The 220,742-nt window shown below is 41.5% G+C and overlaps 3 protein-coding genes, 2 long non-coding RNA genes, 2 other non-coding genes and 1 pseudogene across 13 annotated transcripts; 5 read left to right on the forward strand and 3 right to left on the reverse strand.

The window, feature by feature from the left end:
* Positions 1–14,838: 14,838 nt before the first annotated feature.
* On the reverse strand, positions 14,839–16,451 carry LOC144579307 (uncharacterized). The gene is made up of 2 exons (XR_013526627.1): positions 16,160–16,451; positions 14,839–15,844 (listed from the first exon to the last, which is right to left on the reverse strand). It is a non-coding gene; the product is annotated as an uncharacterized LOC144579307 (long non-coding RNA).
* A 160-nt stretch (positions 16,452–16,611) lies between these two features.
* On the forward strand, positions 16,612–117,533 carry FBXO11 (F-box protein 11). 5 transcript variants are annotated; one of them, XM_078349398.1, is made up of 23 exons: positions 16,612–17,645; positions 86,443–86,570; positions 86,711–86,792; positions 87,216–87,360; positions 90,378–90,507; positions 91,521–91,604; positions 91,681–91,813; positions 93,581–93,687; positions 93,768–93,879; positions 94,022–94,128; positions 94,211–94,348; positions 101,382–101,599; positions 102,432–102,517; positions 103,968–104,062; positions 105,295–105,417; positions 105,515–105,600; positions 110,454–110,530; positions 110,924–111,067; positions 113,915–114,025; positions 114,801–114,908; positions 115,268–115,376; positions 116,031–116,129; positions 116,212–117,533. In XM_078349398.1, exons 1-23 carry the CDS (start codon positions 17,414–17,416, stop codon positions 116,339–116,341), a joined length of 2,784 nt encoding a protein of 927 aa, XP_078205524.1. In that variant the 5' UTR covers positions 16,612–17,413; the 3' UTR covers positions 116,342–117,533. The 5 variants fall into 5 exon arrangements, with proteins under 5 accessions (XP_078205524.1, XP_078205525.1, XP_078205526.1 ...); XM_078349399.1 differs by having other exon boundaries at positions 87,219–87,360; XM_078349400.1 differs by lacking the exon at positions 16,612–17,645 and adding an exon at positions 17,779–18,024.
* On the reverse strand, positions 24,760–24,878 carry LOC118147478 (5S ribosomal RNA). The gene has a single exon (XR_004733938.1). It is a non-coding gene; the product is annotated as a 5S ribosomal RNA (ribosomal RNA).
* On the forward strand, positions 74,638–74,745 carry LOC118147568 (U6 spliceosomal RNA). Its single transcript, XR_004734017.1, has one exon. It is a non-coding gene; the product is annotated as a U6 spliceosomal RNA (small nuclear RNA).
* On the reverse strand, positions 117,503–140,434 carry MSH6 (mutS homolog 6). Of its 3 annotated transcripts, none has more exons than XM_078349396.1 (10): positions 140,112–140,434; positions 133,321–133,517; positions 128,279–128,448; positions 122,979–125,523; positions 120,604–120,869; positions 119,285–119,402; positions 118,650–118,739; positions 118,079–118,233; positions 117,775–117,974; positions 117,503–117,670 (listed from the first exon to the last, which is right to left on the reverse strand). In XM_078349396.1, exons 1-10 carry the CDS (start codon positions 140,288–140,290, stop codon positions 117,589–117,591), a joined length of 4,002 nt encoding a protein of 1,333 aa, XP_078205522.1. In that variant the 5' UTR covers positions 140,291–140,434; the 3' UTR covers positions 117,503–117,588. The 3 variants fall into 3 exon arrangements, with proteins under 3 accessions (XP_078205522.1, XP_035128506.2, XP_078205521.1); XM_035272615.3 differs by having other exon boundaries at positions 140,089–140,434; XM_078349395.1 differs by lacking the exon at positions 140,112–140,434 and adding an exon at positions 139,852–139,958.
* Positions 140,435–151,576: 11,142 nt separating this feature from the next.
* Positions 151,577–153,600, forward strand: LOC103787980 (uncharacterized). The gene has a single exon (XM_054244397.2). The coding sequence runs from the start codon at positions 152,313–152,315 to the stop codon at positions 153,297–153,299; it is 987 nt and encodes a 328-aa protein (XP_054100372.1). The 5' UTR covers positions 151,577–152,312; the 3' UTR covers positions 153,300–153,600.
* A 7,046-nt stretch (positions 153,601–160,646) lies between these two features.
* LOC128929521 (uncharacterized) lies at positions 160,647–164,578 on the forward strand. Its single transcript, XR_008476144.2, has 3 exons — positions 160,647–160,970; positions 163,323–163,367; positions 164,258–164,578. It is a non-coding gene; the product is annotated as an uncharacterized LOC128929521 (long non-coding RNA).
* A 42,009-nt stretch (positions 164,579–206,587) lies between these two features.
* Positions 206,588–206,882, forward strand: LOC100404696 (ribosomal biogenesis factor pseudogene; annotated as a pseudogene).
* The last annotated feature ends 13,860 nt before the right edge of the window (positions 206,883–220,742 follow it).

Consider the following 220,742-nt stretch of genomic DNA (forward strand, 5'->3'; position numbering starts at 1 on the left):
TAACAAAGAGTAATAAATTGTGAAAAGGGGTTTGTGCTTCCAAGAGCTGTAAATTGTAAGAAGGAAAATATATGGGGGAAACTAATGGAAGATAAGGGTTATTTTAGTAAAGTTTGTGCAGATCCATTTCAGTGCTTTCTATCTCCAGTGATGTTATTCTCCTGCTGGTATAAAAAAAGGGAGAGCGAATACCTTCACAAAGGGAAATTTACTCCCTATTTTTAGGAACATAGCAGGACGAAGAACTCTTTTTGTGTTTGCTACTTCCTAATTGCCTTCAGCTCAAAATAAATCCTTATCCAAAGTAGCATGTTTTTGGTGGCATATTATAATCCCCTTGAAGTACACTTATTCAAGAAAAGTTGTCTATTTTGCTATTATTATCAACAGAACACAAATTTCATAAAAATTTGAATTGTAACAATACAACTATTTTACTAAAAAGTAAAATATAGTATTTTATTATGTAATTAATATATAATTTATGAATTATGTGCATGGTTATCTTATTAGTCATCCAACATTACCAGTCCAACAATGGAACACCCAAATGCATAACAATAACTAAGTCCAGTAATTTTTGCTGTTTAGTTGACTTTCAGTTATATGAAAACCATTGCTTTACACATATTTTTTAAGATTTTGAGGCCGAGCAAAGTGGCTTGTGCCTGTAATCCTAGCACTTTGGGAGGCCAAGGGGGGCAGATCAACTGAGGTCAGGAGTTTGAGACCAGCCTGGCCAACATAGTGAAACCCCACCTCTACTAAAAATACAAAAAAAAATTAACCGGGCATGGTGGTGAGCAGCCGCAATCCCAGCTACTCCAGAGGCCGAGGCAGGAGAATCACTTGAACCTGGGAGGCGGAGGTTGCAGTGAGCCAAGAGTGTGCCACTTCACTCCAGCCTAGACAACAAGTGTAAGGCTCTGTCTCAAGAAAAAGATTTTGTCATCATAAAGGTATACTTGACAATTTGTCAAGGAAGGTAGATAGAACATATTTATTTAATGGTTTGTTAGCTTCATTTATAATCTTAATGATTTGGCTCTGTTGTACATAGCCTCTGCTTGAGCTCTTGTCCTGGGTACTGCAGATGTTAGGGACATGTGTGTTATTCTCAGATTTTTTCATTTTATCCTTAATTTTAACAACTAAGAATGTTTGGGTGAGGATTCCCAGAATGATAATTTTATTTAACTTAAATTTGTCTTCCCCAAAATATTTTAGAAAAACATTGTGTAATTTTACTGGGTATTAGAGCCATTTCTGAGATATCTGGATCTCAGATATCTCTGACTATTTTACCCCCAGCAAAAATTGTATATATTCATGGTTATGTTGATACTCTATCCCTCTCCAAAAACAGCCATCATCTCTTTAGCAAGAATAGATGAGATCAACTTACAATCCTTTCAGGGAAGACAATAGGGTGATTCAACATAACTGGTCATCCACATCAAGAATGTTCAGTAGGCTGGGCACAGTGGCTCATGCCTGTAATCCCAGTACTTAGGGAGGCTGAGGCAGGTGGATCACAAGGTCAAGAAATCGAGACCATCCTGGCCAGCATGGTGAAACACCGTTTCTACTAAAAATACAAAAATTAGCCAGGCATGGTGGCGCGTGCCTCTAGTCCCGGCTACTCGGGAGGCTGAGGCAGGAGAATGGCTTGAACCCGGGGGGCAGAGGCTGCCGTGAGTGGAGATTGTGCCACTGCACCCCAGCTTGGCAACAGAGCAAGACTCCTTCTCAAAAAAAAAAAAGAAGAAGAAGAAGAATGATCACACCTATAATCCCAACACTTTGGGAGGCTGAGGCAGGATTGTTTGAGACCGGGAGTTTGAGACCAGCCTGCACAACATGGTGAGTCCCTGTCTCTACAAAAAAGTTTAAAAATTAGCCAGGCATGGTGGTGCATGCCTATAGTCCCAGCTACTCAGGAGGCTGAGGTGGGAGGACCCTTTGAGGCCAGGAAGTCATGGCTACATTGAGCTGTGATCTTACCGCTGTGTTCCAGCCTGGAAAACAGAGTAAGACCCTGTCTGAAGAAAGAAGGAAACAAACAAAAACAAAGAATGCTCCATAGAGAATTCTGTTTATAATCCCAGCCCCATATTCAATACAAATATTAGGCCTTAGGACATAATGTAGAGAGAGAGTTTGAGATCCCTTATCTTCTGTATGATGGAGACATGTAGAATCATATTTCCTTTGCATGCGATCCCCAAATTAGAAAATGCAAGGGTATAGAGGCTGAGGTAATTATCTGGTCAACAGTTAGCCCAGATAACCAATGAACAACTAGTTTGTTTTACCTAAACTATCCATATTGATACCCCTAAAACCCTTTTGCTGCTGCATGTTAACTAAAATCTCCAGGTGAGGCAACACTTTCTGACTCTTGAAAAAACTAGTTATCTCCAGTAAAGTACATTAATATTGCATATCTCCAGTTCCAAGATACTTTTGATCATAGCATTGGCCAAAAATGTAGTAATCACTTTTTTAGGCGAAAATCAAAAAGACTCTAAAGTTAATTCTGATTTCAGAAACACTGAAATGTGAAAAAAGTATGTACTAAATGTCTTGGAATTGAGAAAACACTAAAAAAATTTGAGTATGCTTTAGAGTTAGGAAAGTTATTATTCTTATGAAGGACTTAGGGAGTGACAGGAGTCAGAGAAAGGTATACATGTGGGTCATTATATAGGGTTAGCATGGTGGCCCTCAGCTCTGGTCATAAAGGCATAGCATTCAAGCTCTAGGACATGGGGGAAGAATACTAAATGCAGGGAAAGGGAGCTTGAAGGCAGCCTTGGATCATGCAGGGATGGGGCAAAAAGATACATTACATCAGGAGACTGGCCTACATCTGGCTTTGCCCCCAAATCATCATAAGTAACCAGAAACTGATAAGAAGTTACTAGGGTGGGTGTTCATGTCTGAAACTTTTCCCTGGCTTGTTGTTAACCTAACAGGCAAAATCACATGACCTTTCAGTTAGACTGCTTGAGAAATAGGGCTGAGTGTTCTACCTCCTTGAACACTTTAAGTTATATTTAATCCTGTTTTAGTGTAATGTTAAAATATTTTTAATTCTGTGTGTTAAGAAACGCAAAATGTTTTGAGTCTAAATATCAGAGGGTACAGTCATTAGATGTTCCTGTGTTTGCCCAATAATTGGCTCCTTTCCTGTAATGGATGAATTTGTTTCAGAATGGAAAAATAAATTAAACAGAAAACAAATTCTCTACATAAAGGTCATATGAGCTCTTTGAAAACAGGAATGAGGTATTACAAGAAGTTTACTGAGCACCTGGTATTTAGTTCTGGTGGCTTGCTTCACTCTGTAAATGCCAATAACTAGTGTTTGTAAGTCTGAGCTATTACAATGGTCACTTTCATGTAATAATCACATCCTTACTCTCTAACTGGAATAAACGCCATAAAAATTGTGGACACTATGTGACTAAATACATGAAACAAGTATCTTTTAACAGTTTGGGAGTAAGAACAGTGTTTGAAGATGAGAACAGAAATAAAAGAGGTATTTTGGCTGGCCACAGTGGCTCATGCCTATAATCCCAACAATTTGGGAGGCCAAGGTGGGAGTATTGCTTGAGGCCAGGAGTTCAAGACCAGCCTGGGCAACATAGTGAGACCTCATCTCTACACAAAACCAAAAATAAAAAAATTACCCAGTCATGGTGGTGTGTGCCTGCAGTCCCAGCTGCTCAGGAGGCTGAGGTTCGAGGATTACTTGAGCCCAGCAGGTGGAGGCTGCAGTGAGCAGTGATTGCACCACTGCACTCCAGCCTAAGCAACAGAGCAAGACCCTGTCTCCAAAACAAACAAAACCTCCAGAAAGGTATTTTGAATATTTTTGGCAATTTTGATTCTGCCTTCAGAATTCACTTTGGAATCTACTTTCAAAGACGTAAATGATGGATACAAACTGTTATAAAACATCTTCAGTGTGTCTCTGGATGTCTCTTTGTTTCTTTTTCTTTTCTTTTTTTCTTTCTTTTTTTTTTTGAGACGGAGTTTCGCTCTTGTTACCCAGGCTGGAGTGCAATGGCGCGATCTCGGCTCACCGCAACCTCCACCTCCTGGGTTCAGGCAATTCTCCTGCCTCAGCCTCCTGAGTAGCCGGGATTACAGGCACGCGCCACCACACCCAGTTAATTTTTTGTATTTTTAGTAGAGACGGGGTTTCACCATGTTGACCAGGATGGTCTCGATCTCTTGAGCTCATGATCCACCCGCCTCGGCCTCCCAAAGTGCTGGGATTACAGGCTTGAGCCACCGCGCCCGGCCTCATTTTTTTTTTTTAGAAACAGAGTCTTGCTCTGTTGCCCAAGCTGGAGTGCAGTGGTGGGATCTCAGCTCACTGAAACCTCTGCCTCCCACATTGAAGTGATTCTCCTGCCTCAGCCTCACATGTGCTGGGATTACAAGCGTGTGCCAGCACACCTGGCTAGTTTTTGTATTTTTAGTAGAGGTGGGGTTTCACCACATTGGCCAGGCTGGTCTCAAACTCCTGACCTCAGGTGATCCACCTGCCTCAGCCTCCCAAAGTGCTGGGATTATAGGCATGAGCCACCATGCCTGGCCTGCATGTCTCTTTCCAAGCCCCTTTCTAGGTAGAGGCCAGACAGTTCTTGAGTTGAGAAACACTTTGGGTTTTATGTGTCATTCTATACTGAAGCTTTGGGTAAGATGGTATCTGATAGTAACCAAAGGAATTGCTTCCATTCACTTAGCTCACACTATGTGCCAGGGACTGTGCTGGGCATCATGGAACCAAAGACAACTAAAAAAGTCCTTGCTTTTCAGAAGTTTTAATGTGATAGTGGGGGAGGAGTCAGAGGTTGGGGTCAGATGAGTAAACAAATCATTAGGCTACCACGTATTGATTACCAGTAGGGAGTATAAAACAGGGTTAGTTAAATCAGTCTGCAGTATATGTCTTGGAGGTAGGAGATGGGATGGCAGTGATACACAGGAAGGCCTTCCTGCAAAGGAAAATTCAGAATTTAAAGTGTTAACCAATGAATAGAAATTAGCAAGAAGTGTGGCAAAGGAGTATGGAAGAGCCTCTTGGCAGGAGGAACAGAATAAAACTGGCAGAAATAGCCAAGTCTTCAGATGGGCTGAGGCAAAAAGAGAAAGAGGAATCTCCTAGACGGACAGGTAGATGCTGTGAAGGGGTGAATAGAGCAGTCAAAATCATGTTTAGTCAGAAAGGTTCTGTTAACCCAGCTTTGGGTAATGCTCCTTCCTCTCATTAATTGGTCCCTTTGTCCTAACATATGTCATGGCTTCTAACCTGACTTCAGTAAAGAACAGGTCAATAACTTCACCTTTCTGGGTTTGGCTTTTTGGCGAGTCACTGTCTTTCTAGCTTTCATCCTGTACTTCATCTCTGATATTCATTCCTGTTAAATGGCTCCATTCAGTGCATTTTGTTGCTTGTTTGGCTAGTGTTCCAGGTAGCTAACATCTAGTTAAATTAAACTTAGTTTTATACTTGTTGATCTTTCTTTGCTAGAAAGACCACAGTTACTCAAAATAAGCCCTCTCTTAGTTTTTTGGGTTAAAAAATTATTTCAAAAAAAATTGCCAAGAACCAAGGGCTAAGGACCAAGAAAGCCAATAATAATGATAATAGCTACTATAGTGGACATTTGTTGGTTGGTTCCTCAGTGTATTGGTCCTCCCTTCTCTTCTCCATGGTGCTTTTTTTTTTCATTTGGGGAATCCACTCCTCCCCATAGAGCCCATGTGCTTCCAGAGAAGCTGACCCATTCCCTGGCTTGTTAAAACCAACCATCATATTCCATCTTCCTATGCATAACTTTTGGTTCCAGGGAGAGCATGTGATTTAACAAGTAAATGTCTGGATACTTTTGGAATCAAGTTATTCTCTCTAGATATGGACAAGGGAATGCACACTTCTACAGAGCTGTTGGCAGACAGCTTGTGATCATGAGGGTTGTTGGTTTTAGGATAAGGCTGTTGCTACAGAAGGCAGAGTGGAGATGGAAAGAAACTGAGTCCTTAGCGATATGGCTGAGTCCTTAGGGATGAAAGACTTAAAGAATCTGAATTCTTAGTAACATAAACTAACACCAAAGTGTGCCCTACCTCTGGACTTTTCAATTTCATGAACCAACATATTCTCTTATTGTTTAAGCCAGTTTGAGTTCTACTTTTTCTGTTACTTGCAATATAAAATATTTTGTGCTATATAGTTACTATTTGTTGAGAGCCTGCTATGTGCTAGGCATTGTAATGAGTGTTCTCAAAGACTAATTCTCACAAACATTTTGGTGTTTTTGTTTTTAGTTTTGTTTTTTGTTTGTTTGTTTGCTCAACAGGTCTTGCTCTGTTGCAGAGGCTGGAGTGCAATGGCACAATCATAGCTCACTGCAGCCTCGAATTCCCAGGCTCAAGTGATCCTCCCACCTCAGCCTCCTAAAGTGCTAGGATTACAGGCATGAGCTACCAGGTCCCACTTTCACAACCATTTTTTTAAATTGTAGCAAAATGTATATAACATGAAACTTTCCATTTTAGTAAGTCTTTTTTTTTTTTTTTAAAGATGGGGTTTCATTTTTTTTAAAGATGGCCAGGCTGGTCTTGAACTCCTGATCTCAGGTGATCCACCCACGTCAGCCTCCCAAAGTGCGAGGATTACAGGCATGAGCCACCATGTCTGGCCCATTTTAGTAATTCTTAAGTGTACAATTCTGTGGCATCAAGTACCTTCACAATGTTGTAGAACCATCACTACTATCTCCAATCACAATCATATTTTGAGATAGGTATAATTATCCTCATTTTACTAAAAAGGAACTTCCTCAGAGAAGTGCATTACTAGCTGGGAAGGGTGGCTCACACCTGTAATCCCAGCCTGAAGTGGCTGGATCACCTGAGGTCAGGAGTTCGAGACCAGCCTGGCCAACATGGCGAAACCCCGTCTCTACAAAAAATACAAAAAAATTAGCCAGGCATGGTGGCGGGCACCTGTAATCCCAGGTACTGGGGAGGCTGAAGTAGGAGAATCACTTGAACCAGAGAGGAGGAGATTGCACTGAGAAAAGAACGTGCCGTTGCAGTCTATCCTGGGCAACAAGAGTGGAACTCTGTCAAAAAAAAAGTACATTCTCCAAGTCAGACCACCAGTTAATAGTACAGTCTGATTTAAACCCAAGTCTGCCTGCAAAGCTCAGGTTTTTCTGCTTATTATAGTGGCAAATTAAATTATCAAGCAAAGAAACAGGAAATCTTGGTCAAGTTACCAGCTCAGGGTCCACAACATAGAGGTTAGGATCTTGGGAGGAGCAGATACAGCAAATAGGAAACAAGGTAAGGAATAAAAAATGATCAGAATCCAAGTCCTTAAAGTTAGGACATGAGAAGCTGGAGTCCGGGGGAGAAGGGAAACCATTTAGGTTCATGAAGTTAGGTTAGAAAGGGGCCTCATCAGTGGCAGCTTCAAGAAAATCTGGTTGTACTTACCCTACTCTGGTTTGTAGGTGAACAATTGTTGCCCTGCCCGCTTACTTTCCCAAAGGATCCTGACCTGAAGTCTAATAACAAACTATATTTTAAAACAAAAACACCCTCAATTTTATGTTAAGCATTCATTAAAATAAATCACTTAATAAAGTTGATCTCTATCAAGAGGGAGACACATCCTGTGGTGGGGCCTGGTCCTTTAAATGAGGTGTGTGATAACTAGAGAGCTCTATTTCCTTCTTGTTAGGATAAGATGGATCCAAATACAGTTTCCCCACCTCCGTCACTGTCCCCCCAGCCACCCCAAATCACAAGCTTCTGGTCTAAAAGCTATCCATCTTTGATGAGAATCTCATAATTGTTTACTTTTTAACTAAGTCTATTAGAACTGGAGAAGGTGTTTAATCTGTTGATCTGTTTGTTTTCAAAAGTCTGACTCCTTTCATTTGTGATTCTGGGTAAGTAGGAGCTTAAGGGGTTTTACTTAGACACAAAGATCAGTTCCCTAATTTTCAATTTCCGTAAGTGTAAATTTCTACAGTGTCAGAGGCTGTCTTGAAATGGGGGAGGGGAAGTTATAAGAATGCATTGGGTAAGACACCTTGATGTTTTCACACACCAAAACCTGGAACTCCATACCAAGGCCTCTCCTCCAGCTGTGTACTGAACAAAACTACTAATACTTTCTCCAAACTTATTTTATATATAAATATATGTGTTGATCTTAATCATTCACTCTGCCCACCGAATAGCTAGGAGACAGAGGGAAAAACCCTATGGAGCTGATGCCAGCTAATGGCTTCTTCCTCTAGAGCAGAATTTGAGGAGTGAATTTCCATCATATGTATAAACAATCTCTTCAGTAATATAGTTTTTCTGAAAAACAAAACATAGAAATCTTAATTTTTTTCTCCTTATTTTTTCAGCTTTATCCTTTCCTTCCCCTCCATGCCCACCACTCAGTGCAGTTAGCCTATCTTTTTAGGAGCCATAGGAGATGAGGGCTGTGCCATGCTGCACAGCAGGTAGCCCAAACTAAGCAACAGGATAAAAGAGAGGCTGAGAATGAACTGGCTCAAGTCATGTGGAAGTCTTGGGAAAAGAAGTGATCTGGCACTCCTTCAAACCAATATTCTTTAAATAGCTGAGGGCAGAGAGAAATTCATTTTCTATTAATATAAAATGTATAGCTCTTTATGGTCAAAATAAAGAATTTATTATATGCACTGAATATAACAATATTTTCACTTATTTGGAATTATCTTTCATTTAACATTTATCCCATCAGTTATCACTCGAATAGCAATAGTTACTTACCAAGCAGCGAGGTAAATTACACTTTCGAAATCTTGCTCAAAATCTATTTACAAGTTCTTTTTTTCTCCCAAGTTTTTATGTCATAAAAATAGTTCTATCTTTTCCAAAGTACTTATTGCTTCTTCATTTTTCATTTGGGAGTTTTTGAGCCAGACAAGCTCATGTAGACATGTTCTGGCTTTAAAATGTAGAAAATAACCAGCTGTCTCCCAAAATAATGTTACAGCTTTGGGGTAGAATTCCAAACACAAATCCTACCACCACCTCCTTTCCAACCAGCTTTTCTGAGGGAGGATGCATACCTGTATTATACACCAATGAGAGAACCCCAGTACCATTTTATCAGTAAGCAGTTGAACGCCGAAACTTAAAGTGAAGCTTGGGTCATGGTTGCGTAGAGGCTAGAAAGCCTGTGTGAGGCCTCTTACTTTTCCAATTCCAAAATGAAATCTTAGGACCCCATCAAGTGTGCCAGAACTCAAAGAGTGAGAGTGAGGATAAGAAGACTCAAGTAAAGAGAGCTGAGCACATGTCCACCTACCTGACCAGGTGTCAGGATGAGGTTGGCCTGCCAGACCCCTGGAGTTGGGAAGAGGAAAGAGGAGAGGAGGAAGACTGGCCCTTCTCACCAGAGGTGACCCATCTGCTTCTTACCCCACAACTCCTACTGCCTCTTTATTTGCCTAGTACAAGGGGGGAAATGTGCAAAACAGCCTGCTGCTCCTAGGAGTAGGAAAGGAAAAAGCAGGCATCAGGGCCTGTCAGAGATAAAAGTGAGTACCTTTCAATGTCATAATCCCTTTCTCTAGTGAAGAGTCCCCAGTGTCTCTGACCAGACTAGTCACTATCTACCCTCTTTAAAAGTTTAGGTGGGGTTTAGGCAGAAGTTTCCATGGGGGTTTCCTCTTTTATGAGCTCTGGCAGAAATGCAGAAAGAAAAGCTGAATAACCCCCTAAACCCCTATATTCCAGGCCCTTTTATTCTCTCTTTAACAAATGGGCTAAATAATCAAACCTTTGTTTAACTAAGACTGTCCAACGAGGAGAGATGAGCAGCTCCCTCGGTTATTGACATTACTCCACTGTAACTTCCTGGGACCAATGAGATGCACAGTTAAGCTGTTCTTCCCAAGATTTTCTGTAATGGGTCGGGATAGGTCATTAATCAACTTAACTTCAAGGCCACACTGCATCCTAGTCCAAATATTCACTTCCCAGTCTATTGTCCATCAGAAATTATGTCTAGTCATATTGTCCAAAATTGGTCAACAGAGATTACTTTTGAAAGTCCAAATAAAACAACAGAGTGGCTGAAAATGGAACAATGTGAAGCCTTTCCCATTATTAAATTCCCAGGGAAATTCAAGTTCAAAATGAATTCCTCTTCCTATTTTCAACGGAACTCCAAAGACCTTAAAGTGCAAGATACTCTGCTCTCTCTAGTTTCCTGATCTTTTCAGTCCCTGTCAGAGGGCGTTCCCTCAAAGGCCTTGGGATTCAGGCTCCTTCAGCAGCTGCTGCATTTTCTTCCATTACAATGGGTGTAGCACCTTTAGTACCTTCAAAATTGAAGTAATCCACCCAAATCTCTCACATCTCAAAAATGCAGAAGCAGATGTGACTCCTGTAATAACAGCATGGTGAAAACAAAATGATGTTCCTAGAACCTAATGTCTAAACCCTTGTTGCTGTGGACTATCGAAGCCTTCAAAAGGCTCATTGTTCTCTTGGGTAAGAGTAACAAGGTAGAGGAAACAAAAATGAAGAGAGAACAACTTCTTGGTTTCCTTCTTGCCAGGATGCCTTTTAGAACATGTCTGTTTTCCAACTGCTACATGTGAATTTAAATTTAGGTGGGATAAATTTCTCATCAAGAGGTTAATTCTGACATTATGTTTCAATAAGGACATAGCTGACTTCCTATACAACATGTTCATCCTTTCCCTAAAAAGCCCCAATTTTTTCTAGGGACCTATATCCCCACCATCCCATTCACTCCAGCTGAAGCTACAAGAGTAATCCCCCTCACCCTTGCCAGAGGTTAATTCAAGAATGGAAATAGGGCCTAGTTAGTTACAAAGAGATTTGAGGAGGTTTTCAGTGGTAGCATCTCCAATGTCTATAACTTATTCAAGTCTTCCTCTTTTTCTCAGTTTCCTTGCCATATTTTGAATACTTCTGTTTCCATTTCCGTTTTGAGTCAGGATCATAGTGGGGTCTAATGCGTCCTCTGACATGTGCTGTCCCCGTAAAGCCCCACTTCCTTTAGCTTTCAGATTCTCCAGCCCTTGGGTTACTTGTGCTACCTCATGCATCACTTTCTGCCATTTCTTTCTCTACTACCAACTCCTGTTCTATTTCTTTCTATCATTCACTACTCCTTTCAAGGAGGCCCAGATGACTTTTTAAATTTTAACCTGCTACTTAAGTGAATCCAATTATTCATCTAGCACAGGTTACTTTCAACTGCTGCCTTTTTGTCTTATTTCCCCGCTAGGCCTATGCATTTATTTTCTTACCTACTCCGTAGATTCTTGAGAGTCTCCCATTAAAAAAAAAAAAAATCTGTATCTATCACAAGATCCTCAGCTAAAATATTAATAGAGTGGAGAAATCCTACACAAGAGGTCTCCTCCCATTGGTTTCAACCCATGTTTAATCTCTACCTATTGTTATTCTTCTTCTTTCCTTTGGTAGTGTCCTACTTGTGTCTTTTTAAAAATTTTCTAATGCTGTTCATTTTCTAGCCACTTTTTCTTATAACAAAAGCATACCTGGCCAGACATGGTGGCTCACTCCTGTAATCTCAGCACTTTCAGAAGCTGATGCAGGTGGATCACTTGAGACCAGGAGTTCGAGACCAGCCTGACCAAGATGGGGAAACCCTGTCTCTAATAAAAATACAAAAATTAGCTGGGCATGGTGGCACGTCCCTGTAATTCCAGCTATTCAGGCAGCAGAGGCTGCAGTGAGCTGAGATAGTACCATCGCTCTCCAGCCTGGGTGACAGAACAAGACTTGGTCTCAAAAATAAAAATAAATAAATAAAAATACAAAAATTAGCCAGGTGTGGTATGCACCCATAATCCTGACTTGGGAGGCTGAGGCAGGAGAATCACTTGAACCCAAAAAGTAGAGCTTGCATTGAGCTGAGATCAGGTGACAGAGCACTCCAGCCTGGGTGACAGAGCAAGATTCCATCTAAAAAAAAAAAAAAAAAAAGCATACCTGCTTCCCCACATACAATGTCCATGTAATCTTAAAATTAATTAAGGCTTGGGAGATTGCAGTGAGCCGAGATTGCACCACTGCACTCCAGCCTGGATAACAAAGTGAGACTTCGTTTAAAAAAAAAAAATCACCAGAGCTTGAAATAACACCACCACCACCAACAGTAACAATAATGGCCAGCAGTTTACTCAGCCCTGACTATGTGTCAAACACTGTTCTAAGCACTTTGTAGGTATTAATTTGTTTGATCCTCACAGCAATCCCACAAAATTAGGGCTACTATCACCTCTGTTTTACAGATGCAGAAACAAGCACAGAGAGGTTAAGGAATTTGCCCAAGGTAAGTGGCAAAGTTCCCTGTTGGTTTTCCACTCTCATATCTGCCCAAACTTCTGTCACCTACCAGTCCTTCTTTAATATAATATGCTTTTATTGTTTGGCCTAGTCTTCTTTCAACAGTTAGAAATTGGGTTCTGGTCTTAAAAAACAAAAATAAAGATTTACCACTGTCTATCACAGTCCATCCTAAAACTTGAACATAATTAATTTCTTTTAATAAGGCTCTGTCAGTATTATTCCACAGGGAAAGGTATTAAAGTTAGATTCCATAATTCTTTAAAGATAACTTATAGGGATCATTGGATTGCATGCTTACCAGGTTTTCCCACATATACATTAAATGTAAATCCTTAGTTCCAACTTAATTTTCACTACCTGATAAAAAATTATCTGGACATGTACTAAAGAATGAATTTTTGCAGCTTAGTGAGATAAGTCATTCATACTCTAACAAGAATATTTTAAACAGAGCTGGTTATTCCTGCAGGGAAACCATATTCAGATCAAACTAATTTCTTAAATGACATAAAAGGAGTGAGCAGCTTTGAGGTGTCTTATGTAACTGACTAAGTGCTGATGGCTTGGGACTAGATGATAGAATGACAGAGGAAAGGGAAGCTGAATCTTTGAAATGGCAAAATTATAATTTAAGAATCACAGTAAATATCACCTGCCAGGTATTAAAATGATTAAAGAGCTTATTTTTTCCACACTGCTATTGTGATAGCTTTTATAAACAAATAATTTTAAGTACACTAACCTGTTAAGCACCAGTAATTAGTTGAGAAAAACAAACACAAATGTTCTTGAAGAGAGAGCAAACCCTGAGGGAATTCAGTCCTCTGAAATTATGCTATTACTGAAATAATTCTGGGTGACTCCTACCCTCCAAAAAAACCCTTTAAATTTTTCTCCTGTTTTCTAACATATATAACTTTTATGACAGCTAATTGAAAGAATTATTTACTAATATGGGTGGATCTGCCTATGGATAAAACCTTCCAGGATATTTTGGGTTCTCACCAGAAGAACTCAAAATATTGTCTACAATGCCTCTGAATGGAAAGGGCACTGGATTGGCAGACAGTGGCTTTGCTACCAAATAGTTATGGTTTTGTCTTCTCACTTCTTTGGACTTTAGTTTCCTAGTCTGTTGAATACAGAAATGAGATTTAATGATCTCCAAGGTCTGTCCTAACAACTCTCAAGTTCCACAACTGAGTTGAGTTTGAACACTTTTGCACAAAGACAACTTTAACATTTAATGCCATGAAATAACTAAACATATGTAGAAACCAGGATGTTGAGATAGGATAAGATTTTTTTAATACATCCCAATAGATGTTCCATTATTGTTATTGGGTTCTCTCTGCACTTCATCAGCTATCAGGGCACCAAGAAAGGGAGCAGTAGAAATGCCAAATCAAGAAAATGAAGATAATACAGTACATAAGGAAAGTTCCTGACATCCAGCAAGGAGAAACATTTCTTAAAATCCTGGTGGATAATGGAAAAAAAACGGTACAAGGAAGAGGTAATCAGACCCAGTATGTTTACTTTCTATTCCCTCTCAGGGTGGAAATGAGAATTGAAGGTATGTATTTCACATATGCACATAGACATAGGGAAATCCAAGTTAGTGGTTTGCTTCCTTGGGCATGTCTCTGAAACACCAAGACCTCTAGGAGTTCTGCTTTCAGTCTGCCAGCATGTTCAATATCACATAGGGAGCAAAATGCAACATTGTTGGACGGTGGCTCAACAACTAGTAAGCCCAAAGCAAGGCTCCTGGCTCAAGGCCTACATGTGGTATTCAGGGAATCCAGAAGTACCCATGTGTCTCAGTGAGAACCATGAGGATCAAGGGACCAGTGGAAACTTGGGGTCAATATAAAGAGGTTGTAGTGTATAGGGCAAATGGCTTATGTATGGATATCAGCAAAGGAAATCAGCCTCAAAAGAACAGAAATGACCAGTTTTATCAGTAACAAATGATAAATGACAGTGGCTGCCATCAGACAATACCAGCCACTCCCTACCAGAAGACAACATGAGGACTGGCATTAGGGGCTCAGATGCCCTTGTAAACCTCCCCGTCCCTCAGGGATGCTGCCAGCCTACCAATCACTGTGGGAATTCAAAAAAGGTGCTCCTTTTCTCAAGACACTTTACTACCATCTATCAGGAAATTGTCATAATATACTGATTTTGCTAAAACAAGGCATTTTACTGCCATATGCCAGAGAATTGTTGTAATAATTCCCCACCCCCTTCTCCTGCCCTGGAGCTCACTGTACATGTGCGTGCGTGTTGGAAATCTAAGGTATGTAAAAGATATCCCCTACACCACATACAACAACCCTATATCCCCCCATTAATATCATGGAAGTAGAGAGAGTTGGGGAAATAAAAGCTGAAAGACAGAAGTTATGTTTTTTGCTTTTTTTAATTGAGACAATATGGGGACTTAAAGTTAAAATTACAGAAAATAAGTTACATTTTCTTTACATCTGAATTAAGTAAACCTTCAATTCTGCTACACCAAAATACAAACTCTTTATGCCCAATGTTTTTTATTAGTATTTCCCGTAACACCTTACATAAATATTAATGCATACATGGAAGGAGCCAAAAAGTACTTGTTAAATTAAAAAGTAAATTTTTAGAAAAATTAAAAATTATGGACATACTTATGTATAGTATCACGTACTTCTCCTGTACTTTTACTTCTCCCCTATGTTTATTTGAACAAACCTAAAATTGTACCCATTTGCACCTAGCTAACAACCATAAAAATTTGAAGTTCTCCAGCTGTTTTTAACAGCTGTCCTCCTCAAATATTTTTTTGAGAAACAAACATAGATCTATGTTTCTCTGTTTTTCTGGACTAAAGAGAGATCATCTCAAAATAACAGAACCCTTAAAAACTGAAGACAAGATCAGTCTAAAATAAGTACTTCTTTAAACTCGGGAGATAAGGGGGGGGGACTTGATATCTAGAAAGGTGAAGTACTTTACCTATAGTCACACACCAAGGCTGAGACTCAACACACTGCACAATACAGACTTGCCTCTTTGCGTCTCTGCCTCCTCCCAAAATATACTTTCCTCCCTCTCAGCTTTCCCTTGTCATGCTTTGTAGTTGCTTAATTATCGCTGTCAAACCAAGGCAGCAACTGATGACGCTAGAACCAGAGAGACATCACCCAAAGTTCTGAAAACCAGAGAATCAGATAAACTGCCAGTTTTACCACATCCAAAAAATGCAAAACAAAAGAGAAGGGGGAGAATCAAGAAAGAGTACATTTTCAGTCATCGTAACAGTAGCAAGGAAATAAAAACAAGTTTTCCTTGGAGAAAGATTATATTGGGGGCATCAGATAGAAAGGTAATTCCTCTTGAGGGTTTTTCTTTCCCTTGGAGTTTGTGGGACCTGAAAGAAAATTAAAAAGTAAATCACATAAACAATCACAACATCAACAAACTTACTTCTCTCCTCTCACATAATTATTTTCCCGAACATTGTATACACTTCTTCAAAGAACAAGTCCAATTGGCCAAAGGTCAAACAGGTTTAGATGATCTAGGATTAGGAACCGATTCCAAACTTCAGTTACCAAGCCCAAAGCTCTGAGAAGGAAATCTCCAGGGTTTGCAAATACCCTCTGCTTGGCTAAAGGGCACGAAATCTCTAGCGCTCCCTACAGCTCAGATTTTGAACCCACCTACCACAGAAAACCCGAGTTACCAGATTGGCTCCCTCGTTTCACTTTTTTTTCAGCTCAAAAAAATCGGGTGAAGGTTGGGGTGGGGGGAGGCTGAAACAGCGAACTGAAGGATTAATCACTTCTCCCCATTACATCAGCAACCCCCGCCCTTTCCTCCGAGCACCTCCTCTCCCAGAATCGTGGCTACGCACTGGCGCTCTCTTCGCCCACCCCCAGCTCTATTATATGCCCTGATACCTCCCCATTATCACCCGCCCCGCCACACTCCCCCTTTCCTCTTTCCCCCTCCTAGGCGGGGGAGGGAGGAAACCCGAGAGAGGAAACAGGGCGTTGAAAGGACTTCGCGATAAGAGCGGAGGCCTCATTGGCCGGAAGGTTGTACGGCCGCTTTCCATTGGCGGCCTGGCCGGAATCCCCGCCCCTATTCTCCCCGCCCATTTACCCCTCCCCCGCCGCCCCGCGGCCCTCCCCCGCGCCCCCGGCCAGCCCCGCGGCGGGGAGGGACGGACTGGGCGAGTCAAGGCTCCGGCGGTGTCAATGGCTCCTCCTGCCACGGAGCAGCAGCAGAAGCAGCGGCGACGGGGCTGAGGAGGAGGAGGAGGAAAGGCTCCTTTAAGGAGGAGGAACGACGACGCCTCTTTTCCCCCTATCTCCTCCCTTCACACTCATTTCCCCTTCGCCGAGGAGAGAAGGGGGGGAGGAGAGAGAAGAGGCCGAAGAAAGAGAAAAAATTCCTCACAGAAATTTCTCTCAGGGGGTGTGGGGGGGAGGAAGAGGGGTAAAAAAGAGCCGGGCGCCCCCTGCTCCCTCCCTTCTCTCCCTCTTTTCTCCTTCTCCCTTCCTCACCCGCCCGCCCACTCCCCCCGCCTCCGGAGACGCCGCTCGCGAGTCGGCGGGACCGGGATCTGTCTCCTCAGCCACCACCGCCGCGCTTCGCTTCAGGATCCCCAAGCGGCGGACGCCCTTTCTTTCTTTCTCGCTCTGCCCGTCTTTCTGTCTCCGTCCCTCGCGGCCGCCCCGCCCGGCGGCCTCGGCCTTCCCGGTGCGTCAGGCCCGCCCGGCCGGCCTCGCTCGGTCTCCGTCTGTCTCCCCGGGCCTTTCTCCGGACTCGGGGTCCCGCTCGCCCCCTCCGCCCTCAGGGTGTCCCCTTCCCCTCGCCCCCTCTCCTTCCTCCCCCCTCTCCCACTCTCCCCACCCCCTTCTCCTGCCCCGGAGCTCGCTGTGCGTGTGCGTGTGTGTGTCCCTCCGCCAACGCCGCCACCTCAGCCCGGCAAATGAACTCCGTCCGAGCCGCCAACCGGAGACCCAGGCGAGTGTCGCGGCCGCGCCCGGTGCAGCAACAGCAGCAGCAGCCCCCGCAGCAGCCGCCGCCGCAACCGCCTCAGCAGCAGCCGCCCCAGCAGCAGCCTCCGCCGCCGCCGCAGCAGCAGCAGCAGCAGCAGCCTCCGCCGCCGCCACCGCCGCCTCCGCCGCTGCCTCAGGAGCGGAACAACGTCGGCGAGCGGGGTAAGGCCGCGCTCCCTCCCAGCCGCCTGCCGGCTGGGGCACCGGGGAAGGGAGGCCCGAGCGGGCGGGGGCGGCCTGCGCGCCCTGGGGGTGGGAGACCCGAGCTGAGCGGAGGCGGGTCCCCCGGTGCCGCAGTGTCAGCCCGGGCCAGGCCCGGCCGGCAGGAAAAGCCGCGGCTTCCCCACTCGCCCGGGTTCTCGCTCAGGCCGCGCTTTGTTTGGTTTCGGGGGTTCGGCACCCTCCACCCCCACCCATCCTTTTGGCTTCTCCGCTCCCTCACGGACCCCGCGGGAGTCTGTTGGTGGCCGGGAGGAAGGCGAGTGGCGTGATTTCTCCCTTTTCTGCCGCCTTCCATGGTTTAGTCTGCCTCTTTCTAATGGTAGGTGGGGGGAGCGACTGGGAGCGATCCGGCGGTGGGGTTGGCTGGGGAACTTGTTTTCCCCCTTTTTTCTGTGCTGGCCTCCCCGTTCCTGGGGAGGAGCGGGAGAGGGGAATCGGGGTGGTCTGTAGTGTTGGCCGGGGAACTTGTTTCCCCCGCCCCCCTCCCTCGTCACGGGGTAGGGGGAGCAGTGACTCCTCTCCCAACCCCACAGTGTTTGCTGCGCAGTTTGCCTTTAGTTACAGAACCCCTGGAAAGGACCCGTTAAATCAAGACCTTTAAATAAATAAATATAGAATCCATCGGCCATTTCCAGCCCCCTCCCTCATGTGCAGTGCAGTTACCTTTCCGCTCTATCGACACCCCCTCGCCTGTCCACCCCTAGCGACCCCCCATTGCCGCGGTGCTACTCTCCGTTTCCTAGTGGGGTTTGATCGCCCCTTCCTTAGAACTGACCCCTTGGGACATTGTGTGTGTATGTGTGTGCGCTCGCGTGCGTGTGTGTGTGTGTGTTGTGTCCAAGGCCTAGTGAAATGTGTCATTTGGACCCAACTGTGCAGCACTGTCTGGTAACCACCATTGTCTAAGGGCTGAGGCTCCCCGGGGTTGAATTCCTGCTTTAGCAAAAATAATGTTCAGTTCTACTCGGATGATGTGGTTATTTGGGGAGATTTATGAGGTGGGGGTGTTGCCCCTTGGTCTCCAAACATAAACATTCTCTTTATTAATTAGCTGTTCGCAGTAGGGGTGGCGGTCAGAACTGTATTTATGTGTACGGTTGTTGTTTTAAGGAGGACGAGAATTGTTAGGAGACATTTTAGTTGGTGGATTAAGGTTAATTTTATATGCGTTGGTTGTCACACTTCCATTGATAAGGGGATTGAAATTAAAGGTTTTTTAAAATTATACATTATTTCTTTAAAAATGGTTCATTGTTGTACTTGATCAAAATATTTAACAAATGAAGAAGGGAGATGTTAATCGGAAGATAGTTTAAAGGGCTTTCATTAAGCACTGTTAAAGAGTCTTAGAGAAAGCAGTGTGCTATATGTTGCTTGAAAGAATGTGATGTTTCAAGGCAGTTAGAGATCTTGTGCAACATAATTGGTAAATGTGTTTTGTGTTTTTTCATTATGCGTTTGTAATTTTGGGGGTAAATTAAAAAAAAAACTGTAGTCTCATTATTTTCTTTCACATGTATATCAGAGTTCTTTTGATGTTCCATTCAAATAATGTTTGTCTTCTTCCAGAATTGGCACGGTGTGTAGTACAATTGACAAATTTTTTAGAGAAAACAATGACACTCGATTCAAATTCTACCATTTAATATTAAGGATTCTCTCGCTACAGTAAGCCTTTCCAAGATGTGGTGATTGGTTAATAACATTAACATTGGATCAAAACGTTGTCAGGCAAACCTAATTTAGTCCCATTATGTATTTTAAAATGTTTATTTTGAATTTCCATTTCAAGATTTGTGTATAATTTCAAACTTAGTTGATGTAATTTTCTCTCGGACACTTTTATTCGTTTGTTCAAAATTATCAGCTACTGAGGTTTATTTCCATTCCTATTTGAAGTAAAGTGACTTGGTTGTCGACAGTCACATGCCAGAGTGTCAGTTTTCTTCTCATTGATGTCCATAAACTGTCAAAAGTATTTATGAATCCAAATTTCAGTATGTACCCAACCAAATGGTAAATGATATTCACTGTGGAATTGTTTCTCTGCAGCTAGTAGAAACCGTTCTGGAGTTTCTATGTTGGCACAGAGGGGAAAAGAACTTTAGGGAAAATAGTATGAGCCTTTCAGAGGGCTCGTAAATGGCCTGAAATTGCATAAAACATTAAGATGGATTAGTAAACTAAAATAATAAAGATGTTGCCAGTCATATGTAAAAATGTTATTCTTTGAAAATTTGTCATTTTAATGACATTTTTTAAATGATTCATATGATGATCAGAAGTTAGCTAAGAATACTTTAAAAGTTTTATGGAGCATGCAGAGTGTCACTTTCTAGTTTGTAAAAGAGGGATTTTGTTATTTGTTAAAGATATGCTGGGTTTAATCACTGTAAGATAAAGAACTAAAGCTAACAAGTGTTTGTATGTGTGATGTTTTTATTTTTATTGTTTTACTTTTTACTATTAATGGATATGTAACTCTTGCGTTAGGATCTTGGATAGAGTTACATAATAGTGGATCAGACAACTTTTCAGATAGGGAATCAAAGTGAGACTCGCTGTTTTAAGACAAACCAGTTCAGACTATGTAAAATCATTTGTTTTATATAAAGATGTATTTTAAGTTCTTTAGTGTTAATAAAATAGTTACAGTATGTTTTGAGGCAAAAAGTCTGTCAGAATGGTTTTTAGCTGCTTACTTGCCCACAGGTTAATTGGTATAAAAACTTCCTTGACAACACTTTTAAACGTATTTACATACACATACCCATGTGTATATGTATATGTGTGTATATTTGTACTTATGTGTGTGTGTGTTATGTGTGTGCATACATTATGTATGTGTGTGTGTGTATATACTTTCTTTTACATGTAATGACCTGTGTTTGAAGAAGAAAGAAACCAGACCCTACAGATTAAAATCTTATGAGGATTTTTCAAAGCTTTCCATGAGGGAGCATTTCTTACACCCGGCGTAAGGAAATATTGGCCTGGATATTTCATGGAATGTTGTGTTCACTTGTTATCTAAAATGATCAGCTACCTGAAGACTAAATACTAGACTAATCATTTGCTTTTAAAATTTCTTAAATTCCTGAGTTTGGGATTTCACGTACCACATTAAGCTAGTAGAATTGTATTTTATAGGATGGGTGCGGTGGCTCATGCCTGTAATCCCAGCACTTTGGGAGGCTGAGGCAAGTGGATCATGAGGTCAGGAGTTTGAGACCAGCCTGGCCAACATGGTGAAACCCTGCCTCTACTAGAAATATAAAAAATCAGCCAGGTGTGGTGGTGGGCACCTGTAATCACAGCTACTCAGGAGGCTGAGGCAGGAGAATCTCTTGAACCCGGGAGGCAAAGTTGTAGTGAGCTGAGATCACACCATTGCACTTCAGCCTGGGTGACAGTTCAAGACTCCATCTCAAAAATATATAAAAAATTGTATATTACAGAGTGACAATTTGGTAATATATTTCAGGATTTAATGAAACAGTAGTGTGGGATTGGAGTTTTGATATTCGTTTTGTTTTAAAATTCTAAAAGGAGTTAGCTTTTGCAGCCTGTTCTGGTGAATTTGTCATCTTTACTGTAGGAATTTATTTTATAATTTTTTTTAGACATATGAGTAAAGCTTACAAGTCTACAGAAGTGCTGTGTGTTCTCATCAGTAATTTTAAGTTGTTAAAATTAATTACTTTGAATTGAGGTTGTACCACTATACTCCATCCTGAGCGACTGAGACTCCATCTCAAAAAATAAATAAAATAAATTACTTTGAGTAGTTAATATTTCCACATAGTCTAAAATAGAAGTCCCCTTTGTACACCTGCCTCCAGCTACTAAATTATCCTACCTGGAATCAAATAACTATTACTATTTTCTCATTTATTACCTTTTAATAAAAGATGAATTTGGGTTCTGGGAATAATCTTGATGTTTTGAGAGTTTTTGAAAATAGATTTAATTTTTTTTTCTAGTTATTGGAAAAGTCACAGAACTGTTTTGAAGTGCTAAAAATTTAATTGTGATATTTATAGTTCAAGAAATTTAATGAATGCATTAATAGATTTTGCTATTCATTTATAGTCCGAACTAATCCTGTAGAAAAAAAAAACCTAGTCTCTCTAATGCCATATTCATGGGATGAAAATCTTACCTATGACAGTAGAATTCTAGGGTTTTTAAAAAATTGAAATCATTCAGTACATATAATATTACATAAAATATTCCTGGTGGGGAGACACACACACACACACACACATACATACACATATAGATATATTTTTTTCTCAACACTGTACTGATGAGGAATGAGCTATATATTTATAATATGCAGCAGCCAGGACATTCCCTGCTGTTCTTGTCAGGAATGCTAGTTATACCTTCTTTGGCACTGTTCTAGCTCATGATAGCTTACCTTCATGGATCATCCGCAGTCTTATTAGAGGAATTCTGGACAAGGAACATGATTTTTTTCCTGTTTTAGGAAGTAAGTACTGTGGGGTACAACTGTCTCATCTGGTGGCTAACCCTAGCAAATGTATCTGGGGAGGGGAGACAGTGCCACCCAACATTTTTGGTGCAGGAAGTATGGGAGCTGTAAAGAAAGCCTATTTTCTCGCTTGGAACTTACTTGAGGGATAGAAATAGAGTAATGTTGCTATGAGTGTTAAAATTCTGCTGATGAGGCCTAAGAGTTGTCCTCCTGCTTTTCTCTGTTTACTGGAAATCCTGACAAACCCAAGGAAAGGCCATCCAGCTTGGAAACCTACTAGGTAAAGCAGGAACCACAAATAATTCTTGATCTGTTAGTGAGAACCCCTGGTTTGAGTATTTTCTATTTTTTTTCCCTCTGTTTCAACTTTGAAAATAACCAGTCTATAGTAATTAGCTATTTCAATATGAGGTTTCCTATTGTCCCCATCCCTGCCACCCGGTTTATCCCTGATACTAAAGTTACTCTTACTTTGTGTCTGTTTTGTCCCACTTATCTTTGAAGTATTATTCTGTTTTAAACCTTCCAATTCACTAATTTATTAGACCTTTGAAATGCATTCTTATCTTGCAAAGAATTCTAGTATGTGACTTTGTTGGTAAGGTATTCCCCAAATTACAGTTTCTACTCTCTGAAAATAAAATTATGAAGATAGGCTATAAGGAACGAGATAGTATGATGTAAAGAACTCAGAGTTAAAGTTAGCTAGATCTGAGTTCTAATTTTGACTACACATCTGATTAGCTATTTAACATTTGGTAAGTAGTGTTAACCTCTCTGAGCCTTACTTTGTAATCTTTCAGGTGGGGATAACACCTTGCCTTATAGAACACTTAGAAGGATGAGAGATAGTAAAGTACCTAGCGCATGATAGATGTTTAATAAATGACAGGTCTTTTAAATATTAAAAAAATAAGATTGTATCAGCTGTATATAAAACTAAAGCAAGAGATAAAATGTACATGAATTGTTAAAGAGTTTCTGGCATACCCCAAAATGCAATCTAGATGACTTGTAACCTCAGAGAGATTGATTTCTGTAACCCTTATTATATAAGGGTTATACTTTATTATGTAAGGTAGATTTTTATTATGTATTTTTTTTTAAATGAATAAACATTTAAAAGTTATACAACAATGAAGATGTAGGTAGCAGGAAATAATTTCAGAATTGATTTGTATCACTTAATCTTTCTATAAACAAGGGAAGATAACAAAATACATTTGGCAGAATGTGTGTATAACTTTCAGGAGATGCAGTAACCTGGCCCTTGAAGCAGATCTGTCCCCTGTCCTATACCATCTGTCCTATTGGATTTGGCTACACTAGTCTGATTCTATTGATTGTTGATTTATCTGGTTTCACACTTTTCAAGTAATCTTCTGATTATAATTTTACGTCTCATGTAGATTTGTCTCAAGATGAGTCTGCGCTGATTGACCAGCATGTTTTTCCAGTGTGTTAATGAAACCATTAAGCACTCATTATACTAAGAAGGGTAGATTTCCCCTGAATTACTCATAAGTTATGAATAAAGGTTATTAACTGATTTTAGCTCATGGTTATAGGCTGGACTATTTCAGGAGGGGGAAAATGTGAGTTAAACTAGTTTTAGACTTCAGTGGTAATTTTGACTGGTTTGCGGGCTAAATAAATATTCCTTTCTCACCATAGTTTGGTGTGTTTCTTATATGTGTAGCTTGGAGTTTTTATATATGTTTGGCTAGCACAAGAAATGTGCTTAAACTTAATCCTTAGAAAATAGAGAAATGAAACCAACTAACTTCCTTTACATGATTTATTTCAGTTGAAGGCAAATATCAAAAATATTTATTTTACTTTGAAAATGAATGTATTAATTACATTCTTTTTTAAATACCCCAAATAATATAGCACATTAAAGCAAGTGAGTTCAATATGTTAATTGCTTGCTCTCCCAGTTTCTAAAAACCCCATTGTTAAATGTTCTGTTCTTTGTAACAAATGGAAGATTATGGGGTTATATTCAAAAAGGGGAGAAAATTGTTAAAAGCTATTCTTCCATATGGTGATTAAACCTTAAAAAACATTGAGGAATACTTTCACACCCCATGAGAGAAGAGGTGTCATTCATCTTTTCTTTGGGTAAAGAGAACTTCTTTAACCTACTTTGGTTTAGATACAGTAGTGCTTTTTTGTATCCAATCACTGGTTTTTCTATCTTGCATTCATAGTATATAACATACTGTATGTAAGAACATGCAGCTTTATGAGATTGTAACACTTAGGAGGAAAGGGGATGGGAAAGAGGAAGAGCATATAATTGTTTCTTATTCCCTTGCTATATTTTGAGATGGACAACGTTGGTATGTATGTCACTAGTTACTGTTTCTTCATAACTTTTTGTAAAAAGAAAAAGCTTTAAAGATAATTAGAAGTGAATAAAATATAACAAATGAAAAGTAGGAGTCTTTCCAGACTTCTGTCATAATAAAGAAGAAAGATTAAAGAAGATACATTGAAAGAAATATGAGTTAGAATAAGGCACTATATTTTGAAAGAGTTTTTTTTTTAAGCCTACAGCACCTGGTATTCCCAGGCGGTCTCCCATCCAGGTACTAACCAGGCCCGACCCTGCTTAGCTTCCGAGATCAGACGAGATCGGGCGCGTTCAGGGTGGTATGGCTGTAGACTGAACAGTATTTTTAGCAACATGTTCTTATGGTAAAGAAAATTATGGACTTGCTCACTTTTTTGAATATAAGGTCAGCAGTACATAAAAGTAGCCACTAAACTCTTCACAGTTTTGTGTGAATGACTGATACCTTCATAATTTTCTGAAAGACATTTGCATTTTAAGAGACTGATTATGATAACTTGTCAAATTTTGGTATTTTAGGCCAAGTAAAAGAGGGAAACGAAATTAAACAATTGGGCTGGACATGGTGGCTCACGCCAGTAATTCTAGCACTTTTTGGGAGGCTGGGGGGGGTGGATTGCATGAGCCTAGGAGTTTGAGACCAGTCTGGGCAACATGGCGAAACCCCATCTCTACAAAAAATACAAAGTTGGCTGGGGGGTAGTAGCCCAGGCCTGTAGTCACAGCTACTCAGGAGGTTGAGGTGAGAAGATCACCTGAGCCCAGGGAGGTCAAGGGTGGAGTGAGCTGTGATCGTGCCACTGCACTCCAGCCTGGGTGAGAGAGTTAAGAACCTGTCTCAAAAAAAAAAAAAAAAGAAAAGAAACGATTTGGGGAAGGACTTTCCGGGTAGGAGTGATTCTTCAGAGGCAAATAAGGTATTGGGGAGGGGCAAGGCAGAGGAGTGGGAAAGTAGAGGATTCCTGCCAGAATCAGTTTATATGTTTATTTCTTTTCTTGATCTAATTCTGACTTTTAAATTTTTCTCTTAAAGTTTCACTTTCTTTTTTTTTTTATTGTGATGGAGTCTCACTCCTAGGCTGGAGTGCAGTGGTGCAATCTCATCTCACTGCAGCCTCTGCCTCCCAGGTTCAAGCGATTCTTCTGCCTCAGCCTCCTGAGTAGCTGGGATTATAGGCACGTGCCACCTATAGGCCCAGCTAATTTTTGTATTTTCAGTAGATAGGGTTTCACCGTGTTGGTTAGACTGGTCTTGAACTTCTAACGTCATGATATCCCCACCTTGACTTCCCAAAGTGCTGGAATTACAGGTGTGAGCCACTGCACGTGGCCCTAAAGTTGCACTTTTAAAAAAATATTCAAAAGACCAATTATGGGTTGAGCATTGTGAGGGAGAGAAGTAGAGTATGTATGGATCATTTGCATTAGCAACAGTCATTTGAATTAGAAACAGTCTTTAGTTTTTAAAAAATAAATGGGCTATATACATTTGAAACTATGTAGTTAAGGCCGGACATGGTGGCTCACACCTGCAATGCCAACATTTTGGGAGATGGAGATGGGCGGATCACAAGGTTGGGAGTTTGAGACCCGCCTGCCCAACATGGTGAAACCCTGTCTCTACTAAAAATACAAAAAATACCCAGGTGTGGTGGCGGGTGGCTGTAATCCCAGCTACTCAGGAGGCTGAGGCAGGAGAATCACTTGAAACCAGAAGGCAGAGGTTGCAGTGAGCTGAGATCATGCCACTGCACTCCATCCTGGGCCAAAGAGCGAAACTCTTTCTCAAAAAAAAAAAAAAAAACTATATAGTTATTTAAATTGTGGAAATAATTTTTATTAACGTTCTTTAAGCTTTTAATTGAAATATGGAAATTCATAAATCATCAGTGTACAACTTGATTACTTTTCATGAAATGAACACATCTGTGTAACCAAAAATACCTAGAGCAAGGAATAAAACACTACCGGTATCCCAAAAGTCACCCTTGAAGGGCCTTCCAAGTCACCACTCCCAACCCCATCTTTCTGATTACTTGGATTGTGTTTGTACCTGTTTTTGAACTTAATGTAAATGTAACCCCCCAGTACATATTCACTTTCTTTTTTTTAATTGTGTTGGAGTCTCACTCCTAGGCTGGAGTGCAGTGGCGCAGTCTTGTCTCACTGCAGCCTCTGCCTCCCAGGTTCAAGCGATTCTTCTGCCTCAGCCTCCTGAGTAGCTGGGATTATAGGCACATGCCACCTATAGGCCCAGCTAATTTTTGTATTTTTAGTAGAGATAGGGTTTGTGTCTGACAGAATTCTCCCTTAATATTTGTTTGTGAGCTTCATTCATATTGTTGCTTGTAGCATTAGTTATTGTTCATTCTTGTTGCTGTTTAATATTACTTTGTATGAATATACTACAGTTTATCCTTTCTACAATTGATGGACATGGGATTGCTTTGGTGTTTGGCTGTAAGGAGTAATGCTGCTATGAGCATTCTTTTTTTACTTAATTTTTCTGCATTTTTTTTCTTTATGTATGTGAGCTTTCTTATATATATAATACATTCCCTATGAGTTTTATACCTCAGCATATACCATTGCTGATATTTTCTCAAAGACAAAATTTCCATTTACAATAAATGGAAACTAAAACAGCTTTCAGATGTATGAATGTGGCATTTTATAATTATGTTGCTAAAATAATTGACTGGAAATTATGATTTTATTATAAGTATTAGTGGGGTTTTTTTGAGTCTTTTGGTATCCTTTAGTAGTTCAGTCTTGAGTCTTACAGTGTTAATCTTTTCCACAAAAAAACGGGAGGAGACTGCCATGTTCTTTTCCATTTTCATTTTTTGCAGGTAGCCACATTTGTTATTAAAATATTCTGGGTTATTGTAAACATTGTTTTTGTGCTAAAATTTTTAGTCTATAGATTTGATTCAAATAAACATTTAATAGTTCTTTTAAGTTTTTGCAAGTATACAGTGTAAAAATCTAAGGAACTTTTTTTCCTAATAGGTAGTTTATTCACTAATTTAATATTACTTTCCTTTTTTTTTTTTTTTGAGACGGAGTTTCGCTCATTACCCAGGCTGGAGTGCAATGGCGCGATCTCGGCTCAGCGCAACCTCCGCCTCCTGGGTTCAGGGAATTCTCCTGCCTCAGCCTCCTGAGTCGCTGGGATTACAGGCACCCACCATGCCCAGCTAATTTTTTGTATTTTTAGTAGAGACAGTGTTTCACCATGTTGACCAGGATAGTCTTGATCTCTTGACTTCGTGATCCACCCACCTCGGCCTCCCAAAGTGCTGGGATTACAGGCTTGAGCCACCGCGCCCAGCCCTTAATATTACTTTCATTTCCCCAAAGATTGTAGCTCGGGTTGCTTTGAGGAGGGGAAGACATCTTTTTTTTGTATTTAAGAATTTCAAAAAATACTGTGGGCTTTAATGTATGATTCTGGGCCTTCATTCCAAAAACTTGCCTCCTTTTGCTGCTAAAGTGGTGATAAGTGATTTTGTTCTCCATTTAAATTTAGAACCTGTTTCTTACTCCTTTAAAGCTTATCTTTTTAACAATTATGAAAATATTTTGCTGTTATTTGGACAGTTATTTTATTTCTAGTTTTCTACATATTCTTGGCTACTCTTTATTGTCTTACGGTAAGCTTATATTAAAATGGTGAGACTTGCACAGAAAAATTGGGGCACATTTTGCTTTTAGAGATGTTTTTCTAGCCCTTGACTGGACCTTTTCATTTCTGGTGTATAGGAGGAAGGTGGAAAAAGTACCTCTGCCTAGCATCCTTGATAAGTAAGTTCTTCAAGTGAAAGCTTGTACTAAAGTGCTAGTGGCATATAAACTTCTATTACTCACAAGTATCCCCTGAAAATGACAGATGGGGTTCTGTTCATCAGGAGCTACTTGCTTAAAATTGATGACATAGTAGCCTTAGATAGCAAAGGTGGAACATTTCATTATTTCACATTTGCTCTTTCAGGACTTAACCAGTCAGTCCCATGTTAATGCTAACAGTTGATCTTTCTTATCCACAAAAAAGAAAAAAAAAAAAAAAAAAAAAACAGCGTGGCAGAGACTGCCCTTGCTTTCCATTTTCTTTTTTCAACACGTAGCCACATTCAGGAAATGTTGCCATTTACTGAACATTATCCCTAAGTTTAGGGATAAGGAGTCTGAGCTGCTTCAGGGTGGCTTTTATGTCTTCCCTTTGTCCAGAGTGGTTTCTTAATCTTATTTCTAAATTAGAGGATTTTTGAATAAGATGACTTCTGAGATGCTTTAAAATTCTCTCTGTATCTTTTGAATTGCCAGTGTAAATCAGCAAGATTTGAATTTGTTAGATATTACCATACAAATGTAGTTCTTGCCCTTGTGGAATCTTACGTTAAGAAACTGAGTTCAAAGAAAATTTTAAATTAGTATGAATTGCTAGTAAGCTTGTTGGTTTTATTTTCATTGTCTTTTTAAATTTTTTCTTCTGACAAGTAGAAATCAACTTTTGTATTGAATAGATTAATAATTTATCTCCTGAGCCAGCCCATGTTTTCCTACCTCAATGAGATACATATATATGTATACATATATGAGATACATATATATGTATACATATATGAGATACATATATATATATATATATATGAAGGACTGTGGTTTATAGATACATACATATTTCTAAGGATAGAGATACATAGATTTGTCTATCTGCGTATCTCTAGTATACGTGTAGTTTATATATATTTATAAAACAGTGGAGTTTTATTTGTAACCTTAGCCTTAGACTGTTTGCAAGACCAGCAGAATCTGTTAAGAGAGTTTTCTGTGAAATACTAGTAGATGAAGGCTTTTTATGACCCCCACAGTCTGGTATACATTCTGCCCTTCAATTAATTAATTAATTAATTAATTATTATATTTTTTGAGACAAAGTTTTACTCTGTCAGCCAGGCTGGAGTGCAGTGGTGCAATCTCAGCTCACTGCAGCCTCTGTCTCCTGGGTTCAAGTAATTCTTGTGGCTCAGCCTCCCCAGTAGCTGGGATTACAGGCACGTGCTACCACGCCTGGCTCATTTGTTTGTATTTTTAGTAGAGATGGTGTTTCACTATGTTGGCCAGGCTGGTAATTATTTATTGAATTACCTTTGGACCACACTTCAAAAGTTGTTGTAGCCTAGCGATTAAGTTATAGCATTTTTATGTAAGTGATTTGAAAAAAAAAACCAAGATTAGAAAATTAACTGCAGAGTTGGGGTTATTCATCTTGTTTTTGTGGTATTAGCTTTTTTCATTTTGTTAATTGTTTTGGCTGTGTATCTAGAAATTGAAGGTAGGCTGACAGGTTCAAGTTATATGTTGCTAGAATCTAAGCAACCTCAATTGCGGAGATAAAACAACACTTTGTTTCCTCATAAGTATGTGTAATGCCACATTGCAAATAGTAGTTGTAACTTCCAGGATACCTTTGTGAATCTTTCTGATTCTACATTGTAACATGTCAGAGGAAACCTATACTCTATTTCTGCATCATGTGGGAACCTTTAGCTGAAATAACTAGAGTTGAAAAGCTGAGCTGGAAGACTCAGGGAGTCTTGACTCCCTATAGGGAGCTTGACCAGAGTATGTGAAGTTAAGTCGCTGGTTTTAGGGTGCTAGGAAAGTGTTACATACCAATCAAAGACTTGTTAATAACACATGCAATGAAACTGGGAATATACCTTTTTGATTGGGTGAAATGTCTAAAAATTTTTGGTGAAATGTTAACTAGTATCTTGGGATGGTGGTGGTGAAGTGATTTTTTTTGTTATTCTTTTTTTTTTTTTTTTTTTGAGACGGAGTTTCACACCCAGACCGGAGTGCAATGGCACGATCTCGGCTCACCACAACCTCCGCCTTCTGGGTTCAAGCAATTCTCCTGCCTCAGCCTCCCGGGTAGCTGGGACTGCAGGGGCACACCACCATGCCCAGCTAATTTTTGTATTTTTAGTAGAGACAGGATTTCACCTTGACCTCGTGATCCACCCACCTCGGCCTCCCAAAGTGCTGGGATTATAGGCGTGAGCCACCACGCCTGGCCGATTTTTTGTTATTCTTTTACATTTCTTTGCTTTTCAAATACTGTATATGGAATCTACAGGGAGGAAAGCTTCGTGACATTGTCTTTGGCAGTGATTTCATGGATATAACACCTAAAGGATAGGCAACAAAAGTAAAAATAGACAAGTGAGACATCAAACTAAAAAGCTTCTACACAGCAGAGGAAGCAGTCAACAAAGTGAAATGACGTCCTATGAAATGGGAGAAAATATTTGCAAACCATATGTCTGATAATGAGTTAATCTCTAAAATATTTAAGGAACTTTTACAACTTAGTGGTAGAAAAACTAGTAACCTATTTTAAAAATGGGCTAAAGACTTTACAATAGACATTCTCCAGAGAAGATATATAGATGACAAGCAGGTATATGGAAAAAGGCTCAACGTCGTTAATCATCAGGGAAATGCAAATAAAAACTACAATGAGGTTATCTTCTCACCCCTATTAGGATGACTGTTTAAAAAAACAAAGGAGCAGGGCAAGGTGGCTCACACCTGTAATCCCAGTACTTTGGGAGGCTGAGGCAGGTGGATCACGAGGTCAGGAGTTTGAGTCCAGCCTCGCCAATGTAGTGAAACCCCATCTCTACTAAAAATACAAAAAAATTAGCCAGGCATGGTGGTGGGTGCCTGTAGTCCCAGCTGCTCGAGAGGCTGAGGCAAGGAGCATCGCTTGAACCTGGGAGGTAGAGGATGCAGTGAGCCAAGTCTGCACTCCATGGTGACAGTGCGAGACTCTGTCTCAAAAAAAAGAACTACCATATGATCCAGCAATTCCACTTCCAAGTCTTTATTCAAAAGAAATGAAATAAGGTTCTTGAAGAAGTACTAGCACTCCCATGTTTGTAATATCACTATTCACAATAGCCAAAATGTGGAAATAGCCCATAACATGTCCATCGACAGATGAAGGAAAAAAAGAAAATGTGGTATATACATGCAATGGAATATTATTTAGTCTTAAGGAAATTCTGCAATATGCAACATTGATGTACTTTGAGGACATAATGCTAAGTGAAATAAGCCAGTCACAGGCAAAGACTGCATGATTTCACTTAATGAAGTTATCTAAAATAGTCAAATTTATAGACTCAAAGAGTGGAACTGTGGTTGCCGGGGGTGAAAGGAGGGGAGAATGGGGAGTTACTAGTCAGAAGACATGAAGTTTCAGTTAAGCAGAATGAATAAGTTCTGCCATACAATATTGTACCTGTAGTCAACAGTACTGTATTGTACACTTAAGAATTTGTTAAGGTAGTATTCATGTACGAGAATAAAGTAAAACTAAAGAGTAATAATTTGGCAGGTGACTCATGCCTATAATCCCAGCATGTTGGGAGGCAGAAACAGGGGGATTGCTTGAGCCTGGGACTTTGAGACTAGTCTGAGCAACATAGGGAGACTTCATCTCTACAACCCAGTGTGGTGGCACATGCCTGTGGTCCCATCTGCTCAGGAGGCTGAGATGGGAGGACTTAAGCTCTGGAGGTCAAGGCTGCTGTGAGCCATGATTGTACCACTGCACTCCAGCCTGGGCAACAGAGCAAGACCCTGTCTCAATAATAATACTAGTATTAATATTATATTTTTTTGAGACAGCATCTCACTTCGTCACCCAGATTAAAGTGCAGTGGTGCCATCTTGGCTCACTGCAACCTCTGCTTCCCAAGTTCAAGCAACCTCTTGCCTCACCTCCCAAGTAGCTGGGGTTATAGGCGCCCGCCACCACACCCAGCTAATATTTTGTATTTTTAGTAGAGATAGGGTTTTGCCTTGTTGGCCAGGGAGGTCTCAAACTCCTAACCTCTGTTGATCCACCCGCCTCAGCCTCCCAAAGTGCTGGGATTACAGGCGTGAGCCACCATGCCTGGCCAATACATTTATAATTCTGATTGTGATGTGAACTCATACTACTTGATTGATGACACAGTATCCATGTAGGGCATTTAAAATTTGAATAAAAGCTTAAATGTTACATTTTTTAATTCGGGACATGTGCTTTAAATGCTTCTTAATTTATAGACATCTGTGGTTTTATTCACAGCAACTTTAGGATGATAATTGACTATATTATTTCTAGTAAATTAGGATAACTGATAATCAGGAAGTCAGTTCAGAATTAAAAGTAGACCACACTCAGTGGCTCATGCCTGCAGTCCTAGCATTTTGAGAGGATGAGGTGAGAGGGTCCCTTAACCAAGAGTTCAAGACCAGCCTACCAACATAGTGAGACCCCTGTCTCTGAAATAAATAAATAAATAAATAAATAATAAGAATTAGCCAGACCTGGTGGCAGGTAGTGTAGTCCTAGCTGCTCAGGAGACTGTTGCAGGAGGCTTGCTTAAGGCTCTGAACCGGTGCTTCTGTCTTTCCAGGGTAAGTTTGCAACTGTAGCATAAACTTCCTTTTGCATCAGATAATGTGATTATAGTAGTAAATATGTACAAATATTTTGCTCACATGCCTGCTGAATGACAGAAGATGGAAATTTAGTGTGCAAATGAACTGGATAATGAGAAAAGAGGAATTTATTGTTGATCACAACAGGTGGCTATTTTTTCTGAAGGTACCCCAGTGGTATAGACTTATGTCTGTTTAATAATTTTAGTAGGGAATATTTTCTTTTTGTAAAACTGAATTTATCTGTGAAGCAATTAATGACTGTTAGTTTATTAGGTTTTTGAAACAGATTGCTAAGGAAAATAATCTCAACATCATTGGTTAAAAAAACCACACCTCACTTTCTAAGAGGTTTTCTAAGAATGTTTGGGAATAAGTAGGAACCATTTTCAAAAAATGTAGGACTTTGAAACGTAAATTTAGTTCTTAGATTTTTGGTTGACTCATCTCACACTCACTTGATTAGTTGTCTGACCATCTTACAGGCTTATTATAAACCTAAACCAAGAGAAAACAAGTGTTTTCCTGAGAAAGTACACTAAAAAAAAACCTTCATTACATGAGATCAACTAAATTTTGTTGTTTTTTGTTTTTTAAGTGGAAGCTACTGATGTGGTTAAGGAAAAATCAGTAAGTATAGATTTTAGGGAGTAGTCTACATGGTTTTATGAAGAGCCAAGAGCTGATCACAGATGCATTTAATGTATTTCTCTGAAACAGTGACTTTTAGTAGCTGAAGAAGGAACAAGAGCAACATAACCAGATTTAAACAAAGCTTTTGTTTTTCCATGAAGCAGTCATATTGGTGTTGTATCAGTTGGGGGAGAGTTTTAAGAGTTATGTTATATGAAAACTATAATTTATTTTTAAAAAATAGTGCTAGCCATTTGCACATGGATACTTAGTGAATGATTGTTTCTGTTTTCCTTCATCTTCTCTGGACCAAGGTGTGTTCATATAATTACTAATTTACATTATTGAACATATTAAATATGTTAATAGATGATTAAAAACTGGGTGAGGTTAAGTGCTCAACCAAGAACAAATCAAGTTACTTTGAATAACCTGTTTAAAAAAAAAAGCAGATGTGTTTTAATCTGTGTGGAAACAAAAAAAAATGAGCAGAGTCTTTGAACTATCTAGGTAGAACTAAATGTAGCAGATAGGGGCCACAGTTAAGGTTCTGAACTGTGTGTGGGGGTGCATGGGTATGTATAAACACATGATACTGTATCATAGCAATAAGATCTGTAAGGGAATGGCTAAAAAACTTGCCTTTTTTTTTTTTTTTTTTTTTTAAGACAGAGTTTTGCTCTTGTTGCCCAGGTTGGAGTGTGATGATGAGATCTCGGCTCATTGCAAACTCTGCCTCCCGGTTTCAAGCAATTCTGCCTCAGCCTTCCAAGTAGCTGAGATTACAGGCATGCGCCACCACCAGCTAATTTTTGTAGTTTTTAGTAGAGGCGGGGTTTCAGCATGTTGGCCAGGCTGGTCTCTAACTCCTGACCTCTTGATCCGCCCATCTTGGCCTCCCAAAGTGCTGAGATGACAGGCGTGAGCCACCGGGCCTGGCTGAAAAACTGTCTTTATGGGAAATTTTAAGTGTTATTCTAAAAAGAAACAGGCCTAAAAGTAACTTAACCTTTCAGAGTAGTTGAAAGTACTTTTTAAAAGAAAAAGATTGCTCAGCTATTTTTTTTTTCTATTATATGCTCAAAAGATAGCAAAAGAAAATGAATTTAAGTTATTTAGAATGACATAAGAACATCTGGTAAATTCTAAAATGGGGCCCTAAAGAAGATTATATCCTTTCTTTTTTGGTGTAAGCTTAGTTTAGATATTTTAAAATTATCTCGGAGATGGTTAATTAGTCAGGAATGGTATTATAGAATATTTGAAATAGAAGGAACTATTGTCCCAATTATTGAGGTTTATTCAAAGGGATGTTTGGGTTTAGAATCCAAGTCTCCAGATCCCAATCAGTAATGATAACGTTACCTATTCTTGTTCCAAAATTGTATCATCATTTTAGTCATTTTTCATTTTAGTGAGTTGTTGGACCTATTGATCTGTTGATAGTTCCCAGGGGTAGATGGGAGCATGGAATACTCTCTCAAAAGATATAAGTGCCAGGCACCCTAGAAATTCTTAATTAAGTGAATAGAAGAAAGAATACAGATATATATAATCTTAATATTTTATTTTTTAGGGTTTTTTTTTTTTTTTTTTTTTAGACAAGGTCTCACTCTGTCGCCTAGCAGGAGCACAGTGGCACAGTCACTGCTCTCTGTAGTCTCAAACTACTGGGCTCAAGAGATCATCCTGCCTCACTCTCCCCGGTAGCTAGGAGTATAGGTGTGCTCCACCAAGCCCGGCTAATTGTTTTTTTTTTTTTTTTGAGACAGAGTCTCAGTCATTCCGGCCTGGAGTGCAATAGCACAATCTTGGCTCACTGTGACCTCTGCCTCCCGGGCTCAAGTGATCTTCCTGCCTCAGCTTCCCAAGTAGCTGGGACTGCAGTCATGTGCCACCATGCCTGGCTAATTTTTTTATTTTTTATAAAGACAGGATTTCACCATGTTGCCCAGGCTGGTCTTGAACATCTGAGCTCCAGCAATCTACCCACCTCAGCCTCCCAAAGTGCTGGGATTTACAAATATGAGCCACCATGCCTGTCCCCACAAAGTGTTTTATAGAGACAGGGTCTTGCATTATTTCCGGTTGGTCTTGAACTCTTGGCCTTAAACGATCCTCCCACCTCAGCCTCACAAAGTGCTGGAATTACAGGTATGAGCCACCAGCACGGGACATAGAATTTAAAGGGGAAAGCCAGTTATTTTGTTTTCCCTGTTTTTTATTTCCCAGAGGTAACTCTTAACTGTTCTTTTGAAATATATGTATATATATATATTTTTTTTCTGAGACAGGTTCTCGTAGCTTTTTTTTTTTTTTTTAATTCGGGGTTTCACTCTTCACTCATTGCCCAGGCTGGAGTGCAGTGGTGCGGTCTCGGATAACCGAAACCTACATCTCCCAGGTTCAAGCGATTCTGCCTCAGCCTCCTGAGTAGCTGGGATTACAGGCATGTGCCACCATGCCTGGGTAATTTTGTATTTTTCGTAGGGACGGGGTTTCTCCATGTAGGTCAGGCTGGTCTCAAACTCCTGACTGCAGGTGATCCACCCACCTTGGTCTCCCAAAGTGCTGGGGTTACAGGCGTGAGCCACCATGCCCAGCGAAAGATTTACTTTTTAAAAGTGATTTATTGGGTCAAAGGGTTTCTATTTTTAAGCTTTATTGAGGTATAATTGATATATTTTAAAGTGCACATGTTTAATGTATACATTTTGATGATTTGGAGGAATATTTGCATTTTAAAGTTTGGTAAATGTTGCCAAATATGTTTTCAAAAAAAAGGTTGCATAATTTATAATCCCATCATTAATGCATGAGGTTAAATATTATTGAATGAATGAATACATTAGTTACTTGAGAATAGACAGGCAACTAGTCTTGGGGCTGAAATGATTTGGAAGGACTGTTCAGAGACAGTGGGGGTAGATAAACTATCTTGAGGAATGAGTATACCACAGATAGAGGAGAGGAGGGGAAAAGGATATTCTTAGTGAAAGGGAATGGGTCAAAGGCTGTGGAAGATTTACCAGGACAGAATTTTTACAGTGTTGTCATACTCTGTTCATCTCTCTGTTCACTTTACATTGGCATTGCTGTTGGGGGGCGGGGAGGAACTAGGCACTGTCTTTTCTTTATGGCTTTACTCTATCACCTATGGAACAATCTTTTCCAAGTCTTCTATGCTTTGGCTGTCTGTTTTTCTGTTATAAGATTCCTTCTTAGACAAACTCATCTACATATTGTTCTTTTTTTTTTTTTTTTTTTTTGTTTTTTTTTCTCTGTTGCCCTGGCTGGAGGACAGTGGTGTGAGCTCAGCTCATTGCAGCCTCTGCCTTCTGGGTTCAAGTGATTCTTGTGCCTCAGAATCCTGAGTAGCTGGGATTACAGGCATGCACCACCACGCCCAGCTAATTTTTGTATTTTTGGTAGTGAGAGGGTTTTGCCATGTTGGCCAGACTGGTCTCAAACTCCTGACCTCAAATGATTCACCCACCTTGGCCTCCCAAAGTGTTGAGATTACAGGTGTAAGCCACCACACATGGCCTACACATTGTTCTTGAGTGAGCCATATGCATTACTACTGCAATTATTTTTTTTGACACTTGTAAACTCAGTGGTTGCTTGACTTCAGTATATGATTGCTTCCTTTTATGTGTCTTATGTCTTCTTGATATCTTTTCCATATCCCAGACTCAGGTGTTTGCTGTCATTTACCATTGTTGTTAGGGCCATTTATGCTTAATGAAGAATTACCAGTACATATTTATTTGATAAATGTTTTATATAGTAAGCTTATCTTGTTCACTCTCCTGAATGCTTTCTTTATAATACTGTTTGGTAATGAAGTTTCTGTATTAATAGAATTCATATATTATTTAACAAGAAGAACTTGTTTTACAGTAAACTCTGTTTACTGAATTTAATTCACAAGAGTTAGTAATTGGCAACCTTAGGATCAGAATTCATGTGTTTCTGATTAAGCAGCCAGAATGAAGTTTTAATTACTGTATTATAATGCATCAATAATGATTTCCCATGTAAAAGCTTTTAAAAAATACTTCACAACTACCTGAAGTTACACTGTAAGGAACAGGATGGTGCTGTGAGTTTCAGCATTGAGATTCTCTGTCTCTTCAAAGACAGCAATGATAAGTTAAACATACACACAATTAATAATCATACTTTTAGAATGAACGTAGATGCATAAATCTGCATCTTCTCTAGAAATCATGAAAAAGAAGAAAAATGCATCAACCTCTGTTTTCAGTGAACTGTAAGACATTATATGTAAACTCCAGATTATGTTTATTGAGGGCTATGAAAAACATCTAAGAAGGGACAGAAGCTATTAGTTTAAATATACTTACTGACAGTGAGGGGTTCACTTTGAAGTTCAAAAGCTAAATCTCTTGTTTGTAATGACAGGAGTTGGTGGCAGAAGTACCTGATTTGATTCAGAAAAAAAGTAGAGCTGTACAAAACCATGCATATGCACACAGAGCCACATGTACAGGAACTAGCTTTTCTCTGTATTTTTTTTTAAAAAGTGATTTATTTATTTTGAGGTGGGAGTCTCGCTATCACCCAGGCTAGAGTGCGATGGCGTGATGTCCGCTCACTGCAACCTCTGCATCCGGAGTTCAAGTGATTCTCCTCCCTCAGCCTCCCAAGTAGCTGGGATTATAGGTGTGCACTACAAAGGCCCAACTAACTTTTTTATTTTTGGTAGGGGTGGGGTTTCACCAAATTGGCCAGGCTAGTCTCGAACTCTTGACCTCAGATAATCTACCCATATCCCAGAGTGCTGGGATTACAGGCATGAGCCACTGCACCTGGCCAAAAAATGTATTAATTCATACACAACTACTTATCTTCTGGTTTGTTGAAGCAGTCAGCCAGACATTTGCCCCAATAGTATCTGTCAAAGTGGCTTGCTGTAAACACTCCAGCACCACATTCATCTGAAGGGTACTCCTGACTAAGGCAACTAATTTTACCATTCTCATTTACCTTATAGTATTTCAGGAGAGCCAGCTTAACCTTCTTTCTCTTGTGCTTATTCTTCTTGGGAGTGGTATAAGACTTCTTCCTTACCACCACCACCAAGTCTCAACACAAAATGAAGACTAGACTCCTTTTGAATGTTGTTAGATAAATTATGTTCATCTTCCAGTTGCTTGCTATCAAAGATCGGTCTTGGCTGATCAGGATGAATTCTTTCCTTATCCTGGATCTTGGCCTTTACATTTTCTGTTGTATCTGAGACTTCAGTCTTGAGGGTGATGGTCTTCCCCATAAGGGTGTTTACAAAAATCTGCATTTTGGTGGCAGCTAGATCTGAGGTTGATTGAAAGAAAGAAATGAGTTAGATCAGGGGATACAGGAGAAGGCAATGCACAGGGCACTGGTTAGAGAGTGGCAGAAAAGCACATACTCTATTATTTATAGCATCAAGGGAGTAGAGATTCTTTTTACTGTGAAGCCTGTATTTCCATCCCTTCCCATTCCCAGGAATCTGTAAATAGCTGCTTCAGGAAAATCCAGTCTATTCTGTTATGCAGAATACAAAAGAAGCTGATATGGCAGCAAAACTTCCCAAACACTAAGAACAGTCAATAGTGAAGTGTTGCTACAGAGCAGATGAAAATTGTGACCCATTATTTCACCATCTATTTTTTAGACTTGAGTCAAGCTGTAAATAGTTCTACAAAAGAAGATTGCAAAGCAGGAATGGTAAGAACTCAGAAAAGAGATGGCAGGACAACAGAAGGAGATAAAATGTGAGTTGAGAGAACTTGGGAAAGAAGTCGAAGAAAGCAGAAAACTGGGCATGAGGGCTCATGCCTGTAATCCCAGCATTTTGGGAGGCCAAGACAGGGAGATCACTTGAGCTCAGGAGTTTGAGACCAGCCTAGGGAACGTGGCAAAACCCTGTCTCTTAAAATACAAAATTAGCTGAGTGTAGTGGCTCATGCCTGTAGTTCTAGCTACTTGGGAGGCTGAGGTGGGAAGATGGCAGGAGGCGGAGGTTGCAATGAGCTGACATTGTGCCACTGCACTCCAGCTAAGAGACACAGTGATTTTAAAATATAGAAGTAAGTTTGTTTTTTTTTTTTTTTTTTGAGACAGAGTTTCACACTTGTTACCCAGGCTGGAGTGCAATGGCACGATCTCGGCTCACGGCAACCTCCACCTCCTGGGTTCAGGCAATTCTCCTGCCTCAGCCTCCTGAGTAGCTGGGATTACAGGCACGCGCCACCATGCCCAGCTAATTTTTTGTGTATTTTTTAGTAGAGACGGGGTTTCACCATGTTGACCAGGATGGTCTCGATCTCTTGACCTTGTGATCCACCCGCCTCGGCCTCCCAAAGTGCTGGGATTACAGGCTTGAGCCACCGCGCCCGGCCAAGTTTTTTATTAAGTGTTAGAAAATACAGTAGATCCAACAAACTTAGAAGTGAAACCCCCATAGAAGAAAAACAAAACATCACAACAGAACAAGTGGTTAAAAACACAATTGAAGAAAAACTAACTAGTGGAAACTTACATATTGAAAGGGCATCTGTGCCAGGGAAAACTGACCAGAAAAATCTTAAAGATTTCCTTTGGACAGCCAGACACCTTTCTAACTACCCCACCCCAAGTCATTTATAAGACTTTGAAATCTGCCTGGCCTTAGAATTCTCCACAACATTCAACACGAGTGGAACAACATTTATAAGAAAGTAAAGTGCGCACTAAAGATTTTATATCCAGTCACATTGTTCTTAAGGAACAAATAGTACTCAGAAAAAAAGGAACCAAGAAAAAAAAAATAGTACTTAGAGATTCTCCACAACATTAACACGAGTGGAACAACATTTATAAGAAAGTAAAGTGCGCGCTAACTATTTTATATCTAGTCACATTGTTCTTAAGGAACAAATAGTACTCAAAAAAGAGAAAAAAAGGAACCAAAAAAAAAGAAAAAAGAAAAAAATAGTACTCAGAGAATAATTGTTTATGTGAGCCTTCTTGAGGAAAATACTAGAATATAAACTTAAGCTGACAGACATGCTTACACACTGAATTTATATGTAGACATAAAGACTAAAATGGGGGCTGGGTGTGGTGGCTCACATCTGTAATCCCAGCACTTTGGGAGGCTAAGGTGGGCAGATCAGTTGAGGCCAGGAGTTTGAGACCAGCCTGGCCAACATGGTGAAACCCCGTCTCTACCAAAAACATAAAAATTAGCTGGGCATGGTGGTAGACACCTGTAGTCCCAGCTGCTTAGGAGGCTGAAGCACCAGAATGATTGAACCTAGGAGATAAAGGGTTGCAGTAAGAGATCATGCCACTACACTCCAGCCTGGGTGATAGAGTGAGACTGTCTAAAAAAAAAAAAAAAAAAAAAAGACTAAAAAGTGGCAGTCATAATGACAGAACATGATGTTAATATGCTGATGATATAGAAATGATCAAACTAATAAAATTTGAGAGAAGGAATTGCCCTATGGTAATAACTGAGGTTGAAAAAGATGTTTAAACATCACATTCTTTTAAAGTTTATATTTCAAGTATTAGAATTATAAACATATCCAGCACTTTAAAAGAAACATTAAAATAACAAAGAAAACTAAAGCACTCAAGATAATGCTATTCATTTTAAAACATTATTCATATTGAGGAAAATAGTATGTGTTGTCTAAAGAGATAGAAATTATGGGGGTCTATTGGGGGGAAAAGGGGAGGGCCAGTGGGAGGGGGAGGTGGGGAGGGATAGCCTGGGGAGAAATGCCAAATGTGGGTGAAGGGGAGAAGCAAAGCAAAGCACACTGTCATGTGCGTACCTACGCAACTGTCTTGCATGCTCTGCTCATGTACCCCAAAACCTAAAATCCAATAAAAAAATTTTAAAAAAAGAAATTATGAAGGTAACCATTAGAACAAAGCTATAAACCTTCCTAAATAATGAAAGAACTGCAAATCCATTAAAAATAAAACATCACTTAGTGAAAAAAATATTTGTATATAACCATATACATAACAAGACGCAGTAGCCCTAAGACCAAACATGTGTGTGTCTGTCTGTCTCTGTCTCTCTCTCTCTCTCTCTCTCTCTCCCCCCTTTTTTTTGAGACAGAGTCTCACTGTTTCCCAGGCTGGAGTACAGTGTCACAGTGTGAGCTTATTGCAATCTCCTACTTCTGGGTTCAAGCCATTCTTCTGTGTCAGCCTTCCAAGTAGCAGAGACTACAGGCTCCCGCCACCATGCCTGGCTAATTTTTGAATTTTTGTAGAGACAAGGTTTCAGTGTCTTTTCCAGGCTGGTCTTGAACTCCTGACCTTGTGAACTACTGCACCCAGCCCAAACATGTCCTTGACAAAAGATAGGAATGTGCTTAACTCACCTTTAGAAGGAAAATATTTTTAGATTATATTCAAGGCAAAACCCACTCTATGGTTTATACAAGGTACACACCTAAGACAGTGATTGTGAAAGATTGATATTTTAAAAGAGAAAAGGTATAAGATACAAATGCAAATGAAAAGAATTTAGGAGTGTCATGATTTTAACATACTAGATGGAGTTCATATTAAAAAACAATGAAGAGTGATTTCTTAAAAGATACAATGAAAATTTAATAACTGAATAGCAGTATTTCAGATAACATAACAGCAACCTTGGTGAAGCAGAAATTACCAAAAATACAAGGAGAAATGGAAATACATTCATAGCAGTAAATATTTATGTTAAAGACACAAAACAAGCTTCAACAAATGAAACAACACAATGTTTTTTAATTTTATAAATTAAAACACTGGACATTTTGATTCCAAAATTCATAAGAGAAAGTAAGGAAGAAGAGCCAGGAAAACTGAAAAAATGAAATTAGATGTTTTTCACATAAATACCAAACAGATCAATGAAAAAAATAAAGCTATGAAGGTACTAAAAGAAAATAGAAGTCTTTTTATAATTTTGGTATGGGGAAGACCTTTTAAACTGACTAAATCCAGAAATCATTAAATAATTGATAAATTCTATTACACCAAAAAAAGCACTCTCAGGCAGGGCACTCTGGGAAGCCAACTTGGGTGGATTGCCTGAGCTAAGGAATTTGAGACCAGCCTGGACAACATGGCAAAATCCTGACTCTACCAAAAATACAAAAAATTAGCTAGGTATAGTGGCATGTGCCTGTGATCCCAGCAACTCAGGAGGCTAAGGTGGGAGAATCTCTTCAGCCCGGAAGGCAGAGGTTACAGCAATCTGAGATTCCAACCTGGGTGACAAAGTGAGATTCCTTCTCAAAAAAAAAAAAAAAAAAAAAGGCATTCTCTGAATGGATAAAGAAAATGTATATACATACAGTGAAATATTATTCAAAGTTTAAAAAGAGGGAAATTTTGTCACGTGATATAACAGATGAACCTTGAGGTTGTTATACTAAGTGAGAGCCTGTCACAAAAAAGCGAATACTGCATGACCCCACTTATGTGAGATATCTTGAGAAGTCAGACTCCTAGAAACAAAGTAGAATGGTGGTGGCTAGGGTAAGGGGGAAAAGGGAATTGTTCAGTGGATATAGAGTTTCAGCAAAACTTACTTGCAACCAAAACTTATTTACAGCTAGGAATTAGCAAAACTTAGTGGTAATTTAAATCACAAAGGGTAGCTTTCCTAATATACATATAAGAAGTACTTGGAAACTCGACAAGAAAAAGACGTCACAACTCCATAAAAAGTGAGCAAAGATATGGATAGATATGCAAAGAAAATTAAATATGAGTGGCTTTTAAGCTAATGAGGCCAGTACCTCATTCACAGTAAGAGAAATTAAAACTGTAATGATTATAGTTCCCCTGTTAGGCAAAAACAGAAAAGTTGGGCAACATACTCTGTTGGTTGTATAGCTTTGGGGGAAGAGCTGCTCATACATTGGTATTGAGAATACAAACTGAAATAACCCCTGTGGAAGGCAATTGGTCGTTACCTGCCAGAGTAAAAATGTACTGACCCAACAGGTTGAATTTTCTGAAATTTATCTTATATTTGCACACTTGCCACATGATACATGTATCAGATTATTTTGTACTATGGTTTGTAATAGCAGAAGGTGAGAATCCAGATGTCCGTCAGTAGGGATTAGTCAAAGAAATTATGGAAAAACCATATAATGGAATACCATGCAGCTGTAAGAAAAATGGCAAATTTCTGGGGCTACATAATTTATATTCATATGTTTTTGTACACGCACAGACTTGGAAAGAATGGACAAAGAAATCTTAACATGCGTTATCTGGAGAAAAGGGAGAGGAACTGAATAAATAGAAAAATTGGGATGGAGATTTTTCTCTTATTTATTTGTTTTTGAGACGGAGTTTTGCATGGAGTGCAATGGCACAATCTTGGCTTACTGCAACCTCCGCCTCCTGAATACCTGAGATTACAGTCACCCCACCATGCTGGGCTAAATTTTGTATTGTTAGTAGGGACAGGGTTTCACCATGTTGGCCAGGCTGGTCTTGAACTCCTGAGCTTAGGTGATCCACCTGCCCTGTCTGCCAAAGTGCTGAGATCACAGGCCTGAGCCACCACACCCGGCTGAGACTTTTCATTCCTTTAAAAAAAAAAAAAAAAAAAAGGTGGGGCACAGTGGCTCACACCTGTAATCCCAGCACTTTGGGAGGCCAAGGTGGGAGGATCACCTGAGATCAGGAGTTCAAGACCAGCCTGGCCAAAGTGGTGAAACGCTGTTTCTACTAAAAATACAAAAATTAACTGGGCATGGTGGTGGGCGCCTGCAATCCCAGCTACTAGGGAGGCTGAGGCAGTGAATTGCTTGTACACCTGGGAGGCAGAGGTTGCAGTGAGCTGAGGTCATGCCACTGCACTCCAGCCTGGGTGATAGAGTGAGACTCTGTCTCAAAAAAAAAGAAGGCAAAGTGTTAAATAGAAACTTAATACATGAGTCTATCAAAATCTGTGTGGCAAGCAGGAAGATGCCTCTTAGAAGTCATCTGCAGGATAGAGACCAAAACTCTACTGTATATTGGTAGACAGATTGAAGAAGGGAGATGAACAACCTGTTTTTCTTACCCCAGAAACTAGAAGACTGAATCAGGAAAATTCTGAAAAAGAATGTATGACTGCTGGTTAGGGATATGGCTTATATAAATTACAAGTCCAGAGTGGTGGACGGAGGCAACGACAGCCTCCTGGATAAAAGCTGGGCCTACCTGCCCATGACTTAGGGACTGGATCTTCAGGAGGAGACATCTGCAGCAATTACAAGACCTCATTCTGGGGTGAGAGATGGTAGAAAATGGAAAATTTTTAGGATGAGGTAAGCACGCAAAGACACACACACATACACACACACACACACACACACACACACCCATGTAACTTGGAGTTATAACGAACCTGCCAAGGAAAAATTTGAAAATATACAAGAAAAACTAACTCTAAAATAACCAAGTCAACATCTTCATCAGAAAGAAGAGAGAATGTTTTCTGTGTACTGTACAGAAATAACTCCTAAGTTTTGTTGTTTAGTGGGGAAAAAAGGGAATCGTGATACAGTGTTTGCAGTATGTTTTCTTTTGTGCAGGAGTGGGAATAATTGATATTAAAGTGAATCCTTAGTCTATAAGTGTAAATAATAGAACAATTTAAAAGTATATGTTTAAGATCCTCAGGGAGGTGTAAAGGAAGGAATAATAGCCATAAAAGAACCAAAATTAGCAGTCTAAGCAACGTAGCAAAACCTCATCTGTACAAAAATGAAAAATTAGCTGGATGTGGTGGTGCACACCTGTGGGCCCAAGCTACTCAGGAGGCTGAGGTGGGAGGGATCACTTAAGCCCAGGAAGTCGAGGCTGCAGTGAGCCATGATTGTGTCACTGTACTACAGCCAGGGCAACAGAGCAAGACCCTGTCTTTAAAAAAAAAAAAAAAATTATATTAACTTATATTAAGAAAGATGTCATTAGATTTATACTAGACTGAACATGGTCAGTGAAACAGTGATTTGGAAAATAGTATTAAGGAATTCACCAAGAATGTGGTAGGAGAGAAGTGAAAAAAAGTATAGATTGAGAAATTCAAACGTAAGTTCAATATCCAAAAGAAATTTTAGGAGAGATTAGAGTAGTAGAAAAACAGTATTCAATGAGATAATGATTAAAAGGTTTCCAGATTTGAAGGTTTCATTTTGAACTAAGTTTTTCTATCACAATAGCACATTACTGAACACTTACTTACCAGGATAAATTTTAAAAATCCTCTTCTCGATGCTGAAAAGTGAAATTGTAGATCATAGAAGATAAAAGTTTTTCAAAATGAAAAATGCCACAGTCGCTACACCAAAACATCAGTTACATTAACAACATATTTACCAGAACAGTATCTTCCAGAAGATATGGGATCTTCTTTCCTCAGAATATATAAGGAATATAACTGTTGACCTTGACTTCTATACTCATTTAAACCATTAGCTGTCAGCAAGAATGAGGCCCAAAGTGAGGAAATACACAAAATGAAGAGCTCCTCACTTACAGAAGATTGATGCAAGAACCAAAGATTGTACTTCAACAAGAAGAATAGTAAACTAGAGGGAAGGAGGAATTGCACAAAAGAATACAGTGGCAAACAAAGAATTGGCAAAATATGTTGATAAATCAAGTTGACTTGATTGCAAATATATATAATATTTTTTAAAAGTAGTATCAAAACTCTAGACAATAACAAGAAAGTTGGGGGAAAAAATAAGAGTTTATTGAGTCAGGAATGCTACTTTCTTGCTTTGTTCACAAAAAAGTCAATAGCACAAAAAGAGATACTGACCAACTTCAGGGTATTTTACCAAAGCTAAATAATTATTTTGTGGCTCTGCAGCCAGACTACCTGAATGAAAGACTAGCTTATTTCTTACTAGCTGTGTGACGTTAAGGAGTTACTTCACGTTTTTTGTGCCTAAATTTCCTTATGGTATAAATGGGGATGACAGTAATACCTTCTTATAGTTGTCGTGGGGAGGATTAAGTGAAATACATATAAAGCATTAGAACACCAATTAGTACTACTCTATACATGTTTGCTGCTGCTGCTGCCTTTATTTCTTTTTTAGCTTGAGTAACCACAAAAGGAATAGAAATAAAATAGATGTCTTAGTTCTGCCAGACTGGCAGAACTAAGGGAATGAAAAGGAAGTAAAGAAAGCTTATCCCTTGGTATACCATCAGGATCAATCAGGATAATTTTTGTTTTTTATTTTCATTTTTGTGCTGTTTATAAGGGTTAATATTTTGTGACTTGTATTCTTAGAGATCTACTGAAGAACAAAGAGAAAATTTATTTAAAAAAAATTTTTTTTTCATTCTGGGCACAGTGGCTCATGCCTGTAATCCCAGTACTTTGGGAGACTGAGGCAGGCGGATCACCTGAGGTCAGGAGTTTGAGACCAGCCTGGCCAACATCATGAAACCCCATCTCTACTGAAAATACAAAAATTAGCTGGGCATGGTGGCGGGCGCCTGTAATCCCAGCCACTTGGAAGGTTGAGGCAGGAGAATCACTTGAACCCGGGAGGCAGAGGTTGCAATGAGCTGAGATCATCCACTGCACTCCAGCCTGGGCAATAGAGTGAGACTCCATCTCAAAATAAAAAATTGTTCTATCTTATAGTTACCATATGAGTCCACTAGGCCCTTTTTTATAAATCTAACATCCATTATGGGATCTTAATCTTGATTTTCTTATATATTGAAATATTTTACTATTCTGGGAATTTTATCATCACTCATCAATTATTTACACTATGCCCCCCCCAAGTCAAAAATAAGAATGGTAGAATCTCCTAGAAGGAAGTTGTAGTAAATAGTCATTTTCAGTTTTCTCATTGCATTGCTTAAATATCACATCCTACTTCAAAAAGGTATAAAAGAAGTTTAGGAGACATACAATTTAGCAGATAAATTCAAAGAGAAATAGCACTCTAGACTTAAGTTGTCCAATATGGTAGTCACTTGCCCCATGTGACTATGTATATTTAAATTAATTAAAATTAATAAAATTTAAAATTCCATTCCTTGTCACACTAACTTTTAAGGGGTTATGTAGGAGAAAAATACAACTTTCAGTTACTCTCACTTTACTGTGACTGGCTACCATGTTGGACTACACAGATAAGGAACATATTGATCATTGTAGAAAGTTATATTAGATATTGCTGTTCTATACTCTAATAAAATGATAGTGAAATGGAGCATATAAGTGAAGCCTCATACTATGATTCTTCAGATGATCATATCTTGTATTTTCTCAAGACCTAAGAATTGAATGCACAAGATGATTTAAGGACAAAAGAAAATACGGTATTTTTATCCAGTTAGTCATTCAGCAGGAATATTTTGCAACATGAACCTGAACGATCTCTTTTTGCTTAAAAAAAAAAAAAAAAAGTCCTGTGACAATGTTTTTTAAATTTTGTATATGGCCAGGCATAGTTGTTCATGCCTATAATCCTAGCACTTGGGGAGGCTGAGGCAGGTGGATTGCTTAAGGTCAAGAGTTCGAGACCAGCCTGGCCAACATGGTGAAATCCCATCTCTACTAAAAAATAGAAGAATTAGCCAAGCATGTTGGTGCATGCCTATAGTCCCAGCTGCTACCAGAAGGCTGAGGCACGAGGATTGCTTCAACTCCGGAAGTAGAGGTTGCAGTGAGCTGAGATTGCACCACTGCACTGCAACCTGGGCAACAGAGCAAGACTGTGTCTCAAAAAAAGCTTTTTAAAATTTTGTACGATGTTTGTGTGTAAAATTTTCTTAGTACAAAGAGGTATTTGCTGTATTTAAATTCCTATTACAATTTATTTTAAAAGTTTTCTTGCACTGTCTCTGTAAATTTTTTGTAAAATAGGCTGGGCATGGTGGCTCATGCCTGTAATCCCAGCACTTTGGGAGGCCGAGGCAGGTGGATCATGAGGTCAGGAGACCGAAGACCATCCTGGCTAACACGGTGAAACCCTATCTCTATTAAAAATACAAAAAAGTACCCAGGTGTGGTGGCACGTGCCTGTAGTCCCAGCTACTCGGGAGGCTGAGGCAGGAGAATCACTTGAATTCAGGAGGTGAAGAATGCAGTGAGCTGAGATCACACCAGTGAGATTCCGTCTCAAAAAAAAAATTATTTGTAAAATAACCTAAATTTTTTTTTAAATTATCCTTTGGACCCAGGTAGTAAATGGTATGTTGAGGGTTAAAGTGTGAGAGGAAAAGGAATGGGAAGTAAAGGAAAATCAAGATAAATGTAACATGACAAAATAGAAATATAATTACAGTGGATTAAATATATAAAGTTATATATTTTAAAAACAAGCTAGCTGCTCCTTCTAATAGGCATACTCAAAGCAGAGGGACACAGAGTAAATGTAAAGGAATGAAAATGTGTAAGTTGAACACGTATACATCTTAGTTTTTACTTGAAACCATGGTACAGTAAATAATTTTTAAAAGACATAAACCCAGAAAAACAGAGAAAAGAGTAAGAGGGACAAAATAAATCAACAATTTGGAAACTGAAAAGTGAGTGAATGGTAGTGACTAACTTAGTGTACCCAATAAAGTTGAAACTAAGCCTGCAGACATGAAAGCTACAAGAAATAAGCCAAATCATGCCGAAGAATCCTGAAAGACTAAGGAATTAGAGAGACAAGTAACTTTGAAGGCCATGTGTAGGGCAAGGATAAAACCCAGTAACACTGGTTGTAAGACTTTAAAAAGAGCAATTAGACTTCCTTTTTTTTTTTTTTTTTTTTGAGACGGGGTTTTACTCTTGTTAACCAGGCTGGAGTGCAATGGCGCGATCTCGGCTCACCGCAACCTCCGCCTCCTGGGTTCAAGCAGTTCTCCTGCCTCAGCCTCCTGAGTAGCTGGGATTACAGGCACGCGCTACCACGCCCAGCTAATTTTTTGTATTTTTAGTAGAGACGGGGGTTTCACCATGTTGACCAGGATGGTCTCGATCTCTTGACCTCATGATCCACCCACCTTGGCCTCCCAAAGTGCTGGGATTACAGGCTTGAGCCACTGCGCCCGGCCCGGAGCAATTAGACTTCTTAGCTTCCTTTCTGTGTCCTATGCAACTAGGTATCTGCCTTTTTACCATCAAGGAGGAAAACTGAGGCTTTTTGTGGGAGAGAAATACCAGATACAGATAAGGGAAGGACCTTCAAAGCTAAAATGTTGATTAAATGGAAAATCTACATATGAAAAGTTGAGAATCCCAGTGCTTTAAACCTCTGCCTCCTTGAATAATAGCTTCTAGATTTACACCTTTCAAGAAGAGGCTAGAAGAGTACTTTCTGGGAAAATCTGTCTAAAAATAAGTCCATAGACTTACCAGTAGTGACACTGACACTTACTGTGTTCCTACTTTATTACAGTAACAGATCTCAAACTTTTAAAAATTTCAAGACCCTTTTAACTACTTAAAAGTCATGGAGGCCTGTGCCCCAGTAGATTTTTTTTATTGTGGGTTATAGCTATCAATATTTACTGTATTATAAAATTAAAAATTTTAAATATCTCTTTAAAAGCAACAGTAATCTATTACATATGTTACATGACATGATTTTTGTGAAAAATAACTAATTTCCAAAACAAAACATTTAGAGTGGAATAGTTTTACGTATCTGTGAATCTAATGTCCAGTTTAACAGGAACTGACTATAATATCTGCTTCTACGTTTGGGGTGTGTGATATCACATTTCATGTATGTAGCCTCTGGAAAACTCTACTGTGTACTTGTAAGAAAGTGTGCAAAAAAAAAAATAATGTCTTAATGTCTATTAATAATGAAAATAAAGCCAGGCACAATAGCTTGTGCCTGTAATCCCAGCACTTTGGGAGGTCGAGGCAGGCAGATCACTTGAGGTCAAAGTTCTAGACCAACCTGGCCAACTTGGTGACATCCCGTCTTTACTAAAAATACAAAAATTAGCCAGGCGTGGTTCAAGCACCTGTAGTCCCAGCTGCTGGGGAGGCTGAGACAGGAGAATTGCTTGAACCTGGGAGGCGGAGGTTGCAGTGAGCCCGAGATTGCACCATTGCATTCCAGCCTGGGCAGGAAAAGCAAAACTCCGTCTCTCATACACACACAAAAATAATAATAATGAAAATAGTTTTGACTGTAATACTTTTCAGAAGTCATCCCTTGATGACTGCCAGGAATTCCCAGACTACACTTTGAGAACAGCAGCTCTACATACACTAAACCCTACCAATCATAACCTCATACAGAATTTCTGAACAGCATTTTAGAAGTGCTGTATCTAATGTATTTATGGATAGCTAGAGATTACCAGACAATTGAGGAAAACTTATAACAGGAAAGATGGAAGCCAGAGCAGAAAGATGGAAGTAACTTGGAAGCAGCATAAATGGTTCGGGAGGAAGAAAATGTGAAAGAAACTAAGATTCAGAGGGATAAAAGAATTAGTATTATTTGTGAAATCAGAGCTGGAGATTACAAGTAAGAAGCATCAAAGAACGTAAGTGAGCTCTTGGAAGTTAAAAACGTCAAAATATATATGAAATGTGTAAGGTAAGCTATAAGGTAATAGAAATGTTGAAAGATTATCTTTGTAGTAGTGGGAAAAGACTGTTTACAGAACTTTGTAAGCACATTACTTGTGTCAGAAAGTGGAATGAATTTGTTTATATCAGAATTACTTGTTTATATCAGAGTTCTATGCGTATATTGAAGGGACATCATGATAGAATGGGAAGAGACGATTTCAAAATTTGAAATCTAACAAGGGATTTAACATCTGCAGGATTCAAGAAGCTCCTGAACATCAAAAGGATAAAGACAGCAACCCTAATATAAAAATACACAAAGGTTCTAAACAGGCGATGTAGGATGAACCTCAAAGTTAAAAACTCATGAAGACATGCTCAAACCATTAATTGTCAGAAAAAATGTAAATTAAAATAAGATCTATTAGTTTGAGGGGAAGAAAAACCAGAAAACTGGATGCATTTAGTTATCTTTCATAACAGATTACCCCAGATTAAGATATCTTAATCTATATCAAAGTCTCATTAGGTTACTGTCAAGCTGTTGGCCAGGGTTGTAGTCATTTGAAGGCTTACTAGGGCTGGAATATGTGCTTTCAAGATGTCTCATTCACGTAGCCGTTGGCGAGAGGAGTCAGTTTCTTCCTGTTTCCAGAAGGTCTCAGTTTTCTGTTGCCTGAGCCTTTTCACAGGGCTGCTTGAGTGGATTGATAAGGCTTCTTCTGGTGATATGGCACGTGGCTTTCTCCGGAGCAAGTAATTCAAGAAAGAGCAAGTAATCCAAGAGAGAGCAAGCAGGGAGCTTACTGTCTTTTATTTCCTAGTTTCCCAAATTGCATACTGTCACCACTTCCTGTTCATTAGAAACAAGTCACTAAGTTCAACCAATGCTTAAATGGAGAGGAATACAGACAGCTTCACCTCATCAGTTGGAGAGGAGTTTCAAAGTATTTCTGGACTTTCTGAAACCCCTACAGAAGGTAATGCCAAGTGTTAGTGGTGAGTGTAGACTCTGCTGCCACTCTGGAACTCAACTAGTAGTAAGTATGTGAATGTCTTATGATCCAGTAATTTCATTTTTAGACATCTCAGAATATTTGTAAGAGTTTCATAAAGGGATATGTACGTGGGTATTCATTGCCATATTATTTGTAGTGGCAGGCAGTTGGAGACAGTCTCTTTGTCACATATATCAGTCTGAATGTAGATAAGTAAACTTTGTGAGTGCTTGTTGTGCTAGTTTTTCTAGTGCTATCATAACAAACTACCACACACTGGGAGCTTGAAACAATTTATTCTCTCACATTTCTGTCTGAAATCAAGGTAGCAACAGCACCATGCTTCTTTGAGATCTGGGTAGAATCTTCTTGCCTATTTCTAGATTATGGTGGTGTCTGTTAATCCTTGGCATTCCTTGGTTTGCAGCTGCATCACTTCAGTCTCTGCTGTCACATGGCATTCTCCCTGTGTGTTTCTGTCTTCACATGGCATTTTCCTCTTTTAATAAGGACACTAGTCCTATTGAATTAGTCCCATAAAAGACCTCACCTTAACTTGCATTTTCAGACCGTTTCCAAATATGACCACATTCATAGGTATCAGGGGTTAGGGCATAATGTTGTTTTAAGAGGTACAATTCAGCCTACACACAAAGACTATTTATGTAGCATCAGAAGCAACTTACTAGATTTATGTATAGTACAAAGCAGAAAACATAAGAAGCAGAATGAGATGGTAAGTAGCAATAATACTACTTAAAAAACCCATGTATGTTATGGTTTTCCAGAGAAGCAGAACTCAATAGGAGAGAGAGAGAGAGAGAGAGAGACAGACAGAGACAGAGACAGAGACAGACAGACACAGACACTCAGGAGAGTTGATGGTACAGATGGACACCAAAGGCAGTTGACTAGAGAATTCTTCTTGCTTACAGAGGCCTCTCTTTGTGTCCTATTCAGATCTTGAACTGATTGGATGAGACCCAACCACATGGGAGGCAGTCAGCTTACTCAGAGTTCACCAGTTTAAATTTTAATCTTGGCCAGGCACAGTGGCTCATTCCTGTAGTCCCAGCACCTTGGGAGGCTGAGGTGGGTGGATCACCTGAAGTCAGGAGTTCGAGACGAGCCTGGCCAACATGGTGAAACTCATCTCTACGAAAAATACAACAATTAGCCAGGTAATACTTCACCTAATATGATATAGCTATCCTGTTTACGACCAAAAGTGCACTAACCCTTGTCCCAAAAAAAGATGCAAAGCAGTTGGGGTGAAATTTGCTTTTCTCGATATCCTGTAACTTAAATACTCTGGTATTTATAACTACCTTATTCCACTACCCATTCTGTACTCTATTTGCCTTCGTTAAGTACTTCAGCTGGCCATGGATCTTTACCTGGCGCGGTAACCCAAATCTTCATTCCTGATGTGTCTGGGCCATTAGTAGTCCCCACCTGAATTGGGTTGTTATAGTTTTCCATTGCATTTGATTACAGGGCATGGTAATACTAAGAGAGTCTTCCTAGGGGGATCTCCTGTATTCCAGACATACTTTTCCTTTCCTTCATTGTGGAGTAGCAGTCCACTTACCCCTTGTTGTGAAGATAAGTCACTCCAGCCAGCATAGAAACATTCTTCTTTGCCTGTTGATTCAAAGGCATAAGGAGTCCAAAATGGCCAGGTGGCAATCTTAACTTTCAGTTCAATGAAATAATTATTGTGTCTCTTGATAGAAACCTAGAACTAAAACATCTAGGCCAGAAGAGCATAAGCTCCCAGAGACAAGAAGCAGAAATTTTGTTAGTGAGTTACTAGGGGAAATAAGCGGTGTCACTCCAGTTTCCACCCTTTGTTTCCTGGACCTGTGAATTCTGGCTGTGGAAGAAATAACACTGTATATTGGACACTGATTCAGAACACAAAGAGTCTCCTGGAGAACTTTTCCTCAACCCTGCAAGGTGTTGTCACCTAGCTAACGTTGTAACTGAATCTTCAAAAGGCCATTTCTTTGTTCTATGAAGCCAGCTGCTTCAGGATGCAGGGGAACATGTAAGACCGGTGAATTCCATGAACACGGGCCCATTGCTGCCCTTCTTTTGCTGCGAAGTGTGTATTCCAGTGAGAAGAAATGTTGTCTTTTTGGAAATGCTGGACCATGGAAATGGTCCAGTATAATCCACCTGCCACCAGGTACCTGGCTGGTCACCCCAGAAAATGGTACTATATTGGGAGCTAATAAGTATTGACCTCTGCCACATTGGACACTCAGCAGCAGCCATAGCCAAATCAACTTTGACATATAGAAGTCTGTGTTGCTAAGCCCAGGTATAACCTCCATTCCTGCCACCATGGCCACTTTATGAGCCCACTGGGCAATGACAACAGTGGTTGGGGAACTAGAATTTAAAAACAAAAATATGGAATATGGTGAGTTAAAGTACAGAGCTGTCAGTCTGGGAGGTCCAACTCTCAAATATTAGGAGTTCCAGAAGTAGGAAATTGAGAAGTAATTCAAACAAATATTTCAAGAAAATTTCTCAAAAATAAAGTACGTGAATTTGCAATTGGAAGGGCCCACCGGGCATTCACAACAGTGAATTTTATAAGGCCCACATTGTGGCATATTGTGAAATTTCAGGGTACCCAGGAGTAAAGAGTAGAACATGAAAGCTTCCAGAGATTTCACATAGTCTTGATTCCCAGTTTCTTCTTTTTTTCTGGAGGCAGAGTCTCGCTGTATCCCCCAGGCTGGAGTGCAGTGGTGTGATCTAGGCTCACTGCAACTTCTGCCTCCTGGGTTCAAGCGATTCTCCTGCCTCAGCCTCCCAAGTAGCTGTTGCGGCTTCTTTATACATTTCAGACCATCCAGTAGTAACACTGGCTTGAATTCTAACATGGCAGTAGTTGGCCAGGGATTTGAACTGGGTAAGGATTGTATGGGCCATAAGTTCTTCAGTTCTCTGCATCCCCTAATATTTCTTAATGTTTTACTTCACTCACTTTCTTTAACTGTGACCTTTGTAGGCATTTAGCCCATATTCAGAGACTTTAAAAAAATGTTATTTCTAATGGGCATGGGAAACTAACATGGGATGAATTAGTGGTTTTTCTTTAAAGCCTCAAATTTAGGCTGGCATTGTCATCTCTATTTACCTGGAAATGTACTATGTCCTTAGGAGAATATGTGTACGTGTGTATGTAAATGTGTATGTATATCCATGTCTACATAGATAACGATATGCAGGTATATGTGTCAGTTTTTTATTGACTTCAAGCATTTGATGTAAATTCCCTGGAGTCTGGTAGTTTATGTTTGTGAATTCAGTGAAGCTTAAGGTCCTGATGTTCTTAAGTGATCAAATGACCATTAGAATTTATAATTTCTCAAATCTGTATCACTAAAAACATTTATTTAACCTTTTCCGTATGTGTCATTAGACTGGGACGTGGAGTAATCATTTATACTGCGTAGTAATTATTTTTGGCTCTCCTCCATCTGGCACTTCCTGACCCCTTTGTCATTGGGCCATGTGAACAGTTCTGACCAAAGAGTTGTGAATGGAAGTTAGTGTATCACTTCCAGGCCATCATTTAATTGCCAAGATGAGAACTTCTAGAACTCTCTTTTCTTTCTGCTGCTGCAACTAGTAGTGTTTAGAAAAATAGCTGCTCCATAAGCTGAGTTCCATTGGAGCATGATTCTATAGCAGAGCTCTTAAACAACTCATGATAAACATGTAAAGTGAACAACAAATAAATCTTTGTTGTTTTAAGCTAGACCGGAGATTTTGGGGATTTGTTACTGCAGCATAAACTAGCCTATCTGGCTGATACTACACTGTACCAAAAAAGTGAAGAGAGAATAATGAAATTAAGTAATTAAAGCAATTAATTAAAGGAAGCCATGTTAGACAAAATCTGGAACCTGGGAGCAATTAGATTTTTAGTTTTCAGGTAGCTTACTTAAAAGTTGTGAGTATCATCAGAGGGCCTTAATTCTTAGATATTGCAACTCTGTTTGTGAGTACGTATAAAAATGCCAGAGAACACAAAACATTTTTCAGAGTCAGAAGAGTGTTACATCTTTAAAAGTAGTTTGAAGATGATCAAGGTTCATCATGGAGAATCCTGGCTGTTACCAAAGTATGTTTGGAGGGGTAGGTATTTTTTCTCAAATGACATGGAGCTGAAAGAAAATTTGCTACCATAGATATGTGTAACAGAACACATAATCTTGTGATACAGTCTTTTTTAGTGCTAGAAGAACCTTTAGATGCCATGTAATAGGACACCCCTCATTTTGTGGGTGTTATATGTTATTAAAGATGAGATAGTGTATTTGAATTACCTGCTTTCTACATTGTTTTTAGGTTTTAAATCATTTTTTTTTTAATAGAAGGGGTCTGACTGTCATCCAATCTGGAGTGCAGTGGCATGATCCTAGCTCACTGCAGCCTCAAACTCCTGGTCTCAGGTGATCCTCCCATCTCAGCCTCTCAAGTAGCTAGGAATACAGGTGTGTGTCACCATGCCTAGCCAATTGTGTGTGTGTGTGTGTGTGTGTGTGTGTGTGTGTGTAGAGATGGGGGTCTTGCTGTGTTGCCCAAGTTGATCTTGAACTGACCACAAGTGATTCTCCCTGCCTCAGCCTCCCAAGGTGCTGGGATTATAGGTATGAGCCACTGTACCTGGCCCCAGCTAATATTTTTTTAAAGTATCTTTGCTGATTATTTGTTTTTCCTTTGCTTCCTTCTTTCCCCCTTTATCATATTTAATCCTCACAATGGTTCTAAGAAGTAAATACTTTTCTGCCATTTTGCCCATGTGGGAACTGAGGTGTAATAAAGCTAAGGAGTCTGCCTGCAATCATATAGCTAAGTATTGGGGCTGGTATTTAAACACATTCTGTTGCCTCTAATAATGTCCCATGTTGTTCCCACCAGTGTCTTAAATTTTAAGAGTTTTACACAAATGTAGAGAATGTTTTTATTTTGATGACTATTAATTAAAATTAGATCTGTCAGAGTGACAGTAAACCCAGAACAACACTTGTTTAACAAGATAGAAATTCATTCTTCTCTGTTGTGATGAAAGTCTAGAGGTAAGAATCTAGAGTTGGTATGAAGATTCCACTATGACATTAGGGACCTGTGCCCCTATTTTATTTATTAGTCTACAGTCCTTAAACACAACTTTTATGTTTCAAATTATGTGTTTATGCTCCAACATTCTTCCTAGCAGGAAGCAGAAAGGGTAAAGAAGTGCCTTCTTCCTTTCTTTTAGAACATATCTCAGAAGTCATACAGGACACATGTATCCTATAGGCCAAAACCTAGTCAAATGGCCAACTCAGTAGTAAGAGAAACTGAGAAATGAGGGCTTTATTCAAAATGTTCATCTGCACAGGTAAAAATCTGGGTTCTGTCACAGAGGGGGTAAATAGATTTGGGGTGACAGATATCTTCTGTCGCAAGATACAGTCAGGTTTTCCTGCAGTTTATTTATTGAGCGCTTATCTGCCAGACACTTTGGTTCATACACACACACACACACACACACACAAATATATATACATTTATATATTTACATATATATATATATTTAATCCTGCATATATATATAACTGTGCATATATATATATATATATATATATATGCAGTTAACACAGGTGTATTAATTCCTGAGGAAACAGTTTAGGAAATTTTTAAGAAAAGTTTGCTCTATAAATAGGTTTAAACTAATAAGTGCCCAGGTGTTTTATTTGTATATGTAGTAGAAAACTCTGGTCAAATGTTACACTAATATTTTACTTTAAAGTATTGTTTGCAAAATAGATGAGGAAAGAGTGTTCTTGTCTCACATAACAGAGTAGAGTATTTTAATACATGTGCATTCATTTAAAAATCTTAAAAGTAGATCAAAATTTCAAGGCTTTGCTGCTTTTCAATTCTGTCACTTGATTTGGTTGAATATACCTAATTCATAAATGTGTCATTCCCCTTTTAGTGATTCACCTGACCTCTTGTTCTTTTACTCATCTTGACAGAAGGCTTTATTGTTTGTTTATAACATAATTTATTAAATCTAGATTCTTATTTGCCATTATTTAATCTAGATTCTTGTTTATTCTTCCCTTTTTTTTTTAAGATGGTGTTTCATTCTTGTCACCCAGGCTGTAATGCAGTGGCTCGATCTTGGCTCACTGCAACTTCTGTCTCCCAGGTTCAAGAGATTCTCCTGCCTCAGCCTCTTGAGTAGCTGAAATTACTGCACCACCACACCTGGCTAATTTTGCATTTTTAGTAGAGATGGGATTTCATCATGTTGGCCAGGCTGGTCTTGAATGCCTGACCTCAGGTGATCCACCTGCCTTGACCTCCCACAGTGCTGGGATTACAGGTGTGAGCTGCCACATTCAACCAGTTTCTGTCTTTAATTATGAGTTGTTCAAAGGTAGTTTTTTTTATCTCTGTTTCATTCTCTTTTTAATGGTTTCTCATGAAGTACCATGAGTACTTAATAAATGCTTTTTTATACTTAATGAATAGGAACATTTATAAGGAAGGATTCTGATTAACTTCCAGAGTTATGTTAGTCTTATAACTGAAGATCAGTGAAATCACATGCCTTTGTAAACATGACCAAATTACCAGCTTTTTAATTGAAATAAATTAAAGGCCGGGCGCGGTGACTCAAGCCTGTAATCCCAGCACTTTGGGAGGCTGAGGCGGGTGGATCACGAGGTCAAGAGATTGAGACCATCCTGGTCAAAATGGTGAAACCCCATCTCTACTAAAAATACAAAAAATTAGCTGGGCATGGTGGTGCGTACCTATAATCCCAGCTACCCAGGAGGCTGAGGCAGGAGAATTGCCTGAACCCAGGAGGTGGAGGTTGCGGTGAGCCGAGATCACGCCATTGCCCTCCAGCCTGGGTAACGAGCGAAACTCCGTCTCAAAAAAAAGAAGAAATAAATTAAAAATTCCAGCATGTATGCCACATTGCAAGTTGACTACCATTTTGTTCAGAATAACAAGCAAAACCATAAACCCAGCTTTAGATTTATTGATTTATCTTTATGTTTTGTTGTTGTTGGTTGGTTGTATGAGACGGAGTCTCACTCTGTCTCCCAGGCTGGAGCGTAGTGACACGATCACTGCAACCTCCACCTCCCAGTTTCACGCAGTTCTCCTGCCTCAGCCTCCCAAGTAGCTGAGATTACAGGCGTGTGCCACCATATCCAGCTTGTTTTTGTATTTTTAGTAGAGACGTGGTTTCACTGTTTTGGCCAGGCTAGTCTCAAACTCCTGACCTCAAGTGATCGGCCCACCTCTGGCTCCCAAAGTGCCTGGATTATAGGTGTGAGCCACTGCGTCTGGCCTTATTTTTGTGTTCTAGAGGAGAATGCTATATTTATTAATATTTAACCAATTCCTTGAAAAATTTTATACCATAACCCCACAATATTAGATCTAGTGAGAACTAGGGGAAACTTTTGAAATAAAGTTACTACTTTTATTTAGGTACTTCATAAATTAGGAGCTATCTGTAGGCCCTTTTTTAAAAGAAGATTTTATTAAGCTAATGCCCTTATAATTTGATTATAGGTTTCACTTAAGTTTTCTTTAGCTAGGTTATTTCAGAGTCATGCAAATGAGCTATTTAAGAGTACTTGTAGATATTTAAGTATATTTTCATTTAATTGTTTCTCCGTTGGTCTGAAAGCAGAACACCTTTTATTTATTTATTTTTTTCCTTTTCTTTCTTTTTTTTGTTTTTTTTGAGACGGAGTTTCGCTCTTGTTACCCAGGCTGGAGTGCAATGGCGCGATCTCGGCTCACCGCAACCTCCGCCTCCTGGGTTCAGGCAATTCTCCTGCCTCAGCCTCCTGAGTAGCTGGAATTACAGGCATGTGCTACCGTGCCCAGCTAATTTTTTTTGTATTTTTAGTAGAGACGGGGTTTCACCATGTTGACCAGGATGGTCTTGATCTCTTGACCTCGTGATCCACCCACCTCGGCCTCCCAAAGTGCTGGGATTACAGGCTTGAGCCACCGCGCCCGGCCTCCTGTAGCATTTTTAACTTGAGATGACTTCTTGTCAAGCTAATCTAACAACAGTGTTTTGGTTTTATTTTCCATATTGAAATAGATTTGAAGGCGGGGGGGGTGGGAAACTTGTTTTGTATTGTGTGTGAAGTTTTTTTGTGTTGTTTGTTTTGAGATGGAGTTTCACTCTTGTCACCAAGGCTGGAGTGCAGTGGTGCGTTCTCAGCTCACTGTAGCGTCTGACTCTCAGGTTCAACCAATTCTCCTGCCTTAGTCTTTCAGATAGCTGGGATTATAGGTGTGTGCCACCATGCCTAGCTAATTTTTGTATTTTTAGTAGAGACGGGGTTTCACCATGTTGGCCAGGCTGGTCTCAAACTTCTGACCTCACGTGATCCATTCACCTCAGCCTCCCATAATGCTGGGATTACAGGTGCGAGTCACTACACCTGGCTGAAAATGTTTTGAAGCTGCCATAAGTCTTTTGGCTAGTTGTCTTAGATTTGTTATAGTTATTAGACAGCATTTATGTACTTTTATGGTGATAATCACTGCTAAAAGATGATCCAGAAAAAGAATTATACGTTGTGCATATTTTGAGATTTGCATGTACATTTTTATGATTAAGCATTTGCCCTGTTAGCCAGGCGTGGTGGTCCAGTAGTCCTAGCTGCTCTGGGAGGCTGAGATAGGAGGATCGTTTGAGCCCAGGAGTTCAAGACCAGCCTGGGCAACATAGCAAGACCCTATCTCTAAAAAAAAAAAGGAGTTTGTCCCACAGATTAGATTTTGATTCTTTTTCATTTTCCTTTCCATTTCTTCGTATCAACTCCCCTTCGTTTAATTTCTTTTGAATTTCAGGCTGTTACTGCTCTAGTCCAATGGCTTTCAACCCTGGTGTTACGTATCTTGAACAATGGAGCTTTTTCAAATTTCAAGATGCTTCTGGATGTGACTTAAATCTGACTGGAAATTGGCATAAATTATAAGAAAACTGGCCAGGCATGGTGGCTCACACCTGTAGTAGTACCAGCATTTTGGGAGGCAGAGACAGGCGGATCACTTGAGGTCAGGAGTTTAAGACCAGCTGTGCCAACATGGTGAAACCCCATCTCTACTAAAAATAAAAAATTAAGAAAACTAGACAGGCATGGTATCATGTGCCTATAATCCCAGCTACTTGAGAGGCTGAGGCAGGAGAATTGCCTGAACCTAGGAGACGGAGGTCACAGTGAGCCGAGATCATGCCACTGCACTCCAGCCTGGGCAACAGAGCAATATTTCATCTCAAAAAAACAAACAAACAAAAAGCAAAAAAAAAAAAAGAAAACTTATCTTACATGACAAGTAAGTTTTGTCTCTGATTTTCTGCAGTTGCCTTCACTATGCCCTACTCATTGTGTCAACATGGGCCTTAGGTTATTTCTCCTCAAGGACCTAGGATGGCTATCTTCCATAAATAATACATCCTTCATCTTTGTTTGTATCTATCAGGAGAAAAGACAAGGACCTCTCTTTCCCAGAAGGCAAATCCAGGCAAGTTACTTCTGTGTCTCACCGGCCAAATTGGCTTAGGCCTACCTATCCTAGGGTATGGAGTCACCATAAATGGGCTGGGTGCAGTGGTTCCCTTCTGTAATCCCAGCACCTTAGGAGGCTGAGATGGGAGGATTGCTTGAGCCCAGAAATTCAAGACCAGCCAGAGCAATACAGCAAGACATCATCTCTACAAAAAAAAAAAAAATTTAATTAGCTGGGGATCATGGTATGTACCTGTAGGCTCAGCTGAGGTGGCAGGAGTGCTTGAGCCCAGGAGATTGAGGCTGCAGTGAACCATGATTGTGCCACTGCATTTTAGCCTGCACAAAAGAGCAAGATCCTGTCTCAAAAAACAAAGAAACAAACAATGGCCAGACTATTCATAAGGGGTAGAATGAATGTTGTGAAGTCAGTTACGATGTCTACTCCATAGGCAGTGTGGTTGTATATGTTTTTACAAGATACATAGGTAATTCAGTATACAACTAAGTTTGAGGATGGCTACACGTCCCAACTTAAGACTTAAAAATAGGGGAAGGCCAGGCATGGTGGCTCACACCTATAATCCCAGAACTTTGGGAGGATCACCTGAGTTTGGAAGTTCGATACCAGCCTGACGAACATGGAAAAACCCCATCTCTACTAAAAATACAGACTTAGCTGGGCATGGTGGTGCATGCCTGTAATCCGAGCTACTTGGGAGGTTCAGGCAGGAGAATCACTTACACTTGGGAAGAGGAGGTTGCAGTGAGCAGAGATCACACCATTGCACTCCAGCCCGGGCAACAAGAGTGAAACTCAGTCTCAAAAAATAAATAATAGGGGAAAACAACTAATTTTTTCCCTTATTTTCCAATGGAACACAGTTATTCTGTGTTGATTGTTTGGTTTGACTGACTGTATCTCTCTCTCCTGCAGAGAAAAAGTTTTAATTAGCGTTAGTTAAGACTCCATTTCTGCCGGGCGCAGTGGCTCACGCCTATAATCCCAGCACATTGGGAGACCGAGGCGGGTGGATCATGAGGTCAAGAGATCGAGACCATCCTGGTCAACAAGGTGATACATCGTCTCTACTAAAAATACAAAAATTAGCTGGGCATGGTGGTGTGCGCCTGTAGTCCCAGCTACTCAGGAGGCTGAGGCAGGAGAATTGCTTGAACCCAGAAGGCAGAGGTTGTGGTGAGCCAAGATCATGCCATTGCATTCCAGTCTGGGTAACAAGAGTGAAATTTCGTCTCAAAAAAAAAAAAAAAGATTCCATTTCTTCTTGATTTACTGGTTTATGTGCATAGAGGTGTTTGTAGTAATCTCTGATGGTAGTTTGTATTTCTGTGGATCAAGAAGAAATGGATAAATTCCTAGACGCCTACACCCTCGCATGACTAGACCAGGAAGAAGTTGAATCCCTGAATAGACTACAAGGTCTGAAGTTGAGGCAACAATTAATAGCCTACCAACCAGAAAAAGTCTAGGACCAGATGGGTTCACAGCCAAATTATACCAGAGGTACAAAGAGGAGCTGGTACCATTCCTTCTGAAACGATTCCAAGAAAAAGAAGGAATCCTCTCTAACTCATTTTATGAGACCAACTTCCTGATACCAAAACCTGGCAGAGACACAACTGAAAAAGAAAATTTCAGGCCAATATCCATGATGAACATTGATGCGAAAATCTTCAATAAAATACGGGCAGACCAAATCCAATAACACATCAAAAAGCTTATCCATCAGCTTCATCCCTGGGATGCAAGACTTATTCAACATATGCAAATCCGTAAACGTAATCCATCACATAAACAGAACCAAAAACAAAAACCACGATTATCTCGATAGATGCAGAGAAGGCCTTCAACAATTCAACAGCACTTTATGCTAAAAATTCTCAATAAACTAGATATCGATAGAATGTATTTCAAAATAATAAAAGCTATTTACGACATACCCACAGTTAATATCATACTGAATGGGCAAGAACTGGAAGCATTCCCTTTGAAAACCAGCACAAGACAAGTATGCCCTTTCTTACCAATCCTATTCAAGATAGTATTGGAAGTTCTGGCCAGGGCAATCAGGCAAGAAAAAGACATAAAGAATATTCAATTAGGAAAAGAGGAAGTCAAATTGTCTCTGTTTGCAGATGACATGATTGTATATTTAGAAGACCCCATAGTCTCAACCCAAAATCTCCTTAAGCAGATAAACAAATTCAGCAAGTCTCAGGATACAAAATCAGTGTGCAAAAATCACAGGCATTCCTATACACCAATAACAGACAAACAGAGAGCCAAATCATGAGTGAATTCCCATTCACAATTGCTACAAAGAGAATAAAATACCTAGGAATACAACTAACAAGTGATGTGAAGGACCTCTTCAAGGAGAACTGTCAACCCCTGCTCAAGGAAATAAGGGAGGACAAAAACAGATGGAAAAACATTCCATGCTCATGGTTAGCAAGAATCAGTATTGTGAAAATGGCCATACTGCTCAAAGTAATTTATAGATTCAATACTATCCTCATTAAGCTACCATTGACTTTCTTCACAGAATTGGAAAAAACCACCTTAAACTTCATATGGAACCTAAAGAGAGCCCTCATAGTCAAGATAATACTAGCAAAAACAAACAAACAAACAAAGCTGGAGGCATCATGCTACCTGACTTCAAACTGTACTACAAGGCTACAATAATGAAACCAACATGGTAATGGAACCAGAACAGAGATATAGACCAGTGAAACAGAACAGAGGCCTCAGAAATAACACCACACATCTACAACCATCTGATCTTTGATAAACTGACAAAAACAAGCAATGGGGAAAGGATCCCCTCTTTAATAAATGGTGTTGGGAAAACTGGCTGGCCATATGCAGAAAGCTGAAACTGGATTCCTTCCTTATACCTTATACAAAAATTAACTCCAGGTGGATTAAAGATTTAAACATAAGACCTAAAACCATAGAAAATCTAGGCAGTGTCATTCAGGACATAGGCGTAGGCAAGGACTTCATGACTAAATATCACAAGCAATGGCAACAAAAGCCAAAATTAATAAATGGGATCTTATTAAACTTAAGAGCTTCTGCACAGTGAAAGAAACTATCATTAGAGCGAACAGGCAACAAACAGAATGGTAAAAAAAATTTTGCAGTCTACTCATCTGACAAAGAGCTAGTAACCAAAATCTACAAAGAACTTAAATTTAAAAGAAAAAAACAGTCCTATCAAAAAGTGGGCAAAGGGTATGAACAGACACTTCTCAAAAGAAGACATTTTATGCAGCCAGTAAACACATGATAAAGCTCATCATCACTGGTCATTAGAGAAATGCAAATCAAAACTATGTTGAGATACCATCTCATGCCAGTTAGAATGGTGATCATTAAAAAATCAGGAGACAACAGATGCTGGAGAAGATGTGGAGAAATAGGAATGCTTTTACACTGTTGGTGGGAGTATAAATTAGTTCAACCATTGTGGAAGACAGTGTGGCAATTCCTTGAGGATCTAGAACTAGAAATACAATTTGACCCAGCAACCCCATTCCTGGGTATATACCCAAAGGATTATAAATCATTCTGTTATAAAGACACATGCACACTTAGGTTTATTGCGTCACTGTTCACAATAGCAAAGACTTGGAACCAACCCAAACGCCCATCAGTGGTAAACTGGATAAAGAGAATGTGGCATGTATACACCATGGAATACTATGCAGCCCTCAAAAAAGATGAGTTCATGTCCTTTGCAGGGACATGGAGAAAGCTGGAAACTGGCATTGTCAGCAAACTGACACAAGAACAGAAAACCAAACAATTGCTTGTTCTTACTCATAATTAGATATTAAACCATGAGAACACATGGATGCAGGGAGGGAAACATCACACACCGGGGCCTGCTGGGGGTGGGAGTCTAGGGGAGGGATAACATTAGGAGAAATTCTAATACAGATGACGGGGGATGGATGCAGCAAACCACCATGGCACATGTATACCTGTGTAACAAACCTGCGTGATCTTCACATGGACCCAGAATTTAAATGTAGTAATAATTAAAAAATGAACTTAAAAAAAGACTCCAGGGTAAAATAATTCTTAATTAAGGCTAAGGATTGAAAACTTAGATTCGTAATTGTTACTTGAATTTATTAGCCATGTGAAGTATAGCTGATTTCTCATGCCCTGACTGTTGGAGATTCTTTGGTTGTGTGCTCTCTGGCAAATGAGTTAACCAATCACAGCACAGTGATAAAAATGAGCAGTTTAACTATTTGGAATAAAGTGCCCAGCAGTTTCATTTATCTTAACACTAAGAAACAGAAGCAGTAAAGACTTCTGAGCAACATAGAGCATAGTTCTAAAACCCATGTTCTTTATTCTTGGAAAAAATCTCTTAAGCTCTCATTTAGTGCATCACTTAGTGTTTAGCTCTCATTTAGTGTTTACTCTGTAAAGTCTAGTAAGCTTTTTATCAGTTTATCAGAGAAGAGAGGATTTTATAGTTAGGCCATGGACAGCTAGAAGCAGCAACATAGCAAGAAAAGGGGAAAAAAATTGATAAAACTTTTCAGGAGAACCTCAAGAAACTAAGCATTTAGGGTAACTTATTCTAGAAAATGGCGTTGTACTTGTAAATCAACAAGAAGTAGGAAAAATCAAAATCTAAAAAATAAAAATAAATAGCTTTGTACTGATAAATGGAGCCTCAGGATCTCAGGTCTCATCCTAGCACAAGACAATGGACTATTTCATGATCGTAATGATTATCTTATAATAATAAAGTATTATTTTAAGAATATTCTTGTCTTAAAAGATAACATAATTGGCTTTGGAAATATTTTTAACCAAAATGATTAAAATTAAAATTCTCTGTTAGTGCTTGAAAGGTATAAACCCCCAGCTATCTTGAAAGCATACCCGTGAAAACACTTTGAGGACTACAAATAAGAACGAGGAAAGCCTTAGCTATTTGTATATGAGGGATTGGAAGAGAACCTTTCTTGAGGTCTCACCCATTTATAAAAATGTACTCTTTTTGTGTATGTATGTAAATCATCTAGGGCCTGTTACTTTTAAATCTTGCCAAGTTTTCCCCCACCTCCCTTTACAACGCCAATCGGTGAAATTAGTTTAATCTTTGAAAAATCTAAGACATCTGAAATTCAATTCAGGCTTACCCCTAAAATCATGGTAAAAGGGAACCATCAACTTGGGCATAGGTTGTTCTCCAAATTCTTAATTTTTTTTTTTCATTTTTTATTTTTGTATTTTAATATTTTGAACTCTAGATGATCTTGAGATTAGTGGGTACATTTTATTATAGTGTTTCTGTTCATACATCTCATCTTAGAATCAAGAAAGGAAATGCATTTCTCTGAAAAGTGGCTTTAAATTACCTATATTGCTCATCAGTTCTGTTAGTGCCATTAATTGTTTAAGTCAATGTTGATATGATTTCTTACTTTTTCTAGATTTTGTAAAACCAAAAGTCAGTTCAGGTTTTTGCATTTGTATTATGTTTTTCATGAGGTATGTATGCTTTAGAACACTGTTACTGACATCAGTCTGAGGTTTACCACATGAAAACTTGGATAATTGGCCGACACCCTGGCTTACACCTGTAATCCCAGCACTTTGGGAGGCTGAGGAGGGTGGATCACTTGAGGTCATGAGTTCAAGACCAGCCTGGCCAACTTGGCGAAACCCCGTCAGTACTTAAAATAAAAAAATTAGCTGGGCATGGTGGCAGATGCCTGTAGTCCCAGCTACTCAAGACAGGGAGGCAGGAAGAATTGCTTGAACCTGGGAGGCAGGGGTTGCAGTGAGCCAAGATCCTGCCACTGCACTCTAGCCTGGGCGATAGAGTGAGACTCCATCTCAGAAAAAAAAAAGAAAAGAAAACTTGGATAATTTGTGGTTTTTTTTTTTTTTTTTCTAGTTTGCACTCTTCAGTTGTGTTAGTTTCCCTTTAGTTTCAGTTAATCATTTATATTAACCTGTCAGTGATTTAAAAAAAAAAAATATTTTGGCGCCATCTGCTGTTCTTTAATGTGATATTTCATCTACTTTGGTAAAGATTTGAAATATATGTATGTGTATGTATATGTATATTTGCCCATATACAGCACAAAATAATGGGTATTTTAAAAGTCTGCTGCATCTGCTTTATGATTCTTATGTTTCCAGCTGCAAAGACACTTATAATTTTGGTGGTAAGGAACAGGCTTGCCTAAAAAATACTTCTGTAGTCCTACATCTGCCAGTTTTGTATATTCATTCAATGCCATTGAGTTTCTGAGGACTTCCTTCTTTATTTTACTGTGGCTTCTCATGACAAAGCACCTGAGTTAGGTTTGCTCATTTTTTAACGTCCCTTCTCTCTGAACATGTAGTTTTTCATCTTTCATAGTTCCTTTCTTACCCTAAACCACATCCTTATCCATGCTATGAAATCTATCCCCCATGATTATTTTCATTGATTTTCTTTACTTTTTTTTTGAGGCAGTGTCTTGCTCTGTCGCCAGGCTGAGTACAGTGGGTGCCATCTCGGCTCACTGCAACCTCTGCCTCCCAAGTCCTGGTAATTCTCCTGCCTCAGTCTCCTGAGTAGCTGGGATTACAGACGTGTGCTACCATGCCTGGCTAATTTTTATATTTTAAGTACTGACGGGGTTTCACTATGTTGGCCAGAATGGTCTCCATCTCTTGACCTTGTGATCCGCCCGCCTCAGCCTCCCAAAGTGCTAGGATTACAGGTGTGAGCCACCACGCCTGGCCCTATTTTTATTGATTTTCTAAGCTTTTACATAGGTCAGTTGTACTGCAGATACAGAATCTTATTTTATATTCATCATCTTTACTTGTCTCACATGATCTCTGGGTCTATATAGTAGTATAGCTACATATATATGTCTCTGTAAGACCATAAAATTACTGTGGTGGCTCACGAGTATAATCCCAACACTGGGAGGCTGAGGCAGGAGGATCACTTGAAGTCAAGAGTTTGAGACCAGCCTGGGCAACAAAATGAAACCCTGTCTCTACTGATTAAAAATAGTAATACTGATTGCTCATTAATGGCTGTGTATATCTTTTCTGTCCAAGTAAATGGCATGTTCTTTGTTTGTGGGGCAATTTATGTACTGATTTTGTAATCTCTAATAGTAAATCCATGTTCACTATTAGGTCTGCAGACTTGGAAATCTGGTGCCCTAATAAAAAGAATTGTGTGCAGGTGAACTTTGAATAAAATATTAAGTTTATGTGCATAAATAGTGTGATGTCTATATTGGCTGCTCCGAGTTTATCCCACTATCACATGTAAACATTGTCTATTGATTTTTGCTCTGATGGGCTGCATACAACATTCCTACCACCCAGCTCATCCCAGTATAACTTTAAGTCATATACTTAAAGCTTAATTTTATGTTTCTTCAACTTGGATAATATCTATAGACTCCCTTCTTTGTATCATGACATTTATGGTTCTTGCCTTTTACCACTGTGCTGTTTCAGTTCTGTATTTTCATTATCACAGTTGATAACATAATTATCCTATTGTTGGTGAAGTCTTCTTCATTGGCTTATATGTAAGTTGATTGTTGAAGTTGGAAAGTGAATATTCACCTTATAAATATGGACATTTTAACCTCTATAGTGCTGAATATTTGCTAAAATTATGTTTCATTCTCCACTAACTGATATTACTGTCCATAGGCCACTCAAAAGATTATTTCTAGCTGTTTTGATGGATTTTCTTTTTATGTACCACTTACTGTCTTTTATGTCCTCAAGTTTTTCCAAGTTCCCTACTATGTAATCTATTACCTTTTTTTCTTCCAAGGAAATTTCATTCCTAGAGCCCTCTTCCAATGTATGCTGGTTTCTTTGGACCTATTTTATACCCTTTATCTTGGGATTCCTTCCCTTTGTTGTTTTCCTGAGATTACTTCATTAATTGCTGCATACCATGTCTTCCTCTTGTTTACTCCTTAGTTTTGCTGAAATGTGTCTTCCAGTAATTTCTTAAGAAGGATTGTGGAGGAGATTAACTTTATAAGTCTCTGTGTGTCTGGAAATTTCTTTAATCTACCCTTATGTTTGTTTGGTGGTTTGATGGGGAGATTTGGTTTGTTTTGAGATCCACATATCATCATATCCTTTATTGTTGTACTTGAATTTTCCAAGTTGAAAGCTTCTCGTTTGTTTGTTTTTCGTCTTTAGAGACGGGATTCCGCTTGGTTGTCTAGGCCTGGAGTACATAGTGCAGTCGTAACACACTGCAGCCTTTCCCTTAGGCTCAAGTAATCCTCCTGCCTCAGCCTCCTGAGTAGCTGGAGCTGTAAGTGCGGACCACCATGCCTGACTTTCTCTCAGGTTTTGAGTAACTTTGATATCTCTGTCTTCTTTTGTAGGGTCTCCCATACTTTACTAGGCAATCATCTTTTTCTACTTGGCTTCACCAAGCAACATTCCTTTCTTTTTTTTTTACCCCCCCCCCCTTTTAGAAATGGAGTTTCACTCTTGTTGCCCAGGCTGGAGTGTAATGGCACGATCTTGGCTCACTGCAACCTCCACCGTTCAGGTTCAAGCAGTTCTCCTGCCTTAGCTTCCCGAGTAGCTGGGAATATAGGTGTGCGCCACCACATCAGGCTAATTTTGTATTTTTAGTAGAGACGGGGTTTCACGGTGATGTTCAGGCTGGTCTTGAACTCCTGACCTCAGGTGATCAGACCGCCTTGGCCTCTCAAAGTACTGGGACTGCGCCTGGCCACATTCCTTTATTTTTGTGTGTTCTAGAAATCTGTTGAAGTTTCTTAGGTACACTGATGATATCCATGCTGTTTTCTTTGTTGTAGGGAATTATATCTTCATTTTCTTACTAATTACGTTAAAGAGTCTCAGAGATAAAATGAGTCTACCTGCAAGCGTGGGTAACATGGTGAGACCCCATCTCTACAAAAAACACATGTGTGCTTTTGGTCCTAGCTACTTAGGAGGCTGAGGTGTGTGGGAGGATCACTTGAGCTCTGGAAGTTGAGGCTGGAGTGAGCTGTGATCACGCCACTGCAGTCTATCCTGGGCAACAGAGTGAGACCCTGTTGCAAAAACAAACAAACAAAAAAAGCGAGTCTACCTAATCTGTCATTTTCCCCAAAATTTTTATTTTTAAACATTAGAAATTTAAATGTACCAAAAAAGTAACTTGAACACTAAATCCCTAACAATGATATAGTGATCTCACAATTCCAGAGAGTGATTCCTGATTTCATGTTCTGTTTTATAAATAATAGGATATATATATATATGTGTGTATATATATATATATATATATATATATATATACAGCTTTCCTGTGGATAATGGTAAAAACATTAGCAGGGGTGAGTGACTGAGCTGTAACGTTTTTAGGTTTTTACTTTGTTTCGTCTGTATTCTTATTACCACCACCCTTAATCCAGGCCTTTTTTCTAATTTATTGCTGTTATTGAAGGAGTCTTTTTTTGTTGTACCTTAGTTTCTTATGTGTACATTGCTGCCAAAGCCAAAAGGTTTGATAAATGTTACAACAGTAATTGAAAATTTTCCACTTAAAAATAGAAAACAGAATAAAGACCAGTTATTTTACCTTGGCATTCAGGACTTTTCTTTGTTTGACCCCCATGGTTCTCAAAGTGTGATCCTGGTCTACCATCAACAGCATCTCTGGGAATGTGTTAGCATTGCAAATTCTCATTCCTCCCTAATTTTCTGAATCAGAAATTACGGAGGTAGAGCCTAGCAATCTGTAGTTTGGTTTTTGTTTTTGAGATGGAATGGAGTCTCTACCTCCCGGGTTCAAGAGATTCTCCTTACTCAGCCTCTCGAGTAGCTGGGATTACAGGTATGTGCCACTGCACCCAGCTAATTTTTGTATTTTTAGTAGAGACAGGGTTTCACAACGTTGGCCAGGCTGGTCTCTAACTCCTGACCTCAAGTGATTCTACAGGCATGAGCCACCACGCCCGGACAGCAATCTGTGTTTTAACCAAACTTCCACATAATTCTAATTAATCTATGCTTTGAGAACTGTTAATCTAGTTTGTCCCTCTCATTTTACAGGCAAAGAATTGAGGTCTATAGAGATTAATTGAGTTGTCCAAAGTCATACAGCTAGGTATAGTTTTCTGTTATTTATTTTAATTTCATTTGGTTTTCCCCCAGTATTCAATAGTTTTCTTTCTAATACTCCATATTTGATTTGACTTTTTACAAGTTGTAATTACAAATAAGTCTAAGATGGGAAGGTTGTAGAAGACTTTATAGAGAACATGAGATTTGACTGAACAATAAACATTAAGTAGAGAGAAAAGAGGGGGGTGTTATAAGCAGTAGAACCACAGTGAATAAAGGTATAGTTAGGTTTAAAAAAAAAAAAAAAAAAGTCCTGGGAATTGAATTGGCAAGTTGGACTAATAACAACTAGGTGTTCCTTTATAGGAATAAAGTAATTATCACAGTGCCTGGTGTATTAATAAATGTTAACTGCCCATTATTGGTGTTGGCTGGTGTTATTGGTTGTGTTGTTGATTTTGTTATCATTGTTAGAGAAGTCAAACAGAACTGAAGTTAAAGCTGTGGGTTTCTGAGTCAAATCTCAGCCCTGCCATTTACTGTTTGACTTAAGTTAATCTCTCCTAAACTTCAGTATCCACATTTGTAAAATGGGAATAATAGTGTCAGTCTCATAGGATGGTTGTAACAAATAAAATATATGTTGATGCTGTAACTGCTTTATAATAAGTACTTTAATGTCAACTATTATATGTCTTGGCTTGATAAGTCATTTGATTCTGAGTGACTTAAATAATGTCAAAAATCATAATTATTCTTAAAGGATAAATTTGTCATGATTGAAGAGTTCACAACTATGGCCAAGGCAGAAAACCTTAATAACAGGGAACTCGTTAAGTAAACTCTAGTAACAAGGGACTGATTAAATGAATTGTGGGACATTGATATCCTGTAGCCGTTGAAAACTGTGTTTTAGAAAAAATTTTATGACATGCATCATGAACTTATTTCATATTCATGATACAGTAACAATGAAAAAGAAAGATACCAGGCAGTACATAGTGTCTCAAATTATATAATTTGTTTAAAGCATTGCTTAAAGAATATTCTTAAACATTAATGAGGATAAACTCTGAGACTTTGAGTAACTGTTTTATCTTTTGTGTTTTTCTTTATTCAAATTTTTTAAGTGAACATACTTTTATAATTAGGAAAAAATTAGTGTGACATATACTTTGAAACTAGCAGGATTGTTGGAATAGTTTTATGGCCTCTCCAAATGTCTGCTGATACTTTAAAGGGAACAGTATTCATTTTTATCTGCTGTCAGCACAAGCTTCCAGCTGGAATTTGAAATATATTTTGAGTGGACCTTGCTAACTTTCAGTATCCAACCTCAATTATGATAATAGCTAACGTTGAGAGGTCATCTCTACCAGGTTCTGTTAAGTATTATCAATCTTACTTAATCTTCACAATAATTTTATATATTAGGCACCTTGATTATCTCCATTTTATAGATGAATTGAAAATTAGTGAAGGAGCTTAAGTTAAAGAGGTTAAAGCACTTGTGCAAGATAACAGTGTGGTTACTAAGCCAGGAATCTAACCAAGAGCCAGGCTTTTTTGAGCCTGCCTTAGTCATTGTGCTGTACTGTCTCCACATATTAATATTTACAATACTAAAACATCTGAGGAGCTACCTATTAAGAAAATGGTCTGATTTAATGTTGTGGTATTTCTATATATTTGAATAAGATATGACATGGAAACGTATTATTTTATCTTTTAAAAATTCTTGGGCTAGGCGCGGTGTCTCACACCTGTAATCCCAGCACTTAAAAAGGCCAACGCAGGCAGATCACAAGGTCAGGAGTTTGAGACCAGCCTGGCCAACATGGTGAAACCCTGTCTATACTAAAGAAACAAAAATTAGCTGGGCATGGTGGTGTGCACCTGTAATCCCATGTGCTCGGGAGGCTGAGGCAGGAGAATTGCTTGAAACTGGAAAACGGAAGTTGCAGTGAGCCGGGATCACACCACTGCACTCCAGCCTGGCGATAGAGCAAGACTCCGTCTCAAAATTAAAAAAAAAAAAAAAGTATGGGGCTCTGGAGCTTAACCATCTGATTTCATATTCTGCTTCTGCTGCTTAATACTTTGTGACCTAGCACGAGTTGCCTAACCTCTCTTTGCCTGGTTTCCTCACCTGTAACGTAGGAATAATAATAGGTCCCTTATGAAGTTGATGCAAGGATTCAATGAACTGATATACGTATAAAACACTTGAAACAGTAGTGCCTGCACATGTTAAGTTTTCAGTAAGTGTTAGGTACACTGTCAGCAGTAATAGTACTACTTATTAAAATTACTATCATATTATCATCCATCATCATTTATATTGCTATAATAAACTTTTTAAAGACACCCAAATTACTTTGTAGTGAAAGTAAAAATAAAAACATTACATCTAGAGTCCATTGACTTAAAAATTATTTTGCTACCACTTACTGGCTTTCTAACCTTACGCATTTCACTTAACCTTAATGGCCTGAACTGCCCTTCGATAAAACAAGTTAATATTTTTCTTGTCGGGTGATTTCTTGATTTGTAAAAAACCTTACTAGAAATTATATTGCAGTACCAGAAATTACAGTTCAACTATGGGACTATGAAAGAGAACTGATGATGCTGAGCCCTCCATCCTCTTCTCTCTCTGGGGAGGTCCATTTTTCTTCTTTCAATAAAATAGTTTCTTGATACAGAGAAGATTGGCATGTCCCCTGCCCAAGAGTGACATGAACATTTATGAAGTGTTATATATATTGTTTAAAAAGTTGTTTCATGTGTGAATTCACAAAGGGAAAGTTTCAGCATTTAGTGCTTATAAGTATATAATAGCCATATTTTCATTTTGCTCTTCATGCTTCATACTCCTGCTCTTATACTCCTTGTCCATAAACTAAAGACATTTTTAGAAATTTTTAAATTTCATGTGAAAAGAAAATTAGGGACAGGCTTAATTGTTTTAAGCTGTGTGCATATGACCATTTGTGTCCTGTTTTATACTTTCGTAACACCTGTGTGTGTCCATGGTATGGCAGTTACTATATTGCTTCGATTATTTGTTCACATATCTCACTCCCCTACTAGAACAGTTCCCTCAGTGATGGACCTTTATATTCACAATAACTATAAACAGATGAAAATTAATAGGCTGGGTGCAGTGGCTCATGCCTATAATCCCACCACTTTGGGAGGCCGAGGCAAGGTGGATCATGAGGTCAGGAGTTTGAGACCAGCCTGGCCAACATAGTGAAACCCTGTCTCTACTAAAAATACAAAATTAGCTGGGCATGATGGCATGCACCTGTAGTCCCAGCTACTTGGGAGTCTGAGGCAGGAGAATCACTTGAACCTGGGAGGCAGAGGTTGTTGTGAGCCGGTATTACGCCACTGCACTCCAGCCTGGGCAACAGAGCAAGCTCAAAAAGAAAAAATTAATAGGATTTGGTTGATAATGTCTGTGAATCCAAGGTTAGGCTAAAAAAAACAAACTAGATTTGATTTAATTTTTAATTTGAGGCTATGGTCATTCTGGTCTTAAATTAATGACATATTTGATACTCTGGCCCTATCAACTTCTACTTGGGTATATAACATTACTTTTGAATTACATTGTCCAATTGAACTCGGATTGAACTTAAGTATGTTAAATCTTTGGAAGTTAGTAACTTTAAAAATAATTTTTTTCTTCCTTGTTACAGTAGAAAATTATTGTATGTATTTTATGAAATTTGACTCTTAGGAAATACTGAACATGAAAAACTAGAGGAACAAATATGAGAATGGAAGAAAACATTTTTTAATGCTCCATTCTAGGGACAGACTATTTTACACTCCTTATCCCAAAAGCAATGAGAGAAAATGTCTTAAGAGAACAGACTGTGATATGTAACAGGAAAGAATTAAAGTAAAGTTACTCTCAAGAAACTTTAATCCTTGAATTAGTAGTTGTCAGTTGGAAATTTTCTTTTTAATGAAATAAAGTTACGAACTTTTGTCAATTCTGGGCCCACAGACATATTTTATTTATTTTTTAAAATTTGTTTCAAATTCATGAATCTGTGGACATTTTTAATATGGAGTATTGTTAATTTTGATATCAACAGGTAACAGTCCACTTTACATCATATGGCTAACTCTCAAATATTGAATGGCATGTCTACCATGAAACAGTATTGTACCATATGTAATTATGAAAGCTAGTCTATGCTTTCTGACTCTCCATTCCTAGTGTAGTGTATTTTCAGAGTGACAAAATTCTCTATTTCCATCTCAAATGACTCACTAATGCTTGACATCTACATATTTAGTTTTATATTGGTCATTTCCACTTGAATGTCTCACAGGTACCTCAAAACTCAAAATCCAAACCTTAACTCATCTTTTTTCCCCTTCCTCTTAGCCTCCAAAGTCACTGCCTTAGTACACGGCACCACCATTCATTGGATTGCCCAAATCAACATTAATTTGGTTCCTGCCTCTTCTTCACTCCCTAGCCTACTGTATCCACTCATCAGGTTTTATGAGATTTACCTTGTGATGTATCTCATATATCCATGTTTTCCATATTTATTACTGTAGCCACCTTCCTCTCTGAGTTGTATTGTGCTATAGCTCCTTTACTGGTCTCTTCCCACCAGTGCTATTTCCAGTTGTTTTTACTTCGGGTGACCTTTCTAAAACCCACATCAGATCACAGTACTGTTCTTTTTGATACCCTTCAGTGACTATCCTTTGTTTTTAAGATAAAGTCTAAATTCTTTAGACTTAGAAAATTTATACTTACTGTAATTTATAAAAATTTATATTTAGAAAATGTGATTGTAACAGCCTTGATAATTTGGTCTCTGCTACATCGCATAGCCATACGATGGAACAGCTGGCAGTTCATTGATACCTGTGCTGGAGATGAACATTTTCAAGTCTTCACACACATTCTTCCGTCTGCATGACTGACTCCCAGTTGTCATTCATTTCTCAGCTTGGACTTTATTCAGAAAACATTATAACAACACCCAGGCATCATCTAAGATTGGGTTAGATGTTCTTACATATTCCCAAAACTTTCTGCTTATCCTTACCGGATTAGATGTTCTTATATATTCCTGCAATACTTTCTGCTTATCCATATCAGCCTGTAACACACTGCATCGTTACTGCCTTTTCAGTTGTCTTTCTCTCTCATAGGCTGTTGAATAGCAAATACCATATTCTCTTTGATTGACTTGTTTCACCAATACCTAGCACAGTGCATGGCAAGATTTGGCTTCTGAAGATTGTTATTAAGTAATGAAAATGCATTTTTTTTTTTAGTCATTTTAAGCATAATGATTTTTCAGGTGGCAGAAATTTAACGTGAGAGAGAGAGAGAGAGAGAGAGAGTGTGTGTGTGTGTGTGTGTGTGTGTGTGTGTGTGTGTGAATAACTGAATACATTAATGGAACTGTTATGTAACAGTATCCTAAATAATTTAAAAATTGTAACTAAATGTAAAATAAAATCAAACATCTGCTTACAGCAAGTCAAGCTTTTAAAAAGGAGTTTTTTATAAAAACTTTATTTTTGGGCTCCCTACTATAAAATATTTAAATTTTAAGTAAACCATTTAATTTTTAAAGTATTTAAATTTTGTCTTGATTTCCATTTATGAATTTTTTTAGCAGCTAGAGAAAAGCTGTGGTAGTTTCCAACTATGTTAGAAACAGTTGTCAAGTGTGGTTCCTTTACACTATGAGACTGGGAGCTGTTTCTAAACACAAAGTTGTTAGTAGCACAGATTGGCTTAAGTTTCCAATCTGATCTGTGACTATGGGTAAGTAAATTGGAATTTGTGTATTTGTGGGGAAAAAAACTTGTCAGTTAAGTTCCATAAATTACTCTCTTACTTTATAACCTGAAATGTGTAGACTTTAAACACCAGCTAGTCAGTAGTATAGTTTTTTGCAAATCTTCAAGGTAAAAATTATATAAAAATCAAAGTATTCTGCCAGCCTCAGAATAGATAGACTCAAGACACTTAGGATTCTTATTTGAATCCTAAAATAAATTTTCATTGCTATATTTATTAACAAAGATGTCAAAGATTATTTTTAATTAAAGAAACATGTTTATTTTCCAGAAGGCTTTACTTACTTCTGTGGTTCCTACTAATAGTGAAGGTTGTATTGTATTCATAGCATAGGATTTGTAGTAAAATTTAGAAATTAGAAAATTTGTTATGTATGTGTGTGCAAATAGCATACTTTTAAATTGCACACTAACTTCTTTAAGGCAGTGGTACTTTAAGGCAGTGGTCCCCAGCCCTTTTTGGCACCAATGACAGTTCCATGGAAGACTATTTTTCCATGGACCTGGAGAGGTGGATGGTTTCAGGATGAAACTTTTTACCTCAGATCATTACACATTAGATTCTCATAAGGAATTCACAGCTTAGATCCCTTGCATGTGCAGTTCACAATAGGGTTCACACTTCTATGAGAATCTAATGCCTCAGAATCTAATGCCTCTGACAGGAGGCAGAGTTCAGGCAGTAATGTTTGCTGGCCCACCACTCACCTCCTGTTGGGTGGCCCAGTTCCTAACTGGCCACAGGGGTTGGGGATCTCTGCTTTAAGAGAACTGATATATATGTGTGTTTTTATATACACACTCTCTTGCTAACGCAGTCATACACCACATAACAATGTTTTCATTAACAACCGACTGTATATGACAGTGGTCCCAAAAGATTATGATACCATATTTTGTTTGTTTGTTTGAGACGGAGTCTTGCTGTGTTACCCAGGCTGGAATCCAGTGGTGTAATCTTGGCTTACTGCAACCTCATGAGTTCAGGTCATTCTCCTGCCGCAGCCTCCTGAGTAGCTGGGACAACAGGCATGGGCCACCACACCCTGCTAATTTTTGTATTTTTTAGTGGAGACAGGGTTTCACCATGTTGACCACTGGTCTTGAACTGCAGATCTCAAGTGACCCTCCCATCTTGGCCTCCCAAAGTGCTGGGATTACAGGTGTGAGCCACTGCCTCTAGCCATGATACTATATTTTTACTGTACCCTTTTCTATCTTTAGATAGGCATTTTTTCCTTCCTTCCTTCCTTCCTTCCTTCCTTCCTTCCTTCCTTCCTTCCTTCCTTCCTTCCCTCCACCTCCCCCCACTACTACTACTACTACTACTACTACTCCTCCTCCTCCTCCTCCTCCTCCTCCTCCTCCTCCTTCTTCTTCTTCTTCTCTCTCTCTCTCTCTCTCTCTCTCTCTCTCTCTCTCTCTGGAGTCTCACTCTTGTCGCTCAGGCTGGAGTGCTGTTGATGCAGTGTTGGCTCACTGTAGTGTACACCTTCCAAGTTCAAGTAATTCTCCTGCCTCAGCCTCCTGAATAGCTGGAATTGCAAGTGCCCACCACCACACCCAGCTAATTTTTTTATTTTTTGTAGAGACAGGGTTTCACCATGTTGATCAGGCTGGTCTTGAACTCCTGGCGTCAGATGAACTGCCTGCCTTGGCCTCCTAAAGTACAGGGATTACAGGTGTGAGCCACTACATTTAGCCTTCTCAGAACATGCTTTTGTCTTTAAGTGACTATGTGTCTGCACTGTCCAGTTGAGGTAGCTACTATGTGCATGTGGCTCTTGAGCACTGGAAATATGCCTAGTCTGAATAGAGGCAGGCTGTAAGTGTTAAACATACATACTCATTTCAAAGACTTAGTTTGAAAAAAATGTAAAATATCTCAGTAATAATTTTATATTTACATGTTGAAATGATATATTTCAGATTTAGTATGTTAAAATTAATTTCACTCTTATTTTTTAATGTAGCTAAATTACATATATGGATTATATTCTATTTCTGGTGGACATCTCTGGTCTAAAACTTTAACTAAAAATAAATTTTTCTGTAAATTATGGTTAAAATTGAACATTTTTGGTAGAGTTATTTTGTAGTAGTCTTTGATTACAACTTCACATTAAACATTAGCATTAATCTATTAGATGTAAAAATGAAAACCATAAAATCAAAAATTTTTGTAACTTCTTTTTTGTTGTTGTTGAGATTGAGTTTCACTCTTCTTGCCCAGGCTGGAATGCAATGGCGCGATCTCAGCTCACCACAACCTCCACCTCCTGGGTTCAAGCGATTCTCCTGCCTCAGCCTCCCAAGTAGCTGGGATTTACAGGCATGTGCCACAACGCCTGGCTAATTTTGTATTTTTAATAAAGACGGGATTTCTCTATGTTGGTCAGGCTTGGTCTCAAACTCCCAGCCTCAGGTGATCTGCCCGCCTTGGCCTCCCCAAATGCTAGGCTTACAGGTGTGAGCCACCGTGCCTGGCCAAAATTATTTTAAGGTCTTGCTTTTACACTTGTTGGCACAAAACCATAACTAATCCATGATTTCATGTTTTTTGGGTTAGAGCCAGTTTGGTGTATCTGTCATGGATAATTAACTTTATTCATTTTTTTTTATGTAACAAATATTTTTTTGTTTTATGTATGCCACGTATGTCTTGGGGAATACTTCTCCGTAATTCAGGAGGGAACAAAAAATAATGGATGTACATGTAAATGCATTTGTGGCTTTGGAGGTTGGAAGTAAGTTAAGGCAGTTCTTGTCTGGCTTACTTTTTTTCTGTAAAGTAGGACATAAGGTCATCATAGCCACTACTAGTGATGGCTTCTATGAAGAACTAACTTCCTTAATTAAGTAAAATTAAAGGACTCTCCATAAATGGGAATCTATTTATTGAGTACTTATTGGGCCCCAGGCTAAACACTGAAGAATATAAAAGAGGGCCCTTGCCCTCAGAGCTTCTAATTTTGTTAGGGAAGTGTGGCATATAACAAAAAAAAAGTAAATACAACATAAGGCAGCTAAGGTAATAAGAAATACATGGTACATATTCAGTACTACAAGAGTTCAAAAGATGAAGCAAACCCAAATGACTAGAGATTTCTTTTAAGCTTTCTCTTTTGCCGCTTATCACAGTAGTAGCCAAATAATCTTCCCAGAATGATCCCTTTTTAAGTACTTTTTGGCGCTGTACTTGATTCTCAGAACAGTCAGTAGTAATTTAATATGAAAAACTATATGGAAATTTAACACATTCTTCAGCACAGAGTTCAAAACAGTAATTTTATAACTCATGAGCGCGCGGCTAGGCACAGTGGCTCATGCCTATAATCCCAGCACTTTGGGAGGCCAGGGAAGGCAACTCATGAAGTCAGGAGATCTGAGACCATCCTGGCTAATACAATGAAACTCTGTCTCTACTAAAAATACCAAAAATTAGCCGCCATGGTGGCATGCGCCTATAGTCCCAGCTACTTGAAAGGCTGAGACAGGAGAATCGCTTGAACCCAGGAAGCAGCGGTTGCAGTGAGCCAAGATCGTGCCACTGCACTTCAGCCTGGGCAACAGAGTGAGAGTCCATCTCAAAAAAAAAAAAAATCTAAAGAAATAACCCATGAGCGCTTTAGGACAGTGTTTATAAATGGGAAGTTGAGATTTCTATGGTATTTGATTTAATGCATGTATTTTCTTGAATTTATTTGCTGTATGTTTTAGGTTGCAGCTGAATACCTTCTCTTTCCTGTTATTACCTCTGAATTCTTTACTTTTCAGTCTTTAATATTTGCTAAGAGGGAAGGAAAGGATTCCAGGGTGTGGTGGGTGGGTTTCTATAGTAATAAGATCTACAGATTTTTAAAAGGTGAAGGTGAGGGAGAGAGGAGGGAGTTGTATAGGATGAAAAGTTTGACAACGTACTTTTGAGTATTGTAGAATTGGACTGACTACCGAGAGCATGACAGACAAGCTGGTAGAGACAAGCCACATGCATGCATATTCCAAACATATCAAAATGAAGTATGCAATAAGGGCTGGGCACAGTGGCTCATGCCTGTAATCCCAGCATTTTGAGAGGCTGAGGTGGGCAGATCACTTGAACTCAGGAGTTTGAGACCATCCTGGGCAACAGGGCAAAATCCCCATCTTCTAGAAAGTACAAAAATTAGCTGGGCTTGGTGGTGTGCACACCTGTAGTCCCTGCTACTCAGAAGTTGAGATGGGAGAATTTGATTGAACCAGGGAAATGGAGGTTGTAGTGAACTGAGATCTCACCACTGCACTCCAGCCTGGGTGACAGAGTGAGACCCTGTCTCAAAACAAAACAAATAAGAGAAATATATAATAAGAACAAAACTGTAAATGAATAACTAAACATTTAAGGAAGGAAAGAGGAGGAGGAAAATTTCTAGTTGTCAGAAATCAGAGAAATAAAATCAAAACAGCAAGTAGAAGCTAGTGCTGCTGTATAGCACACGAAGGTTTTGGTCCTGGATATGTTATAAGGGTCTGGGTTTGAAATTTATTGCACATAAGGGGGTAGGATATATGGCCTTGGGCCTTTGCAAAATATATCTAGAACAAAGACCCAGGCCTGTGGCCTAGAACCTGAAATAACTTCCCTAATTGTGCATAGAGATTAGAAAAAGTGCCTGCTTGTCAAATGCTCAAGAACAAAGTCAGTGACAAAACAATCTAAGAAAGAATATAAATTGTGAGTGAAATGATTAAAGAGATAAAAGAAGGAAATGAAGCATGATGAGATAACAGATCAGTATGAAAAAGAAACAATAAAAATTAACTTTTAGAAATTAAACATATAGCTGGGCACAGTGGCTCACGCCTGTAATCCCAACATTTTGGGAGGCCAAGGTGGGCAGATCATCTCAGGTCAGGAGTTCGAGACCAGCCTGACCAACATGGAGAAACCCGATCTCTACTAAAAATACAAAATTAGCCAGGCATGGTGGCACATGCCTGTAATCTGAGCTACCCAGGAGGCTGAGGCAGGAGAATTGCTTGAACCTGGGAGGTGGAGGTTGCAGTGAGCTGAGATCATGCCATTGCACTCCAGTGAAACTTTGTCTTAAAAAAAAAAAAAAATCGAAAATATAATCATGGAAATTGGCATTAGATCATTAGATGGGTTAAATTTCAGATTAGACAGATACTCTTGCCTTGGCTGAAAAGGAAAAATCTAGCAGTAAATGGTTAAAAGGAAGCAAATCTCGATCAGGCATGGTGGATCACCTGAGGTCAGGCATTTGAGACCAGCCTGGTCAACATGGCAAAACCCCGTCTCTACTGAAAATAAAAAAATTAGCCTGGCGTGGTGGTGCATGCCTGTAATCCCGGCTACTCAGGAGCTGAGGCAAGAGAATCGCTTGAACCTGGGAGGCAGAAGTTAGAGTGAGCTGAGACTGGGCTACTTCACTCCAGCCTAGGCAACAGAGTGAGACTGTGTCTCAAAAAAAAACCTCATAGTACTGAGGTGTACACAGTGAAGAGATAGGTCAGGCACAGTGGCTCATACCTGTAATCCCAACTACTCAGGAGGCTGAGGTGGGAGAAACCATTGAACCCAGGAGGTGGAGGTTGCAGTGGGCCAAGATTGTGCCATTTCACTCCAGCCTGGGCAACAGAGCAAGACTCCATCTCAAAAAAAAAAGAAGAAACAAATCTAAAATAATCCATGACAGCAAGAAGCTGAAAATACAGGATTTTAAAAAAGACTGATACAAATCAAAACAGAAAGCTGATAGACCAAAAATAGATTTTTAAGGCAGAAAGCATTGTTAGTGATGAAGAAAGCTATTACATAATGAAGATTGGAATAATTCACCAGGAGGAAATAATTATCTTGAATCTGTCCAAATAATACTGTCTCAAAGCACATAAAGCAGAAATTTACTACCTACAAATATAGTGGGAGATTTTAGCACATTTCCTTCAGAAACCAATTAATAAACCACCACCGCCCTCAACAAAAGTGAAAAAGTGAAAGCCTAGAGACTATTTGAACAACACAGTGAGCTAGCTCTTTTAGACATGTTTAAACTGTACTCCAAAAATTAGAGTGTAGCTGTTTCTTTCAGTCAGACATAGGACATTTACCAGTCATATTATTAGCATACAAACATTTATAGAATTACACATATTAGACCAAAAAGGGAGAGAGCTCCACAAATGCCTAGGCATATCACACTGGCTACTTTTTCTGTTTCCTGCAGTACATGGAAAATTTATGGGCTGGGTGCATTGACTCACACCTGTAATAATCTCAGCACTTTGGGAGGCTATGCAGGAGGATTACTTGAGCTCAGGAGTGTGAGACTAGCCTGCACAACATGGTGAGTCTCTCCCAAAAAAAAAGAAAAAAAAAAAAAGAATCTTTTTAATTAGCCGGGTGTAATTCCAGCTATTTGGGAGGCCAAGCTGGAAGGGTTGCTTGAGTCCAAGAGATAACAGGCTGCAGCAAGCCATGATTGTGCCACTGCATTCCAGCCTGGGTGACAAAGTGAGACACTGTATCTAAAAAAAAAACAGAAACAAAAACCATTTACTTGGTTTTCCAAGATTTGTTTGAAAGTGATGTTAATCAAATAATATTTAAATGAAATAATAATAATTGAAATACTGTTTGAACTCTGCATATGAGCCCAGGCATACTCCGTGTTTTACATATATTTAAGTTTTTAGCAACTCTCAATTATAAGATACTATTATCATCTTTAATAGATGAGAAAATTTAGGCTGAAAAATGTTAATTTTACACCCAAGGTTAGCTGCCTGGAAAACCTCTACTGTAAAATATTACACTTTTACAAACTCCTCCCCCTTTTTTATACCTTTGTTATTATAAAATATAGCCAGGTAGAAAAACCAACATAAAGCAAATACGGAGCTTGTTGAGTTATTATTAAGGAATTATCCTTGTAATACCAACAAGTCAAGAAACAGCACTTGGCTGCCTGCCTTGGCTTCCCGAAGTGCTGGATTACAGGCGGTGGCTCGAGCCTGTAATCCCAACATTTTGGGAGGCCAAGGTGGGCGGATCACCTGAGGTCAGGAGTTCAAGACCAGCCTGGCCAACAGGTTGAAACCCCGTCTCTACTAAAAATACAAAAATTAGCTGGCATGCTGGTGGGCGCCTGTAATCGCAGCTCCTTGGAAGGCTGAGGCAGGAGAATCATTTGAACCCATGAGTTGGAGGTTACAGTGAGCCAAGATCCTGCGTTGCACTCCAGCCTGGGTGACGAGAATGAAATTTCATCTCAAAAAAGAGAAATAGCACTTTGCCAGCCACTAAGCCTTCGATGTTCTCCATTCTAACTATATTCTCCTTCCCCACTAAAAGCATTTGTATTATAGTCATTTTCTGGCTTTTTAAAAAATAATTTGAATACCAAAGTGTGCATTCTTAATGTGCTTTACAAAGTTTTACTTATTTTTCTCCACTATTTTTCCTGTCTGATTTAATTTGTTAAGAAACTGATAGTTTGACCTGTAGAGTTTCTTACAAGTTTGATCAGATTCAGGTTTGATGTTTTTGCCCAGGCTTTATAGGTGGTGGTATAGGAGATATATAATCTCCTGGTTGTTTTTGTGATTTTATAGACTATTGATACTCATTGGCTAAATCTGTTAACTCATTAAAGATTGCAACACGGTGATTCTCTAATTTTATTCTCTCTTCATTAATGGAATATTTCTATAGAGAAGCTTCCCCTCATCTAATACTTAGCTACCTGGTGATTCAATTTATATAAGAGAGGAAGAAGTGTTTGCTTATTTCTCGTTATTTACCAGTTTTCAACATGATGCGTTGGTTTCACTAGTATTTTTCAAATAATATTTTAAAGAATTTTAAAAAAATATTATGAACTCATAGTTGGATGGATTAACTGATTGATTTTGAGATGGGGTCATGCTCTGTCACCCAGGCTAGAGTACAGAGGCATGATCACAGCTCACTGCAGCATGACCCATTGAAAGCACTTTGGAGGCCAAGGTGGGAGGATCTCTTGAACCCAGGAGTCTGAGACTCATATATATATTATATATATTTTTTTTAATTAGCTGGGTGGTGGTACGTGTCTGTAGTCCCGGCCTGTTGGGATGCTGAGGCAGGAAGACTGCTTGAGTCCACGAGGACAAGGCTGTAATGAGCCATGATTGGGCCACTGCATTCCAACCTGGGTGACAGAATGAGGCCCTGTCTCAAAAAAAAAAAAAAAGATGTTCATACATCAGACCATCTCTGACACCCTTTTTACCCTACTTGGTATTTCATGCCCTATGCTGAGCTGTTCCTCTTCATAGACACCCTCCTTGCCAAGCGACATTCACCCTATATGGTCTCTAACCATGTAGTATGAGTTCCCATCCAGTCCTTTAAGGAAGTAGACATCCTTTTTACCTTTTTTAAAAAAAGTCTTCCATGTTTTATAAAAATTTAACATTTCTTTCATATGATTATCCAGTCGATGGGAATTTCATATAAAAGTTGCATTCACCCCCTCCCAAATTTGAAGTTTTAAGAAAGTTTTCTGTATCCATAGAACTTTTTTTTTAAAGGGTATCATTTTTCTTATTGCTTCTCTTTATAACAGATGATGATGTGCCTGCAGATATGGTTGCAGAAGAATCAGGTCCTGGTGCACAAAATAGTCCATACCAACTTCGTAGAAAAACTCTTTTGCCAAAAAGAACAGCGTGTCCCACAAAGAACAGTATGGAGGTAACTTTAAATGTAATTGCTTTTCTTTTGTAGTGAAAGAATTATCAGGAAACAAAAAAGGGAATGTCATCCTTTTTTATAAGGAATGATTATGGATGATAAAAGTATTTGCTTTACTAGTTTCTGTTTTGTTTTTGAAGGGTGCCTCAACTTCAACTACAGAAAACTTTGGTCATCGTGCAAAACGTGCAAGAGTGTCTGGAAAATCACAAGATCTATCAGGTATTTCCTATGGGAAAGTAAGAAATAGGGTAAAATAATTTTTAAAAAAAATTTTGCTTGAAACCAAAAAATCAAAATTTAAATGTATTTGAGTATTACCTTTGGAATTCAGAAACCGATTATTACAAAATACACTTTAGAACACTGACCTCTCCCTCTGACTTTTATTGTTGTATAAAAATCCTTTTTATGTATTTATTTTAGCCATTTCTGAGATGGCATATAATACCTAAAAGAAGGAATACTTTTGTTAGTTCAGGATAAATTGAGATAGATATGTGTTATCTATGAAACCCAAGTGCTTATAAAATGACCATTATCCAAAAAAAAAAAAAAAGCTATTCATTAAACTGAAAATTGTGTTCTTTAAATAATGAGAAAGTTATTGCTCAAATGATAGTTTATATGTTAATCTCTTTATAGCAGCACCTGCTGAACAGTATCTTCAGGAAAAACTGCCAGATGAAGTGGTTCTAAAAATCTTCTCTTACTTGCTGGAACAGGATCTTTGTAGAGCAGCTTGTGTATGTAAACGCTTCAGTGAACTTGCTAATGACCCTATTTTGTGGTGAGTGAAAAACCTATTCCTTATTAACTTAAGATATATTATTTGTTGCCCAAAATGGTAAACATGGTAGGAAAGTTGGAATTGTGAGTTGGTAGTTACAATTAGTTGGAACAAAATTAAAATGCTTATCAATTCCAAGATACTTATGGGGACTGTCAGTCAAGGTGGTATTTATAAATCAGTAAATAAAATATTTTTTCTGCTATTTATCAGCTAATAGCAAATGAGTGATTATGGGAAATGTTTTTCTTTTAATAGCTTTTTATAAACAGAACTTAGTTTAAAATAGCTAATAAATTAAATCTCATAGGTTAGAATGTAAGTTTTGTACATCACCTTTGGAAAGCAGTTGTATTCATGAATCTTTAAATAATTCATGCCCTTTGAATTATTTAATTCTTCTGAAAAAAATTTTTTGCCTTATTTTCAATTTTTTTTTTGTAACAGCTTAGTTAATAATGAGGAAAAATTATAAAGATATTTTCATTTGTTTTTCGAGAGACAGGGTCTTGCTCTGTTGCCCAGTCTGGAGTGCAGTGGCGCGATCACAGCTTACTGCACCTTCAATCTCCTGGGCTCAGGCCATTTTCCCACCTCAGCCTCCTGAGTAGCTGGAACCACAGGCATGTGCCACCATGCCCAGCTAATTTTTTTTTTCTTTTTTTTTTTTTTTGTAGACACAGAGTCTCACTCTGTTACTCAGTCTGATCTTGAACTTCTGGGGTCAAGTGATCCTTCTGCCTTAGCCGCCCAAAGTATTATAGGCATGAGCCATCCCTCCCAGCCCAAGTTTTTAATAATGTGGAAAAAATGCTATGTTATAAAAAGTGAAAAGAGGCCAGGTGTAGTGGCTCTTGCCTGTGGTCCCAGCTATTCTGGAGATTGAGGCAGGAGGATCGTTTGAGCCCAGGAAGTTGAGGCTGCAGTGAGCTGTGATTGTATCACTGAACTCTAGCTTGGGCAGGGAGACCCTGTTGTTTTTTGTTTGTTTGTTTTTGGAAAAAAAAACCAGAGTAAAAAATTTAGTATGCTTATATAATCAAAACTATAATCTAGATAAAATGAGTGGAAGGAAATATGGCAAACTGTTAATAGTTAACATATTAAAACTACAGGTTGTTTTCTTTATACTTTTTTGTTTTGCAACAGTTAATATATATTACTTTTACAAGGCACAACATAAGGTACTATATACATATGTATACATAAATTTTAAAGATGGAGTTTCGGGCCAGGTGCTGTGGCTCACGCCTATAATGCCAGCACTTTGGGAGGCCAAGGCGGGCAGATTTACTTAAGGTCAGGAGTTCGAGATAAGCCTGATCAACATGGAAAAACCCCCATCTCTACTAAAAATGCAAAAATTAGCTGGGGGTGGTATCACATGCCTGTAATCCTAACTACTCGGGAGGCTGAGGCAGGAGAATTGCTTGAACTTGGGAGGTGGAGGTTTCGGTGAGCCGAGATAGTGCCATTGCACTCCAGCCTAGGCAGCAAGAACAAAACTCTGTCTTAAAAATAAATGAATAAAATAAAAAGACGGAATTTTGCTCTTGTTGTCCAGGCTGGAGTACAGTGGCGCTATCTCTGCTCACTGCAACTTCTGCCTCCCAGGTTCAAGCAATTCTCCTGCCTCAGCTTTTCGAGTAGCTGGGATTACAGGCGCCTGCCACCATGCCTTGCTAATTTTTGTATTTTTAGTAGAGACAGGGTTTTACCATGTTGGCCAGGCTGCTCTTGAACTCCTGACCTCACGTGATTTGTCTCCCAAAGTGCTGGGATTACAGGTATGAGCCACCATGCCCTGCCTGCACTTTATATTTAAGAAAAAAAATTACAAAGGAGAAATGACAAAGAAGAGCAGCAGAAGATAATAGCATCGTTATCATTTTACCAAAAATGATAACAGTTAACCATTACTCCAGTTTGGAGATTTGATGGTTCTTGATAGGATGTAAATGGACTAAAGATATAGGACAAATTAAATTCAGAATATTTTATTGAAAATTATCTTTTTAGGCTAGGCGAAGTGGCTCATGTCTATAATCCCAGCACTTTGGGAGGCCTGAAGTGGGCAGATTACTTGAGCCCAGGAGTTTGAGACCAGCTTGGGCAACATACTGGGATCTCATTTCTACGAAAAATGAGGCGAGAGGATTGCTTGAACCTGGGAGGTCAAGGCTGCAGTGAGCCATGATCACGCCACTGCACTCCAGTGTGGGCAGCGGGAGTGAGACCCTATCTCAAAAAGAAAAAGAAAATTATCTTTTTAAATAATAATCATGACCTTTTTACAGTAAGGATAGTTTTTTTTCCCCCCTTCAGTAAACAGTTTATAAGATTAAAACTTTTTATTCTTCTGGGTGGACTAATTTTCATACACGGTTACATTGTGAAAATTTTCACATGAAAACTAATTTTCTACCAGGCATGGTGGCTCACACCTGTAATCCCAGCACTTTGGGAGGCTGAGGTGGGTAGGCTGCTTGAGCTCCAGAGTTCAAGACCAGTAACATGTGCCTTAGTCCCAGCTACTGGGGAGGCTGGGGTGGGAGGATCACTTGAGCCTGGGAGGCAGAGGTTGTAGTGAGTTGAGATCATGCCACTGCACTCTAACCTGAGTAATAGAACTAGACTATGTCTTTAAAAAAAAAAAAAAAAACAAATTTCCATATGCAGCCACATTGAAAATTTTAAACAAGAAAAATACATTTTCACATTTTAAATCCTCTATTTTTAGCTGGGTGTAGTGACACATGCCTGTAATACCAACTACTGAGGTGGCTGAGGCTGTAGAATCGCTTGAACCTGGGAGAGGAAAGTTGCAGTGACCCAAGATTGTACCACTGCACTCCAGCCTGGGCAACAGAGTGAGACTCTGTCTCAAAAAAAATCCTGTGTTTTAATATTCATTTTTGTCTACTCTTAAATTTTTGAGGCCTCAAAAAATTGTTACAGTTGTTCAGAACTCTAAAGGACATGTTATCAAAAAAATTTTAATTCCTTTCTCCTTTCAGGAAACGATTATACATGGAAGTATTTGAATATACTCGTCCTATGATGCATCCTGAACCTGGTAAATTCTACCAGATTAATCCAGAAGAGTATGAACACCCAAATCCCTGGAAAGAGAGTTTCCAGCAGTTGGTATGAAATATAAATAGAACATATTGGTTTTTATTATACATTTGTAAATAACTTTCTTTTAAAAAATAAGTTTAGGCTGGGCCTGGTGGCTCATGCCTGTAATCCCAGGACTTTGGGAGGCCAAGGTAGGCAGATGACCTGAGGTCAGGAGTTCGAGACCAGCCTGGCCAACATGGTGAAACCCCATCTCTACTAAAAATACAAAGATTAGCCAGACGTGGTGGTGTGCGCCTGTAGTCCCAGCTATTTGGGAGACTAAGGCAGAAGAATTGCTTGAACCCAGGAGGTGGAGGTTGCAGAGAGCCGAGATTGCACCACTGCATTCCAGCCTGGGCAACTCCAGCTCGGGGGGAAAAAAAGTTTAAACTCGAATAGATTTTCAAGGTAAACCAATGAGCATTTATCAACCAACAGAATATTCAGCAATTCTTTTCACTACTGACATATCCATTAATAAGTTAGTGGCAGTAAGCATTAGTAGCCTGAGAGCAGTTTTGATTTCAGTGGGTCTGTTTGAACTTGTATTTAAATTATTAGTGTTCAGAGTTGTTTTAAAGTTCCACATTTAGCTTAATTTTTATATGGTCCTTCATGAGTGATTCTCAGCTGGAGATAATTTTGCTTTCTTGGGGACATTTGGCAATGTCTGGAGACATTTTTTGATTTTCACAACAGGAAGAGAAGGTGCTGCTGATATTTGGCTGGGTAGAGGCCAGGGATACCTCTAAACATCCTACAATGCACAGGACAGCCACCATAGCGAAGAATTACCTGACCTAAAATATCACTAGTGCTGAGCTTGAGAAACCCTGTTCTTTGTTTCTGGATATTAATGGATCATAACTTGTTTTAGATTTTACATTGTACTCTGTGACTAAAAATTATTTGGAATTGTTGGGGATTATTTTTGATTTTTAGTAAAAGTTGTTCATGCAGTTGTACATTAACTTAGAATATAAGGCTTATGTTAGTAGTCATTGGTTTTTTGTTTTTTGTTTTTTTTGACATTTTAGTATAAAGGTGCACATGTAAAGCCAGGATTTGCTGAACATTTCTACAGTAACCCTGCAAGATATAAAGGAAGAGAAAATATGTTGGTATGTTAGATTTGTATTTTTATGACTTAAAATGGTAATCTTTCAGTTCTGTACTGACACTTATATTTTTTTCTAGTATTATGATACCATTGAAGATGCCCTTGGTGGGGTACAAGAGGCTCATTTTGATGGACTCATTTTTGTTCATTCTGGAATATATACTGATGAATGGATATATATTGAATCTCCAATCACCATGATTGGTGCAGGTATTTTGAAATTCATTGTCATTAAAATTTTAATATTTATATGATAGGATTTTTAAAATGCTAGTGACTTAAAATCCAGTTTAACTTTTATAATATCCTGCTGGTAGGCTGGGTGTGGTGGCTCACGCCTGTAATCCCAGCAGTTTCGGAGGCCGAGGCAGGCGGATCACAAGGTCAGGAGTTCAACACCAGCCTGACCAACAAGGTGAAAACCCCATCTCTGCTAAAAATACAAAAAATTAGTGGGGCAGGGAGCACGCACCTGTAATCCCAGCTACTTGGGAGGCTAAGATAAGAGAATCACTTGAACCTGGGAGGTGGAGGTTGCAATGAGCTGAGATCATGCCACTGCACTACAGCCTGGGTGACAGAGCAACACTCTGTCTCAAAAAAATAAATAAATATCCTGCTGATAAAGTAGGAATGAAGAGATCACCACACATATTTTATGTGAAGGAAGTGAAAACATAAGAGTTCAGAAATTATAGATGTATATAAATTTCTTTCTTCCCACCCCTTTTTTTTTTTGAGACAGTCTAGCTGTCACCAAGGATAGAGTGCAGTGGTGTAATTTTGGTTCACTGCAACCTCTGCCTCTGGGTTTGACCAGTTCTCATGCCTCAGCCTCTCAAGTAGCTGGGATTAGAGGCATGCCACCACCATGCTTGGCTGATTTTTGTATTTTTAGCAGAGACAGAGTTTCACCATGTTGGCCAGGCTGGTCTCAACTCCTGCCCTCAAGTGATCTGCCAACCTCGACCTCTCAAAGTGCTAGGATTACAGGCATGAACCATTGTGCCTGGCCATATATGTTTCCTGTTGTCAATACTTTCTCCATTTGCCTTCATTTATTCATTAAACAAATAAAAATAGTTTTTTCATTTTTTATTTGAAAATAAAGATGCGGCCGGGCGCAGTGGTTCACACCTCTAATCGCAGCACTTTGGGAGGCTGAGGTAGTTGGATCAGTTGAGGTCAGGAGTTCAAGACCAGTCTGGCCAACATGGTGAAACCCCATCTCTAGTTAAAATACAAAAAATTTAGCTGGTGTGGTGGTGCACGCCTATAATCCTCTCTACTCTGGAGGCTGAGGCAGGAGAATTTCAAAGAAATTAAAGATGCTGGTGTTTTTATTGCTGTGTTTTTAAAGGAACTGAAATAGAATTTTTAGATACTTTTGTACTATTTCAAAGCTATTTATGGTCAACTTTCTAAGAATAAATGTAATGAAATATCTGTCAAACACTGAGTCATTTGAAAATTTGTGCTTTTTTTTTTTTTAAGAATGTAGTACACAGAACATTTTAAGATAGCTAGTTATTATTTGCCAGTGAATTTGCATTTACAGCCTGTTTTGCTTCCTTCCTCTATCTCCATCATGAAGATGGGGAGGATAGAGTATAGCAAATTTTTTTCTGATGATTTTATTACTTTCTAAATTGAGGCCACTGTTGGAAATAAATTTAAAGAGGTCTTTTCTCTTGAGCTTTTGTTTCCAGTGCTGCTGCTGCTGGTGTTTCTGTTTCCACAAGAAACCATTTTTTATTTTGCCATTGCATTTGGTATTCATGGTATTTATAGTTAAATGTTCTGAGTATTACTATGAATTTGAATACAGTAAAGGCTGATAATGAAACATAGTTAACTGATAGTGAATATTAGTCCTACTACTCAGTACTAATGTTTTTAGTAAGGTCCCCCTCCATAAAGGTACCCATCTGTTGAAATCAAATAAAGGTAATACGCCTTAAAATATCTTCTTCACAGCACCTGGGAAAGTGGCAGACAAAGTTATAATTGAAAACACTAGAGATTCAACCTTTGTTTTTATGGAAGGCTCTGAAGATGCTTATGTTGGATATATGACAATAAGGGTAAGAAATTTTAAGATTTAAAGTACATGTCAAAATCATAAAGGCAGTGGTTTACTTCAAACAAAATTTTTACTTTTCAGTTTAACCCTGATGACAAATCTGCACAACACCACAATGCACACCACTGCTTAGAGATTACAGTAAATTGTAGCCCTATTATTGATCACTGTATCATTCGAAGTACATGTACAGGTTAGTGTTTTCATTATGTTTTACAATAAAATTCTGAGTCACTGTATTGTTGCCAAGTAGGTTTTTAAATAAATAAATAATTTTTCTGGGGGTGGGGAAATAAAAAATAAAATAAAAAATAAAAAATAAAATTTTTGTACAGTTGGTTCTGCAGTATGTGTTAGTGGTCAAGGAGCATGTCCCACTATCAAGCACTGTAACATCAGCGACTGTGAAAATGTTGGACTGTATATAACAGATCATGCACAGGTATTTCTGAATTTTGTGGGTTTTTTTTCTTTTTAAAAATCTTTTAAAAGCTCTACTGATGTTTGTTTCTCACTTTTTATAGGGAATATATGAGGATAATGAAATTTCCAATAATGCGTTAGCTGGGATTTGGGTTAAAAATCATGGAAACCCAATTATTAGACGGAATCATATTCATCATGGACGCGATGTTGGTGTGTTCACATTTGATCATGGCATGGTAAGAACACTTAATTTTAATAGAAAAAATTCTGTATCAGTTAAATTTCAAGTATGTTTCAGCATTATTTTCTCTTGACCAAATTACCTGAATTGAAGAGTACAGATTTAAAAGCAATTTCAGCAAATATTTTAAAATCAGTGTGTAGTATTCATTTTGTAATTTATGCATCAAACATATCCATGTAGTGGTGATAGCGTTCTTAGGCAATATATGTGATATTTGACGGAAGTAAAGTCTAATGTCTCAAATGTGTGTGTGCATAAAAGTCACCTAGAAGCTTTCTGTTTCAGTGAAAATTCCTGTATCCTCAGATTTAATAAATCAGAATTTCCAAGGATGGGGCCTAGCATATGTATTTTTAATAAGCACTGTAAGTGAATCTAATAGTTTATCTGTAGAGTACACTTTGATAAATAATGGTTTCATTGTTATTTTGCTTATCATTCAGTTCCTCTTGAAAATGTTTAAACTGGCAGAACTTTAATAGGAGACAAAATGATAATAAAATACCAGTTTTAAAACCATTATGCAGCAGTTATATTAGGCATCCTTATGGATTATGCAGTGTTTAAAATATTACTATATAGTTTTATATGATTTTCTAGAGACATGACTTTTTGAGTTCTGAGATTACTATTTCAAAGTGATGTTTTAAATGCATCTATGCAGATTTTTTTTCATTTAATGTCTAATTTTCCTTGAGGTAGTTTTCAAATCCTGATATATCATTGGTAAAATTTTCTATTGCAGAGTCACAAATGGGAGAGAGGGGAAAAAGGGGAGTAATAGTGGCAAATAGGATTATGGTGAGGTTTTGTTGCCTATTATACGATATTAAGCAGTTTTAGAATGTTGGATTCGGGCCAGGCGTGGTGGCTTACGCCTATAATCCCAGCACTTTGGGAGACCAAGGCAGGTGGATCACGAGGTTGAGAGATCAAGACCATCCTGGTCAACATGGTGAAACCCTGTCTCTACTAAAAATAAAAAAATTAGCTGGGCATAGTGGCACGCGCCTGTAGTCCCAGCTACTCGGGAGGCAGAGGCAGGAGAATTGCTTGAACCCAGGAGGTGGAGGTTGCGGTGAGCCAGGATCACACCATTGCACTCCAGCCTGGGTAACAACAGCGAAACTCCGTCTCAAAAAAAAAAAAAAAAAGGTTGGATTCATATATACAAATTTTCAACGACAAAGAAACGTTTTTTATTTTTATTGTTTGTGCCTGGAACCCTAATGCAGAGCTTTTTTTTTTTTTTTTTTTTTGAGACCGAGTTTTGCTCTTGTTACCCAGACTGGAGTGCAATGGTGCGATCTTGGCTCACTGCAACCTCTACCTCCTGAATTCAAGCGATTCTCCTGCCTCCGCCTCCCAAGTAGCTGGGATTACAGATATGCACCACCATGTCTGGCTAATTTTGTATTTTTAGTAGAAATACGGTTTCACCATTTTGGCCAGGCTGGTCTCAAACTCCTGGCCCCACATGATTCACCTGCCTTGGCCTCCCAAAGTGCTGGGATTACAGATGTGAGCTACCACACCCGGCCAATGCAGAGCTCTTTTTTTTTTTTTTTTTTAAACTAAACTAGACCATGGCCAGATGCAATGGCTAACACTTGTAATCCCAGCAGTTTGGGAGGCCAAGGTAGGTGGATTGCTTGAGTTGAGGAATTCAAGACCAAGTCTGGGCAACGTGGTGAAACTCCATCTCTAGAAAAAATATAAAAATTAGCTGGGCATGGTGATTCACGCCTGTAGTCCCAGCTACTTGGGGGATCACTTGAGCCCAGGAGGCAGAGGTTGCAATGAGCCAAGATGTGTGCCATTGCATGGCATTTTAGGCATGAGCCACCAGTTCATCATTTTTGAAAAACCTGTGGTGATGGGATGGTCCCTTTTTAAAGTTCACCATAGTAATTTACTCCTCATCACACACACACTCCTTATACCATTTTTTAGAAATAGATTTAGACTTACAAATATTATAGCATTTTAAAAAATAAGTCTAGGCAATGCTATATATAGATAGATATTTCTATAAGGATTAATAAGATTTATAAATTTTAAGATTTATAAAGTATTTCAACCTATCTCCATCATTTTTATTTTTCTTTTTTTTGGGGGGATAGAGTCTTGCTCTGTGACCCAGGCTGGAGTACAGTAGCTCGATCTCGGCTCACTGCAACATCCACCTCCTGGGTTCAAGTGTTTCTCCTGCCTCAGCCTCCTGAGTAGCCAGGACTACAGCTACCCACCACTGCACCCAGCTAATTTTTGTACTTTTAGTAGACACAGGGTTTTACCGTGTTGGCCAGGATGATCTCAATCACCTGACCTTGTGATCCACCCACCTTGGCCTCCCAACATGCTGGAATTGCAGGCAGTGAGCTACCATGCCTGGCCACTTTATTTTTATTTTGCAAAGGTTAAAACATTTGCTTGTCTACAGTTATTGGTTTATATTTACTCTATATTTATTTATCATTAGTTCTCTTATCATGGTTTCTCCATTCTTGAATTTAAAAATTTTTATTCATTCTTGGTGTAGCTAGGTTTTGTCATCCAGCCATTTTTTGTTTGTTTTTTAAAAAAAAAGGCTTATGGGTATTGTAGCCTAAATTCTTGCCATGTGAGAATGCCTATCCATTGCCTTTTAACTTAGCTGAGTTTCTTTCTTTCTTTTATCTCACAGTTCTGGAGACATTATTCTAGCACTGAGTGGGCTAAGAACTCTGAGATCACCCTGAGTTTTTGTCTTTCTTCTCTGATTGAAAGATTGCTCTTCTACCGCAGTATCCATATTTTGGCATTTGTTGATGTTTTGTTTTACTGTTTTTCTGTTCCATATGTTCCTTTATTTAGAAACTTAGCTATCTTCTCTTATTATTTTTATTGCTGTGTTCTGTTTAGTGTTGTGTGGGTTCCTCAAATTTGTGTTCCTTACCATTTCTCCATAGTTGTTTCTGTTTTTTATTGTTATTTTGCCTCCAGTATGGGTCTTGCCTTTAATTTTTACATTTTTTAATGAAATCTTTCTAACATACACCAAAGTAGAGAGAACACCAGTATAATGACTCTCCAGTTACCCATTGTCTGCCTTCAATAAAACTACCATTTCAGCTGTCTTTTGTTTGTTTAATATTCAATTCAGTGTTCAGGAAGATAAATTGGTAAAGCTAATGTAAATGTAAATATATTAAGAGATGATTTACGGGATGCTGATGCAGGAGAATCACTTGAACCCAGGAGGCAGAGGTTGCAATGAGCCGAGATCAGGCCACTGCACTCCATCCTGGGCAACAGAGTGAGACTGTGTCTCAAAAATAAATAAATTAATAAATTAAAAAAGAGAGATGATTTAGACAACTGACAGCAAGTTTAGGATACAATTGTCACCAGAAAGCTAAGCAAAGGAGAAAAAGTCGTTATTAACTTGGGAAAGTAAAAAGTTGTGCAGCAAAGAATATATAGTCATACTTTATGGCTCAGCTCTGAATAGCACACTGATCTAACGAAAATCAAGGTATAACTACACTGAAAGGATACAATGTGTGAGTATATATTGTGGGGGATAGAGAGGTAGGAGAGCTAAATTCTCCTATTCCATAATAGAATTCAGTGCATAATACCTAAAACTGGAAAGTCAAGATTTGGTAATACAGTGTGTTACTTAATAATATGCAGGTGAATCAAAAGAATCAGGTAAAAGAATTAAAAGTGGGGGGCCTCTAGATAAGTGGGAAAATGAGGGAGGGGACTGCTATTTGCCTTAATAAACTTGTGGGTCTAGTTGAGTCTTTTAACTCTGTAAAATTAAAACCTAAAGAAAACAAAGATTATCCCTTGCGTTTGAATACTGTTTAATCAATGTTATATCAATTTCTTTTTATTAGATCATGGCATTCACAGGTATCAAATTTTGCTTGCAGCACTGTAAAAGTTTATCAATCAGATTTGTCAGCCCAGCATGGTGGCTCACACCTGTAATCCAGCACTTCGAGAGGCCAAGCTGGGAGGATCGCTTGAGGCTGAAAGTTTGAGACCAGCCTGGGCAACATGATGAAACCCCATCTCTACTAAAAATACAAAAATTAGCCAGGCTTGGTGGCATTCACCTTTGGTCCCAGCTACTCTGAAGGTTGAGTGGGGAGGATTACTTGAGTCCAGGAGGTAGAGGCTTTATTGAGTGATTGCACCCTTGCACTCCAACCAGGCAACAAAGTGAAACCCTGTCTCTTAAAAAAAAAAAAAAAAAAAGGACAAAATGAAATCCATCAGATGTCATTCAACTTGTGGCAGAGAAAGACTAAAAGTTATACTAACTGTGCTCCGTCCTTATGGGTGAAAACATCTGAAATGGTGAATAATCCTAATCTAATATTAAGGTCTCTTTGTCTAGCCTCTTTTTGTTTTTTTTGATGGTCAGTTTTGCCGTAATAGTGTGTATATACACCCAGTGTGTATTCAGTTTTATTCTGTATAAAATCAAAGAAAAAGGTTTTATATTTGAAGATGCTATCTTTTGTGTATCTTCTGATTTAAAAAAAAAAAGAATAAGATTGGCCAGGTGTGGTGACTCACGCCTGTAATTCCAGCACTTTGAGAGGCGGAGGCAGGCAGATCACAAGGTCAAGAGATCCAAACCATCCTGGCCAACATAGTGAAAAACCTTGCCTCTACTACAATACAAAAAAAAAAAAATTAGCTGGGCGTGGTGGTGCACGCCTGTAGTCCCAGCCACTTGGGAGGCTGAGGCAGAATTGTTTGAACCTGGGAGGCGTAGGGTGCAGTGAGCTGAGATTGCACCACTGCACTCCAGCCTGGCACCTAGCGATAGAGCAAGGCTGTCTCAAAAAAAAAATCAGATAGTAATCCAAATGTAGAGATGTAATTTATAATTTGTTCTTTATTAATGGAAAATGAAATCTGAAAACAACTTCTGTATGTTACTCTTAGAGGTCTGTTTTCTTGAAGAGTTAAACGTGGTATGCTGGAGTATTCAGAATATCCCCTTTTTAACCTCTACTAAATTTGTAAAAAAATTCATCAAATCCTGTTTGAGTACTTAACTGTGTGTAAAGTTTTACATACATGTTCCAGAAGTTAGAATAGTCTTTCTCTTTAGGAGCTTATGATGAGGTAGAAGTTGACATGATGAATAGCGAAATATAATATAAGGCAATACGTCAAAGTAACATGAGAAAAATATTTAGTGCTAAAGAGATTTTAAAGAGGAAAGAGTAAGTACATTCAGATTTCTCTTAATATTCAGTCTGCATTGAGCGTTTGGCCTTAGGATATCACAATTATAGTAACTTCCATTATAAAAGTAAAACATGTCTTTATATAGGAAATTTAAGAAATTCATAGTATGAGGAAAGACATATTTGTCCATAATTCCACCACTCATAATCGTCTCATATTTTTGTTCCATTCTTCAAATTTCCTTTATTTTTATTTCTTTGTTTTGAGATAATCTCATTCTGTCACCCAGGCTGGAGTGCAGTGGTGCGATACTGACTCACTGCAACCTCCACCTTCCAGGTTCAAGCAATTATTTTGCCTCAGGCTCCCAAATAGCTACAGGCACATGCCACCATGCTTGGCTAATTTTTGTGTTTTTAATAGAGATGGGGTTTCACCATACTGGCCAGGCTGATCTCAAACTTCTGACCTCATGATCCACCTGCCTTGGCTTCCCAAAGTGCTGGGATTATAGGCATGAACCACTGCATCTGGCCAAATTTCCTTTAAACCAAAATTACATAACTTGTATAAGATGAACATAATCTTCAAAAACATTGTATTTAGCCACTTCTCTATTATAGGGCTAAGATAAACTTTTTTTAAAAAATTACTGTTTTTGTAAGACTCTGATTGTGTTCTTTGGTCAACCTTTATTTAGTTTTGAGACTCTGTCGCCCAAGCTGGAGTGCGATGGTGTGATTAGGGTTCACTGCAGCCTCAACCTCCCAGGCTCAAACAATCCTCCCACCTTGGCCTCCCTAGTAACTAGGCCTATAGGCACATGCCACCACACCTAGCTAGTTCTGTTTTTAATTTTTCCTGTAGAGACAAGGTCTCACTATGTCACCCAGGCTGGTCTTGAACTCCTGGGCTCAAGCAGTCCTCCCTGCTCAGCCTCCCAGAGTGCTGGGAGGCCCAGCCACAACTTTTAGAAGTTGACTTGCTGGGACATTTTTAAGGCAGCCAGGGTTTATATTATTTAATGGCTTTAACTTTTTGTTGAAGGATATATACTTCCAGTTAATGGTATTCATCTACATTTATTGAATAGATCTTTTCCTGTTTTTCCTTCATGCCTTTCAATGTACCTGGACTAATTAGAAGATATATAGTTACTTGTTTTACTAAAACATTTAAATCATTAGCCAGGCACGGTGGTGTGTGCCTATCTATAGTTCTAGCTATTCAGGAGGCTGAGGCGGGAGGACTGCTTGAGCACAGGAGTTTGAGGCTGTAGTGAGTATGATTGTGCCACTGTACTCCAGCCTGGGCAACAGAGTGAGACCCTGTCAAAAATAAATTAAAACATTTAAATCTTTTTCTTTCTGTGATTATTAATTGAAGCTTAGTGTGTATACCTACTTTTTATTCTTACTCTTAAACTTTTTTATTTTTTGAGATGGAGCTTTGTTCTTGTCACCCAGGCTGGAGTGCAATGGTGCAATCTTGGCTCACTGTAACCTCTGCCTCGCAGGTTCAAGCAGTTCTTCTGCCTTAACTTCCCTATAGCTGCGCTTACAGGCATGCACCACCACGCCCAGCAATTTTTGTATTTTTAGTAGAGACGGTTTCACCGTGTTGGCCAGGCTGGTCTCCTCCTGACCTCAGGTGATCCACCTGCCTTGGCCTCCCAAAGTGCTGGGGATTACAGGCATGAGTCACCACACCCAGCCTTAAATGTTTCTAATACTTAATTTCGAGGTATACATTGAATGTTTTTTAAATGGCATTTCTTTTTTTGTAAAGTGGTCTTTACCTGCAGATTTAATTTCTGTATTTTTCAGGGTTACTTTGAAAGTTGCAACATACACAGAAATAGGATAGCAGGCTTTGAAGTAAAAGCCTATGCTAACCCCACAGTGGTTCGATGTGAAATTCACCATGGGCAGACTGGAGGAATATATGTCCATGAAAAAGGAAGAGGACAATTCATAGAGAATAAAATCTATGCAAACAACTTTGCAGGTGTATGGATTACCTCAAATAGTGACCCAACAATAAGGTATATAATTATGGGTGAAAATTACTTTTTCACTTCAAGGTTTGTCATAAAAGTCAAAATACTGAGCTTTTAACACTTAAAAGTTTTTCTTGTTAGACATTTGACTACTGTAAGATATATTTTCCTAGTTTAAGTCTGTGCATCTGAATGAGCCATAGCTATTGCAGATTTAGTTTTTGGTGTTTTTTTTTTTTTCTATTAGTGATATAAACCATACGTGATACTTTATGAAAAATTGCAGATGCTGTGATTTTTATTTTAAATTCATCAAACTGCATTATAGACGAGTAAATAGGACTGTTACCTTCCCTTGGAGCTTGAAGGACTTTGTCATCTTTTTTCTGATAGAAGCAAATGGAATAACTCAGGAAAACTATCTTGAAGATTCTTGGCCAGAAAGACTAAAATTATCAAAAAGTCAAAACTGCAAGCTGTCACTTTCTGTTAATAAGCCAAAATTGTAGAACCAGAGCTATTATAACTTAAACACCATGAATTATTTTTAATTGTCAAATTTATTTTCCACTGACTTTATGAAAGTAGACTATGGGGTTTCCATCTTGCTAATATTCATCAAATGTTTCTAGATCAGCTAAAAAATGGTTTTGAATGTATTAGCTGTTTTGGGGGGAATTTTTAAGAATGCTACATACATTCTCTCAAATAGTAGTTTGACTTTTCCAAAGTCTTAGACCTTAGAAATAACTTAAGAAACTGAGGCCTTAGAAGTTAGATAATTTATTATATGACTATGAGGGGCCTTACAATTGTATAAAACAAGTAAGTTTTGCTGAATAGATGTCTTCTTTTTTATTGTTTCACATAATTATAGGGGAAATTCTATATTTAATGGAAATCAAGGAGGAGTTTACATCTTTGGTGATGGGCGAGGCCTTATTGAAGGAAATGACATTTATGGTAAGCACATGGTTTTGTTCTATAAAACTTATAGATTGGCATGTCTTCTTATTAGCAAAATGATGGAACATTTAGAAGTTACCCTAGTGGAATCACTGATCTAGCTTCTTTAATTTTTTATTTTTAAGAGACAAGGTCTTACTCTCTTGTGCAAACTGGAGCACAGTGGCCCAGACATGGCTCAGAGCAGCCTCAGACTTCTGGGCTCAAAGCGATCCTCCTGCCTCAGCTTCCCTGGTAGCTAGGACTACAGGCATATGCCACCATGCCCCACTAATTTATTTGTGTAGACCAGATCTTGCTATGTTGCCCAGGCTGGTCTTGAACTCCTGGCCTCAGGTGATCTTCCTGCCTTGGTCTCCCAAAATGCTGGGATTACAGGTGTGAGTCTCATGCCCTGCCCTTTATTTATTTTTATTTTATTTTATTTATTTATTTTGAGACAATCTCACTCTGTTGCCTAGGCTGGAGTGCAGTGACACATTCTCCGATTGTGGCAACCTCTGCCTTCTAGGTTCAAATGATTCTTGTGCCTCAGCCTCTAGAGTAGCTAGAATTACAAGTGCATGCCACCATACTCAGCTCATTTTTGCATTTTTAGTAGAGACAGGTTTTGCCATGTTGGCCAGGCTGGTCTCGAACTTCTGGCCTCAAGTGATCTGTGTGCTTCAGCTTCAGCCTCCCAAATAGCAGGGATTACAGGTATGAGCCAGCACACCCAGCCTAAATTCTTAATAAAGATTATTCTGTGATACTTATTCACAGGTATTATGCCCAATATCAGGGATGAAAATACAAATAAGACCTTAGTCCCAAGGAGTATCTGCAATTTCCATAGTTTCACTCTATTGTTTAATAGTTAATAAATTGTTTCTGTGGCAGTTTAAAATACTTTATGCTAATTAAAGAAAATATTTATTCCTCATTAAAGTTTTAGAAACATTAAATAAGCAAACAATTAGTATATATCTGTGTGCCAGACACCAATATGTGCCTGGGCTTTCACTTCTAGTAACACTAACCTGGTTAATACTTACATAAAGCTTTAGTAAGTGCCTGGCACTCTTCTGAGCATCTTAACCTGAATTAAGTCATATAACATTAACATCAACACTGTGAGGTAGATACCATTAAATATTGATCAGGATACAGAGGCACAAAGATACTTACTGATCAGTATACAGACACAAGAGGTTAAATTACTTACTCAGGGTCACACAGGAGGGAGAATTCCTGGGATTCGAAATGTGGCAGCTTAGCTTGAGATTATCCACTCTGCTATACTGCCTGCAGCCTTCCGCATCTATTTACACTTCTAGTTCCCTTAATTTTGTCTTGTAATGGTCACTAAAATTCTAGTGTAAGAATTTTAACCACTATCTAATGTAAAACCCTTACTGTATTCCCTAGGCTTACAAATGTTGACATTGTAACTTTTATTTTTAAATAGGCAATGCATTAGCAGGAATTCAAATTAGGACAAACAGTTGTCCAATTGTTCGGCATAACAAAATTCATGATGGCCAGCATGGTGGGATTTATGTGGTAAGTTAATGTATATAGTTATATAAACTCGTGCATCAAAACCAGGGGGGAGAAAGAGTTTCTCCTTAAGCTTTTAGGTAGGCCATATTCAACTTCTGTAGTGTGAATTTATGACTGCCTTTAATAGTTAGACAATAAATAGCATTCTTGTTCTCCCTGTCAGTATCTTATAGTCTGTGTTGAATTCTATAAAATTTAATCAGCAGCTGACTAAATTTAGGCATAAGAGATACAACTGTTTATTAAAGTCTTTATTACTGGCATTATGGGCTAAATGCAACAGCAATTCATTTGCAGTCTGTTATATTTGTTACACTAGAATTTTACCAGTATGACTAGGGTATGAGTCTCTGAAGTTCTGCCACTTTTTCATTTCAATTTATGTTAAAATATAATTGTCTTTCAAAATTTTTAAACCTTTGTATTAATCATCTTCGCTCATGCTATCTAAAATTTTGTGACTGATTTAAGTAAGAAAATGTAGGAAATTTCAAAAAGGTCTTTATGTTATGCAAGGTGTGACTTTTAATTTTCATTTATGGTTCTAGAGATGCACATGTCCTCAATTACCTGCTAAAAGTAAAAATTTTGTGAACATGAAACCATGTCATTTTGAATTGATTTAACCAGTAATAAGTTTACTACTAAATGAGACGTTGTCATCCTAGAGTGAATTAATTCTTTTGCTAAAGAAAATTGAATGCTACTACTACTCCTATGTGATATTAAAAGTATAAAACCACTTAACATTATAAATTTTTGGAAGCTTAAAACGAGGGTAGAGGCTACATAAAAAGAATATTGGGCCAGGCACGGTGGCTCACGCCTGTAATCCCAGCACTTTGGGAGGCCTGGACAGGAGGATCACAGGTCAGGAGTTCCAGACCAGCCTGGCCAGCATGGTGAAACCCTGTCTCTACTAAAAATATAAAATTTAGCCGGGCGTGGTGGCAGGCGCCTGTAATCCCAGCTACCCGGGAGGCTGAGGCAGAGAATTGCTTGTACCTGGGAGGTGGAGGTGGAGGTTACAGTGAGCCAAGATTGTACCACTGCACTCCAGCCTGGGCAATAGAGCGAGACTCCATCTCAAGAAAAAAAATAATGTTGCCATTACCTCATTACTCAGATGAAAAAACAAAAATGGAAAGTTTTTTCATAACTGTCTATAAAGGGAGTAACAGACTATAAATGCCTTGATTATAGAAGATATAACCAGTGTAACTTTTATTTAGCATGAAAAGGGACAAGGAGTAATAGAAGAGAATGAAGTTTATAGTAATACTCTGGCTGGAGTCTGGGTGACAACTGGCAGCACTCCAGTACTGAGAAGAAACCGGATACACAGTGGCAAGCAGGTAGGATTAGCTTGGACTCTTGGGTGGGAAATACATTGTTTTGTAAATACTTGTCACTTGAAAAAGGTTTTTTTTGTTTTTTTTTTTTTAATTTTAGGTTGGTGTTTATTTCTATGACAATGGACATGGAGTGCTAGAAGACAATGATATCTATAATCATATGTATTCAGGGGTTCAGATAAGGTAAATGTTTTTACATTTGGCTTTGTTTTGGGAGGGAGTTAGGAGTATGTGGGGTGTGTAGAACAGATTTGCTTATTGTCTAATGCCCAATCTTTATCCCTCTGTTGTATATATATTCACATTCTTAAAATAATCTTGACTTGAATTGTCAGAATGTAACTTTCCTTGGTCTAGGTAAAGAGTCACATCACTTTGAGATGTGACTTTCCACTATGAAAAGTGGAAGTCACTTCAGTTGCCAATATGTTCCTTCATACGTGGAGAGTGGAAGTCTGTATTAAAATACTTGTGCACTATGCCTGGCATATGATTGGCACTCAGTAAAATGATTCTGTTCTGTGCTATTTCCATAAAATTAATAGTTGTTTATCTCTCCCCTCCTCCCCCCGCCTTTGTTTTTTGTTTTTGAGACAGAGTCTTGCTCTGTCACCCAGGCTGGTGACAGATCACCCAAGGCATGATCTTGGCTCACTGCAATCTCCGCCTCCCAGGTTCAAGCAATTCTCCTGCCTCAACCCTCTAAGTAGCTGGGATTATAGGTGCATGCCACCACATACGGCTAATTTTTGTATTTTTAGTAGAGATGGGATTTCATCATGTTGGCCAGGCTGGTCTCGAACTCCTGACCTCATGATCTGCCCACCTCAGCCTCCCAGAGTTCTGGGGTTTACAGGCGTAAGCCACTGCGTCCAGCCTTTGATACCCCTCTTACAAGTTTTTGGAACTCTGTCAGTCCTAATGATCATATACTGGCTTACCTCTGTTTATTACAAATTGAAGGTTTGTGGTAACCCTGTGTTGAGCAGATCTCTCAGTGCCATTTTTTCAGCAGCATGTGCTCACTGCCTGTCTCTATGTCTCATTTTTATAATTATTAGAGTATTTCAGAGTTTTTCCTTATCCTTTTATCTGTTATGATGATCTCTGATCAGTGATCTTTGATGTTACTATTGTAATTGTTCTGGGACACCATTAACTGCACCCAAGATAGCAAACTTAATGTGTAAATGTCGTGTATGACTGTTCACCAAGCAGTCATTCCCATCTCTCCCCCTCTCCTCAGGCTTCCCTTTTCCCTGAGACACAATAGTATCTAAATTAGGCCAATTAGTAATCCTAAAATGACCTCTAAGTGTTGAAGTAAAAAGAAGAGTTGCATATCTCTCACTTTAAATCAAAAGGTAGAAATGATTAAGGTTAGTGAGGAAAGTATGTCAAAAGCCTAAATAGACCAAAAGCTAGGCCTCTTGTCCAGTTGGCTAAGTTGTGAATGCAAAGGAAAAGTTCCAGAAACAAATCAAAAATGCTTTTCCAGTAAACACACAAATGAAAAGAAAGCAAAGCAAATCAATCTTATTACTTAGTTTCTCAGGGTTCAAAGCAAAATTTAAAAAAATAACAAGGCCAGGCATGGTGACTCATGCCTGTAATCCCAGCACTTTGGGAGGCCGAGGTGGGTGAATCACCTGAGGTTGGGAGTTCGAGACTAGCCTGACCAACATGGAGAAACTCTGTTTCTACTAAAAATAAAAAAGTAGCTGGGTGCAGTGATGCATACTTGTAATCCCAGCTATTCAGGAGGTGGAGATTGCAGTGAGCTGAGATCGTTCCACTGCACTCCAGTCTGAGCAACAAGAGCGAAACTCCATCTCAAAAAACAACAACAACAAAAAATGGCCTTATGCTAATAAGGAGATATGGAGAATGTTTTAATGATCTGGATAGAAGATCAAACCAGCAACATTCCCTTAAGCCATTTTCTAATCCAGAGTAAGGCCCCAACTCTCCTCAGTTCTATGAAGGCTGTGAGGTGAGGAAGCTGCAGAAGAAAAGTGAAGCTAGCAGAGGTGATTTATGAGGTTTAAGGAAAAGCTGAGTGCAAGGTGAAGCAGCAAATGCTAAGATAGAAGCTACAGAAAGTTAGCCAGAAGATCTAGCTAAGATCATTGTTGAAGGTGACTACACGAAACAGATTTCAATGTAGACTCAATAGCTTTATATTGGAAGAAGATACCATCCAGGACGTTCATAGCTAGAGGGGAGAAGTCAATGCCTGACTTCAAAGGACAGGCTGATCTCTTGTTAGTTAGGCTGATAACTTTTAAGTTGCAGGCAGTGCTCATTTACCATTCTGAAAACTCTAGAGTTAATGGTGTATCTGCTCTGCCTGTGCTCTATGAAGGGAACAACAAACCATGCATGATAGCACATGAGTTTACACACAGTTAACTGAATATAAAGTCCACTCTTGAGACCTAGTACTCAGAAAAAATATTTCTTTCAAACTATTATTGCTAATTTACAAAAATCACCCAGTAACCCAAAAATTCTGATGCAGATGTACAAGGAGATGAATGTTGTTTTCATGCCTGACAATAGAACATCCATCCCACAGTCGGTGTGTCAAGGAATAATTTCAACCTTTTTATTTTTCCTTATTTTCTATATTAAAATCCCTGTGGTAAGTTTTCTGATACCTCCTGCTTAAAACCCAAAAGATCAGAAGGATCGTGAGGCCGAGCTTTCACAGTCTGTATTCTTACTGAAAATCAAGATCAAGCGAGCCTTTGCCCTTCTGCTCCATGGGAGGTTTCTGTCCTCCCTGAGCTCGCCTTAGGAATTTCAACTTTTAAGTCTTTTTAATGTAAGAAATAACTTTTCAGCCGGGCGCAGTGGCTCAAGCCTGTAATCCCAGCACTTTGGGAGGCCGAGGCGGGTGGATCATGAGGTCAAGAGATCGAGACCATCCTGGTCAACATGGTGAAACCCTGTCTCTACTAAAAATACAGAAAATTAGCTGGGCATAGTCGCACGTGCCTGTAATCCCAGCTACTCAGGAGGCTGAGGCAGGAGAATTGCCTGAACCCAGGAGGCGGAGGTTGCAGTGAGCCAAGATCGCACCATTGCACTCCAGCCTGGGTAACAAGAGCGAAACTCCATCTCAAAAAAAAAATAATAATAACTTTTCTGCAACCAGTAGTTGATTAAGAGCATTCATGATTTATGGGAGATCTAAAAAAGTGCTGTCATCCCAGCATTTCGGGAGGCTGAGCTGGAAGGACCGCCTGAGGACAGGAGTTCAAGACTAGCCTGGGCAACATAGTGAAACCCCATCTCTTTAAAAAACAGAAAAACTTGAGCATGGTGGTATGCACCTGTGGTCCCCGCTACTCGGAAGGCTGAGGTGAGAGGATCGCTTGAGCCCAGGAAATTGAGGCTGCAGCGAGCTATGATCATACTGTGTCCCAGCCTAGGTGACTGAGGAAGACCCTGTCTCCTAAATAAATAAATAAACAAACAAACAAACAGTAGTTTGGAAGAAGTTAATTCCAATCCCCATGGATGACTTCAGGGGTATAAGACTTTGGTGAAGGAACTAGGCCAGGCACAGTGGCTCATGCCTGTAATCCCAGCAGTCTGGGAGGCTGAGGCGGGCAGATCACGAGGTCAGGCATTTGAGACCAGCCTGGCCAACATGGCAAAACCTTGTCTATACTAAAAATACAAAACATTAGCCAGGTGTGGTGGCATGCACCTGTAATCCCACCTACTCTGGAGGCTGAGGCAGGAGAATCGCTTGAATCCAGGAGGCGGAGGTTGTGGTGAGCAGAGATCATGCCATTGCACTCCAGCCTGGGTGACAGAGCAAGACTGTCTCAAAAAAAAAAAAAAAAAAATTAGCAGAGGAACAAATTGCAGGCATGGTAAAAATGGCAAGAGAAGTAGAATTAGAATATGGAGCCTGAAGATGTGTGTGAAGTGCTACAACCTCATGATAAAACTTGAACAGATGAGGAGTTGCTTCTTGTGGATGAGCAAAGAGTGGTTTTTCTTGAGATGAAGTCTGTTCCTGTTGAAGATGCTGCGAACGTCATTGAAATGACAACAGAGGATTTAGAATATTGTGTAAGCCTGTTAATAAAGTAGTAGTAGTGTTGGCAAGGATTGACTACAATTTTGAAAGGAATTCTGCTGTGAGCAAAATACTATCTAACATTGTGTGCTACATAGAAATCTTCCATGAAAGGAAGTGTCAGTCTGTGTGGCAAATCTCTTATTTTAAGAGATTGCCAATTGGCCAGGCACAGTGGATCATGCCTGTAATCTCAGCACTTCAGGAGACTGAGGTAGGTGGATCACTTGAGCCCAGGAGTTTGAGAACAGCCTGCACAACATGGCAAAACCCCATCTCTACAAAAAATACAAAAATTACCTGGGCACAGTGGCACTCACCTATAGTCCCAGCTACTTGGGAGGCTTAGGCAGGAGAATTGCTTGAGCCCAAGAGTTTGAGGCTGCAGTTAGCTATGATATGATATGATAATGCCACTGCATTCCAGCCTGGGTGACGGAGCAAGATCCCATCTTGTAAAAAAAAATTTTTTAATTAGGACTCCCTGAAGGCTGGGATGATTATCACTTTTAACAATATTTTAAAAGCAGGGTATGTACTTATATAATACACACAACTTCTATAACACTGGGAAACCAAAAAAATTCATGCCACTCTTTATTGCAGTACTCCCTTTCTTGAGAACCTGCAATTGTCTCCGAGGTATACCTGTAATTCATTCCTTCATTTTACATCAGGGAATATACAATAATAGTCACTTAATACAACTCCATTTAGTTTACATGTTAGGAAACTCTACAGTAATCTGTAGCAAAGTATGTTCTGTGGAAAATACAGGATTAAGCAAAATTAAACCACTTTCTTCTCAGGGCATCTTGAAGATTCCATTGTATAGTTAATTCTTACTATGGGACTTCGTGGATTTCTCCACTGTTACCTCACATAACAAGGTATAAGAATAGAAGCTATTGAAATGGTTTATTTTCTATTCTATCCACAGGACTGGAAGCAACCCCAAAATTAGACGCAACAAAATATGGGGAGGACAGAATGGTGGAATTCTAGTTTATAATTCCGGTATGTTTAATCTGTCATCTTTTTCTCTCTCTGTGTTAATAGACTTTAGAAATATACCTTCTAGGTTGGGCGCAGTAGTGAATCCCAGTGCTTTGGGAGGCCAAGATGATAGTGGGGATCACCTGTGGTCAGGAGTTTAAGACGAGCCTGGCCAACATGGTGAAACCCCAGCTTAACTAAAATTACAAAAACTAGCTGCACCTGGTGGCACACACCTGTAACCCTGGCTACTCAGGAGGCTGAGGCAGGAGAATCCCTTGAACCTGGGAGGTGGAGGTTGCACTGAGCCAAGATTGCACCACTGCACTCCATCCTGGGTAATAGAGCGAGGCAAGACTCCATCTTAAAAAAAAAAAAACACCTTCTAAATAACCTACATTTTTGCATTTATAGGTCTAGGCTGTATAGAAGACAATGAAATATTTGACAATGCAATGGCTGGAGTCTGGATTAAGACAGACAGTAATCCCACACTAAGAAGAAATAAAATCCATGATGGAAGAGATGGTGGCATCTGTATATTTAATGGGGGTCGAGGTATTGTTGTTAATTTTGCATTAGTGAAAAACCCAGTTTTCCATTATTCTTCCATATCTTTAATGATCAATGACATTGCTAACTAAGTTATGAGTGAAGCTCATCTTTTTCATTACCAAGTTGAGCTGGTTTAGATTAGTGCCTATAGTTAAGAGACAAATGTTTACAATACTTTTCCTTTTGTAGCCACTTTGAGTCTGCAGTTGTCAGTAAGCCTTTTTAAAGATAGAATTTGTTTACATTTTCTGGACCTTTTATTATTCAGAATAGTGATATGATTATAATAAACTTTAAGTCAAGTTATAGAAATAGGTGTGAGAAATTAATTGATCTGTAAACATTTGAAAATGTCTTTAGTAAACGGGTATTGCTTTTGTAACTGTTTTCAACTGTGTTTGTTGGAGAATGGAATTAATGAAGCCAAGATGTGCCTGGTTTGGTATTCATAAAGGTCAACTCACTTTGCACTGAGGCAAAAGTTCCATAGTGCCCACCTCTTACAGATGCATGTATACAGAGATTCACACAGAGCTACCAAATGCAAATCTATCACTGTTCCTGAAATATCAGTAACCCAACATTTGTACATTATCTTACATAGGATAGGTAGTTATTACTCTAACATACCAAGATTTAATGAACAAAGTTTAATAATTCAGTAAAGTGACATAATCCCAGATAGTTTTTACAAAGTATAGTAAAAACACAATACAGAATGGGTTATTTCCAAGGTGTTGAGAAAAGGTTCAGGCAAGTAAAATCACTCTTGAGCTATGTCTTGAAACATGAGTAGATATTCACTGGTAAATGGGTTTGGGGGAGGCGAAGACCATTCGGGGTGTTATTTCTATTCTTTACTGATTAAACACCTATATCAACCACTGTGATACAGATGCTAGAGAAATGAAAAACACTACATCCACAAAATGTGTGGAATGGAGCACATTGTAACAAAAGTCTGGAGGAAACCGAAAGTCAGGCAAGAGGTACTGAAAGTCGAAGCTAGAGAAGGGGCAAGGCCCAAATCATGAGGTTTTCAAATGCAGTAAGGAGTCTAGACTTCATCTTAAGAATAGCACTTGAGGTTGTAGTGGAAATAATTAAGATTAGAGACAGGAACTTGGAATAACCCAGGCAATAATGAGAGCCTAAACTAAAATGATAGCCTAAGGATGTGAAAACGTTGTGGGAGAGGTGGGGGGGGAATGTTGATATTTAAAAGGGAAGAACCAGCTGGGCACAGTGGCTTCACACCTGTACTTCCAGCTTCTCTGGAAGCCAACACGAGTATCACTTGAGTCTGGAGTTGGAAACCAGCCTAGGTCTCCAACATAGCAAGACCCTGTCTATAAAAATAAAGGGTAGAACCAACAGGACTGGGTCATCAATTTAATATGGATGTTGAAAGAAAAGTGAAATATGATGCTTAGGATTCTGATTTAAGTGACTACCTTTTGCCAAGGTAAGTTATATAGGAAATGGTTTCTGGAAAACATTAGTAAGGTCAGTTTTTTAAACATTGAATCCATGGTCATCTTCTGAGATATCCAAATTAGTTATGACCAGAATGTGAATAATTATACCAAGCTAAAGGAATAGATTTAAGAATTAGCAACAGTGGCTGGGTCCGGTGGCTTATGCCTGTAATCCTAGCACTTTGGGAGGCTGAGGCAGGTGGATCATCTGAGGTCAGGAGTTCGAGACCAGCCTGGCCAAAATGGTGAAACCCCATCTCTACTAAAAATGCGAAAAAAATTGGCCGGGCATGGTGGCTCATGCCTGTAGTCCAAGCACTCTGGAGGCCAAGGCGGGTGGATCACCTGAGGTCGGGAGTTCAAGACCAGCCCGACCAACATGGTGAAACCCCGTCTTTATTAAAATAAATTTTTAAAAATGCGAAAAAAGTAGGTGTGGTGGTGGGCACCTATAATCCCAGCTACTTAGGCTGAAGCAGAATTGTCTTGAACCAGGGCGGGAGGCTTGCAGTGAGCCCAGATCGCAGCATTGCACTCCAGCATGGGTAGTAGAGCACGGTCTCCAAAAAAAAAAAAAAAAAGCAACAGTGTATTAGTATATATGTAATAGTTGCAAGATTTAAGATCACCTAAAGAGTATACAGAGGGAAATGAGGGACAGAACCCAGAAATATTAAATCCAAAGAGTGAACAGGAAGAGGACCCCAAGAAGTCCCTGAGTCACTTCAGAGATTTCCCCCACTCATCCAGGGGAAAGTTTAGGTCAAAAATGTGAAATAGCAGAAGGATCAGATGTGTACAGAAATAAAACCATGTCTCAAATTAAGACAAGTAGATTGGAGACAGATTTTGATAGGCAAGGTGATTTTAAAAGGCAGAGAAAGAGGCAATGGTAAGAGTTGCAGGTAACTAGCTGGAAACTGTAGCAGATGAAATTGGAATATAGGAAACAGATCAGGAAATGATTATAGTAATAAAAGCCAGAAATAACGGCTTTCTTGCCTGAACTAAAAACAGGATACAAACGTTCGAGAAATGTATCAAAGGAATTAATTTTAATTCAGCAGTATTGAGAATCAACTGTACTTGGCACTGAAGAATGAAGTGGTAAGTAAACTTAGATATGGTCCCTGCTATCATGGAAATGGTAGATTATTGGTCAGAATGCTCTTACCTGTCATTTTAGAAATTTTTTTAGAGCCTTAATACCTCTGAATTACTAATAAACTTTGTTTTCAGCTGAAAAAAATAGTCCGGTTAATTTTACAATGCAGTTAAATAAGAATCTAAAAGCAAACCTAAGTACCACAAAAAAGGCTAGTAAAGTCCGTTATATGCATTAGCCTTAATCTAAGGAAATATTTTATTATAGGTCTCCTTGAAGAAAATGACATTTTCAGGAATGCTCAAGCAGGTGTTCTCATCAGCACTAATAGTCACCCAATCTTAAGGAAAAACAGAATATTTGATGGATTTGCTGCAGGTTTGTATTTTCTTTTGTTACCTGTGGCTTATGTATGGTTCGGCAAAGAGTTTGGAGTATGTTCATTCTGTTTTGCTTATTAACTAAAATGTGCAAAGTGCACTGCTAAAGTGGCTGAATGCCTGTTTATTCATTCACTTATGAGAGCATCTAATAAAGTTCTGGGTTCTTCTACTCTAAGCCAGACTCCTAAGAAATAATTGCTGTTATTGCTTAGTCATGATTATGAAACATTAATTGGGACAGAACAAATGCAGGCTTGTATTAACACTAGGAGTACAGATCACTTCCTCAGATGAATTTACCAGTTTAAATCTGCAACAGAAACACAGATGTTAAGATGGATGCAAATGAAACCCAAGTATCATGTATTTAAACTTTAAGACAGGTTGATGTGCAAAAGAAATTGTGGTTTTCGCCATTAAAAGTAATGGCGAAAACCACAATTAAAGTTGCACCAACCTAAAACTTTGTTAGTGTGTAAACTAACTGCCACCTAAACATATTTCTGGGCAGTCTCCCCTTCTACATAGTTTACAGCAGTCTTAAAATGTCATTAATAAAAATACTGTCAAGAACTGTATCATTCCTTTTAGCAAGGAATAGACCATAATCATTGTTAAATGGATGTTACTGTCAACGGTTGAAAGAAATATGTACATTTTATTCAGTAGCCACGAAGAGGGTTAATGTCCTTTTATAAAAGAACCAGTTTACATGTGGTTTTTAAGAAGCATTATAAAATGTTTCTACTTGTTTGTAAATTTTACTTCAGGTATTGAAATTACAAATCACGCAACTGCAACACTAGAAGGCAATCAGATTTTTAACAACCGGTTTGGAGGCTTATTTTTAGCATCTGGTGTTAATGTGACAATGAAAGGTATGTTGGAGTCTGTTCTGCCTATAAATATATGCAGTATGCCATGAAAGATAATCAGAAACTGTTTTATAACTTGATTCCTTCTGTCACTCTCCACGTTAGCAACAATTTAAGGTATTCTGAAAGAAAGAAAGCTTCTGTTCTAAATGGTTGGAGTCTCTTATACAAGGAAAAATTCTATTCTTAGCTGATTTCTTACAGTTAATTCATTGGTTAGATTCATTTAAAGCTCTTATAGTGGTGGTTTTTTCTTTGTGATTCTTAAATAGTGGCTCTTCTATTAGAATAATCCTATAATCTTTAGTTGTTAAAATATTAACGGTCCTCTAGATTTTTACTTATTCTTTCTTTTATTACAGATAACAAAATAATGAACAATCAGGATGCCATAGAAAAGGCTGTTAGTAGAGGCCAGTGTTTATATAAAATATCAAGTTATACCAGCTATCCCATGCATGATTTCTACAGGTAACTTAGAAATGTATTTGTGAATTCTGAAAAGAGGAAGACTAATTTCCTTTTTGAAATTAGCAATGCCAGTGTTGAGACTATAACAGTTAGGGGTGGTGGCTTATGTCTATAATCTTAGCACTTTGGGAGGCTGAGGTGGGAGGATCACTTGAGCCCAGGAGTTCTAAACCAGCCTGGACAACATAGGGAAACCTTGTCTCTACAAAACAAAACCCCTAACTAGGGAAAAAAACTCTACTATAGTAACTGATATCATATGTAACTCAGGTTGTGTAATGTATTGTTTTCCTAGAAATTTCAAGAGAAAGCTGTTAGGTGTTTGATATATCCCAATCACTGTGACAGTGTTGACTCTTCACTCCTCTAAATTGATTCAGCCCAGAAAGATTTGAGGGGCTTTGAAAGCGGAAAGAACTGCTTTATACAACTTACAAATCATTCCTTTTCCCTCAGAAGACACAAGACGACAGAAAATTCACTTATTCCATTAAAGTTCCTTTTCAGAGTTAATCTGGGTTGCAGCCACAAGGAATTTTGTTTTGGTCCTCTTTCTCTTAAACCCAAAGGTCATAGGTTAATACATAATATAAACAATGAAATGTTCTGCATTAATGACGTTTGAGAAAAGTAATTTAAGCTTTTGCTTTTTAGATGTCACACTTGTAACACCACAGATCGAAATGCCATATGTGTGAACTGCATTAAGAAGTGCCATCAGGGACATGATGTAGAGTTTATTAGACATGATAGGTATGTAGCACACTTGCTTGCTATATTAACCAATTGTTTTCCCCCTCACTTTCCTAATATTTGGGTTTTCATTTTGCTTTAGGTTTTTCTGTGACTGTGGTGCTGGAACACTGTCTAATCCTTGTACATTAGCTGGTGAGCCTACACATGATACAGATACACTATATGACTCTGCTCCACCTATAGAATCAAATACATTGCAGCACAACTGAATTCCTTCCCTAAAGAAAAAGTCCTGCCATTGTAACATCATAACTTAAAACATTTTTTTGGAAGAAGATTTAAAATATTTGCCCATGCTACAGGAAGAGACTGTACTAAAAATGGATACACAAGGTCAGTTGACACTATGAAGCTCAAGCTACCAAAAAGAAAGTGGCAATATATTGACTCAGGATCTCAAAGCTGGGTGTTTTAGCATTACTGTGTAAAGACTTGAAGGGACAGAAGTGAAGAAAATAAGCTGCAATTTTGTACAGATACCAACTTCTGAAAAGCTGGTGTTTTTACAACTAGCATTGAATGCAGTCCAATTTGCAGTAGTAATCTTCAATAGACAAGCAGCTTTGTTGCTGCCTTTATGGACATGGGTACCAATTGCTTTTGTAATATGGTAAAAATGTGAGCTAGCACTTCTGCGTTCCTTTTCATTTTTTTAACATGTATTCAGATTGAGAAATATGATTTTAATGCTTTAATCTCATGTAGTTTGTTTTTAATTTCAAGCAAAATCTTATTGTACTTGAATGTGCCCTGTTTTGTTAGCACACCTAGACTTGCTGTAACTGTACTCATGTCCCAGTATGTACGTTCTTTCTATGAAAGAGAAAACACTAATCTTAAATTATATCCAGCAATGTTTCTGGTATCCTTTAAGAAAAGTTAAGACTATTATTATTTCCTTTCCTTCCCTGTGCAGCATTCAAAATCACCCCTAGAAAAAGTGAGTGTTTTATTGAGACTTCCTAGGAAGGGATGCACTGTAAAACAAAAGTATTCTTGTAACTCAGTTTTGTGAAAGGTAAAAAACTACTATGTTTTAAAGTACACTTTAGAAAGTCTCTTCAAAACAGTCCTGTATTTGAACTCTGTTCATAGTTTTTTTTTGAACAGTTTAGACAAAACTGCTGGAAATTAAAACAATTTCCTGCGTTAAGCTGAGACAAGTATATACAGCCCTATACAGTTTCATAGCTTTTCCTCCCCCATTTATGTGTATTGGTGACAGTGGGTATAAAACAGCCTGAAAGTGTATGCATGTACCATAACATCTAGACTTAATATATTGTGGCGTATTCAATAACCATTATGTAGAAGGTAGATAAGAATTAAAAGGGTTTAATTTCCTAGAAAGAAAATGGAAAAAATGGTCATTTTTAAAAAATAAAGTTTATTAGATCATAATGTTGTCTGAATTTACCACCTTTGTCAGAAGTTAACTCAAAGCTTCCAATGTAGTCTATAATTCCTTAATCAAAGTCAGCAATTTATGGACAGCTTCAGCATCTACAGTTGACCTTTCACTAGCCAGGCAAACTTCCCTTAAAATTAAAAAAAAAAAAAAATTATATTTCATAGTATATCATCCCTCCCCCTTTTACTGTTTTTTGAAACTTAAGGTCAGTTATAATTCCATTATAGTTACCGAAATAATCGTAGTGACTGATTCATCTTCTCAAATTCTCTTGCTTTTCTATGTCCCTTTTGAATAACTTCCTCTGGGAGATTGGCAAGCCTTGCTGCATTAAAGCCGTAGCTTTTAGGACAAGCTCCCTTAATAAATTTATAGAGGAAGGTAATAGTCTCCTGGCTGGGGTCTTCACATTCATTTTCTACCATGCATGCCTTATAAGAAAGAAAAATATTAGCAATACATCTGCTAGCAACAGAAGTGCCCACTTGATTTCCTCAAAAAAAATGAATTTGTGAAAGGAACAGTTTGCACATACCATATGTCCTAGGCGCACAGCAACGTTTTGAGAATAATCTTCTACTAATGAATGGTAGTGAGTTGAAAACAATGTACGACATTTTATAGTCTCAGCAAGTTCTTTAACAACTGCATTTGCTATTGCTGTCCCATCAAATGTTGCTGTACCTCTTCCTGTTAAAGTAAAATATGCATAGGGATATAACTCAAAGGAATTAAAAACCCTAGGTCAGAAAAACAGCATCAGTTAGTACATCAACATCCAAAGGCATTCTGTAAATAGGCCTTGTTTAGCTAAACAAGTCTGCTTAGCAGCCCATGGGGAGTGGAATTTCTTTTAAAGAAAATATAGTACCACTCAACATCAGAAACTTCCTGAGTCCTATTAGTGTTCTCATCCCCATATTATAACTAAGCAGTATAAACCCTTAGTAATAGATAATCGAAAACCTTTTACAGCATCACCTTTTCTCTCCAAATATGGGTCTGAGCCACAATGGTGAGTGCGTGCTCTTAAAGACATTAATGTTGTTTAGATGTCCTTCAGATGTTTTTAAGATAGCCTTCAGATGAAAAGTTTAATGTCTTACCTAATTCATCCACAAGCACCAGAGAATGTGCTGTTGCATGTGAGAGTATGCTGGCAGTTTCACTTAATTCAACAAAAAATGTACTTTCACCTAAAAAAAAACAAAAAACAAAAAACACGAATACTCATTTCATATTACATGCATTCATCTTCTAGGTTATATAGCCTGTCATGAGCTACACATATTGGTATAAAAGGTTAAATCTCATTAGGAGACTATGCAGTTCTTGGCTGGGCACGGTGGCTTACGCCTATAATCCCAGCACTTTGGTAGGCCAAGGTGGGTGGATCACCTGAAGTCAGGAGTTCAAGACCATTCCTGGCTAACATGGCAAAACCCCATTTCTACTAAAAATACAACAAATTAGCCGGGCATGGTGGCACACACCTGTAATCCCAGCTACTCGGGAGGCTGAGGCAGGAGAATCGCTTGAACCCTAGGAAGCAGAGATTACAGTGAGCGGAGATTGTGCCACTGCACTGCAGCTTGGGCAAAAAAGTGAAACTCCATCTCAAGAAAGAAAAGAAAGACTATGCAATTCTTAAACATCAGATTTAAAAGGCTCATATACAAGAAGCAAATGTCCTTATCACATCTAAATGAATGAATAAGAACTTAGGTGGGAAACAACTCACCTGACATTATTCTATCTGAGGCACCAAGTCTAGTAAACACTCTGTCAATTGGTGTGAGCCTGCACACTTCAGCAGGGACGTAACAACCCATCTGGGCCATTACAGCTAATAAGCCAGCCTGTGAATGAGGGAGGAAAAGGTCTTTTATGACTGACTGGTAGTTTAGACAATATACTTTTGTCTCTCTAATGAACCCTTATGTAAGAGTTAGGCACTCTTTAAGAAAAACTTTCATAATCCCATATAGATTGGTTCTGTTCTTTTTGAAATCCATTTGCTAAAATGGAGAAAAGCTGAGGCTAAGAGAGACAAGAGGCATAGGACCTGACTGGCCTTCAAAACATCAGAGCCTTCTTACTAACCCACTACCCTAGTGATTCTGTGTTGGCCAGAGTAGAATGACCTAGGAGGCTCTTTAATACTACTGATGCTTGGAACCAATTCCAATCAACTGAATCCACTTTGTCCTCCTTTCAGGTGATTGTGATTTAAACCAGTGTACACACTATACTGCCTCTCTAGCAAATTAGACGAGCAAGAGGATAATACAATGCAGGAAAGCAGCAGGGACCAGCCAATTACCACCGCTTTTTGTTACAACCTATTACAAATATTAAAAAAATTAAAAGATCTGTGGCTGTCCAAGCCCTGGTATGAAGGGAAAATAAACATCAAAAAGGCCCTAAAAAATAATTTTTAAAAAAATTAGCTAGGCATGGTGGCACACACCTGTAGTCCCAGCTACTTGGGAGGCTGAGACAGGAGGATGGCTTGAGCCTGGGAGTTTGAAGCTGCAGTGAGCTGTGATGGTGACACTGCACTTCAGCTTGTGCAACCCCCCCCAAAAAAGGGGCCAGCATGTCATCGCTAAAGAGCAGTGCCCAACAGCTGCCAGAGGACATGAACTATTTGCCTTCCTACCTAACTTTAGCCATACGCTGTTCACATGAAGGGTTTCTGCAAATGAGTCTAACTGAAAGATAAACCTGTAATACTTCATCTTTACATACAGCCTTTTTTTTTGTCCATTATGAATATACCTACCTTCTGAGGAAATTAATTCAAGTCAAAGAGCCTCATGACCTGAATGACTGACTTCCCCTTTTTAATATATATTCCCCTTAATGCTAAGCAGAGATGTTTGAGGAAGTATAATTCTCAATTTTACAACACAGGGAGTATTTCTCTTTGCTTCCTAACAAGTCACTGGCTGAAATTTATGTAACTGTGTTTGGAAAGTGATCACCTAAGTTATGTAATATATTTATTCCTAATGTCACAAACGACTTTCTAATAACAAAACCTTAAGAATCAGTTACCTGTCTCATGAGCGTAGACTTGCCCCCCATATTTGGTCCAGTAACAAGCACACAATAGGCTTTGCCATTTTCCTCCTCCTCTTCCTCACAGCCTATTAGAATGTCATTCGGAATAAAATCATCCCCAAAAAACGTCTTCGTAACGCAAGGATGGCGTGATCCTTTAAGCTCTAAGAAGGGGGGAGTATCTTCTGGCAACAGAATTACTGGGCGACACATTGGACCATCACCCCCTCGACTATAGTTAGCCAGGCACAGTAAGACATCTGTTAAAAGAGAGGGTAAAAGTGAAGCTTCATCATTTTTGGGGTTTTATCAGCCTAAGTGTTTCACAGGTCTTCACTATAACACTTATAATGAAATGAGAGGTAACTTTCAATTAGAGTCCAAAGATCTCTCCCCCTCAAAGTACTCGCCCTCTAACTCATGGACCAGAGAAATGCCAAGGGGAAGCTAAAAGATACAGCAGAAAGATGCTATACTTAAGCCTTACTTAACAGAATGTGCCAAAATTGGCACATTGATATTAAAACAATCTCTGAAGACTGGTTTTTGCACACCTGTGCTGAGGAAAGGGTTTAAATTACCCAGGAACCAAATGTGGCACATTAAAAGGAAATATACTGTTCTGTTCCACTGACAGTTGTGTTCAGATCAAAACAGTTTTGTGTTACTGTGTTACAAATTCAGGTAAACTATGGTTATTAAAAAACAGGACTGGGCACAGTGGCTCAAGGCCTGTAACCCCAGCACTTTGGGCCACCAAGGCAGGCAGATCACTTTGAGGTCAGGAGTTGAAAACAAGCCTGGCCAACATGGTAAAACCTTGCCTCTAGCAAAAATACAAAAATTAGCCAGGCGTGGTGGTGCCCCCACCTGTAGTCTTAGCTACTTCGGAGGCGAAGCAGGAAAATCACTTGAACCCAGCAGTTCGAGGCTACAGTGAGCTATAGTCATTGCCACTGTACTCCAGTCTGAACAGAGGAAGATCCTGTCTAAAAAATTTTAAAACATATAGAACATAAACCTAAACTATAAAACAGCAAAGGTTCCAGGTAATGTTGGCCATGATAGTTAAAGAACAGAATTGCTTATGAAGTTGAGATAGTTGCCAAATTGAAAATTTCTAACTCAGGGCTTTGAAAAGTCAATTGCAGGAAAGAATCTTTGACAGTTTCCCTGAAGAAAAAATGATTGACCTTTTAAAACTGTATGCAAATGGATTCACTGAAATACAAAATGGGAAAAAATGCAAAGGTTATAATAAAACAAGTTTAAAATGATGGTTCAAGAGATAGTCTTAGTGTAACAAAGCACCTCGAAACAGTATTCACCGAATACTAAAAAGTTCAATTAAAAATCAAATGGGATCTAAAAGTCTCATTAAGTATACACCACATTTAAACATCTTTTGGGCCAGGTACAGTGGCTCCTGCCTATAATCCCAACACTTTGGGAGGCTGAGGCAGGTGAATCACCTGAGATCAGGACAAGACTAGCCTGCCCAACATGGTGAAACCCCATATCTACTAAAAATATAAAAATTAGCTGGGGACAGTGGCTTGTGCCTGTAGTCCCAGCTACTTGGGTGACCAAGGCAGGACAATCGCTTGAACCTGGGAAGCAGCAGTTAAGAGTGAGCCAAGATGGTGCCACTGCACTCCAGTGACACCTGAGGCTAGGAGTTCGAGACCAGCCTGGCCAACACAGGAAAACTTCATCTCCCTTCCCCCTTCTCCTCCATGCCAGTGCTTACCTATAAATCCTAGCTAACTAGGAGGCTGACACGAGAGGTTTGTCCTAAGTAACAGAGCAAGAGACTGTCTAAAAACAAAAACCTTTTGTTCAATGATTAAAAACTGAAGAAAGGGCTGGGTGCAGTGGGTCATGCCTGTAATCTCAGCACTTTGAGAAGTCAAGGCAGGAGGATCACTTGAGCCCAGAAGTTCAAGACCAGCCCTTGGCAACACACTGAGACCCCATCTCTACAAACATTTAAATATTAAACATACATGGTGGTGCTTATCTGTAGTCCCAACTACTTGGGAGGTTGAGGTGGAAAGTTCACTTAAGCCTGGGAGGTTGAAGCTGCAGTTGCCATGGTTGTGCCACCGTACTCCAGCCTGGGCGACAGAGCAAGACCCAGTCTCAAAAAGAAAAAAAGGACTGAAGGCCAAAGGGCTACTAAGATAAAAGCGAGTTTCAAGTGAGTGACTTAAATTGCTGTGGGCAACCTAGTCAGGATGCAAATATGTATATGCAGGTCAAAATATGTACCACATATATATACCTTGTTACTTATGTTTAGGGATAATATACAGCTGACACAGAGCACTACTTAACAAAGCCTGAGGAACAAGCTTATTCAGTCTTACCCAACACTGCGATACACTCTACAGCAGACTGCCAGTCCTTGTAATTTTTATCAAAGTTATAGAACAGTCGCCGCATGCAGTCCTTCAATGATACATCTCTCCGTTCTTCAGCATTTATGAGATTAGCCAACTTCTTCTCAATAGTTTTGGTCCAGTATCGTTTACAGCCCTTCTTGGTAGATTTCAATTCATATTCTTCTGGTAAATTGCGAGTGGTAAAATTTTCAGGAATTTCCAACTGGTAACGGTTCCTACCAATCCCCCAATAGACTATGGTCCTACAGCCAATTCTGTTGCGCTGTTTCTCTAGGTATTCCAGGAGGCTCTGTTCATTTTCTCTTATGTCAGCAAGAGCCTGGTCATAATCAGAGTCAAAGCCTGCTTTGGGAGTAATAAGTCCAGTTTTCCGAGCCTTTTCATGGTCAAAGGCTGTATCCCATCTGTTCAATTCTATAGTCAAATCAGGAAAACGGCCTTCAGGATTTTTTGTCTGCAGAGAGATGACTTGCTTAAGGATTTTAGACTTAAAACCATCAACGACTTCTTCCATGATCCCTATAATTTTACACATTACTTTGAATCCTTCCAGAGCAGAAAGAAAATCAATAATCTTTTTTTTGCTGTATGTGGTTTCTTCATACATTATAGCCCTGCTATCTGGGTGGTTCTGACTCTTCAGGGGAGACCCAACATTATGAATTTTACTGAGTAGTCTCTCAAGATCTGGAAGCTTCTTTAGAAGCTCTACAACTTCGGAGATTTTTTCAGGCACAACCATGAGGTCTTCTATGGCATCGAGACGATCATTGATAGCATAAGGGCTACAGAGTGGGGCACAAAGCCACTGCTTTAGGAGCCGCTTACCAAAGGGAGTATGGCAAGTATCAACCCTCTCCAGCAGGGTTCCCTCAGCAGAACCATTTGTTCCATTCAGAAAAATCTCCAAGTTATTTAATGTCACTGCATCTAGCACCATTCGTTGATATGCTTTGGTGAAGACAGCACCAGATCTCGTTGTGCTGACTATGTCAGAATCCAAGGGAATATATTCTTCAAAGTTAGCCATTGATAAGAGCTCCTGATCAATAAGGCATTTTTTGAGGTAGAAGACACAACCACCCAAAGCAGAGAGGGCCAATTCACTTTTCTCTCGTGGTGTCAACCCAATGGAATCAGACTCTGAAATCATACCTTTAAGCACCTGGGGTAACATCACCCCAATGTCATCACTTAGTTTTTCCCTAAAATATCCTTCCTCAAGGAGAGTTCTCAAAGTTTTGGATGCATCCCAGAACTGGGAGCCTGGTATCAGACCTTCCTGAAGAGAAGAGGACAATGAACTCTTTAGAATTGTTTTAGTTTCTTTTGAGAGATTTCCTTTCTCAAATAAGACTTGTACTGGGGGATAGTGTGCCACTAGAGTCCTAAATCTCGAACAATGGCGATCATCTGAAAACTGACCTATGAAAAACTTCCCCAGTGAAGTATCAACAAAGCATACACCATATGCACGAGTATGGCCAGAAGAATCTTCCTCTTTTTCTTTGAGGCTAAGAAGATACTTATTGTAGTTCTCAGAAGGATCACCTTCCAGCACACTGTAGGTCTGCGTACCCTTGGTAATGATCCTACAGATCTCCCTCCTCACCACTCTATCATACTTGGATATATGTGCCATCTTTCGGCATCGTGCCTCCATCATTTCCGGAGTCTCGGTCTGTTCCACTCGTGCTACTTTATAGCCCTTCTGCACCAGGGAATCTGAATAACGGCCAAATGCAATTTCCGGAAAACCAGAATGGGCCCAGTTGCCTTTCATGAATACTAGTCCCAGTTCACTGACTCCAATAAGAGCATCCATGTGGTATAGTTCATAAAATTTCCCCACCTTGTAACAGATGACAAGATCAAAGTTCTGAGACTTAATTTGCCACCACTTCCTCATCCCAGGAGTACAAGAATTAAGAAAATCCTCAGGCACATAGAGTGTGGATCCATCAAAATCGGGGTGATCAGGCCGCCTCCTGTGCTCATCTCTTCTCTTTTCGTCCTTAAGCCATTCTAAAGTTTCATGATACCAAACAGTGGGGCGACTACTATCATCACCACCTCCACTAACATGGGCTTGGGATTCAGAATTCTGAGGGGCAGAGAAAGCACTCAAAGTATTCTTGGTTTCTGAGGAAATGCCAATTGCTCGTTTGGTGGCTGAGGGCGCTTCCTTCCTAGAGCTTTTTCTTTTAAGAGAGCCATTTCCAGTCGCCATTCTTTTCCGCTTTCGAGCAACTTTGACAGGGCTGTTCAGGCCTTCACTCTCACTCTCCCCTACTCCACTGCTTATTTCATCACTGCTTCCTTCCTCTTTAGTATCTGGCTTAAATTCCACATCAGAGCCACCGATGTCACTCTCAGAGTCTGATATGACCCTTCGTTTTTTTATTTGGCGACTACTTCGCCTAGATCCTTGTGTCTTAGGCTGTACTTCCTCTTCACTCTCAATTTCGTTATCTTCTTCACTCTTATCTGTTACATAAGTTGTGCCTATCTGTAGACAAGGAAAGCAATATTTAAAAACAAATCAAAATTTGAAAAACTAAGACAGTTCAACACGATTTTTTTGACTTTATAATGGTACCCATGCAATCATTTTTAGTACAGTATTCGATAAGTTACATGAAATATTCAATTCCTTATTATAAAACAGATTTTGTGTTAGATGATCTTGCCCAATTTTAGGCTAACATTAAAGTATTCTAAGCATCTCTGAGATAGGTTAGGCTAAGCCCAAGCTACAATGTTCAGTGGGGTAGGTGTGTTAAACACATCTTTAGTTTATGTAACCCCATCCTAAGTTGAGGAGCCATCTGTACTACTGTAAACTCTCTTAATATGCTGCAACTTCATATACCAATAGAAAAACCTACCTCCAAAAATCAAACTTCTTTCTCAAGGAACATCAGCTTCAGTTTCACCTGACATTAAAACAACTGCCATTTTCCATGCCAACGGTGTTCCTGCAAGCATGGTGAAAAAACCCTCTGGACTTCCTGTAACTGTGGCAGACACCAACCCTACCAAGTGACATAATTCGAAAAGGGCAAGGATTCTCTGCCCAGGGAAAGTAGCATTATGAAGGAAGCAGAGTGGGTACAGGGGTAAGTTGACTCTGGCTAAAAGACTAAAACAAAGAAGGTTGCGCTGAGGCTTGAGTTTCACCTCAAGTGCAGATCCAAGGGAATGCTAGCTATTAAGAGCTGCAAGCATTTTGAAATGGGAGGAGGTAAAAAGAGGGCAAATTGATCCAGTTCTAAGCCTCATCTTTTGTTTTACTATGAAGACAGTAACATCTTGAGGTTACGTTAAAAAACACACAAAAAGTGCTGCACCAGACATAGTAGCAGGTACCTGCTAAGAGAATGGCTAAGCCCGAGAGTCCAAGGCCAGCCTGGCAACATAATGAGACCCCATCTCTAACTATAGGATTAAGTGATTGCTGTTATGGAAGTTCTATTTATGGCAAAGCTGTTGGCATGACCATATATCATAAATACCCAGAGGTGATGTCCTCATTTCTTAGGCTTACTGCCTAAGAAAGCAGTAAGCAACTTATACTGGTTCTAGTATTTGCTCTTCCAAAATTGGCTGTCTCATCTCAGGCCTGGCACATTTACCTATCATGGATCTCCCTCATTTGTTAAACCAGCATTAGGCTAAATGATCTCTGTAGTTCAACCTTAAAATTTAAATACCCACTTTATTAACTTGCTTATTCCCTATCTCATCTATAGAGAAACAGGAACAAAACATGAAACTGAGCTTAGTTATACATGAATCTCTCTCAGGATGCAGCTCATTTATTTGGAAGATCAGAGAATAATGATCTTTTGGTTTCCCTGGGCCACACTGGAATAACTGTCTTAGGCAACACACAAAATACACTAACACCAATGACAGCTGATTAAATTTTTTTAAAAATCACAAAATTATGTTTTAAGAAACTATGAATTTGTGTTGGGCTGATTTAAATGCCATCCTGGGCCGTGGATTGGACAAGCTTGTTTTAAATCAATTTTTTTTTCACTTCCATAACAAGTTGTGTGTGTGTGTCAAAGTCTTGCTGTCAACCAGGCTGGAATGCAGTGGTGTAATCTTGGCTCACTACAATCTCTGCCTTCCAGGTTCAAGCAATTCTCATGCCTCAGCCTCCTGAGTAGCTGGAACTACAGGTGTGTGCTACCACGCCTGATTAATTTTTGTATTTTTTAGAGAGACACGGTTTCACTGTGTTCATCACACTAGTCTTGAACTCCTGTCCTCAAGAGATCCACCTGCCTCAGCTTCCTAAAGTGCTGGGATTACAGGCATGAACCACCACTCTTGGCCCCATAACAAATTTTAATTCACTTTATCCATGACCACTAACGTTTGAGCCAAGGTTGTATTTCAAGGTTTATTTAACATCTACTTTTTTCTTTTGAGGCAGAGTCTCACTCTGTTGCCCAGGCTGGAGTGCAGTGACGCCATCTCAGCTCACTGCAACCTCCACCTTCCGGGTTCAGGTGATTCTCCTGCCTTAGCCCCGAGTAGCTGGGATTACAGGCACCCGCCTAAATTTTTTTGTATCTTTAGCAGAGACAGGGCTTCACCATGTTGGTCAGGCTAGTCTCGAACTCCTGACCTTGTGATCCACCCGCCTCGACCTCCCAAAGTGCTGGGATTACAGACGTGAGCCACAGCGCCCAGCCAGCATCTATTCTTATCGATGCAAAATACAGCAAAAAAAGTCTCAAAATTAAAAGCATAAAGCTGGGGCTGGGCTCAATGGCTCACGCCTGCAATCCCAGCACTTTGGGAGGCCAAGGCGGGCGGATCCCTTGAGCTCAGGAGTTTGAGACCAGCCTGGGCAACATGGCAAGACCCCCATCTCAATTTTTTTGGAAAAAAAAAAAAGCATAAAACTGGATAATTAATTTCTAGAGCCTGACAATACCTTCATATATATATGACCCCATCTTTACTGTCCCTAGCTCTCTATGTCTTAACAAAATAGTACTACTACTTGCTTAGTCTGCTAGTAGGTTTGAAAACCTAACTAAAAAGGATGCTAGCTGTTGAGATTCTAAGTAACCTAACTTAACCTACAGTCCAGGGAAGTACAGAAATATACATGTATGTATAATAAAATAATACATTATATATACACACATATATAAAACAAGGTATCTTGTTAATACACCCTTCCCCTTTTTGCCCCCAATCATCCTCCTAAGAGAAGTAACTGAATGCTTGCAATGTCCCACCTCCATCTCTTCTTCATCTTCTGGCTCTGAGGGCTCATCACAAACCGCCAATTCAAGTCTCTTAATCTTGTCTTTATTCAAGGCTTCATCTGCACGTTGCATTGCTCTCAGTATTTCAGGCTTTGCACTGTAAAAATGGCCTCCCTTCTGGGCTTCCTTTGATTTTGAACCTAGAAAGAAATATATTTATAAATAATAAGGGCTGGGTGCACTGGCTCACACCTGTAATCCCAGCGGTTCAAGACCAGCCTGGGCAACACAGCAAACCCCATCACTATCTGTCTGTCTGTCTACACATACATATACATACATACATACATGCTAGGTGTGGAGGTTCATGCCTATAATCCCAGCACTTTGGGAGGCTGAGGTAGGTGGACCACTTGAGATCAGGAGTTCAAGACCAACCTGGGCAATGTGGTGAAACCCCACCTCTACCAAAAAAATACAGAAATTAGCTGGGGGTGGGGGTGGTGTGTGCCCTGTAGTCCCAGCCACTTTGGAGACTTGAGGTGGGAGAATCACTTAAACCTGGGAGGCAGAGGTTGCAGTAAGGCAACATTGCACCAATGCACTCCAGCCTGGGTGACAGTGCAAGACTCTGTCTCAATGGAAAAAAAAAATTTATGAGCACGCGTGCATACACACCCACACACTTGTTGGTTGGATACTTGACTCAACCTACAACATTTGCCCTAATGAACAAGAATGACAACAATTAAGTGTAATTTGTGGGCCAGGCATAGTGGCTCACACCTGTAGTCCCAGCAGGAGGCCGAGGCGGGCGGATCACCTGAGGTCAGGAGTTCAAGACCAGCCTGGCCAACATGGTGAAACCCCATCTCTACTAAAAATAAAAAATTAGTCGGGTGTGGTGGTGCATGCCTGTAATTTCAGCTACTCAAAGAGGGTGAGGCAGGAGAATTGCTTGAACTCGGAAGGCAGAGGTTGCAGTGAGCCAAGATCGTGCCACTGCACTCCAGCCCAGGCAACAGAGCAAGACTTCCTCTCAAAAAAAAAAAAGTGTAATTTGTAGTGTGCCATTACTTTTTATTGATACAGATATCAATAAAGCACACAAGGAATAAATATTCAGGGAAAAACTACTGGTGAAACTAAAATCACCAATTTTACCTCCTTGAAGTTGCCCTATGTGGTCACCCAGGAATACTTAGTTTCTCTTATAATGACCTGGGTCTACAGCCCTAAACAGGTGGGCATACCTCTTCAAGTGAGACAGAAAATTTAAAAGGGTTTTGAGACCATTTCTTTTTGAGACGGAGTTTTGCTGTTGTTACCCAGACTGGAGTGCAATCTCAGCTCACCGCAACCTCTGCCTTCTGGGTTCAAGCAATTCTCCAGCCTCAGCCTCCCAAGTAGCTGGGACTAACAGGCGTGCACCACCATGCCCAGCTAATTTTTGTATTTTTAGTAGAGACAGGGTTTCACCTTGTTGACCAGGATGGTCTTGATCTCTCGACCTCGTGATCCACCCTCCTCGGCCTCCCAAAGTGCTGGGATTATAGGCGTGAGCCACCACACCCGGGAGACCATTTCTTAAGAATGTACTGGGCCGGGCGTGGTTGCTCAAACCTGTAATCCCAGCACTTTGGGAGGCCGAAGAGGGTAGGTCACAAGGTAAGAGATCGAGACCATCCTGGTCAACATGGTGAAACCCCGTCTCTACTAAAAATACAAAAATTAGCTGGGCATGGTGGCGCATGCCTGTAATCCAGGCTACTCGGGAGGCTGAGGCAGGAGAATTGCCTGAACCCAGGAGGCGGAGGTTGCAGTGAGCTGAGATCGCGCCATTGCACTCCAGCCTGGGTAACGAGAGCAAAACTCTGTCTCAAAAAAAAAAAAAAAAGAATGTACTAGCCAGGTGCGGTGGCTCATGCTTATAATCTCAGCATTTTGGGAGGCCAAGGCAGGTGGATCATGAGGTCAGGAGTTCAAGACCAGCTAACCAATATGGTGAAACCCCGTCTCTACTAAAAATGCAAAAATTAGCCGGGCATGGTGGTGCACACTTGTAGTCCCAGCTAATTGGGAGTCTGAGGCAGGAGAATCACTTGAACCCAAAGTGGGTAGAGATTGCAGTAAGCACAGATTGTGCCACTGCACTCAGCCTGGGTGACAGAGTGAGACTCCGTCTCGGGAAAAAAAAAGAAAACCCACAAACTTCAGGAAGACAGAGACTATACTGTCAGTTAAATGTAGCTCTGAGTTTGTCCCAAAGAAAACTAGATCAGATATGTCTAAATGCATAAAAGAATAACCAACCAATGTGCTAATGTAACGGCCTTTACATTTTGAAAGGGTAGCTTTTAGTTCAGACTCCAGCCTGGGTGATAAACCGGGGACTCCATCACATACACAAAAAGTCATTCTGCCAAAGATTTTTTAAATCTCAAAATTGTTCCTGGAAGAGACCTCATCTATCAACTGATTCAATGAGAGCTCATTTTTATTATTTTGTTTTTGTTTTTGTTTTTTGAGACTGAGTCTTGCTCTGTCACCCAGGCTGGAGTGCAGTGGCGCGATCTCGGCTCAGTGCAACCTCTGCCTACTGGGTTCAAGCAGTTCTCTGCCTCAGTTTCCCAAGGAGTAGTATTACAGGCCCCCGCCACCATGCCCAGCTAATTTTAGTATTTTTAGTAGAGATGGGGTTTCACCATCTTGGCCAGGCTGGTCCTTAACTTCTGACCTCATGATGCACCCACCTCAGCCTCCTAAAGTGCTGGGATTACAGGCATGAGCCACCCCACCCAGCCTATTTTTTTTGTTTTTGAGATAGTCTCACTCTGTCACCCAGGTTGGAGTGCAGTGGCGCCATCTTGCCTCACTGCAACCTCCATCTCCTGGGTTCAAGCGATTCTCCTGCCTCAGCCTCCCAAGTAGCTGAATTACAGGCATGTGTCACCAAGCCCAGCTAATTATTTTTTTGTAGAGACAGGGTTTCACTATGTTGGTCAGGAAAGTCTTGAACTCCCAACCTCAGGTGATCTGCTTGCCTTGGCCTTGCAAAGTGCTGGGATTACAGGCGTGAGCCCCTACACCCAGCCCCAAAGCAACCCAAATGAGATGATTTTAAATATAAGTAAACAGTATCAGAAAATAAGTTACTTTAGCCAGATGACCCAACTACTTGGGAGTCTGATGCAGGAGGATCACTGGAAGCCAAGAATTCAAGACCACTCTGGGCAACAGAGCAAGATCCTCATCTCTAAAAAAAAAAAGTTTAAAAATTAACCAGGTGTGGCTGGGCACAGTGCCTGTAATCCCAGTACTTTGGGAGGCCTAGGCAGGTGGGTCACGAGATGAGGAGTTCAAGACCAGCCTGGCCAATGTGGTGAAACCCCATCTCTACTAAAAATACAAATAAATTAGCTGGGCATGGTGGCCGGTGCCCATTATCCCACCTACTCGGGAGACTGAGGCAGGAGAATCACTTGACCCTGGGAGGCAGAGGTTGCAGTGAGTGGAGATCATGCTACTACTGCACTGCAGCCTGGGCAAAAAGAATGAACCTCCATCTCAAAAAATAAAATAAAAAATTAGCTGGGTGGCCAGGTGCAGTGGCTCATACCTGTAATCCTGGCACTTTGGGAGGCAGAGGCAGGTGGATTACTGGAGGTCAGCCTGGCCAACATGGTGAAATCCCATATCTACTAAAAACATAAAAATAGCTGGGCATGGTGGCATGCACCTGTAATCCCAGCTCCTCAGGAGGCTGAGACAGGAGAATCCCTTGAACTCAGGAGGCAGAGGCTGCAGTGAGCTGATATCACGCTATCCCACTCCAGCCTGGGCAAAAGGAGCAAAACTCCGTCTCCACAAAAAAAAAAAAAAAAAAATAGCCAGGCAACATGTCATGTGCCTGTAATCCCAGCAACTCAGGAGGCCGAGGTAAGAGAATTGCATTAAAAAAAAATAAATTAAAATAAGCCAGTGTGGTGGCTCAGGCCTGTAATCCAAGCACTTTGGAGGCCAAGGCGGGCAGATCACCTGAGGTCGTGAGCTCAAGACCAGCCTGACCAACACGCCATCTTTTTTTAAAAAAATAAAAAGTAAAAAAAAAAAGAGAGAATTACTTGAACCTAGGAGGCAGACGTTGCAGTGAGCTGAGATCACACCCCTGCACTACAGCCTGTGTCTGGAGGGAGACTGTGTCTCTCAAAAAAAAAAAAAAAAGAAAAAAAACAACGAAAGAGAACTTGTACAAGATACGATGGGGTGCACCTAGCCCAAGTAAGGCTAAAAATGCAGGACTGTTTATGTCTATGATAAATAAGACTGGACATGGAAAGAAAAAAGTTATGGTTCAGAAGTTTGGTGTGAAATTATTCAACTCAGATGTGCTGATGAGTGAGTAGTTTGGAGGCCAGGCAGTGTATCTCTCTCTCTTTCCTAGATAATGTCACTGATCTATAAGTATGTATCCTGATGACATTAACTTTTTCTTGGACCCTTCAAGATGGGGGGACAGTTTAATTTACCCTCATTATATTAAGGGTATAATATTGCTATAAGTCACTCAAAGGACAAAAATAAAAATTCCATTCTACAAAACAAACCGGCTAAAGACCAGCTACATGTTTCATTCCTTTCCCATGCCAGAAGCTTTCACAACTGCCACCCTTGCAATTTGCTGGGGTAAAATAGGCTTAATTTAATTTCACCATATGGGCCAGGTGCAGTGGTTCAAGCCTGTAATCCCAGGACTTGGAGAGGCTGAGGCGGTTGGATCATGAGGTCAGGATTTTGAGACCAGCCTAACATGGTGAAACCCCCATCTCTACTGAAAATACAAAAGTTAGTTGGGCCTGGTGGTGTGTGCCTGTAATCCCAGCTACTCAGGAGGCTTAGGCAGGAGAATTGCTTGAACCCGGGAGGCAGAAGTTGTGTTGAGCCAAGGTCATGCCACTGCTGGGCTACAGAGCAAGACTCCATCTCCAAAAAAAAAAAATTTTTTTTCACCTTATGGAAAGTCTCACACACAACACACACACACATACACACACAGCAGTAGTGACTCTTACCTGTATATGGCTTTAAGAGCCTTTTGCTAACCCAGCCCCTTGTTGGGCTGTCATCAAAAAACTGTACATGAACACGGACTGATTTTCCTTTCTCGCGGATGAATGTTCCATCAAAGGGGTGGTTGTAAACCAGACAAGGCCACCAGGGGTAACCCTCCATCTTGGCCCAAACCAAATCTCCTGGTGAGAAGTCACAACTGTTGCCAAAAGGAAATACATAACTTAGTTAATATTTGGTCAACTTTCCTTAAAGGCAGTTACCTACAAATAAACAATTCCAGGAAAGGTGTCATTAAGACTCCTTTGAAGTCTTCTGGCATTTATATTGAAGCACAGAAATTCTAGAATATAAAGTCAGATACTGAAGTCATTTTAAAAAAGCAAGCAAAATGATATCATAATGCATAATTAACTATGAAAACAAACACAAATATACTAAGTTACGTTATTAGGGTGAGACACTTTCTCAGAATCAAAGTTTAAAAACCATGCAGAATTTTGGTATAATGTTGACCACAGGAAAAAGGCATGGAATCACAGTATATGCTCTCCAAATTAGTATCACCTATACAATATGGTATGTACATATCAGAAACAGGATCTATCTCACAATATTAATATAAAGCATATTGATTATATAATTTACTAATTAGGTAAATTATCTAATTTATCAGACTTGCTTGGAATCTTTCTCCAGCTATACTCCTGTGTATTTCAAAAGCTACCTAGCACTCCTACTACAGACTAATTTTACAGAAAAACTCAAGTCAACAAGTGAGTGCCTAATGTGCCAGAGTATATATTGCTACAAAACCAAAAACAGATTTAGCCCTGTGAGTTTTCAGGAGCAGGGAGGGGGAATCTAAGAGAATACAGAAGAGCTGCAGAAGAGTGAAACAAGTACAGAATGCAGAATAGTACAGAAGAGTAATAGAGAGGCCACAAACTGCTGATAATCCCTAAGTATTAGATACCTAGGCCTGCTTAAAGGTTTCACTGAATAACTTCAAAATTAAAATAGGCACATAACAAGAACATTTAGACACTTTTGAATAACAATTAGCCAATTGAAACCACATGATTTAGACCGAATCATGAAATATAAAGTATCCCTTCCTTCAAAAAATATAAATATAGCCCAGGTGCAATGGCTCACGAATGTAATGTGAGCAATTTGAGAAGACAAAGAGGGAGATCACTTGAGACCAGGAATTCAAGACCAGCCTAAGCAATAAGGTGCCATCTCTACTTAAAATTTTAAAAAATTAGCTGTTTGGGTGGCATGCACCCCTGTAGTCCCAGCTACTTTAGAGGCCAAGGAGGGAGGATCACTTGAGGCCATAAATTTGAGACCAGTCTGGGCAACACAGTGAGACCCCAACTCTACCAAAAAAATCCAAAAATAAAAAAGAAAGAAAAAATTCCAAAAATTAAAAAAAAAAAGGATTACACGCCTGTAATCCCAGCATTTTGGGAGGCCGAGGTGGTCCAATCACTTGAGGTCAGGAGTTTGAGACCAACCTGGCCAACATGGTGAAACCCCATCTCTACTAAAAATATAAAAATTAGCTGGGAATGGTGGCACACGCCTATAATCCCAGCTACTTGGGAGGCCGAGGCGGGTGGATCACGAGGTCAACAGATCGAGACCATCCTGGTCAACATGGTGAAACCCCGTCTCTACTAAAAAATACAAAAAATTAGCCGGGCATGGTGGTGCGTGCCTGTAATCCCAGCTACTCAGGAGGCTGAGGCAGGAGAATTGCCTGAACCCAGGAGGCGGAGGTTGCGGTGAGCCGAGATCGTGCCATTGCACTCCAGCCTGGGTAACAAGAGCGAAACTCCGTCTCAAAAAAAAAAAAAAAAAAAACCAAAAACAAAAACCCGAGAATACCAGGCATTTAAGACATCATTTAAAGCTTTTTTTTTTTTTTTTTTTTTTTTTGAGACGGAGTTTCGCTCTTGTTACCCAGGCTGGAGTGCAATGGCGCGATCTCGGCTTACTGCAACCTCCGCCCCCTGGGTTCAGGCAATTCTCCTGCCTCAGCCTCCTGAGTAGCTGGGATTACAGGCACGCACCACCATGCCCGGCTAATTTTTTGTATTTTTAGTAGAGACGGGGTTTCACCATGTTGACCAAGATGGTCTCAATCTTTTGACCTCGTGATCCGCCTGCCTCAGCCTCCCAAAGTACTGGAATTACAGGCTTGAGCCACCACGCCTGGCATTCTCAGGGTTTTTTTTAAGACAGTGGAGAAAACCGTTAAGAGGAAAAGCTGACAGCTTACAAAATAAAATGTAAAAACTTTGATATAATAAAGCAACGACTTTGTCTAAGTATATACTAAACAGATCTTTTTTTTTGGGACAGAGTCTCGCTCTGTCACCAGGCTGGAGTGCCAGTGGCACTATCTCAGCTCACTGCAACCTCCACCTCCTGGGTTCAAGATGATTCTCCTGCCTCAGCCTGAGTAGCTGGGATTACAGGGGCCCACCACTATGCCCAGCTAATTTTTGTATTGTTAGTAGAGATGGGGTTTCACCATATTGGCCAGAATGGTCTCAATCTCTTGACCTCATGATCTGCCTGCCTCAACCTCCCAAAGTGCTAAGATTATAGACGTGAGCCACCATGCCTGACTACTAAACAGATCTTTTAAATTTTGCTTTAAAATCATATTATTTTTGCCTTCTCTGTAGTCTACAATTTGGTGTGAATTACTAGTTGTCCCTAAAACATATAATCAACATTTTCACCAACTTTTAAAATTATTTTTGGGGGAACAGCGTCTCACTCTGCTATCCAGGCTGGAGTGCAATAGCATGATCAAGGCTCACTACAGCCTCAACCTCCTAAACTCAAACAGTCCTTCCATCTCAGTCTCCCAAGGAGCTGCGACTACAGGCATATGCCATCAAGCCTGGCTAATTTTCATATTTTTTTGGAGAGACAGGGTCTATCCATTTTGGACTGCCTCAGCCCCCGCAAAGTGCTAGGATTACAGGCGTGAGCCACTGCACACAGCCTCCCTGTGGATTTCTTAAATAAAACCTATAGAAACATTAACCATAGAGAAAATAAAAGGACAATTCCATATTATAATCAATAATTTGTTCATCAAAAGATGCCATAAGGCTGGGTGTGGTGGCTCACACCTGTAATCCCAACAGGTCGAGAGGCTGAAATGGGAGAACACTTGAGACCAGGAGTTCAAGACTAGCCTGGGCAACATAGTGAGACCTCTATTATTCAACAGCCGCAGCAACAACGGCATAAACTAAATCAAAGAACACATTGTGGAAGAAGACATTTACATCACACACAACTGACAAAGAACTAGGGGAAAAAAGAAACAGCAAAAGACAAATACTTCAGCACAAAAGGAAATCTAAATGACAAACATTAAAATGGTGGCTCAAGCCTGTAATCCAGCACTTTGGGAGGCTGAGGTGTGTGAATCACCTGAGGTCAGGAGTTCACGACCAGCCTGGCCAACATGGTGAAACCCCGTCTCTACTATAAATACAAAAAGTAGTCAGGCATGGTGGCAGGCACCTGTAATTCCAGCTACTTGGCAGAAGAATTACTTTAACTTGGGAGGCAGAGGTTGCGGTGAGCCGAGACTGCCCCACTGCACTCCAGCCCTGGGCAACAAGAGGGAAACTCCCTCTTTAAAAACAAACAAACAAACAAACAAAGGGACTCAACATGTTTTAAGGCTTAAACGATTCATGGAATAATCCAAATGTCTTTGTAGCTCATCAGACTGTTCTGTGATTGGATCTCTCCAATGCCCCTTGCTCCTTCCTCCTTCAGCCTACCCACAATTTGCAGACCTTCCTCTTTCTGAACCAGCTTCCCATTCTAACTATAACCTGTCTAACCCTATCTGTCCCTCTGGTTTTGGTTGACAGAGCTGAGACCCTAGCCTGACCTGCATCCTCTCCATCCCCTTTCCACTTGGGAGTCTAGAATTGCCTCTTTGCTTTGTCCTGTTCATGGTGGTATCCAGGACTGAAAATGCCTAATGCTGTGCTCAGCAAAGTGATCTAGACACTGAGATTTCTTTAGAAACCTGGTATCAAATACTCATCTTTTTTGAATACCCTATTTTTACAAGTCTCTTAAACCTCAAGAAACAACATACGTTATTCAACATGAATGTAAAGTACATCCTTACAATAAATACACCCCTTTGGTTTGGAGTCATCAATTCATGCTGAAGTAAACATAACGTATCATGCTTTTTTTTTTTTGAGATGGGAGTCTCGCTCTGTCACCAGTCTGGAAGGCAGTAGCGTGATCTCAGCTCACTACAATCTCTGCCTCCCGGGTTCAAGTGATTCTCCTGGCCTCAGCCTCCCAAGTAGCCGGAACTACAGGCGTGTGCCACAGCACCCAGCTAATTTTTGTATTTTTAGTAGAGACACGGTTTCACCATGTTGGCCAGGCTAGACTGGAACTCCAGACCTCAGGAGATACACCCTCCTCGGCCTAAAGTGCTGGGATTACAGGCGTGAGCCACCGCTCCTGGCCACATCATTCATTTCTTTTCTTTTTCTTTCTTTTTTTTTTTTTTTTGAGATGAAATTTTCACTGTCGTTACCCAGACTGGAGTGCAATGGTGCAATCTCGGCTCACCGCAACCTCCGCCTCCTGGGTTCAAGCAATTCTCCTGCCTCAGCCTCCCGAGTAGCTGGGACTACAGGCGTGCACCACCATGCCCAGCTAATTTTTGTATTTTTAGTAGAGACGGGGTTTCACCATGTTGACCAGGATGGTCTCGATCTCTTGACCTCATGATCCACCCGCCTCGGCCTCCCAAAGTGCTGGGATTATAGGCGTCAGCCACCGCGCCCGGTCCAAATCATTTCTAACCATGAGTCTGCCTTTGCGAATGCCAGCTCTGTTCCCCACAAGCAGATTCTACTCATGCACAACTATATATACTTAAAACTGTGGGAAACAGTCACTTGAACAAGGGTAACATTACAATTACACTTAGAAAAATCTCAGAATTTCTATAGGACACTTTAAACTCAGGGAATGTGAATCCATTACTCAAAACCAATAACTAGCGGCCGGGCGCGGTGGCTCACTTGAGGTCAGGTCAGCAGTTCCAAGACCAGCCTGGCCAATATGGTGAAACCCCATCTCTACTAAAAATATGAAAAATTAGCCAGGCCACAGTGGCACACGCCTGTAATCCCATCTGCTCCAGAAGCTGATGTAGGAGAATCGCTTGAACCCAGGAGGCAGAGGTTGCAGAGAGCCAAGATCGTGCCACTGCTCTCCAGCGTGGGCGACAAAGCGAGACTCCGTCTCAAAACAAAAACAAACAAAAAACACTAACTAGCTCTCTTATCTTGAATGAGTTTTTTCTGAGACTCTATTTATTCATTTGTTCAAATAGCTACCACTGAACTTTGTGTTTTTAATAGCTGGCAAACAGTAAAAGTGAGCTTTTCAAAATGTCGCCTGCTGCACGGATAAAAAACCCTGAACGGGCCGGGTGCGGTGGCTCGCGCCTGTAATCACAGCACTTTGGGAGGTCGAGGCGGGCGGATCACCTGAGGTCGGGAGTTCGAGACCAGCCTGACCAACATGGAGAAAACCCGTCTCTACTAACTATACCAAATTAGCCGGGTGTGGTGGCACATGCCTATAATCTCAGCTACTCGGAAGGGTGAGGCAGGAGAATCGCTTGAACCCGGGAGGCAGAGGTTGAGGTGAACCGAGATTGCGCTCCAGCCTGGGCAACAAGAGCTAAATTCCGTCTCAAAAAAAAAAACAAAAAAAAAGGCCTTGAACTGCCCAGAAAGTGAGGACAACTCCCGTCCCGCTTCCCCGGGGTCGTGTCCACACATCTTTGCCCAGGGACAGATTAAGGCCTCTAAAAGCCCACCCTCAACTTCGAAAACATTACCTTGCCCCATAAAAATTACACTATTTCATAAAAGAAAATATTTTCCACTCGACACGAAATTTCCACGTGCGTCAAAATATAGCTTCTATTTTCATTTGTCTATGAAAATAGACACGTGCAGTCTACCTACGACGGAAAGACCGGGCCAGATCCCAAACACTTCGGCTCCCCCCGCCCCGCCCCGCCCGCACTCCGCCCAATCAAGCCCCGCGGTCCGCACAGCGACACTCCCCCCCCACCCCGCACTCTCGGGTCGCGGCCCACCCCCTCGGCGGCCCCTCATCCGGGCGGAGGGCCCACTGTCCCCACGGCGTCTGGGTGACCGCGGCTCTTAACTACCCAAAAGTGTCTACCTCGAAAACTACTGGAGCCCCAGCTCACTATATCCGCCGGCCAGGGAACCTCCTTTCGCACCCCTAGCCACCTGGCTCGCGGCGTTCCGCCTCCCGCAGGCATTCCTCCTCCCCTCCACCCTGCCCCCTTCCGCACACCAAACGGGCTCGGCGCCTTCCCCTTCCCGCCCCACCCCCAGTTCTCCCGCCTCCCGGGCCCCCTCCCCACCCGGAGTTGGCCGCGTCGCCCCTTCCATCTCCCAGCCCCCCACCTGGCGGGACGCGTTTCCTCCCTCCAAAGCTCCTGAACTCTCCGCGTCTCCCCTCCAACCCTCTTCCTGCACAGCCTCTCTCCTCTAACCCTGTTTACAAGCTACACCCCGAAATGCTCCAGACTCGGCCCCTGCACTCCTTTAAGCCACCTCTGTGGCCCTGCCTCGGAGCCCAGGAGCAGGCCGTGGCCCCCCAACCCCTGTGCGAGCCTCCCATCCCCGGGTTCCGAGCGCTACCTCGTGGGGGCCGCAGTCGCTACGGATCTCCGCAGACCTCCGTTGAGGTTCTTCGCCTTGGGCGGTGACGCGGAGCGCGCCAGGGGCCTGGGCCCAGGCCCAGCCTCGCTCCAGGCCGCATCCTCTCCTGGAGGAGAGGCCCGGGTGGCAGCGGCGGCTCGGCCGCCCTCGCGTGAGGCCCTGGCCGATGCCTTGTTGGCATCACTCAGCGCCGGCGACTTGGGGAAGAAGCTGTACAGAGTGCTCTGTCGCGACATACCGACGGCCAGCGAGGCCCAACCGTTCTGTCGGACGGAGCACCTAAATGTACCACATCTACCGCGCGCCTTCTGCTGGCGGGAAACCCGGGGGGAGGCGCGCTCCGCTGGAGGTACCCGGGCCCCAGTGGCCAATGGACGGACGCCTCGCCGTGCGGGGGCGGCACGCGCCAAGCCCCGCCCCCGGGCGCGCGGCGACGTGAGGAGGGGCGGGGTCGGCACGCCGACCGGGGAGCGACCCTCGCTGAGCGCCTCTTCCCGCAGGCCGCTGGCCTATCTGGGCCGGAACATTTCGACCCGAGGACCGTTGCAGCTGCGGGGCTAGCGGGCTCGGAAAGCCCTTCCTCTCTGGAGCGGAAGCGGAGAAGCTGGGGCGCGCACTCCCTGAGCTAGGGTAGCCGGGGTGACCCGAGGCCACGGAAAGGGGCCCGCAGGGAGAAACGCGCCGGCGCTCGCGTGACCTCCTGCCATTAGAGCACTTTCGCAGGAGCCGGAGCGAAAGGGACCAGTTTAGTTAGCAGTTCACCTTCACGTTGTATTCTCGATTCGTACCGAGTAGGCACTTGGTAAATGCTAAGTGAATGTTGTAATAGCATTCGTTAGCGATGCCTTTTACTTGTGTATGGTAAAAACCTGCAGCTGTAGAAAGCCTTCCTTTGCCAAGCACTGATCCCAGCATTTTACATCTGGTAACTAAATCTATTGTCTCAATAACCTTTGAGGTAGGTACTTAAGGGCCACAGTCCGTTATCTGAGCCCTTTGGCCCAGGTGTGTCTTTGCAGGATTTTTTCAAATTTTAGAAAACTAAGAGGCTGTGAGAATAAAAAGCTTCTATTCAAATTCAAGAAAGAAAGTGGCAGACAGGCAATTCTTTGTCCCCTTATCCCAAACTAAATAAATATGAAATCCAGAATGCCAGAAACCAGCCCCAATCAGCAACAGCTGTGCATTGGTAAAAACCTATGTTAAGTTCTTTGCCTTGTTCGTGGAGACCGTTCTGCCGGAAGGTTCTCCGTTGCTTGGCAAGTAATCAAATCAACCTAAAAAAAAAATATTGCCAAAGGTGGTATGTGCTAAAAAATAAAATACATACCGTATTCGCTTCACGAATTTGCATTTCATCCCTGTGCAGGGGTCATTCCAGTTTGGTATATGTGCTGCCCAAGCAAGCACAATTAAACCAACTGTTTCAGTTAGTATTTGAGAGTTGGTCTCTTTCCCCCACCGGCATAATATGTGACACCCTCCAGAGAGTCTGGGGGAACACGCTGAAATCAAACATGCAGTAAAACTGCTTATTCATACTAAGTAAAGTGAATACAGAATGTGGACTATAAATAGTCTCAGGTCAAAATTTGCTACCAAATGAATTTACCCCCAAAATTTTGGTTTTCACAGCTTTTTGGATTTCAGAATTGCGAGGTTGTTAATCTATCCTGTATCTCCATATAATGGATGAAGCCGAGGTACAGATGGGTCAAGTAACTTGCCCTGACTGAGTAGCTAGAAAGTGGTGGTGTCTGGGTTTAACTCAAGGAAGCTGGTTCTGGAGTCCTATGTTATTAACAGAAATACTATAATGCTTCCAATTTATCACCATTTTATCTTATTTAGATCTCACAACAACCTTATAATAGTTTGGGCCGGGCGTGGTGGCTCACACCTGTAATCCAATCGCTTTGGAGGCCAAGGCAGGCGGATCACCTGAAGTCAGGAGTTCAAGACCAGCCTGACCAACATGGTGAAACCCCATCTTTATATCTAAAAAAAAAAAAAAAAAAAAAAAAAAAAACTTATACTAGTTTGAACTATATGAAATTCTCAAAATTTGACCGTTTATTTATTTATTTATTTGAGACAGGGTCTCGCTCTGTCACAGAAGCTGGAGTGCAGTGGCGTAATCTGTGCTCACTGTAGCCTCAACCTCCCAGGCTCAAGCAATCCTCCCACCTCAACCTCTTGAATACCTGGAACCACAGGTCTGCAATACCATGCCTATTTTTTTTTCTATTTTGAGGAGTCGGGTGGAGTACAGTGACACGGTCTTGGTTTACTGCAATCTCCACCTTTCGGGTTCAAGCAGTTCTGCTTCAGCCTCCCTAGTAGCTGGGATTACAGGGGCCCACCACCATGCCCAGCTAATTTTGTATTTTTAGTAGAGACGGGGTTTCACCATGTTGGCCAGGCTGGTCTCGAACTCCTGACTTCAAGTGATCCACCTGCCTAAGCCTCCCAAAGTGCTGGAATTACAGGTGTGAGCCACTGTGCCTGGTGCTCTGCTAATTTTTTAAAAATTTTGTATAGAGACAAAGTTTCACTGTTTCTTAAGCTGGACCTTTTTTGGGGGGACAGGATCTCTGTCTCCCAGACTGGAGTACAGTGGTGCAGTCTCGACTCACAACAACCGTTGCCTCCCAGGCTCAAGCAAATCTCCTTTCTCAGCCTCCTGAATAGCCAAGATTACAGGTGTGCACCCCTACTAACCAGCTAATTTTTGTATCTCTAATAGAGACAGGATTTCACCATGTTGGCCAGGCTGGTGTCAAACTCCTGACCTCAAATGATCCACCTGCCTCAGCCTCCCAGCGTGCTGGGATTACAAGTGTGAGCCACTGCACCCAGCGATGATGGACCTTTTTTGTAGTACAAATATTAATATTTAATTCCTTTAGTTCAACTAATATAATGTTATTCTTTCTTTTTTTTTTGAGATGGAGTTTCACTCTTGTTACCCAGGCTCGAGTGCAGTGGCTTTATCTCGGCTCACTGCAACCTCTGCCTCCCGGGTTCAAGCAGTTCTCCTGCTTCAGCCTCCCCAGTAGCTGGGACTACAGGCATGCGCCACCACGACGCCCAGCTAAATTTTTGTATTTTTAGTAGAGACAGGGATTCACCATGTTGACCAAGATGGTCTCAATCTCTTGACCTCATAATCCACCCGCCTAGGCCTCCCAAAGTGCTGGGATTATAGGCATGAGCCACTGTGCCCAACGTTTTTGTTTTTGTTTTTGTTTTTGTTTTTTTCAGATGAAGTCTCAATCTGTCATCCAAGCTGGGGTGCAATGGCTCCACCTCCCAGGTTAAAGCGCTTCTGTCTCTCAGTCTCCCGAGTAGCTGGGATTACAGGCATGTGCCTCCACACCCGGCTAATTTTTTTTTTTTTTTTTGAGACGGAGTTTCACTCTTGTTACCCAGGCTGGAGTGCAATGGCGCAATCTCGGCTCACCACAACCTCCGCCTCCTGGGTTCAGGCAATTCTCCTGCCTCAGCCTCCTGAGTAGTTGGGATTACAGGCACACACCACCATGCCCAGCTAATTTTTTGTATTTTTAGTAGAGACAGGGTTTCACTATGTTGACCAGGATGGTCTCGATCTCTTGACCTCGTGATCTACCCACCTCGGCCTCCCAAAGTGCTGGGATTACAGGCTTGAGCCACCGTGCCCGGCCAATTTTTGTATTTTTAGTAGAGAACAGGATTTCTCCATGTTGGTCAGGCTGGTTTCAAACTCCCAGCCTCAAGTGATCTGCCCACCTCAGCCTCCCAAAGTGATAAGATTACAGGCATGAGCCACCTCGCCTGGCCTTGACTTTATTCTTTTACAGGAAGGAAATGGAGGTTCAGTGGGGATGTGCCAGTTCTAAGAGGTTAAGAGCCTGTGCTTTGCGTTAGACCTTTGATCCTAGCTGGCCAAGCAGATAACTTGGAGCAATTTTATTAATACTTGTCTGAACTTGTTTCCTGGTCTTTAGTGAGGACAACAGTGCCTGTGGGCCAAATTTTGGAGGCTACAGTTTGATGCCTCCCACAAAGTTCGCTAAGAGTTAGACAAGAAGACACATATATTATGTGAGGACCACTCAGACCCCCAGAACCGGCATGAATGTTACTTGGAACTGAAGACATTTGAGAGCCAACAGATGCAGAAAGATGCCTTTTCAAAGTCTCCCATATGTGACTAACAGCAGAAATTTCTGGGAGGGAAGCTGCCATAAATCTTCTCTCAAGGGGAGTTTTAGTGACCAGAAAAAAAGACAAAGACCTCTTGCACCTGCAAAAACAAACATTCTTATCTCCCATTTGTTCCCCTAGAAACCTATTTGTTCTTCCCATAGAAGCCTTTTTGCTAAAACAAACATTCTTAGCTCCCATTTGTTTCCCTAAAGATCGATTTGTTCTTCTCACAGACCTGTCCTTTTCTCCTATTAAATGGTATATATAAAGTAGATTTAGAGGTTCAAGGAAAAAAAAAGTTGTATAAATGGCAATTAATAGCCTCCTAGAGTAACATTTTTTTCCTGTGAACTCCTGCATGCATATCTGAATAAAAGTCTGTCTTTTGTTTGTTTGAGACAGTGTCTCACTCTGTTGTTCAGGCTGATCCTCCCATCTCAGCCTCCCAAGCAGCGAAGACTGCAGGTGTTCATCCTCACACCCTGATAATTTTATTTTCTTCAGAGTCTCGGTCTTGCTATGTTGCCCAGGCTGGTCTCCAACTCTTGGGCTCAAGCCCTTCTCTCTACTTGGCCTCTCAAAGTGCTAGGATTACAGGTGTGAGCCACTGTGCCTGGCCCTAATCTATCTTTAATCTGCAATGCCCAACCAACACATACATTCCATGACTATATATATATATATTTTGAAAATGGCGTAAAAATATTTTTCTTTTACATGTATTATTTCTTTCACATGGCTGCTAAATTACACTTAGTAAACTGTGTAACAATCGATGTTGTTTTGGCCTAGGAGATGTGATGGAAAAGTACTAAGGTAGTAAATATTCTAAGTGTTTGGGAACCTCTGACCTAGTGGTTAAGAGCTCTGTATTCAAAGTTTGTGTTCACATCCCAGCTGAGCTGCTTACTAAGCTGCATGAACTTGCTGAGCAAGTTATATAGCCTGTGCCTCAGTTTCTAAATCTGTAAAATAAGGATGATATTAACACTACTTCTTCATGGGATTGAGTAAAAGGGCATTATGAAGCCCTCAACCCAGTGCCTGGCACACCATAAACATTCAACAAATTGGACAGTTATACCAAGAAATCACCAACAGGACAGGCACAATGGCTCACACTTATAATCCCAACACTTTGGGAGGCCAAGACAGAAGGATCACTTGAGGCCAGAGGTTTAAGACCAGCCTAGGCAACATAGTGAGATCCCCGCATCTCTACAAAAAAATTTTTTAAAAATTAGCCAGGAGTGGTGACACATGCCTGTAGTCCCAGCTACTCTCCACTTGGGAGGCTGAAAAGGCAGGAAGGTTGCTTGTTCCCAGGAGCTTGAGGTTGTAGTGAGGTATGATCAGAGCACTGCAATCCTACTTTGAGACCCGTCTCAACACACACACACACACACACACCAGGAGAAGAAAGAAAACAAGTATTCTCCAGAAGAATTCAGTGTCCTGTGTTCCCCTCTCTGCCTATCCAAGGAAGAGGCTGACCCAACAATCTATGTCTTTGTCTTGGGCCTTGGGAGATAAAGTCAAGGATGAAGACAGAAGGGTCGTGTTTTGTGAGGGTTCTGTCCTAGCCCAAGCAGCTCACAATCACCAGGGACAAGGCTGTAGTCTGCCAAAGTCAGGGTTTGTTTTGCTAGTTGCAAGGGAGGATCGTCCACAGCAGAGGAACCATGGGGCATCTCACCAAACTAAAAAAGGGAAACAATTGTTATATGCTTTGGGGGAGGGTAGAATTTAGGATAAATTTACCTGAAACAGTGTTTGTTTTTTGTTTTTGAGACGGAGTCTTGCTCTGTCACCAGGCTAGAATGCAGTGGTTCAATCTTGGCTCACTGCAACCTCTGCCTCCTGGGTTCAAGCGATTCTTCCACCTCAGACTCCCGAGTAGCTGGGACCACAGGTGTGTGCCACCATGCCTGGCTAATTTTTTTTGTATTTTTAGTAGAGACAGGGTTTCACCGTGTTGGCCAGGATGGTTTTGATCTCTTGACCTCGTGATCTGCCCACCTCAGTCTCCCAAAGTGCTGGAATTACAAGCGTGAGCCACGGTGCCCGCCCCTGAAACAGTGTTTTGAAAGCTCAAATCTAGCTGCATGTAAAGACAATGCTAGACTACAAAGTGCACCCAAGGTCCCATTTCCTTGGAAACAACAAAGTTAAGATAGATGTGGAGTGATATCCACAAATCCCATATATCTAAAGTTATACACCTGGGTTGTAAATCAAAGCTGTTTTTATGTCAAAGTAAGATGCTCCAGGCATAAGCGGGATGTTTCATTTTTGCTCATATAATTTCAAACAGCAAGGCCAGGAGAGGTGGTTTATGTCTGTAATCTCAACACTGGGAGACTAGGGTGGGAGGATCACTTAAGCCCAGGAGTTCAAGATCAGCCTAGGCAGCATGGTTATTTCTCTTATTTATTTTTAATTAATTAATTAATTTTTTTTTAGAGACAGGATTCCACCATGTTGGTCAGGCTTGTCTCGAACCCCTGACCTTGTGATCCACCCGCCTCAGCCTCCCAAACTGCTGGGATTACAGGTGTGAGCCACCATGCCCAGCTTATTTCTCTACCAAAAAAAAATTAAAAATAAACCAGCTGGGCATGGTGATGTGCACCTGTAATCTCAACACTGGGAAGCCAAGGTGGGAGGATTGCTTAAGCCCAGGAGTTCAAGACCAGCCTAGGCAGCATTATTTCTCTACAGAAAATAAAAATAAACCAGTTGGGCATGGTCATGTACGCTAGTAGTCTCAACTACTGGCGAGGCTGTGGAAGAATCACTTGAACCTGGGAGATCGAGGCTGCAGTGAACTGTGATTGCACCATGGCATTCCAGCCTGGGTGACAGACTGAGACCCTGTCTCTAAATAAATAATCAGAATAATTTCAGCCAGCAAAGTTTCTGAAAGCCTATGACTTTGGAGAACAAGATTTCTGAGATTGCCAAGAGTTAAAAAAAAAATAGTATTCCTTATGCTACTTTGGGGAGGCAGTTTATCCTTGGGAGAGATTGGGTTTCCTGTTTAACTTTGTAGCTGGCTTTATCTTTGTTTATCCCAGCCAGATGAATGGCAGAGTATGCTTCAAATTTCTCATTCCTTGCTTATTTTAACTTTCTCAATTCTCAGGAAAAAGAAGGGGACAAACTTTGTGGAAATCAGGTGGAAAGAAATAGCACTTGCAGTCTGACTTTGGGGCAGCAAGGGGACAGAAATCAAACCCTCTTGTATGGTGGAAGCTGTGGGAGACTGGCCGGGGAGACAGGCCCAGTGTCTACTTGGAGAGAGGGAAGATGGGCCTGAGGGGTTCCATAGTCTGGAGGCACTCCCCTCACGGACCTCCAGCTATCTTCTCTGAAATGTGGCTAACATCCTTTATTATTTTTATTTTTTGAGCCACGGTTTGGCTCTGTCACCAGTGGTGCAAACATAGCTCATTGTAGCCTCAACTCCTGGACTCAAGCAGTCCTGCTTCAGCCTCTTGAGTAGCGGGGACTACAGGCACGCCACCACGATGCCTGGCTAATTTTTTAAACTTTTATATGAGATAGGGTCTCCCTATGTTGCCCAACCTGGTCTCAAACTCCTGAGCTCAAGCGATCCTCCCACCTCAGCCTCCCAAAATGCTGGGATTACAGACATGAGCCACGTTGACTAACTGGCTGGAAACTTCCATTATTGTCTCAGACCACAAATGGCCCTGGGGGATAGAGAGATGGGGAGGGCTCGCACCAGCATTTCTTTAGCTCTGCAAAGCCATCCTGGTGGAATTGCTAGGTACTTTTCCAATATGGTCTCAGCCTCTGATCTCCAAAGTGTGGCTCTAGTGTTGCTTCCCAACTGGCCATTCCTGCCCCCTGCCTTCATTGTTCTGGCATCAGCCCCACTCTGAGGCCACGCAGATGTGTTCTCAATTCTGGCAACCTCAGGTACAGCTTGGGCATCCTGGGTAAATTTTTTGTACTTGAGCCTTGGTCTCCTAATCTGATAAATAGGGATTCACTAATATTTGCTTACATGGGGGTATTGGGAGGATGGAACGAGATGAGGTGAAAACTGCTGCCAGCCATCTAATGTATGTCCTATAAATATAACTCCTTCCCTTCCCCTTAGGATGCTTTTGCCCTCTTTGCCATTTCACAGTTAGCCAAAATATGATGGAACTGGATAAGCCCTGTGGGGACCTACTCGGAATCCCTGATTTGGTGTATAAAGATTATTTTAAGCTGAAGACATTTGAGATTCAACAGATGCAGAAAGAAGCCTTCTCAGGGCTTCCTAAATCTGACTAAAAGAAGAACTTTTCGGAGGCTCAAGCCTGTAATCCCAACACTTTGGGAGGCTGAGGCTGGTGGATCACAAGGTCAAGAGATTGAGACTATCCTGGTCAACATGGTGAAACCCCGTCTCTACTAAAAATACAAAAAATTAGCTGGGCATGGTGGCGCATGCCTGTAATTCCAGCTACTCAGGAGGCTGAGGCAAGAGAATTGCCTGAACCCAGGAGGTGGAGGTTGTGGTGAGCCGAGATCGCACCATTGCACTCCAGCCTGGGTAACAAGAGTGAAACTCCATCTCAAAAAAAAAAAAAAAAGAAGAACTGGTTTTTTTTGAGACACGGTCTTGCTGTCATCCAGGCTAGAGTGGAGTGGCACAATCATTGCTCATTGCAGCCTCGACCTCCTAGGCTCAAGCCATCCTCTCACCTCAGCACCCCACCCCCACTGCCACTAACCAGAAATACAGGCACAGGCTAATTTTTGTTTGTTTGTTTATTTAAGACAGAGTCTCACTCCATCACCCAGGCTGGAGTGCAGTGGTGCGATCTTGGCTCACTGCAACCTCTGTCCCCCAGGTTCAAACAATTCTGCCTCAGCCTCCCAAGTAGCTGGGATTACAGGGACCCACCACCATGCCTGGCTCATTTTTGGTATTTTTAGTAGAGATGGAATTTTTCCATGTTGGTCAGGCTAGTCTCAAACTTCTGGCCTCAAGTGATCCACCTGCCTTGGCCTCCCAAAGTGCTGAGATTACAGATGTGATCCACCATGTCCAGCCAAGTACAGGCTAATTTTTATAAGAAAAGCAGAAACCTTTGAGAAATGAAGACAGCTATATAGTCCTCTTCCAGAAGCTACCAGGAAAGAGACCAAGGGTAAACCTACTTCAAATTCCCTCTCTAGAGGCGTTTCACAGCTATGAAGATATAATAGAAAGACCATGAGCCCCTGCATAAGCAAGCGTTATCACAAACTTTATCTCCAGCTTGTTTTCCTAAAAACTCATTTGTGTTTCATAAAGAAACCTATTCATTCTTCCCACAGGAGCCTTTTCTTGCCCCTTCCACTTCCCCTACTACAGTACATAAGCCCCAAATTTTAACCAGCCCTTTGAGCTCTGCATCATTGAGCACTCCTGTGCATATGAGCATTGCATGCATAAACAAATTTGCAAATCTGTCTTTTGTCAGTCCAATTTGCAGATATATAGTACTTGAACTTAAAGAGTATGGAGGAAAAGTTTTTCCCCAACATCCCTTATCCTCAGGGCCGACTCCTTCAATATAAGGAGAAAATGACAAGTTAAGCAGCTAAGTGAGGGAGGGAGAAATTCAGAGTTTGAATGGGGGGACCAACACTTACTAGTTATGTGACCTTGAACAACTTACTTAACCTGTCTGTGCTTAAAAGAGGCACATCTATGACATTGGGCAAATAATCATGTGTGAATTAAATTACTTAATGCCCATAGAGTGCTTAGAGATGCTGGACATAGGGTAAGCACTGTGTAATCACTATTTTTATCATTAAAGGGTGCTTGTCTGAAAAAAAGATGCTTGCCTGAGAACACTTAGTTAATGAAGATTAGAACTGAAATGAAGCTGGGCACAGTGACTCATGCCTGTAATCCCAGCACTTTGGGAGGCTGAGGTGGGTGGATCACCTGAGGTCAGGAGTTCAAGACCAGCCTGGCCATGATGGTGAAACCCCATCTCTATTAAAAAAATACAAACGTTGGCTGGGCGAGGTGGCTCACGCCTGTAATCCCAGCACCTTAGGAGGCCGAGGCGGGCAGATCACAAGGTCAGGAGGTCAAGACCATCCTGGCCAACATGGTGAAGCCATCTCTTTAAAAAAAAAAAAAAAAAAAAAAAAAATACAAACATTAGCTGGGTGTGGTGGTGCATGCCTGTAATCCCAGCTACTTGGGAGGCTGAGGCACAAGAATTGCTGGAAACCCAGAGGCAGAGGTTGCAGTGAGCCAAGATCATACCACTGCATTCCAACCTGGGTAGACAGAGCAAGACTCTGTCTCAAAAAAAAAAAAAAAAAAAAAAAACCTGAAATGAACACACTTTCTTGTTCTTGTGTTAAATAACACTAGGACCAAACAAACAAAAATAAATTTTTTCCTGGCTGCTTGCTCCAGGAAAGATCTGCTTCTGAAAGAGAAGATTGTAAACTAAACAGTTTACCTATCAAGACTAACAGCTTGCTCATCAAGACATTTTCAAGCCCCTTTTCTTGCTTGACAATGGATTGGTGATTTCTCCACCAATCCATTGTCATGAATTCTGCCCCACCCACTTAGTTTCCTTCTTTGCAAGACCCAACCTCAAATGGCATAGAGGAAGAAGGTAGTTCCAGACCCCTAGATCCAACTGCCTGGTTATCTCTGTGACATCTCAAACTTAACATATTTTAAGCTGAACTTTATAGGGTCCAGCCCTACAGGGTTCTGTTAGCCCCTCCCTGCTGGTGCGGAGAGAAGAAACTGTAGAAATAAGACACAAGACACAGAGATAGAGAAAAGAGAGTTTGGGCCGGGGGATCCACTGCCAACCAAAGAGTGGAGTCCGGCAGTTGCCCCGAATGCCTGGACACTCTCACTTTTATTGCGTTGCAAATCTGGGGGCAGGGTGGGTAGGGCAAGGGTAGGGCGTGGCCTTGGTGGTCAGTGACTGGGGGCAGGGTAAAATGTGTGGCCAAGACTTTCAGGTGGCCAAGATGAGGTAAGGAGCAAAATGGGTCAGCCCTTTTTCTTTTTTCTTTTTTTTTTTTGAGACGGAGTTTCGCTCTTGTTACCCAGGCTGGAGTGCAAAGGCGCAATCTCAGCTCACCGCAACCTCCGCCTCCTGGGTTCAGGCAATTCTCCTGCCTCAGCCTCCTGAGTAGCTGGGATTACAGGCACACGCCACCATGCCCAGCTAATTTTTTGTATTTTTAGTAAAGACGGGGTTTCACCATGTTGACCAGGATAGTCTCAATTTCTTGACCTCATGATCCACCCGCCTCGGCCTCCCAAAGTGCTGGGATTACAGGCGTGAGCCACAGCGCCTGGCCTGTCAGCACTTTTTCATACTTGTCGCAAAGACATTAAAATTTACGTTACTTTTACTGATTAATTCTTACAAGAAAAAAGGAACCAGGTGCAGAAGAATTGAGGTTGACATGGAACTTGACCACTGACACACAACTTCACATAGAAACAATTAAGCCCCTGGATGTCTGCAGGCCCACCTCACAGCGTCAGGCCTACTGCAAGAGCTTGGAGAAACGTTTTTCTCCTTCCTAGGAGTTAGGAGATGTCTCGGCCATTTTGGACATCTCCTTCCCTAGCTGACTAAACAGCGGGAGCTTTCCCAGCGCTGGCGCTGCCGCACAGCCAAGGTGCCCTCCAGCAGCCCTTATGCTGGCGTGACAGAGGGCTTAAAGCAACTTGCCTTAGAGTCATTCATTTCACAATGTTGCCCTAGGTTCACACTTGCTACCTGAGAGGCATTAGTAAAAGAATTAAGATCTCCTTTCTGCCTGCAGATACCTCAGAAGAAGCATCATTAAAGTCTCTTTTCTCCCTGCGATCATGTCTAAGTCAGTCTCCTAAAGAGCCGTAACAGCTGAGGAAGCTCTTCATTGGAGGGTTGAGTTTTGAAACAACCAATGAGAGCCTGAGGAGCCATTTTGAGCAATGGGGAACACTCCCAGACTGTGTGGTAATGAGAGATCCAAACACCGAGCTCTCCAGGGGCTTTGGGTTTGTCAGGTATGCAACTGTGGAGGAGGTGGATACAGCCATGAATGCAAGGCCACACAAAGTGGATGGAACGGTTGTGGAACTGAAGAGAGCTGTCTCAAGAGAAGATTCTCAAAGACCCCGTGCCCACTTAACTGTGAAAAAAATATTTGTTGGTGGCATTAAAGAAGACACTGAAGAACATCACGTAAGAGATTATTTTGAACAGTATGGAAAAATTGAAGTGATTGAAATTACGACGGACAGAGGCAGTGGCAAGAAAAGGGGCTTTGCCTTGGTAACCTTTGATGACCATGACTCCGTGGATAAGATTGTCATTCAGAAATGCCATATGGTGAATGGCCACAACTGTGAAGTTAGGAAAGCCCTGTCAAAGCAAGAGATGGCTAGTGCTTCATCAGCCAAAAAGGTTGAAGTGGTTCTGGAAAATTTGGTGGTGGTCATGGAGGTGGTTTCAGTGGGAATGACAACTTTGGTCGTGGAGGAAACTTCAGTGTTCATAGTAGCTTTGGTGGCAGCCATGGTGGTGGTGGATATGGTGGCAGTGGGGATGGCCATAATGGATTTGGTAATGATGGTGGTTATGGAGGAGGTGGCCCTGGTTACTCCAGAGGAAACAGAGGATATGGAAGTGGTAGACAGGGTTATGGAAACCAGGGCAGTGGCTATGGCGGGAGTGGCAGCTATGACAGCTATAACAATGGAGGCAGAGGTGGCTTTGGCGGTGGTAGTGGAGGCAATTTTGGAGGTGGTGGAAGCTACAATGATTTTGGCAGTTACAACAATCAGTCTTCAAATTTTGGACCCACGAAGGGAGGAAACTTTGGAGGCAGAAGCTGTGGCCCCTATGGTGGTGGCGGCCAATACTTTGCCAAATCATGAAACCAAGGTGGCTATGGCGGTTCCAGTAGCAGCAGTAGCTATGGCAGTGGCAGAAGATTTTAATTAGGAAACAAAGCTTAGCAGGAGAGGAGAGCCAGAGAAGTGCCAGGGAAGCTACAGGTTACAACAGATTTGTGAACTCAGCCAAGCACAGTGGTGACAGGGTCTAGCTGCTACAAAGAAGACACAATTTAGACAAATACTCCTGTGTATGGGCAAAAAACTTGAGGACTGTATTTGTGACTAATTGTATAACAGGTTATTTTAGTTTCTGTTCTGTGGAAAGTGTAAAGCATTCCAACAAAGGGTGTTAATGTAGATTTTTTTCTTTTTCTTTTTTTTGCACTCATGCTGTTGATTGCTAAATGTAATAGTCTGATCATGATGCTGAATAAATGTCTTTTTTTTAAAAAAAAAGAATTAAGATCACCTGTGAATAATAACTACTATGGTTATATGTTATATTTCTAGTTACTTTCTTTTCCATTATTTATATGGAAATAGGCTGAGGCTTTTGGCTCCTGCCTCAGCACTTATGGGGTCTTCTCCCTACAGAACTTTTTTTTTTTTTTTTTTTTTTTGAGACAGGGTCTCATCTTTGTATTCAGGTTGGAGTGCATTGGCCAAATCTCAGTGCATTGCAACCTTCTCCTCCCAGGCTCAAGCAATCCTCCTACCACAACCTCCCAAGAAGTTTGGACCACAGCTGCATCCCACCACTCCTGGCTAGTTTCTGTATAGACAGGGTTTCATCAGGTTGCCCAGGCTGGTCTTGAACTCCTGGGCTCAAGCCATCCACCCACCTAGGCCTCCCAAAGTGCTGGGATTACAGGTATAAGCCATTGAACCCGACCTTAAGATGAACTCTTAGGCCAGGCACGGTGGCTCACGCCTGTAATCCCAGCACTTTGGGAGGCTAAGGTGGGTGGATCACCTGAGGTCAGGACTTCGAGACCACTCTGGCCAACATGGTGAAACCCCGTCTTTAAAAAAAAAAAAAGATGAACTCTTGATCTCCCCTCCTCTAATCTGTCCTCCACCATCTTCTCCATCTTGGGGAGTGACACACCTCTATTCATCCAGTTGCTCAAGCCAGAGACCAAGTAGTCAGACTCCCTTGCCCTTCACATACAAAGCCTCAGCAACATCAGGCAGTCCCACCTCCACACATAGAACAAAACTCTCTCTTCTCTTCTCCCTATTACTCAGAATTCTCCTAACACGGCTCCCTGCTTTTGCTATCATCTTCCTAACATTCATTCATTTTCTTTTCTTTTCTTTTTCTGAGATGGAGTCTTGCTCTGTGGCTCAGGCTGGAGTGCAGTGGCACAATCTCAGCTCACTGCAACCTCTGCCTCCTGGGTTCAAGTGATTTTCCTGCCTCAGCCTCCCTAGTAGCTGGGGTTACAAGCACTGGCTGAGTAGCTGGGACTACAGGCGCATGCCATCATGCTCAGCTAATTTTTTTTATTTTTAGTAGAGTGAAGTTAGTAGTGACATGTTGGCCAGTATAGTCTTGATGTTCTGACCTCGTGATCCACCCACCCTGGCCTCCCAAAGTGCTGGGATTACAGGCATGAGTCAATGCGTCCAGCTTTCTTTTTCTTTGAGACTGAGTTTTGCTCTTATTGCCCAAGAGCAACTGGAGTGCAATGGCGAGATCTTGGCTCACTACAATTTCTGCCTCCAGGGTTCAAGCAATTCTCCTGCCTCAGCCTCCCATGTAGCTGGAATTATATTTTTGTATTTTTAGTAGACATGGGGTTTCACCATATTGGTCAGCCTGGTCTTGAACTCCTGACCTCAAGTGATCCACTGCCTTGGCCTCCCCAAGTGCTGGGATTACAGGTGTGAGCCACCGCATCCAGCTCTTTTTTTAATCTTTAAATTTTTTTAGAGATGGGGTCACACTCTGTTGCCCAGGGCTGGTGCAATCATAGCTCATTATAGCCTCAAACTCCTGGACTCAAGCATTCCTCCTGTCTTAGCCTCCAAAGTAGTGGCACTATAGGTACATGCCACTATGCCTGGCTAATTTTAAAATTCTTTGTAGAAGCAGAGTCTCACTGTGTTACCCAGGCTGGTCTTAAACTCCTGGGCTCAGGTGATCCTCTGACCTTGGCCTCCCAAAGTGCTGGGATTACAGATGTGAGCCACCATGCCTGGCCTTCATCCATTTTCTGTACAACAGCCAAAGCACACATCAAACAGTATCACTCCCCTCTCCCATTAGAACTTCCCACCCATCACATGAGGAATATAATACAAACGTTTCACTGCTGGTCCCTGTTAATTCTCCAATCTTATTTTATGCCTTCACTTTCCTGGTTCATGGTACTCTGGCCAGGCTCAGAGCCTCTTTCCCATCTCAGAGCCTCTGCACTGGTGTTGCCCTCTGTCCAGTGCTCCCTGTCCCTGACTTTACATTGCTAGACCCTTCTCATCCTTCATGTCTTCTGCAACCTAAGGTCTCACTTGTTACTCCCCCCCGCTTTTTTTTTTTTTTTTTGAGACACAATCTCAGTCTGTCGACCAGGCTGAAGTGCAGTGGCACAATCTTGGCTCACTGCAGCCTCTGCCTTTGGGTTCAAGGGATTCTCCTGCCTCAGCTTCCCTAGTAGCTGGGATTATAGGCCCCCACCACTATGCCTGGCTGATTTTTGTATTTGTAGTAGAGATGGGGTTTCACCATGTTGGCCAGGCCAGTCTCAAACTCCTGACCTCATGAGATCTGCCACCTTGGCCTCCCAAAGTGCTGGGATTACAGGTGTGAGCCACTGTGCCTGGCCTCACTTGTTACTCTCATCTGTGTACCAATCACACTTTTTTCTTCATGGACCAACTTTCTAATTTTACTTATTTATTTATGTATTTCTCTTCTCCATTGCACTTCGGGCTTTAAAGGCTTCTTTACCACTGTACACTTAACACTCAAGAACAATGTCTGTGTATATTCAGCCCTTATGGCAAGCAGATTGCCTTAATGGCCCCCAATTCAATGGCCTTTTCCTGTAATTTTGTAAGCCCCTCCCACTTTGTCTCTGGCTCACCATGTGACTGGCTATGGCCAATAAGATGTTAGCAGAGGTTTGAAAAGCACATGTGAGCTTCCTCTTACCTTCCCATACAACTGGGCTTGTTCTTTCTTGGCCTCCTGCCACTGCCATGAGAATACAGCCCACTAGTCTGCTGGCAAGATGAGGGATGGGAGAGGAATGTGGAGGAGATCTGAATCAGCCTAGCAGAGCACATCCAGAGCAGCTGACCCTCAGATGTATGAAGGAGCCCAACCAAGATCAGCAGTCTGACCTGCAGCTGAGACACATAAATAAGAAATCTGACAGCCAGGTGTGGTGGCTCACACCTGTAATCTTAGCACTTTGTTTTTTTAATTTTAATTTTTTTATAAAGATGGGGTTTCACCATGATGGCCAGGCTGGTCTTGAATTCCTGACCTCAGGTGATCCACCCACCTTGTTCCCAAATGCTAGGATTACAGGTGTGAGCCACCACACCTGGCAAATCTTAGACTTTGGCAGGCTGAGTCGGGAGGATCACTTGAGGCCAGGAGTTCAAGATCAGCCTGGCCAACATGGCAAAACCCTGTCTCTACTGAAAAATACAAAAATTATGAGAATTGCTTGAATCTGGGAGGTAGGGGTTGCAGTGAGCCAAGATTATACCACTGCACTCCAGCCTGGGTTGCAGAGTGAGACTCTGTCAAAAAACAAAAAACAAAAAAAAAACAATTAGCCAGGTATGGTGGCAGGCACCTGTAGATCCATCTACTGGGGAGGCTGAGGAGCAAGAATTGCTTGAGCCTGAGAGGCGGAGGTTGCAGTAAGCTGAGACCTCGCCACTGTACTCCAGCCTGGGTGACAGAGCAAGACTCTGTCTCAAAACACACACACACACACACACACACACATAAAAACAAAAACAAAAACAAAAAACCTGAGACCAGAAAAACCATAAGGCCAACCTACAGAATTATGCACAACAATAAATGTTTCTATTTTAGGTCACTATGTCTTAGTTCGTTTTATACTACTGTGACAGAATACCACAGACTAGGTAATTTATAAAGAGCTAAAATGTATCTCTCACAGTTCTGGAGGCTGGTAAGTTCCAGATCAAGGCAACAGCAGCTTTTTTTTCTTTTTCTTTTGGCAGCAGTAGCTTTATTGTCTTAAGGTCCAGTCTCTGCTTCTGAGATGGCGCCTAGAATCCACAGTGGAGGAACACTGTCCTCACATAGAGGAATGTGGAAGAGCAAAAATAGATGAATTCCCTCTGTCAAGCCCTTTTAAATTCAATCATTATTAATCCATCCAGGAGCGCCGAGCACTCAGAGCCTAAACACCTTCCAAAAAGCCCAACACCATTGTGGGGAAAGTGGATATGGCAGGGCAGAAGGGAGGTAAGCAGCCCAGGGACCATGTGCGAGGCCTTCAGAGTTCTACAGGGCCCTGGGCCATACACAGAGATGGCAGAGTGAGCTCTGGCCAAGCTGGCATGGCCAGTAAGGCATCCAGCACCAAGTACACAGACAAAGAGTGTGAAAAGCTGGCTGATGGAGGAGGACCCTGGGAAGACTGCCTATATGTCCCACAGGATTCTGGCCTTGGCAGTTCTCAGAGGAAAGGGCCAGCAGGTGGGTTTCCTTAGAGCCTGGGTTGGGAAGTGGGACATGCCTCTTTGGCACTCTCTGTGCTGTGTGACTATTTTTGGTTTTGATTTGAGACAGAATCTCAGTTTGTCACCCAGGCTGGAATGCAGTGGTGCAATCTTGGCTCACTGCAACCTCTGCCTCCCAGGTTCAAGTGATTCTCCTGCCTCAGCCTCCTGAGTAGCTGGAATTACAGGCACCCACCACCATGCTGAGCTAATTTTCGTATTTTTTATAGAGATGGAATTTTGCCATGTTGCCCAAACTGGTCTTAAACTCCTGAGCTTATGCAGTCTGCCCACCTCAGCCTCCCAAAGTGCCAAGATTACAGGCATGAGCCACCAGGCCTGGCCCTGTGTTACTGTTTATGTCCACCCCTTTCTCCTCAACAGCCTTAAGAAAACAGGGCCCATGTGGACCATGTTTGCAACTGTCTGGGCTCAGAACATGACACCCCAAACAAAGTATGGCACCTTGGCATGCAGAGTATTTTGAGCCTAAGGAGACTGAGAGGGCTGCAGAAGCAAGAAGTTCTCTCTGAACTTCTCCTACCCTCCTTTCTCCCATTCCCCTTTCTCTCTTGAAGTGGGTCAGAGAAATTAGAGCTCCTCTTCCTGGAAACAAACCATAAAAACTAGCAAGGTCACTCTCTGACCTCCTCCCTTCTCCCCTGAAGATCTTCTTGTGACAGGTGTTCTACCCCATACCCCGAGAGCAGGAGTATCATACAGAGACACGAAAGAATTGGAACCAACAAGCCTAGCTGAGCCCCTCCTAATCTTATTACTTTAAGGTCACACCCCCTTTTGTCTAATCATATTTCTATGTGACTATTCATCAAATCTTGGCATAAAAATACACAGATTTCCCTGGTCTTTGTTTTTGTTTTTGTTTTGAGACAGAGTCTTGTTCTATCACCCAGGCTGGAGTGCAGTGCAGTGGTGTGATCTCAGCTCTCCGCAACCTCCGCCTCCAGGGTTCAAGGGATTCTCCCACCTCAGCCTCCCGAGTCGCTGGGATTATAGATGTCCACCACCACACCTAGCTAATTTTGTATTTTTAGTAGAGACAAGGTTTCACTGTTTTGGTCAGGTTGGTCTCAAATTCCTGACCTCAAGTGATCCGCCTGCCTGGGCCTCCCAAAGTGCTGGAATTATAGGCGTGAGCCCCCACTTCTGGACTTCCCTGGCCTTGGGCCTTCATTCCAAAGGTTCCCATGTCACTAAAACTTTGGTTAAATAAATTTATGGGCCAGGTGTGGTAGCTCACACCTATAATTCCAACACCCTGGGAGTCCGAGGTGGGTGAATCGCCTGAAGTCAGGAGCTCAAGACCAGCCTGACCAACATGGTGAAATCCCATCTCTACTAAAAATACAAAAATTAGTGGGGCATGGTGGCACACACCTGTAGTCCTAGCTACTCAGGAGGTTGAGGCAGGAGAATCGCTTGAACCCAGGAGGCAGAGGTTGCGGTAAGGAGAGATAGTGCCATTGCACTCCAGTCTGGGTGACAGAGTGAGACTTCGTCCCAAAACAAAAAACAAAAACAAATAAATTTATGATGCTTTTCTCTCGTTAATGTCTTTTGTTATAGGCATGAATCTCGCAATGGGTGAGGCAAAGATACTTTTTCTCCTCTACACAACCTTGACACCTTATAGAACTTGAAATATCCTGGGGCACAGGAGGGCCCAGTGAAAATCTGGGGAAGGAATGTGTCCCACATCATACATGTGGACCCTGTACGATCAACCTGATAGACTGAGAGGCAGTTTCACATCAGTCCTCCACCCCAGAAAGGGACTCGCCCTGGCTGGTTTTAATAATGAGCTCCCTCTTGATGCTGCCCTTAAGTGTTTTGTTTTTTGTTTTTTGTTTTTTTTTTTTAAATTTTGTTATGTTTTTGTCTTTTTTTTTTTTTTTTTTTTTTTTGGAGACAGAGTCTTGCTCTGTTGCCCAGGCTGGAGTGCAATGGCACCATCTTGGCTCACTGCAACCTCTACCTCCCGGGTTCAAATGATTCTCTTGCCTCAGCCTCCCAGGTAGCTGGGACTACAGGTGCATGCCACCACATCTGGCTAATTTTTGTATTTTTAGTACAGACAGCGTTTTCCTATGTTGACCAGGCTGGTCTCAAACTCCTTACCTTGTGATTGAACCACCTCTGCCTCCCAAAATGCTGGGATTACAGGCGTGAGCCACCGTGCCCGGACGTTTATTCTTTCTTGTTATATTCATTCATTTATTCGCCTGTTTAGAAACAGGATCCTAGGCCGGGCGTGGTGGCTCAAGCCTGTAATCCCAGCACTTTGGGAAGCCGAGGGGGGTGGATCACGAGGTCACGAGATCGAGACTATCCTGGTCAACATGGTGAAACCCCGTCTCTACTAAAAATACAAAAAATTAGCTGGCCATGGTGGCGTGTGCCTGTAATCCCAGCTACTCAGGAGGCTGAAGCAGGAGAATCGCCTGAACCCAGGAGGCGGAGGTTTTGGTGAGCCGAGATCGCGTCATTGCACTCCAGCCTGGGTAACAAGAGCGAAACTCCGTCTCAAAAAAAGAAAAAGAAAGAAAGAAACAGGATCCAGGATCCTGCTGTTTTGCCTAGGCTGGAGTGTAGTGGTTGTTCACAGGCCTGATCACAGCGCTCAGCAAGTCCTGGGGTCAAGCGATTCCCCCGCCCTTCCCACTCCCTCCGGTGTGGCTGGGACTACAGGCGCGCGACACTGCAACGGCTTGCCCTTAGTTTTGATTTGACTTCCCTCACTTTGGAAGTGAGCAGAGGGGCCAGGGAGGGTGGCGGGCGGCGGGGAGGTAGGTTGAGGAAGGGCAGGTATCAGCAGTTTGCTCCATCCGGCCTTGAAAATTCAGGGGCTCGAGGATCTGCTTTTTGCAAATCAGCCACCTGGGGGAGACAGAGTAGCTGACCCTTGGCGGGGAGCAGATCAGAGCCCCCAGTCCAGCCGACTGGTTTGAAAAATCTATCCCAGTGGCTCTTAACTTGGCCCGTCCTCCCAGCTTCTTTCTCTACAGTGCCTGCCGGAGGCAGACCTCTGCTCTCAGTAGAGGTAAGAACAAAGAACAGGTGTCTGCCGCAGAGGCCCTGTCCCCCACTGCTTGGGCTGTGCTGGCTGCGGGTGCAGGGTGCCATGTGGCCACCAGAGAGCACCCTTTGCCAGACACGGGAAAAAGCTCTCGCACCTGGGCTGCCCCTCTTTCATCTTCCCACTGTCCCTAGGCTCCCGGGTCTGGCCCGGGGTTCTCCAGTTCAGTGGCCAGCACCCCCACATCCTTTCCCCTGATCCCAAAGGCAAGCACCACGCGAGGTCAGAGAGGGAGTATTGAGAAGAGACATGCATTTAAATTTGAATTTCAGATAAATAAATAGTACTTTTTTTTCTAGGCCATCTTTTGTGGAAAGGCATACCTTTTTTTTAAGCATATGCCCAGCGCAATAATTTTGCTAAATCTGGCAACCCTATTTTGGAATAGGACCCTTACATTGGGATTCCAGTCTCACTTTTGTTTATTATTTATTTATTATAAAGATGGGGTTTCACCATTTTGGTCAGGCTGGTCTTGAACTCCCAACCTCAGGTGATCCATCTGCCTTGGCCCCCGAAGTGCTTGGATTACAGGCGTGAGCCACCATGCCTGGCCTCCAGCCTCACTTTTGATGAAAATTCTCTACTTGACCAAGCTCTCTAATCAGGCACTTCTGAGCTTTTTTCCAACTAGGCTTGACTTTTGGTCTTCTGTGTTATCTCTGCAGCCTCAAATTCCTAGGCTCAAGGGATCCTCCCACCTCAGCCTCCCAAGTAGGCAGAACCAAGGTGCACATTACTACACCCAGCTAGTGTAAAAAATAATTTTTTTTTTTTTTTTTTGGTGGAGCTGGGAGTCTCAGCCCAAGCTGGTTTTGAACTCCTGGCCTCAAATGATCCTCCCACTTTGGCCATGGTGTCTCACTTGCATTATCCAATTTTTACAAGAATCCTAAGTCAGTTGAGCAAGAACTCCCCACTCTTGATATCTGGTCACTTTTTTTTTTTTTTTTGAGACAAAGTTTCCCTTCTGTTGCCGAGGCTGGAGTACAATGGCACAATCTCTCGGCTCACTGCAACCTCTGCCTCTCAGGTTCAAGTGATTCTCCTGCCTCAGCCTCCTCAGTAGCTATGATTATAGGTGTGGGCCACCACACGTGGCTAATTTTTTTTTTTTTGAGATGGAGTTTTTATTCTTGTTGCCCAGGCTGGAGTGCAATGGTGCAATCTCAGCTTGCCACAACCTCCACCTCCCAGGTTCAAGCTGTTCTCCTGCTTCAGCCTTCCCGAATAGCGGGGATTATAGGCATGTGCCACCATGCCTGGCTAATTTTTTATATTTTTAGTAGAGACAGGGTTTCTCCATGTTGGTCAGGCTGGTCTCGAACTCCTGACCTCAGGTAATCTGCCTGCCTCAGCCTCCAAAGTGCTGAGATTACAGGACTGAGCTACCGTGCCTAACCTAATTTTTTTGTATTTTTAGTAGAGACAGGGTTTCACCATGTTGGCCAGGCTGGTCTTGAACTCCTGACCTCAGGTGATCTGCCTGCCTCAGCCTCTCAAAGCACTGGGATTACAGGTGTGGGCCACCGTGCTGGCCCTGATCACTTTTATTTAAGGAAGTAAATTCTTTTAAATTTTCACTCCCAGAGAGACTCTAAAATAAGACAAGCAATCATGCCATAACTACCTGCTTTGAGCTATGCATTCGTCTCTTGATGAATGGCTTGCTATTGCCATAAGTAGCTATAAAAAAATTAGCCTAATAATGCTACCCTGGGAATTGCTACCCATGGCCTATAGCTTAACAACCTATAGCCAATCACTAATCAATGCTATTTCTGTCAACCAATGAGAATTCCTGACAAACAACTTTTTGTTTGTTTGTTTGTTTTGAGATGGAGGCTCTCTCTGTTGCCCAGGCTGGAGTGCAATGGCGCAATCTTGGCTCACTGCAACCTCCACCTCCTGGGTTCAAGCCATTCTCCTGCCTCAGACTCCCCAGTAGCTGGGACTATAGGATTACGCCACCACGCCCAGCTAATTTTTGTATTTTTAGTAGAGACAAGGTTTCAGGATGGTCTCCATCTCTTCACCTCATGATCTTCCTTGGCCTCCCAAAGTGTTGGGATTACAGGTGTGAGCCACCACACCCAGTCAATAAACAACTTTGCATCAGCCTGCTCCCTAGCCCTTTAAAAACCTGCTTGTAACAAAGGCCAAACCAAGCTCACATCCAGGGGTTACTTGGGTCTGAGTCTTCCAGGCAGCTGTCCTCAGTTTGGCTCAAGTAAACTCTTTATATTTTGTGACTCAGCCTCTTCCTTTTAGATTGACAATATCTAACCAGGTTCTTCATTCTCCACCACACTCCAGGTAATGTCTGATCACCCTTCCTACCTTCAACAAGAATCCTGTCAGGTCAGTTTCATCAGGATATCCCCTTCCCCCATGTTTCCTCTTAGTAATTTCCATGCACACACCCACCTCTGCCCCTTGGCTGCTCCCTGGCTATATACTCCTACTTGCCCATGCTGTGTTTGGAGTTGAGCTCAATCTCCCAATCTCTCCCCACCTGTAGCAACCCATTGCAATGGTTTCTGTAGCCATCTTCATAGGCTCACCTTTAATAAAGCTTGCCTAACTATCTTCAATGAGTGCCATGAAGCATTTTTCCTTTAACATGTTTACTAACTGAGTGGCAGGAGTGGTCATCTTCTTTTCTGAGCCTCAGCTCAGAAATGGGTGAAGATACTTTTTGAAACTGCCTTTGCAAAATTATGGCTGAGACAGTGAAAGAGATCTAACTTAACTGACCCTATCTTGCTTCTAACCTCCAAGCTCTCCTTATTCATTCTTGGGTCTAGGCCGAACTAACTTTGGGAGAAACGTAGTTATAGTTTAAACAAAGACTACAGCCTGGCCACCATGATGAAACCCCATCTCTACTAAAATTACAAAAAAATTAGCTGGGCATGGTGGCATGTGCCTGTAGTCCCAGCTACTCGGGAGGCTGAGGCACGAGAAGTGCTTGAACCCAGGCGGTGGAGGAGGTTGCAGTGAGCCAAGATTGCGCCATTGCACTCCAGACTGGGTGAGTGAGACTCCATCTCAGAAACAAACAAAAAACAAAGGCGGTAACAGCTCTTTTCCAAAGCAGACTTTCTCATTCCTGGGGACTGGATTGCCTTTGTAGGGCTAACATTAACCACAAGATTAGAAATTATGGTTTAGGAGTCATGCAGCTGGAGGTATAAAATTCCGACCCTCCCTAAACTGCTCCTGAGATCAGTGCTTGGGATATTTTGCAGACCCTGCACTTGATGGATCAGCTGGCCCCACCCAGATCAATAAACTGGCTCATCTGACCTTGCGGCATCCACCCAGGAACTTACCAAGCACAAGAAGACAGTTTTGATGTGATTCACCTCTGATCAATCAGCACTTCTGGTTCACTGGCTTCCCCCGACCCACCAAGTTATCCTTAAAAACTCTGCTCCCCTCAGTGCTTGGGTAATAATAAAACTCCAGTCTCCCGCACCCACTCTGAATAAACTACTCTTTCTCATTGCAGTTCCCCTGTCTTGATGAATTAGCTCTGTCCACGCCTGGGCAAGGTGAAGCCCTTGAGTGGTTACACTTCCACAAGGTAGCCAGAAGTCTATTGTGCTCAGATGAAGGCTCAACAAACCTTAGCTGGTTTTCTCTTCATTTATTAGAAGCTACTGGTTCTTGACTTTTTTTTTCCTTGCTCTTTGCAGTGGTGTGATCTCTGTTCACTGCAACCTCTGCCTCCTGGGTTCAAGCGATTCTCCTGCCTCAGTCTCCCCCGTAGCTAGAACCACAGGCACACACCACTGTGCCTGGCTAATTTTTTGTATTTTAGTAGAGACGGGGTTTTGCCATGTTGGCCAGACTTGTTTCAAACTTCTGACCTCAAGTGATCTGCCGGCCTCGGACTCCCAAAGCGCTGGGATTACAGGTGTGAGCCACCGCGCCCAGCCTGGTTCTCCACTTCAGAGATGCAATCTCTTCTAGAACCAAAGCTGACCATGAATAGGAGACTGGGAGACTGAAGTCCAATCCCCACAGAACTGGGAGAGGCAAGGCAGGAGGCTGACCGAGGGAGTGAGTGCACACCTACACTGGCTTCCCCAACGGGCATGTAGTCTGTATGAACATCACTCTACTCTTCCACTGTGTTTATCAATGCGACTTTACTATTATAGGAAACTCTTGGCAAGAAGGATGAAAGTTGCAAATGACTTTATTCATTCCAGGAACTTTCTGAAAGACTCCTTAAAATCTAAATGCACCCCCCTCTCCCGGGACATTTGGCGACATCTGAGGTTGTCAGACTGGGATGGTGCTGGTGGTGCTACCCACATCTACTGAGTAGAGGCCAGGGATGCTGTTAAATACCCCGCAATGCACAGGAGAGCACCCCTCGCCCCACGAAGGATTATTTAGCCCCAAATGTCAAAAGGGCTGATATGGAAAAGTCCTGATTTACATGAACATCAAAGTGTTTGATTATTCACGTTTGTTTTTTTGAGAAGAAGTCTCACTCTGTTGCCCAGGTTGGAGCGCAATGGCATGATATCAGCTTGATGTAAGCGCCGCCTCTCAGGTTCAAGTGATTCTCATGCTTCAGCCTCCCAAATAGCTGGGATTACAGGCATGTGTCACCATGCCCAGCTAATTTTTGTATTTTTAGTAGAGACGGGGTTTCTCCATGTTGGCCAGGCTGGTCTCAAACTCCCGACCTCAAGTGATCTGCCCATCTCGTCCTCCCAAAGTGTTGGAATTATTATAGGCATGAGCTACCATTCCCAGCCAGTGTTCAATGATTAAATAGGAAACATGAAAAGAGTTCATTCCCCAAGACTCTTCAACATCCTTGCCTCTAAACCCTTGCCTTGATGTATTCATTAATCTGAACTATTGTACGATGCTCCTCATCCAAATTTAATGAAGTCCCTGCGTTGAAATGCCCACCTTAAACCAGACTGCCTTCTCTCTGCCAGAAGCTCCTAAGACTTTGTCCAGGTAATGTTCTGCCTCACCTCAGGGAGAACAAATCTAGGCTTGTTTTAAAGATTATTTAGTGCTAATTTCAAGGAGCCCATCACTTACAGGCTGTTTCCTGCATCACCTTGTCAGAAGGTGTGCTGCTCACCAGTCTCCATCTCTGCCTGGGAGGGTGGGGAGTGAACCCCATGTCTCCAGCAACAGGCCCAGCCCTCCCAGAATAGGCACCTTCCCCCTCACCACAGCCTCCCCTCTATTCCTCAGGCCAGCCCAGGCATGCAGACTTCAGACTTACCTAGATCAAGACTCAAAAACAGGAGACCTGGCTTCTGACTTTCTAGTTAACCCACGGGGAGACCCTTCACAAAATCCATTTCCCCATCTCTAAAAAAAAATTAAATAGGCCAGATGCAGTGGCTCACATTTGTAATCCCAGCACTCTGGGAGGCCGAGGTGGGTGGATTGCTGGAGCCCAGGAGTTCAAGACCAGCCTAGGCAACATAGGGAGACCCTGTCTCTACAAAAAATTTTTAGAAATTAGCCAAGTGTGGTGGCATGTGCCTGTGGTGCCAGCTACTTAAAAACTGAGGTGGGAGAATCACTTGAGCCCAGGAGTCTGAGGCTGCAGTGAGCCATGTTTGCACCTACACTTCAGCCTAAGCTACAGAATGAGACCCTAACACAAGAAAAAAAAAATAATTGTGATGGTTAATACTGAGTGTAAACTTGATTGGTAGATACAAACTATTGATCCTGGGTGTGTCTCTGGGGGTGTTACCAAAAGAGATTAACATTTGAGTCGGTGGACTGGGGAAGGCAGATCCACTCTTAATCTGGTGGGCACAAGCTAAGCAGCTGCCAGCAAATAAAAGCAGGCAGAAAAACATGAAAAGGAGAGACTGGCCTAGCCTCCCTGTCTACATCTTTCTCCTGTGCTGGGTGCTTCCCGTCCTCAAACATCGGACTCCAATGTCAGGTTTCGGTTTTGGGACTCGGACTAGCTATCCTTGCTCCTCGGCATGCAGACAGCCTGTTGTGGGACCTTGTGATCATGTAAGTTAATACTTAACTCCCATGTGTATGCATCCTATTAGTTCTGTACCTTTAGAGAACCCTGACTAAAACAATAATAATAATTGAAAAACAGCGAGGGAGACCAGGCAAGGTGGCTCATGCCTGTAATCCCAGTCCTTTGGGAAGCTGAGGCGGGTGGATCATGAAGTCAGGAGATTGAAGCCATCCTGGCCAACATGGTGAAACCCTGTCTCTAATTAGAAATACAAAAATTAGGAATAGGAACAGCTCCAGCATGCAGCTCCCAGCTAGAGTGATACAGAGGATGGGTGATCTCTGCATTTGCAACTGAAGTACCTGGTTCATCTCATTGGAACTGGTTAGACAGTGGGTGCAGTGCAGACCAAGGAGGGTGAGCCGAAGCAGGGTGGGGCTGTCACCTTACCCTAGAAGTGCCAGGGGCCGGATAACTCCCTCTCCTAACCAAGGGAAGCCATTAGGGACTTTTCCTGGCACGCTGGCACTCTGGCTCAGATACTGTGCTTTTCCCATGGTCTTCACAACCTGCAGACCAGGAGATTCCCTCCAGTGCCTGAGTTTCCAGTACAAAACTTGGTGGCCATTTGGGAAGACACTAAGCTAGCTGCAGCAGTTTTTTTTTTTTTATAACCCAGTGGTGCGTGGAATGCCAGTGAGACAGAACCGCTCATTCTCCTGAAAAGGGGGGCTGAAGCTAGGAAGCCAAGTAATCTGGCTCAGCGGGTCCCACCCCATGAAGACCAGCAAGCTAAGATCCACTGGCTTGAAATTCTTGCAAAGAGCACAGCAGTCTGAGCTTGACCTGCGACGTTCGAGCTTGGTGGGGGAAGGGGCATTCACAATTGCTGAGGCTCAGGCAGGTGGTTTTAACCTTGTCTATGTAAAAAAAGTAACAGAGAGGCTGGGCACGGTGGCTCACACCTATAATCCCAGCACTTTGGGAGGCCGAGGCGGGTGGATCACAAGGTCAAGAGATCGAGACCATCCTGGTCAACAAGGTGAAACCCCATCTCTACTAAAAATACAAAAACTAGCTGGGCATGGTGGCTCACGCCTGTAGTCCCAGCTACTTGGGAGGCTGAGGCAGGAGAATTGCTTGAACCCGGAAGCTGGAGGTTGAGGTGAGCCGAGATCATGCCATTGCACTCCAGTCTGGCTAACAACAGCGAAACTCTGTCTCAAAAAAAAAAAAAAGTAACAGGGAAATTTACACAGTGAGCTGCCCACACCAGCTCAGCAAGGCCACTGCAGGCAGACAATGTCACTAGACTCCCTCCTTGCTGGGCAGGGCATCTTTGAAAAAAGGCAGCAGCCCTTGAGGGATTTATATATAAAGCCCTCACCTTCCTGGGACAGAGTACCTTGGAAAAGGGGTGGTTGTGGGTATAGCTTTAGTAGACTTAAACATACCTGCCTGGCAGCTCTGAAGGGAGCAACAGATCTCCCAGCACAGCACTCAAGCTCTGATAAGGGACTGACTGCCTCCTCAAGTGGTTCCCTGACCCCCATGTATCCTGATTGGGAGACACCTCCCAGTAGGGGCTGATAGATACCTCATGCAGGAGAGCGCTAGTTGACGTCTAGTGGGTGTCAGTGACTACAGGAAGGAACAGGCGGCAGTCTTTGCTGTTCTGCAGCCCCCACTGGTGATTCCCAGGCAAGCAGGGTCTGGAGTACACCTCCAGCAAACTCCAGCAGACCTGCAGCAGAGGAGCCTGACTGTTAGAAGGAAAACTAACAGAAAGAGTTTCAACATCAACAGAAAGGATGTCCACTCAGAGACCCCATCCAAAGGTCACATCTTCAAACACCAAAGGTAGATAAATTAACAAAGATGGGAAGAAACCAGTGCAAAAAGGCTGAAAACTCCAAAAACCAGAAAGCCTCTTCTCAAGGAATCACAACTTTTTACCAGCAAGGGAACAAAACTGGATGGAGAATGAGTTTGACAAATTGACAGAAGCAGGCTTCAGAAGGTGGATAATAACAAACTTCTCCAAGTTAAATGAGCATGTTCTAACAGAATGCAAGGAAGCTAAGAACCTTGAAAAAAGGTTAGACGAAATGTTAACTAGAATAACCAGGGTAGAGAAGGACATAAACGACTTGTTGGAGCTGAAAAACACAGCACAAGAACTTCGTGAAGCATACAAGTTTCAATAGCCAAATCGATCAAGCGGGAGAAAGGATATCAGAGATCGAAGATCAATTCAATGAAATAAAGCAAGAAGGCAAGATAAAAGAAAAAAGAGTAAAAAGAAATGAACAAAACCTCCAAGAAATATGGGATTATGTGAAAAGACCAAATCTACATTTTATTGGTGTACCTGAAAGTGACAGGGAGAATGAAATCAAGTTGGAAGACACTCTTCAGGATATTGTCCAGAACTTCCCCAGCCTAGCAAGGAGGCCAACATTCAAATTCAGGAAATGTAGAGAACACTGCCAAGATACTCCTTGAGAAGAGCAACCCCAAGACACATAATTGTCAGATTCACCAGGGTTGAAATGAAGGAAAAAATGCAAAGGGCAGCCAGAGGGAGAGGTCAGGTAACCCACAAAGGAAAGCCCATCAGACTCACAGCAGATCTCTCAGCAGAAACCCTACAAGCCAGAAGAGAGTGGGGGCCAATACTCAACATCCTTAAAGAAAATAATTTTCAACCAAGAATTTCATATTCAGCCAAATGAAGCTTCATAAGCAAGGGAGAAATAAAATCCTTTATGGAGAAGCAAATGCTGAGAGATTTTGTTACCACCAGGCCTGCCTTACAAGAGCTCCTGAAGGAAGCACTAAACATGGAAAGGAACAACTGGTACCAGCCACTGCAAAAACGTGCCAAATTGTAAAGACCATCAACACTATGCAGGAACTGCATCAACTGGCAAAACAACCAGCTAGCATCAAAATGGCAGGATCAAATTCACACATAATGATATTAACCTTAAATGTAAATGGGCTAAATGCCCCCAATTAAAATACACAGACTGGCAAATTGGATAGAGTTAAAACCCATCAGTGTGCTGTATTCAGGAGACCCATCTCATGTGCAAAGACACACATAGGCTCAAAATAAAGGGATGGAGAACGATTTGCCAAGCAAATGGAAAGCAAAAGAAAAGCAGGGGTTACAATCCTAATGTCTGATAAAACAGATTTTAAACCAAAAAAATTCAAAAGAGACAAAAAAAGGGCACTTCATAATGGTAAAGGGATTGATGCAACAAGAAGAGCAAACTATCCTAAATATATACGCACCCAATACAGGAGCACCCAGATACATAAAGCAAGTTCCTAATGACCTACAAAGAGATTTAGACTCCTACACAATGATAGTGGGAGATATTAACACCCGACTGTCAATATTAGATCAACAAGACAGAAAATTAACAAGGATATCCAGGACTTGAACTCAGATCTGGACCAAGCAGACCTAATAGTTATCTACAGAACTCTCCACTCCAAATTCACAGAATATACATTCTTCTTAGCACCACATCACACTTATTCTAAAATTGACAACATAATTGGAAGTAAAACACTCCTTAGCAAATGCAAAATAATGAAAATTATAACGAACAGTCTCTCAGACCACAGTGCAATCAAATTAGAACTCAGAAATAAGAAACTCACTCAAAATTGCACAACTACATGGAAACTGAACAACCTGCTCCCGAATTACTACTGGATAAATAATGAAATGAAGGCAGAAATAAAGATGTTCTTTGAAACCAATGAGAACAAAGACACAATGTACCAGAATCTCTGGGACGTGTCTAAAGCAGTGTGTAGAGGGAAATTTATAGCACTAAATGCCCACAAGAGAAAGGAGGAAAGATCTAAAATCAATATCCTAATGTCTTGATTAAAAGAACTAGAGGAATCAGATCAAACAAATTCAAAAGCTAGAAGATAAGAAATAAGTAAGATCAGAGCAGAACTGAAGGAGATAGAGACACAAAAATCCCTTCAATCAATGAATCCAGAAGCTGGTTTTTTGAAAAGATCAACAAAATAGATAGACTGCTAGCCAGATTAATAAAGAAGAAAAGAGAGAAGAATCAAACAGAGGCAATAAAAAATGATAAAGGGAATATCACCACTGATCCCACAGAAATACAAACCACCATCAGAGAATACTATAAACACCTCTATGCAAATAAACAAGTAAATCTAGAAGAAATGGATAAATTCCTGGACACTTACACCCTCCCAAGACTAAACCAAGAAGAAGTAGAACCCCTGAATAGACCAATAACAAAGTCTGAAATTGAGGCAGCAATTAATAGCCTACCAACCAAAAAAAGTCTAGGACCAGATGGGTTCACAGCCAAATTCTACCAGACATACAAAGAGGAGTTGATACCATACCTTCTGAAACTATTCCCAGCAACAGAAAAAGAGGGAATCTTCCCTAATTCATTTTATGAGACCAACATCATCCTGATACCAAAACCTGGCAGAGACACAAGTAAAAAAGAAAATTTCAGGCCGATATCCGTGATGAACATTGATGCAAAAATCCTCAGTAAAATACTGGCAAACCCAATCCAACAGCACATCAAAAAGCTTATCCATCACGATCAAGTCAGCTTCATCTCTGGGATGCAAGGCTGATTCAACATACACAAATCTATAAACATAATCCATCACATAAACAGAACCAAAGACAAAAACCACATGATTGTCTCAATAGATGCAGAGAATGCCTTTGACAAAATTCAACAGTCCTTTATGCTAAAAACTCTCAATAAACTAGGGATCAATGGGAGGTATCTCAAAATAATAAGAGCTATTTATGACAAACCCACAGCCAAAATCATACTGAATGGGCAAAAACTGGAAGCATTCCCTTTGAAAACTGGCACAAGACAAGGATGACCTCTCTTACCACTCCTATTCAACACAGTATTGGAAGTTCTGGCCAGGGCAATCAGGCAAGAGAAAGAAATAAAGGGTATTTAATTAGGAAAAGAGGAAGTAAAATTGTCTCTGTTTGCAGATGACATGATTGTATATTTAGAAAACCCCAATGTCTCAGCCCAAAATCTCCTTAAGCTGATAAGCAACTTCAACAAAGTCTCAGGATACAAAATCAATGTGCAAAAATCACAGGCATTTCTATACACCAATAACAGACTTAAAGAGAGCCAAATCATGAGTGAACTCCCATTCACAATTGCTACAAAGAGAATAAAATACCTAGGAATACAACTAACAAGGGATATGAAGGATCTCTTCAAGGAGAACTACAAATCGCTGCTCAAGGAAATGAGAGGACACAAACAGATGGAAAAACATTCCATGTTCATGGTTAGCAAGAATCAATATCGTGAAAATGGCCATGCTGCCCAAAGTAAAAAAAAAAAAAAAAAGCTGGAGGCATCATGCTACCTGACTTCAAACTATACTATAAGGCTACAGTAATCAAAACAGCATGGTATGGTACTGGTACAAAACAGAGATAGAGACCAATGAAACAGAACAGAGGCCTCAGAAATAATGCCACACATCTACAACCATCTGATCTTTGACAAAGCTGACAAAAACAAGCAATGGAGAAAGGACTCCCTATTTAATAAATAAATAGTGTTGGGAAAACTGGCTAATATGTGGAAAGCTGAAACTGGATCCCTTCCTTATATATTATACAAAAATTAACTCCAGATGGATTAAAGATGTAAACATAAGACCTACCCTAGAAGAAAATCTAGGCAATACCATTCTGGACATAGGCATAAGCAAGGACTTCATGACTAAAACATCGAAAGCAATGGCAACAAAAGTCAAAATAGATAAATGGGATCTAATTAAACGTAAGAGCTTCTGCACAGCAAAAGAAATTATCATCAGAGTGAACCAGCAACCAACAGAATGGGAAAAAATTTTTGCAATCTACCCATCTGACAAAGGGCTAATATCCAGAATCTACAAAGAACTTAAACAAATTTACAAGAAAAAAAAAACCACATCAAAAAGTGGGCAAAGGATATGAAGACACTTTTCAAAAGAAGACATTTATGCAGCCAACAAACATATGAAAGAAAGTTCATCATCACTGGTCATTAGAGAAATGCAAATCAAAACCACATTGAGATACCATCTCATGCCAGTTAGAATGGCGATCATTAAAAAATCAGGAGACAACAGGTGCTGGAGAGGATGTGGAGAAATAGAAACGCTTTTACACTGCTGGTGGGAGTATAAATTAGTTCAACCATTGTGGAAGATGGTGTGGCAATTCCTCAAGGATCTAGAACTAGAAATACCATTTGACCCAGCAATCCCATTACTGGGTATATACCCAAAGGATTATAAACCATTCTATTATAAAGATACATGCACATGTATGTTTATTGCTGCACTGTTTACAACAAATGCCCATCAACGACAGACTAAAGAAAATGTGGCACATATACACCATGGAATACTATGCAGCCAAAAAAAGGATGAGTTAATGTTCTTTGCAGGGAAATGGATGAAGCTGGAAAACATCATTCTCAGCAAACCGACATGAGAACAGAAAATCAAACACCACATGTTCTCACTTGTAAGTGGGTGTTGAACGATGAGAACACATGGACACAGGGAGGGGAACATCACACACCAGGGCCTGTTAGGGTGGGAGGGGAGGGGAGGGATAGCAAAAGGTGGGGGGACAGAGGAGGGACAGCATTAGGAGAAATACCTAATGCAGATGATGGGGTGATGGATGCAGCAAACCACCATGGCACGTGTATACCTATGTAGCAAACATGCATGCTCTCCACAGGCACCCCAGAACTTAAAGTATAATCATAATTTTTTAAAATACAAAAATTAGCTGGGTGTGGTGGCACGTGCCTGTAGTCCCAGCTACTCGGGAGGCTTAGGCAGGAGAATTGCTTGAACCCAGGAGGCAGAGGTTGCAGTGAGCCAAGATTGTGCCATTGCACTCCAGCCTGGGTAACAACAGTGAAACTCCATCTCAAAAAAAAAAAGAAAAGGAAAAAAAAAAAATAGGATGCAGTAAAGAAGCTGGCCCAAACTCGCCAAATCCAAGATGACTATGGGAGTGACCTCTGGTCACCCTCGCTGTACATTATATGCTAATTATAATGCATTAGCATACTAAATGACATTCCCACTGGCACCATGAGAGTTTATAAATGCCATGGCAATGTCCTGAAGTTACTCTATATGGTCTAAAAGAAAGAGAAACCCTCTGTTCTGGAAATTCCCCACCTCTTCCTGGAAAACTCATAAATAATCTACCCCTTGTTTAGCATATAATCAAGAAATAACCATTAAAAATAGTCAACCAGGCCAGGATTGGTGACTCATACCTGTAATCCCAGCACTTTGGAAGGCTGAGGTGGGTGGATCACCTGAGGTCAGGAGTTTGAGACCAGCCTGGCCAACATGGTGAAACCATGTCTCCACTAAAAATACAAAAATTAGCCCTGGTGTGGTGGCACACACCTGTAATCCCAGATACTAGCGAGACTGAGGCATCAGAATCACTTGAACCCAGGAGGTGGAGGTTGCAGTGAGCCAAGATTGTGCCACTGCATTCCAGCCTGGGTGACAGAGTAAAACTATCTCAAAAAGAAAAGAAAACAAAAAAATAAATAGCCAACCAGCGGGCTGCTGGCTACTCACTGCTCACTCTTTGCTGCTCTGCCTATGGGGTTTCATTGTGTTGGCCAGGCTGGTCTCGAACTCGTAACCTCAGCTGATCTGCCTGTCTCGACCTCCTAAAGTTCTGGGATTACAGGCGTGAGCCACTGTGCCTGGCCCTGAATTCTTTCTTGACTGAGATCCAAGAACCCTCTCTTGGGGTCTGGATTGTGACCCCTTTCTGGTAATAAATATAACCTAGTGTTTATTTAAGAACTTTCTGGGATGGGCCCACACCTGTAATCCTAGCACTTTGGGAGGCCGAGGTAGGTGGATCACGTGAGGTCAGGAGTTCTAGACCTGTCTTGCCAACACAGTGAAATCCCGTTTCTACTAAAAATTTTTTTAAAAATTTAGCCAGGCGTAGTGGTGGGCACCTGCAATTCCAGCTACCCGGGAAGTTAAGGCAGGAGAATTGCTTGAACCCAGGAGGCAGAGGTTGCAGTGAGCCACAATAGCACCACAGCACTCCAGCCTAGGTGACAGAGCAAGATTCCGTCACACACACACAAAAAAAGAACTTTCCTACTACTGAACAATTGTTTTCTGTTTTCCACTATTATAAATATTGCCATTGAACATCTTTGAACATAAAGCTGACTTTCTCCTTCCTCCAGTCATTGGTATACAATCAAGTCCGCCAGCAAACAGTATGCTCTTTGAGAGCAGTGAGTAATTTATTTTGATACCCTTTTTTTTTTTTTTTTTTGATGGAGTCTTGCTCTTTCACCAGGCTGGAGTTCAGTGACATGATCTCGGCTCACTGCAACTTTGGTCTCCTGGATTCAAGCGATCCCCTGCCTCAACCTCCTGAGTAGCTTGGGACTACAGGTACGCGCCACCACACCCGGCTAATTTATTTATTTTATTTTAGTAGAGACGGGGTTTGACCATGGCCAGGATGGTCTCGATAACCTGACCTCATGATCTGCCTGCCTCGGCCTCCCAAAGTGCTGGGATTACAGGCGTGAGTCACTGCTCCCGGCCTTTGATACCCTTTTTACTGTAGTCAGGGCTTGGCACATGGCAGGTATCCAAAACTAGTAGATTGACTTCGTGATGGTAATGAGACTGTCCTGGAGCTTCCCATCCTTCTTGTTCCTCTGTGACTTCTGCCTCTTTGAGAACTGCTCATGCTCTGAGTGTTTCCCATGTATATATGAAATATACGTGCTAATAAACTTCTGTTCATTTTTCTCTTGTTAATCTGTCTTCATTACAGAGGTTCATTCCAACCAAGAACCTATGGGAGTTGAGGAAGAAAATAATTTTCTTTTTCTATAGCTGCCACAAGCCATAGTATCCTATTGCTATGAGACTTTTGTTGTTGTTGTTTGGAGATGGGGTCTCCTTCCATCACCCAGGCATGAGTGTGGTTCACCATGTTGGCCAGGCTGGTCCTGAACTCCTGATCTCAAGTGATCCACCCACCTCGGCCTTCCAAGGTGCTGGGATTACAGGCGTGAGCCACCTCTCCCAGCCGAAAGGTGGCTTGGCTTTCAATTCCAGCTTATATAACACCTTCAACAAAGAAAGATAAATTTTAGAGAAGCAAGAAGGCAAGGGGAAAAGACTTTCAGTCTCTAGGGAAGTCCTCCCACCTCAGTCTTGCAAGTAGCTGGAACTACAGATGTGCATCACCATGATCAGCTAATTTGCTTTCTGTTTTTTCTTTTTTTTTTTGGAGATGGAGTCTCGCTCTGTCACCCAGGCTGGAGTGTAGTGGCATGATCTTGGCTCACTGCAACCTCCACCTCCTGAGTTCCAGTGATTCTCCTGCCTCAGTGTCTCAAGTAGCTGAGACTATAGGAGCACATCACCACATCAGGCTAATTTTTGTATTTTTTACTAGAGACAGGGTTTCACCATATTGGCCAGGCTGGTCTTGAACTCCTAACCTCAGGTGATCTGCCCACCTTGGCCTCCAAAGTGCTTGGATTACAGGTGTGAACCACCACGCCTGGCTCACAAGATGCTTTTTAAAAACCTCAGAGTAAGTGATTACAATGAGCAACCACATTGAGAGCCCATAATTAAATGGTCCTTGAGGTTCTTCCCAATTCTTATGATTGATGAGCTTTGATTGGGTCAGGCTAATAAAGCAGGGACTCCATTGTATTGCTCTGGGAAAATAGAATATATTAATCATTATTTCCAGCAGCATACTGTCAATTCAGAGTTCTCAAGGAAAAAGTTTCAATAACAAGTCTTTTTTGGCTGGGCACCGTGGCTCGCACCTGTAATCCCAGCACTTTGGGAGGCCCTGGCAGGTAGATCACTTGAGATCAGGAGTTTGAGACTAGCCTGGCCAACATGGTAAAACCCTGTCTCTACTAAAATACAAAAATTAGCTGGGCATGGTGGCGCGCACCTGTAATTTCAATTGCTCGGGTTGCTGAGGCATTAGAATCACTGGAACCCAGGAGGCAGTGAGTTGCAGTGAGCCAAACTCACTCCACTGCCTTCTAGCCTGGGTGACTCTGTTTAAAAAAAAAAAAGTCTTTTTCTACTTTTTGGAAATATCTTGGCTCCCTTCACCTTTCTCAATTAGTGGCCCGTCCAGGACTGCAAGTCAGCTTACCTTTTGATTATTTCCATTTCACAGATGAAGAAGCTGAGATTAGGAAAAGTCCTAAAGATACTTAAGAATCCAGCTGCCGGCAGATTCTATCTGACGAATATCTTCTGAATAGGAGGAGTTTCCAGAAGGTAGGTAAGAGTGGAAAACCTGAAATTTAAAAGCTTTTCAGAAGGTCTAGTGCAGTGGCTCAAACCTGTAATCCTACCACTTTGGGAGGTGAAGGTGGGACAATTACTTGAGGAGTTTGAGAACAGCCTGGGCAACATATGAGATCCTGCCTCTATTAAAAAATGTATTTTAAAATTAGCGCAGCTGGGTGTGGTAGGTCATACCTGTAATTCCAGCACTTTGGGAGGCCAAGACAGGCGGATCACCTGAGGTCAGGAGTTTGAGACCAGCCTGGTCAACATGGTGAAACCCTGTCTTTACTAAAATTACAAAAATTAGCTGGGTGTGGTGGTACGTGCCTGTAGTCCCAGCTACTCAGAAGGCTGAGGCAGGAGAATTGCTTGAAACCAGAAAATGAAAGTTGTAGTGAGCTGGGATGGCACCACTGCCCCCCAGCCTGGTGATAGAGCAAGACTCTGTCTCACAAATAAATAAAAATTAGCCAGGCATGGTGGAGCATGCCTGTAGTCCCACCTACTCGGGAGGCTGAGGCGAGAAGATCATCTGGGCTTGGGGAAGTCAAGGCTGTAGTGAGCCACAGTCACACCACTGCACCCCAGCCTGGGCAATAGAGTGAGACACTGTGTCCAAAAAAAAAATTAAAAACAAATAATTAAAATTTAAAAAAAAATCTGAAAGCTCTTCAGGTTGGAAGCAGGTAAAGCAAAGTGAAAAGAGACGGCCCCGATCCTTGGAGCTGGCTCCCCTGCTACCTACTCCTGCTGCAGGACTTCAGCCTCCCTGCCCATAATCCTACCACAATACTGCAGCTCTTTGATTCTCACAGGTATTTCTTATGTCTTTAATTGCAAACCCTCCCGTCGTGGTTTCTAGAGCTCTAGTCAGTTAGCAGTTAAGACAGCAGCAGGGATTAGGAGTGAGCCATGGGAGAGCAAAAAACAGGGGCTGCAGCTGTTTCCAACGCAGCAGGAGGAGAGCCAGCCAGGAGGAGGCCATGCCTGTCAGCTAGGCATTCAGCTGTGGGCCACCTCTGGAGAGAGAGACAGTCAAGTTACACAGCAAATGAGTTTTTCTAACAGCTCATTCATCCTCTAATTCAGTAGTGAAATATTACCTGGATGTACTTGAATCACCTTCAGGGGCTTGTAAAGCACCACAGAAGAGATTTAAATGATTTCCCCTGACAATCCCACAACTTAACGATAGATCAGTAAGGAATGAAAACCAAAACACTGCCATATAGAAGAAAATAACTATTTCCTTCTGCTCACGGGCAGATATGGGGCATTATAGAGGAATAGCAACAAGGAATACAGTCTCCAGGAGAATGGAAAATTACCAATGGGCTGCAGGCTGAGGCTTCTTCCTGATCCACCAAGTTCCTGAGAAAGTAAGATGGGAAGAAGAAGGAGACAGCGCTCCCTGCTGGGGGTTCCCAACTTGCTCTCATCTCCAGCTCACTATGAAATGCAGACTTACTTTCTGCTTCATGGAACCGTTAAGTTCCTTCTGAAATGACCGTGGGCACAGAAGAATAAATTGCAATACAATGTCTGGACTATCAATACTCTTTTTTTAGATTTAAAACATTAGCCTGGGCAGGAGTGGCGGCACATGCCTGTAATCCCAGCACATTAGGAGGCCAAGCTGGAAGGATCACTTGAGGCCAGGAGTTCAAGACCAGCCTGAGCAGCATAGTGAGACACCCCGCCCCCCGCCAACCTCTACGAAAGAAAATTAAAATTAAAAAATTGGGTTGGGCATGGTGGCTCATGCCTGTGATCCCAGCACTTTGGGAGTCCCAGGCAGGAGGATTGCTTGAGCCCTGGAGTTTGAGACTTGACTGGGAAACATAGGGAGACCTAGTCTCCATAAAAAATGAAAACATTAAGCAGATGTGGTAGTACACACCTTTAGTCCCAGCTATTTGGGAGGCTGAAACGGAATATTGCTTGAGCCTGGGAGGTTGAGGCTGCAGTGAACTCTGATTGCACCACTGTACTCCAACCTGGGCAACAGAGGGAGACCTTGTCTCAAAAAATAAAATAAAATAATTAGCTGGGCTTGGTGGCCCACACCTGTAATCTTAGCTACTCAGGAGGCTGAAGCAGGGGGATGGTTTGAACCTAGAAGCTGGAGGCAGCAATGAGCTGTGATCATGCTACCGCACTCTAGTCTGGGCAGTACAGCATGACCCTATAAATAAATAACTAAATAAAACATTAGCCACAATTCAAACTTTTGGCTACAATGGACAAAATAGTTTCACATGTACACAAAGTTCAGATGCTTTTTCTTTCTTTCTTTCTTTCTTTTTTGAGATGGAGTATTGTTGTGTTGCCAGGCTGGAATGCAGTAGCTGATATCGGCTCACTGCAATCTCGGCCTCCCAGGTTCAAGAGAGTCTTCTGCCTCAGCCTCCCAAGTAGCTGGGGTTACGGGAGTGCACTACCACACCAGGCTAATTTTTTGTATTTTTAGTAGAGACAGGTTTTCACCACGTTGGCCAGGATGGTCTTGATTTCCTGACCTCGTGATCCACCTGCCTCAGCCTCCCAAAGTGCTAGGATTACAGGCATGGGCCACCGCACCCAGCCCAGATGCATTTTTATACTGTATGCTGTTATTTTCCAAAAGAGTGAGACCTTCCTGTTGCTTTTTTAAAAATTTATTTTATTTTATATATTTTTTGAGACGAGGTCTTGCCATGTTGCCCAGGCTGGTCTCAAACTCCTGGGCTCAGGCAATCCTTTTGGCTCAGCCTCCCAAAGTGCTGGGATTACAGATATGAGCCACTGAGCCTGGTCTTCGTGTTTCATAAAGGAAAGGAAATGGGTTAAATGATAAATACTTCCCCTAAGAAATAAAACACTATTTGCTCATTGTGAAGTTCATTTTTATGTCTTCTAAATAGTGGCAAACACTTGCTGAAACCAAACCTGTAGATGTCTCAACAGCTTTATTTTTTGTTCACCCTATTTTGGGCTCCATTATTGAAGCAATCATTATTGGCAGACATTGTTCTAATAATTTTTGGAGCAGCTTCATTTTTTTTTCTCCTTAGTGCAATACAACTAAGCATATTACTCTCTCAGGATAATCTGGAGTGTGGGAGTAGAATGGGGGCAGAAAATATCATGTTCCTAATTGGATTTTGTGTTGATCCAAAATATGTAAGTCAATTCACGAGTACTCCTCACCCACATTTTAAGCATAACCAGGTTTCTACAAAGGTTTGAGATCTGAGAGACACAGAAAGCTTCCCAATAGCTTGGCTGTGGTTCCTGTAATTCCACTGAAATCCTCCTCTTTTTTTTTTTTTTTTTTTTGAGACAGAGTTTCATTCTTGTTACCCAGGCTGGAGTGCAATGGCGCGATCTTGGCTTACTGCAACCTCCGCCTCCTGGGTTCAGGCAATTCTCCCACCTCAGCCTCCTGAGTAGCTGGGATTACAGGGACGTGCCACCATGCCTAGCTAATTTTTTGTATTTTTAGTAGAGACGGGGTTTCACCATGTTGACCAGGATGGTCTCGATCTCTTGACCTTGTGATCCACCCACCCCAGCCTCCCAAAGTGCTGGGATTACAGGCTTGAGCCACCGCACCTGGCCTGGAATCCTCCTCTTTGCATTAAACATTGTACCTCAAAATTTGCAGAACTGCATACTATGAACTTATTAAGAATTTGAGCTTCTGTTATGTGATTTTGAGGAGTGATCAAAGAAGCAGGCTTTGCTCTGGAGTAGACACTGTCAAAAAGTGGGTATAATTCTATTAAGAATCTTTTTGGTGGGACGCAGTGGTTCATGCCTATAATCCCAGCACTTTGGGAGGCTGAGGCAGGTGGATCACTTGAGCTCAGGAGTTTAAGATCAGCCTAGACAACATGGTGAAACCCTGTCTTTACTAAAAACAACAAAAACAAAAACAAAAATTAGCTGAGCGTGGTGGCATATGTTCCCAGCTGCTTGGGAGGTTGAGGTGGGAGAATCGCTTGAGCCCAGGAGGCAGAGGTTGCAGTGAGCCTAGATCACGCCACTGCATTCCAGCCTGGGTGACAGAGTGATATCAGGCTGGAGTGCAGTGGTGCAATCGCAGCTCACTGTAGCCTTGAACCCTTGAGCTCAAGCAAGTCTCCTCCCTCAGCTTCCCGAGTAGCTAGGACTACAGGTAAATGTCACTGCTCCTGGCTAATATTTTTTGTTTTTATAGAGACAGGGTCTCATTATGTTGCCCAGGCTGGTCTTGAATCTCTGGTCTCTAGCAATTCTCTCACCTCAGCCTTCCCAGTAGCTGGGATTACAGGTATAAACCATTACCAAGTTTTATTGAGAATTAAATTTTTTTTCTTTTTTTAAAATTTATTTATTTTGTTTTGTTTGAGAAATTAAATATATATATATATATATATATATATATATATATATATATATATTTTTTTTAAATTAAAGAGACAAAGTCTTACTCTGTCACTCAGGCTGGAATGCAATGGCAGGATCACAGCTCACTGCAGCCTCTACCTGCCAGGCTCGAATGATCCTCCCACCATGGCCCCCCCAGGTATCTGGGACTACAGACATGAGTCACCATGCTCAGCTGGAATCTTGATATTTCTTATCTAGAAGACAAGAAGAACAAACTAAGGCTAAAGCTGTAATTGAAAAAGAAGCACCACTCACTCATATGAGGCAAAGACAGGGATTTGGGGTCATTTTTGTGGCTTGGGCAGTGTTCTTGCTTGGTCTGTGTTGTGAAATCATGATGGAATGAACAATCTTGTTCTTTGTCACTCTCAAAGGAGCCTTGTCTGATGTTGATGTTCTTTGAGCATCTGTGTTCAACAGCAAAGCACTAGGGCCTGGCTCTGGGTGCCAGGCCAGCTCCTGTCTCTTCTCTTTTTCACTATTATTGCTGTTAATGGTGAAACATTGCTAATTTCCAGGTTCATTTTTTACCTTAGAGAACCAAAGAGATGAGCCCTGAAACCAGTAGCATCAGCAGAGTTAAGGAGGAAGAACATGCACTTAGTCAGCAGGAAAGTACATTAGACTGTGTGTGTTACAGCAGGGAGCTAGTTGGGCTTGAGCAGGGCAGGAGGACCCCCGGCCCACACACCAAGAATGTCAGGTGACTACCATGATGGTCAGGCAGTTGTTAAACTGTCTCTCTAAATAATAATTGGTCACAACCAGCGCCAGGAAAGGGCAGTCTCCTAACAGAGAAAAAAACACCTGAAACAGGTGAGCAGCAGCTTCCTGATAAGATCTCAGAAGTTGGGTGAGTGGGCTCAGGCACATGCATGCAGACAGCCCACCCCAAGGAGGAATAGGGAAGAGTAGCAAGACCCTGGAAGTGTGCTAGCGTATAAAACCCCAAGTCTTAAAGTCCAACTGCGCACTTGATCTCTCAAGTCACCTGTGTGGCCCTCTTCCAAGTGGACTTGACTTCTTTTCTCCCTGCTTTAAAGCTCTTTAAATACATTTTCACTCCTGCTCCAAAACTTGCCCTCACTCCTCCTCATAAACCTGGCTTATGCCCTTCACTCGAATTCTTTCTTCTGAGGAGGCAGAAATTGAGGTTGCTGCTGACCCACCAGTAACGGATTCACCACCAACAACATGGGGGAAAAACCTTCCCTGTCCCTTCTGAAAAGTCAACTCACAAAAGGTAGATAAATAGATATGTCAACCTAAAACGAAGAACCTGCAGCAAAATTATTATTTTTGTTTGTTTGTTTGTTTGTTTTGAAGTGGAGTCTCGCTCTGTCACCCAGGCTGGAGTGCAATGGCGAGATCTCGGCTTACTGCAACCTCCACCTCCGGGTTCAAGCAGTTCTCCAGCCTCAGCCTCCTGAGTAGCTGGAACTACAAGTGTGTGCCAACACCCTTGGCTAATTCTTTTTTTGTATTTTTAGTAGAGACAGGGTTTTACCATATTGGCCAGGCTGGTCTCGAACTCCAGATCTCAGGTGATCCCACCCCACTGTAGCCTCCCAAAGGGCTAGGATTATAGGCATAAGCCACTCTGCCAGGCCCTAAGGCAAAATTAATATAAATAGAGAGTTTAATTGAGCCAAGCTTGAGGATTGCAACCTGGGAACATATACTCAAGTTGCCTTGAATATACACTCTGATTAGCAGCAGTTACAAGTTTTTTTTTTTTTTTAATTGAGACAGAGTCTCACTCTGCTGCCCAGGCTGGAGTGTAGTGGCGTGATCTTGACATACTGCAACCTCCATCTCCTGGGTTCAAGTGATTCTCAACCTCCCAAGTAGCTGGGATTACAGGCACCTTTCACCGCACCTGCCCAATTTTTGTAATTTTAGTAGAGACGGGGTTTCCCTATGTTGATCAGGCTGGACTTGAACTCTTGACTTCATGAACCACCCCACTCGGCCTCCCAAAGTGCTGGGATTACAGGCATGAGATGCTGTGCCCAGCCCACAAGTATGTTTCTAAAGGAAAATTAAGAGGCAGGTCCTAAATTATTTACCAAGAATTTATATTAAAATAACAGAAGCTCTTGATTGGCTATCCATTGTTCTGTGTTCAGAAACATGAAGATAATGGATGGGGCAGTTAGGAACAAAATGACTTTGAACAATTGCCTCAGACCTGGTTTGGTGGCTCATTCCTGTAATTTCAGCATTTTGGGAGGCTGAGGCTGGCAGATCATCTGAGGTCAGGAGTTCAAGATCAGCCTGGCCAACATGGCGAAACCTTGTCTCTGCTAAAAATACAAAAATTAGCTGGACGTGGTGGCACATACCTGTAGTCCCAGCTACTTGGGAGGTTGAGACATGAGAATCACTTGAGCCCGGGAGGCAGAGGTTGCAGTGAGTTAAGATCATGCCACTGCACTGCAACCTGGGCAACAGAGCAAGACTCTGTCTCAAAAAGAAAAACCATTGCCTCCCAGGTTTGGGTGTGTATGGTGGGCATGACTGAAGTCTTATGCTCATGCCTTTCTGGGCCTGCATACCTCACAGAACTCAGACTTCTCTGAGGTAAATTTCTTTTTCATGTACCCTTTTTTGCTGAAAAATCTTCCCACAGAATTGATAATCAATCTCTGCTTAGGGTAGAGTGAGAGACGTCCTTCCTCCCTGCGTGCTGGGAAGGCTCATTCTTGATAGTCCTCTCTTGAGTCATTGATTTATATAACTGGCATTGCGTGTTAAATCATCTTTAGTGTTTAGAATTTAATGCTTTTGGTTTTCTCAGAAGAAGTAAAACAATCAAAGAGACATAGTCAAGTCTATTCTATTGGAGATTAAGTCCAAATTTTAGAAAAATGATTAAAACTCGAACAATGGTCAGGGCTGGAATCTAATAACAGGTATGCTATGGTTTTCCTCTGAAACATAACTTTCTGCCTCTAGTCTCGCATTTTTCCCAAAGATAGACCTTAGAAGGACCAGTTTTCTTGCAAAATAAGTTTTAGTATTATATGTAGCCTGATAAGGTGCAACAAGAATAGTAATTGGCCATATTATGTTCTTTTAAGTTGACTTTGCTAGAACTTTCTTTCCTTCCCTCCTTCCTTTCCCCCTTCCCTTCCTTCCTTCCTTCCTTCCTTCTTTCCTCCCTCCCTCTCTTCCTCCCCTCCCCTCCCATCCTCTCCCCTCTCCTTCTCCTCCTCTTGCCTCCCTTCTCCTCTCCTCTCTTTCTTTTTGAGATAGGGTCTCACTCTGTTGCCAAGGCTGGAGTGCAGTGGCATGATCTCAGTTCACTGTAGCTTCAACCTCCTGAGCTCAAGCAATCCTATCATCTCAACGTTCTGAGTAGCTGAGACTATAGGCATGCAAGAACATGCCCAGCTAATTTTTGTATTTTTTTGTAGAGACAGGGTTTTATCATGTTACCCAGGCTGGTCTTGAACTTCTGAGCTCAAGCATTCCTTCTGTCATGACCTCCTAAAATGCTGGGATTATAAGCATGAGCCACTGCACCAAGCCTGCTGGAACTTTCATAAGGTTTTCGAATTAGACTTTTAAAAGCTTCAAGGCTTTGAAGCCAAGCCAAGGATTCATCATTAGACTGAATCTGTAATACCTATACAAATCAGGTGATTTTCTCTTTAATCAAGGTGTCCAAAACATCCTGAGGTTCCTGAGCCTCTCAGAAAGCAACATTCTTGGACAGCTGTGGTCGCTCATGCCTGTAATCACAAGATTTTGGGAGGCCAATGTGGGAGGATTTCTTGAGCCCAGGAGTTTGAAACCAGCCTGAGCAACATAGTGAGACCTTTTCTCTACAAATAAATTTTTTAAAAAACTAGTTGAGCATGGTGGTGCATGCCTGTAGTCTCAGCTACTTGGGAGGCTAAAATGGGAGAATCACTTGAGCTTAGGAGTTCAAAGCTGCAGTGAGCTATGATGGAGTCCCACTGTACTCCAGCCTGCATAATAGAATGTGATCCTGTTTCAAAAAATAATAATCAGAAGAAAAAGGTGACTTTTTTTTTTCTTTTTGTCAGTCTCTTAGTAGCCATACTTTCAGGACAGGTTTTTTTTTTTTTTTTTTTTGAGACAGTCTCGCTCTGTTGCCAGGTGCCAAGATGGCATGATCTCGGCTCACTGCAACCTCGCCTCCCAGGTTCAAGCAATTCTCCTGCCTCAGCCTTCCGAGTAGCTGGGACTACAGGTGCATGCCACGACGCCCAGCTAATTATTTTTATTTTTAGTAGAGATGGGGTTTCACCATGTTGGCCAAGATGGTCTCAATCTCTTGACCTTGTGATCCGCCTGCCTCGGCCTGCCAAAGTGCTGGGATTACAGGTATGAGCCACCATGCCCGGCAAAAGGTGACATTCTTTACTTACTTCAAGGCAACCGTGTGAACTGTGAATTTAAGGTATGGGACCAGTTTTTTCAAGGGTGTTTACTGGCTTCCTAATGTCAGCCCTAGTTCCTTAAAGCTGGCTGGTCATATCTGAAAATGTGACATTTCAGTCAAACCCTTGGTAAAATAACCAGTATCTCCAATTGTGCTTCATTAAAAGAAGAATAGATTTTTTTATAAGAAAAATAGATTCTTATTAAATTTATGCTAATAACTAGATTGCCATTAAATAAGAATACTCAAGAATAATTTTCAAACTTTGGAGAAATCAAAAGTTGGTAGAGAGAGACAGGCAAATGTTTCCATTTTGCTAACAAATGTATATTTTACTCCATGTCTATAAGCTGTAAATTACTCAAAAGACAAAAGTTTTATTGATTCTGCAGAACAAAATATATAAGAAATCAGTAGTGTTTCAAATGAAAAGTCATAAAAGCCATTTTAGCCTTCTATCAGATCAGTTCCATGGAATTAATTCTTGATATTGAATTAATTGATATTGGGTTAGCAAATATTCACGAATGATGAATCAATTCATTAGAATTTCTGAAAGTTTTTACTTAATCCAATGATATGATCTCCAAAGTTATCAGAAACTTGTATTTATGTCTGGGCATGGTGGCTCACTCCTGTAATCCCAGCAGTTTGGGAGGTGGAGGTGGGTGGATCACTTGAGGCCAGGAGTTCAAGAAAGCTTGACCAACATGGTGAAACCTCATGTCTACTGAAAATACAAAAAAATTATCTGAGAGTGGTGGTACACACCTGTAATCTCAGCTACTCAGGAGGCTGAGGAATTGCTTTAACCCAGGGGCCAGAGGCTGCAATAAGCTGAGATCACAACACTGTGCTCCAGCCTAGGTTACAGAGCAAGCCAAAAAAAACAAAAAAAGAGAGAGAGAGAGAAACTTGAAACTTGTATACAGGAGCACTTGTCAGGGTCCTTTTCCATGAATCCCCTTGAAGAAAAAGCAAATTTTGGACTGTAGCCAGTTATAAATAGCTTTTTGAGAAGACTAAAGTAAACATAATTATCTGTGGATTATAAATAGGTTAGGATAGCCATGGTTAAAGATGCAATCTACAAGGAAATTTGGTTATTTCTGTGGCATACAACAATTAAACATAATAATCATAATTATTACTGAGAATGTATACTAAGATCAGAACTTAGGACTTTCACACAATTTTGGAACACATATATATATTAGACTCTTCTCACACTGCTATGAAGAAATACCCAAGACTAGGTAATTCACAAAGAAAAGAGGTTTAATTAGTTCATGGTTCTGCAGGATATACAGGAAGCACAGCAGCTTTTGCTTCCAGGGAGGCCTCAGGAAACTCAAATTAAGCTAGCAGGTAAAGGGGAAGCAAGCACATCTTACATGGCAGAGCAGAAGGGAGAGAAGGGTGAGGTGCTACACACTTTTAAACAATCAGATCTCACTATCACTCACTCACTATCATGAGAACAGCACTGAAGAGATGGTACTACCCCATTAGTGATAACTCCACCCCTGTGATCCAATCACCTCCCACCAGGCCCACCTTCAACATTGGGCATTACAATTTGACATGAGATTTGGTGGGGACACCGATCTAAGCCATATTATTCCACCCCTGGCCCTTTCAAACCTTATATCCTTCTCACATTGCAAAATACAATTTATGACTTCCCAAAAGTCCCTCAAAGTCTTAACTTTTGACCAGCATTAGGTCAAAAGTCCAAAGTCTAAAATCTCATCTGAGAAAAGACAAGGACCTTCTGCTATGAGCCTGTAAAGTGACAAACAAATTAGTTACTTCCAAGATACCATGAGGGTACAGGCATTGGGTAAATGCTCCCATTCCAAAAAAGAGAAATTGGTCAGAAGAAACTTGCATAAGGCCCTATGCAAGTTTGAAATACAGCAGGGTAGTCATTAAAACTTAAAGCTCCAGAATCATCTCTGTTGACTCCATGTCCCACATTCAGGGCACACTGTTGCAAGGGGAGGTATTCCAAAGCCTTGGGCAGCCCTGGCCCTGTGGCTTTCCAGGGTTTAGTCTCCAAGCCTGCTCTCCGGGGCTGGTGTTGACTGCTTGCAGCTTTTCTAAGTGCAGGGTGCAAACTGTCAGTGGATCTACCATTCTGAGGTCTGGAGGATGGTGGTCCTCTTCTCACAGCTCCACAGGGAGGTGCCCAGTGGGGGCTCTGTGAGGGGGCTCTAACCCCCACATTTCTCCACTGCACTGCCCCAGAAGAGGTTCTCCATGAGGGTTCCACCACAGCGGCAGGCTTCTGACTGGACGTTCTTTTCCATACCTCCTCTGAAATCTAGGCACAGGCTCCCAAGCCTCAACTCTGAACACCCTGCAGGCTTAACACCCTGTGGAAGCCATGAAGGCTTCTGGCTTGCACCCTCTGAAGTGGCAGCCCAGGCCATACCTGGGCCCCTTTGAGCCAAGGCTGGAACTGGAGTGGGTGTCCTGAGGCTATGCAGAGTGATAGGGCCCTGGGCCTGGCAAAAAAACCATTCTTCTCTCCTATGTCTCCAGACCTGTGATGAAAAGGGCTGTGGTGAATGTCTCTGAAATGTCTTCAGGGCCCTTTCCCCATTGTCTTCACTATTAGCATTTGCCTTTTGTTAGTTATGCAAATTTATGCAGCTGGGTTTAATTGCTCCCCAAAGATGGGCTTTTCCTTTCTACCACATGGCCAGACTCCAAAGTTTTCAAAGTGTTATGCTTTGCTTCCCATTTAATTATTTATTTATATTTTTGAGCAGGGTCTCTGTCACTCAGGCTAGAGTGCAGTGGCACAATCATTGCCTTGCACAGCCTTGACCTCCTGGGTTCAGCCTTATGAGTGACTGAGACACATGCCACCACACCTGGCTTTTTTAAAAAAAAATTTTATAGACAGGGTTTGTCCATGTTGCCCAGGCTGGTCTTGAACTCCTGGGCTCATGTGATCTGCCTGCCTTGGCCTCTCAAAATTCTAGAATTACAGGCATGAGCCACTGAGCCCATCCTGCTTCCCTTTTAAATACAAGTTTAAGTTTTACATCATTTTTTTACTGATGCCTATGAGAATAGGTGATTAGAAGCAGCCATGCTACATCTCCACCAGATATCCTAAGTCATCAATCTCAAGTTCAAAGTTCCATAGATCCCTAGAGCAGGGGCACAATGCCTCCAAGTTCTTTGCTAAGGTATAACAAAAGTGACCTTTGCTCCAGTTACCAATAAGTTCCTCATTTCCATCTGAGACCTCCTAAGCCTGGACTTCATTGTCCATATCACTATCAGCATTTTGGTCACAACAATTTAGCAAGTCTCTAGGAAGTTCCAAACTTTCCCTCATCTTCCTATCTTCTTCTGAGCCCTCAAAACAGTTCCAACCTCTGCTTGTTACCCAGTTTCAAAGCTGCTTCTGCATTTTCAGGTATCTTTATAGCAATGCCCCACTTCTCAGTACCAATTAGTCCATTCTCTGCTATAAAGAAATACCTGAGACTAGGTAATTAAGAAAAGAGGTTTAATTGGCTCATGGTTCTGCAGGCTATGCAAGAAGCTTAGTAACTTCTGCTTCTGTGGAGGCCTCAGGAAACTTACAATCATAGTGGAAGACGAAGGGGAAGCAGGCACATCTTATGTGGCTGGAGCAGGAAGCAGGGTGGGGGGTGGGGGGGGTTGCTAAACACTTTTAACGACCAGATCTCACGATAACTCACTCACTATCACAAGAATAGGTCCAAGGGGATGGTGCTAACCCATTCATGAGAACTCGCCCCCATGATTTAATCACCTCCCACCAGGCTTTATCTCCAACACTGGGGATTGCAATCTAACATGAGATTTGCTGGGGACATTATCTACAGTATATACTAATAACATAGTTATACAAATATTTCTTACTTGAAAATGTTTCTCATATGATTTTTATGTACCAGATAGGCCTATCGTGACTCTCTTGGACTTCCAGGCATTCATTTCGAAAAAGCATTTTTTTCTTTTTTGAGACTGAGTCTAGCTCTGTCACTCAGACTGGAGTGCAGTGGCACAATCTCTGCTCACTGCAACCTCCACCTCCTAGGTTCAAGCGATTTTCCTGCCTCAGCCTCAGGAGTAGCTGGGATTATAGGCTACCACACCTGGCTAATTTTTGTATTTTTAGTAGAGACAAGGTTTCACCATCTTGGCCAGGTTGGTCTCTAACCCCTGATCTCTAGTGATCTGCCCACTTCGGCCTCCCAAAGTGCTGGAATTGCAGGTGGGAGCCGTCATGCCCAGCCTGTTATGTAAACTTTAAGCAATGTCTTTCTCCTTATAAAAGTTTTCTTGTGGCTTGAGTGTAGTGAGATGCTCTTAAAAATAGAGATTTCCTTTATAGATATATTTATTTTACAAAGCATTTCAAAATAGCCAGCTAACTGCCAGAATGTCTTATTTTAAAGACCAATCTAGTTAGGTAGTCTTTGCAATTTAGCTTGTTTCTTCTTAATTAGATTGCTGACTTTAGGGCAGAACCCTTTAGTGAATAGGGAAAATTTGTAGTCGCCAGGGTCAAATATTTAAATGTGAAAAGCTGGCACAACTGGAAGGCAGAGCATCCACATTTTGAAAAATCAGGGGTCCCATTCTTACTGAATCTTGGGTCCCCAAAAGTGGGAAACGCCATAAGATGGCCATGTGGTGGGTGACCCAATAAGCCCACTCTATGATTAGTTCATCCCCCACTGGAGTCTTATTCCTCAAGGATGAGCACTCTTACAGCCCAGAAGTGTTCACACGACGCCATTCTCATCTAAATGCACAAACAAAAGTGTGCCCTGCCTACAGTAGCAACCATTCATTGCATCCCGTCAGCCATTCCCAAAATTGCAGCCTTCACCAGTGACTTGTCAGCCAGTGCACACACAGATGTCAAGTTCCCTCTCACAGTACCAAGCAATTCATGGAACCCAGTAAAGCCAAAGAGATTAGGTGAAACAATGCAAAAGAGAACAGAGCTTTCGATCTGAAAGAAATTGCCCACAGCACCTCAGACTTCACAAGGAAAACAGAAGACTCCAAAACGCAGGTGAGTGGTCCCGTGTTTTATGTTCTTCAAGGGGTCTCAGGATCATTAGAAACCTCCTCTGAACTTCATGTGGTACTGAAAATGACAAAAGGAAGGAGAAGCAGATGTGGAAGAAAATAGAAGAACAAGTCTTAGAGGAGCCAGTTTGGGAAGATTTTCCGCTTTCAAAAAGGCCAGTGAAGCTTTACATTTTTCCCAGCAAAAATCATGGCAACAAGATAGAAGCAAACAGAGGGATCAAACACATTTAAAAAGGGACTTTAGCTGACTGAGAAAAATCACAGAAACAGAATCCAAAAAAGGAAAAAGAAGAAATACTTTTTTCTCAAAAAATTATACTAAATATCAGCTTTTCTGTTTGTTTGTTTGTTCGTTTGTTTTTGAGACAAGGTCACCCAGGCTGAAAGCAGTGACATAATCCAGCTCACTGAAACCTCGAACTTCTGGGCTGAAGGGATCCTCCTACCTCAGCCCCCTGGATAGGGGGGTGCCACCATGCCTGACTAATTTTTTTGTTTTTTGACATTTTTTGTAGAGACCGGGCTTGCTATGTTGCCTAGGCTGGTTTTGAGCTCCTGGCCTCAAGTAATCCTCCTGCCTCATTTTGATGCAGGATTTTTCTCAGCCCCACCTTGCCAGCTGGAAACTTCTGTGGCTGGCAGGGCCTCTGCTCATTTGTTCCCGTCACCCCACTCCAGCCCGTGGCTCCCAGCTGGCCTGGCCTTGCACACACTTCCCATCTGAGGGGCAGCTGCCTGGCACCAGCGAAGGGTAAGAAGGCGATAGCTTACAGCACCTTTCAACCCCACTGTTTGGCGGGTCCCAGGTTCTTGTCCTTCATCCAAAAAGAATGAGGTTACACTGACAATTGAAGGGTGAAGAGGGTGGAGAATTGTATTGAGTGTCGGAACAGCTCTCAGTGGGGGAAGGGACATGAGGGTGGTCTCCCACCTGATTTCAGTGTGGCTTTCACTGAAGGCTCAAAGACAGACACCACTCAAAGGTGGGCATGACAGTAAAAAAAAAAACAATTAGGGAAGGGTAGGATATGTTAAATAGGTGAAGGATGGGGATCAATCAGGAGAAAGTGCATGAAATGGAAGGAGAGGTTCCCAATCCAGCCTGTAGATTTGACTTGTAGCTTGGCTTTCAGGCTTTAAACTGTCTTTGGGTTGAAAATGAGGTTTCACTGGGGAACCTCCTCCATCTACCTAGACATTTGCTGCCTCCTGCCACTATCAGTTCCTCCCAAAGTGCTGATATTAGGCCGGGTATGGTGGCTCATGTCTGTAATCCCAGCACGTTGGGAGGCCAAGATGAGTGGATCATGAGGTCAGGAGTTCGAGACCATACTGGCCAACATGGTGAAACCCTTCCTCTACTAAAAAGACAAAAATTAGCTGGGTGTGGTGGCATGCGCCTATAGTTGCAGCTACTTGGGAGGCTGAGGCAGGAGAATCAATTGAACTTGGGAGGTGGAAGTTGCAATGAGCCGAGATCACGTCACTGCACTCCAGCCTGGCAACAGAACAAGACTCCAGCTCAAAAAAAAAAGTGTGCTATATGACATGTATACACAGGAGCCGTCAGCATGAAGACCTAACCTCCCAATGAGTACAGAAGCTCTAATACCATCTTTTTTTTTTTTTCATGCTAACAACGCTCCACAAATGGAAGCTTATATGCCATCCTGAGGTTATAGAAAGAATGGAGACTTGGATCCTGGGGAGAAGAACAATTCTTTTGAGGGGATTACTAGGGAGAATGAATGGATCTGGAAACAGAGATGAACTTGTAAATAGTTCTCTTTGGAATTTAAATGATCCTTGGAAACTGTCATTGTACTGTTCAGGTACGGTTACTCTTGGTCTTATTTTCCAAAATAGATGATTTTTTCTTCCCCTTCCAGGGAGGGGAAGAAAACACAATTATTCTCCTTGGTGGGTCTGGATCTTAGGCAGGTAAAGGAATTTCAACCTCTACAGGGGAGACAGTGGAGGGAGGGAGAGGAGGTCAAGGCTTCCTCATTTCAGTCTGTCAAAATGCCATCTTTTGGGGTATTGGTTTCTGAGCCCAAACAAAATGAAAACACCAGTACCTGTCAATTTTTTGATCCAAAATTCTGCTGTGTCACAGGGGTAGAAAATCTTTGACCAGAAACCCGATCCCAAGGCAGAGCGAGAAAAAAGGTAGTTCCCTGCAGAGCTCTTTACTCAAATGTCCTATTCAAAGACAAAGACCAAAGCTCTCCCCAGGACAGAGAGGGTTTGAAAAATAGTTCAAACAATGTTTGGACCTTCAATCAAGAGTGGGAGGTTCTAATTCAGGAGAACTCACCCAAAACACCAGATGGGATATTGGAGGGAATGTTCATGCTGGTACCAAGTGTCACTTTCAGAGACAGACACAGGGTGGTTGGGGGAGTCACTTTGAATCCTGCCAACTTCACCAGATTTGTCAACCTAAAAGGAGGAAGCTGAGGCCAAAGTAACATAAGTAGAGAGTTTATTTGGGCCAAGCTTGAGGACCACAACCTGGGAGCATAGATTCAAGTTGCCCTGTATATACACACTGATTAGCAGCAGATACAAGTTGATTTTTAAAGTGTGGGAAGTAGAAAAGTTCCTTTTTAAAGTTTCCTTTCTTGTTGAAGAGTAAGTGTGCTAATAACTTCATTAAGCCCTATCCTGTGTAGCTGTTAGACATGCCGTGCTTACAGCACGTAGTACATTCTATGTCCTTGTACTTTAACCAAGATATCTGTGCTGGACACACTCACAGGCATGTCCCAGCTCTCCACTGCTTTTACCTGTTAAGAAACGTTTTAATTTGTTAGCCAATAGGGTTTTAGTTTACATTGTGAGGTCTGGCTCCAGCCAACAGAGATCAGACACAGTAGTAAGGATGAGCCCAAATGCATAAGGAATAAATTTGTGTGTATTTCCTTTGTTCTTTGCACTCTTGTGGCAAGATGGCTAGTGAGAGTACTCTTCCTACATTGCTGGAAGATCCTTTGTCTCAGTGCTGATTTTTCTTTGCAGCACCAACATCTATTTCCAACATAAAGGAAAGGAAGAGAGGCAGTTCCTAATAAATTATTTGCCAAGAATTTACATTTAAATAACATATACTGCCGGGCAAGATGGCTCACGCCTGTAATCCCAGCACTTTGAGAGGCCACGGTGGGCAGATCACCTGAGGTTGGGAGTTTGGGACCTGCCTGATGAACATGGAGAAAACTGTCTCTACTAAAAATATAAAAGTAGCCAGGCATGGTGGCGCATGCCTGTAAATCCCAGCTACTCAGGAGGCTGAGGCAGGAGACTCGCTTGAACCCAGGAGGCGGAGGTTGCGGTGAGCGGAGATTGCACCATTGCACTCCAGCCTGGGCAACAAGAGCAAAACTCCATCTCAAAAAATAAAAATAAACAAACAAACAAATAAATAACATAAGCTATTGATTGGCTACCCATTGCTCTTTGTCCAGGAACATGAAGATAATGGGTGAGGCGGCTAGTCAGAAACAAAATGACTTTAAGCAATTACCCACAGACATGGATGTATGTGATGAAGTGTGACTGAAGACCCATACACATGTCTCTCTGGGCCTGCATACCTCACAGAGCTCAGATTTCTCTCAGCTGTTTTTCTTTTCTCAGAAGAAATGGCATACAGATTTATTAAGATGCACGAGGAGAACCACATGGTGATTACTCCAACCCTTTGGTGGGGTTCAGAAGCTTGTGTACTATCTTGAGGTTATAGAAAGAATGGTGCCTTGGATTGTGGCAAAACACATCCTGGGAGGGGAAGAAGATATTACGCAGATGAGACCTTACAGGTAGCAGCCCTCAGAAAGAATAGACGGTAGATGTTTCTTTCAGACTTTTAAGGTGTCAGACTTTCTAATCTTGCCCAGATCCAGACAGGGGAGGGCTTCAGAGAAAGCCTGGCGGCATCAATGCAGATTCTTGCTGCAGATGCAAATCTTTCTCATAAGGAGATGGCTTCTAAGCTTTTTATGTATTTCTAGCCCTTCTGAATAGCCATCTTGAAATATGCCAAAGAGGGCCAGGCACGGTGGCTCACACCTATAATCTCAGCACTTTGGGAGGCTGAGGCAGTTGGATTATCTGAGGTCAGGAGTTTGAGACCAGGCTGATCAACGTGGCAAAACCCCATCTCTACTGAAAATACAAAAATTAGCCAGGTGTGGTGGCAGGTGCCCAGCTACTCAGGAGGCTGAGGCAGGAGAATTGCTTGAAGCTGGGAGGCTGAGGTTTCAGTGAGGTGGGATCACACCATTGCATTTCAGCCTGGGCGACAAGAGCGAAACTCTGTCTAAAAAAAAAAAAAAAAAAAATATATATATATATATATATATATATTTGTATATATATACTACAAAGAAGTATATATTGTGGTGGAATATTTTGGTTTCCTTCAAGACATTAGGGCAGTGTCAACAAAGAGAGTCAAACTCTGTAAAATATTTAAAAAGGTTTATTCTGAGCCAAATATGAGTGACCAAGGCCCAAGGCACAGTCTCAAGAAGTTCTGAGAACATCTATCCATGGTGGTTGGGTTATTGCCAGGTTCTTTTAACTGACTGCACCATGGACTACACCATGGTGACCTCTGTGACCTGCATATATACCTCCAGATGGCCTCCAGGAGTCAGAAAGTCTGGGATAATAAGAAAAGTGCAAAAGAAGAAAAATAGCTAGCTCCTGCAGTGCCTGCTTAACCAACTTTGTGACATTCTACCATTGTTCTGCCTCAACTGATAAGCCAACCTTGTGACACTGGACCTTGGACCTTGTGATACCCTTGTGGTTCACACAAAGCCTGTTTAGGTGGTCTCTTCATTCAGAGTAGGCTTAACAGTTATAGCTTGGTTTTATGTTTCAGGGAGACATAAGACATCAATCAATACATGGAAGATATGCATTGGTTTGATCCAGAAAGGTGGAGCAACATGAACCTGTGGCTCACAAGTCATAGATGAATTCAAAGGTTTTCTGATTGGCAATTGCTTGAAAGGGTTATTAAAGACCTGCAATCAATAGAAAAGGAGGGTCTGGGTTAACATAAGGGGTTGATATAGTTGGATATTTGTCCCCAAAATCTCATGTTGAGATATAATCACTAGTGTTGAAAGTGGGGCTTGGTGGGAGGCGTGTGGGTCTTGGGGGTGTATCACTCACGACTTGGTGCTGTCCTCACAATAGTGAGTGAGTTCTCATGAGATCTGCTTGTTTAAAAGTGTATGGTACCTCCACCCTCCGACTCACTCTCTTGCTCTCTCTCTTCCCATGTGACATGCCTGCTCCTGCTTTGACTTCTGTCAGAAATAAAAGCTCCCCAAGGCTTCCCTAGAAGGTGAGCAGATGTTGGTGCCGTGCTTGTACAGCCTATAGAACCATGAGCAACTTAAACCTCTTTTTAATATATATATATAAATTACCCAGTCTCATGTATTTCTTTTTCTTTCTTTCTTTTTTTTATTTTTATAGAGACCGGGTTTCATCATGTTGGCCAGGCTGGTCTCGAACTCCTGACCTCAGATGATCCACCTGCCTCGGCCTCCCAAAGTGCTGAAATTACAGGTGTGAGCCACCTTGCCCAGCTCTTTTTCTTTCTTTTCATTTTTTTTTTTTTAATTGGGACAGAGTCTTGCCCTGTCATGCAGGCTAGAGTGCAGTGGTGCAACCTCCACCTCCTGGGTTTAAGTGATTCTCACATTTCAGCCTCCCGAGTAGCTGGGATTACAGGCACCTGCCACCATGCCCAGCTAACTTTTGTATTTTTAATAGAGACAGAGTCTCACCAGGTTGGCCAGGCTGGTCTTGAACTCCTGACCTCAAGTGATCCACTTACCTTGGCCTCTCAAAGAGCTGAGATTACAGGTGTGAGCCACTGTGCCTGGCCAGGTATTTCTTTGTAACAATTCAAGAATGCCCTAACAGAGTACAACCTGGCCTAACAAGTTGTGGAGACCAAAGTTCTTACTTGTAGAATAGACAGTAAATGTCTTTTATGAGGCCTTAAGACATGCCATACTCTTAGTTAATTCTTTCCAGGGAAAAACCTGGAAAGGTTAGGATATTCTCTACAGAATATAGATTTTCTTCACAAGAGACAGCTTTGCAGGGCCATTTAAAAATATGTCAGGCTGCAGGTGGTGGCTCGTGCCTATAATCCCAGCACTTTGGGAGGCCAAGGTGGGCAGATCACTTGAGGTCAGGAGTTCAAGACTAGCCTGGCCAACATGGTGAAACCTTGTCTCTACTAAAAATATAAAAAATAGCTGGGTGTGGTGATACATGCCTGTAGTCCCAGCTACTCAGGAGGCTGAGGCAGGAGATTTGCTTGAATTTGGGAGGCGGATGTTTCAGTGAGCCAAGATCGCACCATTGCACTCCAGTGTGGGCGACAGAGCAAGACTCCATCTCCAAAAATAAAAATATGTCAAAGGAATATATTTTAGGGTAAAATACATTGATTTCTTTTAAGACCTGCTATCTGTCATGTGATGTTATACTAGAGTCAGGTTGGAATTTGGTATCTTAATGCTATAAAGTGTCTGTTGTGTTAGTCTTAAGATCTGTTTTAATGTTAATGTTGGTCAGCAGTGCTTGGATTCCAAGAGGAGGCATGTCCAACACCTCCACTTCCCATCATGGCCTCAACTCATTTTCTCAGGTTTACTTTGTAATGCCCTTGGCTGAGAGGGTGGTCCATTCAGACAGTTGGGAGCTTTAGAATTTTATTTTTATTTTTAAATTTATTATTAATTTATTTATTTTTTACAGATGGGGTTTCACCATGCTGGCCAGGATGGTCTTAATCTCTTGACCTCATGATCCACCCACCTCAGCCTCCCAAAGTGCTGGGATTACAGATGTGAGTGACCACACCCAGCTGGGTGCTTTAGAACTTTATTTTCAGCCAGGCATGGTGGCTCACACCTATAATCCCAGCACTTTGGTAGGTCAAGGTGGATGGATCACCTGAGGTCAGGAGTTCGAGACCAGCCTGACCAATATGGTGAAACCCTGTCTCTATTACAAAAATTAGCCAGGCATGGTGGTGCACATCTATAATCTCAGCTACTTGGGAGGCTGAGGTATGAGAATCGCTTGAACCTGGGAGGTGGAGGTTGCAATGAGCTGAGATTGCACCATTGCACTGCAGCTTGGGTGAGAGAGTGAGACTCTGTCTCAAAAAAGAAAAAAAAAAAAAAAAGAGAATTTTATTTTCAGCTTACAGAAGGGCATTGAAAGGGAGAAAAAAATATAATTTCTTTTCTCAATCCTTATAACTTCTTAGCTGGGATACAAAAGATAGACCAATAGGAGAAAAAGGTATACATACTTAATGTGCATATGATCACAGGAGTATACACACAGTATGAGACTCAAAGGAGGCTGTTTTCATACCACCCAGAGATTACAGAAATGATAGCGGTTTGGGGACTCTTGGGATGCAGGTAGCCTCACGGGTTATGGAACAGTGAAGGGAGGAAAGCGAGGCAGGGAAAGGCTGTCTTTTTATGCTAATATAACCCCAAAAGGCAACAGCTCTCAGAAAGAATAGGTGGCAGCCTGGGGTAAGGTGTCTCTGCCTGACCTTTGGTCTTCTTTTCCTGTGAGTTAGTCTTTCCTAAATTCAGACAAGGAGGGGCTTCAGAGAAAGCCTGTGTGCATCTGCTGTTTACTTCACTCCACTAATGTTGATTTCCTCTACAGATGCAAATCTCCCCCACAAAAGACAGCTTTTCAGGACTATTCTCGTGTTTACAGCCCCTCAGAATAGCCATCTCAAAATATGCCAAAGAAGTATATTTGGGGTGGCATATTTTTGGTTTCCTTCAGCATAAACAACCTGCATGCCTTAAATGGCCCCAATCATGACATCACTCTACAGCCATTGGTGTCTATGACTATAGCTTTGAATTATCAAGGAAAGGTTAAATGATACTCAGTGAATTCTTTTCAAGAAGGCAGGGAAGGCTGGGCGCGGTGGTTCATGCCTGTAATCCCAGCACTTAGGGAGGCCAAGGCAGATGGATCGCCTGAGATCAGGAGGTTGAGACCACCTTGGCCAACATGGCAAAACCCCATCTCTACAAAAGATACAAAAATTAGCCAGGCATAGTGGTGGGTGCCTGTGATCCCAGCTACTCATGAGGCTGAGGCAGGAGAATTGCTTAAACCCAGGGGGTTCTGGTTGCAGTGAGCCGAGATTGCGCCACTGCACTCCAGCCTGGGGTGAAAGAGTGAAACTCCGTCTCAAAAAAAAAAAAACAAAAAAAGAAGGCAGGGAAAAGCAATCCATTTTAGAACTATGATGGTACAAAAGAAAATAAAATTTCAGGACTATCTACATTTATTATGCCAGGGGAGAAGTTAAGCTCTGGAGAGCAAGTCACGTATCATGACTGCCATTCTATTACTTAGATTATAGATTGACTCTCTTCCTCAGTGTTCTTATTCTGTAAATGACTAGGAGAGATCAGACACCAGACCTCCCCACTTCCAATCACAAATTTTTGTTGTAGAATAATTGCCTCTTTCGTTGTTCTGAACATAACTGAGACCAGATGGTACAAAATACCCCATGATTTACATCTTCATTGTGGGATGTTAACTATACCTTTCCCAAAAGAAAAAGTCCCCCTCTGCTAATAGAATCATTGTAGCTATGCATTAAGCCCTATGTAGAAAGATGTTGAAGCCAAGCATGGTGGTGCATACCTGTAATCCCAGCTACTTGGGAGTTTGATGAGGGAGGATGGCTTGAGCCCAGGAGTTCAAGGCGCTTGTGAGCTATGATTGCACCACTACCCTCCAGCCTGGGTAACAGGGTGTTTCTTTTTTTTTTTTTAATTATTATTATTATTGTTTTTTAAGAAACAGTGTCTTGCTATGTTGCCCAGGCTGGAGTGCAGTGGCTATTCACAGCCGTGATCCCACTACTGATCAGCACGGGAGTTTTGACCTGCTGTTTCCAACCTGGGCGGGTTCACACCTCCTTAGGCAACCTGGTGGTCCTCCGCTCCCAGGAAGTCACCATATTGATGCCGAACTTAGTGTGGACACCTGATTGGCATAGCGCACTACAGCCCAGAACTCCTGGGCTCAAGAGATCCTCCAGCCTCAGCCTCCCGATTAGCTGGGACTACAGGCACACGCCACCGCGCCCGGCACAACAGGGTGTTTCTAAACAAAAGAAAACAGAAAAATGTTGAAATTCTGTTAAGTTTCCCTAAACTTTATGTAAACAATTCCAAATTTCTACACTTCAGAACACTGACTTTCTTTCATTCTTTGGAATCTGTGCTTCCCAGGCAGCAGTCCTTATACTCTGTGCTTAAATAATCTTTAGATTAGATTCTGAGCCTTTTGATTGCTTTATGTTGACAGTGGTAAAAATCATTTGAGTATTTAGGAAAAAAGTATTCAGCCTTGGTGTAGACATAGCCCCCATACACCAACAATTCCATGCCGGTGGGACAGGTAGAAACACCCCTCTAGGGAATCTCTGGTGGATTTGAAACACTGAGAACTTGCTCTTGTACAACTCCTGGTCCTATGGGAGAAGCAGTTCCCAATATTGAGGATTCCCTGATGGAACTAGACAGATCAAGCCCCCTTCACTGGGGATATCCCAAGCTACTGGAGGAAGAATGGAATGAGTCCAATAGGAGAAGCACGGGCCTTACTTGTCAGACAATTCTGGGGATCATACATGTACCTTGGCGTTTAGTGTGGTGCTGTGGGACACAGTAATCAGAACTCAGCCTGGTCACTTTTCACTACCGGCCAAATTGTATAACTCACAAAGCAGATTTCCTGTAATATGTAATTACTGAAAATGAGTAAGGTGAAACAGGAAAAAAATCTATACAGATGCTCCTTGACTTACAATGAAGTTATGTTCTGATAAACTCATCATAAGTAAAAACTGCAGTTAATTCACCTAAACTACCAAACATCATAGCTTACTTAGCCCGCTTACCTTAAATGTGCTCAGATATTAGCCTATACTTGGGCTATATCGTGTAACGAAAAACCTATTTTATAATAAAGTATTGAATATATCCTGTAACTTTTTATTTTTTTGTTGAGATGGAGTCTCACTCTGTCACCCAGGCTGGAGTGTCATGGCATCATCTTGGCTCACTGCAACCTCTCCCTCCTGGGTTCAAGCAATTCTCCTGCCTCAGCCTCCCAAGTAGCTGGGACTACAGGAACACACCACCATGCCCAGTTTATTTTTGTATTTTTAGTAGCAATGGGGTTTCACCATGTTGGCTAAGCTGGTCTCGAATTCCTGGCCTCGAGTGATCCACCTGCCATAGCCTCCCAAAGTACTGAGATTATAGGTGTGAGTCCGTGCCTGGACTATCTGATGTGATTTATGCATGCTGTACTGAAAGTGAAAGATGGAATGCTTGTATGGGTCCTCACCATTAATGTGCATAGCTAAAAGCACATTGGGCGTGGAGAATGTTTGAAGCATTAAACTAAAATTAATTGCTGGATGATGGGGATGCTACAGTGACAAGGTGATCAATTTCTCTTCTGATGAGGGCTGAGAATAGCTGGCAGAAGGCAGTGAGGCATGGGCACTTACTAGGTTTAGCAGACATCCTATTCTTCAGGAAGATACTAAGTTTTGACTGTAAAGTTTGTTTCTTCATTATGTATCGCTCTCTCTTTTTTTTAGATGGAGTCTCACTCTGTTGCCCAGGCTGGAGTGCAGTGGCACAATCTCAGCTCGCTGCAACCTCCGCCTCCGGAGTTCAAGTGATTTTCCTGCCTCGGCCTCCTGAGTAGCTGGGATTACAGAAGCGTGCTACCACACCTGCCTACGTTTTGTGTTTTTAGTAGAGACCGGGTTTCGCCATGTTGGTCAGGGTAGTCTCAAAGTCCTGACCTCGTGATCCACCCGCCTCGGCCTCCCACAGTACTGGGATTACAGGTGTGAGCCACTGCGCCCAGCCCAATATGTATTTCTTTATAGCAGGCTAGAGCCTACTGTAACTGCCTGTCAGTTCTTACAAATCTTCAGTAACTGATGTCCATTTCTTCTAAGGTTTATACCCCACTACTGATAGTAGCAAACACCTCTGCCAGTTTCTTTGCTGTGAGTGTTCTTGATGCCTTAGGTATAACTTCTTCTTCTGCCTCAGGCTCTTCACTTCTTTCTTCCTCCAGTTTGATCAGTTCCTCATTTGAAAGCTCTTCAGCTTCAATGCCAACAAGCTTATGAATATCCTCGTTATTGATGTCTAATTCTAGCTGTTTCCCAAGCACTAATATCTTGTTACTTACTATTTCATCAACAGCAGAATTTTTGTTAAAGCCTTTGAATCTGTTCAACATATGTCTTTTAAACTTTCTTCCAAATGCCGTCCCTGCATTGCTGTGTGACTTCTTCCCAAGCTGGAGCAATGTTCCAGATAGTATTTAGAATGTTAAAACCTTTCCAAAACTCTTGGAGAGTCTGGCCAGATTCCGTTGCTTCAACAGACTATGGGAACGTTTGGCATAAATAGTAAGCTTTGAATGCAGCTATTGCACCTTGGTTCTTTAGCTGAATGAGTGTGAATGTGTTCCATGACAATACACAACCTTTCCATTGGGATGCGTGTCTAATATGCTGTGGATGGCTCTCTTCCCGCCGCCCAAGATGCCGAAAGGAAAGAAGGCCAAGAGGAAGAAGGTGTCTCTGGCCCTTGGCTCAAATTCTCCACTTGGAGAACCCTAGAGCAGATTTTCTGTAATTACATATTATGTGAGTTATACAATTTGGCCAGTAGTGAAAAGTGACCAGGCTGAGTTCTGTTACTGTGTCCCACACTACCACACCACACTAAAGGCCAAGGTGGCCCCTGCTGTTGTGAAGAAGCAGGAGGCCAAGAAAGTGGTAAATCCCGTGTTTGAGAAAAGGTTGAAGAATTTTGGCATTGGACAGGACATCCAGCCAAAGAGACCTCACCTGCTTTGTGAAACGGCCCCGCTATACCAGGTTACAGTGGCAGAGAGACATCCTGTATAAGCAGCTGAAAGTGCCTCCTGCCAGTTCACCCAGGCCCTGGACCACCAAACAGCTACTAAGCTGCTTAAGCTGGCCCAGAAGTATAGGCCAGAGACAGAAGCAGAAGCTATTGGCCTGAGCTGAGAAGAAAGCTGCTGGCAAAGGGAATGTCCCCACTAAGAGACCACCTGTCCTTCGAGCAGGAGTTAACACCGTCACTACCTTGGGGGAGAACAGGAAAGCTCAGCTGGTGGTGATTGCACACGATGTGGATCCCATAGATCTGGTTGTCTTCTTGCCTGCCCTTTGTCGTAAAATGGGAGTCCCTTACTGCATTAACAAGGGGAAGGGAAGACTGGGACATCTAGTCCACAGGAAGACCTGCACCACTGTCGCCTTCACCCAGGTAAATTTGGAAGACAAAGGCGCTTTGGCTAAGCTGGTGGCAGCTACTGGGACCAATTACAATGACAGATATGATGAGATCCGCTGTCACTGGGGAGGCAATGTCCTGGGTCCCAAGTCTGTGGCTCGCATCGCCAAGCCTTGAAAAAGCAAAGACTAAATAAAGAACTTGCCACTGAATGGGGTGAAATGTACATTGTAGAGTTTTCTCTACAATGTTATTTTATGTGATTTATCTATTTATCTATTTTATGTTATTTATCTATTTATGTTATTTATCTCTACGATGTTGTTTTAATTATGCTTATGTGGATAAGCATATACTTCCTCTTTATTACACCCATAACAAGAAAGACTGAGGCCAGTGATGTAGCAAAATCATCAGCATTGGTTAAACCCACTGTTATGACAAAGAAAAGAGGTGAACTGACTGATGATATGGAAAAATTACTTGTCATGTGGATGGAAGACCAGATACAGAAGTACATGTGACTTAGCCTTCTGATGATCTAGGCTAAGGCAAGAAGACTTTTCAGTACATTAAAAGAGCGTGCTGATGAGCCTTTGAATATGTAAATGTTTATAGCAAGTCATGGGTAGTTCCAACACTTCAAAAGTTGTCATCATTTTTCATAATGTGGAGGTCAGCAGTGAGGCCACAAGTGCAGATACTAAATGTGCCAAAGCTTTTAAAGAAGAGCTGCGTAAGATAATTGTGAATAAGAAATGTTTTTGAGAGGAAATATTTAATGTCAATGAAACAAGCTTACTCTGGAAGCATATCCTGGAGCATCTATACATTCATCAAGAGTACAGGAAGATGCCAGGATTCAAGGCATTCGAAGACCTTATAATGCTCTTTTTGGGTAGAAATGTTGCATGGCTCAAATTCTCCACTTGGAGAACCCTAGAGCATTCAAGAATGTGAATAAGCATATACTTCCTGTACTCTTGATGAATGTATGGATGCTCCAGGATATGCTTCCAGAGTAAGCTTGTAGATGATAAAAGTCTTTTTTTTTTTTTTGAGACAGAGTTTCGCTCTTGTTACCCAGGCTGGAGTGCAATGGCGTGATCTCGGCTCACCGCAACCTCTGCCTCCTGGGTTCAAGCAATTCTCCTGTCTCAGCTTCCCAAGTAGCTGGGATTACAGGCACGCGCTGCCATGCCCAGCTAATTTTTTGTATTTTTAGTGGAGACGGGATTTCACCATGTTGACCAGGATGGTCTCGATCTCTTGACCTGGTGATCCACCCGTCTCAGCCTCCCAAAGTGCTGGGATTACAGGCTTGAGCCACCGCACCAAGCCAAAAGTCTTTTTTTTTTTTGACACAGAGTCTTGCTCTGTCACTTAGGCTGGAACATAGTGGCACAATCTCAGCTCACTGCAACCTCCGCCTCCGAGGTTCAAGTGATTCTCCTGCCTCAGCCTCCTGAGTAGCTGGGATTACAGGCATGTGCCACCACGCCTGTATTTTTTTGTATTTTTAGTAGAGACAGGCTTTCACCATCTTGGGCAGGCTGGTTTTGAACTCCTGACCTCATGATCCACCCACCTTGGCCTCTCAAAGTGCTGCAATTACAGGTGTGAGCTGCCATACCCAACCTTTTTCTTTTAATTTAAAATTTTATTTTAAGTTCCAGGGTACATGTGCAGGATATGCAGGTTTGTTGCATAGGTAAACGTGTGCCATGGTGGTTTGCTGCACCTATCAACCCATCACGTGGCTACTAAGCCCAGCATGCATTCGCTATTTTTCCTAACGTTCTCCCTCCCTCAAACCCACCTCTTGACAGGCCCTAGTGTGTGCTGTTCCCCTCCCTGTGTTCATGTGTTCTCATTGTTCAGCTCCCACTTATAAGTGAGAACAAGAACATGTGGTGTTTGGTTTTCTGTTCCTGTGTTAGTTTGCTGAGGATAATGGCTTCCAGCTCCATCAATGTCCCCGGCAAAGGACATGATATTGTTCTTTTTATGGCTGCATAGTACTCCATGGTGTATATGTACCACATTTTCTTTATCCAGTTTATCATTGATGAGGATTTGTGTTGATTTAATGTCTTTGCTATTGTGAATAGTGCTGAATGAACATATGGCAAAAGTCTTTTTTCAGACCTTTCAAGGTGTCAGACTCAGTTTATCTCTCTTAGATAGGGGAAATTTCTAGAAAGGGAAGGCCTGGATGCATTAATAGAGATTCTCTACAGATGCAAATTTCCCCCAGAAAAGATAGCTTTGCAAGGACCCATCTGTCTGCTGGCCCTGCAGCAGCCTCAAAATCTGTCAAAGAAATAAATTTTGAGGTAATATTTTGATTTTCTTCAGCCTATGCTAGAACCCCCTCTGGATAAATCACGAATGCTGGTGTGGATTCTGATCAGGGAGCCCCTGTAAGCCTGTGGTCCCTCAGAGAAAAATGGAGTCTGCATGCTGATTGTAAAATATATACTGGGGCAGGCATGGTGGCTCATGCCTTTAATCCCAGCACTTTGGGAGGCCAAGGTGGGCAGATCACTTGAAGTCAGGATTTTGAGACCAGCCTGGCCAACATGGTGAAACCTAATTTCTACTAAAAGTACAAAATATAGTAGGGTGTGATGGCACGTGCCTGCAATCCCAACTACTGGGTAGGCTGAGGCAGGAGAATCGCTTGAACCTGGGAGGCAGAGGTTGCAATGAGCTAAGATAGTGTCATTGCACTCCAGCCTGGGTAGCAGAGCGAGACTCTGTCTCAAAAAAATAAAAAAATACCAAAATCCAGAAAAACAGGTGGTGTCACCTGGAGCTTAAGAAGCTGCATGCAAGTATTGAATTTCTGACAATGGCCGAGAACAAATTAAGAGGGCAGGAATCCAGGAATGTATAGCCAGCCAAAAAATTTTAAGGCAAAAAACAAAGCAAAACCAGTTACCACTGATCTTAAGAAGATAAATGTTATGAATAATGAAAAAGCTAACAGAGTAAATAAAGCTTTTGTAAATGTACAAAAGGAACTTTCACATTTCTCAAAAGACCTTTCCCTTGACCTTCTACAGAAAGAATTGATTCCTCAGCAGAGTCATAAAAGCAAACCAGCTAATGTTGCTGAAGCTATAAAATTAAAGGTTCAGTTGTAATACAGTGGTGATGCATCTAATTCCCCACAAAGACCAATAAATTATATGTTTTATACAAAAAAAGAAAACATATAAATAAATAAAATAAAATACATATTGGGTTAGGTGGCTCACACCTGTAATCTCAGCATTTTGGGAAGCCAAGATGGATGGACCTCTGGAGCTCACGAGTTTAAGACAAGCCTGGCCAACATGGTGAAACCCTGTCTCTACTAAAAATACAAAAATTAGCCGAGAGTGGTGGTGCAACCTGTAATCCCAGCTACTTCTGAGGCTGAAACATGAGACTCACTTGAACCTGGGAGGACAGAGGCTGCAGTGAGCCGAGAATGCACCATGGCACTCCTGCTTGGGTGACAGAGACTGTCTCAAAAAAAAAAAAAAAATGCCTTGGTGCTTGTTTTGAAAAAGGAAAAAGAAATGGCTGGGCCATAATTAGTCATTAGGGAAATGCGAATTAAAACCACAATGTAATACCACTGCATGTCTATTAGAGTAGCTTGAAAAAAAAAAAAAACACCAACAAACCCAAGTTCCGGCAAGAATGCAAAGTGACTGGAATGTTCATATCATGTAGTAGCAAGTGAATAATATAGCCTCTTAGGGAAATAATTTGGCAGTATCATATAAAATTAAACATTTATCACAAAACCCAGAAATCCCACTCCTAGGTATTTACCCAAGAGAAATGAAAATTTATAGCTGGGGATGCTGATGTGTACCTGTAGTCCCAACTACTCAGGAGGCTGAAGTGGGAGGATTTCTCAAGTCCAGGAGTTCCAGATCAGCCTGAGCAGCATAGTGAGACCAGTCCCTGTCCCAAAAACAATTTTTTTTTTTGAGACAGAGTTTTACTCTTGTTGCCCAGGATGGAGTGCAAGGGTGCAATCTTGGCTCACTGCAACCTCCACCTCCCAGATTCAAGTGATTCTCCTGACTCAGCCTCTGAAGTAGCTGGGATTACAGGCGTCAGCCACCATGTCTGGCTAATTTTCTTTTCGTTTTTTCTTTTTTTTTTTTTTTGTATTTTTAGTAGAGACGGGGTTTCACCATGTTGGCCAAGCTGGTCTTAAACTCCTGACCTCAGGTGATCCACCTGCCTCGGCCTGACAAAGTGCTGAGATTACAAGCACGAGCCACCATGCCTGGCCCTCAAAACAATTTTAAAACAAGAAAACCTATGTTTACAGCAGCTTTTTTCATAAATGAGAAAAACTGGAAAAAACCCAGATGTCTCTCAATTAGAACATAAATAATATGTGGTACATTCATCAGTGAAGTGTTATTTATAAATGCAATAAAAAGGAATGACTATTGATGTATAGAACATCGTGGATGTATATCAGTTGTCTTATGCTAAGTAAAAGAAGCTAAACAAACTTACATACCTTATGCTTCCATTTATGTATTGGGGAAAGGTAAAACTATATGGACAGGGACAGAGGAGGTGGCTCATGCCTATAATCCCTTCACTTTGGGAGGCCCAGGTGAGAAGCTTGCTTGAGGCCAGGAGTGGAGATCATCCTGGGCAAGATGGTAAGGGTGAGACCCCAAATCTATGAAAAAATTTATTTTTTATTTTTTTATTTTTAATTATCTGGGCATGGTGGCACAGGCTTGTAGTCCTAGCTACACAGTAGACCAAGGCAGGAGAATTGCTTGGGCCCAGGAGTTTGAGGTTGGGGTGAGCTGTGATCATACAACTGAACTCCAGGCTTGACAAGATAGTAAGGCCCCATCTCTAAAATAAAAAAATTAATAATAAAACATAAAAACTATAGGTACAGAAAACAGATCAGTAGTTGCCAGGGATAGGGCTTGGGAAAAGTTTGGCTATAACTGGGCACAGGGAACTGTGGCTGAGGGAATTTTTTATATCTTGACTGTGGTAGATGACTATAGTCAAAACTCACAGTGCTATTTACTCACAATGCTACTCACTTTTGTAGAGACAGGGTTTTACCATGTTAGCCAGGATAGTCTCTATCTCCTGACTTCATGATCCACCTGCCTCGGCCTCCCAAAGTGCTGGGATTACAGGCATGAGCCACTGTGCCTGGGCTTGCTCTTCTTTTTTTTAGAAACAGAGTCTTACTCTGAAGCCCAGGTTGTAGAGTAGTGATGCAATCATAGCTCACTGTAACCTCAAATCTCTGGATTTGAGCAATATTCCTGCCTCAGCCTCCTGGGTAGCTGGGATTACAGGCCCACCTCACCATGCCTGACTAATTTAAAAAAAAAATTGTAAAGATGGGATTTCCCTATGTTGCCCAGTCTAATCTTGAACTCCTGACCTCAAGTGATCCTTCTGCTTAAACCTCCCAAAGTGCCGGGATTGCAGGCATGAGCCACTATACTCAGCTAATTTTTTAAATGTATGAAAAAAAAGGAAGGTTAAACAGCTTATAGGCCCTTGACCAGAGCTGGCAAATTCTACAAGGGCTCTTTCCAGAGTGAGGCCAGTGTCTTTCTTTCTTTCTTCTTTTTTTTTTTTTTTTTTTTTTGGAACAGAGTTTCACTCTGTCATCCAGTTTGGAGTTGAGTGGCGCAATCTCGGCTCACTGCAACCTCCGCCTCGGGTTCCAGCAATTCTCGTGCCTCAGTCTCCCGAGTAGCTGGGGTTACAGGCGTGCGCCACCATGCCCTCCTAATTTTTGTATCTTTAGTAGAGATGGGGTTTTGCTGTGTTGGCCAGGCTGGTCTCGAACTCCTGGCCTCAAGTGATCTGCCCGCTTTAGCCTCCTAAAGTGATGGGTGCTGTGAGCCACCACACCTGGCCTAGTGTCTTTCAAATCTCCATTAACTATGTATTTCCAGGCCAGCAAAATCTTCTAAACTCAAGATACTTTGCGGCCTGCTGATTGGTGGCTTGAAATTTGAGGGTTAGTGGACTCTCCCAAGGTTCTGGTCTACATGGGAAAAGTAGGAATGGCAAGGGAGAGCAAGCAGGAGTCCAGGTCACAGAGAGAGCAGCTGACCTTGCCTCCTATTTCCAAACAGGCAGCAGGGCCTGTGGGAGGTACAGCCCCTACTTCCCACTATTCCTGCAATCTGTTCTTCTGGTTCATTTGGGTAACTCCTTTTTCCAAGTGGCCTGAGGAGCTGCCAGTAATGATGCTCTATACTCACCTCCCCAACCCCCACACCAGGAACAGACACATGAGCTAGGATGACATAGCCAAACAATCTCCTCGTTTTCACAGCCCACAGTGATTCGTGTAGGGAGGGCACACAAAACAATCAAGGTCAAACAGGATCTTCCTGGAGACCACTACGCAGATATTGGGAGAGAATTTCTGTCTTCACTGAGGTTGCTAAATTAGGGATACTTAGGACCAACATTGGCGGTCATCTTGCCTGAGAGGGATGTTACAGGGTAGTCAACAGAGCCAACAGCTGGGGAGGGAGCCAGGCCCTGTTAATGTGTTGAGCCCCTGGATCCAGTCATGCATGAAGCCAGAACCAACCTGGGGCTTCCCAATTCCTGAACCATTACGTCCTCTTTTCTCTTTACTAGTTTGAATTGAGGTTGTTTCTCTCTACATAGGAGTCTTTACTAACACACAGTTAAACTCGTACTGCTCTATGGTCATGCACCACTGAGAGTTCCATTCAGATGAGTTCAACCAAAGGCGAAGGACACCTGCTTTGTGCCAGGCACTGGGGATACAGAGCTGATGAAGGCATGGCCCTGCCCCAGAGGAACTCAGAGTCTTATGGAGGAGATAGAAATATCAGCAAATACTAAGTGGTCAGATAAAGATTAGTTAACACAAGGAACTATTAGAACACAGGAGCCCAGCACTTACCCCAGCCTGGAGATTCAAATAAGCCTTCTTAGAGATGACCTCTGAGCTGAGTCTTGAAGCATCACGTGAAAAGATGGAAGAAAGCATCTTTTGGGCAGAGGCATGAGCAAAGACCTGGCAGGGTGAGACAGCATGATGTGTGCAGAAAAATACAAACCCTTAGGTTTTTCTAGAGGAATGCTGTCTAGTAAAACTCTAGGGAATGTTCTATTTCTATGCTGTCCAGTATGTAATCTCTAGTTAGTAAGCACTTGAAATGTGGATAGTGCAACTGAGAAACTAAATTTTAAATTATATTTTAACTAAAACTTAGGCCAGGCACAGTGGCTCACGCCTGTAATCCTAGCACTTGGGAGGCCAAAGTGTGAGGATTACTTGAGCACAGGAATTCAAGACTAGCCTGGGCAACACAGTGAGACCCCATCTCTACAAAAATAAAACAATTACCTGGGTGTAATGGTGCATACTTGTAGTCCTAGCTACTCAAATAGGGTATAGAGGCTGAGATGGGAGGATCCCTTTTGCCTGGGAGGTTGAGGCTGCAGTGAACCATGATCACGCCACAGCCCTCTGGCCTCAGTGATAGAGCGAGACCCTGTCTAAAACAAAACAACTAAATTTAAAGAGCCACCTGCAGCTGGTGGCTACCATATTAGACAGTGTAGTGACCGTAGGCACTAAAGTGCAAGGCAGGAGGCAGTGAGAGGTCAGGCAGGCCAGGAGAGCTCCGTGAAGGGCTGTGAATGACAATTCAAGGATGTTGGACTTTTTTTCTTTTTTTTGAGACGGAGTTTCACTCTTGTTGCCCAGGATGGAGTGCAATGGCACGATCTCGGCTAACTGCAACCTCTGCCTCCTGGGTTCAAGCAACTCTCCTGCCTCAGCCTTCCTAGTAGCTGGGATTACAGGCATGCGCTACCATGCCCGGCTAATTTTGTATTTTTAGTAGAGATGGGGTTTCTGTATGTTGGTCAATCTGGTCTTAAACTCCGGACCTCAGGTGATCTGCCCGCCTATGCCTCCCAAAGAGCTAGGATTACAGGTGTGAGCCACCACGCCCGGCCTGGGTGTTGGACTTTAACCAGAAGGTGATGGGGAGTCTTTGGAAGGTGGTCAACTGAAGTGACTTATGTCATATCAATGGACCAGAGGAAGCCTGGAGTTAGAAGGACATTGCTAAAGTTGAAGGGAGAATATCTGAGGGTCTGAAACATGGCAATATGGCAGAAGGGTTGGTGAGAGGGGCTGATCCCAGAAACATAAGAGGATAGAGTCAGCAGGACTGAATGATCCCTTGGTTTTGGAGGGTTGGGCTGCATCTTCTGGGTAGGATTTACAGGAAAGATGGGTTCTTGGGTACTAGGGCTTGGACAGGTTGCTCTTCCCTGGCAGGAGGACTAGAGAGCTTGGGGTCCTGGAACAGCTCCCAAATCTGCTTCTCTACAGGTGAGGCTCTGTTAAGGTCAAAGAAGCAGGTTGAAGAGACATCTTGCCCAGCTGTTGCTTCCTGTTAACTTAAAGGGTCATGGCAGCTTGGAAAACTGCTGAGAATGATTATAAATACTGGCCAGCTGCAGGAGTGGGAAGGCTCTCCAAAAGACAGATGGGTACTTTAAAGTCTTTTGTAATTAAGAAAATATCTGAATAATTTAGTAAAGTCAAAGTATCACTGAAAGTGAGAGACTGCCCCTCACTGGACCTCCTTCGGTAGGGTGAGTGGAGAACAATCTTCCCTTAGCTTCAAGACAGGGCTATGTCCTGGATTTTTCATAGTGGGAAGTGGGGGCCTCAAACTTAGTTTAGTTTTTTTTTTTTTTTTGATAAACAATCAAAGAAATTATCCTGTAACTGAAATGGGCTGCCAACTTCCCTCCAGCTTTAGTTTCCCATTATTCATTTATTCAGTCATCCAATATTTATTGAATACCTACTGTGCCCATCCCTATGATCGAAGCTGGGACTACTGGTATGAAAGTCACAGACCTTTCCTTGAAGGAGTTCTGAGTTTTGTGGAACGATTATAATGCAGTGAATAACATTCATTGAAATTCACTATCTATCAGGCACTCTGCTGGGCGTATTTGATGTGAACAAAAACTTCTTAAAATTCGATAAAGTAGAAACAACCATAATCTCCAATTTATAGATGGGAAAACTAAGGCACAGAGACTTTAGTACCTACTCACCCAAGTACCCACTCATTTAAATACTTAATTTTAAATCCAGGGATAGGTAAACTTTTTCTACTGAGAGACTGATATGCAATGGACAATGGCCAGACCATACATAGAAACAGAACACTGACCTGCAACCTGCAACAACCAGTCCAGGAAATCAACCCATTATCTACAGTAACCAGCCCAGGAAGCCATATTGCTATCTCTAAGCCAGACCTGTAGAAAATCAGGCTGCTCTCCTAGCAATCAGTCCAGGAAGCAAAACAAGAACCCTTGTAATAACTGGTCCAAACCAATTAGGATTTGATTAATAACTGACAGTGTCCTTTATTTTTGTCTCTGATTCCAATCTAGGTTGAACCAGAAGGGCCCACCTATACCTTCCCTGCACCAACACCCTCCAGTCAGGGTGTTGGGTTGCCAAAAATAAGACCCCAAAGCATGGTTCCTTGGCATGCTGAGTGCTTTGAACTGAAAGAAACAGGAAGGGCCTCAGAAATTTCTGACCTCCCATCCTCCTTTCTCCTGCTCCTCCCTCTCCCCTAAGCAAGATATAGAAACTAGAATTCCTCTTCCCCAAGGTAGGCCATAGAAACTAGAACCTTTCTTCCCCAGAGCAAGCTAGAAAACATAGAAACCTACCCCTACCTGGTTGGGTACAGTGGCTCATGCCTGTAATCCTAGAATTTTGGGAGGGCAAGGCGGGCAGATCACTTGAGGTCAGGAGTTCACACCTAGCCTGGCAAACATGGTGAAACCCCGTCTCTACTTAGAAAAGATTAGCTGGGTGTGGTGGCAGGTACCTGTAATCCCAGCTACTCCAGAGGCTGAGGCAAGAGAATTGCTTGTACCCAGGAGGTGGAGGTTGCAGTGAGCCGAGATCACGCCATTGCACTCCAGCCTGGGTGACAGAGCAAGACTCCGTCTCAAAAAAAATAAAGAAAAAACGAAAACAAGAAACCTACCCTGCCTTTCTGTGTAGGAGCTGACCATAAAGACATTCTTTGACCTACACTGTCTAATAGTAGATCACAAAACTGTCAGTCCAGAGGAGTCCTGCCTATACCCATGAGGAAGGAATGTCACACAGAGAGGCCAAGGAGAATCTGAACACAGGGCTTGCTGTTTCCCCCTCAGTCCATTACCATTGGAGCACACCCTTTTGTCCAATCACATTTCTGCCCAATTGTCCATCCTTCATTTAAACCTAGGCATAAAAACAGTTTTCTCTGGGACTTTAAGTCTTCATTTCTGAAGATTCCCGTGTCATGTGAAACTTTGATTGAATAAAAGCACGCTTTTCTCTTGTTAACCTGTCTTTTGTTAGGGGAGTGTTGGCCATAACTCTTATGATGGGTGAGGAAAGGGATCACACTTTTTTGCCCCTACTAAGGCATGCCTGAAGCCTTGCCCTTTTTCATTTTAAAGCTTACCCAATCCTTTGCCTACTTTTGAGTGTCTGCCAAACACAAATAATAGTTGACTCCCTTGTAGAGCAAGCTAGGATGAACAGCTTTTCCTTGTTCTCATTTGTTTGGTCTTTATGTCCACACTGTAAAGGATCAGCTAGAAAATAATTTTGGCTTTCGGTCCATAAGTATCTGTACCAATTACTCAACTCTGCTGTTACCATGTGAAATCAGCCACACATGGACATGGCTGCATTCCACTAAAACTTTATTTATAAGAACAGGTTGTGAGCCAGATATGGTCTATGATCCTTTAGCTTGCTGGATGTGGTTTCAAACTATGCTGCTCCGCTGATGAAATGTCACTATGAACTCTAAGCTTCAAGAAAAAATATTGACATCTTTCTTTTGTAAAGTTGAGAATTTCCTTTCTTCGTTTTGCCTTTTTAAAAATTTTTTTTATTTTTTGAGAAATAGTCTTGTTTTGTTACCTAGCCTGGCGTGCACTGGTGCAATCATAGCTCACTGTAGTCACCAATTCTTGGGCTCAAGTGATCCTTCCATCTCAGCCTCCTGAGTAGCTGGGACTACAGGTATGTGCCACCATGCCTGGCTAATCCTATAGTCTCAGCTACTCAGGAGGCTCAGGTAGGAGGACTGTCTGAGCCCAGGAGGTTGAGGCTACAATGAGCCATGATTGTGCCACTGCACTCCAGCGTGGGCTGCAGAGTGAGAGCCTGTCTCAAAAACAAAACGAATAAAAAAAAAAACAACAAGTTTTATTTATATGCCTGCAGGAGCATTCAGGTAAAGCAGCTCATTGATCTCAACCTAATAAGGGAAAGAGAGCAGGGAGAAAGGCTTCTCTGGGAAAAATACATGGACATTTGAGGAAAGACAAATGGACTTTTAGAGAAACAAATGGAAGAGATGGGAGTTTGTTGCTAATGTTTGTTTATGCAGTTTATTTATGTTTGTCTACATGAGTGGTTGGTGTTCTTCCTGGGAGTGAGCTCCTCTGGAGAGGAGATTTATGGCAACTTCACTCCCAGAAGGCTCTTCCTTTTAGTAAAATAAAGACATCAAGAAAATGAAAGGAGCTGGGGGCTGGGCACAGTGGCTCACGCGTATAATCCCAGCACTTTGGGAGGCCAAGGCGGGTGGATCATCTGAGGTTAGGAGTTCGAGACCAGCCTGACCAACATGAAGAAACCCCATCTCTACTAAAAATACAAAAATTAGTCAGGCATGGTGGCATATGCCTGTAATCCCAGCACTAGGGGAGCTGAGGCACAAGAATCACTTGAATCTGGGAGGCAGAGGTTGCACTTAGCTGAGATTGTGCCACTGGACTCCAACCTGGGCAACAGAGTGAGATTCCATTTCAAAAAAAATAATAATAATAAGAGTTGGGCATGGTGGCTCACACCTGTAATCTCAACACATTGGGAAGCCAAGGCAGGAGGATCACATATGGCTAGGAGTTCAAGACCATCCTGGGCAATATACTAAGATCCTCATCTCTATAGAAAAACTTACTTTTAAATTTGGGGCCAGGCGTGGTGGCTCATGCCTGTAATCCCAGTACTTTGAGAGGCCGAGGTGGGCGGATCACCTGAGTTCAGGAGTTCAAGACCAACCTGTCCAACATGGAGAAACCCCATCTCTACTAAAAACATAAAATTAGCCAGGCGTGGCAGCACATGCCTGTAATCCCAGCTACTTAGGAGGCTGAGGCAGGAGAATCGCTTGAACCTGGGAGGCAAAGTTTGCGGTGAGCTGAGATTGCACCATTGCACTCCAGCCTGGACAACAAAGAGTGAAACTCTGTCTCAAAAAAAAAAATAAAAGCCAGGAGTGGTATTGTGTGCCTGTAGTCCTAGCTACTCAGGAGGCTGAGGTGGCAGGATCACATGAGCTCAGGAATTCGAGGGTGCAGTGAGCTATGATCATACCACCACACTCCAGCCCAGGTGACAGAATGAGACCTTGTCTCTAAAGCTAAATAAATTAATTAAAATTTAAATTAAAGAAATTTTTTTAAAGAAACGAAAACGCAGAAACATAGAAACTACCCCTGTCCAGTCGGGTACGGTGGCTCATGCCTGTAATCCTAGCATTCTGGGAGGGCGAGGTGGGCGGATCATTTGAGGTCCGGAGTTCACACCTAGCACTATAGGCTAGGATATGCCTATATTCCATTCCATATTTGTAACTCATATTTCTGACAAATGACTTGTATCCAGATTATGTAAAGAATGCATACATCAATTTAAAAAGAAACAACACAATAAAAGTAGTGAAAAGACTTGAACAGACACTTCACAAAGAAAGTGGGCCAGGCATGATGGTTCATGCCTATAATCCCAGCACTTTAGGAGGCTAAGGTGGGCTGTTTACTTGAGCTCGGGAGGTCAAGACCAACCTGGGAAATGTGGCAAAACCCTGTCTCTACAAAAAAATACAAAAATTAGCTGGGCTTGGTGGCACACACCTGTAATTCCAGCTACTCAGGTAGCTGAGGCAGGGGAATTGCTTGAACCTGGGAGGCGAAGGTTGGCGTAAGCCGAGATCGTGGCATTGCACTCAGTCCTGGGCAATAGTCTCAAAAAAAAGGGGAAATGATATGCAAATGACTAGTAAGTGCATGAAAAGGTATACATTACTCCTCAGACAAATACAAATTAAAACTGAAATGTATATAACTTTGCACCCATTATAATGACTAAAATTCAACAGACAAACAAGTATTAGCAAAAACATACAGCACTTGAAATTCTCATATACTACTCATAAAAATATAAAATGATACAACCGCTTTGGAAAACAGTTTGGCAATTTCTTATAAAGTTAAGCATATACCTACTCTGTGACCTAGCATTTCCACTCTTAAGCATTTACCAAGATAAATGAAACTATCCACAAAAATATCTGTGTCCAAATGTTCACAGCAGCCTTATTCCTACCAGCCCAAACTGGGAAACAACCCAACTGTCCTTAAACAGATGAATTGTGATACAAATTGTAATATATCCATACAATGGAGTCTAACTAAACATTACAATGGAAAACAAATGTTGGCCAGGCCCAATGGCTCATGCTACTTGGCCAAGAAAGTTCTATATCTTGATTGAGGTGATGGTTAGTTAGATGGGAATATGCATTAGTCATAACTCATTGAGGGCCAGGCACAGTGGCTCACAGCTGTGATCCTAGCACTTTGGGAATCCAAGGTGGGATCACTTGAGGCTAGGAGTTCCAGATCAGCCTGGGAAACAAAGTGAGACCCTGGAAGTTCACAGCTGCAGTGAGCTGTGCTTGCACCACTGCACTCTAGCCTGAGCAACAGAGTGAAACCCTATCTCAAAAAAACCCAAAAATTCTGATTCTCAGCCATGTTCTGGATTGGTGAGGCTTCTGGATAGCTCAGTGATGGATTAGTGAGGTATTTGTACATAGACGCCTTATGGGTCCCCTTTTCCAGAGGCCTGTCTCTTAAGTCCAGTCATTTAGAGCCAGGGACATATCTCTTCTTATCAGCTCCAAGAGGAGCTGGATAGAGGTCAACAGCATAGTGATGGAGGTTCAAGTCCTAAAATTCCACGATTAGAGCTTCATTCTTTAGGCTGTAGTTTTCCCCTTCCCCCCAGAAAGTAACAAGTGAAGTCTCTCTTCCTCTCTCTTTAACTTTGTCCCTAAATTTTAAGAGTAAAATCACATAAAATTGTAAAGGTCCCTCTTCCCCATCCTGTCTCAGGAGTGACTGTTTACTAGTCTTAAACTGAAGTCGTTGCACACATATGCAAACACACCCATAAGAATAAATTCTTAAAAGTGCAATTGCAGACTAAAGCGTGTGAGATAGATATTGAGGTTATCGGCTTAAAGATGCAGTGTAACATTTGCTGCTGTGGTGGGAGGACACAGAGCTGTACGAATACAGCTGCAGGAAAATTTATCTTCTACTAGGCAGAAACAACCTACACAAACTTCCCTTTACAAGACAGTTAGGATTATGATACAATAGGCTTTCAACAAATGTGTGGAATTTACTGAAATGCAGGGTGTCAAAGAAATCTTAAATGCTTTGTCTGTGAGCTAAAAGAGGAGCAGAGAGAAGCTTAAAAGAATTTCAGCTCCAAATCCAGCCTCACCACAACCTCCTGCCCCCAGACTCCTACTTGTTCCACCTGCCCCTCTAGCTTTCCCTTTTCTCTACCTGTGCCCTTCCTGGCTTCACTTCTTTCCCCATCCAGCTGAGCCTTCCAAGGGCTGTGTCCTCCAAGTCACTTGCCAATACCTCCAACTCTTACCTTCTTTTTTTCCTTCTTCCCTGCCACCTGCTTTAAACTCCCCAAACTTTTTTTTTAGGGGTTGGAATCTTGCTATATTGCCCAGGTTGGAGTGCAGTAGCGTGATCTCAGCCCACTGCAACCTACACCTCCTGGGTTCAAGTAATTCTCCTGCCTCAGTCTCCTGAGTAGCTGGGACTACAGACACCCATGACCACGCCCAGATAATTTTTGTAGTTTTAGCAGAGATGGCGTTTCACCATGTTGGCCCATGCTGGTCTCAAACTCTTAAGGTCAGGAGTTCAAGACCATCCTGGCCAACATGGTGAAATCCCATCTCTACTAAAAATACAAAACTTGCCAGGTGTGGTTTTTTGCATGCCTGTAATTCCAGCTACTCAGGAGGCTGAGGCAGGAGAATCACTTGAAACCAGGAGGCAGAGACTGCAGCAAGCCGAGATGGCACCATTGCACTCCAGCCTGGGCGACAGAGTGAGATTCTGTCTCAAAATAAATAAATAAATAAATAAAAATAAAACTTTTATTTCTTTTCCATTTGCTCCTCCCCTTGCCCCACCCAGTTTCAAGATGTAGCTCTGAGATGAACTTTGCAGCCCGGAAGTTTTCTTTCCTCCACTTCCTTCCCTTTCCCACCCTATGCTCCCATGACTCATGCAGTTATTTACCCAGTTGCTTGTTTAACACCATACTCATTATCTGGTCACATATTTTCTTATGGTGGAGACACCTCCAGAAGTCTCTAACAAAAGATGACTTCAAGGCCAGAACCTACTCCTGGCTAGAGATGGACTACAAGATTGACTGTGTTTAGGAATTTATAACCTGGTAGGACCCAAAATGGCACCAGCCCTTTCACCAGAGGGAACAATAATTCAAGATGAGTGGTAGGAGCAAATCACACAGCATGGCACCTCCCAGTCCCCCCCACCCCACACCTCTTCTGCATTCCAAACCTGCTCTTTAAAAATCCCTGTGTTCCCTCCACAAATTGAAGAGTAGAATTTTTTTCACCTGCTCTTCCTCTTGCTGGCACAGATCATAAAGTCTTGCTCGCTTTCTATCACGTCTCACTATTATTTTGGCTTCTTTCTATAAGCAAGGAGCAGCAGACCCTTTTGCCAGTTACATTATCATTGGTGAAGGCACTGAATTAAATCTGCACAACAAATCTTACTCTTGCCTGTAATCCCTGCACTTTGGGAGGCTGAGGTGGGTGGATCACCTGAGGTCAGGAGTTCAAGACCAGCCTGCCCAACATGGTAAAACCCCATCTCTACTAAAAATACAAAAAAATTAGTCAGATATGGTGGCAGAAGCCTTTAATTCCAGCTACTTGGGAAGCTGAGGCAGGAGAATAGCTTGAACATGGGATGTGGAGGTTACAGTGAGCCAAGATCACACCACTGCACTCCAGCCTGGGCAACAAGAGCAAAACTGTGTCTAAAAAACAAAACAAAACAAAACAAAAAATCTTATTCTTGTTTACCATACTTTTCCTGGTCATCTCCTCATAATCAGTCATCACCAGATGACAGTTAACCCTGACTTCTAAACCACCTCTTAGAGATTTCGTCATTTTTCTGGGTGTCTCCCATGTGTACCTGATATGTACGTGTTAATAAACTTCTGTTTGCTTTTCTCTTATTAGTCTGTCTTTTGTTACAGGAGGCCCCAGCTGGAAACTCAGGAAGGGTAGAGGATCCTTTCTGAGTTTCCAGCTGGGGCCTCCTGTAACAAAACATAAATATATATTTCTTTGTCCTACATTATACTGTCTGGTAAGGCAGCCACTCACCACATGTGGCTGTTGAGTGCTTGAAATGTGGCCAGTACAAAATATACAAAGTGTAAAATATACATCAGGTTTCAAATACTTACTGCGAAAAAAATGTAAAATATCAATAACTTTTTATATTGATCACATGTTAAAATGACATTTTGGATATACTGAGTTAAATATATTATTAAAAATAATTTCTTGCCAGGCATGATGGCTCACACCTGTAATCCCAGCACTTCGGGAGACTGAGGTGGGCAGATTACCTAAGGTGGGGAGTTTGAGACCAGCCTGGACAACATAATGAAAGCCTGAATCTACTAAAAATACAAAAAATTAGCCGGATTTGGTGGTGTGTGCCTGTAATCCCAGCTA

Source organism: Callithrix jacchus, chromosome 14 (genome assembly GCF_049354715.1).
Source record: "Callithrix jacchus isolate 240 chromosome 14, calJac240_pri, whole genome shotgun sequence".
In the NCBI taxonomy this organism is placed as follows: domain Eukaryota; kingdom Metazoa; phylum Chordata; class Mammalia; order Primates; family Cebidae; genus Callithrix; species Callithrix jacchus.

Bases quoted from the DNA above. Each gene is read 5' to 3' on its own strand.
- FBXO11 (XM_078349398.1), top strand. From the start codon at position 17,414: ATGAACTCCGTCCGAGCCGCCAACCGGAGACCCAGGCGAGTGTCGCGG. The intron at 91,605-91,680 runs GTATGTTAGATT...ATTTTTTTCTAG, and splicing joins AAGGAAGAGAAAATATGTTG to TATTATGATACCATTGAAGA. The intron at 94,349-101,381 runs GTAAGAACACTT...TGTATTTTTCAG, and splicing joins TCACATTTGATCATGGCATG to GGTTACTTTGAAAGTTGCAA.
- MSH6 (XM_035272615.3), bottom strand. From the start codon at position 140,345: ATGTCGCGACAGAGCACTCTGTACAGCTTCTTCCCCAAGTCGCCGGCG. The intron at 133,518-140,088 runs GTAGCGCTCGGA...TTTTGGCAACAG, and splicing joins GCGACTGCGGCCCCCACGAG to TTGTGACTTCTCACCAGGAG. The intron at 119,403-120,603 runs GTAACTGATTCT...CCTCATTCACAG, and splicing joins AGTCTACGCTCATGAGACAG to GCTGGCTTATTAGCTGTAAT.
- LOC103787980 (XM_054244397.2), top strand. From the start codon at position 152,313: ATGAGAGATCCAAACACCGAGCTCTCCAGGGGCTTTGGGTTTGTCAGG.